At 39.7% G+C, this 288,358-nt stretch overlaps 1 protein-coding gene across 1 annotated transcript; it reads left to right on the forward strand.

Moving 5' to 3' along the window:
- The first annotated feature begins 4,852 nt into the window (after positions 1–4,852).
- On the forward strand, positions 4,853–179,867 carry LOC149258678 (putative chlorophyll(ide) b reductase NYC1, chloroplastic). Its single transcript, XM_089415712.1, has 10 exons — positions 4,853–5,580; positions 27,896–27,974; positions 28,084–28,219; positions 80,729–80,803; positions 80,974–81,172; positions 81,378–81,446; positions 135,938–136,077; positions 136,237–136,359; positions 136,692–136,884; positions 179,303–179,867. Exons 1-10 carry the CDS (start codon positions 4,987–4,989, stop codon positions 179,486–179,488), a joined length of 1,794 nt encoding a protein of 597 aa, XP_089271838.1. The 5' UTR covers positions 4,853–4,986; the 3' UTR covers positions 179,489–179,867.
- The last annotated feature ends 108,491 nt before the right edge of the window (positions 179,868–288,358 follow it).

Below are 288,358 nucleotides of genomic sequence, written 5' to 3' on the forward strand. Positions count from 1 at the left end.
CATACCAAATTACACCATGTATTCACATTACAATGTCCATATACAATGATATATAACTCTATGGTACTCAACCATAACCATTACTTAAATCCCTTCATGATCAATGATAACGAGTGCCAAAATTATACTTACATCTAAGTAATTATAGCCTTCTATAAATGATGCCCAAATGCCACCAACTTTAAAGATACATTATCCTAAATCATGTCCAAAACGCCAAAAGAAGGGTGGAAGGAAAGAGTATGCATTTTTTGTTCTTCCGGAAAAGTGGAAACAGAAAAGCATTTCATTTTAGAATGTGAGGCCTTCAAAGACAACAAGGAAAGTTATGTAGATATGCTGACAGCTAACTCTTGGGATAATCTATTTAGTGAGGGGTTTGTCGAGAAGCAGGGAGTATTTATTGTGAGGCTTCACAGAAAAAAGACCGAATACATCAAGCAGATGAAGAAGCAATATGTCCAATAGACTATCTGCATTTATTGTGAGGCTTCATAGAAAAAGGTCGAATACATCGAGAGACTTCTTGAAAGACAAGTTTCTATGGCAATGAAAAATATGCTAAGCATGGAGGGCGGGTAATTTCAACGGGGAGAGAGCCAGGCCCATAAAAGTCATTATGCCTAGCTTGCGTGATAAATATATCATTCTAAGCAAGAAACATCTTGAACTTGACCTTGCAAGAGACTTCTTGAAAGACAAGTTGCTATGGCAAGGACAAGTATGCCAAGCATGGAGGGTGGGTAAGTTTAACGGGGAGAGAGCCAGGCCCATAAAAGTCATTATGCCTAGCTTGCGTGATACATATATCATTTTAAGCAAGAAACATCTCTTGAGGGGTTATTGTTTTTTCCTAGAAGAAGATTTAACTGTAAAACAACAGGAGGAAAGAAGTGAGGAAATTTTAAAGGTTAGGGCATCAAGAGATGAAGGCAAGAGAGCATGGATTTATAAAGGCAAAGCTGTGATAACACGATTTGGACCTCCTTCCAAAACAAAGCAGCAAGATGGTAATAAAGAAGAGGCAACAAACTCTTCAACAGGAAATCAGAAAGCAAGGTTAGTATGGGAAAGCAGGGACAAAGACTCAAATGTGAGTCTTGCATGTCAAAATAAATAGCAATCAAGTCATAGCTAGGTTTCCTTAAGATTATTTTGGTGGAACTATAGAAGTTACCCATGGAGACGAGGACCGGGGTTAGAGCCTATTGTGGAAGATAGAGACATAATTTTCCCCATAGAAACACATGAGCATGAAGGGTGCAAGACACCTCTAGTTGAAGGATACTGGAAGATGGCAGTGTGGAACAAGGCAATAGGGAATGACAAAGGGCATGGGGGTATCATGGTTTTAGTAAGGGAGAAAGAAGGTCATCTCATTCAGTTAGAAAAAGAAGATTCAAATAAGCAATTCATTTGGTTTAAAATATTAGAAAATGGAAACCACATCAGAATTAGAGCATGCTATTTTGTGCTGCAGGTTTCAAAAATCTACAAAGGCAGAGGGCTTGACCACAAAGATCCATTTGCAGCCTTAAAAGTGGATATTGCAACATATTCGCAACTAGGTGAAGTCCTTATAGTGGGTGATTTCAATGCTAGGTCTGCAAGTGACCAAGCTAGCATTCTTTGTTGTAAAGATGATTGCGACCCTATTTGGCTTACAAAAGAAAGTAATCATCAATGGGAAATAATTTCAGAGGACAAGGGCTGCAATCTCTTTGGTGAACAATTGTTTACTCTATGTGGGGCCTTTGATTTAGTCATTTGTAATGGCTTGACTAAATGGGCAAAGTCCGACAATTTCACTTGCAATACTTACAATGGAGCAAGTGTGGTAGATTATGTAATTTGCTCGCATGGTTTGTGTGAGAAAATGGAGGAAGTTTTGATTGTAGATCAGCTGTGGGACTTGAAATCAGATCACAAGCGAATTTATTTATGTTTCTATTGGATTGGAAAGAAAGAATTAGAGTCAAAAATTCAGCATGTCCAATAAAATCTCCCCCAGGGCAGAATTCTTTTGACCCCAGAAAATTGTAATACCTTCAAAATGACGCTAGAGAGGCTCTTTAAGAAGGAGAAAATTACAATTCACAGCCTTCATAGTCATGAATTAACACATTTAATTCAATGCACACTTGCAAAGTGCAAAAATTAAGAAGTCTGAAACAAATTGCTTTCCGGTTAATGCTTGGTTTGATGAGGAATGCAAAAAAGCAAGGAGAATGTGGAAAGAGTCAAACAAGGATAACATAAAGCTCAAAGCTTACAAGCAGTTATTAAGCAAGAAAAAGATTGATTTCATGGTTTCAAAGAGGGAAGAACTAATCTTCCTTTGGAAAAATAATCCCAAATTATTTTGGAAGGAGCTCCAACCGAAAAAGATACAAATTTGAAATAATATTACAACTTCTAAATGGTTTGACTATGCAAGACAACTCTATGAGTAGGTTCCCAAGGTTGACCCTCCCCCCTTGGTCAACACTGATAATGAACTCTTCACGGTACAAGAGATAGAGATGGGTATCAAGAAGTTGGGTATTGGAAAAGCAAAAGACTTAGCTGGACTCCAAGCAGAATATCTAAAGTGGGGCTCAAAGATTCTTGCACCTCACATTACAAAAATCTTCAACAACATCATACAACAAGGGCTCCCCACAAATTGGACAACTAGTCTAGCAATACCTCTTTTCAAGAGCGGTGATGTCAATAATCCCTCCAATTATAGGACCATCATGATAAACCCCTTGTTTGCAAAGCTATTTGGAAGCATGCTAGAAAACAAAATTAGAAAGTGGGCAGAAGAAAGAGATAAGCATTCTAAAGGGCAAGCAGGTTTTAGACCTAAAGATTCCACAATTGATCATTATATAACTTTAAGGCACATCATTGAAAAAGTTTGGGTGAAAAATGAAGAAGTCTTTTGTTGCTTTGTTGATTTCAGAAAAGCGTTTGACTCGGTTCCTAGGGATAAGCTTTGGCACAAAATGTAGGAACTTGGGGTTCCTAAACATTTGAGAGCAGTTGTGCATAGGCTGTATGAAGAGGTGAAAGTCAAAATTAGAACTTCAACAAGCATTTCTGAAAGTTTTAGAAGCGATATTGGGGTCAAGCAAGGTTGCCCACTGTCTCCTACCCTTTTTGGTTTATATATTGACAAGCTTGAGGAGTGGTCAAATTCGCAAGGGGGTGATGGTATCTATTTGGGCAAGTTTGTTATCAGGCTTTTTTTGTATGCAGATGACCTTATTCTGATTGCTAAATCGGCTCTTGGTTTGCAAGAGCACTTACTATCCCTTGAGCATTTTTGTAGAAGTGTGGGGATGCAAGTCAATATCAGCAAAAATCTAAGTTGGAATGATCGTAGAAATAAAAGAATTTTGGGTGGTTGGAAAACATTTTATGCTTTTCAAAATAGGTGTAGAGAGGTAGAGTTATGGGACTGGAAAACCACTCAAACTCTTTTTGGACTTTTAGTGATTCTGATGATTCTCTATGGCTGTGAACTATGGGCCAACAATACATCTGACATGCAGTGGAGACAAATTGAGAAAATTCAGAAGCATTTGATTAGAAACAAATTTAAGATTAAAAGTGCAGTTCCTTATGATATCTTGTTAAGTGAAACAAGGAGTGCTCCTATTGAAGCAATTGCTATGGTGCGAGTCATAAGGTATATACAAAAAATTGAGCAAATGGAAGAGGGTAGATGGCCTAAGGCAGTCTTTAATGATAAATTGAGCAAGAGCAAAAAGACTTGGATGCAACAAAATAACAAATGATTTAGTAAATGGAGTATTTGCTTGAACGCGTCTCCCATAAACAACAAAGAGGTAAAAGCTTTTGTCATAGAAAAGTTCCACAAGCATACTTGGGATAAGGAGCTAGGAAGAAAGAAAAATTACCATATTGAAGTGTTTAATCCCACTCATAGTCATCAACCAAAAGCATACATAGATGTCAATATCTCTTGGAGAGCCAAAATTCTTATTGCTTAGTTAATGATTAATTCTCATCAACTCCCTTGTGAAATAGGATGCTAGAAAAGGCCAAAGGAAGTGTGGGAGGAAAGAGTATGCATTTTTTGTTCTTCCGAAAAAGTGGAAACAGAAAAACATTTCATTTTAGAATGTGAGGCCTTCAAAGACAACAAGGAAAGTTATGCAGATATGCTGGCAACTAGCTCTTGGGATAATCTATTTAGCGAGGGATTTATTGAGAAGCTTGGAGCATTTATTTTGAAGCTTCGTAAAAAAATGGCTGAATACATTACGCAGATGAAGAAGCAATCAGTCTCATAGGCTATCTTTAACCTCGTGGACGTTAAAATAATTTCTTAAACAGATGAAAAAGCAATCTATCCCGTAGACTATCTTTAACCTTATAAACGTTAAAATAATTTTCTTGCTTTCATTTTCATTCAATCAACCCAGGGAAATTTTGATTTTCTTTCCAAACAATACGACACTATCGCATGAAGTTAACTTGCACGACTGAGCTCGCATCAAAGCTAACTCGTACCAGTTTAGATGGATAAAGCTTCTGGAGAGCAGAAAATAATTCTAAACCAACGAAGACAAATAAGGCACGCATTTGCCCTCAGCGCGCTCGATAAAGAGCGTGGGGAGTATGGACAAGGAAAGTTGGCCGAACAACTAAATTTGTCTTAAATATCACCGAGCAACGACAAAATTATCGCCAATAAAAAATTACCACGTGGACCATACGAAGACCAATCAAGCGAAGCGTGTGGCCAGAAGCATCCATAACGTAACGTGTGGTGTGCTTTGAGCTGGACTGAAATCATCGTATCGTAAACCCAAATTAATTTTATTTATTTGCCGTCAAGAACAGGCCAGCAAAATATCTATGTTTTCTTAGCCTCAATTGGCAGATGTTATATCAATAATGTCAGTTGCACTACCACATTAGTGCCATAATCCTCTGCTCGGGAGAATTTCCCGGGTCAAATCGCTTTGAGCCATGGCCGTCTCTGCTGCCGCACAGTGCAATTTCCGGTCCAGTAGATCGGATTCGGTGACATGCTATTCGATGCAAAATCTTTCCAGGCTGAATCAGAACTCGTTCTGCCCGGTCGCGTGTACGAGTCCCGCAAAATTCGTATTAGTCCATTCTCATGCCAGAGCTCTGCTCTTCGGCCGCCCGGGAAAGCTCCGCGGTAAACTCTCTGTACATGCATTTCGTTCATCGGAATCGCAGGCAGACAGTGACAATAGAGACGAGCTGCCCGATTTAAAGGGGGAATCGGGCGGCTTCAAAGATGATGTCGAGGAGGGGAAAAATTTACAAGGGAGGAGAAAAAAACAGAACCTGAAGTCTGAAATGGAAGTGGAAATGGAAGAGGTACGCGAAGACATTGTCAATTCTGTGAGGTCAATTGTTAGACTCGTTAACGGGAGTTGGATGAAACAGGAGTTCGTATTGCCGAGCTGGAATAGTAAATTGAAGTCCTTTTCCAAGGCTTTTGTGCGGATGGTCTCCGGCTCTGCTTGGACAGCCAGCAGTACAGGAGGATTCGGACAGTGGTTCAGAGCGGTGGAAGCCGACTTCCTCAAGGTAATATTTTTTAATTTATTTTTCTTCGAAGTGCTTGATGAACACTAAATGTTTGAGTCCGGTAAAATGCCTCGGAGTCTAGAAAATAAATTCACTTTTAATTAAGCAAAGAATTGTTTTAAATTGATGTAAAACAGATATAATTATTAACATCAATTTGCAGTAAGGATATTTCAATATCCTGAATCTACCATATATGCGTATACAAAAAGGAAAGGTAAAAATACAAGTGAGCACACAGCATAACTTTTATTTGAAATTATGAGGTATATTTTCGTTTTGTTTCTCGTACGGTGTACATATTGTGAATTGTTTTTTCAGCACTGAACGATAGCAAACAATTTTCCGGTCACTGTCGAAAATTGCTGGTTGTTTGACGGAAAAAAGCAAACAAATGTTATATATAGCATTTTCAGAAGATATTTTTATCATTTTATTTGGAAATTTTTCGTTTTGTTTCTTGTACGGTGTATACATTGTGAAATGTTTTTTCGGTCTTGGCTAATGAAAACGATTTTCCGGTAAACCTGCACAATTAAAGTGTTTTAGGGGTTTTTCACGGTGCTGAATTTATATATACAATAAAAAACTAGTTTAAATAAAACAAATCAAGATTTCACCACAATTTTTCCTGCATTCAGACACTGAAAACTCCAAAAATTGCACTAAAGACAACTCCATGGAAAATTGCTGTTTTGTTTTGTTGGTGATGCTTTTTCACATTTTTTAAAGCACTAAAGGTTTTTATCAGCAATTCGTCTATCCGTTTTTTAAGAATTATATGTAAGAATAAATTATCTTATGAAAATAGATTAATGCTATTAATTTTTTAATAGATTTTATTATAATTTTTAAAAATAACTAATTAATTAATTTAATTATAAAAAATAACTATTTCTATATATATATATTTTTCAAATTTAAAAATACATCATTCTGCCGCTCAATATTTACAAAATGATACAAAAGAGGACACCGCTCAATATTTACAAAATGATACAAAAGAGGACACCGCTCATAGAGGAGGCTTTGCCACCTAGAAACCCGAACTTCCTATATAGAGTGTTACCACTACTATGGCCTGCCAAGTAGTGCTATGCTTCCCAAAAAAATGAGAGTAGGAGAGCTACTGTCTAATGTCTAACACTACCAGAAGTAAACTAAATAGAAACATATTCAAATAACATAGGTTGGAGGACTTTCTTCCATAGCAATTTCCAATGCTATCTCTTCCTTTGCTCGGGCTTCAGACTTCTGATTAGCTTTTGCTTCAGGTTGTTGAGTCGCTGGTTGAGGATCCTTCAGGATGACCCTGGGATTGTCACGGGTCCCTCCAGATCCACAGGGGCCTTCTGCCTCCCCCCCTTACAAGCTTCGCCATCACTTGTGCGATAAAGATGCTCACTCCAAACACCCCTAAAATGAAAGCTTCGAATTTGCCTTTAAAAATGTGAATTAGTTGTTTGAGATGTGGTAATTCCTGTTGCTCCGGTTGTATTGCTTGAGCCACCATTACCCTTGGTAGAACGTGGTCTCCCTGATTCATGAATTACTAGGATCACAAACCCAACCTTCCACCTTGACGAACAATTGAGCGTCTGAGATACCCCATTTCTTCATATTGACCCCCGCTTCCTGCTCATCTATTGTAGCGTTGGCTGCCGTAGGGCACCCATGGAGACAATGGCTCAAGGCCCTTATTGCAGTTTACTCTGACTGGGTTGTCTTGCCTTTTGACCCGCCTAGCTATGTCAAGCTCCCCCAGTTGCTTGACCTCTCGATGATTTCATTAAAATTGATATTGAAATCCAAACCCGTTTGCTTCCTCCAACCTCTTCACATCCACTGCCAAATACGTCACTGCTCCCTGCTTCCAGAGGATCCTTTAAGTAGCTAGTACACCTAGTTAAGTTGGGCAAGGGGATGGAAGGGAGGATGTGTAGAGATATAATTTTGGAGAGCTTGCTCCCTGCTTTAACCCTTTAGGTAGTTAGTACACCTAGTTAAGTTGAGCAAGGTGGATGGGAGGGAGAATGTGTAGAGAGATAATTTTGGAGAGCTTGTCCCTCTTGGACTCAGCCCAACCAGAAATTCGAGAGGCTGAATGCCCGACTAGCCCTCGTGGATTGCCGTTGCATACCTTTCTCCTTACCATCACCTTGTCTAAATGCCCATCAAACTCAATAACCTCATTTTGGAGGGCATATTAGCAATTAGTGCCCCTCGCTTGCCCATACAGTGATATTGGTTTAACGGTAAGTTTCGCTGGGTGAAACCAACGAGAGCGCGGTTCAAATCCCATTGAGTATATGGCTTGCTATGATCTTGGCTCAAGGAGTATATGTAGTGTATCTGGCTTGCAGGTTGTTGCATACACTGTTAGATCCCATTGAGTATATGGCCTGCTATGATCTTGGCTCAAGGAGTATATCTAGTATATCTGGCTTGCAGTTTGCTGGATATACTATTAGTGTTGTTAGTGTTATATAACAATCACGAAAGTTGATCCTGGACCATGGCTATGATCTCAATTCACCATGGTTAGAAAAAAAACATCCTTGCTTGCCCAACATATTGCCACCTTGTCGCATTCATCCTTGCTGTATGTGTGCCAACCAACCAACCTTGTGTTTGATGATGATCAGGGAATAGGGTGTTGTTGATTTGGGGTAACATCGGATGTTCTCTATCCACGAAAATTGGTGGAGAGGCTAAAGCACAAGATATCTCCAATACGTAGAAATGGTTTGGGCAAATTCTAAACAATTTGGGAGATATTAAAATAATTAATATTTTTAATGGAGTCCCTAAGTCTAAACTTAGGGAAAATAAAATATTAACGTGAATTAATATAAAACTGTGCTAAAAGGGTCCAAAAGTCATGGATCAAGCCAAAATTAATCTTCGCTGTTGATTAGGGACTTAATCTCGGACGTTGAATTGTCAATGAGAAAAGTATAAGAGGAGGCTTGAGGGTCACTTGGAGAACACACTGACTTGATCAAGAATTCGATTTTCTGGGGCAGGGCTTGTTGAGGAAATTGAAGGAGTGATCAGAGTTGCAGCTAAGGGGTAGTGAATACAGAAGTAGAGAGGCAGAGAGGGTACCTAGAGCATCAGCACAGAAGTCGAGAGAGAGGGATGCAGAGAGCATCAGCGCAGAAGCCGAGAGAGGGACGCAGAGCCAGTTAGAGGCCACACAGAGCTAGTCAGGGCTCATGCAGAGGCAATTAGGAGTTGCGCAATGCTAGAGAGAGCCAGCGTGGGTGACGCAGAGGCTCTAGAGGCTGACGCAGGGTGAGTTGGGGTGATGCTGGGCCAGAGAGGCTGACGCAGTCCCTAGAGGCAGACGCTGGAGATTTCGTGGGGCAGATTGAAGCTGAGAGCTATGGGATTGCTCATCCGGGGTTTTTAGCCAAAATATCTGTCTCCGACTGAGAGTTACTACTGCTGAGATCATTCTCTGTTGGGTGAGCCAGTTTGGCACCCAGATTTTATTCTGAAACTGCTTAATAATAAAACCCTCAAATAGCTGCACTGGCTTTTTCGCATTGGGTTTTTCCGGGGACATTGGTCCAAAAACAACGGTGTCACTTGAGTGCTTGTTTCTTTCCTTCAGTTGATGATCTGTAATGTGTTGAGCATGTACTTGAATTTATTTTCAGTATTTACATGGTAAATAACTTGTTAATTAAACAGAACAATTTGGCAGAAATAAATCAGAAAGTACATGAAAGATTTCTAACAGTTAGGGTTAGAAATTCCAACATGGTATCAGAGCGTGGTTGCAGATCACAGGAGAACTGAGGGCATCAGCGGAGTATAGTAGCAGCAACAGAAATAGCTGTCCCGAGTGATAGAAGCTGTTCCTAGCGGAAAAGCAGCAAGGAAGGGGTGACGCAGTGCCTGCGTCATCAAGTTTGAGCTGGGAGAAGGATCAACACAGTGGCAGAAAGGAGCAGACCTGACCTACGCAGTGCCCGGTCATCTTTCTCAGTTAGGAAGGATTGACGCCTGTGGCCAGGAGGTGCAGATTTTGCTAGTGCCGGGATTGTGCAGAGTCTAGAGGCTCTAACCTTCAGTTTGCTGGGGCATAGGAGGCTGTGGGTAAGTTGCGGAGTGAAGCTGGTGGGGTACTGTGGTCAGAACAGTACCTAACAGGGCAAGACCAAGGAGGAGGGAGTTGCTGCTGAGGATTTCTAGCCAAGAAATCTAGATCAGTGGTGCAGCTGCACTAACGATCGGAGTGGGGGCATCTCGACATTGGCAGAGGGGTTTCCAGGAGGGAAATCGAGGCTCAGAGGGAGTCACACCGAGAACTTCCAGAAGGGAAGTAGAGGAGCAATGAAATGGTAGTGAACGGGGTAAGAGACCAGGACAGACTGGATGGAGCCTCAAACTTCGTAGTCTGGAAGGCCAGAATCTTGTCCGTTCTAGACAGGAATCGTCTCAAGCACTTCGCCTTGAAGACGATAGCGATCCCAGTTGACCCGGTTGAGAACGACAAGTACGAGGAGGCAATGGCGAGGGCCAAGAGCATCATCCTTGACGGGGTCAAGGACCATGTAGTACCACATATTGTCGAAAAGGAAACGACAAATGCGATGTGGGAGGCCTTGATGAAATTGTATCAGCATACTTCTGTGCAGAGGAAAATGATACTAGAAAATCAGCTGTGGTCATACTAGATGCAAAAGGGAGAATAGATCGACACCTTCTTCGGTCGATTGAAGGAGATCCAGGATCAACTGACTTCCATAGGGGCCACGCCGGATCAAGAATTGATGGTGAGGACAACCCTGAATGTAGTTTTAGAAGACTGGGAGGTGTTTGTACAGAGCATACTGGGTAGGTTGACCCTTCAAGATTGGGAGGAACTGTGGGAGGCTCTTCGCCAAGAAGAGATCAAAAGGCTGACCAAGGCGGGAAGCAGCGGCAAGGGGGTCAGAATCAAGGAGGAGGAAGAGGAGGATGCTGCCCTAGCATCTGAGGGAAAGCAGGAGAAATGGAAGAAAAATGACCTCTCCAAGGTCAAATGCTTCCACCGTGGGGAACTGGGTCACTATGCGAGCTAGTGTCCGAGGAAGAAGAGCAAGGGAGAGGCTTTCGAGACCTGCGCCAACAAGGGCGGAGAAGGAAGTGGAGACAGATGATGACTATGCCATGAGTGTTCACACGCCACTTGAGAGGAAGTGGGGAGACATTGAGCTGTAGTTAGATGGACTACAGGCAATGAGGGGCAGGATCCTCGAGGTACTCAGCCTCTTGGATTATACCTTGCTACGGGAGCCCCAAAGAGGAGTAGCAGTACTGGCAGATGTCAATAGAGATGGAAGCGGATGGAGCGACAGAGGGAGATACAGTGCAAGATTCCCAGGACATTGTGAGGCAGCAGAGCGAGATGCATGGATTTGTCGCAGCAGCGCAGAGGTCAGAGAAGGGGCACTTGTCAGCAACAGAGGGAGTCTCAGCATTATGGGTGTCTCTAGCCTGACAGAGATGTCAGAGTTGGGAGATCAGTTACTTACTTCTCAATAACTGAGTTGCAATGCAACAGTTAGCAGTGGTAGTGCTATGGGCAGCACGATGTAGCATGATGAGAGGGGCTGCTGTATGGATGCAGTAGTGGCAGTGGCAGGGCCATGGGCAGCAGTACATGATGTAGCAGTACAGAGGATGTTGGGCAGCAGGCCTAACATCAGCACCAGGACCGAGGCCAGATGATCAGGGTGGTGCTCAGTGAAGAGTATTACTAGAGCACAATCCTCGCTAAGAGGGAGTGTTGATTTGGGGTAGCATCGAAATTGCTCTAGCCATGAAAATTGGTGGAGAGGTTAAAGCACATGAGATCTCCAATACCCAGAAATGGTTTGGGCAGATTCTAAATAGTTTGGGAGATATTAAAATAATTAATATTTTTAATGGAGTCCCTAAGTCTAAACTTAGGGAAAATAAAATATTAATGTGAATTAATATAAAACTGTGTTAGAAGGGTCCAAAAGTCATGGATCAAACCAGAATTAATCTTAGCCATTGATTAGGGACTTAATTTCGGACATTGAATTGTCAACGAGAAAAGTATAAGAGGAGGCTTGGGGGTCACTTGGAGAACACACCGAGTTGATCAAGAATTCGATTTTCTGGGGCAGTGCTTGTTGAGGAAATCGAAGGAGTGATCAGAGTTGTAGTTGAGGGGCAGTGAATACAAAAGTAGAGAGGCAGATAGGGTAACTAGAGCATCAGCGCAAAAGCCGAGAGAGAGGGATGCAGAGCCAGTTAGAGGCCACGCAGAGCCAGTCAAGGCCCATGCAGAGGCAGCCAAGAGCTGTGCAGTGCCAGAGAGAGCCAGCATGGGTGATGCAGAGGCTCTAGAGGCTGACGCAGGGCGAGTTGGGGTGATGCTGGTTGACGCCGGGCTAACGCTGGGCCAGAGAGGCTGACACAATCCCTAGAGGCAGACGCTGGAGATTTCGTGGGGTAGATTGGAGCTGAGAGTTATGGGATTGTTCATCCGGGGTTTTTAGCCAGAATATGTATCTCCGACTGAGAGATACTACTGCCGAGATCATTCTTTGTTGGGTGAGCCGGTTTGGCACCCAAATTGTATTATGAAACTGCTTAATAATAAAACCCTCAGATAGCTGCACCACTTTTCCCCCATTGGGTTTTTCCGAGGACATTGGTCCAAAAACAACGGTGTCACTTGTGTGCTTGTTTCTTTCCTTAAGTTGATGATCTGTAATGCGTTGAGCATGTACTTGTATTTATTTTTAGTATTTACATGGTAAATAACTTGTTAATTAAACAGAACAAGTTGGCAGAAATAAATCAGAAAGTACATGAAGGATTTCTAACAGTTAGGCTTAGAAATTCCAACAGGGGTTTCCAAAGCCTTTCGACTGTTGCGAAGGATCTGTAGCGCATCCCACTCGCATAGGTAATAACTACCCACTATCATGCTGGGGATGCGTAATGGGGGATTGTTCCGCCTATCTCCATCCCTTAACCGTCCCAACTCCATCGTTTCTCGATTCTTCTCTATGTGCCACGACAAATAATTGTTGCCATCCACCAATGCCCCATGTTGTTCACTGCCTGCCCCACCTTGCCTTGGATTTGACACCCCATTTAGGTTCTTTGAACACTTTCTGAGTTTTGAAATAGTCTGATTTGAGTGAGGTCAGGCATCTTTTGGGCCTAGCCAAACATTGATCAAGCGTTCTTGGGAGATCCCCTCATTGGCCAATCGATCAACTAGCAGATTACCCTTCTGTTTTATGTGGGTGGGAATTATCACTTGTATTTTCTTAGTCAAATTTGACACTTTCCACAGTGATAATATGAGGCGCCAACTCCTTGATATATTGTTAGGGTTGGAACCATGAATGATTTTTCCTAGACAGATTATAAGCAATTGAGAATCTCCTTTGACCACCAGACTAGAAAATCCTTTTGATCCGCTAACCGCAATCCTTTGATGAGAGGTGCTAGTTCAACCCCATTATTGGAGTTGTGGCCCAAGCTTTTTGCAAACATGGCAATTATATGATGGTCTCTGAATACCCATCCTACACCTAATGGTCCAGGATTTGCCTTTGATGCAACATCAAAATCAAGCTAAACACGATGTTGCGTTGGTGGATACTGTTGTCACCCTCTGCAAAGCTTATCTTCAGCTGTTAAAAAGGTGCAATTGGGCATAAACGTTTGCAGCCATCTTCAAGGTCACAAAAGCAGTCAAAGATTGATTGGACCTCCTCCAACGGATAAAGCTCAGAATTAGCTTTCCAGCGACATATAGAACTCCTCAAATGGACCCTAGAATTAGAAGTTATAACAAATCGGAGTTGCCCTTGAAAACTGAAAGCCAAGGAGAAAAGGCCTTAAGAGAGAATCCCGCAAATTGGCGATCGGAGGTGTAGCCCATGATACGTCAGGTGTAAATTGCTGACATGCGATCGCCAATATCGGCGATCAGAGGTTCAAGGCATGGTGAACAGTACATACCGGAGGTACAGTTGTAGAAATTCCCACTGTAGATCAATAGATTATGCAATAAACTAAAGCAAAATACAAGATCTATTTCTACAACACTTTGCGGAAGCTTAATCGAATTGAGCAAGATCAAGAGAACACATATAATTGAGAATGAGAAATCAATCACACATAACACAGAAGAAATAACCCGGGGAAAGCCTTAGCCTAAAACCCCAACTCTGTATTATCATACAAGTGGAAATATAGCCAGTATTACAAAAAAAATCAGCTCAAAAGCTATCCTGCTCTCTCTGCAATACTTCTGCTGCTCATAGACAGTCAAAGGCCTATATCTAATCTCTGGTCTGCCCTCCAAGCCTCCTATTTCTTTGCGCAATTATGATTGAGGTCCAGTGCAGCCACTTGTGTGAATTGGCCTCTTCACACACTCACTAACCTCTGATCCAACTATGCAGTCCTGAAGGGGATAAATCCTTCTCCATGGATGAGCTTCCTTTATAGGAAAAAAATTTATCCAACTGATAGTACATTGTCCCTTCTTTGATCTCAATTGGGTCTCTGTCTGAACTGACATGCATGAGTTATTCATGAGAGAATCTTAAGTTATTTGAAGTGCAGCAGTTATATGCAAGCATGCATTAACTAACTGAACTCACATTAATTTAAACAAACTGTTTAAATCAATCTAACTGGACTTGACTCAGTTAACTGAGCCAACTAATTACAACTCAAATTAGAACTCATCCTCATCTCTTTAACTGATGGATAAATTCCTCAATTAATAGAGAAACTGCTGCATGTTCTCACATAGACTTCATGTTTGATTTTTCACAACTAATGGTGAATTAATTAATTTATTTTCAAATAGCTGTTAAGTTCAAATTCGAATTTTATTTCCTATGTTTAGTCCAGGGACTGAATAAAATAGGAATCCATCCTGAACTGCTAAAAATAGCAATGCTATTTTTAGCACTTCCATTTTTCATTCCCTGTTGCTAAATCCAGCACCGGTACCCAAATTTCTATTTATAGTAGTGCTATTTTTATCGCTTTTATTTTTAGCATTTCTTGTTGCTATTTTCAACACTCCCTCTCAACAAGAAAGGCTTCAACTCGAACCTGATCCTGTACCTTTGGAATGTTCTGCATGCAACACTTCTTCCAAGTGTGGTTGCTCCAACAACTCTAGGAACAAAAAAACTCCCCACTGACCTCTCTGTTGGGCTAGAAACATACTCTGATGCTGAAGCTCTACTTGCTGCTGACAAGTGCTCCCTCTCTGACCTCTGAGTTGCTGCAACACTCCATGCATCTCGCACTGTTGCACACCTCTCTGTGCCATCCTGCACTGGTGCAACACTCCTGTGCCTCTCGCATCGCTGCAGCCTGCTAGCTCTACACAGTCCTGGGACTCCTGCACTGTAGCTCTCTCTGCCGCTCCATCTGCATCTGTCTCTACCCACTCAGCCAGTCCTGCTACTCCTTGTCGGGGCTCATGTAGCAAAGTCGAATCAAAGAGGTTGGTTACCTCAAGGATCCTGCCCCTATTCCAGCCTTCTTGGGACGATCACTCCAGATCGCCCCACCTCCTACCTGGAGGTATGGATGCATGTGATCCCTCTGCCCACTTGGCTCGAAATTTCCCCCTACTGGCGATCTCTGCATGAGTAGATGTCTCTACTTGATTTCCTCTCAGCTTCTCTAGTTGTGGCTGCTCCACAACCTCCTGAAGCTGCTTCACCAATCGTGGCTCCTCCACAATCGTCTGAGGCTTCTTTTGGTGTTGCATGTTGAGAGGTAATTTACTCTCCCTCTCAACCACCAAGTATCTAACCTTTGCCTTGCTCCTCAAGGCTTTGCATGCATCTTGTACCTCAAGCGCATACAGGTTCTTGGCTAGCACACCAATCTGTTTCATATTTCCCGCCATCACGAAATTTTCTAGAAAAAGAGCTGATTTTAAATCAGCGATATCTCCCTCATTTGAACTCCGATTCAGCTGATTTTTTTTTGAATTTGGGTATTTTTCTGTAAGGAATCCAGATCTGCTATTTGTTTCTGAAAATTTTGCACAAAAATTTTCAGATCTGCTCTGAAAACTTGCGGCCCAAAACTCAAAACTTCGAAATCTCCTCTAGTATATTGTTCTCCGCTTTGATCACCTTTGCTCTGATACCATGTAGAAATTCCCACTGTAGATCAACAAATTATGCAATAGACTAAAGCAAAATACAAGATCTACTTCTACAACAGTTTGCGGAAGCTTAATCGAATTGAGCAAGATCAAAAGAACACATATAATTGAGAATGAGAAATCAATCACATATAACACAGAAGAAATAACCCGGGGAAAGCCTCAGCCTAAAACCCCAACTCTGTATTATCATACAAGTGGAAATATAGCCAGTATTACAAAAAGAATCAGCTCAAAAGCTATCCTGCTCTCTCTGCAATACCTCTGCTGCTCATAGACAGTCAAAGGCCTCTATCTAACCTTTGGTCTGCCCTCCAAGCCTCCTATTTCTTTGCGCAATTCTGATTGGGGTCCAGTGCAGCCACTTGTGTGAATTGGCCTCTTCACACTCACTAACCTCTGATCCAACTACGCAGTCCTGAAGGAGATAAATCCTTCTCCATGGATGAGCTTCCTTTATAGGAAAAAATTCATCCAACTGATAGTACACTGTCCCTTCTTTGATCTCAACTGGGTCTCTGTTTGAACTGACATGCATGAGTTATTCATGAGAGAATCTTCAATTATCTGAAGTGCAGCAGTTATATGCAAGCATGCATTAACTAACTGAACTCACATTAATTTAACCACTGTTTAAATCAATCTAACTGGGCTTGACTTAGTTAACTGAGCCAACTAATTACAACTCAAATTAGAACTCATCCTTATCTCTTTAACTGATGGATAAATTCCTAAATTAATAGAGAAACTGTTGCATGTCCTCACATAGACTTCATGTTTGATTTTTTACAACTAATTAACTCATGGTGAATTAATTAATTTATTTTCAAACAACTGTTAATGTTATATACCTAGGGGGGATAATATGGGGTACCAAGGGAGGTACCCAAGGTAATAATGTAATAATGGGATGGGCCATAGTAATAAATAAGGTGGTTAACCCATGTCATGTAAGGGACTACAAGTAGTTAATAATAATGTAATGGGCCCATGGTATTAGTTGATGGTATGAGGGAACCATGGTAATGACCCATGGTATTGTATGTATGAGGCCTATATAGAGGCTAGAGACTCCACATGGAGAGATATGAAGATGAAGAGAAGTATTCTTGTATGAACAGGCATATGGCTTGTGGAGTGTTCTCCTTCCTTAAGGAGTGAATGTATGGTGTTGCCCTACCGTAAGGGTTTTGATAATAAAGAAGCATTTCCATATATTTCTATCTTGTTATTCTTGGGTTATTTCTATTATCATATATCTTTGGATCAGATCTACAACAATTGCTCAATAGTAGGACCATCATCTTTTCCTGTAAAATATAGATCCTTGCTAGAAGCCATGAATGGTTTGGAAAAAATTCACTTATTTGGCGAAAATTTGTAATTGTCACAGTTTCGTCAATATTGCTCAGAATCCTTATTATGACCTGTTTTTAGAAATGGAGCAATCATTCTGCATCTACCCATGTGATAGAAATCCTGATCCAGGCACTAGAATTCCAGATCTGCGCTACTACTCTCCCGCCGTCACCCAAAATTTCTGAAAAAAGAGCTGATTTTAAATCAACGATATCTCCCTCATTCGGACTCCGATTCGACTGATTTTTTTTTTGAAATTAGGTGTTTTTTCACAAAGATTCCAGATCTACAATTAGATCTTGCAGATCTTGCACCATGACTTCTAGATCTGCGCCGCAAAACTCGCTGCCCTGAAACTGCAACCCCACTGATTTTTAAATCAGTGACATCTCCTTCATCCGGACTCCGATTCAACTGATTTTTTTTTTGAATTTGGGTATTTTTTCACAAGGAATACAGATCTGCAATTAGATTCTATAGATCTAGCACCAAAACGTATAGATCTGATCTGCAATTTCGCCACCCAAAAATCCCTGCAAAAATACAAAAAAATTTCCACGGTTTGCCCAAGAAAGTGCTCTGATACCAATTGTTGTAGATCTGATCCAAAGATATATGATAATAGAAATAACCCAAGAATAACAAGATAAAAATATATGGAAATGCTTCTTTATTATCAAAACCCTTACAGTAGGGCAACACCATACATTCACTCCTTAAGGAAGGAGAACACTCCACAAGCCATATGCCTATTCATACAAGAATACTTCTCTTCATCTTCATATCTCTCCATGTGGAGTCTCTAGCCTCTATATAGGCCTCATACATACAATACCATGGGTCATTACCATGGTTCCCTCATACCATCAACTAATACCATGGGCCCATTACATTATTATTAACTACTTGTGGTCCCTTACATGACATGGGTTAACCACCTTATTTATTAATATGGCCCATCCCATTATTACATTATTACCTTGGGTACCTCCCTTGGTACCCCATATTATCCCCCTTAGGTATATAACAGTTAAGTTCAAATTCGAATTTTACTTCCTATGTTTAGTCCAGGGACTGACTAAAATAGGAATCCATCCTGAACTGCTAAAAATAGCAATGCTATTTTTAGCACTTCCATTTTTCATTCCCTGTTGCTCAATCTAGCACTGGTACCCAAACTGCTATTTATAGCAATGTTATTTTTAGCACTATAATTTTTAGCATTTCTTGTTGCTATTTTCAACAAGAGTTTTCTGCGATCCCACATATCGACGATCGCAAGCATTAGAGGACCAACAAAAAGCACTGCGAATCGTCGATCGGCGATATCGCAAATTAGTCTTCGCAGCCTCGATAGCAGAGGAGATCTCAAAATCGGTGATTGGAGGTCTCGATGGTCCGCAAATGACCACCCTAAAGAAATAGCCAAGAAAAGAGCTAAGAATGTAGAAAGTCGGGGAGTGCCTCGATAAACATAACAAAGGAAATCAACGAAAAACCAGGGGCAGGTGGTCCTTTTCTCTCTCCTCTAGGGGGGCATGTGGCGAAATGCTATTGGATCCGATAGAGACACGGGGACGCTGACGTCACCATGACGTGGCAGTATGGAGGACACGTGGCATGTTGACGTGGCATTTTTAAGGGTCCTATGGGGGCATATCCGGGTGACATGTGCTGCCCCCAGGGAGCGACACGTGGCAGTGATGATGTCATCAATCGACAATCGACGATTGGGGGTAGCAGCACATTGTGCATCACAGGGAATTTGCTGATATCGAACCTCCAATACAGGGGCTAGCCCACAATCATGTTGAGGAGCAAAGAATCGAGGACTAAGTGCTAAGGAGCTGTCCCGCAGTCGGCGATCGTAGGAAGGCAGGTCGCGTTAGTGGCACAGCCTGGGAATCGCCAATGTGCCGATTGTGATATCCCAGGTGGGCCTAATCGGTGTTCGGTGGTCGCAATCTATAGAGGGCGTGAACCCTCCCTTGTTCTGTTTCCAAGTGGGCCAGACTGCATCGCGCATCGGAGATCGTAGTGTTGGGGAAGAGGCACCAAAGGTGAGCATTAGAAATTGCTGATATGCGGGATTTTGTTTAACAAAGGGATGAGTCTCCCAGACATGAGTCCAAAGGTCCTAGCACCCGAGGACTAAGTGCCTGGTCATAGCCCCCGGTCACATGAAGCAAAAGGGGCTCAAAGAAAAAGGGGCTAAAGTGGATCAGAATGCCCCGTCCCATAAGGACTTTTAATGGGAAATACCGATGTGATAACTACACGATAAGGTAATGCAGAGCTTTAAAGGCGTGGTGGGTCGACAACTGAGGCATTTAAGAAGGAGATGGAGCATTCAAAAATCGGCATGGGCTGACCCTGTAAGGCCCCTTGTGACACGAAATTGGGGTTGACACAGACAGAGTAAATGAAGGCATGAAAGCTCGGGAGGACTTGATGATTCAGCATGGTGCTCTATGCAGAGGGAAGACGAAGTACCGCCCAAGTGACCTCTGATTTTGTACTATGGCATTAAACTGATAGTTGACCACTCCCAGCTCTGGAGAATGAATGATTCAAGCAGTAAAGGTAGAAGCGACGAGAATCAACTGAGTAGCAGAGGAGGCCAAACTGTGGGCAAGCAACAGCCTGAGCAAAGGCCATCACAGGGATGAGCATTAGCATATTTTGCAGAATTTTTCCTCTATAAGTTGACTTTTTTTGTTATCATGTACTTGTCACAATTTAATGAGGCAATTAATCTGATTGTAGTCTTTTTGGGCCGCAGAGCCATCCTAGGCCGAAACAGCTAGTCGATCTGACAGTTGAGGATGGGCCGAGATATTTGTTGTAATTATAGTTCAGAGCTCCCCTCTTCTTATAAATAGAGGGAAGCCACTCTTAAAAAAGGTTCAAAATTTTGGGAAAGAAACTCCTAAGTGGATCCTTTTCTTGCTTCACAAAGGCATTGTATGAACTTTGATGTATGCACTCTATCAAAGAATTTAATGGAAGAATTGTGGTGATTCTAAACTCCTTGATTTGCAGTATGTTTTTCTCTCTCAGTATTTCATTATGTGTTTGACATTCTCCTCAGATTGCATGTAAGTAGCAGCTAGATATATTTCCATTATATGCAGATTCATTTCAGTCAAATCTTTGATAAAGAATGTCTGTATTGATATGGTGATAAGGTCTTTAAAAGGCACTCCATGCATCTCAACATCTCATAAACCTCTCATTGCTCTCGTTTTCCTCTAGATCCAGTGATACATAATTCTTAAAATCTAAGCTTTGTTTTGATGGATTTTCTCGTTATTATCTCCTACTATTCCATCTCCATTAACAATTGATTCGTCGCGAGTTTCAATCTGCTTTGGCCACCACTATTTGAGTATTACTCCCTGTGGAATTCTGCACACATGTTATTTCTTACAGTGTGCTTCATCAACGGTTCCGAACCAACCCTTTCAAGCTATTCGTGACATAAAACTATTAGTGCTGCAAGCTCCCAAGAATAATCTGCCAGTACTACTTAAGATGTCATTGGCACTGGCCTATAATCAACCTAGAGGTTGTCTCTAGGAAGCTTTCCTATCCCTGGAACCAACCCTGCTCCCAGTGCTGGGAAAAGAGACAACAGATACCAATGGTCTAGGGGTTGGATCCCTTTGACCAGATTTGGTTTAGGCAGGAGTTTGGTGCATCTATCCAATTACCAATTATGGAAGATGATGGATTCGACATCTAAGGGTTCCCAAGCTTCTCAAGGCCCCATTGTGGCACTAATAGTCTCCCCGATGTTCTTGTGGATCAAGTCCCAAACAAAGTCCAATGTGAGGTGTTGAGATTTAAAGATCGATCTATTGCGTTCCTTACAGATATTCTAGAGTAGGAAGCCAGGGAATGAGTTCCAAACTTTATTCAAGATGATGTTTTGGAAAGGATTGGCTCTCCATTGCTCCAAGGTGTTAAGTATATTCCCTTGATGACAGTCTGACTATCTAAAGAGCATTGCTCCCTCGTCCCATCGATTTGAGATCTCCTTAATAGTTGATAGACAAATGGTTGTGTAATTCCCCTTCTTGTTTGCAGATTGCATAGATAGAGTGGAAAAAACTCTCCTTATTATTTTGTCCCATGTTAAGGTTTTCCCGTTTGCCAGTAAGCAAAGAAACTTAGCAATCTGCCAAAGTTCTGGATTACACACCTTTGTCCAAATATTCTTATGATTTGATGGTTCCCATACTCCTAGTTGATATACTTCTTTCACCCTGAAGTTTCCATCCCTTTTAGATTCCCATCTCAAGATGTTTGCCTTGGTGCTATATTGAATAATCCTTGATCGTAGCCTATCCTCTCCTCCATAAATTTGATAGTATTGGGTTCCTAGTTCAGAGGTCACATGTCATAGGATTTCCATTTCTCGGTTCCAGTAACTAGGGGGCTATCATCTTTGTTCCATTAACGTTGAGTCTTAGTCCAATCGATTGCTTATAGGGCATGCATTGTGGGTTTGAGAGATTCTTTCATGCCTAGAATTGGTTCTTGTTATCGAGCATCTTCCCAAAAAGGACAGAGTGCCCAATATGTACCTCTCAGAACTTAGAAGCAGTGATCATCATGCACTATCTTCTGATTTTGCTAGGCCTTGTTCCAAATTAATGACCCTAGATAGTTTCCAACCATTTTTACAAGAGAGTTTTAGGAACTTTTCTTGCACATTTTCCCCAAGCCTTGGCCCAAAGCTCCCCCTTTCCTTGAAGCCATATGCCCCAACTCTTGGTAGCTAAAACTTTCCCCATGGATAGGGGATCCTTGAGTCATAAAGCCCCTTCTTCTTTAGGTCTGTGTACCTTTTCCTAAGAGACCAAAGACCATTTCCTTTCCTTAGTCCACAACTTAAAAAGTATTGTTGGAGGTTTCTTATTTTTTGATGACATTCAAAGGGGTTGGAAGAATAGAAAAAAGATACAAAGGTATTAAGTGTAATGCAAATTTGATAAGTAGGATTCTACTAGGGAGAGTTAGGAAGCAAAAGGTCTAGCTCGACAACTTGTATTTAAGTTTAACTAAAAGCTCTTCCGAAGAACCATTTACGAGTGCCTTATCCAACAACGGAGCCCCTAGATACGTAGAGGGTGTTGAAGAATCTAGGGCAAATTAGGTGTAGTGTGATTCTTTGTTGCTTGATAACAATTTGTGAAGTCTTTTTACTTTTCTTGTTAGCGTAATCTTCTTCTTCTTCTTATTAATGCATGTGTGTGTACTTTATCAAATTGCTACCAAAAACATAAGAACAAGAACACAAGATGTTGGCTCTCTTCCAGGGCCAAAACCTCTCTTCTCTTGAGAGGAAAACCCTTTCGTGAATTTCTCTTATTGAAGCTTCTATTGATTAAAATTTAATGCCAAACCCTAGACCCCTGACAAGAATATCCTCCAAGCACAAGTCAAGTCCTTTCTTCTTTTTTCACTTTGTTTCCCGGCACATAGGTTTCCTTCTTCCGGCACTTTGCCCTCCCAGCGCTTTGTCCTCCTTCTTTGTTTCTTGTCTAGAGATAGACCTTCCTTGAGTGAGCCTTCTAGATGAAGTGTTCCTCTTCTATCCCTTTCTCAAGTAGACTTCTTCTTCAATCAAGTGAGATCCTTCTTGATGTATGGGTGTATGACTGTACTGTTGTTCTGCTACCCTAGTTTTCTTATGTGTGGAAGGTACCCTTAGTGAATTAGGATCCTTCCACCTGCGCTAGGCTTGGGAGTCCTTGTAGACTTGATTTCTCACCCAAACAATGATATGTCATGGACTGTTTACCAGCTGCAGACTTGTCCTCTTCTTTTCCGCACATGTGACTGTTTCTAGCCCTAGAAACAATCCTCTTCTCCTCGACCTTATTCCTTCTTCCTTCGTTTGTGAGGGTCTCTTCTTCGCTCTTAGAGGGAGGCCTTATAGACCTTAATTTCTAGCCCAAACAGTGATAAGTATTGGATTGATGTACTGCTGCTGTTATGACCGCAGAGAGGCCTCCTTCCTTCACACGTGTGGCTGTGTTTGACCCTTAGAACAACCCTCTAACCTTCGGTCTTGTCTTCTCCTTCTTCGCTGCACTAGAGGCTCCTTAAACTCGTCTTCTTTATCTCCTTTCTCGGCTTCCCTTACTCGTTGATTTCAAAGATGAGTTGCGTTATCTTGGAGAGGTGTAATGACCCTTATATATAGGTGTTTTCTCCTTCTTTTAGGCCGACTTGAGGCTGACTTGACTTTTATGCTTCAGATTTCTTCCTTTTAGGATGTCGTTGCTTGGAGGAGGCTTGTGACTTTGCTTGGAGGTATTCTCTTGACCATAATACATACACATACAAGGTGTAACATGCCCTTAAGGTCTTCAACCTTTTCTTTTGACTATTTGACTCACCTATAACACTTTAATTAGTGCTAGACCTATTTCAATGAGCAAGAAACTCATTGACATATATTATAAAAATAATATTTATTTTCTTGAATGAGTACAAATATCAAAAGTACATTTATGAAGACCGAACCTAGTTACATTTCCTTGAACAAAGGGCAGGGAGGTGCATTGGAAGCCAAGGATTTTTGCGATACTTGTATGGATAAACGGGGATATATTAAAGAAAAAATTGATATTTAGCTCCATTAATAAATGCCCTTGAAACCTCCATGAATAGGTCTAGGGAATTTCTAAAAGCAAGGGCTTCTTGCATTGTGGGTTTATTGAGGAGGAGAGTATCATCTGCAAATTGCAGGTGAGATAAAATGAGAAGGTTTGAAAAAAGGGAGAGCGTTGATCTTGTTCTTTGCAAATTCTTTCATAAGAAACCTCCCTAACCCTTTAGTGATAATGATGAAAAGGGAAAGAGAGAGATGCCTCTCAAGGGGTTGAAAGTTTTGGAGGAGATCCATCGATGAGAATAGAGAAGAAAGCAAAAGAGACTAGGTTGACAATACAAGATATCCATTCTTGACAAAAGCCAAATGCCTACAACATGTGCTTGAGGAAAGGCTAGTTTAAGTGATCGTATGCTTTTGACATGTCAAGTTTGATCATAATACCAAGTCTTTTTGAGAGTTTTTAATGAGTGAATAGATTCATGTGCTAGAATAGTACCATTCATGGTTTGGCACCTGTCCACAAAGCCACCTGCTCGGGAGAGATGATTATATTCAGAATAGGTTTTAGGCCATTAACAATCATCTTTGTCATGCTTTTATATAAACATTGCCTAATAACATGGATCAAAACTTATCTGCAGTGTTCGCAACTTCTTTCAGAATGAGTGTTAGGAATGTCGAGTTGAAGGCTTGAAGCAATGCTTTGTCTGTTTGGAATCCTCCACGACCTCCCAAATATTTTCCCTAATTGGTATTAAAACCATCTAGGCTCGAGGATTTATCTATTGCCATTTCCTTGACCACTTGTTCTGCCTCCACTAACATTATCGACCTCATTAAAGTGAGATTTTGTTCTTGGACGATCATTGTTGGAATGGCCTCCATAATGTACAAAGTTGCGCAATACGATCCACAACCAATTCACTCATTAGATACCCGAAATGGTTCACCAATTCTTGTTCAATGTCTTCTTGTTTCTCAACCTTCCCTCCCACTGCGACTTTCATGGAGGAAATTTTGTTCAAGTTTCAGCTCTGGAGCAAGGAATTCTAGAAGAATATGGTGTAACGGTGTTCTTTTTCCCTTCCCTTAATTTCTAGATACTGCATTTATGTCGCCATAATACCTCCTCCTATTTATTCCTTTGACTTATTGCCTGGTGAAGCTATTCTTTCTAGGTCCGAAGAGAGTGTGGTCTTCCTTCCATAATCATAGTCCTTTGTATTGCTTCCATATCATGTTCTAGTTGCTATTTTCCTTCAAAAATGTTGCCAAAGCATTCCTTGATCTAGATTTTGATTCTCTCCTTAACATGTTTTAGCTTTTGCTGGATTTGGTACTTTTTGGTTCAATAGAGGTCTTTCCACTCTTGCCACCATATTTCGATATTCAAGAGGAAATCTATATGCTCCATCTAGAATGTTTCAAATCTGAAGGGCTTCGGTTTGGGTTGCATATTATAGCCCCACAACAATATGATCGACCAATGGTCCGACCCGATGAAGGGGAGGATTTCTACTGAAATAGCTTGGCATGATTGAAACCATGTCTCTGAAACCAAAACTCGATCAAGTTTCATCACAATTTGGTGAGCTCCTTTTATTGTTCCAAGTGAAGAGATCGTTATTCGTGGGGATGTTGACCATTCACAGTTTATCTGTGAAGAGACCTCGCTATTTATCAGGATGTCAACCATTTACAGTCTATCTATGCATTCCTTAAAAGCCCGGTTCTTTGTGTCTTCCTTCCTTAGCCCCCCTCATTTTTCCAGTAGGGATGAGATCAAGTTAAAATCTCCAGCTACAATCCATGTACTATTCATGTAGGCCAATGTTGTTGCTGATAATCAATGTAAAAAGGGCATAAATATTGGAGATGTACCCTCGGTCCTTCATGTCAGTTGTCACATATCTAGCAGTAATTATGCATGGCATTAATGTTGAAGTCTCTATTGTAACTTGTGTTGGGTTCCAGAGGATTGCTAGACTGCTAGCAACTTCATCCAAACTTATTGTTACTACTTCACAATGTTTCCATATTTTGTTTGCCACAACTTCTGTGGTTGTTGTACCACATTTTGTCTCCTACACCACAACTATACTCAGTTTTCCTTGGTTAATACGATTCCTTAATAGCCTTTTCTTATATTGAGTGTTAAGGCCTCTCACATTCCAGCATATGAATCTCACTTTTTAAGCCTTCGATCGGGTGGAGAAATATTTTCTCGACAAATCTAGAATTTGTCCCTAGTCCACTGGTAGTGCCCCAACCTCTTCTAGTTCTTGCTTTGTGAGTTTTCGACCACTCTTTTTTCTCTTCCTTTGGATTTTTTATACGGCTTTAGAGGGTTAGTTCTAAGCCCTAATCTTCATTGGGCATTGAAGTTGATGTGCCCCCTGTTCCTTCCTTTCCCTTTTCCTTTGATTGTCTCTTTCTGAAGCTTTCGTAGTTGGTTCTCTAAACATGGTGGATATGCTCTTACCCATGAACTTCAACCAGGGCTTTTTGGTCTACCTTCTAATAATTTAGTAGCATCATCTCTTCCTTGAATTCTTGCGGGTATCTCCCTCTGGACTATCTTCTCCCATATCTATTTCTCCCTCTTCAGTTGTTGCGTGTGTGCCTTCTAGTGTTTCTGTTTTGGTTCTCTTCCAAGTCTCATCGATTGCTCTGCCTTGCTCCATCTCTTTATTCAGTATCTCTCAAGAGGTGTTTCCTAGTGCCGTTTCCTCTATTACATTGGATAGGATCTCAAAGTTGTTGTTGGTGGTGTTCCTGCTCTGTGTAGTTGGTTTTCTTGGTTTACGGCCTGCCTTTCTTTTGTTTGGGATCTTGGTGAACCCATCCTTGTGTTGGACCTCCTTGGTTTTGTCAAGGGTGTTGAAGTGTTCAATGGGCAGTCCCTGAAAAGGTGGCCATGATCGTGGCATTTCATAGAGTGAAAAGGTATGTGGTCATAACTTGTAATCCATTGTCTACATCCATTCCTCATCTTGGTGAAATATTATGATTGAGTTTGGTAAGGCCCCTATGACATCCATATGCATGCATATCCTTGCATAGGAGGTATTTTTAGTCGCTTTGGTTACATTTGAGACCTTGACAAATGTGCCTAGGACATTGCTTAGTCCTTCTAAGGTTTCTTGCTTCCAGAAATTTTAGAGAAAATGAGTATAATTGAATCCAGAGTGGGGCTGATGCGAAGGTTTCCTTTTCTGGAGAGAAACACCATCTAATACTGAAGATATAACCTCGCAGAATTAAAATAATATGGGCCCTCATCAAAAGTTTTCTCCCTATCTTTTGTGCATGCAAAGATGGTTGTGAAGAATCAATTGGAATCTAGCTTTAAGTCTATTTGTCCCTATTTGTCCCTTCATCTTCCGTTGGGAGTTGATCCAGACAATCAAAGCTTTATAATTTCCCGAGTCCTGCCCATGAAAGTAATCAACTTTAAAATTCTTTAAAACGAGGTAAACAGTTTATTGACCTTTATACACGCTGTTCTGGATCAATTCCAAGCCTGTCTGCAAGCCAAACAAGCTACAACGGATGCAGCAGAGCCACTTTAACACACTGGTCACTGAAACTAGATAATTGATCCCTCATAGATTAAAATGGTAGGAGAAGCCTACCAAAGTACCTCTAAGTCTATAAAGCTTTTGAGACAATCTTTAGAATGGTCATAATTCTTTTATTTAGCACCGTTTCCTTAGAAACTTTTCCTCTTAGAGTGCTTTTGCTATGTAGTTTAGGTATTGGATCTGAAAAATTCAGATTAAAAGCTTATTCAGATACTACTAAATAGCAAGCTAAAGATCAAATCAAACTGTCCAAATGCATGTGGAAAAAAATAGTGTAATGACATTCACTTGTAGTCAGATATTATACATAATCAAGGCATCATGACGGTAGTGCATCACTAGGCTATACTCTGTTATGACATGATTCATCTTTTCTGGTTCCTGTGTCCAAATATTTCTTTTTGAATGACTTAAGAGTTTTCCCATTGTCATTTCTTCTAATTTTAATCTTTTATGATGCTTAGGCAATTAATGTTCATCATTACTATTATTGTGTATAAATAATTTGCACACTAAAGTATTTGATATACACATCTCATTCTTTGATGCCAGTATACTAGTCATATTGGACAACTTTTAGTGACCATAATGAGCTCTGGTGCTCTTCTGGCTATTGCATTTGAATTCTCAGGTCAGACCATCTTGTATCTTTGGGTTAATGAAATGATGCAATTTATCCCTTTCAAGCCTTTGCAAATGGCAGATTGTTGATAGTTGTTTTATTTTTTTAATTTTTAAAGGTGGAAATAGCCAACTTGATATGGTAATTTGGTCGAGCTGGTTTGCTGGAATAGTTGCGGGAACTATGATAGGATCAAATCAGGTTTTAGAGCGTCGTTGCAAGTCTGGGCCGCAAAATGTTGTCATAACTGGGAGGTAAGCTAAGCGATCTCATTATTTATTTTTATTCTTTCCAAATTTGATAATATTGACAGTTTGTGTTTGTCAAGTGGTTCAACATCTATTTATTAAGGGAAAGGTGTTTTCAGCTGAAATATACAAAATATGAAAATTAGTTGTGTTTGAAAAAAGGGTCTATTCGTATTTTGTTCTTTTGAGAATAATGCTTATCACTATTAGATGAGAGAGACATTCTATCTGCAGGTAGAAATTAGAGACTTTCCTGACCATAAAGTGGTGCTGACATTAGGAGGATGATGCCTTGGTTTTAGTGCTATGTTGTCTGCTTTACTATCCCTGACCCTTAAAAGTTTCACATGACCAAAATATTTAAATTAGCAAGCTTCATTCTTCCTTGTGTTTCTTTCTTTTTAAAGCCAAACTTCTCTATCCTGCCCCACTTTCTTCCGTTTCTAACTCCATCAATTCTACTTAACATATAATGAGTGTTTTATCAATTGGTGCTCATTTAGTTGTACGGTTTTATACCCACAGGCTATGTCGTTTCATTTCCCGTTGTTGTATTTTTTATTTTATTTATTTTCTGCGGATCTTCATGTACACCCTCAATCTTGTATAAAGTTCCAACAATTCCATCTATAGTCCCTTTGACCTAGTTTGATCTTAAGTGGACACCAATATTTCCATGTGATACATTTGAATGTATTGATGGTAATGGAAACTCAAGAGTAGTAACCCAAGACTACTTTCTATAAGGAAATTTCATCTTTGCAGTTGAAGAAATGTTTTAGAAAGAAGCATTAGCTGTTTTCATCCCATATAATTGAGTCAAGAAAAGACAAAGGACCTGAGCTTGATGATTTTCCCATCTTGCATGAATTTTGTGATGTGTTTCTAGATGAAGTACCTGGACTCCCTCCAAAAAGAGACTTTGACTTCTCAATTGACCTTGTGCTAGGAGCCACACTTGTGTTAAAACCTTCTTGTAGGATGAGTACCTCATAATGAATGGAGTTGGAAATGCAAGTACAAGAGGTTTTGGACAATGAATACCTTTGGCCAAGTGTATCATCATGGAAAGCACTTGTCTAATTTGTGAAAAACAGACATGGAACTCTTAGGTTCAATATTGAATACATATAGTTGAATAAAGTTACCATAAAGAACAAGTATCTATTGGCCATAGTTAATGACTTGTTTGCACAAATGGGGGGAGCAAAAGTATTTTCAAAAATAAATTTGAGATTAGGATATCATAATGTCAAAATCAAGGTGGAAGACATCTAGAAAACAACATTAAGAACAAGATATGACCATTATGAATTTGTAGTGGTGCCATTTAGTTTAAAAATACACCAACCACATTCATGTGCCTCATGGATAGCGTCTTCAACGACTACTTGAATAAATTTGTACTTGGTTTCCTTTATGACATTAACTACTCTAAATTTGAGGAAGAAAATGAGAACCACATGCAGTCGGTTTTGCAAACATTGAGAGAGCATAAGTTGTATACCAAGCTAAGCAAATGTGATTTTTAGCAAAAGAAAATCCATTACTCGGGTCACATTATTTCCAAAGGGGTGTTGGTGGATCTAGAAAAGTTTGAGGCCATGATGAATGGTCCACTTCAAGCAATGTAGTAGTTGTGAGAAAATTTATGGGTCTTGCTATTTACTATCGAAGATTTGTAAAAGGGTTATGGGCCTTGAAAAAATCACTATCGAAGATTCTTTCTAGAATCGCTTACCAAAGGTGTTGTGAAGAAAGCTTTATGCTATTGAAGAAACTTCTCACTAGTGCACCAATCTTGAAATTGTTGTGTGCATTGATGCGTGCATTGAAGGGATTGGTGGAATTTTGTTGCAAAATAGTCATGTGATATATTGAGTCATGAAAACTAGAAGAACATGAAGAAAGTTGTTCTACACATGGCTTGGAGCTTGTTGTAGTAATGCACACCTTAAAAATGTCGAGGCACTACTTGATTGGCAAAAGATACGAGTTAAGAAAAAACCATAACAACTTTAAGTACTTGTTTGACAAACTAAAGTTAAGTGCGAGGCAGACAGGATGGTTCAAATTCCCAAAGGAATTTTACTTTCAGTTTAGATGCACTCAACCACAAAAATGCATGTAATAGTTGTTAGCATTTGTGAGTTAGACATGAGATAAAGGGTGGTTGAATCCCTTGCTGAAGCTGAATATTACATCCAAGTAAGATGGATTGCAAAAATGCAAAACAAACTAGAGGTTTGAGGGTTACCATATGGGTAGTGGAGGAATTTTCGAGTATAAAATAGAATGTATGTGCCCAACTCTTCAAAGTTGAGAAGGCTAAAGTGAAAATTTCTAAACTGAAATTCTACTGCAGCAACTGATTTATTTCACCTACTTATTATTCACAATAAGTTATTTATGAAATCCCTTCAGCAAATATTAAAATAAATTGTACTGCAGTTATCACACAATTACCCAGAGAAAAATACATGCACAAGAACCAATCACGTCAACATAGTTGTTTTTGGACAATTGTCCCCGGAAAAACCCAATGCGGGAAAACGGTGCAGCAAATGTGGGCTTTATTAATCTTCAACAACAATTGCTTTTACAAGGAATGATTTTACAAAGAAACTAAAAGAAAACACCTTAGACTTTCCCTTTGAGACTTTCTGACACTTTGGAGACCCTACTCCCACTCTTGCGTCATCTCTGCGTCACTCTGCGTGGCTCAGTGTGGCTCTGAGTAGCTTTGCGTCCCTCTGCATCAACGTGAGTGAGGGCTACGTCTCTCCTCTGGACCGCGTCTCTCTCTGTGTTGTCTCCCACTGTTCCTGCATCACCTCCTCCTCAGTCACTTCCTGCTACTAATGCCCTCCTCTTCCTCCACCCTGTAACTCTCCCTCTAAAATCGATCTCCTTTACTTGAGAATCGATTTTCCTTGAGATACTGAGTATCTGCCGGTGTGTCTCCAAATGATCCTCAAGTCTTCTCTTATACTTTTCTTGTTGATGAATCAACGGCTGAGATTAATTCTCTAATCAACAGTTAAGATTAAAACAAACTTGATCCTCGTCTCTTAGAAGCTTCTCACCCTTATCTTTATTAATACCCATTAATATTTTTATTTTCCTAAGTTTAGACTTCGGTACCCATTAAAAATATTAATTATTTTAATAACTCCTCATCCGGGTGGAATTTCTGAAAACGATTTCTGGGTCTTGGAGATCTCATCTGCCTTAGCCTCTCCTCCAAATTTCAAGGCTAGAGCACATCCGATGCTACCAAAAATCAACACTTCCTCTTAGCGAGTAATGTGCTCTAGTAATGCTTCACCATAGAAGCATCACACTGATCCTCCGCATCGGTTCTCTGTGTTGATGCTTGACTTGCTGCCCCACATCCACTACATTGCTGCTTCTTGTACTACTACCCATGACATTGCCACTGCCACTACTGCATCTATACTGCAACTCCCTCTCAACACGATGCATCATGCTGCCCATAACATTGCCATTGCTAACTGCTGCTCTGCAACTCTTGATACTTATCCATTTCTGCTACTGAAATGGATTCTTTACCATCCCCATATTCTCCCTGAAATAAACAAACTTTGTTCTTCCTAGAGCCTTGTTGAGGATGTCTGCCACTTGTTCTCCTGTAGGAGTGTACCTCAATTGTATTGCTCCTCGTTAGACAGTCTCTGACAAAGTGACACCTGATATCAATGTGCTTCGACCGATCATGAAATATTGGATTCTCAGAGAGCTTGATGCAACTCTGATTATCACACATGATCCTGGTCGCTTCCATCCTTCTCCTGAATAGATTCACAAGCAATTTCCTAAGCCATATGGCTTTGCATGAAGTTGTGCTAGCTTCCATATATTCTGCTTCAGCTGAGCTCAGAGCCACGGATTTCTGTTTCCTACTACACCAAGAGGTCATTCCTGATCCAATGTTGAAACAGTACCCATTTATACTTTTCCGATCTACTGAACTTCCAGCCCAATTTGTGTTAGTGAACCCACTCAACTTGATGTCATTGCCTCGGGTGTACAATAGTCCATGCTCGACTGTTCCTTTTATATACCCGAGAACATGTTTGGTTGCTGCCCCGTGCACCCTCTTAAGTTCCACCATGAACTGACTGAGGGTGTTAACAGTGTAACAAATGTCTGGCCTGGTATTGACCAGATACATCAAGGACCCTATAACCTGCCTATACAAGGTGCGATCAGCGTCTTTATCTTCTGATGCATCAATCTTCTTCCAATTGGTGATCATTGGAGTAGCCACAGGTCTACAGTTCTGCATCTTGAATCTCTTCAAGATCTCTGTAGCATATCTCCCTTGTCCAAGGAAGATCTCACCCTTCTGCTGCGAAACTTCCAACCCCAGGAAATAATGCATCTGTCCCAAATACTTCATGTCGAATTCTGTGGCTAGGTTCTTCTTGCAGTCTTTGATGAGCCTAGATGATCCTATCAGGAAAAGATCATCCACATATAACACTAAGATTAGAGGCTCATTCTCTACAACAAGATAGTAGAGATTAGGGTCTATGTCACTCTTGACGAACCCCATCTTTTGCGAGTAGCCATCAATTCGATCGTACCATGCTCTAAGTGCCTGTTTAAGACCATACACGGCTTTCTTTAATCTGCATACATGAGATTTCTTCTCATGTGTCTCAAAACCTTTTGGCTGTTTAATGTATACTTCCTCTTCTATTACCCCGGTCAAGAATGTCGTTTTGACATCCATCTGATGAATCTCCCACCCCATATGCGCTGCAAGAGGTATCATGGTTCTAATAGAAGTATACCTATCTACTGGGGCGAAGGTTTCTTCGTAGTCTATCCCTTCCTTCCGAGCATACCCCTTAGCCGCAAACTTGGCTTTGTATTTCTCCACACCGCCATCTGCAGCATATTTGATCTTGTAGATCCATCTCGAACCTACCACTGACTTGTCCTGAGGCTTAGGTACCACTTCCCAGACATCATTGACCATTATAGAGTTGTATTCCTCCACCATAACATCTACCCATACTTGATGCTGAACGACCTCCTGAAAACTAGAAGGTTCCCCAACCTGAGCTACTAAGGCTTGGTATATGTCTTGCTGTCTTCGCTTCCTTTTATTATTCCTGGGTGCACCAATGAAGTCCTCTGTATCCCGTAGAATCTGTCGGAGTTGCCGACTCATTCTTCCACTGGTAGTAGGCACATCTATCAGCTCTTCCTCTTCCTGAGATTCCACCTGTTCTGAAGCTTTGTCTTCAGGAGAATTTCTGGAACTAGTGTCTACTGGTCGAAGTGGTTTGACCAACGACTCGTCTTTCAAATGCTCCTCGGAAGGCATTTCTCGGGATTTCTTGAAAGCTTTGTCCTCCATGAACTTTACATCCCGCCGAACTACTACCTTCCTACTCCCTGGAAGATAGACTCTATATGCCTTAGCATTCTCGCTATATCCCACAAGATATCCTTTCTCAGCAGTTTGATCTAATTTCTCTCTCTTTTATTTGGGTATACGACAATACACTAAACTCCCAAATATCCTGAAATGACTGACTTCAAGTGTCTTCCCGGTGAAGACCTTCTCCGAAGTGATTTTGCCCAATGCCCTGTGTGGAGTCCTGTTCTTGACATAAACTGCTGTGTTGCATGCTTCTGCCCATAGGAATTTACAATTTAGGCATATCCTGATCATACAACATTGCCCTAGCTGCTTCCACAATAGTCCTATTTTTCCTTTCCGCTTCTCCATTCTGCTCCGAATTGTAGGGAGCTGTCCACACTCTTCTGATGCCTTAGCACAAAAATCAGTGAAGTCCTCGTCAACATACTCTCCACCATTGTCTGAGCGCAACACTTTTATCTTCTTTCCTGTCAAATTTTCCACTAGAGCCTTGAACTCTTTGAATTGACCAAAAACCTCATCCTTGGTTTTCAAAAAGTAGATCCAAGTCTTCTTATCACACTCTTAGCTCCAAGTAGTCCGCAAATGTCTGAGTGTATCAATCTTATCACACTCTTAGCCCTATTGTTACTTCTGGAAAACGCTGCTTTGGCATACTTGCCCAGAGCGCACCCTTTGCATATATCATCTCATTTGGTACTTAGTTCTGGAACTCCTGACACTGTTTTCCTAAGAATTCTCAGAGCCCCATGGTGTAAGTGTCCCATCCTCCTGTGCCATAGTTCATTCAAATATTTGTCTCCATTACTGCATATCAGTGCCATTGGTGATTCTAGCTGTAACCTGTACAACCTGTTACTTCTGATTCCAATCTGGGCCTTCTTTTTCCAACTTGAGTGTTTGACATGTACTTTCTCCTTAATGAAGAAAACATCATAGCCCTTGTTTTGAAGTTGAGATACTAAGAGTAAGTTCATCCCCAATCTTGGCACATGCAACACATTGCTTGCTCGAAGCTGCTCTCTTGCTTTTGTTTGAAAAAATACAGAACCTCTTCTTATTGGAGTACACTTTGCCTTATTTCCCATGGTGATCTAAAAATTCATTCTTTCTTCTTGATAATCTGAAAAACATTCTCGGATTCCTGTCATATGCCAGGAAGCTCCATTGTCTATATACCAAACCTCAGAGGAGGCAGAGCTTGCTAAGCAAGCGACTTCTTCTTCCAATTTGGAAGCTAACATAGAATAATCGTAATTCATGTCCCTTGTGCATTCTTTTAGAAATCTGCGCGAGTTCCCTTGAGTGGATGCCTCTGCATCATGCTCTTGACCCATAGTTGATTTTCCTCTCTTGTTGCTGGATCTCTGCTCTGATACCATGTGAAAATTTCTAAACTGAAATTCTACTGCAGCAACTGATTTATTTCACCTACTTATTATTCACAATAAGTTATTTATGAAATCCCTTAAGCAAATATTAAAATAAATTCTACTGCAGTTATCACACAATTACCCAGAGAAAAATACGTGCACAAGAACCAATCACATCAACACAATTGTTTTTCGACAATTGTCCCCAGAAAAACCCAATGTGGAAAAATCGGTGCAGCAGATGAGGACTTTATTAATCTTCAACAACAATTGCTTTTACAAGGAATTATTTTACAAAGAAACTGAAAGAAAACACCTGAGACTTTCCCTTTGAGACTTTCTGACACTTTGGTGACCCTGTTCCCACTCCCGCGTCACCTTTGTGCCACTCTGCGTGGCTCAGCATGGCTCTGCGTCCCTCTGCGTTAGCGTGCGTGAGGGCTACATCTCTCCTCTGGGCTGTGTCTCTCTCTGCGTTGTCTACCACCGTCCCTGCGTCACCTCCTCCTCAGTCACTGCCTGTTGTTGATGCCCTCCTCTTCCTCCACCCTGCAACTCTTCCTCTGAAATCGATCTCCTTTATTTGATAATCGATTTTTCTTGAGATACTGAGTATCTGCCGGTGTGTCTCCAAATGATCCTCAAGTCTTCTCTTATACTTTTCCTGTTGATGAATCAATGGCCGAGATTAAGTCTCTAATCAATGGCTAAGATTAAAACAGATTTGATCCTCGTCTCTTAGAAGCTTCTCACCCTTATCTTTATTAATACCCATTAATATTTTTATTTTCCTAAGTTTAGACTTAGGAACCCATTAAAAATATTAATTATTTTAATAACTCCTCATCCGGGTGGAATTTCTCAAAACGATTTCTGGGTCTTGGAGATCTCATGTGCCTTAGCCTCTCCTCCAAATTTCAAGGCTAGAGCACATCCGATGCTACCAAAAATCAACAGCTAATCTTGGATGAGATACATAAGATTCCATATTCTAGCCATTTAGAGTGTTGGAAAATAATTGCGACAACAAGGAAGCGGTTGGCCTAGAATGAAGAAGCATATCATTGAGTACATTGCCAAATACAGGAATGGAAACAACTCAAGGTCAATAATCAACATTTGACATGATTATCACAACCCTTTTCCTTCTAGAATGGGAATGGGAAGTAGCAATGTTATTTGAACGAGATCAAAATTGGCAAAATCAGCTAGTTTAACCAGTTCAGGGTTTTGTTACTACACAAACTAGCACCTTTAGCTTAAAGTTCCAAAAGTGGATGCTATCCTTGTGGAACTCAAAGGTTGGCCACTTGCACCTCACTAAGTCTCCTCCCACTTTACACTTCAGACGGTGAAAACTTCCTCTGAATTCTCTCCTTCAAGTGCCCACAGATTTGTTTCAGATTAGATACTATCTCAGATGCTCCGAGTTCCTGATATTTTGATGCTCCACGAGAGGATATATATACACATTTGGAGGGTCCCTATATTGGGGTCGACCTGAACCATAATATTTTAAAATATATATTAAAAAAATATTTCATTTGCTGGAGCCTACATAAGTTTCTTCATGGCTGATTTTATTATAAGGAATAAACCCTCTTGAGGAAGCCACGTTGAACTTGGTGGACCATCATTAGAAAGTCAAACTAATCAAACCAATATTGCCTTTGTTCTCATATCAATAGGTTTGAAATTTGACCTAGAGGCACTCATTTAATTGGAACACCAATTCATGCATTTGGGGCACAAACTTCAAATCAAGATATCTTTACAATTATGAAGACCCACATTGCATGTCACCTATCAAACGAAATGACATGACAAGGGCTACCTAACTAGAGTGGTCTTATACCTAATTTCACTGTCCTTTGCATGTATATCATCAAACAATTACTGGCTCATTCACCCTTTGACATCAATGACAATTTCTGCCAACAAGTAGACCAATGTCTTATAATACCTCTTGGGTGATGGGGTCTAGGAGCTAATTTTAGATTTCTTTCCAATCTGAAATTGGAAATCTACTGCAAAAATGTAGATGAACAAGTGAAAGACACTCATTATGAGAAATAAACCTTGAAATGACACAATAATTGAGTGTTGAGAGGCCATACCAAGCTTGAGATGAAATATCTCATTGATGACTTTGGTATGTGGTTGAAAGTGAACAATTAGCTTGCTGCTCTGGTGCTTCTGACTTGCAAAATTGCAGAAAAAATGCAGAAAACAGCAAGCTATATCCCTTTTTGGGGCCATCCCCTGGCCTATAAATGCTCAAATAAAGTATGATTATTCATTGGAAATGTTAGAGTAATGAAATATGAACAAAATGAACATCCCAACACTTAAAAATAATAAGTAATTTAAAAAATATCCAAATGTGGAAAATATTACTCAAGATGAGGGATCAAATCCCCACTTGGGTCAAAACCTAGTTTTACCGTTATGCAGAGAATTAATTTCCAGCAACTTGAAAATCGATTATTCACTTCTAAAAATGGACAATTAATGCCCAGAAGTGATAAAAATAAAGGGTTTGAAGATATGTACCTTTAGGCTTAAAACCTTTGTAAAAGGGTTTCGTTTACCATGCAAATCTGTGGCTGTAATTGAATTTGCAGACGTGTGAAACCCTCGTACACCTCCTTGAATTGTTTAAAGTCAGTCTTCTTGCACAAGATAAGCAAGCTATACATTCCTTAAGCCAATTAGATAAGATTAAAGTGCAACCCAAGGGATGAAACTAGTTGAAGAATTTGAAATTAAGCTCAAGCTAGTAAGATATTTTTGTATTTTTATATTTTTTGAACATTAATAAACAGAATTTTGGAATTTTTTTTTGAAATTTTGTAATAGATGGTGGTGAGGTGAGGCTTACCTTGTGCCCTTCTAATTACCTCTTCCGATGCTGGCTTGTGATCAAAACCTTCTTTAGATCGACTTTATTTTTTTGGACAAGAAGTGAGTTTGGAGTCTAGCACTAGTCATCCCCACTCTTGTCTAAGATTTTCACCATTGCCCAAATACAACTAGGAGTGGTTTCATTGTGAAATACCTATAACCAATGGATCAACTTTGAGGTTAAGAGAGCTCTTGTCCTTGAAGGAGAAACCCCCTATAAGGATTAATTCAACAATGAGACTTTAAAAATCCTGAAGTCAACAAGGATGAAGTGAGGCCTAGCAACCTACCTCCATGTGACTAAGTAGCCCTTCAATTGATCGATCCAATTACTTTGTGTACCTTGGAATAACCTGCAAAAATTGTTATAGAAACAAAATATCTAGTAAAGCCAAGAAGGAAAAGAATAGAATAGTCAATCCACAAGACAAGTGGTTTGCACCAAATGAAGTTCTTATTATGTCATAATGATCTCACATTTTCACAACACACAAATGAGATGGGGAACTAGCCTTATATAATTTTGCTTCTAACAACTCGGAGGCTAAGTCATTACAATAATTAACTTTACATTGCTTGAAACCCTCATAAAAGAGGTGATAAAATCTTAAAAAGGGGGCAGCACCCTCAAAAACAGCTCGAATAAAACCTCAAATAGTGCTTATTAAACTTCAAAATATGTCTCAAATGAAGGCCCATGCGCATACAACAAGTCAAGACGATTCCATGAAGCATGGGAATGACTTTCCAAGCTCAAAAATGGATCTTAAAATCCCTAATGAATGAACTCACATCAAACATAGAAAGATGGTGATTTGACATGAAGATAGACTCCTTTGCTTGGAAGAGAAGTCGCTCCACCTTCTAACGGCTAGATCTTGTCCATCTTTGGTCCAATGTTCCCTTGGAGTGCCTTTTACATCTTCAACTTACCCTTGAGAGGTCCAACAACTAGATTTGTGAAGTCGACTTGGTGTTGATTTGTGGTAGCATCGGATGTGCTCTAGCCATGAAAATAGGTGGAGAGGCTAAAGCACATGAGATCTCCAAGACCTAGAAATGGTTTGGGGAAATTTCACTCGGTTAGAGAGATATTAAAATAATTAATATTTTTAATGGAATTCCTAAGTCTAAACTTAGGAAAATTAAAATATTAATGGGTATTAATATAAAACTGGGTGAGAATGTTCTAAATGACATGGATCAAGCCAAATCTAATCTTAGCCATTGATTAGGGACTTAATCTCGGTCGTTGAAGACTCAACAGGAAAAGTATAAGAGGCTTGAGGGTAAGTTGGAGATACACCAAGATTGATCTGTCAGTTTGATTTTCTGGAGCGGGGTCTGTTGAGAAAATTCGAACAAGTGATCTGAGTTGCAGAGAGGGGCAGTGAGTACATAGCAAAGAGGCAGAAATAGTGCCAGAAGGCTAGCATAGTGATTGAGGCTACGTAGAGGCAACGAGAGCCACGCAGAGGCAGCTAGAGACTGCGCAGAGGCTGAGGGGCCTGCGTGGGTGACGCAGAGGGCCAGAGAGCTGACGTAGAGAGGCAAAAGGCTGATGCAGAGGGTTCTAGAGCTACGCAGAGGCTAGCAGGGCTGACGTAGAGCCTTGGAGAAGCGCCGAAAGGATTTTCGTGGGGCAGACTAGTGCTGAGAAGCTGAATATCTGTCTCCGAGAAGAGGTATTACTGCCGTGTAAAAATCTCTATTGGGTGAGCCAGTTTGGCACCCTAGTTGTACTCAAGAAATCTGCATAATAATAAAACCCTCAGAACTGCTGCACCAGTTTTCCCGCATTGGGCTTTTCTAGGGACGATTGTCCAAAAATAATGTTGTCCTTTGTGTGTTTGTCTAGTATTTCAGTCGCTGATCTGTATATGCGTTAAGGTTGCATTTGTGTTTATTTTTAGTATTTATATGTATAAATAACTTGTTAATGGAATAAACAAGTAGGTGAAGTAAACCAGATAATGTAGTAGGGATTTATGATGTGTTAGATTCAGAATTTTCAACATGTTATTAGAGCGTTGCAGATCACAGGAGGATTGAAGGCACCATCATAATCAAAAGTATTTGCAGCAGTAGCAGTTGTCCGGAGAGATAGAGTTGCTTCTAAGCAGAAAGTAGCAGAGAAGGAGTGACACAGAGGGCCTGCGTCATCATTTTGAGCCAGAGAGAGGGCCAACGCAGAGGCAGAAGAGGCTCACAAAGAGCCACGTCATCCTACTCAGTGAGGTAAGCTTGACGCAGTTGACTAGAAGAATGATTTAGCCTTTGCCGGGATTGCGCAGAGCTGGAAGGCTCAGTTTCTTCAGTTGTTGGGGCATAAGGAACTGTGGGCAGATTGTGGATTAGGAAGCTAGTGGGGTGTTGTTGTCGTCGAAATAGAATAGTACCTAACGGGACAGAACCAAGGTAGAGGGAGTCACTGCCTTGATGAATTTCTAGCCAAGAAATCTAGATTCGTGTTGTAGTTGCAAAGAGGATTAGAGAGGAGCAGATCAACATTTGGCGGGAAGATTTCCAGCAAGGAAATCGGGACTCAGAGGGAGTCTAGGAGAGAACTTCCAGGAGGGAAGTCGAGACTCAGAGGGAGTCCAGAAGAAGAGCGGAGATGGCAGTGAATGGACTAAGGGATCAAGACAGGTTGAACGGGGCCTCCAACTTTGTCATCTGGAAGGCCAAGATCCTGTTAGTGTTGGATAGGCATCGCATCAAGGGCTTCGCCTTGAGAACTGTGGCTATCCCAGTCGACCCAGTTGATAATGAGAAGTATGAAGATGCAATGGTGAAGGCAAAGTGCATAATCCTTGATGGGGTCAAGGATCATGTTGTACCACATATTGCCGAGAAGAACACGACAAAGGAGATGTGGGATACTTTGACGACATTGTATCAGGGCACTTCTGTGCAGAGGAAGATGCTATTAGAGAATCAGCTGCGGTCGTATCAGATGTAGAAGGGGGAGCAGATAGATCTATACCTCCTCAGATTGCAGGAGATTCAGGACCAACTTACTTCCATAGGGGACACATCGGATCAGGGGTTCACGGTGAGGATCGCCCTGAATGCAGTCTCCGAGGAGTGGGAGACATTTGTCCAAGGCATTTTGGGCAGAGCTACTCTTCCAAGATGGGAAGAGATGTGGGCAGCTCTTCGCCAAGAAGAGATCAGACGGTTAACCAAGGCGGGGACTAGCAACAAAGGAGGTCAAATGAAGAAAGAGGAGGAGGAGGATGCGGCTCTGGCATCTGCGGGACAACAAGGGAAGAGGAAGAAGAAGGATATCTCCAAGGTGAAGTGCTTCCATTGTGGGGAGCTGGGTCATTATGCAACCCAATGTCCCAGGAAGAAGAATAAGGAAAAGAGACTGTTGACTCCAAAGTAGCTCTGGCTAAGGCGGAGAAAGAAGTCGATACTGATGACGATTGTGCCATGAGTGCTCATGCACCTGTAGAGAAGAGGTGGGGTGACATTGAGCTGTAGTCAAGAGGACTACAAAAGATGTAGTGGCAGGATCCTTGGAGTACCCAAACTCTTGTATCATATCCGGCTATGGGAGCCCCAAATGACAGTAGCAAGATGATGGATGTCGGTAGAAGCAAGATGCGATGGAGCAACAAGGCAGTGCTAGAGTGCAGAGGTTTGTAGCAGCGCAGTGGGGGTTGCAGCAGTGTGAGAGGCACATAGGTGTTTGGAGCAGTGCGAGAGGCACAAAGGAGGTTGCAGTAGTGCGAGAGGCACAAAGGTGTTTGCAGTAGCGCATAGGTAGCAGAGGGAGCACAGGATAGCAACAGAGGTAGCTTCAAGCATCAAGAGGTTTCCGGACTGACAAGGATGTCAATATTTGGGTAGATCAGTTACTTACTTCTCAGTAACTGAGTTGTAGTGCAGCAGTTAGCAGTGGCATTGCTATGGGCAGCATGATGCAACATGTTGAGAGGGGGTTGCAGTACAGATGTAGCAGTGGCAGTGGCAGAGCCATAGGCAGCAGTACAGGAGGCAACAGTGCAGTGGATGTTAGGCAGCAGGCCAAGCATTAGCACAGGTACTGGTGCGGGAGGATCAGTGTAATGTTCAGTGATGGAGCATTACTAGAGCACATTCTTCGCTAAGAGGGAGTGTTGATTTGTGGTAGCACCAGATGTGATCTATCCATGAAAATTGATGGAAAGGCTAAAACACATGAGATCTCCAAGACCCAGAAATGGTTTGGGGAAATTCCACCCGGTTAGAGAGATATTAGAATAATTAATATTTTTAATGGAGTTCTTAAGTGTAAACTTAAGAAAATTAAAATATTAATGGGTATTAATATAAAACTGGGTGAGAATGTTCTAAATGACATGGATCAAGCCAAATCTAATCTTAGTCGTTGATTAGGGACTTAATCTCGGTCGTTGAAGACTCAACAGGAAAAGTATAAGAGGAGGCTTGAGGGTCAGTTGGAGATACACCAAGATTGATTAGTCAGTTCGATTTTCTGGTGCGGGGTTTGCTGAGAAAATTCGAACAAGTGATATGAGTTGCAGAGAGAAGAAATGAGTACATAGCAGAGAGGTAGAGATAGTTCCAGAAGGCTAGCGCAGCGATTGAGGAGGCTACGTAGAGGCAGCAAGAGCCACGCAGAGGCAGCTAGAGACTGCGCAAAGGCCGAGGGGCCTGAATGGGTGATGCAGAGGGCCAGAGAGTTGACACAGAGAGGCAGAAGGCTGACGCAGAGGGTTCTAGAGCTACGCAGAGGCTAGCAGGGTTGACGCAGAGGGTTCTAGAGCTACGCAAAGGCTAGTAGGGTTGACGCAGAGCCTTGGAGAAGCGCCAAAAGGATTTTCATGGGGCGGACTAGTGCTGAGAAGCTGAATATCTGTCTCCGAGAAGAGGTATTACTGCCGTGTAAAAGTCTCTGTTGGGTGAGCTAGTTTGGTACCCTAGTTGTACTCAAGAAATTTGCATAATAATAAAACGCTCAGAATTGTTGCACCAATTCTCCCGCATTGGGTTTTTCCGGGGACGATTGTCCAAAAATAATGGTGTCCCTTATGTGTTTGTCTAGTATTTCAGTTGCTGATCTGTATATGAGTTAAGACTGCATTTGTGTTTATTTTTAGTATTTATATGTATAAAAAACTTGTTAATGGAATAAACAAGTAGGTGAAGTAAACCAGATAATGCTGTTGAAGTTTCTAAGTTTACTTAATTTAGAAACCCTTCATGCACTTTTTCTGATTTATTCCTACCTACTTGTTATTTTTCTTTAACAAGTTATTTACAAGGTAAATACTGAAAATAAACACTAGTGCATGCTCAACATATTACAGATCAACAACTAAAAGAAACAAGAACAAACACACCACATGACACCATTATTTTTGGACCAATGTCCCTGGAAAAACCCAATGCGGGAAAACCGGTGCAGCTATCTGAGGGTTTTCTTATTAAGCAATATCAGAGTACAATTTGGGTGTCATAACTGGCCTACCCAACAGAGAATTTCCTTAGTATCTATACCCCACATTTTGAGAGAAATCTCCTGGATAAAACCCCGGAAAACCCTTCCGGCAACTCCTCAGCACAAAATTTCTCCTGCAACCCTAGCGTCTACCCAATCTGGACTGCGTCAGCCCCTCTCTGTCTCACGCTGGCCCTGCGTCAAACTTTCTTGGCTTGCGTTAGCCCTAGGAGGCCATGCGTTAGCTCTGGGAGCCTCTGCGTTAGCTACGCTGGCCCCTCTGGTGCTCTGCGCAGCACTTGGCTGCCTCTACGTGGCCCTGCGTGAGCCCTTGCTGGCTCTGCGTCACCCTCCCTGGTTGCTGCGCTATTCTCCTGGCACAATCTCTGCCTTATGTGTTCCTCTGTACTCAATGCCCCTCAGCTGCTCTCCCGATCACTGATTCTATCTCTCTTAGCAAACCTCGCTCTAGAGAATAGAATGACTGATCATCTGGTGTAATCTCCAAGTGACCCTCAAGCCTCCTCTTATACTTTTCCTGTTGACGATTCAACGGCCGAGATTAAGTCCCTAATCAACGACTAAGATTAGATCTGGCTTGATCCATGTCTTTTGGACCACTCTAACACAGATTCATATTAATACTCATTAATATTTTATTTTCCCTAAGTTTAAACTTAGGGACTCCATTAAAAATATTAATTATTTATTATCTCATGATCTGTTTAGAATCTGCCCAAACCCTTTCTGGGTATTGGAGATCTCATGTGCCCCAACCTCTCCACCAAATTTCGTGGCTAGAGCACATCTGATGCTACCCCAAATCAACACTCCCTCTTAGCGAGGACTGTGCTCTAGCAATACTCCTCACTGAGTATTACTCTGATCATCCGGCATCGGTACCTGTGCTGATGCTAGGCCTTCCTGCCCAACATCCTTTGCACTGCTGCCTCCTGTACTGCTGCCCATGGTTTTGTCACTGCCATTGCTACATCTGTACAACAACTCCCTCTGCATCTGTGTTGCTGTTGGTCCTTTCTCCTAGCACTGCATCCGCACTGCACCTCCTCTCATCATGCTGCATCGTGCTGCCCACTGCTGCACTGCAACTCAGTTACTGAGAAGTAAGTAACTGATCTCCCAACTGACCTCCCTGTTGGGCTAGAAACACCCACTAATGCTGAAGCTCCCTCTGCCGCTGACAAGTGCTCCCTCTCTCTGACCTCTGCGCTGCTGCAACAACTCCCTGCATCTCGCACCATTGCACACCTCTCTGTGCCTTCCTGCACTGGTGCAACACTCCTGTGCCTCTCGCACTGCTGCAACCTACTAGCCTCGCGCTGTCTCAGGACTCCTACACTGTAGCTCTCTCTGCTGTTCCATCTGCATCCGTCTCTACCCACTCAGCCAATCCTGTTACTCCTCCTCGGGGCTATCGTATACTCCTCGTCGGGGCTCTCGTAGCAAGGTCTAATCCAAGAGGCTGGGTACCTCAAGGATCCTGCCCCTCATCGCCTGTAGTCCTGTTGACTATAGCTCGATGTCTCCCCACTTCCACTCAAGTGGCGTGTGTGCACTCATGGCACAATCATCGTCTGTCTCCACTTCCTTCTCTGCCCTTGCTGGTGCTGCCTTAGTCTCGGAAGACTCTCCCTTACTCTTCTTCCTTGGACACTGGGTCGTATAATGACCCAGCTCCCCACAGTGGAAGCACTTGATCTTGGAGAGATATTTCTTCTTCCGCTTTTCTTGCTTTCCCTCAGATGCTAGGTCCACATCCTCCTCCTCCTACTTGACCTTGAGCCCTTTGCTGCTGCTACCTGTCTTCAACTGCCGTCTGATCTCTTCCTGGCGAAGAGCTGCCCACATCTCGTCCCAAGGTGGGAGAGTCCCTCTGCCCAGGATACTCTGGACAAATACTTCCCAATCTTCTGAAACAACATTCAGGGCTGTCCTCACCATAAGCTCCTGATCCGGTGTCGCTCCTATAACAGTCAACTGGTCTCGGATCTCATTCAGTCCTCCAAGGAAGGTGTCAATCGATTGACCCTTCTTCATCTGATACGACCTCATCTGGTTTTTGAGCAGCATTCTTCTCTGCACAAAAGTACGCTAGTACAGCTTCTTGAGAGCCTCCCACATCTCAAATGCCGTTTCCTTCTTGGCTATATGTGGTACCACATGATCCTTGACCTCGTCAAGGATAATGCACTTGGCCCTCGCCTTCGCCTATTCGTACCTGTCATTATCATTGGGGTCGACTGGGACAGCTATTACCTTCAAGGTGAAGTTCTTGACACGATTCCTGTCAAGCACTGATAAGATTCTGGCCTTCCAGACTGCGAAGTTCGATGCTCTGTCCAATCTATCCGAGTCTCTTACCCCATGTAGTGCCATGATGCTCCTCTACTTCCCTCCTGGAAATTCTCTGCTCGACTCCTTTGAGTCTCTACTTCCTATCTGGAAGTTCTCTTTTGGACTCCATCTAAGACTTGATTTCCCTCATGGAAATGCTTTTGCCACTTGTTGAGATGCTCCCTACTTCGATCAACTTGTGTAGCTGCACTTCTGATCCGGGTTCCTCGGCTAGAAACCCTCGGTAACAACTCCTCTGGCCCTACTCTGTCAGGTATTGTTCTGACTACAGTACCTCACCATCTCCACTCTGCAATATTCCTGCAACCTTCTAGACCCCTACAACTGCCTCTCTGTGAACTGCGTCAGCCCCTCTCTTCCTCATGCTGGCTCTGCATCACCCCAGATGGATTTGCGTCAACCCTGGGATGCCCTGCGTCAGCAACACTGGCCTTTCTGGGGCTCTGCGCAGCTCTTGGCTTCCTCTGTGTGGCCCTGGTTGGCTTTTTGCGTCACACTCCTTGGCTTCTGCGTTGCTAGAAACAACTTTTGTCACCTCGGGACAATTGTTTTTTGTTGCTATTGCTCTGCTCGGCTGATGTCTTTTAGTCCTCCTGTGATCTGCAACCTCGCTCCGATACCATGTTGAAGTTTCTAAGTTTACTTAATTTAGAAACCCTTCATGCACTTTTTCTGATTTATTCCTAACTACTTGTTATTTTTCTTTAACAAGTTATTTACAAGGTAAATACTGAAAATAAACACTAGTGCATGTTCAACATACTACAGATCAGCAACTAAAATAAACAAGAACAAACACACCACATGACACCATTATTTTTGGACCAATGTCCCGGAAAAACCCAATGCGGAAAAATCGGTGTAGCTATCTGGGGGTTTTCTTATTAAGCAATATCAGAGTACAATCTGGGTGCCGTAACTGGCCTACCCAACAGAGAATTTCCTTAGCAGCTATACCTCACAGTTTGAGAGAAATCTCCTGGCTGAAACCTCGAAAAACCCTTCTGGTAGCTCCTTAGCACAAAACTGCTTCTGCAACCCCAACGTCTGCCCAATCTGGACTGCGTCAGCCCCTCTTTGTCTCACGTTGGCCCTGCGTCAGCCCCAGGAGGCCATGCATCAGCTCTGGGAGCCTCTGCGTCAGCTACGCTGGCCCCTTTGGTGCTCTGCACAGCACTTGGCTGCCTCTACGTGGCCCTGCGTGAGCCCTTGCTGGCTCTGCGTCACCCTCCTTGGCTGCTGCGCTGCTCTCCTGGCACAATCTCTGCCTTCTCTGTTCCTCTGTACTCAATGCCACTCGGTTGCTCTCCCGATCACTGATTCTATCTCTCTTAAAAAACCCCGCTCTAGAGAATAGAATGACTGATCATCTAGTGTAATCTCCAAGTGACCCTCAAGCCTCCTCTTATACTTTTCCTGTTGACGATTCAACGACCGAGATTAAGTCCCTAATCAACGGCTAAGATTAGATCTGGCTTGATCCATGTCTTTTGGACCACTCTAACACAAATTCATATTAATACTCATTAATATTTTATTTTCCCTAAGTTTAAACTTAGGGACTCCATTAAAAATATTAATTATTTTAATATCTCTTGATTTGTTTAGAATCTGCCCAAACCCTTTCTCGGTATTGGAGATCTCATGTGCCCCAACCTCTCCACCAAATTTTGTGGCTAGAGCACATCCGATGCTACCCTAAATCAACAAATGCAGTAGGGATTCTGATGTGTTAGATTCATAAATTTCAACACTTGGTCCATGTGCTTGACTTGTAATGCTTTTCTTCCCTTTTGCTTGGTAACTTGACTTTTATTGAGTAATTCATCCTTTTCCTCATTTAACTTACCCCCACTAGATAGATTTGACCACTTAATGGTCCAATGGAGCTCAAACATGTGGGATGTCCTCTTGATTCAATGATCCAAATGATATATCTTCAATGCCTTGCAACAATTTAAGAATTTGGGCACATGGGTTTTCCCATAATTTTTTTAGATGACTTTTCTCGTAATGTATGTCCTATTCGATCAAATACGGATCCCGAAATGTCTTCCTTGACCCACACATGCCACAAAAAGGGCAACGACCACCCACCCTTGATTGAGTATATCTCCTTGATGCAAGGTTGCACGAAACAGGGAAACGGGTACGAGTTTCCGAAACGGGAAGTGATATGAAACGCGACCTCCCCAAATTTTGGAAACGGGGAAACGCGAATATATATATATCTATCTATATATATATATATATATTAGGACATTTAAGAAATATGTGCAATCATAAAGCATATATGATACATTCTAATTTATTACATTATGATAAAACTGTCAATTGTCAATGCATAAACTATAAGTATCTAAATTTGCATCACATTTACTCATGAATAATCACATAATGAAAATAGAAATATCCAAAATCAGCCACGAGAAATTTCTAATTTCTTGTCTCGTGCTTGATTGGGAGTCTCCTCCTACATAGTCGAACAACCTTAATGCTCTTGATTAAATACAATTTTCATACCCTAGTACCCTACATTCTCTTGATTATTGGGAGTCTCCCCTGCATAGAGGGCTTGGTTCTCTCGATTAGATACAAGTTCCATACCCTAGTACATGATAAAATCCAATGGAAACATTGCAATCCCCCCAATCCTGAAATCCTGAAAAACAGATAAGTCTGCTGGATTTTGAGTGAGATCTAAAATTCTACTTTCTCCATATGAAATCCAATGAGGGCGAAACCACTCTCAAACATCCTGAGTCATTTCATGGTAATGTTAAAAATTTAAGTAAAAGGATGAAAATGAAAAATAAAGGAGAATATCACTTTTACTTTAAGAATTTAACATTACCATGAACTGCATATCAACACTAGGGCAAAAGTTCACTTTTATAACTTTAAACAGGCATTTGGAAGCACTTAGAAGTCACTAGGCTAACGTAAGAATAGATTAGAAAAAAAAAAAAACACAAGTAAATGCTGAAACGTGGGTCGTACGGCCCTGAAACACGTTTCAGGCCGTACTGGCCACGTTTCAGTTTCGTGAAATGTGGCAGTACGGCCTGAAACGCGTTTCAGGGCCGTACCAAATGCATTTCAGCGTTTCGTACCCGTTTCCGTACGGAAACGCCCTTCTGCCCCACGTTTCCTGCAACATAGCCTTGATGCCTTCACTTTTTGACAAAATTTCCTCCTGGCATGGCAAGTACATTTTTTTGAGCATGATGAGTCTTCTTGACTTTTGACCCCCGAGTTCTTGTGCATTGGGATCCATGAAATGCCTTGGGAAACATGAAATGTTGGAAAATATGAGACTACTATGTTAAGAATTGTGACATGAATGATATACCAAGGCCAAAGAATGCATATAGACTCAATAAAAATGACCATTTGGGAATGACGTAGGTGTGCTCAAGACATGGGCTGGATTGGCCCTATAAGTAGCAATGACCCTAAAAGGCAATCGCTCCTCTAAACCATTTGTTGAAGTATGTCCACTCGAAGCCCTCCAATCCTATATAGGACAAAAGGGACCTAAGAATGGAATCTAAGTTACTCTTGAGTGTGAAATGGTTAGAGGGTGATTGTAGAGGCTTTGGGGCCTCCCCTCTACTTAATTTATACTGAAAATAATTTTCTAGCTAGTTGAAAATTGATTTTCAAATTTCTAGGTTATGTTTATTAATCCAAAAATACGCAAAAAAAATATTTTATGATTTAAACAACTGGAAAATAAAGGTATTTCAACTCTAACGAAAAATTTGTGCTTATAAGCTGTAGTTGTGGAAATCGCGATTTTTTTGCGTGGCGATTTAATTAGCCGATTTAAAATTGTAAAAATCGTGAAAAAATCGCCAAGATTTTTTTCCAATTGAAACAATTGTGATAATATCATAAAAATTGCCAAAAAATCATAAAAATCATTAAAAAGTGGCCAATAATAAATTAATTTTTTGAAGTCATTTAATAATAAAAATTATAAAAATTAAGCTCTGAGGGTTAGCTCAATTGGTCAAGTTCTCGTTGCTAAAAGCATCTCACTAATGGGAGGTCATTGGGTCAATTCTACTTGACGCCCTCGAGGTTATGCTCTGTTAATAAACTGACGGGAAGTGATCCCTTTAGGTGGATCTACCTGGATATTTCCTTGGAAAAACAAATTATAATTTATTATTTTTATAATTATTAATTTATAATTTATGGCCCTCATATAGGTTGGAGTCCCAATGCCTTAACGACATGGTCTACGTCCACTGCAATCTTCAATTGTGAGTGAGGCAACTTCAGAAGACGCCTGACCTGGAGGCCATCTCATTGGATGGGATTGACACCATTGCTGCATGCAGAGTTGAGGCCGAGAGGCTTCTCATGGAATCAATCCCTGATTGGTTGGAGGAGGCAGTGAAGGAGGTAGCAGTTGCAGAGGAGAGAGTGGAGGAGGAGGAGGAGGAGGAGGAGACACCACCTACCATGGTCACTAGTAAAGGATGTGGTATAGCTCCTAGTTCTTCTAGAAGACATCAAAGTTCAGTGCCAACCCCAGGGCCTTCTTCATCTAGAGGGAAAACTATTACATTTTCTTGCAAAAGGGGCAGAGGAAATCATTAGTTACTTAGTGGTTCATTTCATTGTATATGACTCATGATATGAGATACATTATTATATTTTTTGTTGATATTTTGAGGCTGAGTTAGGACTCAGGATTCAGGACATGATTCACTGTTATGTGTGATGTAGCACTAGACATATTACACATCTTATATATTAGTTTTCTTTTCATATTTATGTGTCAATGCATTTATTTTATGTTGTGGATGCTTTAGATACTAGAAAGATTGAATAAAAATGAATATATATATATATATATATATATATATATATATATATATATAATTTTGTACATGTTTTGCCAAGTTTTAACGATTTTTACGATTTTTTTCCTTTTCTAGACCCTCGCTGATTTTATCTCGATCGTGATTTTTGCAACATTGTTATAAATCAATATAGAGCTGAAAAATCACAAGTTCTAGTCTAAGATACTTATTTGTAGGCCTATAGACCTTGTTTCTGGTGGTTCAAAATGCAGGTTCAACAAGAAGAAAGCCCTCTTAACTTGGTAATCTATGACCAAAAGGCTAAATACAAGTTTAAAATGCAAGAAATGAGAACTTGTATCTAAGTGGGGGTTAGATCTAGAAATTTAGTTATTTTTCCCTAATAAATAGCTTGCTGTAAATAAATATGACAGTGAAAACCAACATGTAAAATTCTACTCCAACTGTAGAAAAATAAAAGAAATTTGGAGAATTTTATAATTTTGGTTGTTGGATTTTTTTACCTGTGCCTTGGAGTCTCACCCTTTGCTGGAGTGTGAAGTAGATGATCCTCTAAGTCGCTATGATCGATTCTTGCCTAGGGAGTGGTCTTGGTCCTTCTGGAAATCGCTCTCACTTTAGCTTAATTCAACCTGCAACTTTCAATTTTCCTTAGGAGCGACCCTCCTTTTGTGATGTCTCCAACCTTTGTCATCTATGTGTGGCAAAATAGGAAGCCCTTGAAATAATAAAGCTCCTTTCAAAGTAGTTTAAAACTCTCGAATTGATTTATTTGCAAAACCAAAACAAACAAGTGAAGAATACCCTAGTTGCTTGACTCCACGTAACGTATTAGCTCCTCAATGGCAAAGAACATTAGTCTTAGGATAAATTTAATTTTTACAAGATGAAATTTGAAAATAATTCTTGTTACTGCTCAAACTAGTAGGGGACCTAAGGAGGATCCTAAAGGGGCAAATGCTAGACCAAGGGCAACAAATGGAGACTTAGCCCACTGTCACCTGAGCTAAAGCTCCCTACTATTTATGGACAAAGAGGGGGAAAGGATCAAAGAAAGGATTTTCACCTAAAGGTGTTGATTTGATCCTATGAGGCACTAGCCTTGTGGATACCAAGGCAAAGTTTGATCCTGGAGCTAGGGCTTGGCTTTTCTCACAATTCCACCATCAAAATGGCTTCAAAATTGAAGGAGGCCTTGAGGAGACACCAGTGCAGGGGATGCTTCGGGATCGAACTTTTTGGAGGGTTATTTTGTCAAGAAAATGATGCCCTAGTTGACCTAACCTGGCTAGACCTAGGAAAAGGTGAAAATGAATTGATTTTGGATGACCACCTCTTGGTAGATCAATGCCTTAGTCTTGGGAGAATGGAGTCTATGATAAATATGAATGAGAACTTCGTTTCTTAGTCAAGGAGGCCTCAAGACTGCCTCGCTAGCCTTCTATGGCAAAGGGAAGCAACCTTACAACTTTTATACTTTGACTTGCAAAAGGAGATGGCTTATGAAGATGAATTCGTTGTTAGAATTATCCCTAGGAAAAACCATTCAAATTACATGGCCCATACATTGAGAGATGCTATATAGAGACAAAATTCCACAATTTAAGCAGTAAATGCATGCAACATTTAGCCCTAAAAATAGTGAAAATCCCAATCCAATGTAGCTGACAAAGTAAAACAAGAATAACATTAAAATCATGTACTTACATGTATTATAACATATCCAACCATCCACAATTTGACAATAGAGAAGATCCAAGATAAGATAAACCAAATCCAAACATCAAAATTCATCCATAAAGCTCCAATTCATCCTCCAAGAAAGAGTGCAAAATTCTCAAGAGAGAAAACAAATCCAATTGAAAGTGATGATGAGAAAATGAACTCATCTCACTTGTATTTATACACTAATGAGGAGTTCGAATTCGTCTCCTTGGCCTACATAAGCCCCAAAAATAAAACAAACTATGCTAATAATCTAACTTTTGGGGACAAGCCCACCAAACTAGCTCACAAATGAAAGAATAAGCCTCTTAAGAGGTCAAATGATGAATAATATATGTCGTAGGGCCCTCCAAGAGGCCTGATGAGGTCGATAGGTACCATAATAAAGAATAGGACCCTCAAAAGTAATGGACAAGGGGTTGGCCACTTGTTCTTCAAACAATAAACCTGTGGTGCTCCCAGTGGATGTCGGGGCACAATAACAACCTCATGGGTCTCCAAAAGAGTCGAAGATGCCTGTAGATCATCTGCAAGGGCTCTGATGATGGTGTAGGTGATGCCACATCATCCTACAAGTCTTGTGTCAAATGCCAAGTGTATCGTACTTCTGTGGGGTTGGCTGGGTAAAGGTGAACCAGGTGCATCTTCCTCGTCCAATAGGTGAATCTCAAGCAATCTTTGAACATCCTCTGGGATCCATGGAGTACTGTTTATTGCTGTGGAGGCCCATGGCTCTCAACACACATCCTACATGTGCTAATGCAGTCCTCTGGAGGATTAGGACCATGTATAGGGAGACCAAACCCAAGATGGAGACCATCTGCAATCTTGCATAAGATCCAATGTGTCCCCTAGCCTTCCAATACAACAAGTCATTAAAGAAATCGATTAAATGAGCTCACCAACCATGGATCACAGGTGGGGACTTCATAATGGCCTGCCCTTCCATAATGGGCTTTGGGATGTGCCAATGTCTCCTAAATTCCAAATGGGGTTAACCAAGCATCCTATTAGGTGGTTTCTACTTCAAGGTACACCCTTCGAAAGGTGGTGGCATTTGACAGATCGGTGAATGAAATATGGGATGAGAAGGGGCAGCCCTGGGTCACATGCTGGGGTACAAGGGTAGCTAATAAAAGGGAAGCCCACACATGGGTTTATAATGTATAGGAGGCAACAATCGTGGTACATGAGGTGCCCCGGCCTTGATTTTTCCACCCTTCTTTATATGCCTTTTCCTTTTTATGATTTTCTTTGACTAACTGCTCGGGGCTCAAGGGGTAAGAGCATGATGTTTAAGATATAGCAGTGAATACGCCCTTTTAAGGTAGGGCGGTTCATTGCCCACCAGGGGTTGGGGAAATCATGGGTTCCTATATGATGGAGGCTCATAGAACCTACAGGAACCAGGGCGATGACCATGATGATGAGGTAGAGCTCATGTATTGGCTTTTTCTCACGTGCTAAATGTGTTTGTCCCGACCATATTTTGCATTTTGTGGTACATTTCCCTGTTGAATGTGGCCAAATATGCTTTTATCTTTCTTTTTAGCTGCATCAACCTCTGGGGCATCATTCCATGCCTGACCCAAGGTGTGGGCAAGGGGAAGGGGTGAGCTAACCCTATGTGGACCTAGTGGAGGAATGTGGACCCAGGTGGGAGAAATGATGAATGGGGTAATAATGAGTGGAAAGGGGGTAATATAAGCGGATAAGGGAGCAGGACCACACAACCAAAATCAGGGTTTCCCGTGAAATACCATCCCTAAATCCAAATGGTCAGTAAAAGAGATCCCATGGGACTAGAATCCAAGGTTAATATCCAAAAGGGGTCTAGGGGACAAAAACACAGACCTAACCCATTCTTTCTGCCGAATCCCCCATTAATCCATGCCCAAAAGTGTCCATGATAAGCAAACTACAATACTTAATTACCAAATAACAAGGCATACCTTTGGGTTCGGGAGGCCCACATTCAAACATATGATCATGGCAGATGGGTGAGGGACCACATGGTTGGCTCAGGGAGTGGGGAAATGGCACAATGAGCTAGTTGGTGCCTGGTGGCTGAGGACCATCTTGGAGAAAAAGTTTCTCCTGGGGATATCACCCACAAAATGGTGGGTAACAATTCCCAATAGCAATAACAAGAAAAAGAACATTAACAAAAACCATTCCAGAATTATACAAAGTGTACAAAATTTTGCAAAATAGATGAACTCTTTTTATTAGATAACACTTTATAAATGAGGAGAGCCTAGCCTTTATAGAAAAAAACGTAACAGCTAGTTTGACTCTTCCTCAATAAAATATTTATTAGTCATCGACAAGTTGGAGTCTTAATAAATTAATTCATACAATATTACAATATAATTTTTAATTCACCCACTAGGGGGACGACTTACAAATTTCCACAGTTTGGTTCAAGATTCACTTTGCTCATCGTCCATTGCTCAACTAATTGGTGCACTGGGTCTCCAACGGCTAGTTGACTTCACCAATGGCTATTTTTGACTTGACTTTTCCTTTTAGTAATTCGACTTATCCACATGGAAGTTGGATCTCCAAAGCCCTTGACCTTCTAACAATTTTGGCTCCTAGGTATGCTGAAATTGACCTGGATTTGAACTAGGTATCTCTTGGAATCTTCATATCTTTCCCAACATTGCCACGTCATCACCTACCTACCATGTCACCATTCCCTACTGTGGCTCTAACGCCCTTGGGAATTTGGAGAAACCAAGACATTGATTTGGTTCCTCTCATTTCATAGATCAATTTTGACATATTATACATCATTTTTTGTCAACTTTTGCCCTTGTTAAGCTTCCTAAAAATTTGTCTTGCTGCATCATCATATCCAAGTGGATGATCTCTAATGCCCTTAAAGATTTGCAAATTTGAAAATTGTTCCTCTCATTGAGTAGACCGCTTTTGACATCATACATGCCACAAACAACCCAATGCTCTACTTGAAAATCCCCTTGGAACTTTTACTTGTATTGGTGACCAAGTTTAACCGAGCTGTAACTAGCCACTAGATTCTAAGATCGGGAAAATTCCACATGGCATGGAATCCTCTCATCATGCTCTATAACATGAGATTGGTTGACTTTTTGACCACATGGACCATTTTGCATTGAGAATCATTAGGAAATGTGAAATTTGTCACAAGAGACTGCTATGCTATGAGAACTCTCATGAGTAATACTACACCAAAGCAAAGGCCGCCTACAAACTTTATAGACACTAACCTTGTGGAATGACATAGGTGCACCTTGACGTAGGTTGGACTAGCCTATACCCTAGTGATCACCCCTACAAAATGCAGGTTCCCATAAAACCATGAGTCCTAATGAGAAGCCTACGAAGGTCCTCCAATTTGATTATAGATGAGATCGCCTAGGTGAAGCTTTCAAATGATGGGACATGGTCAGACCAAACAAAATAGATATAGACTCAAATTGACAAGACATAGGTTTAGGATATCTAATATAGGGCCTCACAAGGTTTTTACATGGCTTTGACTTGTGACCTTGGGCTTGCAATGGTGGTGAATAATGCACTAATAACAAATCTATGTACTCCCATTGACAGAGGGTTAACAAGTCCATTGTCATAAACTTTGCCAACTTTTGATATTTTCTTAGGTGTTTCAAGATAAGAGTATCCACAACCATCAACATGCCCAACCAAATTCCAATATGCATCTCAATCCCATTATCAACCCTACAAGTTACCCTTGGAAAACTTGTCATGTGATGATAATCACAATTTTCCACTCATGTCATATGAGGGGTAATGAGTTCCAAATCAGAACTGACTGGTATTGTATCGAGCCAACCAATTTCTTATGATGCTATACAACCACAAATAATGACTAATAAAAGTCAAATTTAAAGAAAAATGCAATAAACTAATAAAGTGAAACTAAAAAACTTAGCCCTAGTAATTTGGTAATATTAAATTCTTAAAATAAAAAATGGCATTCTTCTTTATCTTTCCTCTTACTTAAAGTTTTAACATTACTATTATTTGTATTAGGATGTTTGAGGGTGGTTCCAACCTCACTGGACTTCGTATGAAGAAAATGGAATTTTAGATGCCATTCAAAATTCAACAGAATTAACAGTGTTCAAGAATTTAAGATTGATAGGATTGCAATGTTTCATTTGTATTCTATCATGTATGAAGACATGGAGCTGGTATTTAATCAAGAGCATCAAGTCCTTTATGTACCTCGATGTTGGTGGTATTTACTATTGATCGTTGAACTCTCTGTCATGATCCTAGAAAAAATGCTTCCTTCACTCAGACAAAATCACTAATTAGGCATGTTAAGCTTCTTCTGTCTTATTTTAATGCTTAGAGGGTGATATTGATGAGGAGGATCCCAATATAGGCAAATGATTTTGATGAAATGTAGTTATTTGTTGTAGCATGATTCTTTTTTTTGGACTCAAGAGGCCCTTTACAGTTTCTTTGTTGATGTAATTTGGATCAAAGATGGATTTCACTTGGTGATATTTTGGTTATATGCACCCTTACTTGTTATCTACATGAGAAACTTTTGCATATGTATAATTCTTTGGATTCATATGGATGCACATGCATATATATGCTTTTTTTCAAATTTTGCAAATTTTACGTATTTTTTGATTGATTGATTTTGTGGTCTGGTTTGTTTCGGTTTCGGTCCAATTTAGGTTTTTGGGGTTGACTAGTTTAATGGCCGATCTGGTTTTGATAACATTGGAAAGTAGTGATGATGGATTTTATTACCATGCTTCCAAAAATTATGAGGCAACATGATTTCATCATGGTTGTGGTTTATCAATTTTAAGGTAACACATTTTATTATAATTTAGAGTCAAAATTTTATTTATTGAGAAATTAATTTCTCTAAGTGGAAAATGACCAAAAAATTCGTGGGTCATGAAGAAGTTAATTTTTGGAGATCCCCACCAAGGCAAAAATGGTTTTTTTAAGAAAAATTAAGCCCTTGGACCTTGGTGGTTGAGTCAAAGTCAAATTTTTGAGGATATTAATCCAAAATAATTATTTTTGGATTAATAAAAAATGGTTTTAATGAGAAATTCGAAAATTCCTTGACGACAGAGATTAAAAGTTGATCAAGTATTTATCGACGATCGAGATATTTTGACGGGAATCAAGCCAACTAGCCGATTTTTTTTCCACTTGGAGAATTTATCTATAAATTAGAAGCCATTTTCTTCTCAAGAACAATGATAGTGACTCTGGTCTAAATGTAATTTTGTAACGTTGGTGTGAAGCCACTGTTCTGCTGGGAAGATTTGAAATTCATAATAAAAGACTTTGGGGTTCAGTTCATGGTGTCTTTGTCTCATTGATCTGTGGTACATTCTGGGTATGTGCTTTCCCATATTGTGCTTCAATATTATATGAATTGTTACTTCATTTGTAGATGATAGGAACATTCTGCTGATAAATTTTGGGTTTATCTTAGGTGATTCGATTCATTGTATGATCTAACAATTTTCTCTTACGAAAAATATAGAGTTTGTAGGTTCCCCGACCCTTGGGCTCCAAGTTCACAGACTGTGGGCATAGGTCAACCTTGTTTGGACTTCAGGAAATTTATGTGGTTTTCTTACTTCGTTAAGGCTGTGGTTAACATCTATCTTTCGAAATACATCAAGCTATTGTCATTATCTAAAAATTGTTCTTCAAAAGGTCTCTCAAGCATTGTATATTTGTATATAACTTGTAAATTATTTTTGTAAAATAATTTTATAGAATAATTTTTCCTAACCCTTGTTTTGCAACTGGGGTTTGGGTTTTATTTTTCAAATTTTGTATATATTGGGGTTTTGGATACTCTTATTTTCATTTATGTAGGTGAGATCCGAGCCATTTGAAGAAAATTTGTTGGGGTTTGCGCTAGATCTAGGCCCTTGAGGGTAAGATATACTCTCCATTTGTTTTGCAGGGCCAACACTTGGTGATTTTGCAGCAATTTGGGTGATTATTGAAGATTTGAAGCAAGTGATTATTTCTGTGAAGGGTTTAAATTTTTTTAGGGCCTCTAGGCCTAGTGTCCACCCTCCAGCCTAGCAAGAAGACTCTTTTATCCTTTTTCCCTAGCCGTCTAATCCTCTTACCCTTGCTGTGAGGCTTAAAGGGCTTTGCCCTAGCCGTAGGCCTGCCCAAATCCTTGGCCTCCTTGGCCTACCCTCTTACCCTTGCTATGAAGCTTAAAGGGATGCTCTTCCCTAGCTGCAGGCCTGCCCAAGTCCTCAGTCTCCTCGGCCTGCCCACTTCCTCTTTGCCTTGGGCTTGGGGGGGCCACTAAGGCCCTCAACCTCCATCCTTCTCCCTGTCGCAGGCCTTCCAGGTCTCGGCTTTCCCTCTGTTGGCCCTCTTCTTCTCTTCTTATCCCTCCAAGGCCTAGCGGCAAGCCTGCCCTAGCTCCCTACTCCTTCGCTGTCCCTCCTTCTTCCTCTGTTTCCCCTCTCCTGCCATCCGCTAGCCTTTCTTCCTCTACCGTGAGCCATAAAAGGCCTCTCGATCTTCCCTCAAGCCAAACAACAACCCTTCAGGGTTTGTCGTAGGTCCTTATGGCCTTTCTCTTGGAACTGCATGCCTAGTTAGGTGGCTGACCTTAGCTGCAGCCTCTAAGAGGCTTGCTACCCTTTCATTTTGCCCTCATTTGCCTTCTTTTCCTCGTTGTGGGTCATCATTCAATTTCTGAGCTAACCTATTGGTGTTTTTTCAGTGATTTTCAAGTGAATTCTTTAAGCTAACATTGGTGGATGTAGGTAGCCAAATTATTGGAGAAATTGGGCAAGTGAATTTTGAGGCCTAAGGCCTAAGGGTTTGATGTCTAAACCCTCTTTCATTCACTGTTTGCTACAACAAGAACGATTGCTAGCATTGATTATTTGGAATTAATGCCATAAGTCCACATCTAACAACCTCACTCCCTAAAGCACATTAATCTCATCTTGTTGAATGGTTAATAGATCTAAGAGCTCATTGAATATTGGTATCTAATTGTGTTTTCATTATTGCTTCTATCTATTTGTGAATGATAATCTCATATTGGCATTAAGCTCTAAGTGTTCTTTACTTGAAGTTTTCTAATCTAATTGGACAATTGGAGTTAAGTAATATTGGCATTTATCTTGTTGAAATATCTTGGAAGATTTCTAATTGTTTCAAGTAATCATCATTGGCATCCTATATCATTGGTTAATTGTTGTAAATGGATAAGTGCTCTAATTGTCATTTATAGTTCATGTTGTAAGTGGATATCTATTGTGAACTCTCTATATTGGTGAATCATTGTGAAGAGCATCTTTCTTATACTTGAGCGATTGTATCTTGTGGGTATCTATTGTATCTTGTTGGCACTTGAGAATTTGGCACATATTCTTGTTATTAAGATTGTCTTTTTATTCATCGGTTAAGTACTCTTGACATAAGATAATTATAACTAAGTACTTAAAATCACTAAACAATCTTAACTCAAGAACACTCATAATCTTGCACTCTCATCCTAAGGTTAGCCTTGCATTAATAACTTACCTCCAAGCATAAACTTGGTTGATAGAAAATATGACCACCTTTCTCATCTAGCTTGAGGAGCCTAACACCTCTTTAGTGGTTAACATAGTGACCTTGTAGTGATAAGAGCCACAGTCTCTGCAGTGTCGGAGGCACCGAGTGGTTAGTACTTAAGGGGAGGTATTGTTAATCAGGCCTCTACTTGCTTTCCCTTGGCCTCTTTCTCACAACCTTCTCTAGAGACTAGCATCAAAATAGTTAAGAGGAAGGACACACCTAGAATAGGCATCTAATTAAAAGCAACCAAGATTCTTGCATCATAGCTAAGTCTTGGGATTTGCATAGCATATAGGATAGTTAAGCATTCAAGCAACTATTGTTCATCTTGTTACTTGGTATTTAACTGATCTAAAAGCAAGTTGACTCCATAAGGCACTCGTCTCATTGTTAATTAAATTTAATCCTTTAAACTTGCTAAAATGAACCAAGTGGCTAGGCCATTCAACTGTGTCTCCCGGACTTGTTGGTTGCCAACAAGTCTTGCATTTCTATCTTCCATAGGGACTACCCCCCATAGCCTGCTGTTGGGAGACAACTAAAATGGAGAGGTCGGGGGGTTTCAGAGTGACAGGCTCTGAACAGAGTCGTTGTCGCATAGTGCCTGTACAATCTGAGTGACAACATTTTTTGGCGCCGTTGCTGGGGATAGATTTTTCTATCCTTGGTCCTCATGACATTTTTTCCATCTTTCATCATTTCCTTCATCTTTCCATCTTTTCATTTGAATCGACAACGCCATAACATTTTTTGGCGCCGTTGCTAGGGAGAAATTTTTGATCCTTGGTTTTCACGACATTCTTTCATCATATCAAAACTTTCATTTTTCATCTTCTCCTTATTCCATCGGCACCACATTTCTGGCACCATTGCGATCTCTTCACCTTTTCATCACTTTATCCTTTGTCATCTCACTAATATTTTCATCTTCTCTATCCACACCTTTAGCACCTGGACATTTCGGTTGGTTTCCTGATTGGGTGGCGATTCCACTTATTCATCCATTTTCAAGAGCTTACTCTAGAAGAAATCCTAGAAGCTTGGTTAACCTCGCTCCCGATCCTAGAAAGGCTCTAAGAACTCGGTTAAACAAATTACATTCTAGAAAGCATTTAATTTTTCTTGGATAGGAAGCCCTCCCTGATATCCACTTGCTTTTAGTTAATCCCGCCAGTCAAGACTTCATGGATTATTTCAGTCCTTGCAACTTTGCAAACATTCAAGGATATCCTCATGATCTGATTAAGCTATAAACAAGCTTCCAATCTTCCAAGGGAACAATGCAATCAATGTTGTTGATCACATAAAGAAGTTTAACACCTTTCTGCAAAGATATGCTCATGCAACTGTGTACAATCATGAGTATGTTAGAATGACACTGCTTGTCCTTTCATTAGAACAGACTGCATTGGATTGGTTTCATGACAAGATGAATAATGCTTTTGACTCTCTTCGGGCCCTCACTGATGCATTCAAAGATAAATTTGGGGACAAAAGAGAAGGAAAGTATTTGCTTAAGGAGCTTAACTCTATTAAGAAAAGGGAAAATGAGACGGTTGAGGAATTTAATCAAAGATTTAATGGCCTTCTAAAAGATATGACTCAAGATTACAAGCCGTTTGACAAAAGAGTGTTGGAGCAATACTTTGAAGCCTTTTGCATTGACGCTCAATATGAGATAAGCCATGCCAAGCCTGCCAATTTAGCTACTGCTCAAAATACAGTTGAGGAGTTAGAAAAGGATAAGAAAGCTTTAGGTAAGTTAGAGATCCCTGGTTTTGAAAGAGGTCTGGTCAAGTCTAAAGGGAAAGAAATTAAGGAAGAAGAGCTTGACTCGATTAAAGAATTAACTCAAATAATTAAGGAAATGAGGATTAAGCATGCTAGAACGATAAATGATATGCAATATAGGCTAATTCAGATGGAAATAAATCAAGCGCAGAATGTGTAGCCTAGAAATAACAATAATAACATAGGAAACAATAATCCATGGCCAAGAAGGAATCCTCCTAATGGTCAAAAACCTCCTACTCCACTTGAGTCTGCCAATGTTGTGATCAGCCTATCTTGTTTTGCAGACCATGTGAAAATTTCCATGAAGAAAGTGCATGTGCTATTGCTAGAAAAATCTTGGATGAATCATGAAGTAGCAAATGAACAGATAAATAATGCTAGTTAGAATTCTTCCAGGGAAAGTTGTTGCACAGATATGATTTCTTCATCCTTCACCATAAATAACTTCAGTGACAAAAATAATCCCATCACGCAAATATATGGTGAAACTCCATCTCAGGAATAAATTCTGGGAATTGCTAGAAGTAAAGGTTACACTTATAAAAGAAAAGTCAAAGACCAGAATCATAATAAGCAGGTTGCATCTGAAAGGTACAAGTTAGGATTAAAAGTTGATTGGACCGCTTGGATAAATAGTATCAAGATATATGTCTCGGTCTTGGAACTTCTGAAGATCCCTTCACAAAGAGATGCATTCTTCAAAGCTTTGGGTATGGCTCAATTGGATAAAATTGATAACAACCCAACGAATGAAGAAATTAAATTAAAGGATTTAAATTGCTACATGACTAATGAGGATCATCAACCTTTCTTCTTGACTTTGGATATTAATGACCGTCTGCTTCATAATTGCATGCTTGATTCCGGCACTTCAATGAATGTTATGACTAAAAAGGTTATGGACCAATTGAAATTAAGGATTTCTAGGCCTTACCATAACATTTTCTCTATGGATTCAAAGAAGATTGAAGTCCTTGGTGTGGTCAAAGATTTATAGGTCTCATTGATAATTAAATCTAATCCTTTAAACTTGCTAAAATCAACCAAGTGGCTAGGCCATTCAACTGTGTCTGTTGGACTTGTTGGTTGCCAACAAGTATTGCATTTCTATCTTCCATAAGGACTACCTGCCATGGTTGGGAGACAACTAGAACGAAGAGGTCGGGGATCAGAGTGACAACCCCCGACCTGAGTCGTTGTCGCATTGTGCCTGTAAAATTTGAGCGACAACATGGTCTATTACATAATGACATGGACAAGGACTCATAACATAAACCCTAGAAGCCTACAATAGAGGCTTGACCTAGAAATAAAATAATAAAGCATGAAATCCATGCTAATAAATAATTTATTTTTTTTCTTTCTTTTGATAAATATATTAAATCTTGACTCAAATACAATTATGAAAACCGACACTAGTTACATTCTTCAACATAGGGATAGAGTGCTTGTATTTTGGTAAAGATTATCTTAGCCCTCTAGGCTCTGCTAGTACCCTATCCCATTCATTAGACTTCATCCATCACCTTGAACCCTTCTTATTGAATATCCTTTAGGTAATCTGTATAATGAAGCCTTCCTTGTGGTTCAAATTAGTGTTGCCCTTATAGCAATAATATAAGAATTATCACTATAATATCGCCAAAACCAACCTCAATGATAATATCAACAATAATTATCATGATAATTTTCCCTTTCGAAATTATCGAAATAATTTCAATTTATTGTGATATTTTAGGTAATTATCGTGATATATTTCGAAATTATCACCCTTTCTCTGTCAATTTAAACTTACTACCCTTTGTTTTCTTTTAACTCTAATTTTTTAAAAGTGAGTTAGGGCATTGATATGTGAGGATACACTGACTATTTCCATCAAGCAAACAAGGGGAAATCTATTGTTTTCATTTCCCATGATTCATCATATGAGATACATACCCTAGTAGTTGATGGTAATATTCAATTCTTAAAGTAAAAGTGATATTTTCCTTTATCGTTCAGTTTCATCCTTTTACTTAAAATTTTACTATTACCATTACTTGACTTAGGATGTTTGAGAGTGGTTCCGATCATATTGGATTTCATATGGAGAAAGTAGAATTTTAGATCCCACTCAAAATCCAGTAGACTCTATAGTTTTTAGGATTTCAGGATTGGCGGGATTGCGATGTTTTTACTGGATTCTATGATGTATGAGGGTATGGAACTAAGATTTAATCAAGATCGCTAAGCCCTCTATGTACCTCGATGTTGGTGGCATTAACTGTTGAGCTCCTCCTTCATGACCCTAGTAAAAATGTACACTTTAGTCAAGCAAAATCATTGATTAGGATGTTAAGCTTTTTCTATCTTATTTTAATGCTTAGAGGGTGATCTTGATGAGGAGGATCCCAATATAGGTAATGATTTTGATGTTATGTAGCTATTTGTTGTAGCATGATTTTCTTTGGATTTTGGAGGTCATTTAGAGCCTCTCTATTGATCTATTTTGATTCAGAGATGGATTGCACTTGGTGATATTTTGGTTATATGCACCCTTGCTATATACATGAGAAATTTTGCATATTTGTGTATAATAATTTGGATTCATATGGATGCACATGAATTATATGTTCTTTTCAAAATTTGAATATTTTATGTATTTTTTGGTCAACCAATATTTTGGTCCAATTTTGATAACATTGTTAAGGATGCTGTGACCATTTTCCATCAAGCAAACAAGGGGAAATCTGTTGTTTTCATTGCCATGATTCATCTCATGAGATACATTTATTTTTGTTTTGATATGATTTTGTATCATTCTATTAGATCTTATGACTCAGGACAAATATCATATTTCAATATTGATATTTGATGTATCACTTGACATCTTATACATCTTATATATTGATTTTATTTTCATATTTATGTAGCAATGTGTTTGTTTGATGTTGATGTTGTTTTAGAAGTAAAAAATTTGAAAAAACTGATTATTTTTGTATTTTTAAAATTTTTTGATATTTTCCTCGATATTGCTGATAATTTAATTTTTGGACCCTTGACGATAAATTCCCAATAGCGATAAATGTAACATTGGTTCAAATACCACTAAATAGCTGAAGAAAGGACGCTGAGGTGACTGTGGTAGTCGATCTCTTGTTGCCCTGAGGTCTGGATCTTCTTAGTGGGGCTTTGCACTAGGCTTGCTATATTTTGCAGTAACATACACCATAAGCTTGTCATTTATGAGCAAGTTTATTTTCATTGGTTATTAGTGTAGTTGTCCTAAATGAGTGTTGATTTGGGGTAGCAACAGATGTGCTCCAGCCACGAAATTTGGTGGAGAGGTTGGGGCAGATGATATCTCCAATACCTAGAAAGGGTTTGGGCAGATTCTAAACAGATCAGTAGATATTAAAATAATTAATATCTTTAATTGAGTCCCTAAGTCTAAATTTAGGGAAAATAAAATATTAATGTGTATTAATATGAATCTGTGTTAGAATGGTCCAAAATACATGGATCAAGCCACATCTAATCTTAGCCGTTGATTAGGGACTTAATCTCGGCCGTTGAGATGTCAACAGGAAAAGTATAAGAGGAGGCTTAAGGGTCTCTTGGAGAATACACCAGAGTGATCAATCATTCTATTCTCTAGAGCGGGGTTTGCTAAGAGAGATAGAATCAGTGATCGAGAGAGCAGCTGAGGGGCATTGAGTACAGAGAAACAGAGAAGGCAGAGATTGTGTCGGGAGAGCAGTGCAACAGCTAAAGAGAGTGACGCAGAGCCAGCAAGGGCTCATGCAGGGCCATGCAGAGGCAGCCAAGTGCTACGCAGAGCACCAGAGGGGCTAACGTAGCTGACGCAGAGGCTCCCAGAGCTGACACAGGGCCTCCTGGGGCTGACGCAGGCCAACATGAGATAGGGCTGATAGGGCTGATGCAGGCCAACATGAGACAGGGCTGACAGGGCTGACGCAGGCCAACATGAGACAGGGCTGACACAGGCCAAGAAAGGCTGACGCAGGGCCAACATGAGACAGAGAGGGGCTGACGCAATCCAGATTGGGCAGACGCTGGGGTTGCTGGAGCAGTTTTGTGCTGAAGAGTTGCCGGAAGGATTTTGGGGGGTTTTAGCCAGGTCCCAGGAGATTTCTCTCAAAATGTGAGGTATAGCTGCTAAGAAAATTCTCTATTGGGTAGGCCAGTTTCGGAACCCAGATTGTACTCTGATATTACTAAATAAGAAAACCCTTAGATAGTTGCACCGATTTTCTCACATTGGGTTTTTCTAGGGACATTGGTCCAAAAATAATGGTGTCATGTGGTGTGTTTGTTTTTGTTTCTTTTAGTTGCTGATCTGTAATATGTTGAGCATGCACTGGTGTTTATTTTCAGTATTTACTTTGTAAATAACTTGTTAAAGAAAAATAACAAGTAGGTAGGAATAAATTAGAATAAGTGCATGAAGGGTTTCTAAAATAAGTATGCTTAGAAACTTTAACAATGAGGGGGTTAGCTGCCATAAATGAGCCTAATTGTACTACATTCATTAATGGTTATTTTTGAATTAAAATCCCCATTCTTTTCTCATGGAACACATTTCCCTCTAGATGTCAAAAGTACACATACCACCAATGTTGTCCTTACATCAATCTTCATATGCAGGACCATGACATATATGAGTAGTCACGAGATGATTATCCGTAGTGCCTTAGAGCTCTTATAATGTACTGTTATGACATAGGGGTTTTGCACATGAGGCATGTCCCCCACTTAACCTAGTTGAATCTCCATTAGCTTGGACATGGGAAATGTTGGTAATGACAAAATTACAAATAACAAACAATGATTAATGCATAGGCCAAGCTTGGCTAAATTATAGAGGCATTAGAATAAAATTACATAGGTGAACCTTTTTACCAGCTAGGTAGTAAGTGACCAACATAGCCCCACTATGATCGAATCATGTCCACAATGTCATAAACTTAAGGCATTGACCTAGGTCATTTTTTGGTGACTCACGATGATGAAATTATGCATAATGACTACTTCTACCACATGTATGTAAGAATGGATCCAAGAAAATGCCATTCCATGTACCATCATCATATCTCAACCATAACATCACTAGTACAAACATCATATCGAGTTTGTCAAGATATTGAATTTGTTCAAGTTTTTCTATTTTTTTCACTTTGCTGAAGTAAATATATTTATGTGAATATAAGAAGTATCATTTCCAAAAGAAATAAAATAAAAGAAAAGGAGATATGTAGTTCAACCATGGAAAATGATACATACCTTTGTAATACAATAGAGAATGAAGGTGTAATGCTGATGCATTTGTACTCAGAGGTTTTTTTCGAAGGTGTTTTTGGATCTATCGATGGATGACATTGTCCCGTGGCTCTATAATTTTAAACTAAGCAACTAACAATTGTCAATAACATAGACCACAAGCACCGACTATCAAGAGTTGGTGAACAACTTTAGGCTCCTCCCATATCTTATCTGGCACAACAAATATATAGTTATGGCACCATCATAACAATAAGAACTATTAAGTTGCCAGCTGGTAAGGAATATGAAGAAAGATAGGATCAAAGATCCTTTAAGATATTAAATGGTGTACCTATCTCTCTGCAAACATGATCATTGTGCCACCCTGTGGTTGTTGTCCCGTGTCTTTGTTGCCTCAAAATCTAGCAGGTCTTGTGAGGGTAGCTCACAACATAGGAGCTAGACCAAGGGATAACAATGAAGTGTGGCCCACTATGACCACAACCACAACCTCTCGCTCTTTTGTGGACTTTCACCACCTAGGAGGCTTATGTCTAGTAGATCGCCTAGAAAGATATGCTAAGTACAAGGGGTAAGGTGACAAGAAAGGCTTATTGAGGGAAACTCTTCCTAAGAATAAGGCTTAGCAAGCATGATAGGGAAATTCACATCCTCTAATATGCCCCAGTTAGGGCACAATGTGATCTAGGGCTCAAGAAACAACAAGCCAAAAGAACCCACCTAGAATCACAAGGCCAAGAAAAGGCTTCCAAACAATGTATACTTTCAAACCATGGAACAAGAAGCCTTCAATAATCCCCAAGTTGAAGCGTAGGGAAAACTAGGGGTTTTCTAAGGCAAAATCTACCTAGGGACAGAGTCTTTAGCCTTAATATGGATGAATTAGCCATCAAAAAGGAGTTGATTTTGAGGCAATCACCTATCCTTCAAGTGTTGAATCCTTCCAAGGGCCAACTTCAGCCCTAGTTGAAATTTGTGCCCTAGTCGTAGCTATTGACTTATCCTTGAGGGGCTTGTTACCTCGAAATTTAGCAGGCCTTGGAGAGGGAACCCTACAAGGCTAAAACTAAACTAAGGCTAAAACTAAACTAAGTGCTAGCAATGGGGTACTGGCCCACTGTCACCACAGCCAAAACCCCCTTCCCTTTATGGACTTTCACCAATGGGAGTGTTAGTTTTTGGTAGCATCGAAAGTGCTCTAGCCTTGAAAATTGGCGGAGAGGCTAAGGCACATGAGTTCTAAAGAACCGAGAAACCGTTTGGTGAAATTCCACTGAGATTGTATTTTATTAAAATAATTAATATTTTTAATGGGGTTCCTAAGTGTAAACTTAGGGAAATTAAAATATTAATGGGTATTAATCAAAATATGGGTGAGAATGATCTAGAAGGTGGATCAAGTCATGTTTTAATCTTAATCGTTGATTAGAGATTTAATCTCGGCTGTTGAAGACTCAACATGAAAAGTATAAAATTGAGGTTTGGGGTTCATTTGAAAACACACACACATAGATTGAGGAAAACAATTTTCTAAGGTGAGAAGTTCTTAGGAGGAAAATCGGTTGGGGAGATCTTGCAGCTGAGGGGTAGAGAGAATTTAGGAGGACTTTCCGGAGAATACCGAATAGAGAGGCGGAGAGAGCTTGCAGAGAGGCAGCGTAGTAGCCGGGAGAGATGACGCAAAAAAGATGCTTGTCATGCAGAATCCAAAACTATTGGAACAGTGGAAACTGCTTGGAATTGCCAGAACTGCCGGAACAGCCGGGAGAGATGACACAAAAAAGCTGTCTGTCATGCAGAATCTAGAACTGCTAGAATAGCCGAAACTGCTGGAACTGTCGTGAACTGCCGAAACAGCTGGGAGAGCTGACTCAGAGGGCATAGAAGATGACGCAGGGCTGATGCAAAGACAAAACAGAAATAACCGAGGTTAGCTAGTCTTGTGCCGGATCAACCGGAATTCTGCCGGGTGAAGTGAGGTAAAACTCACTCAGATTTTCCGCCCGTATTTTCTTTGTAAAGGATTGCGAGATGAGCATCCTAGATTTGTATTCAGATATTTCTCTTGCATAATAATAAACCCTCAAAATTGCTGCACCAGTTTTCTCGCATTGGGTTTTTCTGAGGACTATTGTGTCCAAAAATAAGTGTGCCGTATGTATTTTGTTCTTTGCTCTGTTTTCTGTTTCATGAGATCAAATATTTAATTATTGTAGGCTACAAAAGTAATTTGCTTCAGTGTTCAAAAGAATAACTTGGTTAATATTAAAAATCAAGTAGGTGAAGTAGATTTAGATTTGTTGCAGCAGGGGTTCCTTTGAGTGTAGGAATTTTCACATGGTATCAGAGCTTTGATTTTGAAACAGGAAGAGTAGATCAAGTGCTGAGAGTGAGGTTGAAAGTTGCACTTGGCAGCAATTCGAATCCCCTTGAAGGAATTGCGCAGTCCTTGCCAAGAAGCAGATCCGAGGAAATCTCTCTCTGAGTGAGACGACAGAGAGGTACAATTTCCAGTTCGTGAGTTTGCAGAGGCAGAGGGAGTGATGTAGAGCCTCAGCACAGTGCTTGAAGGGAGCAGTTTTTGCTTGGGCAGAAATCCGCTGGAAAAGAACAAAGACACGTAGAAGGGGAATTTTCTCCTCATATAACTTTTCGCGAGAAAGTTCGAATTTCTCACTTGCTGAGCAACTGAGTAGTGCTAAGCAGTGACTAGAGGAGTCAGTTCGATAGTTGGGTGAGATGGCATCACATGGGCTCAGAGAGTAGGACAGGTTGGAAGAAGCTTCCAACTATGTCATATGGAAGACTAGAATTCTAGCTGTTTTGGAGGAATATGATCTCGAGGCCTACGTCAAAAGTGTTGTAGCTGTTCCTGCTGACAATGATCAAAAGAAGAAGTACAAGGCCGAGTAGGGGAAGGCAAAGAGGCTCATTCTCGATGGATTTCGAGATCATGTGGTCTCACACTTGTAGGGCAAGGATACAACCCGAGAGATGTGGGAGGCCTTGTCTTCTTTGTGTGAAGGCTCTTCCGACCAGTGAAATATGTATTTAGAGCAGAAGTTGCAGTGGACTTTGATGTAGAAAGGAAAAGGGGTGAACCTCTATCTTCAACATCTTTAGGACACTAGAGACCAGCCTGCTACAGTGGAGTCCACTCCTCAGCCAACCACAATGGTGAGGATAGCCCTGAATGGAGTCTCGGATGAATGGCAAGTTTTCGTCCAAAGCATATTGGGCAAGGAAAAACTACCTTCATGGTAGGAGATGTGGGTGGCTCTTCAATAGGAGGAGTTAAGGAGGGACCTAGTGAAGGTAAACCTCAATGGCAACAGTGGGAGTGGCACAAAGACGAAGGAGGAGGAGGAAAACACAACTCTAGCATCGAAATGACAACATAAACAAAAGCTGAAGAAGGACATTTCGAAGGTGAAATGTTTCAGATGTGGCGAGATGGGTCGCTTTGCATCTTAATGTCCTTTGAAGCAAAAGGATAAGGACAAGAAGCATGATCCAAAGGTTGCAGCCGCGAAGATAGACGAGGAAGGCATCTCTATGAGGGAGATGGGGCGATATTGAGCTGTAGTCGGGAGGACTACATATGGGCAGGATCCTTGAGGAGTCCACCTCTTGGATTGATTCCTTGCTACAGGAGCCCAAGATTCAGCAGTAGCGAGATGAAATTACTGTCAGATGATGCAGTGAATTATTTGGAGGACAAATGCAGTAGTTGGGAACTAGAGATTGATCAACGCAGAGCAAGGTTGGCAACAGTGCAGTTAGCACAGTGCGGGAGTCAGCACCAACGTAGAAGATTCAGAGGGTCAGAATCAACGACAGTCAGACTCCAACATTCATTGTATTATGTTGAACACAGTTGAGTTCAACTAATTTTGGACGCTTTTCAGTTGCTTCTCTTAGCAACTGAGTTGCTGTACGAATGCAGTGTTAGTAGTGGCAGTGCTAGCAGCATAGCAGATGCAACATTTGAGAGGGAGCTGTAGTATAGATGTCGCAGTGGCAGTGTCATGGGCAACAGTACAATAGCAGCAGTAGCACAGCGTTGGTGGCAGCAACAATGCAGAAAGGGGATGCTTCAGAAACATAACAGCATGCAGGTGGACATTGTTGTTAGAGCACTTTCCTCGCCAAGAGGGAGTGTTAGTTTTTGGTAGCATCGGAAGTTCTCTAGCCTTGAAAATTGGTGGAGAGGCTAAGACACATGAGTTCTAAAGAACCTAGAAACCGTTTGGTGAAATTCCATTCAGATTGTGTTTTATTAAAATAATTAATATTTTTAATGGGGTTTCTAAGTCTAAACTTAAGGAAATTAAAATATTAATGGGTTTTAATCAAAATATGGATGAGAATGATCTAGAAGGCAGATCAAGTCATGTTTTAATCTTAGCCGTTGATTAGAGACTTCATGTCGGCTATTGAAGACTCAACAGGAAAAGTATAAAATGGAGGCTTGGGGTTCATTTGAAAACACACATAGAGAGATTGAGGAAATTGATTTTCTGAGGTGAGAAGTTCTCAGGAGGAAAATTGATTGGGGAGATCTTGCAGCTGAGGGGTAGAGAGAATCCGAGAGAAGGACTTTCCGGAGAATACAGAACAGAGAGGTGGAGAGAGCTTGTAGAGAGGCAACGCAGTAGCCGGGAGAGCTGACACAGAAAAACTGCATGTCACGCAAAATTCGGAACAGCCGAGAGAGCTAACACAGAAAAACTGCATGTCACGCAAAATCCGGAACAGCCGGGAGAGCTGACACAGAAAAACTGCATGTCACGCAAAATCCGGAATAGCCGGGAGAGCTCACACAGAAGGCAGAGAAGGTGACGCAGGGCTAACACAGAGCCAGTGCAAAAATAGCTGGGGTTAGCCAGTCTTATGTCCAGGGAAAATTTTAAGAACCACCCTAAATCTATACGTATAACAAATGGGCGAATCCTCATGATACATAGGAAAAATGGGAGGCGATTTTATCAATAATATAATATGTATATATAATTTTTTTGGTGAATCTCTCACCAGATTATATTATCTTGTAAAGTCATGACAAATCTTTCACTGAATTATAAAATTTTGTAAGATCTTGGTAAATCTTTCACTGAATAATAAAATATTGTGAAGTCTTGGCGAATGTTTTGTTAAAGTATGAAACCATATATGATAATAGGAAAACATATTCATTACACTGTAATATACTAACATACATGTTTAGAAAAAAGAAACATAATTTTCTCTTCCTACAAACAATGTTGCAAATTTCAGTGGCTGTGTTTGTCAATGTTCTTACTGTACACTCTTTCATATCCTTCTATTAGTTTTGATAATATTCCACAACAAAGTTCTTGTAGGTGTTGATCTTGACCACCAGTTCTGTCAAGGTAGGAGAGATTAATCTTTTCTCTACCACTTTTGTCAAGCTATCAAATTTCTTTCTTATTCCATAGACTCCAATTGCGAGATCAAAAAAAACACATCAAGTTTGTTTACCCCAACACGCCAACAAGTAGCAAGCCCCAACTATATAATATAAGAAAGTAGTAGGTATCCCAAAGGTCTGAAGGGGATCTAATGGAAAGAAGTGACTGTTGTCAGAAGCCTTCTAATCAATATATAAAGATATAAATGTAGATTTATTATTATTTTAATTGGAAATCTTCAATTAAATAATAAAATTTAATTACGTCTCTTCCAATCTAAATTTCTTATTAGCATAATTCACTACCTTCATACATCTTGCATTTTTTAACAACGTTGTAACATGTGGATTAATTTCCTTTTTGGTGCACAATATCTGCCTTTTAGGACAATATGGTGTAGTGGCCCAACCCCTACAGATCATTATGACAAACTAAGAATAACAGAGAAGATGAAAGGTTGTACAAACCAACATATTTTTCAAACAACTAATCCAACATCAGTACCTTAACTTTTTCATGAAGATATCATATTGAGAACGTTTGAAAAATGGTGGGAAATCTAGGCAGCGACTATCTCTCTTTTGCAAGGGTGATGCGGAAAGAGTGATAAGATTTCACTGTTTTGATTTTTTTTTTGGTTAAATTAGAAAAACCAATATTAATGGAGATATTGGTATTTTTTACTAAATTTTGTGAAGTGACTAAATATAGCTTTAACCATTCACCTTAATTTTTACAATATAATTTCCTAAGTCTATTTAATATCTTCATTATCATAAAAACCAACCTATATCCATCTTAACTCCACATCTACCACTCTTAGAGGGATGAAATCTATTTATCCCTCTCAGCACTTGGTAGACCCGGAATTAAGATGGATCTAAGCTGATAGAATTTCCCCTTTAAATAGTCTATGCTCACATGAATACCATGGTATTACCATGGGTCAATACCATGGGTTATCATAAACCTGGAGCTTAAAAACTACTATTAGTAATTTATAAAAATTAATAAAATTAATAATTGATTTTTATTTTAACCAAGTTAAAATGTTTAAGTGACATTAAATTACAAGATCCATTTTTACTCTTGATCTACCAAGCCCCGAGAGGGATCAAATATTTTTTCACTCTATGCTAGTTTGCATATCACGATATTTGATCCCTCTCGGTGCTTAGTAGATCCAGAGTAAAGATGGATCTATGCTGGTTTAATTCCCCCCTTTAAATAGGCTACATTCCACGTGAATACCATGGGTCAATACCATGTGCCATCTTTATTTTTATTAATACTAATATTAGGGTTAATAATGTTTTTTTGCATGGTATTAATAATAATTTGGCCCATGGTATTTGGCCCATAGTATTTGGCCCATAGGCTTCACCTAAATATAACGCATTTTTTGAGTGTTCGTAAATATAAGGTGATTTATGGAGTAAATATAAAAAAATGTTTTATTTATTTACCATACCTCTCGTTTATTTATATTTTTATTAATTTACCATACCTCTTTTAGAAATATGGTATTTGGCCCATAGGATTCACTTAAATAAAACCTCTTTTTTTAGTCTTCTTAAATAGAAAGAAGGTTATGGACTAAATATAAAAAGAGGTTTTATTTACTTACCATACCTATAGTTTATTTATATTTTTATTTATTTACCATACCTTTGGAGTAAGTAGAAAAAGAGGTTTTATTTATTTACCATACCTCCACTTTATTTATATTTTTATTTATTTACACCCTTGCGTGTTCGTAAATATAAGGTGACTTATGGAGTAAATATAAAAAAATGTTTTATTTATTTACCATACCTCTCGTTTATTTATATTTTTATTAATTTACCATACCTCTTTTATAAATATGGTATTTGGCCCATAGGATTCACTTAAATAAAACCTTTTTTTTAGCCTTCTTAAATAGAAAGAGGGTTATGGACTAAATATAAAAAGAGGTTTATTTATTTACCATACCTCTAGTTTATTTATATTTATATTTATTTACCATACCTTTGGAGTAAGTATAAAAAGAGGTTTTATTTATTTACCATACCTCCACTTTATTTATATTTTTATTTATTGGGACCAAATACAACCTCCCAAACCACCTCCCAAACCAGAAAATGGGCGATTGCAAATGAATTTAACATTGCAAAGCAGAAAATCGGGCGATTGTAATGGAATATAACCTCCCAAACCAGGCGAATCGGGTCAAATGAGTCTTTTCATAGTTTATCTGCCCCTTTTGTTTTGGGCTAAAATGAAAAAAATAATTATTTTTTAAATAAAAGTTGGGCTAAATATATGAAATGGGTTTTTTATAAAAATTTCGCCCCTCTAAAATGAAAAACCCCTTAAATTTCGCCCTTGGGTAAAATTTGCCCCTAAAATTTACCATGCTTGTGTCGGATCAACCGGAATTTTGCCGGGTGAAGTGAGGTAAAACTCACTCATATTTTCCGCCAGTATTTTCTCTGTAAAGGATTGCTAGATGAGCATCCTAGATTTGTATTCAAATACTTCTCCTGCATAATATTAAACCCTCAGAACTACTGCACCGGTTTTCCCGCATTGGGTTTTTCCAGAGACTATTGTGTCCCAAAATAAGTGTTTCCTATGTATCTTGTTCTTTGCTCTGTTTTTTGTTTCATGAGATCAAATATTTAATTAGTGTAGGCTATAGAGGTAATTTTCTTCAGTATTCAGAAGAATAACTTGGTTAATAAAAATCAAGTAGGTGAAGTAGATTTAGATTTCCTGCAGTAGGGGTTCCTTCGAGTGTAGGAATTTTCACAGGGAGGAGTCCTGGTAGGATAAGATCATCTATGAAAAATATTTGAATGGTAGAGGATAAGGTGATAAGCTAGGATCTCCTTAAGAAAGATTCAATATATGGCTCAAGGCTTCACTAGGAAGCAATTCACTTTCTACAAGAAGACCTAGGAAGATATCCGCAAGACCTAGGGTTTGATAGGTTAGGCAAGTGTTGGAGTCCCCAAGACTCAAGGAAAGGATAAAAGGTTTCTTATGCTTGATTTCAACAAGGTCAAGGCTCATGAAACCTTCAAGAAAGTCCTCAAGTTGAGAAAGAAGAAACTAGGGTTTCCCTCTTAGGGCAACACCTAGGGCAAGAGATTTTATGGATGAATTTTGAGTGGATGCCCACCAAAATGATAGGTCATGTAGCCAAGACCTATATCTTGATGTTTAGGCTCTCAAAACCCCAAGAAGCCTCCTCCATAGAATTTCGCTCTAAGCCTTAGGTCTTCCTTCTAGCCTTAAAAGGACCGAATTTAGGAGGAGAAATTTATGGATAAAATTTTGAGATGATCACCAAGTGATTGGACTAGTGCCTTGTCCAATGGGCATATGGAGTCTAGGATGCTTAAGATAAGCCTAATTTCCCTCTAATAAGGCCAAATTGGATGCCCTAGCTATCACAATTCCAACAATTACCCACTTAATGGAATAATGGATTTTGATGGAGAATAACGAGAAGTACTCTACTAGGAACATTCATTACATGTTATAATGAGCAATGTGTACAACATTCATCTAGATATTCTTCAACAAATTGATCTTAAACAAATTAGGGCACAAAAATTTAACCTAGAATCAATAGTTCCATGCATTAGACATTCAAGAATAGATTCCACTTACAAGATAACATGCAATATATCCTTCCATTACACCAAGAACTAGCTCCAAATAATGTCAAAATCAACTTCCATACATCAAAATGCATCTAAGCATCTCTAAAATCACCCACAAGAAGTAAGTGCATGTTCTATAAGAGTTCCAAAATTCACAAGTTTGATGATGATTGATCACAATGGAGTGATCTCCAATATATACAAGTCCTACTCAATTGAATTATGCCTAAAAACCTTTGTAAGTCATAAAGTAATGTGAGAAAAACACTCTAGGTCACATGTTGACCTAGTAACCAATGTGCAAACATAATAATAAACCCACAAGAGGGCCAAAATGCTGATGTCATGCATGCATAGGCCTCGTGAAGGCGTGCGTTGAGATCCTCATGGGCCAAAGTGAGTGTAGAGGACTCCTAAAATCAAGGCCTAAGGGTTGGCCACTAGATCTCCATGCAAATCATCATGTGAGCCCCAATTTTGGGTTTGGGACAAAAAACTAGGACTGATGGGTATCCAAGTGGTAAAATCTTTGTCTTTGCTTCAATTTTGAGGGCAATGAAGATGGTGCTAGTCCTTCCATTCTCAAGTTATGAGACAAACCTCATTTGGGCCCTAGATCAACTTCCTGACCCTCAAGAAGTGCTAAGCTAGCTAGGGGTATGCTTGTCTAGGTGCATCATCCCATGGATAATATAGGGCAAAGAATAGAAGTTGTGGGTGCTGAATGTGTCCATGGCTATGAATGATTAGACCTAAATTTGCCCACATGTGTGACCCGTAGCCTCTCTAATGCAGACGTCATCCAATGTAGGTGCTCCAAATGCCATGCCCAAGGGTGATGAGGTGTCCAAGAAGGTGTAAAAGCCTAATAGATCCAAAATTTGAGGGTTGGCCGTCAAATTCACCTCAATACCTCCCGCGGGGTTGCCACAAAGTGGTCTCCATGGGTCTCCAATTGCTAAATGAGGCCTCCTCCTGCCTAACATTAGGGCTTCCTCTAGTGCAACAAGCCCTCCTTAGTCTCTTAGTGTGAGACCATCAAGTTGTGTCAAGGCCAGTGTGGGGGCATGTTGTGTCCAGTTGTGTCATCTTGAAGAATCCTTAAATATGGGTTAAAGTCAATGAATGTCTTGGGTCCTGGAGGTTCTCTAGGGCATGTGTCATTTGATAGTGTCGCAAAGAGGCTCCATATGCCTAACACTTCACTTGTTTGTGCCAATATACTCCTAAAGGGTATGGGTGCCTATGGAGTGGGTGTCGAAGCTTGGGTTGATGAACCACCTGAAAATAACAACATGAATTCTAGTGAAAGAAACTAGTCATTAGGGATTGAGATCAATAATGCATCTAAGTGAACCGGACTTGAATGCTAAGGGCAATATAATACTTCAAACAAGGATCCCTTTCCAAAATCAAAGGTGTTTTGTCCCTAGGTAGGGTTGGCTAAAGGTCAACCCTATTGGTTGCTTCCAACCCCTTAGGAGAAGAAACAGTTCCCTGGTCCACCCTTCAATTGATAGGTGTTAGTGAATAATAATGTGATAATGGAGGGGAGAGTGCTTCATGGCCAAGTGTCATGGTCAAAGGGACCAACTGATGGGGGTTTCCACATCCTGAGTGTATAGATGTGAGGAGGGAGCATTCATGGATGCATGAGCTACCAACTCGACCTTAGTTTTTCCACCCCTTTTGTGCGCCTTTTACTTCTTCTTGATTATTCTTTGTATTACTGCTTATAGTTTAAGGGTTAGAGCTTGCTTTGTATGATGTAGCAGTTTTATCACCCCTTTAAGATGATTTAGTTTACTGCTCATCAGGGTTGGGACATTCAAGGGTTCCTTCTTTGATGTAATGGAGCATCATGTACTAAAGAATCAAGTGATGGCCATATGAGGTAGGTAGAGCTCATGTCCCGACCATCTTTTGCATTTTGATTTTATTTTTTGTTTTGTTGTGGTCATGATATGCTTTTTCCTTTTCTTTTAGCTGCATCAACCTCCCAGGGCGAGGCTTCCAGGCCCTACTCAAGGTATGTGAACATGTGGATGCCAAATCTCCAAGGACCAATGACAAATTGTATCCGAAGAATGGAGGTGAGACACAGGGCTTGTAATGTAGGGTGGAAGGTGCTAAGTATGATATAGGGAAGATGGAACACGCTATCTCAATCATGGCTTCCTAGGTAGTGCCACTCCTATAACCCAAAGGCTGTTATGAATAAATATATAGGAAATAATGTAAATGATAATAATCATAAATAATGATTAGTTCATTAGTAATTAGGTTGAAGAGTCATGTCTAAATGAGACATGACTCTCCATGAAGAGACACCTGCTTGGTATATAAGCAAGCCTCTCACTTTCATTGTATCAATTTTATTCATACATTTAATATATAATAAAGGCCCTTAAGGGAGGTCCCACTGGACTAGGGTCAAAGATTAACCCCCTAGGTGGGGTGAGAGAACAAGAATACGATCAAGGTCTAGCAATCTTCTAGATCACCCCATTATCCATTATAAATGCCCAAACAGAAACACATATAAGCACCCAATTGCAAAATAATCAAAGTACTTTTTGAGTGGCAGCCCATCTTCATCCAAGTGCTAATGTCGGATGGGGGAGAAGCACATGGCTAATGTAAGTGGTGGAGGCACATGGTATATCATCATCTAATGGTGGCTGGCAGGGGCTGTTGAGTATTTTGCTGACCAGCTGTCAAATGTTGGAGAATGTTTTTCTCCTATAGGGTTACACATTTTGGTGGTTAACGGGATTTTCACATGTGATATATGTGTGTGTGTGTGTGCGCGCGTACACACACATGTAAATATGGAACTCATCTGTGTATTTACAAGTATGTTTGTTTCCCAAAAACAGTGATGGTTTTTACAAAGTCAAGAACCTGCTCTAAACACTGTCCATGCTGAAAAAGAACAGAAGAAATGTGCACTTCAATCCACTTTTGTCAAAAAAGGGGCATAAAGTGCATTTATGGCTTCAATCTACTGGCATTAAGTGTGCACTAAATGCAGATCACCCCTCATTTTCTCCAGTGTAATAGAGAGTAAGATGGCAACATTGATGATGGATAGCAAATGGGGTACCTTGGGGTACTGAAGTTTTCTTTTAACCATTCTTCATCTCTTGGTCAAGGAGTCTCCCCCTAACTCTTTTCTGTGTTCTAATTCTCAATGATCACTCTTGCCACAACTTAAAAGTTAAATGTGGTCTCTATGGTATAATGGATAGCTGTATCTTGTGGGGTGCCTCATCAGCCAATCTAGCACTATTTTGCTAGTTTCTTCAGTATTCCTCATCCTGATTTCTTTCAAGCATGATTTGCTTGGGACATAGCACAAACGAAAGCTTCTTTTGCAGCCAATGTAGTTGACCTTAACCTCAAAGTGCTAGGATGGACACTATTATGTGAGGCTTGAGTGGGCATTAAAAAAGTTCCAATTGGGGCTGGATTTAAATGCCCTCACTGATCTGGCTGCTAAAAATGCTTATGTAGGTGACATTACCTAACACATTTTTTTGAGATTGTAGTCATGGTTTTGATTTTGAGCTGGTGAAGCTCAAGGCTCATATGTATCTCTATGCTTATTAGGCACCCAGGTTCTCATCACGGATTAAGAGGCTTGCAACAGACACTGCTGAATTTTCATTTTTTGCTGTCTATCTGCATATAACATCACTCATAGTGATAGGACACATGATTTAGGTGGCTCACTATTTCATGACAATTATAGTTACATGACCCTGCGTAGTATTAGTAGTTGATCTTTGTTATATCTCATACGTTATCAGATGATTACCCATTGTATTCCAGATATAATAGTTAGACTTAAGATGCAGGTGCCTTATGTTTTCACTTCTTCATTTTTAATGTGTATAATAAATCAGCTAATGACAAAATTTGGTCAGGAATTGGTAAACTTTGTTCATTACTTCATTTGGATTTGACAACAGAACTGTATATTTTTGACAAGAGAGAGGCTATTTTTGCCCTTGTGGATCCAAATAAAGCTATTCCTTTCTAACATCACATATGATGGTCTTTGATGTGTTAGTCATAGATATGTCATTAGATTCCCAAGGGGTTGTAATGAGGAATGTGTACGATGGCTTATCATAATAGTCATCTCTTGTTTTTAAAAAGTTCCTCATAGTGGAATGGTAAGACTGCCTCAACATCTTGTGATTTGACACAATGTGACCAATTTACCTTTGCCTTTTCTGATTGCATTGGTAGAATTCTGTGGCCAGGAAGTTGCCTACTAGTATTTGTGACCAGGTGAACCAGATGGTTACTTCTGTTTTAGTGTTCTGAGCACATAGCCTTCACACCTCTTTAATCATTTGAAGTGTTCTAACTTTTAAAAGTGTGCACAGTCATAAAATACCAGGATTGTCAAAGGTCGAAACAGGACATCTATTCCTGGATAATTTAACATGTAACAGAGTTTTCAGTCACGTGCCTTGGAACTAGAAATTTATTGTTCTTGAAATCTTATGAGAAACGACTGTTGATTTTTAACAAAATAAACTTGTTGGGAAGGCAAATATTCTAGTTTCATCTGATTATACTGCCACTCATCTATCTGATGTATGCAATGGTTGAAATCATGCTCTTTTTGTTTGGCTTTAACGTTGCAGTACTCGAGGCCTTGGGAAAGCACTTGCGAGAGAATTCCTTTTTGCTGGGGATAATGTAGTTATTGCCTCTCGCAGGTGAATGCTTTGAGCATCTATATTTGTCATTCTTCGAATATTTTTTCTAGCCAGTTCTAAGCTGTTTAAATTTAAAATGCATTGATGCATTTAATATAATACTCAAACTTTGGCTTTTCTGAATTTTATGCAACCCAATTTCAATATGTTTATATATTCTCTGAAGGCAGCCCTGATTCAGTAAGGACAACTATAGCACAACTTCAGCAAGAGCTAACTGAAGGAATAGTCATGTCAAAAGCCAGCACTTCTGTAACCTGTAAGAGAGAAGGCCAAGTGATCGGAATACCGTGTGATGTGTCCAATGTCGAGGACGTAAAAATGCTAGCTGACTTTGCAGTCCGTGAATTTGGTTCTGTAGATATCTGGGTGAGACTTGGATCCTTACAATAATCATACTACTATCACCTTAATTGTTAGTGTTCCCATCATTGAAGTTTCTAGATGCAGTGCCAAAGCGAACTTTCCCCAACCAGCCATGCACTATAGCTATTGATTATATCTGTTTCTATTAGGAATGTTTACATTAAAGTATCCTTTATGGTTCTCTAAATCCATTGTTTGGTCACCGCAGATAAATAATGCTGGCATGAACAAGGGGTTTAGACCGTTATTGCAATTCACAGATGAAGACATCAGTCAGGCATGGCTTTATCACAATTCTATTTTTTTCTCAGTATCTTTGTTTTTATTTGCAAATCAAATCCGACCATTTTTAACTAGTGAACTATTCCATGTACTAGCCATATGAGTTAACCTTGGCAGTTGTAGCCTCAAATAGCACTTATATCAATCCCCATTGGTAATTAAATGAGTTAAATCTGTCTTGAACCCACCTCAATTCTTCTGTATGTAAAATCTATATGCCAAAGGGAATGCCTAGGTAACTGAAACTCTATCCCTGGTATCTCTATTTTGGATGGAATTCTTGTGAAACTGTCATGTTACCAGCATGTAAGTTAGCTTTGGGAGTCACATTCTAAAATACATACTCTTAGATCCACCACCTGTTGGCAAAGTAAATTAAGTAAACCTATCCCTGACCCACCTCAGATGTTTTTGTAAAACATATATGCCAAAGAGAATGCATAGGTACCTGATTTCTGTAAAAATTTTGTTTCCTTTACAATTAATGCAAATGCAGAAAGTTCACCTTGATCTTGAGGTTTCCAGATTTATTTCCAATGAAGTTTCATCCTTGGATGAATCTTAAATATTAATTACAGCAGTATATGCTTCACTTCTTTTCAACCCAATTCACAAAGGAGCCCAAGGAAATAAATACTGAATGTTCCAGCCCTTAGGGCACACTCTCCAAGCATATGACAGGCCTGAAAATGCTTATTACAGAAGATTTATTACAGCCCTAATTCTGCCCCTTTAGCTTCTATATGTTTGTTAACACACTTAACAGCATCTGTTCAATATTAATGCATAACCATTGTTAAAAGCTATTCGTACATCACGAAAAAAATAAGTTGAAAATGAAATCTGCAAGGACACAAAGTTTGGGCAACAAACGGCGCTTCAATATTCATAAGTGTAGGTTTTAACCATGTACAATTAACTGCTGCAAACGGATTTTTAATAAAACAGAAAAGATGCAATGGCAGACACACACATTAACACAAAAATTTTACCTTGGAAACCCATATGGGAAAACCAATTTTTTTTTCAAAATATACTTTTGTTTATAGTATTACAATGCAATATATATATATATCTCCCACGACATCCAAAAACCTCCAATCCATTTACTGTGGATACGAATACAACCATAGTTCCTTAATTGAAACTACAAAACTATGGGCTAAACCACCATGTGCCACAAAACTGCTAAAAGCGAAAATCGTATGCCAAAAACCACCAAAACCGGATGCAAAAAATTGTTCAAAAATTTCTTTTCAAGGGTGCTGTCCATGATCCCCCACACAAGGGGAATTCTGCCTCCCTGTGGTCCCCCAATTGCACTCAGTGTAATTTGCAAAACATAAAGGTAGTTGTGTAAAGAATATAACACATACCCAACATTCTCTTGTTTTTTTGCATACAGAGGGCTACAAGAGTGCATGATCAACAATCCAAGTCAATAATGCCCATTGTTTCTCTACGCTAAGAGAACTTCTCAGTTGTCATAGATTTTGTTAATGAATTTGCAACATTCTTCAAAGTGTCGTTCTCCACCAACACCTTCTTGTCTTAAAATGATACGTTGGGTTCTTGATTAAGAAGATTGCACTCTGATTGTCGCAATCAATCCTCACAACTCACTAGGCCAACCCAAAATCTGAACACAATCTCTGGAACCATAATGCTTCTATAATATTCTTTTTAAGAATTTACTAGTAATAACAGAGATGTACTAGAGGAACTATGAAATTCTCAACAAACAAATATATTAAATGCTACAACCATATTCAAAATTTCAGTCCAACAATGAAATGCAACTAGCGGAAAATCAAAACTTCATTAAATCCTCCACAAAAATTGGCATACAAGAGAGGGTTTGGAACTTGAAATCCTTCTCTGAAATATCATGTGCAAAATCTGATAATTGACCCAGCAATTTGTGGCCCTCTATTACAACAAAATTATCCCTCAAAATATGAGCTTGGCCTTCTGATATTTCAGCTCTCCTGGGAAATTTGACCCTCCAGAAGATAGCAATTCGGCCCTCTTAGAATTGTGAATTCGGCCTCGTCCTGAAGCTGGCAATTCGACTCTCCTGAGATCAGTAATTCATCCCTCCTAGAAATGTCAATTCGGTCCCTAGCAAAAATAAACTCGGCCTCCTTACATGATAAGTCGACTCTAGTAAATAGATTTGGCCTCTTCAAATGAACACGGCCCCAGTAAATAAACTTGACCTCCAACAAATAAACTCGACCTTCAGGGAGAATGATGAAATCGACCCTCTAGAATATTACAACAAATTGAAACTCAACCCCAAAAAATGATCCTGCAATTATAATAACCCAACCTAGAAGATCGACCCTTTGACCAAGGGTTTCTCCTTTGGAAATTTGCTCCAAACATGTGCAAATCACAAATGGAATATCTAAAGTGATTTGCCCCCAAGATCCAACTAGGGTGGCACTCGAAGTCCACCGAAATCAGCTGAAGAGTTTTGCTTGAAACCCTAGCACGAGACTCTCTTGAGGCAAGTTGATTTTCAGAGATGATGAATAGAATAGGATGATTGAACAGTGATCCTCTCTCTCTTTATAAAGATTTGTTGGATGTTTCTTCAATCTTCTAGAAGCACCTTTATTATTATTTTAATCGATAAAGTCACTAAGTAGGTTTTATCTTATTTTCTCCAAGTTACTTTTGCCCCTTTTATATATTAATATTATAAAGTGGAGTTAGGCAAAATTTATTTGTCCCCTTAACAATTTCCCTTTGTAAGCCTTGTTGTCGCACAGAATGTCTAGGCACCGCAACAACGGCTCAGATCGGGGGCTGTCACCCTGATCCCCAATCTCTTCGTTTAAGTTGTCTCCCTACAACAGGCTAAGGGGGGTAGACCCTACGAAAATGGAATGAAGGAGAACTAGTTGGAAACCAGCCAGTTTGGGAGACACAATGAAGCGACCAAGTACTTGATTTAGATTTAGCAAGATTTATAGGATTTGATTAGATTTTAAGCAATTGATGCTAGTGCCTTATGGAGTCAACTATCTTGCTAGGAAATTTAGGACCAAGTAATTGATTTGCAACTGTTGCTTGGATGAATGACTATCTTATATGAAGTGCAGATCCTAAAGCTAATATGAGATGCAAGAATCTTGGTTAATTTTAGTTAAATGCCTATCTAAATTTCAACCCTTCGATCCTTTCTATATTGAGCTTGATTTCGTAGTAATTGGTAGAAAAAAGATAAGGTGAAGCACACTAAGGTGTGATTAACAATACCTCTCCTGAAAATCTAACATACCCGGTGCCTCCGGTGCTGCAGAGAGTTGTGGCTCTGACGACTGCAAGGTCACCGTTTTAAGTACTATTAAAAGCAGGCTTCTCAAGCAAAGATGGATGGATACCTATCTCTCTATCGACCAAGCTTATGCTTGGAAGTAAGTTTTATTTATGCAAAACTAACTTGTATGCAAATGCACGAGATGATTAGAAGACGAGATGAAGTTAGATTCAAAGATGTGCTTATGCTATGATCTAATTCAGAGTTATATATCAAAGCCCTTAGTTGTCAAAATAAATGTTCACTTCATTAGACAAAGATTGAAAGATAAACTTCTTAGCAATATCATAATTAGACCACAAGCTTACTTCAAATCTTCTAGATTCTTTCAAATGCAATTATAGCTCAAAGAGAACAAAAGCGTCTTCACAAATTAATATCAGATGCTCGAAAAATACTCAGTTTATGAAACAAAAGAGATGAATTTTATCACGATTCCATGACAGAGTACTTAATTTTCAGAAATTAGTTTTTAAGACAACAGTAAGAAAAACTTTATGACAGCAACAATATGACAATGAAAACGATAAGCTATCAATGATATCTTTATGCCAAAAATTTACCGAAATTTTTCCAAACTTGCCCACATGAATTATAAAAAAAATTCAGCCTGTTATGATGTGATTTCCAAAATTATATCACATCTGATATACTTATTACAGCTAGCAATTAAAACATGAAATAAGCCTAATGATGAATGCCCAACTCAAGAGATTAATTCCTTAATGTATTAGACAACTTAGGAACTGATTTTAGGCTAATCCACATGAAATTTTGCCACTGTTATATTTCAGGCTTCAAAATAGAATTATTCAGAGATAACAGTCACCCAAAATGTAGATCTAGGCCAAATTTTTGATACACATCAGACATAAATGATTGATTAATGTATTTAGCAATTTTTTTAGTTAATTTCAAACCACTTAGATGTGTTTTTCACCACTATTAGAAAGGTATATGGCTGCTATAGCAAATAGTGAGGAAAAAGATGGTTTAGAGATCAAACCCTTAGGCCCTAGGCCTTGAAGATCACTTGCCCAAGTTGCTAAAAAAATTTCGATACTTGAAACACAAATGTTTACCAAATTTTCTGCAAAAACCCACCAATGATTAGCTTAAGAAAATCAAATATTCAAATAAAAAATGGAGAAAGGGGAATCTACAGCCAATGAGAGCTAGCACTAGGCCCAATAGAACTAGCGTTGGGCTAGGAGAAGACAGATCTGGGCTTAGGAGACCTAAAACTTGAAACCCTTGTTCTGAATTTTTCTTTTCTTGCTTCAGATCTTCAGATTTATTGCAAAATTATTAATGGCTAGCTTTGCAAAAATATTTGGAACAAGATATTGCCCTCTAGGGTCTAGAATTAGCTCAAAACCCCCAGATCTTCTTGAAAAAATCTCAGATCTGAAGATTTACTTGGTTGATTTCCCAGATCTATTCCTGCAGACAATCTTTGAGCCCGGATCTAGAGATCTAGCTCAGATCTGAAGATTTTTTTGGCTGATTTCTCAGATCTATTCCTGCACAAGTGAAAAGAGAAAACCCCAATACCCAAGATGTACAAAAGTAGAGAAAATCTAAAAAACTCAAGTGTTAAAATTCAAAATTATGTTACAAAATTTTAGATCTACACAAGTAAATAACAGATCTATACAAATAATTTATAGATCTATCAGATCTGAGGAGTATGAGTCCAACTCAGCTCCCAGATCTGATAATCTAAGGTTCTTAATAGCCAGATCTATCAAAAATTCCACAAAATATTTAAAAGATTTTGAAATTTTAGAGAGGTATTAGCCCAAAACACTTGCAAAAAAATAAAATTATCGTTAGATAAATCCTGAGGCTTATATGAAGTAAGCTCTTCAGAAAATATGTGTTGAGAGTTGGCTGGTCCAACTGAAGACTATCTCCAAATGCTCAATGAGAACCTGAGAGATCTTCTACAAACACTAGATCAACCATCAAATCAAGTAGAGAAATAGAACAACAATAAAATTATGAAGAAATAGAGATACCTGCTACTTCAATCAAAATTATAAATGTTACCCTGGATCCAACAAATTGAATAAGATGCCTGTATCTAGATTATTTTAAGAGAGCTATTGATTGATAGTTTTCACATAATATTAAGCAGAAATTAAAACAATGTTACCATAAATTCATGAAGAGGAACACTACAGCATGTTGAAACCCCAAAGACTTTTGCATTAATTAGAAAAAGTATGCAAGAGAGCTTGAGAGCTTAGTACACGATCCAGAGATCGGATGATCTTGACTGACAAAATGACCTCCTATTTAAAGATCAATCCTCCAACGGCTAGTTCGAGTGATCCTCGTCAAAGCAATCTCGACCGTTGACGAGGACCAAAGTTTCTTTTAATTTCATCCGTCGAAATTTTAAATTCTTGAGGAAATTTGAATTTTCAATTAAATGCATTTTAATTAATTCAAAAATTAAATTTTTGAATTAATTTCCTCAAAATTTTGACTTTGACTTAACCCCAGGGACCAAAGGCTTAAAATGTAGCAAAATAATTAATTTACCTTAGTCCTTGGACGTCTTAAAATTTAATTTTTAAGGACCAACGAATTTTGTCTTCAGAGAATTTAAATTTACCTAGGACCTAGAATTAATTAAATTTCTGGCTTAGGATTTTAATTAATTTTGGCCAAAAAATTTAATTAATTAACCTATGAGGGGATAAATTATTTTTTCAACCCTCAAAACCATTTACATCATGATTTTCACATTTTTTACATCTCAAGGGGGAAAACCCATTTGCAAAAAACCCTCACAAACTACCCAGTTCCGCGACACAAATATAATCTAGCAGATCAAGCAATTTGTAATAAAATAAGTTAACCAAATAGTTAGGATTATTCCCAAACCACTTTTACATAGACTTGATCTAGAACACTAAGACTTCCCTAAGATCCCAGTGACAAAATCCATTCCAGCTTTGGGGTAAGGCTGAAGGAAAACTCTGCTGACCATCCGAGAATGGATTGGTGAGACAAAAAACCTCCCGGAATGTGGATCGTCATTAGAAAAGTAGGTTTACCTAGGTGATTACATACACGACACAGATCTGCTGAGATTATTTACATTATACACATGCAGAATGGGTTACATTATGACATGATAATCAGGCTGATGATGATAGCTGAACGACACAGACACATCGATCAAGTGCTATCCCTTTTGTGAAAAAAGGGGGTGTACTGCTATGGGTCGTTGACACGTAGTGGTCAACAAGCCTAAAGGAGACAAGTTAGGTTAGTAGGAAAGATATCCCCATGCTCAAGTAATTTGGGACATTATAGTCCTCCCCACCCAAGATTGCTTGTCCCCAAGCAAGTGTAAACATGGATGTTGAAGTATCTGCTCCCCTTCCCATGTTGCGTCCTCTATTGATAGATCCTTCCATCGGATAAGGTATTCCCTAATAATTTTGTTTCTTAATCTCCTCTCTTTCATCTCTAGTATCTCCCTCGGAACCAATACCAATTGTCCTTCCTCATCTAAAGAAGGAAATTCAGATGAAGATATCACCTGCTTGTTGATTTTTGGTAGCATCGGATGTGCTCTAGCCATGAAAATTGCTGGAGAGGCTAAGGCACATGAGATCTCGAAGACCCATAAATCATTTGGAGAAATTCCACCGGATGAAAAGATATTAAAATAATTAATATTTTTAATGGGTCCCTAAGTCTAAACTTAGGAAAATTAAAATATTAATGTGTATTAATATTAAATGGGTGAGAAAGTTCTAAATAACGAGGATCAAGCCATATCTAATCTTAGCCGTTGATTAGGGACTTAATCTCAGTCGTTGAATTGTCAATAAGAAAAGTATAAGAGGAGGCTTGAGGGTTAGTTGGAGATACACCTAGAGAGTTCAAGAATTCGATTTTTTGGGGCTGGGTTTGTTGAGGAAATCGAATTAGAGATCAGTTGCAGTGAGGGGCAGTTCAACAAGGGATTTCGATCCAAGGCTGAGGAATACATATCAGAGAGGCAGCAAAAGTGTCGAAAGAGGCAGTGCAGAGCCTAGGAGGGCTAACGTAGAGGCTAAGGAGGCCAGCGCAGAGGACGCAGAAGCCGCAAAGGTAGACATAGAGGCTGACGCAGACAACGGAGAGGGCTATATAGGCTGACGCCTGGTTGAAAAGGCTGCATTGAGGAAGTTCTGTGGGGCAGACTGAGAGAAGATTAGCCGAGAAAGGGTGACGCAGTTCTAGAGAGGTTGACACAGTTCCATAGCAGTGCTTGGGGCAGCTTTCGCTGTCTAGCACAAGGAACAATTAGAGTCACTACCGGAATATCTGTCTTGGGAGAAAGGTACTATTGCCTAGTATATTCTCTGAAGGGTGAGCCATTTATGGCACCCTAGTTGTATTCATAAATCTGCTTAATAATAAAACCCTCATATATGCCCGGTTTCGCTGAATTGGGTTTTTTCTGGGACAATTGTCCAAAAATAATAGTGTCCCTTGTGTTATTGTTTCTGTTTATTTCAGTGCATGATTTGTATATCTGTGAAGGCTGCATTTGTGTTTACTTAGATATTTATGCAATTAAATAGCTTGTTAATGTAAAGAACAAGTAGGAGATAGTAAACCAAACATTGCAGTAGGTGTTTCTGATGTGATAGATTCAGAAATTTTCACATTGTATAAGAGGGATTGCAGATCATAAGAGACTGAAGGCACTAGCCAGGAAAATCTAAGAGTTTGCAGCAGAGAAGCAACTGTCCCGAGAGACAGCGTTGTTCCAGAGTCAGAGACGTAGAAGGAAGAGTGATGCAGTGTAGAGAAGGTGACGCAGAGGCTCATGCTGTGCATGCGTTAGCTTTCAGAGCCAGGAGAGGAAGATGCAGTCTCCGGAAGGAGCCCACACTGTAGCTGCGTCAGCTGTCCAGGTCGGCGCAAAGGCAGAGGGGGGCAGATCAGGCCTACGCAGTGCCCAGTCATCTTTCTCAGCCAAGAAGGATTGACGTTGTGGCTAGGGGGAGTTGATCTAGGTCTCACTGTGATTGCACAGAGCCAAAAGGGCTCAGATTGCGCAGGGGCTAAGGGAGCTGTGCAGATTTTGATTTGAGGAGCTGGTGGGACGCTGTTTTTGTCGGTGCAGAACAATGTCTAAGGAGACTGAACCAAGGTAGAGGGAACCACTACCTCGACAGATTTCTAGCCAAGAAATCTAGATCCGAGTTGCAGCAGCAAAGGAGGATTGGAGAGGAGTGATTCGACAGTTGGCGGAGGATTTCCGAGAGGGAAATCAAGACTCAGAGGGAGTCTAGAGAAGAGGATCAGAGATCGCAGTGAACAGATTGAGGGATCAGGAAAGATTAGACGGGGCTTCCAATTTTGTCATCTTGAAGGCCAGGATCCTGGCAATCCTGGATAAACATCGCATCAAGGACTATGCCTTGAAAACTGTAGCTGTCCCAGTTGAAACTTGACCTTGATGCGAATGAGAAGTATGAGGAGGCCCAGGCGAAGGAAAAATGCATGATTGTAGACAGGGTCAGGGATCATGTCATACCACATATTGCTGAAAAGAACACAATAAGGGAGATGTGGCAGACCCTGACCACCTTATACCAGGGCTTTTCCGTGCAGTAGAAGATGTTATTGGAAAATCAACTGAGGTCATATCAGATGCAGAAAGGAGAGGAGATAGATCCCTTCCTTCTCAGGTTGCAAGGGATTCACGACCAACTTACTTCCATGGGGTCTACACTGGATCCCGAGTTCATGGTCAAGACTGCCCTGAATGCAGTCTCCGAGGAGTGGGAGACATTTGTCCAAAGCATCTTGGGCAGAGCGACTCTCCCCAGTTGGGAGGAGATGTGGGCAGCTCTTCGACAGGAAGAGCTCAGGAGAATGACCAAGGCGGGGAGTAGCGGGAAAGAAGTTCGAATAAAAAAGGAGGAGGAGGATGCAGCTCTAGCATCTGCGGGACAACATGCGGTTCAGAAAAGGAAGAAAAAAGACATCTCCTAGGTCAAGTGCTTCAACTGTGGGGAGCTGGGACATTATGCATCTCAGTGCCCCAAGAAGAAAGGCAAGGGAGAAGCTTCCGACTCAAAGGCAGCTCCAGCAAAGGTGGAGAAGGATGTCAAGGCTGATGACGATTGTGCCATGAGTGCTCATGCGCCTCTAGAGAAGAGGTGGGGAGACATAGAACTGTAGTCGAGAGGACTACAGAAGCAGGGCCAAGATCGTTGAGGTGCCCAAACTCTTGGATCACATACAACTACGGGCTATTTCACAAGGTTCATTGAACTTTAACCTTGAGGTTCGAATTTTGGCGAACCTTATAAAAGTTTTGAGGTTCGACAAACCTCATCGAACCTCATATCCATTGACAAAGTCCATAGATCAAAACTCATAACCTTATGTCACAACTCAAGCTTGTAATTTATCCTTGCAGTTTCGATGTTTGTGATAACATTTTTGATGTTCGCTGATTTTGATTTCTTACTATTTTATCCTATAATTCATTATAATAGATGAACCTAATGGTGAACCTCATCAGAAAAGTCCAACTCAAATCGAACCTAATCATTGTTGAACCCGAACTCAAACCCGAACCATGTGACATTGGCTACCTGATCCCTTAAAGACATTAGCATGATGACAAGTGTTGGGTGGAGCAAGGTGTGATGGAGCAACAAGGCAGTGCTAGAGTGCAGAAGTCTATAGCAGCGCAGTAGAGGTTGCTGTAGTGCGAGAGGCACAAAGTTGTTTGCAGCAGCGCAGTTGCAGCAGAGGGAGCACAGGATAGCAACAGAGGTAGCTTCAGCATCACAAGGCTTCCAGACTAACCAAGATGTCAGTGTTTGGGTGAAGTCAGTTACTTCTCGCTAACTGAGTTGCAGTGCAATAATTAGCAGTGGCAGTGCTATGGGCAGCATGAGACAGCATGTTGAGAGGGAACTACAGTACAGATGTAGCAGTGGCAATGGCAGTGTCATGGGCAGCAGTACAGGAAGCAACAGTGCAGGGGATGTGAAGCAACAGGCCAAGCATCAACACAGGTACCGATGCAGAAGATCAGTGTGATGTTTCTATGGTGAAGCATTACTAGAGCACATTCCTCGCTAAGAGGGAGTGTTGATTTTTGGTAGCATTGGATTTGCTCTAGCCATGAAAATTGGTGGAGAGGCTAAGGCACATGAGATCTCCAAGACCCAGAAATCGTTTGGAGAAATTCTACTCGGATGAAGAGATATTAAAATAATTAATATTTTTAATGGGGTTCCTAAGTCTAAACTTAGGAAAATTAAAATATTAATGTGTATTAATATAAAATGGGTGAGAAAGTTCTAAATAACGACGGTCAAGCCAAATCTAATCTTAGCCGTTTATTAGGGACTTAATCTCGACCGTTGAATCGTCAACAGGAAAAGTATAAGAGGAGGCTTGAGGGTCAGTTGGAGATACACCAAGAGAGATCAAAAATTCGATTTTTCTGGGGCTGGGTTTGCTAAGGAAATTGAGTTAGAGATCAGTTGCAGTGAGGGGCAGTTCAACAAGGGATTTCGATCCAAGGCTGAAGAATACATATCAAAGAGGTAGCAAAGTGCCGGAAGAGGTAGCGCAGAGCCTAGGAGGGCTAACGCAGAGGCTAAGGAGGCCAGCGCAAAGGACGCAAAAGCCACAGAGGCAGACGCACAAAGCTGCAAAGGACGCAGAGGCTAATGCAGACAACACAAAGAGCTATAGAGGCTGACGCTGGGCTAAAAAGGTTGCGCTGAGGAAGTTTTGTGGGGCAGAGTGAGAGTAGATCAGCCGAGAAAGGGTGACGCAGTTCTAGAGCAGTGCTTGGAGCAGCTTTCATTGTCCAGCACAAAGAATAATCAAAGTCACTGTGGGGTTGATCATCCGGTTGCTGATTTACCGGAATATCTGTCTCCGGAGAGGTACTATTGCCGAGCATATTCTCTAAAGGGTGAGCCATTTCTGGCACCCTAGTTGTATTAAAAAATCTGCTTAATAATAAAACCTTCATATATGTTGCACCAGTTTTCCCGAATTGGGTTTTTCTGGGGACGATTGTCCAAAAATAATGCTGTCCCTTGTGTTATTGTTTCTGTTTGCTTCAGTGCATGATCTATATATCTGTGAAGGCTGCATTGGTGTTTACTTCTATATTTATGCAATTAAATAGCTTGTTAATGTAAAGAACAAGTAGGAGATAGTAAACCAGACATTGCGGTAGGGGTTTCTGATGTGATAGATTTAGAAATTTTCACACTGCTGCCCCAATGCTTTCTTCAAACAAGACATGTGGAAGACATTATGTATCTTGCTCCTTTCCAAAAGCTCTAACTCATAGGCTAGCCCTCCCACTCTTCTGATGACTTTGTATGGCCCATAAAATCGTGGCTTCAACTTCTCTATCCCTTTCCGTTTAAGGGTGGATTGTCTATAAGACTGCAAGTGCAAATATATGATGTCTCCCTCCTCAAAACTCCTCTTGATACGGTGTCTATTAGCATACAATTTTTGTTGGTTTTGTGCTATATGTAATTGTCCGTGAGAGCCTTGAGAATGTCTTGGATCTCTTGGATCCAATCCTTAGCCTTTGGGGTTCAACTTTCTTCAAATATCAGCTCTGCAAATGAAAGGGCATCATAGCCATATAGAGCCCTAAATGGAAACATCCTAATCGACATGTGATATGTGGTATTATAGCAATACTCTCTAAGGTGCAACTATTTCACCCAAGCCTTCTGCTGCCCTGTCACATAGTTCCTAAAGTAATCCTCTTGCCATTTGTTAATTATCTACATTTGCCTGATTGTCTGAGGGTGATAACTCGTGCTGGCTGTGAGATCAGTACCCACTAATCTGAAGAGTTCTTGCCAAAATCTGCCCATAAACCTGCTATCTCTATCACTAAAAATGGTCTTGGGCAGAGTGTGCAACTTGAAAACCTCCCGGAAGAATAATTTTGCTACCCGAGTCGTTGAATACTTGGAAGGGATCACAAAGAAATGGGCGAACTTAGTCAACTTGTTCACCACAAAATAGATGCAATCTCTCCCCTGTACTGATGGTAACCCTGTGCTGAAATCCATCGAGATGCTCTCCCACTTTTGTGCTAGGATAGGAAATGGCTGAAGCAAGCTTGCTGCATGTGTGTGCTCCTCTTTGTTTTGCTAGCAAGTACTGCACTCACAGACATATCTTAGGACGTCCTCCTTGAGACCATTCCATAAGAGTCTCTCTCTAATGGTCCTAAAAGTCATGAGGAAGTTCAGATGTCTCGCCAATGGAGAATCACGTGCTACATGCATAATATTTTCTTTCAATTGAGACTCGGGCACCAAGTAAATCTTGTCCTTGTAGTAAGTAATGTCATCAACCGCCCTGTACCTGTGATCTTGTAGCTAACAATATAGCAACTCAAAATCCAACTTGTTCTTCAAGTATTCCACTAGAAGGTGGGATCTCCAATCTGCTGAGATATCCATGAGAGAAAATGTTGTTGGCCTCCTGGATAAGGCATCTAACCACATTGTTCTTGCCCTTTACATATTCTATCTCGAAATCATATGCTTGGATCTTGTTGACCCACTTCTGCTGCCTGTCATTGAGCTCCTTTTGGTCTAGAAAGAACTTGAGACTGTTATGATTGATCTTCACCTTGAACCTATTCCCTACCAAGTATGGTGTAAACTTGGCCAATGCATGCATAATGGCCAGAAATTCCTCATCATAGATGGAATAAAAATGCTTATAGTCTCTGAGCTTCTTGCTCTCAAATGCAATAAGATGGTTATTCTGCATCAAAATTGACCCTATGCCTTGTTGAAATTTCTAAGTATTAACTGTTAGAAATTTTATCTGTATTCTCTGGTTTATTCCTCCTACTTGTTAATTACGAACAAGTTATTTAAACATATAAATATTGAAATAAACACAATATAGTCTCAACCATCTACAGATCAACAGCTGAAAGAAATAGCAAACACACAAGTGACACCGTTATTTTTGGACAACTCATCCCCAGAAAAACCCAACTTGGGAAAACCGATGCAACAATTTTGAGGGTTATTTTATTATGTAGTCTATCCTTGAGTACAACTGGGTGCCAAACTGACTCACCTGACACAGAAAATAATCTGGCAGTAACACCTCTCTATTCGGAAGCAGATATTCAGAAAATCTTCCCCACGAAACCCTCTCCAACAACCTCTGAAGCTTAGGGTCAGCCCACCTGGCCTCAGCATCAGCCCAGAACCCTCTGCGTCAGCCCTCTGAGGCACTGCACAACCTCTACGGCTCTCTGCGTCACTCCTGTTGCCTTCTGTGTGGATGATGCAGGCCCTTCTGGCCTCTGCGCCCTCCCTGCTAGCTCTGCGTGGCTCTCTCTGGCTCAGCGTCTGCCTCTCTCTGTTTTTGCGCTAGTGTCTCGGCACTATCTCTGCCTCTCTGTCTCGTACTCACTTCCCCTTGCTGCGAACTAATCACCGATTCGACTTTTCTTAGCAAACCTCGCTCTAGAAAATCGAATGACTGATCACTCTGGTGTATACTTCAACTGACCCTCAAGCCTCCTCTTATACTTTTCCTGTTGGTCCTTCAACGACCGAGATTACATCTCTAATCAATGACTAAGATTAGATTTGGCTTGATCCATGTCTTTTAGAACCTTCTAACCTAGTTATATTAATACCCATTAATATTTTATTTTTCCTAAGTTTAGACTTAGGAACTCCATTAAAAGTATTAATTATTTTAATATCTCCTTAACCAGGTAGAATCTGCCCAAACCATTTCTGGGTATTGGAGATCTCATGTGGTTTAACCTCTCCACCAATTTTCATGGCTAGAGCACATGCGATGCTACCCCAAATCAACACTCCCTCTTAGCGAGGACTGTGCTCTAGTAATACTCCACACTCAACATCACTCTAATTATATGGCACCGGTACCTGTGCCAATGCTAGGCTTCCCCGCCCAACATCCTCTACATTGCTGCATCCTGTACTGCTGCCCATGGCTCTGCCACTGCCACTTCTACATCCGTACGACAACTTCCTCTGCATTCGCACTGTTGCTGGTCCTTTCTCCCAACACTGCATCTGCACTGCAACCCCTTCTCATCATGCTGCATCGTGCTACTACTAACCGCTACTGCACTGCAACTCAGTTACTGAGAAGTAAGTAACTGATCCACCCAACTATTGACATCCCCGTCGGGCTAGAAACACTCTCGATGCTGAAACTCTCTCTGTCGCTATCAAGTTCTCCCTCTACGGCCTCTGCGTTGCTGCAACAACTCCCTGCCTACCGCACCACAGCAAACCTCTCTGTGCCATCCCGCACTGTTGCAACCCTCTCTGTGCTTCTCGCACTATTGCAACCTGCTAGTTCTACGCTGCCCGAGACTACTGCACTGTAGCACTCTTTGTCGATTCATTCGCATCCGTTTCTACCGACATTCGCCAGTCCTGCTACTCTCTCTTCGGGGCTCCCGTAGCAAGGTATAATCCAAGAGGTTGGGTATCTCAAGGATCCCTGCCCCTCATCGCCTGTAGTCCTCTTGACTACAGCTCGATGTCTCCGCACCTCTTCTCTAGAGGTACATGAGCACTCATGTCACAATCGTCATCCTCCTCTATCTCCTTTTCCGCCTTTGCTGCCATTGCCTTGGAGTTAGACGCCTCTCCCTTGTTCTTCTTCCTCGGACACTGGTTCGCATAATGACCTAGTTCCCCACAGTTGAAGCACTTGACCTTGGAGAGGTCCTTTTTCTTCCTCTTCTCCTGCTTCCCTGCAGATTCCAGAGCTGCATCCTCTTCCTCTTCCTTCTTGATCCGGGTTCCTTTGCTGCTACTTCCCGTCTTGCTCAACCATCTGATCTCTTCTTGGCGAAGCGCTGCCCACAATTCTTCCCAATCTGGAAGATTCGCCCTACCCAGAATGCTCTGGACAAATGTCTCCCACTCCTCGAAGACTGCATTTAGGGCGGTCCTCACCATTAGCTCCTGATTCGGTGTGGCCCCCATGGAAGTCAGTTGGTCCCAGATCTTCTTCAATCTCCCGAGGAAGTGATCTATCTGCTCCCCCTTCTGCATTTGGTATGACCATAGCTGATTCTCAAGTAGCATCTTCCTCTGCACGGAATTATGCTGGTACAACGTCTTCAAGGTGTCCCACATTTCCTTTGTCGTATCCTTCTCGGCAATATGTTGGACCACATGATCCTTGACCCCATCAAGGATGATGCATTTCGCCTTGGCCATTGCCTCCTCGTACTTCTCACTATCAGCCGAGTCAATTGGGATAGCCACTATTCTCAAGGCGAAGGCCTTGATGCAATGTCTATCTAGAATGGACAGGATCCTGGCCTTTCAGACCACAAAGTTGGACGCCTCGTACAGCCTGTCCTGATCCCTCAGTCCATTTATGGCCATTTCTCTACTCTTACTTTCGACTCCTCCGAGTCTCTACTACCCTCTGGAAGTTCTCTCTTCGACTCTTTCTGAGTCGCTACTTCCCGTTTGGAAGTTCTCTGCTAGACTCCCTCTGAGTCTCGATTTCCCTCCTGGAAATCCTCCTGCCAACTGTCGAGTCGCACCTCTCTAATCCCCCATGCATTTGCCACACTGATCCAGATTCCTTGGATAGAAATCCGCCTTGGTAGCGACTCCCTCTACCTTGGTTTTGCCCCGTTAGGTACTGTTCTGTCTCGGCAGCAGCAACACCCTACCAGCTTCACTCATCGCAAACTGCCCATAGCTTCCTAAGCCCCAGCAACCAAAGGATTGAGCCTCCAGGCTGCAATCCCGACACTGGCTGAAATGCTCCCCAAGCCAACTGCGTCAACCCTCCTGGTCTCTTCGTGGCTCTTCGTGAGCCTTTTTCTGCCCTCAGCGTCTGCGATGACCTCTCTCTGGCCTGAACTGATGATGCAATTCCTCTGCATCAACCCTTCTTTGCCGCTTTCTGCTAGGAACAACTTTTGTCACGTGGGACAACTGTTTCTGCTGCAAATGCTCTGCTTCAGCTGGTGCCTTCAACTCTCCCGTGATCTGCAACCACGCTCTGATACCATGTTGAAATCTATAAGTATTACCCATTAGAAATTTTATCTATATTCTCTGGTTTATTCCACCTACTTGTTAAATACGAACAAGTTATTTAAACATATAAATATCGAAATAAACACAATACAGTCTCAACCATCTACAGATCAACAACTGAAAGAAATAGCAAACACACAAGTGACACCATTATTTTTGGACAACTCGTCCCCGGAAAAACCCAACTTGGGAAAATCGGTGCAACAATTCTGAGGGTTATTTTATTATGCAGTCTATCCTTGAGTACAACTGGGTGCCAAACTGGCTCACCCGATAGAGAAAATAATCTGACAGTAATACCTCTCTATTCGGAAGCAGATATTCAGAAAATCTTCCCCACGAAACCCTCTCCAACAACCTTTGAAGCTCAGCGTCAGCCCACCTGGCCTCAGTGTCAGCCCTTAACCCTCTGCGTCAGCCCTGTGAGGCATTGCGCAACATCTACGGCTCTTTGTGTCACTCCTGAGCCTTCTGCGTGGATGATGCAGGCCCTTCTGGCCTCTGCTAGCTCTGCGTGGCTCTCTCTTGCTCAATGTCTGCCTCTCTCTGCTTCTGCGCTGGTCTTTCGGCACTATTTCTACCTCTTTGTCTCGTACTCATTGCCCCTTGCTGCGAACTGATCACTGATTCGACTTTTCTTAGCAAACCCCGCTCTAGAAAATCGAATGACTAATCACTCTGGTGTATTCTCCAATTGACCCTCAAGCCTCCTCTTATATTTTTCCTGTTGGTCCTTCAATGGCCGAGATTACATCTCTAATCAACGACTAAGATTAGATTTGGCTTGATCCATGTCTTTTAGAACCTTATAACCCAGTTTTATATTAATACCATTAATATTTTATTTTTCCTAAGCTTAGACTTAGGAACTCCATTAAAAATATTAATTATTTTAATATCTCCTTAACCGGGTAGAATCTGCCCAAACCATTTCTAGGTCTTGGAGATCTCATGTGCTTTAGCCTCTCCATCAATTTTCATGGCTAGAGCACATCCGATGCTACCCCAAATCAACATGCCTTCCCCTGAGGCATCACACTCAAAAACAAATGGCTGTTTAAAATCTAGTAAGGCTAGTATAGAACATGTGCTCATCACCTCCTTGAGCCACTTAAAGGCTCCTTTTGCTACGTCAGTCCAAATAAAAGCCCCCTTCTTGGTGAGGTTTGTAAGAGGCACTGCCAATTGAGAGAACCCTTTAACATACTGCTTGAAATATGTGCAGAGGCCTAAGAACCCTTTCAATATCATCACATTCTTGGGGGTTGACCACTTAATAATAGATCGGATCTTCTCTTGGTGTACCCGCACCCCCTTGTTGAATTTCCACGACCTTGGGTCTAGGATAGAATCTTAAAATCTCTGATGCTACCAAATGAAGAATCTCAACGATACTACTTTGCACAGTGGAATATAAACAACAGTAAATCACATATGCATAGAATACAGACAACTTTTTACAATTTTCAACCCAATTTCGTTATATTAAACAACATATAATACAATAGTATATGGCTCTTGTACCAGGGATAATGGCCCTCATACATCCACTAGTACAAGATACAAACTGGGGCTTGGTGTCAGTCCATCGACGACCAATCTGCCCTCAACAAGATACTCTAACCATCTGGCTGTCGCATGCTCTCTCAGCTCCTCTCGGTCGTACCCTGTACCTGCTCGGTCCCGCGGCTCTCGACCTGCAACTCTTGCCTCTATCAATGCTCCAAATCCATCTGGCCACTGAATTTCGATTGTCCAATCTGATCTCTAGTTGTGCCTTCGTCCATCAAGGCCACAACACATTGAGACTCCTGTCGAGTTGTTCACAACTCCACTTGTGAACAACTCTCGATCTGCCCACTACTTCTCCTCAGCTACTCAGGGACTTCAACCCACTATGGTCTTCCTGCGTTGCTTTGATGAAGACCAACATAGGGCACGGAGGGCTGCCACCTATCACTGCAAGATGTCCATCTCCCACAATGAACACGGGCTAGGAGGACTGCCCATCATTTGTTGTAGAAGTCCTTCTCCACACACAAGTCTCGGGCTCCACAAACTGCTCCTGGTTGATCATACCCTTGAGCTCATCAACTGCCTCTCTCATCACTACCTTTGTCCATCAAGGTGTTGCTCACTGGGCTCCAACTTGGACACTATCACGCTGTCCTCCAACACACCATAAGTGCCCAATCTTGTTCACACTTGGTCTTCTCTTGCACTGTCCTCCAACAGTCCACGAGAGACCAATTCCACGCTATAGCATCTACTCCTAGTTAGGGCATCCCCACACCTAGGAGACCCTTACACATGGATTTCCACAAACTCCACCAATCTGCCCTTTGTTCTGCAATAGAGGAGCTATTGCACAAATCTGGGCACATCAATATGTCCTTCACCTAGGACACCATCAACTCATCATCCAAGGGAACATCTGCAACACTCCTTGCTGATGTCCTCTTTCCTTCCAATCTAATGTGCCTGCTGTCACCTTGGCTGCTTGGTCGGCCTCCCAACAATCCACGTGTGCTCCTCCAAACAACTCCTAAGGCCTCCTACAAGCAGCGCATTAACTGATCCACACACTGGTCCACAAATCAAGGACCCAACACCTCTCCAAAACACTGTTGTAATGGATTTTGATTTTGCATTTGTGACAACCTTGGTTAGGGCACGTGCTGCAGCCCTAAACCCTCTTGACATTCCCCAAACAAGCCCAGTTGTGTGCTATGGCCTGCAGCCTAGCACAATAGCCCTAAAAACGTGAGACTGTCCCCCTTTTCGGTGCCCAAACACACTCTAACACACAACATTTTGACCCTAAGTAGCTCGGCCCACCAACAAGGCTACTCAACCTCTAGAACAACAGTCTCGACCCTCTTTTCAAACCAAAGACAGTCCGTGCTCCTGCAACTTACTCGGCCTCCATCACAGAAATCCGGACCTCCTCTACGCTGTCCAAGGCCTCTCCTCCTTACTTTGGCTAGGGCAATCTTAGGGTTCTTTCTTGAGAGGACGTTGCACCAAAAATGGATGGTCAAACAACTCCAATTCACCCTCTATTTATAGTCAAATGAGGGGCTCCATCGAATAGATGAAGAGACACATCTATTGGCTAATTTTTACATCAAGCCTACATGACTTGAAAACCAATAATTACTAGTCAACTTCAAAAATTCATTTCTCCACTTCTATAACTCGGAATTCAATGATTCTCGAAGTGTTGGATTCTCCTTCCCCCCTCTATCGTCTCATGCCATCACATGTAGAAATGTGCTTCCAGAAATGCCCCAAACATGAATGGGTGCAAAACCCCAAGCTTGGGTTTCTAAGCCCACAAGCCTACTTGTGACGCCTTGACCTCCAACCCTTGAACACTAGGGCTTGGAGTACCTCCCAAGCTACACAAAAATCAACACCCCTGTCCTCCAATCACATGCCCCAAGTAGAGCATCTCTGTCAATCCAAATTCACATTTGGACAGTTTGGCATGGAACTATTGCTCCTCCAAAATCCTCAACATCTCATCCAAATGCTACAAGTGCTCCTCCCATGTCTTGCTATACACCAAGATATTGTCAAAGAAAATTAATACAAATTTGTGCAACTATTTGTTAAAGACATAGTTCATGCAAGACTGGAAGGTGGCTGGAACATTGGTTAGCCCAAAGGGCATAACCAAGAACTCATAGTGCTCATACTACATAGTGGACCCAGAAAACAGTCTTCAGGATGTCCTGCTCCCTAACCCAAATATGATGGTACCCGAAACGAAGATATATCTTGGAAAAATATCTAGCGCCCCTCAACTCGTCAATCAACTCATCGATCCTCGGGATTGGGTACCAGTTCTTAATGGTCTTCTTGTTCAAGGCTCTGTAGTCTATGCACATCTATGGATTTCTTGATCTCATCCTTGTAGGCCTTTGGATGTCAGTATGAAGTGGTAATAATAGCCTGGACCCCCTCCTATAACTTGATGACGTGCTCAAAACCTCTATCAGGAGGTTTGCCTGGAGGAATGTCTTCAAAAACCTTATGATGATTTTGTAATAGAGCCATAATATCTACTGAATATTGTCGTGGCTGATTTGTTGATCCCTTATTGGTGATCTGACACAACACTGCCCATTCAATGTCCCCATGCCTTAGATCTGCCTCCATCATGTTTTATGATACCACTTTTGGTGGTGTAAGAATTTACAGGGTAAGTTCCTCAGACAGAACACCAAAGGACACCGCTCACAAACAGATCACAGATCAATACACCAGTACTTTTGACGTGGTTAAAACCCTCAAAGAGGGAAACAGTCCACGGCCTGAGCCAACGCGGCCACTTTAGGCAATTTATTAATAAAAGAATGAAAATTTACATAAGCTTCTCTCATGAACGGTTAACCTACAAATGACCCTCCATGATCTTTAAATAGAGATCATGGACCAATCGGGTGTTAAGCCACGGATCAAGTGTCGGTAATACCGAGGAGAGAATGAACCGTCGAATCACTACATATCGTGACCATCGAATTGTAAGTTACAAAATGTACATAGTAAAGAAACACACTTTACCTAACTCTATACCTAACTCTATACTAGACCAAGTTGTACTTAACTATTTCCTATGTGTCGGAATATGCTAACATCCCCCCTTAAGAACAACTTGGGATAGAATTGAAGGATTTACAAATATGACACAATAGGAGAAGGAAGGAGGCACTAGAGCCTATCCCCCCTTAGTGACAACTTCCTGAACTCCAACCATAAATCGAAGTTTAGTGAACTTCGCCTCTGTGAGAGTCTTTGTAAAGATGTCTGCAACTTGATCATCTGTTGAACAATATTGCACTTCAAGAACATGGTCGTGAATGAGCTTTCTGATGAAGTGCATGTGCAGTTCAATGTGTTTGCTGCGCTGATGTTGGACTGGATCTTTGCATAGCTGAATGGCACTTTGATTATCACACCGAAGTGTAGTCGGATGCTGCTGCTGAAAGCCAAACTCTGACAGGATCTGACGAAGCCACAAGGCTTCCTTACTAGCTTCTACGGCACCACGATACTCTACTTCTGCTGAAGAAAGAGAAATGGCACCTTGTTTCTTGCAAGCCCATGTAATAGGTCCTGAACCAAGAGTGAACACATAACCTGCAGTAGACTTCCGATCATCAGGGTCACCAGCCCAATCGGAATCAGTGAAACCAACCAATAGAGGAGCTGCTTCGGCACTATAATGAATCCCAAACTGAACTGTACCTCGAACATAACGAAGTATTCTTTTAGCTGCTTTCCAATGACTTTCATGTGGGTTTTGCATAAACCGAGCAACAAGGCCAACAGCAAAGGAAAGGTCAGGACGAGTATGGGTTAGATACAAAAGTTTTCCTACAAGTTGACGATATAAGGTAGCATCAACTTCAGGAGAAGTACAAGTGACTGAAAGTTTGACTCCAGACTGAAAGGGAGAAGGGGTTGGCTTACAGTCTTCCATGTGAAAATGGCGTAGAATATCACAGGCATACTTGGACTGAGAAAGGGAAATACCTTCCTTGGATTGCAAGACTTGAAGACCGAGAAAATAATGTAAGTGTCCTAAGTCTGTCATTTCAAACTTCCTTTTAAGGCTAGACTTCACATGGTTTATAAGGTTGGGATCACTACCAGTCAGGATAAGATCATCAACATAAAGAACAAGAATGATAAGAGACTTGCCCACTTTCTTGGTGTAGACAGTATTGTCAGAATGACACCTAGAGAAGCCAGATTCTAAAAGAAAGTTATCCATTTTGGCATACCAAGCTCGAGGAGCTTGCTTGAGACCATAAAGGGATTTCTTAAGCCGACATACAAGGCTGGAGTCTGTTTGTATAAAGCCAATAGGTTGTTCCATATAGATTTCTTCATGCAAGTCCCCATGTAAGAAGGCAGATTTAACATCCATCTGATGGACTTCCCATTTGAAAGAAGCAGCAAGGGAAAGAACAAGGCGGATAGAGTTCATTTTGGCAACAGGGGAGAAGGTTTCAGTGTAGTCAATGCCTTCAACTTGTGAAAAACCCTTAGCAACAAGACGAGCTTTATGTTTATCAACTTTCCCATCTGGTCCATACTTGGTTCTATAAACCCATTTGCATCTAACAAGTTTTCGTCCCTTTGGTAGAGGAACAAGATCCCATGTATCGTTTGCCAATAATGAATGATATTCTTCATTCATAGCTGCGTCCCAATCTGGATGGCCTGAAGCTTCTGCAAAGGTGTCAGGATCATAATTCACTGAAGCTTGAGCCAGTAAAGAAGAGGCTCTCTCGAACTGAGAACGTGTACGTCGCTGATCTGTAGGATCACCGGCAAGATCACCTGCTGCATTCCGAGTAGCACGGACCCATTTTGGAAGCTGAGGAGCTGAAGGAGGATCCTGAGAAGGTGGGGGAGGATTTTCATCCTCGCTTTCATCATCTGAAGAAGAAATATTTTCAAAAGTAGAAGAGATAGGGAGAGGTGGCACATCCGCCGAACTAGGCTCGCAGGCCGATATATTTTTAGCAAACTTTACATCTCTTCTAATGATAACATTTTTGGACTTAAGTGGAATAAGTCTATATCCTTTGACATCTTCAGAATATCCAACAAAAATACATTTTTCACTCTTAGGTTCTAAAGCTTTATGTTTGTCATCTGGAATATGGGCCCATGCTTCACTTCCAAAAACACGAAAGTGACTTACATCTGGTTTGATTGAGCTCCATGCTTCTTCTGGAGTGATATTCTTTAAAACCTTAGTAGGAGTGCGATTTATTATGTAATTTGCACAGTTAATTGCTTCCGCCCAATAATTAAGACTAAGTCCTTTAGATTGAAGCATACAATTAGCCATTTCCTTTAAGGTGCGATTCTTCCTTTCAGCTACACCATTTTGTTGTGGAGTATATGGAACAGTATGTTGCATTTGAATTCCATTCTCAGTGCAAAAGTTGATGAATGTGTTTTTAACATATTCTCCGCCATTATCAGATCTTAGCTTAAGAATTTGATGTCCAGATTGTTTTTCAACAAAGGCCTTAAAGGCCAAGAACATGTTAAATACTTTACTCTTGAGTTTTAAGAAGTATACCCAAGTGCGTCTGGAGAAATCATCAATGAAAGTTAAGAAATACTTGTAGCCAGAGAATGAAGCAACTGGAAGTGGACCACATAAATCACTATGCACAAGCTGTAAAGGGGCTGAGGCGTGCCAAGAGGCATGTTTTTCAAAACTGTCCCAATGATGTTTTCCGAGTACACATCCGGAACAAACACCATCTCTGCAAGATACCATTGGAAGACCTGTCACCATATTTTCTTTACATAGATTCTGAAGAGAGCGATAGTTTAAGTGACCAAATCGCTCATGCCAAAGTTTGCTCACTTCATCATTAGGAGCAACAAATACTGAGGGAAGATTTGATGACCCAAAGTTGTGAAACTTATACAACCTTGTAGAATCATCAGCAATGCCAGTAGCTAAAATCTGTCTAGGATCTCTTAGGTCCTTAATTACAACATCGTGAGGTGAAAATTCAACGATTTTACCTTCACCTGAATGGGTTATCTGATATACAGATAGAAGGTTGCAGGATAAGGTTGGAACGCATAATACATCATTAAACTGACCATTGTCTAGATGAACAGTTCCAGTCCCTACAACACTAAGAGATCTATCATCACCAACATATATATTTTTGGTGTTACAATCATTAAAGAAGAAAACATGGCTTTGTTTTTGGCCATGTGATAAGAAGCTTCAGAATCAATGAGCCACTCATGAGAATGAGAAGAAGAAGATACATTTAGTGCATAGCCAGATCGAGATGTTTGACAACCACATGCAGAAAGTGCCATTCCTGAAGATGAAGTTGAAGTTGAAGAGTGCTCCAAATGGATGTTATGCTTCTTCATTGCTGCTTCCAAGGCTTCCATCCTCTTAAAGCATTTGGATTCTAAGTAGCCATCTCGATTACAAAAGTTTCAATGTCTATCAGTCTTCTTCCCTTTGTTTTTATTTGTCTTATCATTTTGTTGAAATGATTTTTCATTTTGAGGCTGAAATTGCTTAGGACCCTTGTTTGGTTTAGGATCATTCTTTTTAGGATACAACTTCTTAGGATTCTTTGGATTTGGTTGCTGCTGGGCGGCTAACGCTTTCTTAGAAGAGTTTCCAAGATGAAGAAGACCAAGGTGTAAGAGTTTTTCTTGTTCTCTTATTAAAGAATCACAAAAGGAATCAAAGGAAGGGGACTTGTAGGTTTGTCCTTGAGAAATGAAGGCTTCTCTTGTAGAATGGAAGGTGGAAACAAACACAGAATAGGCTAGTCCCAACTTAGTAAGAATGGAGTAGATAAGGCTACTATCTTCTTTCTTAACCTTAACACCTTCCAAGAGAAGTCTAAGGGTCTTGAACTTGGACAAAAAATCTTCAATGCAAGAAAAATTATTGGGGTCCAATGTAAGCAATTCATTTTCAAGTTGATGGGCTTTAAGTTCATTTTTAATTCCAAAGACTTTAGTAATCTGTTTCATTGCTTCATCAGGAGTATCAAGTTCTGCAATATGGAATCTAAGATCTGGAGAAATAGACATCCCTATCAACCCACATGCTTGGTCTTGCCTATTTTTCCATTTAGCTGCCTTGTCTTCATCTTTTGGTTTGGTCTCTTGGCCTGTGGCTATTCTGTAAAGACCTTTACTTCTAAGTAAATCCACAATGTAGGACCACCATTGGAAGTAGTTGGTGCTGTCAAGAATAACTTGGCATGGACTTTCCATTTAAAAAAAAAATTGAAGCTATAGATGTTGAAACTAAGTGTACCAATGGAAAGATCTCGAAAAATTAGGCTGGTACAAAAAAAACTGTTCTGAAAACGGCTTCCGGATGAAGAAGTTATGGCTTTTTGAAAAAAATTTGATGAAGTCGCCGACGAAGTGCGGGAATGTGCGGAAATGAAAAATCTGCCCCCACAAAATGGAGACTTGAATCCAAGACCTCTACTCTCATAAATTAGTTTTACACCAAGTGAGCTATACAAAAAGTTTGAGAGAGAGAGAGGGGAGGTGTTGATGCTTTGGGTTGCGTGCTTGCTTTGAGAAAGCTCTTTTTCCCTACAAAACAAAAAACACAAAACCCAACACGGACATACAAAAAAAATGAACCTTGCGGCTCGAAGTTAGCTTTAGCCGGAAACTAAATATTTTCAAAAACGAACCTTGCGGCTCGAAGTTAGCTTTAGCCGGAAACTAAATATTTTCCTCAATGTTTCTGATTTTCCGAGATCACACTAAGGCGCAGCGGAAAAGAGCATACGCATGAGAAAAATCCTTCCTTTTTGTTTCTGATTTGCCCAGATCGCACAGAGTCGCAGGGCAAAAAGCATATGCATAAATGAAAGGTATAGATCCGGTAATAAAAAAAGGCTAAATAAACCGAAAATCGAAATAAACAGAGAGAAAATAACTGTAAACTGCAAAAAAATACTGTATACCTCCAGATCTTAAAAATGACGCAGCTAGGGCTACCGGAAACCTTTTCGTGTGAAACGAAAGGGGTTCCTCACTGGAATAGATGCTCCCAACACAACAGAGCAGTCTTCATCACCAACGGACGCGGCCCTCAAATAGCTCTGATACCATGTAGGAACTGCATCCGACAACCGTTTCCTAGATCTACTGTTTCTGACTGCTTTCGGGCCGAGAAGACTGTTTTGTTGTGTTGGGAGCATTTGTTCCAGTGAGGAACCCCTTTCGTTTCACGCAAAAAGGTTTCCGATAGCCCTAGCTGCGTCATTTTTAAGATCTGGAGGTATACAATGTTTATTTGCAGTTTACAGTTATTTTCTCTCTGTTTATTTCGGTTTTCGGTTTATTTAGTCTTTTTTTTATTACCGGATCTATACCTTTCATTTCTGCATATGCTCTTTGCCTTGCGACTCTGTGCGATCTGGGCAAATCAGAAACAGAAAGGAAGGATTTTTCTCATGCGTATGCTCTTTTCCGCTACGCCTTAGTGTGATCTCGGAAAATCAGAAACATTGAGGAAAATATTTAATTTCCGGCTAAAGCTAACTTCGAGCCGCAAGGTTCGTTTTTGAAAATATTTAGTTTCCGGCTAAAGCTAACTTCGAGCCGCAAGGTTCATTTTTTTTGTATGTCCGTGTTGGGTTTTGTGTTTTTTATTTTGTAGGGAAAAAGAGCTTTCTCAAAGCAAGCACGCAACCCAAAGCATCAACCCCCCTTCTCTCTCTCAAACTTTTTGTATAGCTCACTTGGTGTAAAGCTAATTTATGAGAGTAGAGGTCTTGGGTTCAAATCTCCATTTTGTGGGGGCGGATTTTTCATTCCCGCACTTCGTCGGCGACTTCATCAAATTTTTTTCAAAAAGCCATAACTTCTTCATCCGGAAGTCGTTTTCAGAGCCGTTTTTTTTGTACCAGCCTAATTTTTCGAGATCTTTCCATTGGTACACTTAATTTCAGCATCTATAGCTTCAGTTTTTTTTTAAAATGGAAAGTCCATGCCAAGTTATTCTTGACAGCACCAACTACTTCCAATGGTGGTCCTACATTGTGGATTTACTTAGAAGTAAAGGTCTTTACAGAATAGCCACAGGCCAAGAGACCAAACCAAAAGATGAAGACAAGGCAGCTAAATGGGAAAATAGGCAAGACCAAGCATGTGGGTTGATAGGGATGTCTATTTCTCCAGATCTTAGATTCCATATTGTAGAACTTGATACTCCTGATGAAGCAATGAAACAGATTACTAAAGTCTTTGGAATTAAAAATGAACTTAAAGCCCATCAACTTGAAAATGAATTGCTTACATTGGACCCCAATAATTTTTCTTGCATTGAAAATTTTTTGTCCTGTTCAAGACCCTTAGACTTCTCTTGGAAGGTGTTAAGGTTAAGAAAGAAGATAGTAGCCTTATCTACTCCATTCTTACTAAGTTGGGACCAGCCTATTCTGTGTTTGTTTCCACCTTCCATTCTACTAGAGAAGCCTTCATTTCTCAAGGACAAACCTACAAGTCCCCTTCCTTTGATTCCTTTTGTGATTCTTTAATAAGAGAACAAGAAAAACTCTTACACCTTGGTCTTCTTCATCTTGGAAACTCTTCTAAGAAAGCGTTAGCCGCCTAGCAGCAACCAAATCCAAAGAATCCTAAGAAGTTGTATCCTAAAAAGAATGGTCCTAAACCAAACAAGGGTCCTAAGCAATTTCAGCCTCAAAATGAAAAATCATTTCAACAAACTGATAAGACAAATAAAAACAAAGGGAAGAAGACTGATAGACATTGCAACTTTTGTAATCGAGATGGCCACTTAGAATCCAAATGCTTTAAGAAGATGGAAGCATTGGAAGCAGCAATGAAGAAGCATAACATCTATTTGGAGCACTCTTCAACTTCAACTTCATCTTCAGGAATGACACTTTCTGCATGTGGTTGTCAAGCATCTCGGTCTGGCTATGCACTAAATGTATCTTCTTCTTCTCATTCTCATGAGTGGCTCATTGATTCTGGAGCTTCTTATCACATGGCCAAAAACAAAGCCATGTTTTCTTCTTTAAATGATTGTAACACCAAAAATATATATGTTGGTGATGATAGATCTCTTAGTGTTGTAGGGACTGGAACTGTTCATCTAGACAATGGTTAGTTTAATGATGTATTATGTGTTCCAACCTTATCCTGCAACCTTCTATCTGTATATCAGATAACCCATTCAGGTGAAGGTAAAATCGTTGAATTTTCACCTCACGATGTTGTAATTAAGGACCTAAGAGATCCTAGACAGATTTTAGCTACTGGCATTGCTGATGATTCTACAAGGTTGTATAAGTTTCATAACTTTGGGTCATTAAATCTTCCCTCAGTATTTGTTGCTCATAATGATGAAGTGAGCAAACTTTGGCATGAGCGATTTGGTCACTTAAACTATCGCTCTCTTCAGAATCTATGTAAAGAAAATATGGTGACAGGTCTTCCAATGGTATCTTGCAGAGATGGTGTTTGTTCCGGATGTGTACTCGGAAAACATCATCGGGACAGTTTTGAAAAACATGCCTCTTGGCACGCCTCAGCTCCTTTACAGCTTGTGCATAGTGATTTATGTGGTCCACTTCCAGTTGCTTCATTCTCTGGCTACAAGTATTTCTTAACTTTCATTGATGATTTCTCCAGACGCACTTGGGTATACTTCGTAAAACTCAAGAGTGAAGTATTTAACATGTTCTTGGCCTTTAAGGCCTTTGTTGAAAAACAATCTGGACATCAAATTCTTAAGCTAAGATCTGATAATGGCGGAGAATATGTTAAAAACACATTCATCAACTTTTGCACTGAGAATGGAATTCAAATGCAACATACTGTTCCATATACTCCACAACAAAATGGTGTAGCTGAAAGGAAGAATCGCACCTTAAAGGAAATGGCTAATTGTATGCTTCAATGTAAAGGTTTTAGTCTTAATTATTGGGCGGAAGCAATTAACTGTGCAAATTACATAATAAATCGCACTCCTACTAAGGTTTTAAAGAATATCACTCCAGAAGAAGCATGGAGCTCAATCAAACCAGATGTAAGTCACTTTCGTGTTTTTGGAAGTGAAGCATGGGCCCATATTCCAGATGAGAAACATAAAGCTTTAGAACCTAAGAGTGAAAAATGTATTTTTGTTGGATATTCTGAAGATGTCAAAGGATATAGACTTATTCCACTTAAGTCCAAAAATGTTATCATTAGAAGAGATGTAAAGTTTGCTGAAAATATATCGGCCTGCGAGCCTAGTTCGGCGGATGTGCCACCTCTCCCTATCTCTTCTACTTTTGAAAATATTTCTTCTTCAGATGATGAAAGCGAGGATGAAAATCCTCCCCCACCTTCTCAGGATCCTCCTTTAGCTCCTCAGCTTCCAAAATGGGTCCGTGCTACTCGGGATGCAGCAGGTGATCTTGCCAGTGATCCTACAGATCAGCGACGTACACGTTCTCAGTTCGAGAGAGCCTCTTCTTTACTGGCTCAAGCTTCAGTGAATTATGATCCTGACACCTTTGCAGAAGCTTCAGGCCATCCAGATTGGGACGCAGCTATGAATGAAGAATATCATTCATTATTGGCAAACGATACATGGGATCTTGTTCCTCTACCAAAGGGACGAAAACTTGTTAGATGCAAATGGGTTTATAGAACCAAGTATGGACCAGATGGGAAAGTTGATAAACATAAAGCTTGTCTTGTTGCTAAGGGTTTTTCACAAGTTGAAGGCATTGACTACACTGAAACCTTCTCCCCTGTTGCCAAAATGAACTCTATCCGCCTTGTTCTTTCCCTTGCTGCTTCTTTCAAATGGGAAGTCCATCAGATGGATGTTAAATCTGCCTTCTTGCATGGGGACTTGCATGAAGAAATCTATATGGAACAACCTATTGGCTTTATACAAACAGACTCCAGCCTTGTATGTCGGCTTAAGAAATCCCTTTATGGTCTCAAGCAAGCTCCTCGAGCTTGGTATGCCAAATTGGATAACTTTCTTTTAGAATCTGGCTTCTCTAGGTGTCATTCTGACAATACTGTCTACACCAAGAAAGTGGGCAAGTCTCTTATCATTCTTGTTCTTTATGTTGATGATCTTATCCTGACTGGTAGTGATCCCAACCTTATAAACCATGTGAAGTCTAGCCTTAAAAGGAAGTTTGAAATGACAGACTTAGGACACTTACATTATTTTCTCGGTCTTCAAGTCTTGCAATCCAAGGAAGGTATTTCCCTTTCTCAGTCCAAGTATGCCTGTGATATTCTACGCCATTTTCACATGGAAGACTGTAAGCCAGCCCCTTCTCCCTTTCAGTCTGGAGTCAAACTTTCAGTCACTTGTACTTCTCCTGAAGTTGATGCTACCTTATATCGTCAACTTGTAGGAAAACTTTTGTATCTAACCCATACTCGTCCTGACCTTTCCTTTGCCGTTGGCCTTGTTGCTCGGTTTATGCAAAACCCACATGAAAGTCATTGGAAAGCAGCTAAAAGAATACTTCGTTATGTTCGAGGTACAGTTCAGTTTGGGATTCATTACAGTGTTGAAGCAGCTCCTCTATTGGTTGGTTTCACTGATTCCGATTGGGCTGGTGACCCTGATGATCAGAAGTCTATTGCAGGTTATGTGTTCACTCTTGGTTCAGGACCTATTACATGGGCTTGCAAGAAACAGGGTGCCATTTCTCTTTCTTCAGCAGAAGCAGAGTATCGTGGTGCCGTAGAAGCTAGTAAGGAAGCCTTGTGGCTTCGTCAGATCCTGTTAGAGTTTGGCTTTCAGCAGCAGCATCCGACTACACTTTGGTGTGATAATCAAAGTGCCATTCAGCTATGCAAAGATCCAGTCCAACATCAGCGCAGCAAACACATTGAACTTCACATGCACTTCATCAGAAAGCTCATTCACGACCATGTTCTTGAAGTGCAATATTGTTCAACAGATGATCAAGTTGCAGACATCTTTACAAAGGCTCTCACAGAGGCGAAGTTCACTAAACTTCGATTTATGGTTGGAGTTCAGGAAGTTGTCACTAAGGGGGGATAGGCTCTAGTGCCTCCTTCCTTTTCCTATTGTGTCATATTTGTAAATCCTTCAATCCTATCCCAAGTTGTTCTTAAGGTGGGATGTTAGGATATTCCGACACATAGGAAATAGTTAAGTACAACTTGGTCTAGTATAGAGTTAGGTAAAGTGTGTTTCTTTACTATGTACATTTTGTAACTTACAATCCGACGGTCACGATATGTAGTGATTCGACGGTTCATTCTCTCCTCGGTATTACCGACACTTGATCCGTGGCTTAACACCCGATTGGTCCATGATCTCTATTTAAAGAGCATGGAGGGTCATTTGTAGGTTAACCGTTCATGAGAGAAGCTTATGTAAATTTTCATTCTTTTATTAATAAATTGCTTGAAGTGGCCGCGTTGGCGAATTTACAGGGTAAGTTCCTCAGACAGAACACCAAAGGACACCGCTCACAAACAGATCACAGATCAATACACCAGTACTTTTGATGTGGTTAAAACCCTCAAAGAGGGAAACAGTCCACGGCCTGAGCCAACGCGGCCACTTCAGGCAATTTATTAATAAAAGAATGAAAATTTACATAAGCTTCTCTCATGAACGGTTAACCTACAAATGACCCTCCATGCTCTTTAAATAGAGATCATGGACCAATCGGGTGTTAAGCCACGGATCAAGTGTCGGTAATACCGAGGAGAGAATGAACCGTCGGATCACTACATATTGTGACCGTCGGATTGTAAGTTACAAAATGTATATAGTAAAGAAACACACTTTACCTAACTCTATACCTAACTCTATACTAGACCAAGTTGTACTTAACTATTTCCTATGTGTCGGAATATCCTAACAGGTGGATGTGTGCATGCCTCTCAGTACTACCTTCTTTCCATCTGGTCCCATGAACTCCATCTCCATCTCCCTATAATCGGTGGTGTAGTGCTCTATAGAGTAGAGCCACTGAACTCCTAATACCACATTGGTGTTGGGAACGTTCACCACAAAGAAATCATCTATGACCATGTAATTCCCCATTGTTAGACTCAACTTGGGGATCATCTTGGTGCATTCCATACGATTTTCCCTTGGTATCACCACTAAAAAGCCCTCAAACTCCTTAGTGGCTAGTCCCCTCTTGGACACAAGTTATGGGTAGCCCCACCATCAATTAACACCATTTCTCTCTGTCCCTGTATAGTGCCCGTAACTCTGAGTGTGTGGAAGCTGGGGACACTTTTAAGTGAAGCAATAACACTGCCTTTAGTCCCAACATGAGGCTGCTCATCCTTCATCTCTCGAAACTCCTTGTCTTGTGGTTGCTCCTGCTCAAACTCCTCTTCCTCACTATTTGAGGACACCTCAATGTAGTGAGCTTCACCCTTACCTGCACACTCGTGTTTTGGTGCTCATGGCTCCTAACAGTGAAACATAGCTTCTTCCTCTTGAGGTCCCTCTTGGTCTCCTCATCTAACTGACTCCTCCCGGTCCACTCCTTTTGAGGAGGTCTAACATCCTTACCCTTCGGGGAAGGGTCAGTTTAGGAGGAAATCTAGTCTTAGGGATTGCATCCTGAATGTCTCGTGCTTTCTTGATTGCATCCTGTAAGGAAGTGGGTTGGTAGGCCTTTACCCACCCAAGTAGAGTCTCAACTAGCCCTTCTATAAATAACATGACTAGTTTGGCATCTGATATATATGTCACTATTACTAATAACCTCTGAAAGTTTGATATATAGGTTTCTAGACTGTCTATTTCTAAGTTGTGCCAACTCTCTGAAGTGGATGTCTAGGTCCTTCTTATCAAATCTCTCAATGAATCTCTGTGTGAACTCTGTATACGATTTGATTCCCACATGCCCTAGTGTGATCAATCCATGGTAGCACCATTACTGGGCATCTCCGTCTAGGTGCAGTTTGGCAAATTTGATAGCATCCGCTTCCTTCATCTGGTTACGCTGGGGATAGGTGTCCAGCTTTTGCGCCCATGTCCTTGTGGAGCATTTAGATGATCCATCAAAACTAGGGAGTGCCATCATCCCCCAGGTCGCTGTAAATATTGATTATGGTTGTTGTTCTTGTAAAACCTCACTGGTTTGTGCCTGTCTCTTAGACGACAAAATTCCGCAAAAGGGAGTGATGCTTGAATGTTACGTCCCAATGATTGGTATGCTTCCCAATTTGATGCAAATTACTCCACCTCTGCTGAAACCATGTCCTGCCCACCCCGGATGCTTATTTAGAAATTGGGGCATAGAGGTCTAGTGGGTTTGAATACAAATGAGTATGGCTTTGCATGTTGGTGCGAGCATGACTCCCTTCGCCAGGGTGAGATCCCCATTCTCCACTATTATATTGACGGCTCTAGTTCCCCAATGTGGCATTAGTCCACTGCCCCATCATCTCAATCAACATCTTTTGCTTTTTGATCATTTCGTTCATGGTAGCTGCCATGTTGTTTGATTCAGAATCTTCTTTGTCTCCTGTGGGTCCTCTACCCATGTTACCTTCGTCTTCTCCTTCCGAATATGGCTCTATAACCTTCCTTCTTGGCATTACTTTGCTTCAGTCCTACACGTGGCCAAGATCATGCTTTGATACCACTGTAACATTCTTTTTAAGAAATTACTAGTAACAACAAATATGTAATGGAGGAACTATGAAATTCTCAACAAACAAATATATTAAATGCTACAACCATATTCAAAATTTTAGTCCATCGATGAAATGTAACTAGGGGGAATTAGAATTTCATTAAATCCTCCACATAAATTGGCATACAAGGGAGGGTTTGGAACCTGAAACCCTTCTCTGAAATATCAAGTGAAAAAACTAATAATTGACCCAACAATTTGTGGCCCTCTATTACAACAAATTTGTCCCTCAAAATTAGAGCTTGGCCTTTTGATAATTTGACTCTCCTGGGAAATTAGGCCCTCTTGGAATTGTGAATTCAGCCTCTTCTTGAAGCTGGCAATTTGGCTCTCTTGAGATCAATAATTTGACCCTCTTGGAAATGTCAATTTGACATCTAGCAAATAAACTCAACCTATCTACAAGATAACTTGGTTCCAATAAATAGACTCAGCCTCTGCAAATGAACACAACTCTAGTAAATAAATTCGACCTCTAGCAAATGAACTTGGCATCAACAATAATTTGGCCTCCAAGAAGAATGATGAACTAGGGTGGCACTCGAAGTCCACCGAAATCAACTGAAGTGTTTTGCTTGAAGCCCTAGCATGAGAATCTCTTGAGCCAAATTGATTTTCAAAGATATGATGAATAGAATAGGATGATTGAAAAGTGGCCCTCTCTCCCTTTTTAAAGATTTGTTGGATCTTTCTCCAATCTTTTAGAAGCACATTTATTATTATTTAGTTGATAAAGTCACTAAGTGGGTTTTTTCTTATTTTCTCCAAGTGACTTTTGCCCCTTTTATTTATTAATATTATAAAGTAGAGTTACGCAAAATTTCTTTGCCCCCTTAACGATTTCCCTTTTCTACCCTAAAGGAGACGAATTAGGCTAGTAGTAAAGACATTTCCATGCTCAAGTAATTGGGGATATTACAACTTCCTTGCTTACATGAGTGGTTTCCATGTATTCAATTTCTATAGTTGAAAGCGGCACTACATATTGTCTCTTGCTCATCCAATTGATTGCTCCTTCAAATAGGTTAAAGACATAATGACTTGTAGATCTTCTACGATCTAGATCTCTAGCCCAATTTATGTCTGGACAATGACATACTGACACATCAACAATGTTCATATGCAATAAAACAAGAAAATTGGCAGCCTATGATAATGGAAGCTATATAGTCAGGTACAATAGGCGTGTGGCTGTGTGGTACAACAATTAAAAAGGGCTATGCGGAACTAATCCAGATTTCATCAGATCAAAGGCTCTGATACCAATGTAGTATAACAAACTCATTTATCACTGAGATTGCAAGGAAATTTCTGTAAGTGTATGAAAGATATATTGAGTAATAAATGAGTCTTGTCACAGTTTACTGATATGCATTGACTAGTCATGAGGTAAAGGGATATGTGCCTTTTGACTTTTCATTAAGCTAATTACATTATTATCATTTATTATGTTTATAACAGGAATAATAATTATGGCATTAATATGTAAGGCCTGCTTAATCAATAGGTGATTATTGAGTCATTCTTTCCACAAGTATACTGCAGTGGATGGCTTACATCTTTATGATAAACTATATGGCCAACTTGTAAATCACCTAGTGGAGATCCTCCTCCAAGCGTTAGTGTCATGTATTCTTCATTACTTTCCCCTATCAAGTAGGATATGCAGCTCAAAATGACTCCACACCTTCCATTTTACTGCTAGAACATAATCACCATCTTTAGTGTCTCAAAATCCATTACTGCAGTAGTTTTTTTAATACATAAATGGGTAGAATTTGTGTTAAAAAAGTGGCTGCAGCCAGACCAGGCAGCAAGTTAATACAAAAGAAAATAAGCAAGCCTGTCAATAGTACTTCAAAATGCTCCAAAAACTCAAGATTGTTGGCTAGTAACTGAATTGCCCCAGCTGCCCTAGAAGTATAGCTATGGACCTGACTAGTATGCTGCCTAATAAACTAAGTCACCTGACATGAGGACACATGACACAAAAGACACGGGGATTTGAGTGTCGGACACAGACACGTTGACCCCCCGGAACAGGATACGTTAGGACATGTATATATATATATATATATATATATATATATATTAAAAATCAGATATTTCTTACACAAATTCTCATTCATGATACAAATTCATTGATTCAAACATAGATCTTCATCTAGATGTAAGTTTTACAAAGTAGCATTATGCTTACAAATACAAATGTGACATAAATGATAAATCATAATACATATTCGTCAATGATCCAATAAGAGAAAGACAAGATACTCTAGTTTTCTCATTAAGTCATCAAAATCAAAATGTGTACAATGTTACATAGGTAGTAGCAATGCCAATGGCAAATAGAAATAGCAAATACAAAAAAAACTACAAGCCTAAAGGCAGTAGATAGCTCATGAGTCATCAATCCTCATAATCAAAATCAGCATCATGGTACTCATCATCATGGTCACCACTTCTCTCCTTTGCTGCAACCTCCTCCTTTGTATCCAATGTCATCTCTGCATTTATTGGTGTGGAGGATGACCCCTCTACAATATCACCATCATCAAAAGTGACAAGCTCTAACACTGGCTCATTAAGATCCATGTTGGCCAATGCCAACTCAACACTGTTTTCCAAACCCATATCATTAGGAAAGACATCCCACATCTTTGTCTTTCCCTTCAACCACTCACTCCTCTGCTTGTAAATAAGATGAAGGTTGGTGTGCACATACACCATTGTCTCTTTCCCTTCAACCACTCATCTCTCTATGCAAAAAAAATAGAGAGAAAATGCACTTACATGTTGCTTGAATCGCCTCCAAAATGATCCCACACCCTTTGCACTTCGCTCTCACACACTCATAGCAAAGCCACAACTAGAGAAAATGACTTTGGTGAAGTTAGAATGGACCAAATCGCCCTTTTGAAAGTTTGTTATTTCACATATCACACAGTGACCCATATGGTAGTGATGTCTAGCCATAACTCTACAGTATTCAGTGCAAGAGATGGCATGATTTCTCTGTACTCCACTTTCATCCCGACCCAATTTTGTGAAAATTAGAGAATCCATCCGAATCACTACTTCAACAAACTGATATTACTTCTCCTACTTGTTAATCCATGCAAGTTATTTACTATGTTCTACTATATATATCGAAGTAAATACAACTGCAACCTTCACAATTTTAAATAATATGCGGAAACAAGATTCTGAGCAAGAAAGAAATAACACACAAGTGACATCGTTATTTTTGGACCAATGTACCCGGAAAAACCCAATGTGGGAAAATCGGTGCAACAGTTGAGGGTTTGTATTATTAAGTAGTAATTTTTGAATACAATCTTTGGATGCCATGTTGACTATCCAATACAGAGAATCAGATTGACAGAGAGATGAGTGAGATATACCTCACACTATCACTGATGATCCAACACTGATACAGTCATTGAATGGCTAGCCCCTAGCTGCCTCTGCGCAGTTTCTGCGCAATCACTGCGCCGCTCTACGTCACAGCTTCTGGGGACTACGTCACTCCTTTGGCTGATCGATTTTCCTTTGGAACTTCGACTTTCTGCCCTCTCGGTCTCACACCCCGGCTTCTGGTTTTGGAAATCAATTCTCTAACAAATTTCGAATCTCCTCTTAGGCTCTGCGTGGCCTTACGCTGCCCAATGTGGATCTGCGCTACCTCTTCTAGATCTCTCTCTGCCTTCTTTGCGATGTATCCCTGGGTCAAGAAACTTTCCAACCAGAAACTATCTCTACCTCTCACTACAAGAAATCACCTCGATCACTTCTCCGACAACTATTGCGCTGTTCTCTTAGGAAATCGATCTGTTGATCTCTTACTCGATGTGTTTTCCAAATGCCCATCAAACCTCCTCTTATAATCTTCTTGTTGAGAACCAACGACCCAGATTAGATTCTAATCAATGGCTTAGATCATTTTGGCTTGATCCTTGTCTTCTTCTAGAAGTTTACCCTCAGTTTAATTAATACATTTTAATTATTTTAATTCCCTAAGTTTAGACTTTAGGGCTCCATTAAAAATAATTAATTATTTTAATAAAACTTTCTCTGGGTAGAATTTATCAAAATGATTTATCGGTATTTTGGAATACATGTGTCCAAGCCTCCCTGCAAATTTTGAGGCTTAGAGCACATCTGATGCTACCAGAAATCAACACTCTCTCTTAGCGAGGATTGTGCTTTAGTAATGCAACCTACTGAAGCATCACCCTGACTATGTAACATCTCCCTCTGTGCTGCTAACGTCTGACATCACTGCCCACCAACTACTGCACAAATGTTACATCTGTACCTGTTAATTTTAGGATAACAATGGTATGTTTTATGCTTAGAGCAATTTTACTTCAATTTTCTTTTAGCCCAATATCATACCCCAGTATAGCAACCACATCAACATGATAGTAAAATGCAGATAGAACATAAACAATAATAGTAGAAGACAAGCCAACACAAGAGGACACAAGATATGGCACCAGCCAAGGACAATCTCCAATGTGGGAAAACCCTTGATCAATTCTTCTTATAATTCTTCAAAAGTTCAGCAGAGAGAGAGAGTACAATTTACAATATTCACTTGCCCAAACTGATTAGTCAAAACAGCAAAAACAGAAAGCCCTAACCAGAAAGTCAACGCTGGTCAACAGGGCTGAAATTGACCTTCAAAACAGCTTGGTCAACCTTGGTCAACTTGGCCTCCAACAACAAGATAATGCAGCCCAAAACAGTTCGAAAATAACTAGTCAAATCTGGTCAACAAAGGTCAACACAACAACTTGAATTAGGGCAGTCAACGTTGGTCAACGCAGGGGTCAAATTGCCTCGGTTTTTGTGCCCAAAACAATAGCCTGCCCAAACAGAAGTCTCCCTCACAAAATCAAAGTCAAACAGGGTCAACGCTGGTCAAAGTCAGCCTCCTGAAATTTTGGTCGAATCTGGTCAATGCAGCAGCTAGAAAAGACAGTGTTCCTTTCGCACATATGGAGAGAGAGAGGCCTAGAAATACATACCTAATCAAGATGAGAGAGAGAAAGATGAATGAGATGAGATGCCAAAATGAGGAGGAGGCACCTTCTATTTATATGCAACATTGAAGGTTGGAGGAGGCTAATTTGATGGCTGGCCGACCTTGACAATTTATCCATAATCAAAATAAATTCATCACTTCATTTGTACATGTCAGAATGGGATGATCTTTAGATCAATCCTACTCCTCTCGGATAGAGGAATCCAAGAAAAATAACAACTGCCTCATAAGAGTTGTCCAAAGTGATGTTTGGCCCTAGTTTCCAAATTTAATAGTACCGCTGCTAACCCTGCCATTGCCAACACTGCATTTGTACTGCAACCCTTATAAAGGATGCATCTGTGCTGCTGCTGGCCTTACCACTGCCAATGCTACATCTGCAATGCAACCTTCTCCAACTGTTGTTGCTACTGCATCAGCAACGGAAAAGAATCCAATATGATGCATTTGTTGTTGGAGTTATGACTGCTGCTAGTCTCTGCACTGTCACTGAAGCCACTGCACTGCTGCTGACTCTGCTATGTGCCAACTGCACTACTGCCAACACTAGCTATGCACTGCTCTGATTCTAGTGCTCCTAGCCACTGTAACTGTCACTCTGACACTCCTTTGCATTAACTGACCCGGTCCCTCCTGCTACTTCTGATATGGGCTCTCGTAGCAGGGTATTGATCCGAGAGGCGGAATCCTCAAGGATCCTGCCCATCTTCAGTTATTTCGAACTACAGTATTAGATCACCCCACCAATCCCCTGGAGCTATCTGGGCAATCATGGCGAACTCTTCCTTGATCTTTGCGGCTGCAGCCTGCGAATCATGTTTCGCATCCTTGTCCTTCTTCTTGAGAGGACACTGCGTAGCGTAGTGACCAAGTTCACCACACCGAAAACATTTGATCTTTGAGATATCCTTCTTCTTTCTCGCTGCTCCTGCTGCCCCTTTGATGCAAGGGCTGCATTTTCTTCCTCCTCCTTGGGGTTCGTCCCACTATTGCTGCTGCCATCAAATTTACACTTGACTAAGTCTCGCCTCATCTCTCCCTGCTGAAGAGCGACCCACATTCCTTCCCAATCCAATAATTTCTCTCTACCCAAGATACTCTTGAAAAACACTTACCATTCTTCTGAAATTGAATTTAGGGCCAACCTCACCATCGCTGTAGGTTGAGGTGTTGATCCTACAACTGCCAACTGATCTTAGACTTCCTAAAGCTTTGACAGGAACGGATCAATGCATTCCCCTTTCTCCATCTTAGCTGATCTCAGCTTATCCTCCAAGTACATCTTCCATTGCTAGGAAGATCCTTGATATAGTGTAGCCAAGGCATCCCACATATATTTGGTTGTCCCTTTGCCAGCAATGTGGCATACTACGTGATCCCTCACTCTATCGAGGATCAACTGCTTGGCCTTTGCCATCTCAGCCTTGTACTTCTTGAGCGTATCTGCATCAACGGGTACAACTACCACATTATCGACGCATGTCTTGAGATCATGCTCATCTAGAATGCATGAGATCCTAGCCTTCCAGATCACATAGTTGGACGCTCCATCCAAGCGGTCTTGATCTCTCAGCCCGTTATAGCTACCATCTCTGCCAACAACAACAAAAAATGTCGAACTGCCTCCTCTCTCCTCTGCGCTGCTGCTGGTTTGGCCTACGCACTCCCTGCTGGAGTTAGTAGATCTTCTCTTCCTTGTTGCTGCTCTACGAATGAGAATTCAGACTTCTTGGTTGGAAGTCATCTGAGGAAGAATTCCCTCAAGGTAGTGTCTCCTTCTCTCTTTCTGATGTTTTTCTGCCCCAACAACTGCTACAAAAAACTGCGTCTCACCAGAAATTGCTTTGCGCTGAAGCTTCTGTTGCGCTGCTCCCTCTGCTGCTGACAAATCTCAATCTGAAAATATTACCTCTCTGTCGACTCACTCAGAGAGAGATCTTCCACGAAAATCTTGCCTTCCTGGCTTGGACTGCGCAATCCCTTTGGGGATTCGATATGCTGCCTACGCAGCACTTCGATCTCCTTCCTCTTAAGCATTGGCTCTTTCGATTTGCTCCCTTGCTTCACTTGCGCTCTGATACCATGTGAAAATTCGAGAATCCACCCGAATCACTACTGCAGCAAACTGATATTACTTCTCCTACTTGTTAATCCATGCAACTTATTTATTGTGTTCTACTGTAAATATCAAAGTAAATACAACTGCAACCTTCACAATTTTAAATAATATACGGAAATAAGATTCCGAGCAAGAAATAAATAACACACAAGTGACATCGTTATTTTTGGACCAATGTCCCCGGAAGAACCCAATGTGGGAAAACTAGTGCAGGAACTGAGGGTTTGTATTATTAAGCAATAATTTATGAATACAATCTTTGGATGCCTTGCTGGCTATCCAATACAGAGAATCTGACTGACAGAGAGATGAGTGAGATATACCTCACACTATCATTGGCGATCCAGCACTGATCCAGCCACTGAATGGCCAACCCCTAGCTGCCTTTGTGTAGTTTCTGCGCAATCATTGCACCGCTCTGCGTCACAGCTTCTGGGGACTGCATCACTCCTTTGGCTGATCGATTTTCCTTTGGAACTTCGACTTTCTGCCCTCTTGGTCTCACACCTCGGCTTCTAGTTTTGGAAATCGATTCTCCAACAAATTTCGGATCTCCTCCCAGGCTCTATGTTGCCTTTGCGTGGCCTTACGCTACCCAATGCGGCTCTGCGCTACCTCTTCTGGATCTCTCTCTGCCTTTTGCGATGTATCCCCGGATCAGGAAACTTTCCAATTGGAAATTATCTCTGCCTCTCACTGCAAGAAATCACCTCGATCACTTCTCCGACAACTGCTGTGCTATTCTCTTCAGATATCGATCTCTTGATCTTTTACTTGATTTGTTTTCCAAATGCCCATCAAGCCTCCTCTTGTAATCTTCTCATTGAGAACCAACGACCCAGATTAGATTCTAATCAATGGCTTAGATCATTTTGGCTTGATCCTCGTCTTCTTCTAGATCTTTCACCCTTAATTTAATTAATACCCTTTAGTTATTTTAATTCCCTAAGTTTAGACTTAAGCCTCCATTAAAAATAATTAATTATTTTAATAAAACCTTCTCCGGGTGGAATTTCTCAAAACGATTTCTGGGTATTCTAGAATACATGTGTCCAAGCCTTCCTGCAAATTTTGAGGCTTAGAGCACATCCAATGCTACCATAAATCGACAAATTTGACACACCCAAACCTCTTATGCCAAGCTCCACAGAAATACTTGGATTCAACATTGAAAAGGCAAAGAACCAAGGAGAGAATTCAAACCACATTTAAACCGACATCCCATCTTCACAGGCTAATCATATCTCAATGCAAATGAAGGTGAATGATGTGGTGCCCTCCTTGCGAGAGCGTTAATTCTCGGCTCTTATCCATCCCAATGCAATGCCACTTGTCACTTCAATTTGATGTCATACAAACTATGAGTAAAGATCATTGATCAAGGGAGGGAAGACAAGTCCAATGCTCCCCCGACCACACCCCCCATTTATCCTAACCTTTCCAAGCTCTAGAGCAACAACTTTATTTGCTTTGATATCTACAATTTATTATGGATTCTCAGAACTGGGAAAAAACCAATACTTTCATAACTTTCTGCTAGTGCTTGAGAGCAACTTTATTTGCTTTTATATCTGCCAATTTATTATGGATACTCCAGGCCCTAGAGTAGCAACGTCATTTTCTTTATCTGCCCATTTATTATGGACTCTCATAACTGGGAAAAAAACCAATACTTTCGTAACTATCTGTGAGTGCTTGAGAGTGTTGAAGAATGTAACTAGGTTCGGTCTTCATAGTTATATTTGAGTCATTATGAAATGTATTTATCAAAGAATGAAAAAGAAAAATGTATTATTATTACAATGACTTATTAAAGCACGAGTTTCATGCTTGGGTCATCATCTTATAGGTCAAAGTCCCCATTGAGGACTTCTAGGTTTTATATTGAGTCATTAGAGTCATTGTCCATTTAATGAGACCCTTCTTGGGCTTTTGAATCATGTAAAAAGAATTATTATTGAGTCAAATATGTAATTTGTCACCTCCACACCAAGTCGGCCCTTGCCTGATGAAGTCGGCCTACAAGAGGACAATTCGACCCACAGAAGAGGCTATATATACAAGTGCAGTTCGATCTATTTGCTCATCAACTCAACAAGTTCGATACACAAGAAGGAAGTGCAAAAAAGTGCGAAGTTCAAGGAGAAGAAGGAAGGATTGCAGAAGAAGAACAAGTCGAAGTTTCTAGGCTATCTCTCTCTCTTTTTTATGCAAAGTTACTAGGCTATTTGCTAGGTCGAAGTTCTACTGCTAGGAAGGTCGAAGTTTCGGATTTGCTGGGTCGAAGTTCTGTTGCTGGGAAGGTCGAAATTCTGGATTTGCTGGGTCGAAGTGCTATTGCAGTAGGGTCGAAGACCTAGATCAAAGTTTTTGGAAGGAAGGGTTGGCTTGGTGGTTGGAGGAAGTCTGTGTCTAGGTTGAAGAGGCTTGGATTATCTCGTATTGACTAATGAAGGAAAAAGTTTGACAGGGTTTTCCCCTAGATAGGGCTTTTGCCCTAGCTGAGTGCCTACATCTCGTGTCTCTTGTTCTTGTGATCTTCATACACACATAATTTGGTAATTGCTTGATGAAAGACAATATAATAAAGAAGTAAAAGAAGCCAACATAATTCACAAGTAATTATCAAGAAAGAGAAATCAAACTGTAATTCTACTAGCACTGATTTCTCAGCATGATATCAGAGCTAAGCTCAAGAAAGATTGGAGATCACTATGTTGGCTTGAAAGAAAAGGTTACTCCCTCTATGATAAGATACTTGAAAATGGGATTCAATATTGCAGGAAGTTGGATCAAAAGAATCATCTACAACTTATTCAATAAGGTCAAAAGCGAAGGGCTCTTAGCTGCACTCACAGATTCACTCAATGATGACAATGCATGGATTATTGATAGTGGAGCATCAAGGCACATGACAAGAGATAGAAAACAACTTCACACTCTAACAAAAGAACAATTTTCTCATGTAGTGGAATTGGGAGACACCAAAAGTTATGATGTTAAAGGCATGGGATCAACTTCTTTGAAGATGGAAAATGGAGCAAAGCTACATCTCAACAATATAGTCTATGTTCCAGGTTTGAAAAGGAATTTACTTTCAATTTCTAGCTTAGAAGATAAAGGTGATAGAATTGCTTTTATAGATGGAAACGTTCTGGCTTGGGGAAAAGATTCAAGCATCGATAAAGCTAGGTTTATTGGAGTACGTGAAGGAAGTCTATATAGAGTCATAACACCATCTCCTCAAGCCCTAGTTCACATGGAAATCAATCCTATTGAACTATGGCATAGAAGATATGGACATTTACATTATAAGGTTATTCCCTCTCTCAATCAATTGGTAAATGGCATTCCCAATATCAAAGAAGATCGTGAAGGAATATGCAAGGGATGTGCCTTAGGAAAGAATACAAGGAAGCCCTTTACAAGCAGTGAAACAAGGTCTAAAGAAATATTGGACCTCATTCATTCAGATGTGTGTGGGCCTATGTCTAACAAATCACTTGGTGGTCATCTTTATTATGTAACCTTCATTGATGATCACTCTAGAAAGACATGGCTCTATCTACTCAAATCAAAGGACGAAGTATTTGAAAAGTTCAAGGAATTTAGATCTGAAGTAGAGACCTTAACCAAAAGAAGAATAAAGACTTTGAGATCCGATAATGGTGGAGAATACACTTCAAAAGAAATAATTGCATATTGCAAAGAAGCAGGAATTAAGAGGGAGCTTATTGTTCCCTACAACCCCGAGAAGAATGGAGTTGCAGAAAGGAAAAATAGAATGCTTGAAGAATGTATATGAATAATGATTTTTGTTCAAGATATACCAAAATTTTTATGGGGAGAAGCAACAATGACCGCAATATATATACAAAATAGAAGTCCTCATAGAATCCTTGATAATATGACACCTGAAGAAGCATTCATAGGAAAGAAGCAATGTGTGGATCATCTCCAAATATTTGGATGTCCCAAATATATCCACGTTCCAAAGGACAAACAAAAGAAGCTAGATTCTACAAGCATTAAAGGGATCTACGTTGGCTACAGTCTTTATTCAAAGGCATATAAATCTACATCAAGAAAGGAAGACATATTGAAGTAAGCAAGGACATTATATTTGATGAAAATCATGCCTACAAAAGATCCAAAGATATTCCTATTGATTCTGATGACGAAGACTCACCACTATTTGAAGAAGAAGAGCACCACAACAATCCTACTACAAATCAAGAAGAAGAAGAAGGACCAAGTGAGCCTATTCAACCTGTGATCATACCCGACACAAAGAAGAGGCCAACTTGGTTAAAAGCTACTCTTGAAGATGTCGAAGGACATGGAGCTGCGAAAGGAACTTTTAGAGAGAAAAAGACCAAAACGATATTTTGGATATGCTGCATACATGACCACCAATCTCAAGAAGTTGAGAAGCTCTGACTCAAGTCTTGTAGATCCTACCACTTATCGAAATTTGGTGGGTTCTTTGATGTATCTGGAAAATACTAGACCAAATATATGTTTTGCTGTGAACATTCTTAGTCAATTTCAGTTGGAGCCTCGTCATGATCATTGGATATCTGCCAAGCATATATTAAGATATCTATGTGGCACTATACATCTCTGCCTAAAGTCTGATTGCAAGGAGACATGTTTTACAGATTCTTATTGGGGTGGCAGTGAGACTGATGGAAGGAGCACTATTGGCGGATGTTTTAGTTTTGCATATGTGATGATCTCATGGTTGAGTAGAAAGCAAGATCCTGTTTCTTTGAGTAGTGTTGAAGCTGAGTATGTGGTTGCATGTGAAGTATGAAAGGAGGTTGTATGGTTGAGGAAACTTTTGTCAAATTTGTTTGTGTTATGAAAAAGAAAAATTTATTATTATTACAATGACTTATTAAAGCATGGGTTCATGCTTGGGTCATCATCTTATAGGTCAAAGTCCCCATTGAGGACTTCTAGGTTGTATATTGAGTCATTAGAGTCATTATCCATTTAATGAGACCCTTCTTGGGCTTTTGAATCATGTAAAAAGAATTATAATTGAGGCAAATATGTAATTTGTCACCTCCACACCAAGTCGGCCTACAAGAGGACAATTCGACCCACAGAAGAGGCTATATATACAAGTGCAGTTCGATCTATTTTCTCATCAACTCAACAAGTTCGATACACAAGAAGAAAGTGCAAAAAAGTGTGAAGTTCAAGGAGAAGAAGGAAGGATTTCAGAAGAAGAACAAGTCGAAGTTTCTGGGCTATCTCTCTCTCTCTTTTTTCTGTGAAGTTATTAGGCTATTTGCTGGGTCAAAGTTCTGTTGTTGGGAAGGTCGAAGTTTTGTTGCTGGGAAGGTCGAAATTCTGGATTTGTTGGGTCGAAGTGCTGCTGCTATAAGGTCGAAGATCTAGATTGAAGTTGTTGGAAGGAAGGGTTGGCTTGGTGGTTGGAGGAAGTATGTGTCTAGGTTGAAGAGTCTTGGATTCTCTTGTCTTAACTACTGAAGGAAGAAGTTTGATTGGGTTTTCCCCTAGATAGGGGTGTTTCCCTGGCTAAGTGCCTACATCTTGTGTCTCTTGTTCTTGTGATCTTCATACACACATAATTTGGTAATTGTTTGATGAAAGATAATATAATAAAGAAGTAAAAGAAGCCAATATAATTCACAAGTAATTATGAAGAAAGAGAAATCAAACTGTAATTCTACTAGTACTAATTTCTCAATAGAGAGCAAATTTATTTGCTTTTATATCTGCCAATTTTTTATGGATTCTCAGAACTGTGAAGAAACCAATACTTTCATAACTATTTTCTAGTGGTTGAGATTTGAATATGAGTTGACCCAAACAAAGGGCTTGTAGAGTCATGTGATAGCGCATATATTTCATTATAATTGAGGAATCACCCACCACAGTGACATTTGCAATCCCTTTGTTCTTGAGCAAACGTAATCCTTGATATAAAGCCAATGACACTACTTCATTGTCTGTTGCAGACCCTATCCGCTGGGCAAAGCTCAATCCTTGATTTTTTTGCAGGATCTAATATGATCTTCCCATGCTTGCCTCCCCTATTACCATGATGGTTGTATCCATAATGATTAGTGTCTGGTCTTAAGGATGACACGAGAGTGGGATTTTATCTACTTTTGTGTGCGTAGGGGGTGCAATGCAAGCCTAACATGTTTCACCAGTTAAGTGTTGGATGCCCTCATGGGCACTGAACCTTAGTCACTGGTGAATAACTCTTCATTCCTCATTGAATAACTCTTCATTCCTCATTGATGAATCCAACCTCTTTGAACATTATTGTATAACTAACAATAACAAATAAGGTGGTTTGCAATGACACTTCTTCTTTAACCTACTTGTGGCTTAACATTACCCCTTATGTGGCAAGTTTGGTTAGTGGAATAATATAATACATACCAAAGGGATATCCTATAGGATAATAGTGGGAAAAGCACCAAATAATAAGTACTCATTTTCACCCATTTGGTGTTTGCATGACTAACATGGATCCCTCTATAATTGATCCATGTCCAAGTTCATGAACCGACTTAATATATCAACCTAAGGCATTCATATCATAGCCATAAAGCTTTTTAACAATAAATGCTACGTAGTCATAATTATATTTAGAACCATAAACTAGGACATAAAACCATGTAAATATATCATAAAACTATATAATGAGTCAACAAGCAAGCAAGCAATAAAGAAGAGTTTTAATGTGGAATGAAATCTCAATATAGGGATATACCACTGTAGCAAGATAGTTTGTAACATCATATAGCTAACAACTAAAAGCCAAAGACTTTAGCCTACAAATCATGACATGAATCTGATCTAAGCGTAGTGATAAGCTTTTGACATATAGCCTCATGTACACCAAGAAGCATTCATCCTTCATGACTATACTTCTCCATCCTGACTACTTCCACACCTACAATTATGTGCATTAGCACTAAATCAGGGTGCACGTACATTTTTGCAACACGCTTGCACCCATCTTAGCATGTCCAGATCTCGACAGTCCGTGTGCACACTCAACAGTCCACATGTTAGGATTGTCAACTACTTTTGTGTGCCAACATGTGCTCCTGTGGTGGCATGTGGCACGTTGGGAGATGGATAACCATGAATGGTTACAAAACTGAATTGCTTTAGCAACCATCGTGTGTAAGCATTGCACAATGCAAGGATATATGAGATTCTAAGTATCCCATAGGAGGGTACTTTCCCTTTGTGAAGCCACTGTTACCACCTGAGTTTGCAAGACTTACAAACTTCCTTTAATACAAGGTTACAGATTTGCTTGGCATAGAAGCCAATTGATTTTCAGAAGTTCTTTTTGTCTACAAGCAAGGAGGGGTCTATTCTGGGAAATTTTACTCTTGATTGTCGCTGCTTGATCAACAAGTAACCCAAATTTCTCACTAGAATGCGAATATTCCTTTTCTTTAGTTGATGGCAGAGGTTTTAAGGCAGATTTGAAGAGTTCTAGAGCCAATAGTACATAGCTTGCTCTATGTGGTGATTCTCAACTGGCACAGATTGAGTTTGTAGATGTTAACAGGTTGGCCTTTGTGTTTAATATCATCTTGTGTTCAATGTAATCATGTTTGGCCACTGAGAATAGCAGGTTTGGTATTCACGGTTCCTTAATTCATGGTAGATATTTCAAGGTAGATTTGAAAGAGTTTTGGAGCCACTAGAACACACCTTGCTCTTTGTGGCGATTCTCAACTGGTACAGATTGAGTTTGTAGATGTTGACAGGTTGGCCTTCCTATTTAATATCATCAGGGTGTCTAACGTCATAGTGTTTGGCTATTTGGAATACCAGATTTGGTATTATTGCAGCTTTAGGGATACATGCAGCCTCATATAAGCCTGACAATATCTAAGGGAACGTAGTTCCTTTCTTCCTTTCCATGATGGCTTCTTGATGTTGGTGTTCATCCCGTGTGTCATGTGCTATATCGGCAATCAGCATAGTTTGAGCACTTAAGCTCAAGTGTAGTCTTCTCCCTTTCTGTTTTTCTTCTTTACAAATTATTCTACTTGTAATGCGAGGGTTAGTGACGTTTAGTGAGCGTACCTTATCCTCTGGGGGCTCCATTTCCCATATCCCTGGTCTTTCCGCCTTACTTCTGCACATCACTGAAGCAGATGTCCTTGTCGTTGCCTGTCCTTGGGACCGTCCTTGTCTTTCCCAGAGTGATTTTGTTTAAATGTCATCTCAATGGAGCTCTATTATAGTTAAGAGAGAAAATTGGGTAGGGCAATCATTCTACCATCCGAGTCCCTAGGATTTCGATTTTAGTGTCTTCTATCTTTCCGTTGTCGCTTGTCCTACATCGCAAGGACATGCTTACATCTTTCTATTCTGCGTAGATGCCAACAAACATCCTGTCCTACGGTTTGATCGTAGATCAAAAGTGACGAATGTACTCTAAAACTAGCTATTTCATACAATGCCCTGTTGAAATTCCAGAGGATACAATAAATACAGACATTTTGTTAATGACTTCTATAAGATAGTGTACCACCATATACAGACGAAATATTTTGCCTGAACCTATCTTGGAACCTTGACACAGATACAAAATAGTTGTGCTACAAACTACCATGCATACCTAAGTAGGGGATATATTGACATTTACAAAAAAAAATTAAAAAACTTTACTTAATTAAGCAAACATGAATAGTATATTGTGGAGTTTCTTGGTCTCGCTTTCACGTCCTCTACTACAGTTCCTTGGAGCTTGGATATGCCTTATATACACATGGGGCCTTGACCATTCTCAGGACCTTTTGTCCAAATCCCACCCTAGCTCTGTTGCTTCTGTTATCTAACTCGTAGAGATTGATGAATTCCTTCAACGGCTAGTAAACTTGGTACACATTTTCCGTCTTTGCTTTTTACATTTGTTTGGACTTGTAGGGCCAAAATTGAACGGTAGCATGCAACCCATGGGCGATTGAAATTTTTGAGCCATTCCATGTGATCAAAGGGAACCATCCTTTCCCGGCGCTCACCTACCCCTGTTGACCTTGATCCTGCCTCAATGTTCTCTCACACCTCCCAGCTGTATGACATTCCTGGGCAGCCTCTGATTCAGGTTACTTCCCCCCCCACCTCCTGCCACCATTTCACCGACAAAGATATCAGAGAGGCAATATGGACAAAGAATAGCAGTAGGGCAGCAAACGAAGAAGGCTTCCAGGTAGAATTCTTCAAGCATGGACTTTGCCCCCTAGTAGGATATCTGGTTGACCTTTTCAACTAGGTGGTTCGAGATGGATTTCCGGACGGTTGGTCTCACCACATTATCTACCCGATCCACAAGTCAGGGCCTACTTTCGACCCCAACAACTACAAGACAATCATGGTTGGGCACACATTCTCCAAGTTATATGCTACAACACTCCACAGGACACTCTCCCAGTTCCTTGAGCAGAGACAACTCAGGGCCAATGGCTAAGCGGGATTCCGCCCAGACCACCAGACAATCGACCACATCCTTACTCTTCGTGTGGTGATCGAGGAGGCTAGGCATCGAACCTCTAAAGTGTACTGCTGTTTTGTAGACTTCCAGAAGGCCTTTGACTCAGTGCCGAGGGAAGATCTTTTCCAGAGACTAAGAGAGATTGGCATCTCCTTGACTCTCCTAACAGCTATCATGCGCCTCTATGAGGTCGTCCTTGGCCGTCTCCGCATAGTCGGAGGAATGTCAGGTTTCATCCGAAGCACCATTGGAGTCAAGCAAGGATGCCCCCTTTCTCCTACCTTATTCGGATCTATATCGATGAGCTTGAGTCCTTCCTCCGGGAACATATCCAGGAGACAGATGGGTGTCTTCTTCACCAGGTCCTGATTTCCATCCTCCTCTTTGCAGACGATATTGGCCTTTATGCCTCCTCCCAAGAAGGCCTTCAGAGACAGCTAGATGCTCTCGTAGCTTTTTGTGACCGGAGGCATCTAACTGCGAACTTGGGTAAAACCAAAGTGATTATCTTTAATGGCGTCAAGAAAACCTTGGACTTCCACTTCCTATTTAAAGGAGAAGAGGTCGATATCGTCAGCACCTATACTTATTTGGGAGTTCAGTTTTCAGGGCCTCGCTTCAGCCTGCAGCCAGCCCTTCAGCCTTGGATCAACTAAGGGGATGGCTCCCTAGCCCTTTTGGAGAGGCAATGTTTCCGGCATCATTTCCAGGACATTTTGTCCAAGATGAGCATCATGAACACTTTGGTTCGCCCCACAGTACTTTACAGCTCAGAGATTTGGGGTCCCTCTCCTAGAGTCAGATTGGGATTCAGCGGAGCGGGTTCAGACCCTTCTTTTGCGCCATTTCATTAGGTGCAAGCAGACAGTTCCTCAGCACATCATTCTAGCAGAATTCGGGGCTCAACCTTTCCGCCTAGAGGTGACTTTCAGATTAGTGTCGCTCTTGCACAGGATCCGGGGCCTGGCAGACGCGAGGAAGGCTCAAGATAGATACCCATATTTAGCCTATTGCTCCTCGGGGAACATCACCCATATGCAGACAAGTCGATCCAAATGTTGGTACACCGATGGACAGAGCTTCTGGAGGCTTCAGGAATCCAAATTGACCATCTCCCTCCCTTTCAGTACTCTTTGAATGCTCCAGGCCACCTCCTTCCCAATCAGCAAGAGCTGAATAAAATCATTAAGGAGGATATTTACAGACGATACGTTCAGACTACATGGACCAATCCTCCCAATGGATTGCATCCAAAAATGACCTTCTACGCGGAACATTGCCTGGAGATCAGGGATGGGCTCATCATCAGACCCCTGTACACATTCCAACATTGGATGCATGCCCTTAGAATCCCCCTCGGGCAGCTCAGAGTTAGGTCTCACAGACTCCGGGTGGAGACAGATCGCCACATCGATAGGGCAGATAGGATTTGCCAGCTCTGCCACTTACAGGAGATAGAGACAGAGACATACTTCATCTTCGGATGCCCTACTTACTATGAGATTCGAGGTCGTTTCCATTGTCTCTTCAGCTCTTGTCATACTTTGTCTAGCTTCCTCAGATATGTTGATCCGGGATGCCTTGCACTTTATCTCCAGGAGGCCTTCAGATTTCGGGCCTATTTTCTTCAGCCCCCCACCAGTTCGGACACCACGCAGAAGATCACAGACTTCTTTAGGGTGCTACCATCAACGTGGGGCGCCAAAAGAACCATTGATCGGCCCACAGCCACTGAAACCAGATCGGTGAGGTCCCGGGGGAGCCGACCCACCAGACTGCACCAGCGCTTCAGGATTGGATCCACCCCTAGGAGGCGCCCTAGAACTTCCAGGCGACAGCCCAGCATGTCCATAGGACAACAGACTTTGACAAGCTTTTCTTAGTTTTCTTCTCTCGACCTCGGATGTTAGGAGTAGGAACTGGATAGGAGACTTTTTCTCTCCTTCTCCTTCTCCGCTTCATCGCAGAGCTTTGTTCCGAAGCCGAGAGCTTCTAGCTCCTACATTTACATTTACTTAGATTATAGATGTATTTTCTACTCTTTAAATAGAAATGTTAAAAGGGACCGTTTGGTCCACTGGCTTGGCAGGATATAATCATTGTAACCGATAGTCTCATTGGCCTATTATGGTCATTTGTTGGACATTAATAAAATTATCTTATCTTATCTTATCTTATCTTCCTTGGTACCCTCGTGCCTTCGTAGCTCCATATGCATGGCTTGTAACCACTCTTGATTTGGGTTTGATATTGTCTCTCGCTTGCTTAATTTGATGCCCTTGTGCCTTCTTAGCTCCATTTGCATGGCTTGTGAACCACTCAGAATTTGGGTTTGAGATTGCCTCTTGCTTGCTTGATTTGCTAGAAACAGCCTATAGATGGTGGAAGCTCTGTGCTTGGATGGTGCCACTTTTGGCTTTCATGGAGGACATGTAAATCTGGAAGAGAGGTAGAGCGATGGATTTAGCCCACCACCCTTCTTAATTATAAAGTATTGAATTTTATTCACATATGAGGAAACTGATTGATATGCGAGTCCAATGTGTTCAATGTCGAATCCAGTGAAAAAAATTGCCAAAATTACTATGAAGTTATGAGTTCTCAGCAATCAAGTTTCAAAATCCGCTGCCGAACACCACCAAACACTCTTCAAAATTATATTATGCTTTGGTATAAGTTTCTAATGTGATCAGGTTTCAAAAACCACTGCCGAACACCACCAATAATTCTTTAAAATGATATCCTGCTTTGTTATAAGTTTCTTTTGGGTTTATAATGTGTAGGAATGTTGGAAGAATCCACTACGAGTGAGATTTTTTTATTCATCAGAGAAACACCTCAACAAACGGGACTTCCAAAAGTACCCTATCTGATGGGATACTTTTAAATGCCCCATTTGCAAGGGACATCATAATGGGCCAAGAATGTACCCGACTATGCGCTGCCCAGCATCCAATACTTGTGGGACATACAGTGGAAGTCCCAATGTTGCAGAGTTTCACAAGAATCCACTACCCCTGGGTACACGGGAACGTGTATCACTAGTATATATATATATATATATATATATACACGGGCTGGCAGCATATGAGCAAAGATGGCTTGATCCTTAGCAGCAGCAGACTCACAAGATTTATGAAACAAACTCATTCATGTTGAACTTGAATGGTGGCAGCAGATTGACAGACTACATATATATATATATACGGGCTGGCAGCATATGAGCAAAGATGGCTTGATCCTTAGCAGCAGCAGACTCACAAGATTTATTAAACAAACCCATTCATGTTGAAGTTGAATGGTGGCAGCAGACTGACAGACTCTGGCAGCATTTTAAATATTTTGAACATTTCTGCTGGCGTGTGAGAAACGCCTTTGGTTTTAGCCTTGATATGGAAAATGGACGTCAGAAATAGTGCTTCTGATGCAGTTCCCCTTTTAGATGCGTTTTGGCGAGAAATGGAACCTGGCACCCCAGGTTCCATTTCTGGTAAAAGGGTAGCCGAGGAGTTTTGAAATACAGTATAGCTGTTCCTCTTCATCTTTGTGATTTTTTATAATGCATAAATGTATAAAACATAGATTTGTATCTAATTATCTTCTGACATGCATTTGAAAAAAATTGATGTCACTAAAAACAGAAATATTTGAGTACATCTGCATATTAGTGTAAATTCATCTTACATCTTGATCTAGCAAGTATCGGGAGCCATCAAATTTCTTTAGGTGTATACATTTTTATCATTAATTTCATATCATGTATTAATTCTTTCATATTAAATGATAAAAAAATTTAACTTAAAAAATTTGATCCTTCTCAGTGTTTGACAGATCTTGGTGTATGTTGTCATGTACATAGTACATAAGTAGTTATTTATTTTTTATTTAATTTATTTTTCTTTTTGTACCATGAAATCACATGACAACATCTCCACCATACTGGATTGTAGCGCACCTAGCTACTCGAAATACAATAATTGCTTTTATAATGAAAACCGTACTTTTGAACTATTTATTTGGCCATGTTGTACTACTGCATGTTGTTCTCTCCCTTGTCTGAAATTTTGATTTATACGTAATCTTGATGCTAATGGAGTGAGCTGCATATTTTCCTTGATATTGTAAACAGATCGTGTCAACAAATCTCATTGGTTCTTTAATCTGCACAAAGGAGGCTATGCGGGTCATGAAGTTGCAGGAAAAAGGAGGTCATATTTTTAACATGGATGGTGCAGGTTCAGGGGGCTCAAGCACTCCTTTATATGCAGTGTAAGTTAAAATTTTCACTATTGCAGTGGGGAGTCAACTCTAGCGTAAGTGTTGTTATTTGAATTGAGGTCTTGATGTTTCTCTGTCTCTGGATCTGGGATTTTTCTTCATCCATATTCATATTGTGATTGCTATTATCTACCATATATGGTTTCACAGATACGGTTCAACAAAGTGTGGATTAAGACAGCTCAACGGATCTCTTTTGAAGGAATGTAAGAAGTCTAAAATAGGGATTCATACAGCATCTCCTGGCATGGTTCTTACAGATTTGCTTCTGAGGTAGGCATAACCAATGGCTTTAACTTGTAGAAAAGCTTTGTTTTCCTTGTGGCTATTTTCAATGACTCTCTTAATAGTTTACGTGGAAAACTTTTATCACTTTCATGAATAAGGCTTTGTTCTTTCCAATATTTTTCCATCGAGTAGAATTTGTATAAACAATATCATTTTTGTTTTGAATGGGTTAAAATTTCCTATCATTTTGTGTTTTAAATGGGTTGAAATTTCCATACCGATGGACTTTTGTGTGCAGTAATGCATAGCATCTTCTTGAAACCTGAAACTGTGAATTCTCCATTTTGATGATTGGTGTTCTTATTGATCACTTGCAGTGGTGCATCACGTCAGAATAAGAAAATGTTTAACATAATTTGTGAGCTTCCTGAGACAGTTGCAAGGACATTGGTTCCTAGAATGCGGGCTGTGAAAGGCACTGGGAAAGCAATAAATTACTTAACGCCTCCTAGAATATTGCTAGCACTGGTCACTGCATGGCTCCGGCGAGGTCGATGGTTTGATGAGAAGGTAAATTTCCAGTCTGAAGTTAAATATTTGCTTCAAGATTATAATTATTTCACATGAAAAATATTATATGACACAAGGTTTCCTTCAAAGAGATATAGAAGCTTGAAAGCATGGCCAGATTAGAAATAAGTGTTTGTTGAATTAGTTCAATCTTGATGTTTTATGTAAACGGACAACTATTTTAGGACGTCCATCCATTCATGAGAATTTTTCTTCTTTCTTATCATGAATAAGCTTTACAGTGCAATACCATTCATTCTTAGAACATTTCATTGATTGGGAAGCTTATCGTCAAATCAATTTCTTCTTTGTTTAATCAAGCTATACATTTATCTCCTTTGGAAAGGCGTTGCCAGAAAATTTGCCCGAGAATGATAATGAAATTGTTCAAAAAAAAGTAGTTTCTGTCCAGTTTTATGATGAGATCTTTTATGCCTTCATTTGAAGTCAAACTTTGAACATGTTCTCTAGATAGCATGCTATATATTATATATTGCAAAGGCTCATGCATGATAAATGTCATCATCAAGGCTGCTTGGAATCATCCTATATTTATTTTTGTATATATTGAAATTTATTATATTTGCTACATGTCAAGACTCAAGAGTTCTCGCCTATAACCTCTAAACAAAGCATATGAGAGTAAGCCCAATTCTTCAAGGGAAACGGATAGTTAAATACATAATACACCAACATTTATTCATGGTTACTAATACATTTCCGATTTCCTTAACTTTTATGGGACATGCATTTTTGTTAAATTTTAGTTAACAATGGTATGTTCTATGCTTAGCGCAATTACTTCATTGTTCCTTAAACAGCCCAATAGCAATTTCAATTTAGATTCCAGTGACAATCACACTAACCATTAATCACATTGACAGTAAAAGTAGATAGAACATAAAACAATATGCAGAAGACAAGCCAAGACAAGAGGACACCAGATTTGGCGAATGCCAAGGAAAAACCCCAATGTGGGGAAACCCGTTTGATCAATTCTTCTTATTATTATATCAAAATGTTCAGCAGAGAGAGAGTACAATAGTCAAATTGACTTGCCCAATTCAAAGTCAAAACAGCCCTGTCAATTTCTGCAGTCAAACTTCAGCCCTAACCAGAAAGTCAGTGCTTGTCAAATCAGCAATAAATCATCCTCAAAACAGCTCGGCCTTCCTCAATCAAACACGACCTGATCAAGAGGTCAAAGTCAGCCCAAAACAATTTTGTCAAACTTGGTCAAAGGAGAGAGAAAATCTGCAGTAATTTTCTTTGGTCAAACTACAGTCAACCCTGAAGTCAGTGCTGGTCAAACTTCCCAGATTCCCTCAATTTCTGTGCCCAGAAATGCGGCCTAAAGAGACAAAAGATCCTCCAAAAACCACAGTTAAAGCTGGTCAATAAACCCTTGGTCAACATTGGCCAAACTTGGTTTGCTCCCTGTAATTTTTGGTCCTGCAACTAAGCCCAGAAATCTCGTCCTTCTTGTCACACGTGTGAGAGAGAGAAGCTGCCCAATAGCTGTATGAACCAATGCAAGAAGGAGAGAGAAGAATGTGTAAGTGATGATGATGCCAAATGAGGTGTGAGGTCACTTGATACATTTCGTTGTGGGTGAAGAGACACGTCCATTGGGCTTCTTGAGCCTACATGTTGATGAGGCAGACCTAAACAATTTGCACATGTGTGGGCATAAATTCAGAATTACACTTCCGCTTGTCCAAATTGGATGATCTTTATATCAATTTTGGTCCTCTTGAAAGGAGGAAGTTAATGTGATCATCATCTCTATCAAATGAATTGTCTTGAGGTGGAATTTGGCCCTAGTTGCTGATTTTAACACTCCCTCTCAACTAAGGAGAATTCCACCTGTCAATCCATCTGTCGATCATCATGCCATCTTATTGTCATGAACCATCTCTGTCATCTCATCTCTGCTCTGTTGAACCATTATGTAATAATGAAGAAGAATTGATCGAGAGTGAGTCACAAGGCCCTTACCACTCTCCACTAACAAAAGTTAGTCCAAAGGTAGAAACCTCAATTGATCCCATATCAAGTTGTTGAACACCATGCATCCTAGACATAGGGAGTATGGTAGTACATGATGTGTCCATCGTTAATGCTATGGTCCCTACCCACATTTCCCAATTCATTGGCTAGATGAGAAGTACTTCCCATGAGTTTCGGACTACATGGGTAGGATGTATGCTAGGGCATTAGCAGGAGAAGGTGAACCACTCATCCTGCTCATATGCCATAGGAGAAGGTGAACCCCTCATCTTATGCATATGTCAATCATAAGGAAAGGTGAACCACTCACCCTACACACGTCTACCATCATGGGGTATCACATGGGAAGGTGAACCACTCACCCTATACACAACGCACCAATAGGGGAAGGTGAACCACCCACCCTATGGTCGCTCATAGCTCCAAGAATTACCCCAAGCCCCAGGAGCTCCCAGAGCTCAGTGTCCAACTCAAGCAGGACCCTCCTATTGGAAGACTCTCTCGGAAGGCTAAGAATTTGACCTTCCCTAAGGGCTTAGTGAGGATGTCTGCAACCTGCTCATCAATCGTGATGTGTTGGAGCCTTATTGCTGCCCGTTGTACCATACCCTGCATAAAGTGGTACCTGATATCAATGTGCTTGGAGCGGTCGTGGAACACAGGATTCTCTGAAAGGCGAATCCCACTTTGGTTGCCGCAGTAGATCACAGTGGTATCCAACACATGCTCATATAGTTCACTAAAGAGCTTCCTCAACCAAACAACTTCACAACGGGCCATACTAGTTGCAATGCATTCAGCCTCGACGGTGCTTAGAGCAATTGATTTCTGCTTCCTACTCATCCAAGAAATTGAAGCAGACCCTAATGAGAAGCAACATCCAGATGTGCTCTTATGATCCACCACACTGCCATCCCAGTGAGAATCGATATATCCATGTAGCCTCAAGTTCTCAGCAATGTATCTCAGCCCATAGTTGATTGTGCCACGAAGATATCTCAAGAGATTCTTAGTAGCAATCCAGTGTCTGTGATGAGGCTCGACCATAAATTGACTCAACGTATTCACAACAAAGCATATGTCAGGACGAGAGTTTACCAAGAACATCAGGGCCCCCACAAGTTGTCAATACTCAGAAGGATTTGCCAATGCGGACCCAACAACACTTCCACATAACTTCTTGAAGTTGAGTTCCATCGGAGTAGACACGGACTTATAATCCAACATCCCACTGTGAAAATTCCTAAACCTGGAATCCCTACTGTAGCAACTGATGATATTTCTTTGATTTGTTAAATTCCTTTAAACAAATTACTTGTAGTTTCCTACGGCAAATATCGAAACACATACACTGCAGCCTTCACTTAATTAAATATAATGCGGAAACAAGAAATTGAGCAAGAAGGAAAATACAACACAATGACACAGTTATTTTTGGACAAATATCCCCGGAAAAACCCAATGTGGGAAAACCGGTGCAACAACTTTGAGGGTTGAATTATTATGCAGCAATAATTTTTGAATACAACTTCTGGATGCCTTCCCGACAATCCAGTTATAGAGAATATCACTAACAAAGAGATCTGTGAGATTACCTCACACTATCACTGGAAACCCTGGCTGATCCAGTCACTGAATGAACAACCCTTGGTTGCGTCTGCGTTGTCTTTGCGCAGTGTCTGCGTTAGCCCAACGTCACACTGTCTAGGGACTGCGTCACCTCTTCAGCTGATCTACTCAGGAAATTCGATTTCTGCCTCATGGTTTCACACCCCGGATTTCGGCTTCTGCAGTCGATTCCTTCAGCTGATTTTCAGACTTCCTCTCAACTTCTGCGTTGCTTCTGTGTCAGCCTGCGTACGTGGGCTTGCGTAGCTCTGCGTCAGCCCCTCTAGCTCTATGCTACCACTGCTGGATCTCCCTCTGCCTTCTCTGTTGAGTATTCTCCGACTGGGAAAGATTTTTCTTTGGATACTATCCCTGCCCATCACTGCAAAAGCTCACTTTGAATTTCTCTCCGACAGCTGCTCTGCTTCAGAAATTCGATCTTTTGAACTTTCTCTGTGTGTTGTCCAAGTGCCCCTCAAGCCTCTTCTTATATCTTTTTGTTGGACAACTAACAACCCAGATTAACTTCTAATCAATGGCTTAGATTATTTTGGCTTGATCCTTGTCTTCTTCTGGAAGTTACACCCATAGTTTAGATTAATACCCATTAATTTTTCTAATTTCCTAAGTTTAGACTTAGGGTCCCATTAAAAATAATTAATTATTTTAATAAAACTGTCTATGGGTGGAATTTCCCAAAACGATTTCTGGTATTGGAGAAAGCATGAGTCTAAGCTTCCTTGCAAATTTTGAGACTTAGAGCACATCCGATGCTACCTGAAATCAACACTCCCTCTCAGCAAGGAATGTGTTGTAGCAATGCACCCTGCTGAAGCATCATTCTGTTCTGTAACATCTCCTTCTGCATTGCTGTTGTTTGACATCCTATCCACCAACTACTGCGCAAATGCTACATCTGTATTGTTGCTAACCCTGCCACTATCAACACTGCATCCGTACTGCAACTCCTTCTTAATTCTACACCCGTACTATTATTGGGACTGCCACTGCCAACTGCCCCTACACTGCAAATTGCCCCTGCACTCCAAACTGTTGCTGCTACTGCATCAGCAACGAAAAAACATCCCAAATTACTGAACAAGTGTTCAGCATAGATGCATGTCAATGCTGAAGATCTGATTGCTGCTAGTCCCACGCTATCCCTCTGAAGCTACTGTGTTGTTGCTGCTACTGCATTGTGCCTGCCTACACTATTGCAACTCTGCACTACGCTGCTCAAACTTGGCATTCTAGCCACTGCATCTGTCGCTCCAACACTCCTCCGCACTAACTGACACCGATTCATACTGCTAGTTCTAATCTGGGCTCACATAGCAAGGAATTGATCCGAGAGGTGGGCTCCTCAAGGATCCTGCCCATTTGTAGCTCTTTCAAACTACAACTCCAAATCAGCCCACCTCCCTCCTAGAGGTATCTCAATTGTCATGGAAAACTCCTCCTCGATCTTCGTGGGTGCAACCTTTGGATCGTGCTTCTCATCTTTGTCCTTCTTCCTGAGAGGACACTGTGTTGCGTAGTGACTCATTTCACCACACCTGAAGCATTTTATCTTCGAGACGTCCTTCTTCCACCTCCACTGCTCCTGCTGCCCCTTGGATGCAAGGCCTGCATTCTCTTCCTCCTCCTCGGGCTTCGACCCACTGCTGCTGTTTCAACTTACACTTGACCAAGTGTCTCCTCAGCTCCTCTTGCTTAAGAGTTGCCCACATCTCATCCCAATTTGGCAAAGTCGCCCTGCCCAGGATACTCTGGACAAAGACTTGCCACTCATCTGAGACAGAATTGAGGGCCAGTCTAACCAACTCGGACCCTTGAGGTGTAGACCCCACAGTTGCTAACTCGTCCCGGGTCTCCTGAAGCTTCGTGAGGAATAGATCTATGCGTCCCGCCTTCTGCATCTGTGTAGATCTCAATTTCTGCTCTAAGTACATCTTTTGTTGCTTGGAAGATCCTTGATGTAGCGTTGCCAAGGCATCCCACATCTCCTTAGTCCCTCTGCTAGCGATGTGACAGACTACATGATCCTTTACTCCATCTAGGATCATCCTCTTGGCCTTCACCATTTCTACTTGGTATTTTTTCAGCGGATCTTGACCTGTAGGCACAACCACCACGTTGGTCTTGAGAGAATGCTCATCTAGAAGGAATGACATCCTTGCCTTCCAGATGATGTAGTTGGATGCTCCATCCAACCTGTCCTAATCTCTTAGCCCACTGGTTGCCATCTCTGCCACGAAAAATGTCGAACTACTCCTCTCTACTTCTTACCACTGTTGCTCAGCCAATAAGAAAACAGACTTCTTGGCGAGAAGTCTACTAAGGAAAAATCCCCTCACTGTGCTTCTCCTCTCTCTTCTGACATCTTTCAGCGCAGCAAAATGCCCTGCAAAAAAACTGCGTCCCACTAGCTCTTCCTCACGCTGAGGCTTAGCGTTGCTCCCTCTGTCACGATAAGATTTCGTTTTGCAAGCCCTTCCTCTATGTTGACTCACTCAGAGAGGCTACCTCAAAAATTCAGCCCTCCTGGCTTGGACAACGCAATCCCTCTGGGGATTCGAATTGTGGCCTCCTGCAACTATTTCGATCTACTTTTCTGCTCACATCTGGGTTCTCGGCATTGTTCTTCTTGTTTCACCTGCACTGCTCTGATACCATGTGAAAATTCCTAAACCCAGAATCCCTACTGCAGCAACTGATGATATTTCTCCTATTTGTTAAATTCCTTTAAACAAATTACTTGCAGTTTCCTATGCCAAATATCGAAGTACATACATTGTAGCCTTCACTTAATTAAATATAATGCAGAAACAAGAAACTGAGTAAGAAGGAAAATACAACACAATGACACCATTATTTTTGGACAAATGTCCCCGGAAAAACCCAATGTGGGAAAAATGGTGCAACAACTCTGAGGGTTTTATTATTATGCAATAGTAATTTCTGAATACAATTTCTGGATGCCTTCCCGACAATCCAGTTACAAAAAATATCACTGGTAGAGAGATCTGTGAGATTACCTCACACTATCATTGGAAATCCTGGCTGATCCAGCCATTGAATGAACAGCCCCTGGCTGCCTCTGCGCAGTGTCTGCGTCAGCCCAGTGTCACACTGTCTAGGGACTGCATCACCCCTTCAACTGATCAATCTTTTGCTCAAGAAATTTGATTTCTGCCTCCCGGTCTCACACCCTAGATTTCGGCTTTTGAAATCGATTCCTTTAGCTGATTTTCAGATTTCCTCTTAGCTTCTGTGTTGCCTCTGCGTGGGCCTGCGTAGCTCTGCATCAACCCCTCTGGCTTTGCACTGCCACTGCTGGATCTCCTTCAGCCTTCTCTGCTGAGTATTCTCCAACCAGGAAATATTTCCCTTAGGATACTCCCTGCCCCTAACTGCAAAAGCTCACTTCGAATTTTTCTCTGGCAACTGCTCTACTTCAAAAATTCGAACTTCTGAACTCTCTCTATGTGTCCTCCAAGTGCTCCTCAAGCCTCTTATATCTTTCTGTTGGACAACCAACGACCCAGATTAACTTCTAATCAATGGCTTAGATTATTTTGGCTTGATCCTCGTTTTCTTTTAGAAGTTACACCCACAATTTAGATTGATACCCATTAATTATTCTAATTTCCAAAGTTTAGACTTAGAGTCCCATTAAAAATAATTAATTATTTTAATAAAACTGTCTCCGTGTGGAATTTCCCAAAACGATTTCTGGGTATTGGAGAATGCACATGTCTAAGCCTCCCTGCAAATTTTGAGACTTAGAGCACATCTGATGCTACCAGAAATCAACACCCACATCTCTCGAGCAACTTTACAATGTATTTTCCTTGAGAAAGGAAAATCTCACCTGACTTTTACCGGACCTCGAGGCCTAGGAAGTAGTGCATCAAACTTAGGTCCTTCATCTCGAACTCAAAAGCCAACCCCCTCTTGAATTGATAAATGAGAGGGTCTGCACTTGTCAAAAAGAGATAATCCACATAAAGGACCAAAATGAGAGGCTTGTCTTTTTCAACCTTGAAATGTAGGTTAGGGTCAGCTTCGCTCCTTATAAATCCTAGCTTCATAAGATAGCTATCAATCCTCTCATACCAAGCCCTAGGGCTTGCTTCAACCCATAAAGGGCTTTCCTCAACCTGCACACGTGTGTCCTTCGATCTTGTACTTTGAACCCCTCGAGTTGTTCTATGTAGACTTCCTCCTTAAGCAAGCCATGCAAGAAAGCAGGCTTAACATCCATTTGGTGTAGGCTCCATCCTTGAGAGGCAGCAAGAACAATAATAGATTGGATAGTGGTGTATCGAGCAACCGATGCAAATATCTTGTCATAGTCCACTCCTTTTTGAGAGAAGCCTCGAGCAATGAACCTTCCCAAATAAGAGTTTTGCAACATTGGTATACCAAGTACTCATTTTCCCTTGGACACCCTCTTGACTATCTTGTAATTAGATTGAAATGCTCCCCCTATGTGGATTTGTTCAATTGGAGCTCTATCTGCAACTATGTGTATGTATGACTGATTGAGTTGGAGGTTGAAAATCATGTGAGTTCTCTCTCATGCCAATGTGGATTCTTTTGTCTTTAGTGGAAGCATCATCAATCATTTTAAACACCATACCAGCTACTTGTGCATCAACAAGCAAGTTCCTTATATTTATGTTTACTTGAGTTGTAACACTTAACTTATGAACTTGATTATTCTTAATTGCTATCTCGTTAAAATTGGCAACTAGGGCCAAACTCCACATGGGTCATCTTATTTATGACAACTGATATTTTTCCTGGATTCCTCTCCGAGAGGTGTAGGATTGATCTAAAGATCATCCGATTCTGACATGTACAAATGAAGCTATGAATTTATTTTGATTATGGTCAAATTGTCAAGGTCGACCATCAAACTTATGTAGGCTCAGAAGCCCAACAATCACGTATATTCATCCTCAACGTTGCATATAAATAGAAGGTGACTTAGCCTCATTTGGACACACTCATCTTCACACTTCCTTCTCTCCCTCCACACATTCGAAATTTCAGGAAAGCGAAATTTCTGGACAGTTTGACCAAGCATTGACCAGCATGCATTGACCTCCTTTGACTGTGTTTTTGTGAGGGCTATCTCTGTTTGGGCAGACCGCATTTCTGGGCACAAAAATCGAGGCTAAACGTTGATTGTTGACGAACGTTGACTACAGCTAGGGCTGACCGCAGGTGGGCTATTTGACCAGACTTTGATTGGGATGAATTTAACTGTTTTGAGGGTTGTTTTATCTTGCTGTTTGGAGGCCGAAGTTGACTGAAGTTGACCGATTTGCTGAGTGTCAAATCTGCGTTGTTGACCAACATTGACTTTTCTAGTTAGGGCTCTTTTGCTGCTGTTATAAATTATTAGATTTGTAAATTGTACTATCTCTCTCTGCTCAACTATTGAAGACTAAAAGAAGATTTGTTCAAGGGTTTCCCCACATTGGGGTTTGTCCCTGGCTGGTGCCACATCTTGTGTCCTCTTGTCTTGGCTTGTCTTCTACTGTTTATGTTTATGTTCTATCTGCATTTTACTAACATGTTGATGTGATTGGTAATTTGAATATTGATGCTGGGCTAATAAAGAAATTGAAGTAAAATTGCTCTAAAGCATAGAACATACCATTGTTGCCTAAAATTAACATGGTATCAGAGTTGAGGTAAATACAACGCCCAAGCAAGGGTGAAAGAGAAATCACCAAAGACCGTTGGACAAGGACAAAAGGTTCAATGGGTTCCTCATCCTACTTCTCGGCTAAAGACAAGCTCCCTGATAAATTTGACTATCATGGATGGAAGATGTCTCTTGATTTGACCTTGGAAGAAAAAGAAGTGATGGACTATGTGCAGGGTAAAATTCCTGAACCTCCTTCAAATGCACCACTGCTGCGAAGACCAAGTACAACAAGGCTGAAGTCAAAGAAAAGAAGTTTATTGGGGATTCCATTGACAAGCATCTAGTGACCTACATCTCCGAATTGAAGACCTCCAAGGATATCTACAACAGGTTGGTCGGCATGTTCAAGGTTAGTAATGCTAATCAAATTCTATTTCTCAAGAATAAGTTGAAGGATATTAAGAAGGGCAAGGACGAGGATATTCAATCCTATTTCTTGAGGATTACTGAGATCAAGAATGATCTAATCTTGATTGGAGAAGTCATTCCTGACAGGGAACTTACTTTCACCATCCTTGGAGGACTCCAACCTGAGTGGTATGTATGTAGAACCACCGTCCTCAACAATGATCGAATTCCAGGGTTTGAAGAATTGATGTCAAGATGCATTCAAGAAGAAACAAGAATGGTGGAGCAAGAAATGCCTTCTAATAGAATCAACCCCACTGCATTCTCTGCTCATGCCAAAAGGAGAAATAATGTAGAGTCTAAAGTTCATTTCCATGGAAAGCCTGGATCTAAGGGAGGAAGGAAGGGCAGGTGCTTTGTTTGCAATCAGTTCAGCCACTATGAAAGGGAGTGTCCAAATAGAAGGGACACATCGCATGATGATGATCACAATCATTTCAGGGGCAACTTCAACAACAACGATCAAAGGAATGGCAGGTCCAATGGAAAAGGAAAAAGGAATGCGGGACATCAAGGAAATGGTCGACCCTCCAAGAAATCAAGGAACTCCAGGTATGAAGAATCAAATGTTGTTAACAATAAGCAAAAAGAGTACTATCTTATATCGGCCCTCTCCACTGCCTCTCCTCCAGACACTTTGGGAAATTGGCTGATTGATAGTGGTGCCTCAAGGCACTTCACCGGATACAAAGAAGCAAACTTGGAGATCATCCTTGGAGACGATGCCACTATTCCGTGAAGGGAGTAGGGAATATTACCCTTCAATTGAATCAATGTAAAACTATTCATTTGTAAGAAGCATTATATGTACTTGATCTCAAGAAGAACATGGTGTCCATTTCAGCCATGGAGGACAAAGGATTCAAGGTGGCATTCATTGATGGAAAGGTACATTTTTGGAAAAGAAATTTTAAAGATGCTTTTACTCTTGGGTTCAGGGTTGACATTTTGTATCAAGTTGGAAGAAGTCCATTGGGAGCCATGTCTTGCGACACATCTCTACAATCTGAACTATGGCACCGAAGGTTTGCCCATCTTCATTATAAGGCCCTACCCGATGTGAGACAGATGGTGACAGGTATGCCTGAGTTCAAAGTAGAGCATGAAGATGTATGTCCGAGATGTGCCGAAGGAAAACTTGTAAGAGGACCATTCCCCTCAAGTAATAGCAAGACCACAGATATATTGCAATTGATCCACTCCGATATATCTGGTATGATGCTCGTAAACTCTTTGGGAGGATACTTATATTATCTCACCTTTATGAATGATTATTTTCGCAAGACCTGGATCTACTTCTTGAAGAAGAAGGATGAAGTGTTCACCTGGTTTCGAGGCCTTGATTGAAAACCAATCCGAGAAGAAAATCAAGATATTAAGGATTGATAATGGGACTGAGTACGAATCCAATGAATTCCAGGATTATTATAGAGAAGTTGGCATTAAGAGGGAGACTACAGTGCCATACACTCTTGAGCAGAATGGTATGTCTGAAAGGAAGAATCGCTCTATTGTAGAAGCAGTTCGTGCCATGCTTCATGATCAAGGCCTTCCGAAGTTCCTATGGGTTGAAGCTGCAAATACCGTCGTGTATGTTCAAAACTGATGCCCTCATCAAGCATTGGACTCCAAGACTCTCGAAGAAATGTTCACTAGTAAGAAACCCAATGTCTCTCATTTTAGAATTTTTGGAAGTCCTGTATATTTTCATGTGCCAAAAGAGAAAAGAAGCAAATTGGGTGCATCTGGGAAGAAAGGAATCTTTGTGGGCTATAGTGAAAATTCTAAGGGATATAGAATTTATGTGGCTGGTCAAAAGGAAGTTGAGATAAGTCATGATGTCACCTTCGATGAAGATATGGCCCTCAGGAAGATTAACAACCTTCCTATCCTAAGGAAGGACAAAGAAGTTGACATCGGAAATCAGGGTGCAAAAGAAGACGAAACGATGCCTGATGTTGACAAACCTATGGATCCTATTGATCCTCCTCCTCAAGAGCCCTCCTCCTCCAAGGAGACCCTCATGGTTTAGGGAGACACTCAAAGATGCCGAGAGACACATTGCACCAAGGGGGACTTTCCGTGAAAGCAAGAAGCCGAACATTTATCAAGGATATTTGACTGCCATGAGCACTATCATTCAAAATGATCCTTCATCATTTGAAGAAGCTGTGAAGCATAAAGTATGGAAGGATGCTATGAATGAAGAATACGAGTCAATTATGAAGAATGATGTCTGGGATGTGGTCCCTAGACCCCAGGACAAATCGGGTGTCACCTTTAAGTCACTCTACAAAATCAAGCATGGAGTTGACAGAAGTGTAGACCCTCTCATTCACAAATGTAAGAGGGAGTTGGCTTCTAAATTTGAGATGAAGGACCTGGGACCAATGCACTATTTCCTAGGGTTGGAGGTCTAGCAAAAGCCAGGGGAAATTTTCCTCTCTCAAGGAAAATATGTTGTGAAGATATTGGAAAGATTTGGGATGGTGGACTGCAACCCTGTGACTACTCCGATGGAACTTAACTTTAAGAAGTTATGTGGTAGTGCTGCTGGACCTTAATTAGGAAATGCTTCTGAGTATCGTCAACTCATAGGAGCACTGGTGTTCTTGGTGAACTCCCATCTGGACGTATGTTTTGCAGTTAACACATTGAGCCAATATATGGTTGAGCCTCATCATATACATTGGATTAGTGCCAAGAATATTCTGAGATATCTTCAGGGCACAATCACTCATGGATTGAGATACACTGTCGGAGATGTGAGGCTGCATGGTTATTCTGATGCTGATTGGGCTGGCAATGTGGTGGATCGCAAGAGCACTTTTGGATGCTATTTTTCTTTGGGTTTTGCTTTGATATCTTGGATGAGCAGGAAGCAAAAATCGGTTGCCTTGAGCACTGTGGAGGCCGAATACATAGATGTTAGTATGGCCTCCTGTGAAGTTGTCTGGTTGAGGAAGCTCTTTAGTGAGCTATTTGGACATGTGTTGGATACCACCGTGATCCTCTGCGACAACCAAAGTGGGATCCAATTATCAGAGAATCCCGTGTTTCATGATCGCTCCAAGCATATAGATATCAGGTACCACTTTATTCGGGATATGGTACAACGAGGAGCAATAAGGCTCCATCACATTGGGACTGATGAGTAGGTCATCGATATTTTGACAAAGCCCCTGGGGAAGGTCAAGTTCTTGGCCTTCCGAGAACGACTTGGAGTCGTGGAGAGACCCTCTTATGAGGGTCCTGTATGAGATGGACATTGAGCTCTGGGAGCTCCGGGGGGCTTGGGGTACTTCTTGGAGCGATGAGCAACCATAGGGTGAGTGGTTCAGCCTTCCCCTAGTGGTTTGTTGTGTACAAGGTGAGTGGTTTAGCCTTCCCCTGCGATACCCCTTGGCGACATGTAGGCAGGATGAGTGGTTCATCCTTCTCCTGCTGAGACATCCTACCCATGTAGTCTGGGACTCATGGGAAGTACCTCTCATCTGGCCAATGAGTAGGGAAATGAGGATAGAGACCATAGTACTACCGATGGATGCATCGTGTACTACCATACTCCCTATGCTAGGATGACTGATATTGATCTGGGATCAATTGGAACTGACTTCGGGTTAGTAAGAGTGGTATGAGACACTCTCTTTTGATTGGAACTGACTTCGGGTCAGTAAGAGTGGTATGAGACACTCTCTTTTGATTGGGACTGACTTCGGGTCAGTAAGAGTGGTATGACGCACTCTCCTTTGATTGGGACTAACTTCGAGTTAGTAGAGAATGGTATGATACATTCTCGATCACTTCTTCTTCTTCATAGTTCAGCAGAGCAGACAGTGCATTGATGGCAGAGATAGTACAGATTGGCAGATAGAGTTCTCCCTAGTTGGGAGGGAGTGTTAAAATTGGCAACTAGGGCCAAACTCCACATGGGTCATCTTATTGATGACAACTGATATTTTTCTTGGATTCCTCTCCAAGAGGTGTAGGATTGATCTAAAGATCATCCGATTCTGACATGTACAAATGAAATTATGAATTTGTTTTGATTATGGTCAAAATATCAAGGTCGGCCTTCAAACTTATGTAGGCTCAGAAGCCCAATAGTCACGTCTATTCATCCTCAATGTTGCATATAAATAGAAGGTGACTTAGCCTCATTTGGTTCTGGACACTACTCATCTTCACACTTCCCTCTCTCTCTCTCCACACGTCTGAAATTTCAGGAGAGCGAAATTTCAAGAGGTCGAAATTCCAAGAGACCAAATTTCTAGATAATTTGACCAAGTGTTGACCAACATGCGTTGACCTCCTTTGATTGTATTTTTGTGAGGGCTATCTCTGTTTGGGCAAGCCACATTTCTAGGCACAGAAATTGAGGCTAAACGTTGACCAGCGTTGACTGCAGCTAGGGCTAACTTCAGGTGGGATGTGTGACCAGAGTTTGACTAGGCTGAATTTGACTATTTTGAGGGTTGTTTTATCTTGTTGTTTGGAGGCCGAAGTTGACTGAAGTTGACCGATTTGCTGAGGGTCAAATCTGCCCTGTTGACCAGCATTGACTTTTCTGGTTAGGGCTCTTTTGCTATTGTTATAAATTATCAGATTTGTAAATTGTACTATCTCTCTTTGCTAAACTATTGAAGACTAAAAGAAGATTTGATCAAGGGTTTCCCCACATTGGGGTTTGTCCCTGGCTGGTGCCACATCTTGTGTCCTCTTGTCTTGGCTTGTCTTCTACTGTTTATGTTTATGTTCTATCTGCATTTTACTATCATGTTGATGTGATTACTAATCTGAATATTGATACTGGGCTAATAAAGAAATTGAAGTAAAATTGCTCTAAAGCATAGAACATACCATTGTTGCCTAAAATTAACATATCTCCAAGCCCCTATTCTTGTGATTTTATAGTGGTATTTAAAATGATGCTACATGAGACATTTTTTTGTTAAATTTGTATGATTACATGTGGTCATGTTTTAATATTTCAATATATTTTCATCATTGCATGCCATAGGAAATTATACTTGGAAGTTTTGTATTAAGGTTCATAGTATCGTGGACATGGTATGATGATTGTAAGGTTTCATTTTGGCCACATGGACACCTCATTGGTGGCTTCCTCCTTATACTGAAAATTCGATCCATTATACTTCAGAAACTTTACCATTAATTCAGCAAAAGACGAGATGCTTCTAGTTTCACATGATTTATCAAGCCAACCACTATGTTTATATCTAGTAGAGATGATAAACAAACCGATAAGAACATCCTCATGCACCAACTTAAACTTTGAGGCATGCTTAGTGAACTTTGCTATATGACTAGCTGCTGAGGATGGATTCCCATCAAACTTGGGTAAACCTCCCATATAGTTCCAGTCAAATTTATTTGGATATCCAGGGATCCATGTGACATCCAAAGTTTGGTATGACTCTTCCAAATCCCAAGAATCGATTGCTTTGAAATTTGCGTAATAACCAAATGCAAGGTCATCAGGGTGAATTTTAAGATGCCTTAAGAGATGCTTGCTTCATCCTACAAGCATTGAAGTTGGAGTTCAATGAAGAACAAGGGTTTCGTTCTTCCAATGGAGTCACCAAATAAGGATTTTTATTGTCATATGGAAACAAGACACACACTTCACGTCCTTGGAAACAACACCAAAAATGTTGCTGCAAAATCTAGCAGGCCTTGGAGCGGGAAGTCCTACAAGGTGTAAACTAGACCAAGAAGCAACAATGGGGTAGTGGCCCACTATCATCACAACCAAAAGCCCCTGCTCTTTGTAGACTTTCACCGATGGGAGGAGTCCTGGTAAGAAAGAGATCACTTATATTAGGTATTCTAGGGTTAATGTATGAAATGATCTCACTAGGAAGTCTTCAAGAAATACACAATTTAGGTCAAAGGCTTCACAAGTAAGCAATTCACTTTCTATGAAGAGACCTAGAAATAAGGGTATGAGACCTAGGGTTTGATAAATTTGACAAGTGTTGGAGCTACTCGAGGTCAAGGCTAGGATAAAAGGTTTCTTACAATGTATGCTAGCTATGCCAAGGCTCATGAAACCTTCAATGAAACCCTTAAGTTGAAGGAAGGAAAACTAGGGTTTCCCTCTTAGGCAAACAACTAGGGCAAGGAAATTTATGGATGAAATTGAAGTGGATGCCCACCAAAATGATAGATTTAGTGGAAAATACTATCCTCTTGATGTTTAGGTTCTCCAACCACCAAAATTCCTCTTGCCTAGGGATTCACACCAAGCCCTAGTTTCCTAACTTAGCCTTGAAAGGGCTAAATTTGAGAGAGAGAAAATATGGAGAAAATTTAAGAATGATCACCAAAAAGTTGGATTAGTGCCTTGTCCCTTGGGAATATGGAGTTTAGGATGATAAAGATTAGCAAAATTTGTTCCCAAGGAGGCCGAAATTTGATGCCTTAGCAATCAAATTTCTAGCACTTACCCACTTAATGGAAAAATGGGGATTTATGGGAGAGCTACTAGGAGTTCACCATTAGGACAATTCATCACATGTTATGTGTGAGTAATGCATGCAATATTCATCTAGATAGCAATCAAAATTGATCTTCAATAAATTAGGGCACAATTAACAAAACCTAGAATCAATAATTCCATACATTAGACATTTAAGAAATAGATATTCAACAAGAAAGTACAACTACAAGATAACATGCAATATTTCCATCCATTAGACCAAAAAATAACTCCAAAGAATATCCAAAATCAGCTCCAAACATGAAAATGCATCCAAAGACCTCCAAAAATCCATAAGAGAGCAAGTGTGAGTTCCTTTAACGAGGCCAAAATTCCAATGTGATGATGATTCTCTACAAATAAGACTCTCCTTTGCTTATATGAGGAGGTCGAAATGTTATATACCTATAAGCCCCTAAATAATCCTAAAATAATGTGCAACATAAGCCTAAGTCATACATTGACCTAGTAGCCTTTGTGAACTTAGATTTATCTCCATAAATGCAAGTCAAAATGATGACATCATGCCAACATAGGCTTGCTTAGGGCAAGCGTTGAGCTCATCAAGTGCCATGACAAGTGTTGAGGGGCTCTAAAATCATCATCTAGGGGTTGGCCCGTAGACCTCTTTGAAAATCATCTTGTAGACCCCAAATGTGGGTTTGGGGCACAAAACTAGGTCTCATGGGTCTCCAAGTGATGAATAAGCCTGATTTTGCTCCAATGTTGAGGGCACTGAAGATGGTGCTAGCCCTCCCATGTCTCAAAGCATGAGACAAATCTCATATGGGCCCTGGATCAACTGCCAAACCACGTGATCACTGCTAAGTCAGTTGGGAGCAAGTTGGTCCAGGTGCATCATCCCACGAATAATAAAGAAAATGCAGGAACGTTGTGGGTGCTGAAGGTGCCCATGGCTATGAATGATGCTCTACAACTGTCCAGAGTCCCATGGCTCTCAACGCATCACCTGTCGGTGTCGATATGTCCCTCTGGACGACCTAGACCCCAGTTTGATTACCCAGACCTAGAGATGGAACCACCTACCAACCACACACAATATCCAGTGCTGCAACTTTCACCATTAGGTACATTAATGATTATTATATCTAAGTGAACCAAGATTGAAAGAAGTGGAAAAAATAGCACTTCATATGAGGCTTCTCTTCCAAAATTGGGGCCTTGCTCACGTAATGGTGTCACCTACCTAGGTAGGAGTGCTTAATAGATGACGCTATGAGGTGTTCTTAACGCCCAAGGGGAAGTGACATGTCCTTGATGCACCTTTCAATTGATAGATACCATGTGAATAATGATGGAACAGAGGGGAAATGACTCCATGGCCAAGTGGCATGGTCAAAGGGATTGACTATGATGGAGTACCTCATCTTGGGTTTATAGATGTGAGGAGGGAGAAATCGTGGATGCATGAGTTACCTCGGCCTTTGTTTTTCCACCCCTCTATATTTCCTTTTATTTATTCTTGATTCTTCATTGTATTACTGCTCTTAGCTCAAGGAATAGGAGCTTGCTTTGTATAATGTATAACAATTATTACACCCTTTGGGATGGGGCAATTCATTGCCCATAAGGGGTTGGGACATGCAAGGGTTCTTTGTCTTCTATGAGATAAGACAACATTGGCCTAGGAACCAGGTGATGGCCATATGAGAGATGTAGAGCTCATGCTTGGCTTTTGTACAAGTGGTAATTTGTAAGTCCCGACCATCTTCTGCATTTTGATTTTTCTTTTGTTTTTCTTGTGGTCATCATATGTTCTTTATTTTTCTTGTCATTGCATCAACCTCCCAGGGTGCATTTTCAGGCCCTACCCAGATATGAGGATGTGTGGTTGCCAAATCCCAATGAACCAATAGTCAGTTGAACCCGAAGAAGAAAGATGGAAAAGGGGCTTGTAATCTAAGATGGAAAGTGGTAAGTATGAAATAGGGATAGATGGGGCTATCTTATCTCAATCATGGCTTCCCAAGTAGTGCCTCTTCCTAAAGCCATGGGCCATTAAGGGAGGTCCCATTGGACTAGGATTGAAAATTAACCTCCCATTTAAGACGAGGGAACAAGACTACGGCCAAGGCCCTTCTTTCCTCCAAGTTACCCCATAATCCATATCAATGCCCAAATACAAACAAGCATAAGCACCCGATTGCAAAATGACTAAGTACCTTTTGATTAGAAGCCCACCTTCCAACATGTGTTCTTGACAAATGGGCGAGGAGACATATGACTGATGCAGGTGGGGGAGATAGGAATAACACATCACATCAGCTAGAAGGTGGCTCTCATGTGCTGCTGGCTGCTGGATGGAAGATGTTAGTTTTTGTAGCATCAGATGTGTTCTAGCCTTGAAATTTTGTGGAGAGGCTAGAATACATGAGATCTCCAAAACCCTGTTAATCTAGGTTGTCAGTGATGTCAATATGGCATTGAACGAGATGTTAATATTCCTGAGATGGTTAATGATAGTCAAGATTCTTGTTTGACAAGGATACCATGAATGAAGATGTCAAGCCACTAAGAAGAAGTCTTGTCCTAGATGCCTATTGTTCATAATGTCCTAGATGTCCTTGAACTAACCATGAAGACACTATAACCTCTTGTATCCCTTCTCTTGATGAAGAAGCCCTAGAAATCATGATGATGTTCTTACTCTTGATGAAGAAGTCCTTATTGATGCTCATAGTGACTCTTGATGTAGACGCTGTTAAAATTGGCAACTAGGGCCAAACTCCAAGTGGGTCAGTGTATTTATGGCAGCTGATATTTTTACTGGATCCCTCTCATCGAGAGGTGTAGGATTGATCTAAAGATCATCCGATTCCGATAAGTATTTATGGAGATATGAATTTATTTTGATTATGGAATTATTATCAACCCGACCAGCAACTTGAGTAGGCTCAAAAGCCCAATAGACATGCCTATTCATCATCTACGTTTTAGTATAAATATAGAGGACTTCAAGTCATTTCAACACACACTTGGGATCTCTTCCTCTCTCTACTTGTCTTTGGGTTTTAGTAGGAGGAGAGATCCTAAGGGATAACACTGCCCTGATCCAGAAAGCCGGAAAAGCCGGAACTGCCGAAAAAGCCGGAAAAGCAGGAACTGCCGGAAAAGCCGGAATCGCCTAAAAAGCTAGAATTGCCGGAAAGTCGGAACTGTCGAAAAAGCCAGAACTGCCGGAAAAGTCAGAACTGTAGGAAAAGCCGGAAAAGCCAGAACTACCAGAAAAGTCGGAAAAGCGGAAACTGTTGGAAAAGCCGGAAAAGCCGAAATTGCCGAAAAAGCTGGAACTGCCGGAAAAGCCAGAAAATCCGGAATAGCGGGAACTGCTGGAAAAGCCGGAAAAGCCAGAACTGCCGGAAAAGCCGGAAAAGCCAGAAAAGACAGAACTGTTGGAATTGTCGAAACTGCAGAAACTGTCGGGAACAGCCAGAATAGTCGAAACTGCAAGGAACAGTCGAAACTGTCGGGAAGGCAACATGGTGCAGCGATGGCACATAATGTAGTACAGTGATGATGGGTGTAGCATGGTGCAACGCGGTGAGCTGCAGCATGATGACGAAATGCAGCACAACGATAGGTGAAGGAGTCACCTTGGAGAATCAGTTGAAGCAGCATGTCTTCAACTGATCTCATGTATCATCTTCTTAGAGATGATCTATGCTCTTATCTAGATAAGTCAAAGTGTTGACTTCTGTTGTAAACGTACTATCTCTCTCTCTCTCTGCTAAACTATTGAAGAACATATAAGAAGAATTGAGCAAGGGTTTCCCCACATTGGGGTTTGTCCTTGGCTAGCGCCACATCTTGTGTCCTCTTGTCTTGGCTTGTCTTCTGCGATTTATATTTAGGTTCTATCTACAGTTTACTTTAATGCTGATGTGATTGCTAATCTGGAAAAGTTATTGAGCTAACTGTGAAAATTGAAATAAATTGCTCTAGCATAGAACATACCTAAAATTAACATGGTATCAAAGCTGAGGTGAAGACAATGCCCAAGCAAGAGTGAAAGAGCAATCATCGAAGACGGTGGCGAAAGGACAAAAGGATCAGTGGATTCCTCATCCCTCTTCAAATTCACCAAGGGTGAAGTCGAAGCAGAGAATATTATCATAATGGCGTAGTGGAAGTTTCTGATGGCCTACCTAAAGATCACTTCATTGGGAAGTTCGGATCTAAGGGTGGAAGGAAAGGCAGATGCCTTGGTTGCAATAAGTTCGGCCATTATGCGAAGGAGTGTCTGAATGGCAGAGACACATCTCTTGATGAAGATAACAATCATTCCAGGGACATCTTCAATGATCAAAGGAATGACAGGTAATGCAGGTCATCAAGGAAATGGTCGACTCTTCAAAGAAAGCAAGGAACCCCAAGTATGAAGAATCAAATGTTGTTTCTGATAAGATAAAGAAGTGTTATCTTGTATTGGCCCTCTCCTTCAGATTCTTTGGGAATTTGGCTTATTGATTGTAGTGCTTCAAGGCACTTCATCGGATAGATGGGTGCACTCTCTAATTTGGTAGAGATAGAAACAATCGTGGGATTATACTTGGAGCCGATGCCACCTATCCCGGAAAGGGTGTAGGGAATGTTATCCCTCAATTGAATGAGGGTAACTCAATTCATTTACAAAATCTCTTTTATGTACCTGATCGCAAGAAGAACTTGGTGTCCATTTCAACAATGGAAGTCAAAGGTTTCAGGGTGGCACTCATCGATGGAAAGGTATGTGTTTGAAAATAGAATTTTCAAAGATGTTTTTGAGTTCAGGGTTGTATCAAGTTGCAGGAAGTCCATTGGGGACCATGTCCATTGACACATAGCACCGAAGGTCTGTGAGTCAGATGGTGACAAGGATGCCTGAATTCAAAAAGAGCATGAAAGTACATGTCTGAGATGTACCGAAGGAAAATATTACAAGGGGACCATTCCCCTCATGTAGTAGGTCCACAGGTTTGGAACAACCCGAGGGGTTTGAGATCGATGATCAAGAATCTCACGTATGGAGGTGGAAGAAAGCCCTCTATGGCTTGAAGCAAAACTCCCCGGGTGTAGTATGAAAGGATTGATAGCTGTCAGATAAAGCTGAGATTCACTAGGAGTGAAACTAATCCAAACCATTACCCGAAGGTTGTGGATGATAGACCTCTCATACCGGTACCTTATGAGGACGACCTATTTCTGATAGGTGCAAACCCTCTCATTTGCAAAAGTAAGAGGGAGTTGGATTCCGAATGTGGAATGATAAACTGCAAGCCTATGACTACCTCAAGGATCTTAACTTTCAGAAGTTATATGGTAGTGATGTCGGACCAAATTTGGGAAATGCCTCTGAGTTTCATAAACTCATTCGTGTTGATGTTCTTGGTGAACTTCCGTCCGAACATATGTTTTGCAGTTAGCATGGTGAGCTCACATTTGGTTGAGCCTCACTGGATTGGTGCCAAGAATCTTCTGAGATATCTTTAGGGCACAATCTCTCATGGATTGAGATACACTGCCGGAAATATGAAACTGCATGATTATTCGAATGCTGAGTGGGCAGGCAGTGTGGAGGATCACTAGAGCACTTCTTAGTGTTGGTTCTCTTTAGATTCTGCTTCGATATAATGGATGAGCAGGAAGCAAAAATCGGTTGCTATAAGCACCGCCGAGACTGAATACATAGCTACAAGTATGATCTCGTGTGAAGCTGCATGGTTGTAGAAGCTCTTAAGTGAGTGAATACCACTGTGATTCTCTGTGACAACCAGAGGTGGGATTCGATTATTGAGGAATCCCGTATTCGATGATTGCTCTAGCAGATAGGCATCAGATACTGCCTTATCTGGGATATGGTAAGTCTATGAGCGAGGAGGCTCCATCGCATTGAGACTGATGTACAGGTCGCAGACATTTTGTCAAAGCCCCGGGGAAAGGTCAAATCTGTGAATTTGCCGAACGACTTGGAGTCGTTGAGAGACCTTCTTATAAGTGTCCTGCATGTTACATGCATTGAGCTCTGGGAGCTCTGGGGGGCTTGGGGTACTTACTGGAGCAACATACAACCACAGGGCGACTCACCCTCCCCTGGTGGTGCGCTATGAACAGGATGATTAGTTCTCCTGTGGGCCGGGATGATTAGTTCTCCCGTGGCAACTATGTAGCAGGATGATTAGTTCTCCTGTGAGGTCTGGATGATGTGTTCTCCATGACGATTATGTAGTAGGATGATTAGTTCTCCTGTGAGGTCTAGATGATGTGTTCTCCATGACAATTATGTAGCAGGATGATTAGCTCTCCTGTGAGGCCTGGATGATGTGTTCTCCATGGCGATTGTGTAGCAGGATGATAAGTTCTCCTGTGAGGACAGGATTGATTAGTTCTCCTGTCGAGGCATCCTACCCATGCAGTCTGGGACTCATGGGAAGTACCTCTCATCTGATCAATGAGCAGGGAAATGAGGATAGGGACCATAGTAGTACCGATGGACGCATCGCTATATCTACTGTACTCCCTATGCTAGGATGACCTTCATTGATCTGGGATCAATGACACTGGTCTGGGACCAGTTGTAGGAGTTGTACCTACTATGACGCTGACTTCGGGTCGGTTGAGACTGGTCTGGGACCAGTGGTACATACTCTGAAACTGACTTCGGGTCAGTGGAGGACTGGTCTGGGACCAGTGAGAGTGGTACATACTATGACGCTGACTTCGAGTCGGTTGAGACTGGTCTGGGACCAGTGTTACACACTCTGAGACTGATCATATTGGTCTGGGACCAGTGGTAGGAGTGGTACCCACTATGACGTTGACTTTGGGTCGGTTGAGACTGGTCTAGGACCAATGGTACGCACTCTGAGACTGACTTCAGGTCAGTGGAGAATGGTATGAGACATTCTCGATCAATTCTTCTTCTTCATGGTTCAGCAGAGCAGAGTAGAGCCAGCAGCGCTGAGTGGAGCCAACAGAGCTGAGCAGAGCTAGCAGAGCTGAGCAGAGCAGTGCAGGGCACTGATGGCAGAGACAGTACAGTCAGACATATGGATCAGCAGATGGAGTTCTCCCTAGTTGAGAGGGAGTGTTAAAATTGGCAACTAGGGCCAAACTCCATGTGGGTCAGCGTATTTATGGCAGTCGATATTTTTATTGGATCCCTCTCATCGAGAGGTGTAGGATTGATCTAAAGATCATCCAATTATGATAAGTATTTATGGAGATATGAATTTATTTTGATTATGGAATTATTATCAAGCCTATCAGCAACTTGAGTAGGCTCAAAAGCCCAATATACATGCCTATTCATCATCTACGTTTTAGTATAAATATAGAGGACTTCAAGTCATTTCAACACACACTTGGGATCTCTTCCTCTCTCTACTTGTCTTTGGGTTTTAGTAGGAGGAGAGATCCTAAGGGATAACGCTGTCCTGATCTAGAAAGCCGGAAAAGCTGGAATTGTCGAAAAAGTCGAAACTGCCGGAAAAGCCGGAACTTCCGGAAACGCCGGAAAAGCCAGAATTGCCGGAAAAGCTGGAACTGCCGAAAAAGCTGGAACTAAGTTGAAATCCGATCTGGTGTTTCTTAAACGTTGCAGAGATACCTCGGTTATTCCTAACTTTGCCCGGATTAGACATAACCTCAATGTTCCAAAAAATCGTGGCGTTTTTCTGAAGGCTAGCTTAGGGTTGATCAGATCTGAGATTGACAAGGTAAGGAGGGATCTAGATCATCGATCCAGACTTCTTCTGGAGGCTCATTTGGAGCTATCGAGTATTTTCCCTGCTTCTCTCTGGTCCCGGATTGATGCCTGTTCAGCATTGAAGGCCCTGAGATTGGAAGATAACATGAATATTAGTGGTTTGACTAGGATCATCAGGTCAAAATTAGCCGTTGGCAATATAGCCGTTGGAGTCTCTGCACACTCTATTTAAACAAGCTAAGCCGGATCGGTTCTTCAACTTGTCCTGACGATGAACCACACTGGTTGGTTCGAAACGCGTCGACAAAAGATTGGTTATGTGATTTTGCCGAAGATTATCTAAACAATGTTATGGATCACAGAAGTCTAAATTCCTTAATAATTTCCCTGCACGGAGAAGCCGCTGCTAAGAAGGTTCATCGATTCGAGCGGTCACGCATGCAGGTTACTAAGTTGAAATCCGATCTGGTGTTTCTTAAACGTTGCAGAGATTCCTCGGTTATTCCTAACTTTGCCCGGATTAGACATAACCTCAATGTTCCAAAAAATCGTGGCGTTTTTCTGAAGGCTAGCTTAGGGTTGATCAGATCTGAGATTGACAGGGTAAGGAGGGATCTAGATCATCGATCCAGACTTCTTCTGGCGGCTCATTTGGAGCTGTCGAGTATTTTCCCTGCTTCTCTCTGGTCCCGGATTGATGCCTGTTCAGCATTGAAGGCCCTGAGATTGGAAGATAACATGAATATTAGTGGTTTGACTAGGATCATCAGGTCAAAATTAGCCGTTGGCAATATAGCCGTTGGAGTCTCTGCACACTCTATTTAAACAAGCTAAGCCGGATCGGTTCTTCAACTTGTCCTGACGATGAACCACACTGGTTGGTTCGAAACGCGTCGACAAAAGATTGGTTATGTGATTTTGCCGAAGATTATCTAAACAATGTTATGGATCACAGAAGTCTAAATTCCTTAAAGCTGGAACTGTTGAAAAGTCGGAACTGTTGGAAAAGTCGGAACTGTCGGAAAAGCCGGAACTGTTGGAAAAGCCGGAACTGCCAGAAAAGTCGAAACTGCCAGAAAAGTTGGAAAAGCCGGAATTGTCGGAAAAGCCGGAAAATTCGGAACTGCCGAAAAAGCCGAAACTGTCGGAAAAGCCAGAAAAGCCGGAACTGTTGGAAAAGCTGGAAAAGCCGGAATTGCCGGAAAAGCCGGAACTGCTGAAAAAGCTAGAACTACCGCAAAAGCCGGAACTATCGGAAAAGCCGGAAAAGCCGAAACTACTGGAACTGTCGGAACTGTCGGGAACAGCCGGAACTGCCGGGAAGGCAACATGGTGCAGCAATGGCACATAATGTAGTACAGTGATGATGGGTGTAGCATGGTGCAGCGCGGTGAGGTGCAGCATGATGATGAAATGCAGCACAACGATAGGTGAAGGAGTCACCTTGGAGAATCAATTGAAGCAGCATGTCTTCAACTGATCTCATGTATCATCTTCTTAGAGATGATCTATGCTCTTATCTAGATAAGTCAAAGTGTTGACTTCTATTGTAAACGTACTATCTCTCTCTCTCTCTCTGTTGAACTATTGAAGAACATATAAGAAGAATTGATCAAGGGATTCCCCACATTGGGGTTTGTCCCTGGCTAGCGCCACATCTTGTGTCCTCTTGTCTTGGCTTGTCTTCTGCGATTTATATTTATGTTCTATCTGCAGTTTACTTTAATGCTGATGTGATTGCTAATTTGGAAAAGTTATTGAGCTAACTGTGAAAATTGAAATAAATTGCTCTAGCATGGAACATACCTAAAATTAACAGAAGCTCTCCTTGTGATGATCTAATGACATATGGCTAATAACATATCACTGCACTATCATGGCTAATAACATATCCCTGCACTAATATATGATCACTTTGTTGGATGCATGATGCTACACTATCATGATGACAACACTCCTACATGATGACTCTATGATCCTATGACAAAGCCATGAAAAAGCCATGATGTCCCAAACAATGGAGAAGCCCTAATGACCTTGCTGTTCTGCACTAAAAATTTCAAAGAGCAGTCACAAAGAAAAACTACTTTGGACACCTTGGAGGCATCTTTCCACAATGGGTCCTACACCATCTTAAAGAGGGTTTTTTCCTCTTTCCAACGAGCTATTACTCAGCCCAAAACTCCAAGCAGTTTGGGAGAAATGAATTTTTAAAGTTAAGTTAGTAATTTTGGACAGTGAGTCGACCTGTGTTAAGACAATTCATGTCGGCCTGCCCTAGATGACGTGTCTATTCGGATTTATGAACAGAAAAGAGTATATAAAGGAGGTTTCGGACTTCTGTTTGGTTCAGGAGTTCGGATCAGTTCAAGGAAGATCACAGAAAAGAGGAAAAACACAGAAAGGAGGCCGAGAAGGATATTTTTGGGAAAATAATTTACGTTTTCTGTTTGGGCTAATTTTTGGGTTATCTTTTCATCTCAGACTATAGGACAGTCACCTTGGAGACTAATAAAAAGCTCAGACTAAGTCTTGGATCTGTGGAACAGTGGACAACAACCTGTGATACTTCAGAACTGTGGACAAGCCTTTTGTGGAAGGGTTGAAACATTGATTACTGCCTTCAAGCTCGGACTTGGTGCAGACTTTGGGACAGAGAACAGTCACAAGTTTTAGAGACCTCGGACCTGTGGCTCTTGTGGAAAAATTTCGGATCTGTAGCACTGAAATCTCGGATTTGTGACTTGTAGCATTGCAACTTCGGACCTGTTGAACCTTCACACCTGTGGCACTGAATCCTTGGACCTGTGACAATATTTTCAGACTTGTGACATCTATTTCAGATTTGTTTTGGACCTATAACAACTTGTGAAGCAGACCTCTAACAATTTGTGACCTCACTACAACTCGATCCTGTAGCAGCATTGAATTGCAGGTGTGAACAATCATCTAGGAGAGCTCGGTACCAGTGGAGGTATAGTAAACTTGAAGGGTTACATATTTGTGATAAGGTCTAGCCTTAAGTTCAAACTTGTATCAGTCACTTGTGGAAGGATAGTAGCTACAGTCAAGTATTTGAAGCATTAAGAAACCTTGGACAGTCATATTTTTGAAGCATCAATCAAGGAGCCTGTGGAGAGATATCTTGTTTAGGAAAGGGTTATTGAAGACACCCTTGAAGAATTCTTGGAACAGACCTGGTGCAACATAGTGAAGAATCTTGAAAGACATCTTGAAGTACCTTGAAGACATCTTGAAGATTTGTGGAGATCATTGAAGACTGTGATATCATCATGAGGTGACTCGGATAAATTGTTTTGGGTAAACATGAAGAGCAGTGGTGACACCTTCATGTGAAGAACAAGGTTGTCATTGATGACGAGACGTGGAGACTAAAGTGAAGGGATAGCTGAAGATTGACAAGGTTCGTTGAAGAAGACATTGGGAGCCGTGAAGTATAACCAAATATATCTTGACGAAGTAAAGGGTTGGAGCCTCGAAAAGACAAGGTTGGTGCCTTGGAGGATAGGGTTGGAGCCCTACAAGATCGGAGTCCTCAAGAAACTAGGTCGAAGCCTGTACCAGAGAAGGGTTGGTGCCCTAGGGGTTGGAGCCTCTAAACACAAGGTTGGTGCCTTGAGGAAGATAGGGTCCATGCCCTAGAGGTCGGAGCCTCACAAAAGTCCAAGTTGGTGCTTGGCAACAGGCTGGAGCCTAGGAAATTGAAGATTGGTGTCTTCATCTAGGGTTGGAGCCCTATATACATTGTACTTGATTTATTGTGAAAAAGAAATTAATAAAGGCGTTTATTCTTATTGTTCATTTTGTGCTCTAAATATAAGTGATCGAACTGGTAAAAGTAACAATTGAAAGGAAATATGGATTCACCCCCCTCTCAGTCTTTCAACAAACCCAAAAATCGTTTTTAGAAATTCTGCCTAGAAATGACTTAATTAGATTATTAACCAATTTTTAAAAATTTTCGAAGTCTAAACTTAGGGAATAGGGTTAATTAATCAGTATTAATTAATTCAAGGTGAGAATCATCTAGAAACTCACACGGATCGATCCAGAGATGATCCTAGCTAAGTTGCACGAAACGGGGAAACGGGTACGAGTTTTCGAAACGGGAAGCGATACGAAACGCGACCTCCCCAAATTTTGGAAACGGGGAAACGAAATATATATATATATATATATATATATATAAATATATTATATATATATATATATATATATATATGTGTGTGTGTGTGCAATCATAAAGCATAAATGATACATTATAATTTATTACACTTAAACATTAAGATTTAATTTACATCACATTTACTCATGAATGATCACATAATGAAAATAAAAATATTGGAATATCCAAAACCAACCTTTATTAGATATCCAAATCTCAAAATCAGCCTTTATTTATATTAATATATGAGGCTGCAAGTACAATAAAGACTATAAGGCTACAAGAGAGAGATCCAAATCAGGATTTCTGCATCCACATCCCATTCTTTAGAAGGACCACTGTTGTATTGGGAGTCTCCTCCTACATAGTCGAACGACCTTAGTGCTCTTGATTAAATACACGTTTCATACCCTAGTACCCTACATGATCTTGATTATTGGGAGTTTCCCCTGCATAGAGGGCTTGGTTCTCTTGATTAAATACAAGTTCCATACCCTAGTACATGATAAAATCCAATGGAAACATTGCAATCCCCCCAATCCTGAAATCCTGAAAAACAAATAAGTCTGCTGGATTTTGAGTGAGATCTAAAATTCTACTTTCTCCATATGAAATCCAATGAGGGCGAAACCACTCTCAAACATCCTGAGTCATTTCATGGTAATGTTAAAAATTTAAGTAAAATGATGAAAATGAAAAATAAAGGAGAATATCACTTTTACTTTAAGAATTTAACATTACCATGAACTGCATATCAACACTAGGGCAAAAATTCACTTTTATAACTTTAGACACACATCTAGAAAATTAAAAAACAAATTTGAAAAAAAAAAAAAAATTAAAAAAAAGCACAATTCAATTGGGAAACGCGGGTTGTACGGCCAGGAAACGCATTTCCGGCCGTACTGCCACGTTTCCGTTTCGGAAAACGTGGCAGTACGGCCGGAAACGCGTTTCCTGGCCGTACCAAACGCGTTTCCGCGTTTTGTCCCAGTTTCCAGCCGGAAACGGTCCCCCCCCCCCCCCCCCCCCACGTTTCCTGCAACATAGGATCCTAGCCATCGATTATGTTTTAATCTTGGTCGTTGGTGCTCCAATAGAGGATTATAAGAGGAGGTCGATGTGGTGATGGAGAGACACTTCAGCAGTTCGATTTCTTGGCAAATCGATTTCCAGAGTAGCAGTAGTCAGTTGTCAGAGAGAGAGCTAGAGATCGAAGCAGTGAGAGAGGGGCAGAGACAGTGAGGCTGGAGGAGGCATTCTAGATCCAGCGAGTGCATTTGCAGAGAGGCAGAAGAGCCACAGAGAGGCTAACGCTGGGGCAGCGCAACAACCTCTAGAGGCAAGATTGATTTGCTAAGAGGGAGAGACGTCTTCAGTTCCAGAGGCTGGGAAGGAGTCCCAGAGTGCCGGAGAAGCATCTTTCCAGTCTGCAGAAGGCAGAATGACTTCATCAAAGACCAGTTTGATGCTAGACGTCCAACACGCTGCGCAGAGCAACGTAGAGGCTGACACAGAGGGTCAAAGGGCCGAATATCTGAAGGCAAGTTGTACTGGGAGTTTGCTTGTGGGGTGAGGAAAATTCCTCACTAGAGTTTTTGCCAGTATTTTTCTTTGTAGGATTGCTAGATTTCGGCATTCAATTGTACTCAGAATTTCTCACTGCTACATAATAATAAAACCCTCAATTGCTGCATCAGTTTCTCGCATTGGGTTTTTTCGGGGACTTTTGTCTAAAAATAATTGTGTTAATTTTATGTGCATGTGCTAGCATTTCTCAGTTTCCAACACATTATTTTTCTGCAATATTTTATTTGTGAAGGTTGCAATGTATTCATTTCGATATTTGTTGTAGCAGATAAATTGCTAATTTATTAACAATTAGGATAAAATAATATCAGTTGCTGCAATAAGATTTCGGTTTGTGGAATTTTCACATGGTATCAGAGCCAAGTTGATCAGCCGGAGAGCTCAGAAGTGAAAAGAAGGAACTTCCCTACTCAGTGTGGGCAGAGGGCCAAAATTCTGAAGGGCAGTGCAGTCATTCTGCGAGGAGGCTAATTTACTTGTGGAGGTTCGAATTTTTCAGAGGGGGAAAAAATTCGATCTTTCAATATCGAATGATTCCAGAGGCAGAGGGAGCAGCTCAGAGCTTTCGTTGGGCAGATCTCTAGCTGGACGCAGTGGTTTTTGCAACAATTCGCTAGAGAAGAGCCAATGTCAAGGTGGAAGAGAGAAGAGCACACATAGAGGGAAAATTTTCCTCAGGGAACTTCTAGTCTCAAGAAGTTCGATTTTCCTTGTAGATCGACAGTCGTTGTGAGCAAATCTTCTCACTCTAGAAGGGAGTGCAAGTTGAAGAATCTAGGGCACATGTAGTTAATGAGATTCTTCTTTGACTTGATAACTATTTGTGAGGCTTTTTACTTTCTTATTAGCACAATCTTCTCTTTGACATTATTAGAGTGTGTATTTCTTATTTCATCAAATAGCTACCAAAACAAAGAGACAAAAACAGAAGAAGTTGGCATTTTGCCAAAGGCCAAAACCTCTCCCTCTTAGAGAGGAAAACCCACACATAATTCTTATAGAGATTCCAATTGACAAACACCAAGACCATGACACTTGACCTTCTATGCCACTCCAAGACCAAGACACCAATCTTCTTATTTATCACTATTGAGATCATCTTCACTGTACTGCTGAGATCTTCATTACTGTTGTCATCACTGAGAACATCATTGTTGTATTTCCATAGAGACCTTCACCATATCAACGAGGTCATCATATCGTTCTTCATTATGACCTTATCTTCGGTAGGATTATGATCAAGACTATTATGTCAAGAACATGACTATGTTAAGTATGTTGATTGAGTATTGCGTCGAGACAGTTTGTATGCTGAGACAGTGTGTGTCATTGTGAGGACTGTTCATAAGGTATGTCGAGATTATGATTGTATGCCGAGATAGAGATCCGAGACCTTCTTCATTACACCCATGCTGAGACTATACCTCTGTGGTATACATCTGAAATTGTTTCATTGTTTTCCACCCTAACTGTGAGGATCCCATCTTGTAAACATCCAACAGTCACGGTGAATTCGAGTCTCTGTCCTTACCCGAGTTTGTAGATGAGTCTGAATTGTTACTCTCCTGTAATGCGGATTGCAGTCCCTGTACTTAACCGAATCATCTCAAAAAATGTGAGTTCTTGTCTCTTCTTTTGCGGTGACCCTAACTGGGTATATATAGTGGTTATGTCTCCATTTTTTAGCCGACTTGACCAAGTGAATCGTTGTGTCTTTTATATGAGCCGACATGACATTATATATATATATATATATATATTTGAGGCTGACATGATGTTCTCTTCATCGTTTTGCTTGCAGTCTTCTTCTTTGGAGGATGGTGCTTGTCTTGGAGGGCTACTTGACACTAGGTTGACCCATATTCATGCTCAAGAAGAACTATTTAACATGACTTTGATTCTTTGACTTTCCTAGACCTATGAATGAGCAAGAAACTCATTCGAATAATTTACAAAAATAATAATTTTTTCTTGACAAGTACAAAGATCAAAATTATATTTACAAATACCGAACCTAGTTACACTTTTCTTCAACAGTGCGAATAGCAGAGCAGCAACTGAGCAGAAGGAAAGATTGTGAGAATTTCTGAATCTACACATCAGAAATCCTACTGCAATCATTGGCTTATCATCTCATACTTGTTCCTTACATTCAACAAGTTATTTAATTACTTAAACAATGTTGAAAACACTATTGCAGCCTACACATACATACAGATCATGAACTGAAATAAACTGAGACAATCACACAAGGGACATCGTTATTTTTGGACAATCGTCCCTGGAAAAACCCAATTCGGGAAAACTGGTGCAACATATAGAGGATTTTTATTATTAATCATATTTCTGAATACAACTAGGGTGCCAAATCCTGCTCACCCAACAGAGAATAAACTTGGCAAAAGTACCTCTATCTGGAGACAGATATTTTGGCAAATCCAACAACTGGATGATCAAACCGCACAGATGACAATGTTGTTCCCAGTGATGGGTAGCGATGGTTGCTCCAAGCTCTGCACTGGAACTGAGTCACCTCCTCTAGGAGTTGCGTCACCCTCTCAGTGAGCCTCCACTGCTCAGAAAGTCAATATGTTGAACTGCTCTCTCTCTGCCCCATAAACAAACCCCAGCATTGTCGCTGCCTCTAAGGGCCTGTGTCAACCCCTCTAGCTTCTGCGTCAGCCTCTCTAGCGTCTGCATCACCCTCTCTGGAGCTGCGTTGTCTCTCCTGGTGCTGCTCTTCCTTTCAACTATGTATTCTTCGGCCTTGGATTGAAGTCCCTCCGCTGATCTGTCCCTCACTGCAACTCAGATCCCTAGCTCGTTTTTCTCAGCTAACCTCGCCCTAGAAAAATCGAACTCTTTGATCAATTTGATGTATCTCCAACTGACCCTCAAGCCTCCTCTTATACTTTTCCCGTTGATGAAACAACAGTCGTGATCTAATCTCTAATCAATGACTAAGATTAAAACAGACTTGATATTCGTTACTTAGAACCTTTTCACCCATATTTTTATTAATACACATTAATATTTTTACTTTCCTAAGTTTAGACTTAGGAACCCATTAAAAATATTATTTATTTTAATAACTCCTCATGCGAGTGGAATTTCTCCAAATGATTTTTGGGTTCTGGAGACCTTATGTGTTGTAGTCCCTCCACCAAATTTCGGAGCTAGAGCACATCTGATGCTACCCAAAATGAACAAAGACGCAGTTTTCGATAGTTCGTTGAGATGGCCACTGCTGGGCTTCGTGATCAGGATGGGTTGGATGGAGCTTCCAACTACATCATCTGGAAGGCAAGGATGTCCTTCCTTCTAGATGAATAGGGCCTGAAAGCCTATATCGATGCAGTGGTGGCAGTTCCTCAAGATGTAGATCAGCTGAAAGAGTACAGGAAGGAGATGGCGCGGGCAAAGTGGTTGATCCTAGACGGAGTCCGGGATCATATAGTCTTGCAAATAGCTGGAAAAGATACTGCCAAACAAATATGGGATGCTCTTGCCACGTTATGTCAGGGTACTTCCAAGCAATGGAAGATGTAACTCGAGGAGAAGCTGAGACTCATCCGGATGCAGAAAGGGGAAGGCATAGACCCTTTCCTCACCAGGATTTTGGAGGACCAGGACCAGTTGTCAACTGTTGGGGTAGTGCCTCCATTGGAAAATTAGAAAGGCAATATAGATTTTCTTGATCTTGATAATTACTTGTGATCTTTCTTATTATTACGATTCTTTATATCTTCTTTCTCTAGTTCATCAAGCAATTACCAAAAGCAACATTACATTAAACAATGGGCATAAGATGTAGGCACATGCCAGGGAAAAACCCCCCTCAAAGGGAAAACCTAGTCAAAGTAATTCTTCCTTTCAATAGTATTCTTTGAGACTCTTCACCCTAGACCAAGACCAGACCTTCCCTCCACACCAAGTCAGCCTCCAGAAGATTGACCTCTTCCCAGCAACTTTGATTATGCAGCGACTTGCAGCAGCTAACAGCTTTCGGCAGCAATCCAACTTGGAAGACTTCGATTTCCCAATCTAGAGCACGAAACAGAGAGAGACCACCACCAAAATTTTGATTTTCCTTGACTCCTTAGACTCACACAAACTTGCATTCACTTTGGCTTCCCGGCAATAGACTTTCCTAGCTGCCCGCTTCGCACTTCTGCCCAACAACGGGATTTTCGCACTTCTGCCCAATAGAGAGAATTCGAACTTGATGAGAAGTGATGCTCCAAATGAATTCGATGTCCTTCCTTTTATAGGCTTCTTGTGGGGTCGAATAGGGTCTTAGGCCGACTTGATCTTCCCTTAGGCCGACATGGTGTGGAGGTTACATAATTTGTATTTGACTCAGTACTAAACCTTTTTACATGATTCAAAAGCCTAAGAAGGGTCTCTTTAAATGTTCAATAATTCTATAAACTCAGAATAAATCCTAGAAGTCGTCACTCAGGACTTTGACCTAAAACATGGTGACCCAAGCATGAAACCCATGCCTTAATAAGTCCCAATAATAATAATAATTATTATTTTCTTTATTCTTTTGACAAGTACATTAGATAATGACTCAAGTACATTATTGAAGACCGAACTAGTTACTTTTTCCAACACTCCCTCTTTACTAGGGAGGTATTCATAATGTACATATACAATGGAAGATCTCAAACTATATGAACCATGAATAACTTTAGGCACCGCAATGCCATGGACTAGATTCCTAACCAGGGCAATCTATCCAACCAGTGACTCAACAATTTAGGCACTGCAATGCCATGGACTAGATTCCTGACCAGGTCAATCTATCCAAGTGGGACTAAGGTGGACTCAAGCTTTCAGCCTCTCTAGGTACCATCGGGCTTACTTGCTAACCACCAACCCAAACATATCGCTGTGTATCCAAAACAAATCTCAATAAACAACACCACCTTTTCAATTCTGGGATTCCTGACATCAACACAGAGTGTCGACTTGATGTCTCCCCAGTCAATGCTTCACTCGCAAAGCCTCAACACCCCTTGATCCAGCAGATCAAGAATGACCAATCTCTCCCAATCAAACTGATTGGTAACCAACATGCTTTCAATCCTTCGAGAGTTTCACCTGTACAAACACAACCCCAATCAATAATATACTTTCACATGTACATAATCCAATACAAACCTCTGGGGTCATATAGACAACTGATGTTGCTTCTCAACTTTCCATAGTACGACTATTAATCGAATCTTCGACAGAAGATTTCTCAATTATATGTTTTCCTTCCTACTTCTCATGCAGCAACATATCCTCCGAAATTCATTCTTCAATTATTACCAAGCTAAGCTCTCCCTCTCAACTAGGAAGCACCTCTTTATCCGAACTCCCTGTTAATCTTAGGGAGATCTCTCCTATTCATGCTTCTTGTGGGAGATCAACTTATTCTTTTTCGACATCGGAGAATCTTTCGTGGCTTCCAACCATTTCATCAGAGTTATCATCAACCTCATCATGCTTATCACATCAACGAGCATCTTCACCAAGTTGAAGATTGTGTGCCTGCACAACTTTAATAGCAAGTACAACCAAATCTACAGAAGCATGATGTTAGCTATATCAAAATCAGGAAGCATTTCATATATATCAGATGTCCAATCTTGCTAGGGACTTTATACACCCTAGACTACTTCATAACAACATTCATTCCATCTAGGGTTTCAATATGTCTTCCAAAGGTATGACATACCTTACTACAACATATAGAAAACCCTAGAACCATTTCAAAATACATATAGATCTATAAAGCATCTAACATCCTTTCAAAATACATATGTTAGACTTCTCACTAGATATTTATACAAATCCTAGATTACATACAAACGAATCAATCAAAGTCAATCACAGCTTAGTCATTTACCTGACCAACTTCCACTAGGGTTAGTTCCAACCCCTAGATTTTCAATCAACCATCAAACAGTCACTAACATGACCAGCTACCACTAGGGTTAGTTTGAAAACTCTAGATTTCCGAGCAATCATCAAACTCAATCAAAATTCAAATTTCAACAATCTCTTCACAAATCTCAAATTATCATATAGCCATCAGAGATTTCTACTTCGACTAAGGTTTAACTCCAAAACCCTAGAATTCCATTTTTCACAATCTCAACAACCATTGCATATACATAGATCTCAGATTGTTACATTTCACATTAGACAATGTCACTACTAGGATTTAAGTGTAAGACCCTAGATTTCCAAACATCAATATCCTAGAATCTCAGACAAGGACTTCCATTGAATCCTAACACTCATGACCATCAATGACTAGGTCAACACATATCTAGGAATTCATAACCATACATAAGAATATCATATGTCCAACATCATTAATATAGCTTGACCTAGACCAACCTAGGATTTCAATCAAAAGGACATATCTATATATGCCTAGATTTCATCATCATGCAAATATATTTCATATCATGTGTTAGTCAAACCCAACTTCACAACAAAATCAAATAAGAGTTAGACACAATCATTTTGATTACACTAGGGTTTGATCAGACAAACACACACATACCAAGGAAAACATTTTAAGACAATATAAGGGTCTTGCTCACACATTCCACCAAACCCCAATGAGCTAGGGTTCCAATGTAGAATCACACATTCCACCAAACCATAATGAGCTAGGGTTCCAATGTAGAAACATAGCAAACCCAACATTACCAAAACTTCAAAGGTTTTGGATTTTAGACGTCATTATTCAACCCTAACAAGTTAGGATTTCCAGATCACACCAAAATCCCAAACAAGACATCATCAATAAAAACTTCAACTAACATTTCACAATATCCCTAAGCAACTTAGGATTTCAGACATTCACATTAGCATACCCTTTGGTTAGTGTTTTTCAAAACCTGTCTGGGGTTCTACATAGTCAATCAAGAATATGAGTGGGGTGGGTAGATTTATCAAGAGATGAATCACCCAAACAAGAATCACTAAGATTCAATATAGTTAGTCATAACAAAGTTAGTAATAGATCATCAAATGAATAATCCTTTTAATCAATTTATTCAAAGCATACCTTTGACTAACCTTGTCATGAGAGATCCTCCTGCTTGCAGATGTTTTCCCTAGTCAAGACAACAAAGGGAGAAAGGTGTTTAGTATTTAATATAATCAAAACTAAATGAGTACATGAACCCAAAACTGAAAAGACACGAGATACTTATCTTTGAGAGTTGTTTGGAGCTCCCTCCAAAGCTTGAGGGAAACCTACAAACTTAAAAGCAATACAAAATGTCTTTTCCAAAAATATGTTAAAACCCTACAAAATCTAAAACATATAAAACAAGATATGTAAAGTTATAAGCAAAGGACTTAGTAGTGTAAGTCCCTAATGTCAAGTTCTTCAGGCTTGACTTTCTTTGAGTCTTTTTCTTCAGCAAAGTTGGCTTGATCTCTTCCTCTCTTCTTATTCCTTGGATTCTCGGGATAGATACTCTTGTAGTGACCTTTCTTATGACATTGATAGCACTCTATTGTAGACATGTCAACTTTCTTCCTTGGTCCATTTGATCTCTTTCCTTTATGATGAGCAACATAAGCATTTGATACTTCTTTGGGATTGACAACCATTGAGATCCTTAATTCTTCTTGACTACATGTGGTCCATAATTCTTCAAAGGTGGGAGCTACCTTCCAACTGTTGAGACATGAAGCAAATGCACTCCAAGAAGGTGGAAATCCTAATATAGCGGTGATCACCAATTCTTTTTCCAAAACAATCTCATCGATGGCCAAAAGATCATCCCTGAGTCTAGCTATCTTCACAAAGAAGGTTGCTACAATATCTTCTTTAGTCATCTTCATATTCCTCATCTCATTCTTCAAACTTGCTACTTGACCAATGTTCTTAATAGTGAACAACTTTGACAAGGCTTCATACATCTCCTGAGCATGATCGATGTTAGCTATGAATGGGAAAAGATTGTCTTTTATCCCTTCTACCATTAGAGTCATAGCCACCAATTCTAGATCCCTGAATTTCGCTTTGTCGGCATCACTGGCTTCTTCTGTAGGCTTCTTTACATTTCCTTTTACCAAATCCAGTACCTTGTTCTTCTCGAGGATTAGGTCAATCCTCTTCTTCCAAGATCTAAAGTTAGATGCTCCTTCAAGCTTGTTCTCACCCTTGATAGAGTTAGACATCTTCCTTGAATATGATAGACTCCTTTCCTGAGATAGTGCCTATGAATGGATCTGCCTTTTTCTTCTTCACCAAAGCTCTGATACCATGTTGGAAAATTAGAAAGGCAATAAAGATTTTCTTGATCTTGATAATTTCTTGTGATGTTTCTTATTATTATGATTCTTTATATCTTTTTTCTTTAGTTGATCAAGCAATTACCAAAAGCAACAGTACATAAAACAATGGACACAAGATGTAGGCACATGCCAGGGCAAAACCCCTCTCAAGGGGAAAACCCAGTCAAAGTAATTCTTCCGTTTAATAGTATTCTTTGAGACTCTTCACCCTAGACCAAGACCAGACCTTCCCTCCACACCAAGTCAACCTACAGCAGATTGACCTCTGTCCAACAACTTCGACTATGCAGCAGCTAACAACTTCCGGCAGCAGGCCAACTTGGAAGACTTCGATCTCCCAATCTAGAGCACGAAACAAAGAGAGACTGCCACCAAAATTTCGATTTTCCTTGACTCCTTAGACTCACCTAAACTCACATTCACTTCGGCTTCTCGACAACAGACTTTCTCAACTACCCACTTTGCACTTTTGCCCAGCGACAAGATTTTTGCACTTCTGCCTAGTAGAGAGAATTCGAACTTGATGAGAAGTAATGCTGCAAATGGATTCGATGTCCTTCCTTTTATAGGCTTCTTGTGGGGTCGAATAGGGTCTTAGGCCGACATGGTGTGGAGGTTACATAATTCGTATTTGACTCAATACTAAACCTTTTTACATGATTCAAAAGCCCAAGAAGGGTCTCTTTAAATGTACAATTATTCTATAGGCTCAGTATAAATCGTAGAAGTCCTCAATGGGGACTTTGACCTAAAACATGGTGACCCAAGCATGAAACCCATGCTTTAATAAGTCCCAATAATAATAATAATAATTCTTTTCTTTATTCTTTTGACAAGTACATTACATAATGACTCAAGTACATTATTGAAGACTGAACATAGTTACTTTTTCCAACAAGGTACTTCCGAGCAGCAGAAGATGTACCTCGAGGAGAAGTTTGAGACTCATTCAGATGCAGAAAGGGAAATGCATAGACCCTTCCTCACCAGGATTTAAGAGGTCCAGGACCAGTTGTTAGGTTTTGGGGTAGCGCCTCAACCTACATAGCTAGTAAGATTGGCACTCAACAGTGTCTCCAAGGACTGGCAAGTCTTTGTCCAAAGCATATTGGGCAAAGACAAGTTACTAGAGTGGGACAGGATGTGGGCTGACTTGTAGCGGGAGGAATTGAGGCGAGCTCTTGTAAAGAGCTCCATCAGTGGTAGCAGCGATGGATCGAAGCAGGTGAAGGAGGAGGAGAATGTGGCCCTTGCATCTAAGGGTCCCAGTCAGGGACAGGAGGAACAAAGAAAGAAGAAGGAATTGTCAAAGGTCAAGTGCTTCAGATGTGGTGAGCTCGGTCACTACAGTACCCAGTGTGCTCTCAGGAAGGACAAGGAGGAGAAGTAGGACCAGCAGGCAACTTTTGAAGAGATCAATAGGCTTTCCTCCAGGCTGGAGGAAGACTTCACCATGTTTGCAGATATACCTCCAGGGGTGAGGTGGGGAGATTTGGTATTGTAGCCCCATAGCACTACATATGGGCAGGATCCTTGAGGAGTCCACCTCATGGATCAGTACCTGGCTACGGGGGCCCAAACTATTCAGTAACAAGATGGATCAGTGGCAATTGATGCAGTCAGAGACCGAGTGACAGATGCATTGACTAGTAGCAGTTAGATGCTGGGGAGCGCAGTGCAGAGTTGGCAGCAGTGCAGAGTCAGCAGCGGCGCAAATTCTTCAGTAACAGTGCAGATGCTAGCAACAGTCAGAGACTCGGGTGACAGATGCATTATACTAATCACAGTTGATTCAGTATTTTGGATGCTTTTCAGTTGCAAATGTTGCAGTTGCAGCAACAACATATGAGAGGGAGTTGCAGTGTTGGCAGCGGTACAACAGGGTCAGTAGCAACACAAATGCAACATATATCAGAGTTGCGCAGTGGTTGGTGGGTAGTATGGCCAGACATCAACATCGTGACAGAAGATGATGTAGAGACAGGTTGTTGTGGCAAGGAGTGCAACACTATAACACATTCCTCACTAAGAGGGAGTGTTAATTTTTGTAGCATCGGAGGTGTTCTAGCCTTGAAATTTTGTGGAGAGGCTAGAATACATGAGATCTCCAAATCCTAGAATTGTTTCTAGAAATTCCGCTTAGAAATGACTTAATTAGATTATTAACCAATTTTTAAATACTTCCCGAGTCTAAACTTAGGGAATATAGTTAATTAATCATTAATAATTAAGTCAAGGCGAGAATCATCTAGAAACTCACACGAATCGATCCAGAAATTATCCTAGCCATCGATTATGTTTTAATCTTGGCCGTTGGTGCCCCAACAAAGGATTATAAGAGGAGGTCAATGTGGTGATGGAGAGACACTTCTACAGTTCGATTTCTTGGCAGATTGATTTCCAAAGTAGCAGCAGTCAATTGCCGGAGAGAGAGCTAGAGATCGAAGCAGTGAGAGAGGGGCATAGACAGTGAGGCTGGAGGAGGCATTCCAGATCCAGTGAGTGCATTTGCAGAGAGACAGAAGAGCCACAGAGAGGCTGACACTGGGGTAGCATAGCAACCTCTAGAGGCAAGATCGATTTGTTGAGAGGGAGAGACGTCTTCAGTTCCAAAGGCCGAGAAGGAGTCCCAAAGTGTCGGAGAAGCATCTTTCCAGTTAGCAGAAGGCGGAATGACTTCATCGGAGACCGGTCTGAGGCTAGACGTCCAGCAGGCTGCGCAGAGGCTGACGTAGAGGATCAAAGGGCCAAATTTCTAAAGGCAAGTTGTGCTAGGAGTTTGCTTGTGAGGTGAGGAAAATTCCTCACTAGATTTTTTGCCAGTTTTTTTCTCTGTAGGATTGTCAGATTTCGGCATCCAGTTGTACTCAAAATTTCTCACTACTGCATAATAATAAAACCCTCAACTGCTGCACCGTTTACCCGCATTGGGTTTTTCCAGGGACTTTTGTCCAAAAATAATTGTGTTAATTTTATGTGTGTGTGCTAGCATTTCTCAATTTCCAGCGCATTATTTTTCTGCAGTATTTTATTTGTGAAGATTACAGTGTATTTATTTCGATATTTTCCATATCAGATAAATTGTTAATTAATTAACAATTAGAAGAAATAGTATCAGTTGTTGCAATAGGATTCCTGTTTGTGGAATTTTCACAGAAAATATGAATAGGAGAAAGGTTTCTCCTAGGGGTCACCCACTTTTGGTGGGTAACACATATGCCTACATTTCTTACTCTATGTATAGGTTTTGAGTCACTAAAAATAGAGTAAATGGCTGTAGTCACATATGCGGCATCTTCTGGTACAAGGGGATCGTTATGACTCTTGTCGTAATCATTTGAGGTACTCCATGGGAGGTTTTAGGTTAAATTTACTTACTGATGCATTATCCTTTACACTGAAAATACTGGGTTTGATCGTTATCCATCTGGAATGCTTGATTAGGTCTGCATCCATACGAACCGTCTATTTCCAAGTTTTTGTCTTAATGTGTTTTAGGTGTGAGAAGGTGGTCCATAATGTTGAGCTTCTCATTTTTGAAGCTCATGTGCAGTGTGGATTCTGCCTGCACATTATCCCCAAAAAGCATGTTGAGCGGTAAGCAAAAAATGTAACTATTTTTGCCTATTGTTTACGTTATTCCTTTTCTCCAGAAAAATGTGGATCTAGACATTTTCATTAATGAGGCTTTCTCAGGATCTGTAAATTTGAGGTGGTAATTTGGTATCATATTAAATTTTACGGCATATCCTTCAACTGGCTTGCTGGACAAACATCACCTTCTATTGGTACTTTGCTTCATCTATTTTTGTAGCATGGCCTTAGTCACTAATACTTCTCTAAAGATAGCTACCATTGCTTGTACTGTTACATATCTCTTTCATGCTTAGCTGATTTTTTTTCTCAAGGATTTTCCATGGTTTCATGTATATCTGTTCTTTCACAATTAACCAGCTTATTTGCTCATATCCCTTCATTAAATAGCACTCTTTCACTGAAGTGAAATAGACACGAGCATATAAGACAGTTTTAAAGTAGGTGAAAGGGGATGGTTTTCTATTAGGCAAAGCACTAGCAAGGAACCTACGCACTTAACGTACTATCCTGAAGCTTGATGACACTAGTTTTTGCTGTTATCAAACACAAACTATCTACCTAGTTTCCACATTTTGACAATTAATGCAGATTTTCTTCTAGAACTTTGTACAAGGTTCACTGCGTCGTCCAAAGATGTGTGGACTAGAATTGCACCAATTCTGACATTCTTTGTATCTTAAAATATCTTGTTTGTGATTCAGATATGGTATATACTTAATTTTATCAGAAAAACTTCAATCATTACAAATTGACATGGATTTCCAGGGAAAAGCACTGTATGCAGCAGAGGCAGATCGAGTCCGAATCTGGGCAGAAAATCGTGCAAGGTTTTCATTCAGTGATGCCATGGATGTTTACTCGGATGGTTCCTGGGTTTCTGTTTTCTCTTTCTCAGTCATGTTTTCTTTCATCATTGTGTCAAGCTCTGGGAATGGTATGTCAGGAAGCTAGTCTCAGATGAAAAACTAGCATTGTAAGTTCATTACTAATCGAAGGAGGAGTTTCTGGCAACCTTTTCCACTCTTTCAGCAAGTCTTTTTTGTCCACTGGAAAATGGTTCCTAATAATTATTTGTGTGGAAGTTCATCTGACATCATTGAACCAGTACCAATTGAGATTCTGTCTCATCTCTAAAAGCTGCAAGGTGTTTCACTCCTCTCTGTTAGCAACACAAGCTGTTGCGTTATGATAACTTTGTATTCATTTGCCCCATGGGCATTATTTATGCATTGGGGTATTATGTTCAACAGCATAATCACATTGCACTTATAACTATGTAGGCCTATACTGGCAAACTTATGGAACTTTTGAACGGGTACATTCACTATTATTTCATTGGCTTATACTTTTTTTTCCCAATCAAACGTAATAATTTGGTTTAAAATGTTGCTTTTGTGCATATGTTTCAGCAACTGGCTTTAGTTTCTCACACTTCCAAAGGAAAGCGTCCTTCAGTGCACAAGCACCAATCTATATACTGCGCATAAAAAGACGGAAAAGTAACTTGTAAATGTAATGGCTATGTTGCAGATATATGGAGGCTGATTGTCCACTGCGTTGAATGCAGTTGACTCGTGAGTCACTTGGCACATTTGCCAAGTCCTCACTGTCTTAAGAAACTGTGTTATAGCCCCAGTAAGTTTCAAATATTACAAAAAATAAGGAATCGTCAAATCAATCTCCTGAGTCTGATTGTCATAATCGTGTGCTTAACCTTTCTATATGAACTACCATGTACAATCATCATGATGATGTGCGAGGTTAAGCAGTTAGTTCTATCATGCATCCAAAAGAATGGATGGCAAACTATCGGGTAATTGGGATAAATTCAGCGGTTATTAGTAGGGTAACTGTCAATAGCACTTCTTATGGTCCGAATTTTTAGATAATTAGTCAAACCTGAGATTTCTTTTGCAACAAAGATTGTGCATGTATAATCGTCTGAAAGCAATTATAACTACATTTACAATTTATTAAGAAGTCAACAATCTGGACTCGATGGAAACAGATTCACGATTCTTGTGGCAAAGGGTTTGAGCTTCTCATGCTCTCATCTGCATCTTTCTGATATGCAAACTGGCATGCACCTTCTTCAAAGACATTGAGAACCAAGACAACACCTTTCCAAGGCTCGGCGTTGACTGGTACCATCATATCTGCAAGTAAAGGCTTGCCATCCATAATCCAAGAGAATACAAAACTCAGAGCATACCAGGTATTATGCAATTGGCATGCACCTTCTTCAACGACATTAGGAACTAAGACAACAACTTATTCAAATGCTTGACATTGATCAACAACAACACGTGCAAGTCAAGGCCTGTCATCCATATTCCAAAGGCATACAAAACCCAAGCATATCAAATGTCGGAGAATTTGGATACATTAATAGTAAAAATTGAATTACCCAAGTACGATGGCCTGGAAAACAATGATGCCTTGGCTGGGCTTAAAAAGATAAATGGGTATTCGTCATGAACCCATCTCAAAACAGTGAAGAAATGATGCACTTTGTCGGGATTATCGATATGGGAAGATGTCTTCAGAACTTTTAAAAAAAATTCCTAATCAACGGTCAACATGTCTTATTATCTTTATTTTATTTTTATTAAAAACAATTATGAGGAAATTTAGTGGATATTTTATTATATTTATTTATATTTACAAGGAACATTAAGGATGTTTCACTACATCAATAAACTTTTTAGTGTAAATTATTATTAATTTTTTTTTTATCTCATTACAAAATTGTGAATAGAAAAGATATAAAACTCTTATTCAAGAATCTTAATTGCAAAGCACAATTCATCTAAAAAGATGTGGTTGTTGACCATTTAATATATTGTTGGGTTTTTTAAAGATTTTAGTGATATAATTAATTTGTTACCATATCGAAAAGGAAAAAAAATATCCTTTAATAAAATAATGGTATATGAATGGATGGGAAGGAAATGAGTGTCACATTAAATGGTAATATTAAAATAAGGCAAGAGAATATATATATATATATATTTTATTTAATTTAAATTTTATTGATTTCAAAAAGTATTTTACATTCGATACTAAAGTTTCAACACAAAAAGTCTTTACATTTCTAGTGTTACATACTAAATTGAGTCATGGGTTTTTCCTTTTTACCCTTTTTTACATTAGTCTAACCTCCAGATCTATCAACCATAGGTGAAGGTGGAGTCGTATCCTTGATATTTTGCAAGAGTTTGCAAGAGCTCCATAGCAAATGAGTTTGATATAACTATTATTTCTTTCTCACTGTGTAAGTGATCAAACTCATGGTGTGCTTTTTCCCAACGACTACCGACACTATCATCGTTGAATCCTTAGCATTGAATTTTTTCGTCAGGGACCCCTCTACAGAGGGATGAAATGATACCACTAGGTGTTGAGCCAGATTTGTAGACGCTGGGTTGTCCGGGGATGGCTTACGTTGCTATGCATCGTCCTTCTTACGATCAACGAAATTCATGGAGCTTAAAGCAGCGTTCGGATCCCTCCATCCTCGACTGGGTTTCTTTGGCTCATGGTTGTCACACGCCCCTTTTGAGGAAGGACACGAACTTTGAAGGTGCCCAGGTTGTTGGTAGGTTCTACACCTTAAAGCAATGTTTTTGAAGTCCAGAGGTTGGTGAAATTCTTTACCCTCACACATGAGGCTAATTTTGTTCGATAGACCTTCGTTGAGATCCACTTCTACGTATACTTAGACAAAAACGATGATCCCTTGAGCCAATCCATCATTGTCCAACTTAATGAAGTGACCTATTGAGTCTTTGATATCTGCTAGGATCTTTGACCGAAACCAGTGAAGAGGTAAGTTTGGGAGCCTTACCAAAATTGGAGTGGCCAGATATTTCATCATATTTAGATTGAAGTTCTGAAACCATGGTTCAACCAAAAGACCAGCTCAACCCCAGAACCAAGGTCCTTGGTCAAAACCCTTATGCTAATCTAATATTCCATATTTTTAAAGACAAACACGAAAAATCATTTTGAACAGAAAAAACAACTCCACATTCTGGGACCAATTCTGGTGAATCCAATCCTAGATGGCAGATGATGAGGGCCAATACCCAGTAAAGCAACATATAATCGCCCTATATTTGTAGTCTATTACCCTGATTTTCGAGAGAATAATGTTCATTAAAATCTTTGGAGTGTCCTCAGATTGCTCCACCACAAAGGCTTGACCTCATAATTCTTTTGGAATCTGAGAACTAGAACCAGGATTAAGGGTCTCTTTAAAGAATTTGGGCTTCGAATCCGAGGCTTTTCCCCTGCCCCCAGCACCACCATTAAGACATGCAACGAGAAATATTGAAGCATCTCTCCCGATTCCATAAATTTTTAGACAATTCGCCATTTTGAGTTGCCTGCCTTCGAAAAGGAGCCTCATCTTCCCCACAGGAATTCTTGTCAGCTTTTGAATATTGGCAGCAAGAATAAGAACAAAGCCCTCTTGTTTAACCATTATGCACATGGATTCCCCAGACAGGAACCTAAAAAAACTGGAAATTTCAGAGAAGCCAATTTCCCAAATCCTTTATTTTCCAGTATGGAGCCATGCCCGACCTCCATGGGGAAGCTTTTAAAAGGAGTCCAAATAGACTTGGCGACCAAGTCCCATTGAAACATTAAGACAAACAGTTTGAATGGAAACCCACTCCCACCAAGAGAAGTTCGAACTAGCATTTTGTCAAACATTTTGAGGGTAAACTCTACACCCTCAGCCTCATCAGAGTCCAAGGTCCTAATGTGCAATCACAACGCCAAAACATGTGAGGGGATCCATGGACGGGGTCATCGGTTTTCTGTGTAAATTCTAGAGAGCTCCCGACCTCTACAAAACTATTGGCCTATAGAGGCGCATTTCTAGGATCGACCAAGACTAGAACCCGCTTCTAACATTTTTTCCACAACTTGCCAGGAAAGATCTAACAACCCCTATGCCTTAGGACTAGACCAAATCGGCACCCAAATAGAAAGAAGGGGCCATGGTCGAAGCTAAAGTTCGGGCGGAAAATAATTTGTAGGGCTACCGTTTCAGAGAATTCGAGCCTCAATCGACTGTGACCACCATCATCCTTCTATCTCTACTCGATTTTGACCACCTCCAATGCCAATTACAATGTTCAAATCTGGGGTAACGTCGCCAAACCAAATTCTAAGAAAATTAAAAAACCTAGTGCTCTTCATGGCCTCCATCCACCCTCTTCCGGTCGAGAGAATATATTATTGCTTTGAAATAAAATATGCAAATTTTGGTCTCTGGTCAAATCTAGAACATTTGTGAGTTTAATTGTTTAACTCTCAAGTTCCAGCTCAAATCCCAATAACTATAGAACGATCATGGTGTGTCACACGTTCTCGAAGTTGTATGTTACTATTCTACATAGGAAGCTCTCCAGTGACCTTGAGCAAAGAGAACTCAGAGCTAGGGGACATGCAGGTTTTTGACCAGATCATCAGACCATTGACCACATCTTCACCCTTCGCGCCGTGATTGAGGAGGCACGACACCGCTCTTCGAAAGTCTACTGTTGTTTCGTATATTTTCGGAAAGCTTTTGACTCTGTTCCGAGGGACGCCTTGCTCCAGAGACTTAGAGATATTGACATCTTTGCAACCCTATTAACCGCTATTACGCGCCTATATGAGTCTGTTCTTGGTCGTCTTCGCATAGCCCATGGGATGTCTGATTTCATTCAAAGCACTATTGGGGTTAAACAGGGTTGTCCCATGTCCCCTACCCTGTTTGGGATCTATATTGATGGGATGGAAGCATTTCTACATGAGCATATCCAGGACACTAATGGTTTCCTTCTTCACCAGGTTCTGATATCTATTCTACTCTTTGTTGATGACGTGGTCCTCCTCTCCTCATCCCCAGAAGGATTACAGAGGCAGCTGGATGCCTTAGCTTTGTTTTGTGACCATCGACAGTTGACAGTCAACCTGGGTAAAACCAAGGTTATGATCTTCAATGGGGTGAAGAAAACCTCAGACCTTCACTTTCTATTCAGAGGGGAGGAGATTGAGATCACTAGCACGTATACTTACTTGGGGGTGCAATTCTCAGGTCCCTGCTTCAGTTTGCGACTAGCGCTTCAGCCTCAGATCAACAAAGGATATGGATCCTTAGCCCTTCTTGAGAGACAATTCTTTCGACATCACTTCCAAGACATCTCGTCCAAGATGAGCCTCATGGACACCTTGATTTGTCCCACTGTTCTATATGGCTCAGAGATTTGGGGACCGTCTTTACTTGAGTCAGATTGGGCTTCAGCTGAGAGAGTCCAGATTCTTCTTCTCCGCCGCATCATTAGGTGCAAACTGACAGTGCCGCAACACATCATCCTTGCAGAGTTTGGAGCTCATCCCTTTCGGCTTGAGATGGTCTTCAGATTGGTTTCATTCTTGCATCGTGCCTAGGGCTTGCCAGACTCGATAAAGAGTAGGGGCCATTATCCTTACTTGGCATATTTCTCTTCTGAGACTATTGCCCATTCTACTCCCTCACGCCGAGCCAGATGTTGGTTTACAGGAGTTTCAAACCTCTTAGAGTTAGTGGGAATTTAGTTGGATCGTCTCCCTCCTTTTCGATATTCCTTAGATGCTCCTGGTCACCTTTTACCTACTAGACAGGAGCTAAACAAGATCATCAGGGAGGACATCTACAGGTAGTTCGTCCAGGTCACCTGGGTCAATACTCCAGGAGGGTTGCGCCCAAAGATGGCCTTCTACGCTGAGCACTTCTTGGAGTTGAGAGACAGGCTCATTGTTCGACCCCAGTATACGTTTCACCACTGGATGCATGCTCTTTGCATTCCTCTAGGCCAGTTCAGAGTAGGTTCTCATAGACTTCAGGTAGAGACAGACCACCAGGTGGATAGGCTTGATAGACTCTGCCAGGTATGTCATTTACAGGAAGTGGAGACCGAGGTGCACTTCATCCTTGGATGCCCTGTCTACTACGAGATCAGAGGAAGGTTTCATTTCTTGTTTAGAGATTCTCGGACCCTCGCCGACTTTTTCAGGGACCCTGATCAGAGATGTTTGGCCCTATATATGCAGGAGGCTCTTAGGTTCCGAGCGCATATTCTTCAACCTCCCATCAAACCAGACCCCACACAGAGGATCATGACATGTTTCAGGGTACTACCTTCAGGCAGGGGCATCAAGAGATTGATTGATAGCAGTATGTATCTAGACTGCATATCAGTGAGGATCTGTGGGACCTCACCCTGCCACACAAGATCTCAGCAGCAGTTCCATCTCAAATCTGTTCCTAGGAGATAGACTAGGTCCTTCAGCATTCAGCAGTGTGTGAACCCCCCTAGGATACGATTTAGTGGACAGTCTGCACTTGCCATCGGCTCTTCATCAGGCCAACAGACTTTATTGAGCTTATTTAGTGTTATTCATTCAGCCTCAGATGTTAGGAGAGATGGGTCTGATCCTCAGACCTACTAGCTCCTAGATCTTCTCCGTTAGGGCCAGATGTTGATTTACTTCATGCATTGTATCTTTTATAGGAGACCATTTGGTTCTCCCGCTTTATATATACCTCAATGTACTCAATAGTCCCTTTGACCTACTTTGTGGTCATTAGTTGGACATAAATATAATTATCTTATCTTATCTTACATAGGTAAAAAATTCTCATTGATTAAAATTGGAATGTTACAAATAATGTTCACATTATCGTTTCCGATACCTAGCATATCTATATAAACTTATAGGCATTATTTTTCTATTCATTCAATTTTTCTTTTGTCCATGATGATGGGTGGTGAGTCCACCTGAAATACTTCGAGGCACTATTTTTTTTATTCATTCAATTTTGCTTTTGTCCTTGATGATTGGTGGTGAATCCACTTGAAATATTGGACGGATTAAAATCTATATGTAGTTAAACTCCAAAAAAGAGACAACCAATATGATGGCTGTTCAATTTTAGGGATTTTCTAGACTGGTAATTACTTCAAATAATTTCATCGATAGATTATCTTGCAACATAATCATTATTAAGCAATTACACTAAAAAAATTCAATAGTAGAACGATAATGCTATTAAGAACAAGAAGAGATAGTCAAACACAAGAGACACAAAATTACCCTAGGAAACCCCCAAACCACAGGAAAAACCCAACAATCTTTCCTTAAAGAAATTTGTCCTTTCAACAAGAGATATAATTTGAATCTTCTAGTTAAAACAAATCAAACTCACCAGTAACCAGACTTGGGCCAACCTTGGTCAACCTGCCCTCAACAAGCATAAAACATTCGTCATTCTCTGCCTTTTAAAATATTGATCTTGTTATCCACATGTGCCCATAAATTTGTCCTTCATAACTGCCTCAGATTAGCATCAAATATGTCCTCCATAAGCCATGAAATTTCTATCTCAGATGATTTGAATTCTTATCTCAAAAGAAGTTTGAATTGTGTGTCCAAAGGAGGAGACCAAATGGTCTTAAATAGTCATCAAGAGAGCTTGACTTGGTGTTTCCGAGGGGGGGCAAGACGACTTGTCAAATGGAGGAGCTGACTTCACAATTTTGGAGGCATAAATTCATATTTTGAAAATTCAAATTTCACTTCTTTTAAAGCTAACTTGAAGTCAATTTATATTTGTCAATTTTGGAGGGCTAATACAAATTATGAAGATCGAATGAAGCTACAAAATTCCAACACTCCCTCTTAGCTAGGGAGGTATTCATAATAACTTCCATAGATGTTCTCTCGTTGAAAATTTCTCTATTCCAAGAAAAGGTTGAATGAACCCATCCACCACATGTTCAACACCAAAACCACGTGGAAAGCATCCTACATCAACGTTAGTCACAAGCTCTACACACTAGCTAAATCCCATGGCAATAAGGTCGAACCCCCACTGATTGAGGGAAGATTTTATGTTGTTCATGAGACCAATATCTGTAGCCATAAATAATGGTTTCCTAATCAAACTCCATGACCTAAGAGAGTAATCAAAGTCAATCTCCTCAACCATAACCAATGGTCTCCCAGTAAAATTCATGACCTAGGCGAGTAATCAAGATTAATCTCTCTGACCATAATAATGGTCTCCCTGTAAAGCCCCGTGACCTAAGAGGGTACTCAAAATCAATCTCCTCGACCATAACCAATGGTCTCTCAATGAAACCCCATGACATAAGGGAGGAATCTTGATCTCGATGTCAATAGAGTCAATCTCCCCAACCATAACCAATGGTCTCTCAGTGAAACCCCATGACCTAAGGGAGGAATATTGATCTTGATGTCAATAGAGTCAATCTCCCAAACCATAGCCAATGGTCTCCAGGTCAAACCCCATGACCAAGGCAGAAATCCAAGCTTGATGCTTATAAACATTGCATCATCAATACTTTCGTTCACCAAGGAAGGAATTCTCAATTTCTCCAAGCTTGTACCAAAAATACACCAACTTCATCTAGGGATAGAGGCATTAACCAAATAAACCATAGAAATACATAGGAGCCTTGTTGTTGCTTTTTGTACCACGTGTTATGACTTGTCATCTCGTACTTGATCAAATGTGTCAAACAAATTGCAATGCATTATGACCAATCTGAATATGTATATCTAGCAATTGTACTTTATCATATGAAGGATATCTCAATCAATAGTACCATACTAGTCCCTCAACACATGTTGTGTCACATTCCATGGCTCAACCATAAACTGATCAACTTGAATCCATTACCACAATTGCTTTCCAATTATTCTAATGTTGAAACAAATGTTGCTAGAACAATTTGGGAAGCTCCCTCTACCACTCAGCTTCATCAATTTGGATACCATGGGAATGGCCATGGACTTTTTCTCTATCATAATAATATTTCATCCTTTTTTACTAAGGAGGATTTCATCTGACTTTTGCAATACTTCTAGTCCCAAGAAGTAATGTATCAAATCAAGATCCTTCTTCTCAAACTTAGAGATCAACTCCCTTTGACATCATTGTCCTTGGAAGTAGATATTCTTTCCATTGTTGCTCCCTCTAAAACGTGAGTCCTTTTACTTTCACTAGAAACAAATCATATGCTAACAAGATCAACTAAGGCTCATCAGATATCCATCACTCTAAGTATGTTTTGCTCGAGGTCCTTACAAAGCCTTCTTTGGTCTGGAGCAAATTTCTTCTAATAGCTTTCTCTCCTTTTTCCTAGGAGAATCCTCTTCCCACAAACTTTTCTTTGTTCTTCCTTCTGTTGTCAAAGCTTGAGCAAGTCTTCATGATGTGCTCGCAATTCTCACTAGGAGATCATGGAAGAATGGTTATAACCCAACAAAGAGAAACAAAGACAAGAGACTAGCGTCTATGCATGAAGTTGGGTTACACTTTTTGGCAAGGGCGCTTTGGGGTGAAGAAAAGTAGCTCAATCGAGCTCTTTCTAGTGCTCGATCGAACAATCTTTTAGCCCTCAATTGAGATATTTGAGGGCTTAAAGATTGCTTGATCAAGCATTAAAAAGATCCCTTGATCAAGCTCTTGTGTAACCCAAGTTTATCTAGGAGCTTCATCGAGCATCTTTTTCGAAATTTCTTATCAATATAATGTGGGAGTGGAATGTAAAAGAATGGCTCAATCAAGCCCTGTAGCTTGATCGAGTTTCTATTTATCAATAAAAGACCCGTCTACAATCAGTGCGAGCCATTTTGCATAGACCATGAGGGAAATTGGAGTTTTTACTAAGAATGTGGAAGCTCGACTGAGGATGGAGGAGCCACCCAGCTACCCCACTGACGTTCAAGAAGCTCGTCCCAACCATCGTCTTGAAGCCGAGGTAGGTTTCTATCATTTTTTTCTTATTTCAATTAAATTTTCTTACAAATAAAAAAATAATAATTTTAAATGAAAACCCACCATACAAAAACCACAAAAACAACCAAAGAAACCATTGACAACCCTTGAAAACCACCCATTGAAAGAATGACTATGTTTAGGTATCTGATGTACAAGAAGAAGTTGTACAACATGGAAACCAAGAGGCTCCCCAAAATTGCTTCTAACTTTAGTCAAAACCCACCTCCAACTCAAGCAAGGTTGACATAAGGATGCCCAATTTTGGCTTAACCATTGGGGGATAAAGGAGGAGATTATCTTAAAGAATAAGGATGAAATAAAAAACACTATTACTTCCAAGTTTAAGGATAAATTATGGGATGATAAGGAGTTAGAGGGAGAAAGGAAGCTTGAATATTATAAGGAAGTGATCAACCCCACTCTTGCTAACTGGAACTACCTCTCTGCCTTGACTAGTGCTAAGAAGAAAATGAACATTGCAAAGATAAGAACTAACTCTCATGAGATTTGGAGTGAAACTAGGTGTTGGTATATTACCAAAACATCTTGGGATGGAAGAATCTACACCTTTTTCAATACTAAGAGAGTTGAAGATGAAAAACACTTTCTCTTGGAGTGCCCGACCCTTACTCACATCTGCTCTCCTTTTCAAAACATTTGCCACACTACTAGCCTTCATGACTCATTAAGTCAACAAAACTACAATGATTTTATAACAATTCTCTCATTTCTTTTTTATCATAGAGATGAAATATTAAAGGACCTCAATTAATCACTTTCCTTCTTAAGGTCCAATAGACCATATTGGTCTTTGTGGACATTAACCATCATCATCATAATTTAGGTTTTAAAATTTATTTTATTTCAAGTATAAGTTTTTAATAATTACAATGATGGCATGCTTATTATGATTTTTTTTTTTTTGAATGGTAAAAGTTATTTTTTAATTATTTTAGGTTTTGAAGTTTTGTCTTAGGAATTTAGTGAAATAATTTTCAACGTATTTTGATTTTTTGTTATGTAAAATGCATTTTTAAATGGATAAATGGATTGGGCAAAAATTCTCAGTTCAAACTTATGATTCTAACACATCCTTGTCAAATTTCGAACAAATTTGACCAAAAATATGCCCAAAAAACTCCAAAACATAAAACAACCAAACTATAACCAATTAATTAATTAATTAATTTTACATTGCATATAACATTATTATATTATATATTGGATTAGAGAGCATGACAACCACATTCATTGGAGCTTAAGATTGAGATAATGAATCTCTATTTGTCAAATAAGAAATTACTTTATTTTATTTTTGTTTTAAATTTAAATTAATTTATATTTTAAATATTTTTTAAATAATAAATATAGTAATTTGTTTTAAAAAAATAGTTACTTATCGAAAAAAATGTTTTTAAAATTGTTGTTATTTAATTAAATTTTATTATATATATAACGCATAGATATATTTTTATTAATAAAATATTTATTATATTTTACGTTGGTTTTTATTAATAAAATAAAAAATTATGATAGTTAGGAATAGTATAATGGTATAAGTTAAATTATGGGTTTAGTTTATTTGTATTGTAAATTATATTGCCCACAATCCAATGCAATATGAGATGGTGGAGGCTTCAAACATTATGAGATTCAACATATATACTTTAATAAATTGTTAATGACATTTTCTGTATTATTTTTAAATGAAAAAATTATGATAATTTCATCTGTTATGTAATGTCAAGTTTCAACAATGCATTGATACATACATTAAATCCATGATGAAAAGTGAATAAAAGCATTTTGACTTCTTTCTAATGTACCAAATTGTTTCATTATGTAGTGGGTTGTACGATAAACATTGTTTTCATGTGCTTGCACCTAGTACATGTCATGTGTCAAATTCAAACATTATAAGAACTTGTATTATGGAGTATTAGCTGGCCTGAAATTTTATTAACTTTGCAAATAGGTTTATTTCAAATTTTTACATATATATACATATTTATGCTCTACAAATAAAATACATTATTTAGAAGTGAAAAAATGTCAAGTTAGATTTGATCACTTATTTCGATTGTGTTTACATTGAACTCAATACTTTGGTTGATAAATTATTGAAAAAGGGACTCTAAAGTTTAGGAAGGCTAGATTATTCTACTTGAGTTTAGAAATGGTTTTCTTGTCAACATTCTTTAGTTAACATTTTTTTCTTGGATTAGTTTATATGTATTATGTGTAATAGTTGTATTTAAATTCTAAAGGTCTATGATGGAAGCTTATATGACTTAAACGAATCTTACATATTTAAAATAAAACTCTATTGTTTCTATACTTCTATACTTTGGTTGTCTTCTATCCATTAAATCTATCTCTTACAATCAATCCCCTTCAACCAAATTTATGCAAAATCATCTCCCATACGACCTCCAATTGCAGGTCGTCGGAGTGTGGGTGGATCAGTTATACATGGTCGGGCTCGTGAAAGATCACATAGCCCAACCAGAGTTTGCATTCCACTAGTAGATCCCGACTTCAATGCTAGTAGGAGTGTCAGAGGCAATTGTTTTGTCTCTATTGATGATGTTACAGAGAGTGGACCATCTTCACCTGTCGTAGGTACACCTCCTGCATTTTTAAATCCTCTTTAAACTTTATGTGTTTATGCCTTGAAATTGTCTTTAATTTTTAAATCGTCTTCAATTGATGTGTTTGAATTTAATGTATATGTTATTATGTTTAGCTTTTAATATATGTTAAATTATGTATATGATTTGCAAACCCTTAGTTGGGCAAAGTTGAGGATGACAGTGTGACATCAATCCCTCTGTGGGACAATGTGACAACCACTATCACACTCGAGGATGTTAGCGCCCAGCATGCATGGATTACACGAGAGCTGGGTACACTCCCTACTTGGTCACCTACTAAACATAACTTGACTTTGATGCGGGAGAGCATCAATAGGTTGATCCAGACCTATCAGAGGGCGGACCCACATAGCGACCTCCTACATGCTATACATAGGATTAGGAGGCAAGAGGTTAGAGGCCCGGATACTTGGGAGGCAGTGAAAGTCACCACCAAGCACATTGATGTGCATGGGGAGTTGTTTGACATCCCTTTGGACCACTGTGCTAGATATGTTGGTTCAATTCCACTCAAATATTTTAAGAATGTTGATTCGCCCCCTTTTGGTTATGATAAATTCATTGGAGCTTGGAGACAACTACCCCACCATGACCAGGTCACCCTTTACTTTGCACGACATGTATATGTGAAGTCCATTATGCATATGAGGCCAGATTACACCAACATTGGATTTGAGTTTTATGGACCCAGTAGGGGACGTAGCTATGATCGTGTCGAGGCTCGTAGGGACCCTACACATGTATCACCATCTCCGAGATTGTTTCCAATATTGTCTCAAAGCGTGGTATTGCTGACAAAGCTAGAAGAGTCATCACAACTCAACGTTGAGACCAGGCATACCATTGTGGATAGCATGCAGACAACATTGGCTAGTGCACAAGTCGCATTGCATGGAGAGATGAGCAAACCACCAACGTTGCCTAGTGACATACCTATTCCGTTATTTGATGATTTAATGCTCGAGAGCCTACCCCCTAACCAGGTTTTGACATATGCACGTATGTGTCGTGATGCCATCTGTGACACTTGGAGGATGTATGGCCCGCGTGACACAAGCGGGTACATATATATGGAACTTTTGATTCTTATTGTCAAATTATACATTATTTATACTAATAAGTTTGTATCAGATTTGATTTATATTAATAAGTTCATGATAACATGTAGACACAGGCCTATATAGATGAGATTTTGAGATCATCTGGGGGGATAGTTGATCGACCACAATAGCCTCCATCAGTGCATGTTTCCATGGTGTCTCATCCATCTCCATCTCCACCTCATCACACTCATGTGGAGTAGAGTCACTATGTATAACCACATGGACTAAGATTTCAACATTTTCCTTTTTCAAGTTACATGCATGCTAATTAATTTGTAAACTAATAATAATTTGTCCTTGCCATTGTGTACATAGACCTAGATATAGAGTGGTGTCGAGGTCGCAATGATGTGGAAACATGAGTGGGATTTTGGGTACATAGGCGTTGTCAATGTAGGTCCATTGATGCATGCCCCAATCGTTGAGCCATAGGCACAGGAGCACCAAACCCAAATTGATCAAACCCCCATCCTATTTGACTTTCATTTGGACTCGAGTGAGGTTAACATATTCATATATAATTAAATGTGGTTCAAAATCATTTATTCTATATTGTTTATTTTGTAAATAATGATCCTAATTAATTTGAATTTGAATGTGTTATATTGCAATACCAGGATCTGGATGTCATGTTCAACCAACGGTCACATAGGGGTAGTGGTACTTATACCACATTGTTTGGATATTTTCCAGGCCCACTTCATAGGGCGCTTTCACATGTGATACAAACTCCGTATATTTTCATATGGACAATTTATGGATACGTGAACATTATTTCAGTTTATGGATGGTTATTATTCCAGTTTATGGATGTTCATGTAATGTAATTTCTATATATCTTCATATGGACAATTTACATTCATTATTTCAATTTATGGATGTTTATTAATTCTTGTTTATGGATGTTCATTAAATTTTAGTTTATGGATGTTAATTATTTCGCTAGTTTAAAAAAATTCTATAGTATAACTTTTATTAAAAAATATAACAATTTAAAATTAATTAATTAAAAGACTAATATTTATATTTTAAAATATAATTTTACTTTGTATTTAATGAATTTTATCATCCATTTTGTGAATATTTTTCAATTATATACTACATTGAAATTCCCTCCATGGTATTGAAAAATAAAAGGTTATAACAAATCCATATGTAATCAACTAAAAACTCCATGGTATAAGATTTAAGCATTATGTAGGACTCTCCATCAAGCCATGAATATGGAATTTACAAGATTAAAGAAATAAAAGCATTATGTAGTCACCATCAAGCCATGAATATGGAATCTATAACATTCAAGAAGTAAAATTTTACAAAGTATTCATTTTGATTTCTAGTTTCATAGACTAAAAACAATAATACAATCGTATTATGATGCAAGTCACTATGATACTTATAATGAACTATAATGTATCATGTATCAATTTAATATCGAGGGTGGAAAGAATTACAAATATGCTTCATATTGGCTTGTAGAAAATGCCTTTTAGTGCAATCAATGTATGTTATTACAATGATTTTAATAAATTATTTGAATTCTAAAGTCATCCATATATATATATATATATATATGGAAATTTTTGCAACCCACCTATATGCCATTGTAATCAACTCTTTTAAGATTACTTTAATAAGTTACTTGAAATTTTGAATGATTCTACACATTTGAAATGCTACTAATTATAAGAAATTTTAATGGTTAGAAGTATGTGGTTTCCATAATTGTGTTTATTCTACCATCATGAATTGATAATGATAAAGTAGTTAAACAAATTAATATTGTTTATGTTTCCACAAACAAATATAAACCTAAGTCATATGTATTGGAATTTAATATACCAAAAAAAATTAATGATATGTTTCTATAATTTTATGAACTTTCTTAAATTTACTTGGCTATCCAAGTATTTCAATCAATTCCTTATCTTAAGGTTCAATTAAAAAACACAAATATGATTGAAATAAGTTTTATTCAATTTTAAAAGATGTCTTGTAAACAACAAATAAGTTTTATTCAATTTTATTTCTTTTGAGGTTATCTACAAGAGCTTAGCTATATATATATATATATATATATATATATATATATATCGAGAGAGAGAGAGAGATGATATAACTCTATTTGTTGTACTTTTTACAATCCAATAAGAAGCATGTGTGTAACTCTTTTCATGCTTTATATCAAATTGACACATTGCATTTATTAATGATATAAAAATATTTCAATGTTGTTCATAACCTAGATAGTTGAATTTCCATTTTAAGTAAAATAGCATTATATCAACATTATTGTTCTATTGAAATGGATTTTCTATAACACATTATGATGTATATCTATAAAATTTCTTCCATGCTTAACATGTTTACAATACATGACATCTAAAAAAAAAAAGATCAAAAATATAATTTTTTTTAATTTAATCTAAATATAAATCCCTCTTGATTCTAATTTTTAATTAAATTTTAGATCCCTCTTGATTTGAATTCTATGGGGTTCACATAAGGATCCTTTCCCTAAAAACAAAAACTCTCTGAAATTTGGAAAATTTTGAACTTAAGCACCTCAAGGAGCCTAAAGTTTATAACGTATACACCATTATGAATCCATCCTATCTAAAAATATACTTCATTTGCTACAAATATATAGGAATGATGCACCAAGAGGGGTATGGGTGCATGATGTAATTTCATGGGGAATTTGTAAATATATGTTCATATGGATTCATTCTATATTGAACATTTCCACATTCATTTTGATTTAACAATTTTCAATCTTTGATTTAACAATTTTCTGCCATGGGCACATCCTTCATAGAAATTGTTGACGTAGTTCAAACAACCTAGGAATCTCTACAATTGTTTTTTATCTGTGATCATATCTAGAAATTTATCAGCAAATTCAAGTGCATGCTTTTGTAATGTGATTTGGCCATCCTCAATAGTATGTCCGAGGAATTTGATCTTTGCTTGAAACAATTCCATTTTCTTCTAGCTTAGTACGAGCCCACTTCTCTTGACTACCTGTGTAAAAGTTTGTACATGTTTGAAATGTTCTTCTACAGATATAGAGAATATTAACACATCATCAATATATACAACGAGCCAATCAAAATATGGCTTGAAAACCTAGTCCATGACCTTTTGAAATTTGGATGGTGCATGTTTTAGGTCAAAGGGCATGACATTCCACTAATAATGACAACCAAGAATGTTCAAGGTAGTTTTGAATCCATCTTCTTCTTTTACCACAAATTGCCAAAACCCAGAATTCATATCAAATTTGGAGAAAACTTTAGCTCTTACTATTCATCTTATTAGGCTTCCTTTGTGGGGAATAGGATATGTATCATCTGCTAGTACAAAATTTAGAGGTTTGTAATTTATGACTACCTTGGGAACACCTCTAATCTGTTCTGAGTGTTTATTTACATAGAACCCGTAGCAGTTCCAGGGACTACTAGATTCTCTGAGCAATCCTCTTTTTCAGAGATCTGAGATTTATTTTTGTTGTACCTTTGGGGACTGTAGCTGTTCTTTTATTCTGAGAGAGGACTTGAAGTCTTTTAATTCTCCCAGTTTTCTTTCTATCAGATTAACTTCCTGCATAGTCTGAACCATGGTGGATATTCTTGGTTTTGAAATAAAAGGCAATGTGATCGTTTGTAAGAAACCTTTGTTATCAGGGACAAATATAAAATAACCAGCTTTGCCATCCTGTAATCTGGTTGATCCATGTGATTCAACAATAGCAAGAAAAATATTGCCTAAAATACTTTCAATTGGAATATTTCTGACCGCAAACTTCATTTTCATACAATATCTTGAAAAACAAAGAGTTGCATTGGAGACTTCATATTAAAAATCCCGTGTACCTACCCCAGTGACTTGCCTATATGCAAGTGTCCAATATTTGGCTGGGATCACTTCTTTTTTTTTACATTTATGTCTACACCCGAATCTATTAATGTTCTAATAGTGAATTTTTCTCCTTGTATATTAACATTTAATAGTACATGGTGCTGCTAATACCTAATGGTAATGATCTTCGTATTTCCAAACCCTATGCCACTATTTTGCATATCTTCAAAAATCTTGACATTAGGATTTTCTGCTGGTTCTTGCCATTTTCCTTTTTCTATCTGAGAGAGTTTTATTTTCAGCTCAAATATTTCCTTTTTTAAATGATGAATCTCATGACTGGCATCTCCTAGAGTCAAAGACCTTGGTTTTGTATATTGTTGGTTTCTTTGAAAAGATTTTTTGTTTTTCTCATAAGAAGCGTCAACAAACAGTGCTTTAGAAATATTACCTTTTGAGGTATTACCAAGATCTTTGTGTTTGATTTGTAAAAAAGTTTCTAGAATTTTTTCTTTCATTCCTCCTTTTGCAAGCATCTTTATGCATGCCAGAACTTTTGATTCATCATCATCAATAATGTGTGCCATACACGCTTTCTCTTTGGCTGGTTCCTTTTCTATTTTTGTTGCTGAGCTAAAGTTTGATTCTGTCTTAAAAGGGCTGCAATTGCACTCATCAGCATCTGTGCAATTGCACTGTTGGACATTCACATGTTCTTCACTATGTTCAGACTCAGATAAACTCGAATAAGATGATTATGATGAACGACAACAATTTTGCTTCATCGAGTGTATTTCTTCCTTGAAGTGGATTCTAGGTCTTCTAGAGGCATATTCTTGTATCTTTTTGCCTCTATTTTCCCTTGAGTCTCTTCCTTGAGGACATTTGTTTGCAGGTATGTCCATTCTGTCCACATAACCAAAAAATAATCATATTTGTTCTTTGAGACTTAAGATGGATATCTTTGGGCTCATAGTAGTGTGTTCTGGGCACTATTTTATATGATCCTTTCTTGTGCCTATTTGACTTATGAGGATGACTTTTAGCCGACTATTTATGACCTTTCTTCTGGGATTTTCTGTGTTTTCTTCTTTGCACAATTGGATCATCAATAATCAATCCATATTTACTGCAGATGGATTCATTGTCAGGTAGTCTGGACATCTTTTGTAAGGACTTATTGACTTTCATGCTGGTGCAAAGTCCTACCAAGGTGTTTGTTATGTTGCAATATATTTCTCCCCGTGTATAGTTTTCAAAAGAAGTTTGGAACACTTCTTGTTGCTCACTGTACCTAACAAATTTGGAGGGTAACGCTGCTAAATATACTTGTTTCCACAGGTCATTCTAACTTTATTATACTTCGTAAATTATTTGTGTCCAATCTCTGTGGAAATATTCATATTGGGACATTTTCTTACATTTGAGATTCATAAGGATCATCTCATGTTTATTTGAAATTTCTATTGTTGCTCCACACCAATGTTATAGGATGAAGGAGGTTAATGCTCCAATCATATTATTTTGGGGGTCACCGTTTTCATTGTGGATAACATCTCTAGCTTCATCCCTAACAAATTTTGCTTCCATTTTGCAAGTAATTTAGGGGAAGATTCTACTTCCCACCATCTCTGTAGGGTAAGGAGCTGGATATCTAGTGAATTGGCTAGACAGAGGTTCACATATAGGCAAAATATGTTGTCCTGAGGATCCTGTATCTTCTTCTTTGGTCATGGTCCCTATGAAAAGAGAATAGGATTCACTAAAAGATTCTTTGGTGCCAGTGTGTTGCTTTGGTTTTTCTTGGGGAAATAGAAATGGAAAACTCTCTACAGGTTTTGAGGCATATTGAATGGGTACATGGTGGCTAAACAACGTAGAGGTTGGGATATTTTTATCTTTTTGAGATACAGAAAGTTGCACAAATTTTTCAGAAAGTTTTTCCATAAGAGTCTGAGTAGAGTCAAACTCAGAGTCTACCTATTCCTTTATGCTTTTAATTTGTGTTGTTGATTCTCTGCCAAAACCTTTTAATACAGAAACTGAAAAATTGACATCATTCAAAGTTTTATTCACACTATGTACAACGACTGATACTTAGTCAAAACATTCCTTCTGTTCAAAAGTTTTTTCCATATTCATCTCTAGTACTTTAATTGTTGTATTTGTCCAGTTAATTTTTCACTGGCCTTCTGGATCCTTCCATCTATTCCTAGGGTTGAATCATCTTTTAATACTAAAGGAATGGCCTTGGATGAGTTTCTAGCTTCTCCTAGCATAATTCCCTTGTATTGAGGGAATGTGGTATTTGTTTCTAACTTTCTTCCATCACAAGTTGTCTAGAAATGTTTTTGTGCAGATGAAGTTTCTGCATCTGCCATATGTACTTCTGGTTGTTCCTTTAATTTCTTCCAGACATAAAAATAGATCCATGAGTTTGTTTCTTCCATATACTTTTTCCATTCCAAAGAAAGAGCATATTTTTCATCAACAGATGTGTTGAGACTAAATTCTTTGGATTCAGGATGTGTATAAATATCCCAATTTAGCATCTTCTTCATCCATTCTCTATTAATCTTATGTTTGAGACACCCATCCATGAGGGAGAAAAGTTTGTACATTTCTGGGATTGATGGCTTCTTGCAGTCTGGTGGAATAGGATTTTGAAATCTTGAAGATGGAATGAAACTATCTAGTCTTTCAAGATATCCCAAGCCATCTTTTGGTATCCCAAGTGGTCTCATCTTGCTAAACATTTCATTGAGACGGGGGTCTTCATTCTCCAGAGTGGATAATTCATGAATCACTAGGACAATGTCATGAGGGAATGGAATGTTAGAGCATTTTGGGTTTGGACATGAGTTTGTAGTAACAGTGGAAGGGGCCTCTCCAGTCCTTCGATTATAATTTTTGTGGAGAACCAGATCTGTGAGAGATTGTAAGCAAACTATTGTCTAGCAGACAATACATTTTACTTCAAGAGTGGAAAAATGTAATAGCTGAGCGAGTTCAAGTAAATCAACATGTGAGCAGCTTACAGATGGAGTATTTACATATGTGCAAGTAAATGAATGACATGAAATATGATCAGGGTTTATATGGTATTTTGTGGCATGAAAAACTTCTTCTATTATTTTGCAATCTAAATTAGATCTTCTAGGGAAGGACAGAGTAGCTTTGTCTGGTCCTTCTTGTATCTGAGCAGTCGTGATACTTTGAAGTTTGGGTGACTGAGGTAGATCTACTACCCATTTTTTAGGAAAGTTGAGATCTTCCCATTTGATGGTCTGGTGCTCAATCTTTTGATTGTGAGCAAGCATCTGTGATTACCAAGGTGGTGGATTTTGACTCTTAACTGGATGTATGCAGAATGGCTGGATATAATGTGTTGGTGTGCTTGAAACATCCTCTAGTATGAACTACAATGTTTGTCCTTTTTCTTTACATATCAAAACCACTAGTTTTGATTTTCAATTGGAGGATGTCCTTAATGTGTTCATCATACACATATACTGAGAAATTTGGGTGGAAATCAAACCATACAAGACTGTTTGATAAAGGAGCCACGATACCACCAATTAATGAATCAGTCTATCTATTATGCGTGAGATCTATGATAGTAGAAACACATATGTATTAAGCCCTCTGTGGATTAAATAATTTATGCCTACCCGGAGACAACCAAGATGTAGATAAGAAGTAGTATGTCTTCGAGCTTCTTCCTGAAGCTTTTTAGGATCTAAAAGGGAAATGGTTTGAATGGATTCAGCATTTTCTTGGATCTGAGAGACACATTCTTTAACAGTGACTCTAGTTATAGCTTTCAAATGAAACACAGATAAATCACCATAAACTTCTGATGGGCTAATGAAAGGGAGAGCCCATTGGGATGATGGTTGACTTTATATTAAATCTATTTCTGCAGAGTTAATCATTGAGGATGATGCACTATGAAACAGATTTTCCATATCAAAATTATTTTCTTCTGTTTCTTCTTTCTGAAGTTCTCTGAATGAAACAGATCTTCTTCCTGGTTCCATGTTATCTTTTGAGAGAGTTTAAAATATAAATACCTATATGAACCAGACGTTACTGGCTCTGATACCAATTTGAAGCAGGGGCTTCCTCTGAAGGAGAAAATGAAGCTTGTTGTGCAATTTCTATGTCTTTTGTGATGAATACACAAACTCTTACAGAACCGTACATGAACCTCTGGATCTTCATGCAATAATGCTCTTCAATGACCTCTTGCCAACACGAGAAAAACGTCCCTCGATCCTCGGTGAACCTCCGACGAACCTTAGATGAACCTAATACATATGTGTTGGCTACTATCAGAGATCTCACACATAACAGATATACTGATTCATTAATTAGTCGTATCGTGGCTCCTTTATCAAATGGTCATGTATGGTTTGATTGCTACACAAATTTCTCAGTATATGTGTATGATGAACACATTAATGACATCCTCCAATTGCAAATCAAAACTATTGGTTTTGATATAAAAAGAAAAAGGACAAACATTGCAGTTCATACTAGAGGGTGTTTCAGGCACACCAACATGTAATATCCAACCATTATGCATATACCCAATCAAGAGTCAAAATACAACACCCTGGTAATCACAGATGCTCATAATCAAAAGATTGAGCACCAGACCATCAAATGGGAAGATCTTAGCTTTCCTGAAAATTGGGTAGTAGATCTACCTCAATCGCCCAAAGTTGAAAATATCACGACTGATCAAATACAAGAAGGACCAGCTAAAGCTACTTGGTCCTTCCCTAGAAGATCTACTTTGGATTGTAAAAGAATACAAGAAGCCTATCAAGCCACAAAATACCATATAAACCCCGATCATATTTCATGTCATCCATCTACTTCCACATCTGTAAATACTCCATCTGTAAGATGCTCACATGTTGATTTACTTGAACTCGCTCAGCTATTACATTTTTCCACTCTCGAAGTAAAATGTCTTGTCTTCCAAACAATAGTTTGCTTACAATCTCTTGCAGATTTGGTTCTCCACAAAAATCATAATCCCAAGACTGGAGAGGCCCCTTCCACTATTACTACAAACTCATGTCCAAACCCAAAATGCTCTGACATTCCATTCCCTCATGACACTATCCTAATGATTCATGAATTACCCACTCTGGAGAATGAAGACCCCCATCTCACTGAAATGTTTAGCAAGATGAGACCACCTGGGATGCCAAAATATGGCTTGGGATATCTTGAAAGACTAGACAATCTCATTCCATCTTCAAGATTTCAAAATCCTATTCCACCAGATTGCAAGAATCCATCAATCCCAGAAATGTACAAATTATTCTCCCTCATGGATGGGTGTCCCAAACATAAGATTAATAGAGAATGGATGAAGAACATGCTAAATTGGGATCTCTATACACATCCTGAATCCAAAGAATTTAGTCTCAGCACATCTATTGATGAAAAATATGCTCTTTCTCTGGAATGGAAAAAGTACATGGAAGAAACAAACTCATGGATCTCTTTTTATGTCTGGAAGAAATTAAAGGATCAACCAGAAGTACATATTGCAGATGCAGAAACTTCATCTGCACAAAAACATTTCTAGACAACTTGTGATGGAAGAAAGTTAGAAACAAATACCACATTCCCTCCATGCAAGGGAATTATGCTAGGAGAAGCTAGCAACTCATCCAAGGCCATTCCTTTAGTATTAAAAGATGATTCAACCCTAGGAATAGATGCAGGATCCAAAAGGCCAATGAGAAAATAAACTAGACAAATACAACAATTAAAGGGCTAGAGATGAATAAGGTAAAAACTTATGAACAAAAGGAATGTTTTGACTCACTATCAATCGATGTACATAGTGTGAATAAAACTTTGAATGATGTCAATTTTTCAGTTTCTGTATTAAAAGGTTTTGTCAGAGAATCAACAACACAAATTAAAAGCATAGAGGAAAAGGTAGACTCTGAGTTCGACTCTACTTAGACTCTTATGGAAAAACTTTCTGAAAATTTTGAGCAACTTTTTGTATCTCCCAAAGATAAAAATATCCCAACCTCTATGTTGTTTAGCCACCATGTACCCATTCAGCATGCCTCAAAACCTGTAGAGAGGTTTCCATTTCTATTTCCCCAAGAGAAACCAAAGCAACACACTAGCACCAAAGAATCTTTTAGTGAATCCTATTCTCTTTTCACAGTGACCATGACCAAAGAAGAAGAGCCAGGATCCTCAGGACAACATATTTTTCCTATATATGAACCTTTGTCTAGCCAATTCACTAGATATCCAGCTCCTGACCTCAATGGCAAGGGAAAGATGCTAGAAACTCATACCTTCCAGTCTGGATCTTATAAAGAATGGAATATTGATGGCTTGAGTGTTGGTCAAATCAGGAAAATGATTGACCAGATGTATACTGAATATAATCTTATGTGTATGAGAGGAAAATGTGAAATTGAATCCTACAAAACTCTCATCTAGTTCTTTATAGGTACCCTACAAAGATGGTGGGAAGTAGAATCTTCCCCTAAATTACTTGCAAAAATGGAAGCAAAATTGGTTAAGGATGAAGTTGGAGATGTTATCCACAATGAAAATGGTGACCCCCAAAATAATATGATTGGAGCATTAACCTCCTTCACCCTAGAACATTGGTGTGGAGCAACAATAGAAATTGAAAATAGATATGAGATGATCTTGATGAATCTCAAATGTAATAAAATGTCCCAATATGAAGATTTCCACAGAGATTGGACACAAAGAATTTACGAAGTAAAAGAAATTCTAAATGACCAGAAATTCTGAATGGCCTGTGGAAAGAAGTATATTTAGCAGCATTACCTCCAAATTTGTTGAGTGCATCCAACAACAAGAAGTGTTCCAAACTTATTTTGAAAACTATACATGGGGAGAGATATATTGCAACATAACAAAAGCCTTGGTAGGACTTTGCACCAGCATGAAAGTCAATAAGTCCTTACAAAAGATGTCCAGACTACCTGACAGCAAATCCATCTGCAGTAAATATGGATTGATTATTGATGATCCAATTGTGCAAAGAAGAAAACACAGAAAAGCCCAGAAGAAAGGTCATAAATAGTCGACTAAAAGTCATCCTCATAAGTCAAATAGGCACAAGAAAGGATCATATAAAATAGTGCCCAGAACACACTACTATGAGCCCAAAGATATCCATCTTAAGTCTCAAAGAAAAAATATGATTACCTGTTGGTTATGTGGACAGACTGGACATACTGCAAAAAGATGTCCTCAAGGAAGAGAGTCAAGGGAAAATAGAGGCAAAAAGACACAAGAATATGCCTCTAGAAGACCTAGAATCCACTTCAAGGAAGAAGTACACCTGATGAAGCAAAATTGTTGCAGTTCATCAGAATCATCTGATTCGAGTTTATCTGAGTCTAAACATAGTGAAGAACATGTGAATGTCCAACAATGCAATTTCACAGATGTTGATGAGTGCAAATGCAACCCTTCTGAGATAAATTCAGACTTTAGCTCAAAAACAAAAACAAAAAAGTTACTATCCAAAGAGAAAGTGTGTATGGCACACACGATTGATGATGATGAATTAAAAGTTCTGGCAGGCATAAAGATGCTTGCAGAAGGAGAAATGAAAGAAAAACTTCTAGAAACTTTTTTACAAATCAGACACAGAGATCTTGGTAATACCTTTAAAGGTAATCTTCCTAAAGCACTGTTTGTTGACACTTCTTATGAGAAAAACACAAGATATTTTCAAAGAAACCAACAACATACAAAACCAAGGTCTTTGACTCTAGGAGAAGTCAGTCATGAGATTCATCATTTAAAAAAAGAAATAGTTGAGCTGAAAGCAAAAATCTCTCAGATAGAAAAAGGAAAATGGCAAGAACTAGCAGAAAATCCTAATGTCGATATTTTTGAAGATATGAAAAATAGTGGCATAGGGTTTGGCAATCTGAAGATCATGACCATTCAGTATCAGAAACACCGTGTACTATTAAAGGTTAATATACAAGGAGAAAACTTCACCCTCAGAACATTAATAGATTCGGGTGCAGACATAAATGTTTTAAACAAAAAAGTGATCCTAGCCAAATACTGGACACTTGCATATAGGCAAGTCACTGGGGTAGGTACACAGGATTTTCAATATGAAGTCTCCAGTGCAACTCTTTGTTTTTCAAGATATTGTATGAAAATGAAGTTTGCAGTTGGAAATATTCCAATTGACTGTATTTTAGGCAATATTTTTCTTGCTATTGTTGAACCACATGGATCGGCCAGATTACAAGATGGAAAAGATGGTTATTTTATATTTGTCCCTGATAACAAAGGTTTCTTACAAACCATCACATTTCCTTTTATTTCAACACCAAGAATATCCACCATGGTTCAGACTATGCAGGAAGTTAATCTGACAGAAAGAAAACTGGGAGAATTAAAAGACTTCAAGTCCTCTCTCAGAATAAAAGAACAGCTACAGTCCCCAAAGGTACAACAAAAAATCTCAGAGCTGAGAGAGCAATTAGAAAAGGATTGTTGTTCTGAAAACCCAAATGCTTTCTGGCATAGAAAGCAACACAAAGTTTCATTGTCGTTCAAACAAGAATATGATGGAAAATCATGCAAGAGCCGAGCCATACCTATGAACAATGAGTACAGAACTTTGTGCCAAAAAGAAATCTCAGATCTCTTAAAAAGAGGATTGATCAGAGAATCTAGCAGTCCCTGGAACTGCTACGGGTTCTATGTAAATAAACACTCATAACAGATTAGAGGTGTTCCCAGATTAGTCATAAATTACAAACCTCTAAATTTTGTACTAGCAGATGATACATATCTCAAGCCATACTTTGATTGGCTCATTGTATATATTGATGATGTGTTAATCTTCTCTAAATCTGTAGAAGAACATTTCAAACATGTACATATTTTTACACAGGTAGTCAAGAGAAGTGGGCTCGTACTAAGAAAGAAGAAAATGGAATTGTTTCAAACAAAGATCAAATTCCTAGGACATATTATTGAGGATGGAAAAATCACATTACAAAAGCATGCACTTCAATTTGCTGATAAATTTCCAGATATGATCACAAATAAAAAACAATTGAAGAAATTCCTAGGATGTTTGAACTACATCAACAATTTCTGTGAAGGATGTGCCCATGACAGAAAATTGTTAAATCAAAGATTGAAAAAAGATCCAGTGCCTTGGACTTTAGAACATACCAATGCCATCAGAAAAATAAAATATAAGGTAAAAACTTTACCTATTCTCTACCTTGCAGATGAGGATTTGCCAAAAATTGTAGAAAGTGACACCAACAACATTGGATGGGGAGGTATTCTCAAGAAAAATAAAAAAGGAGAAGAACAAGTTATGCAGTTTGCTTTAGGCATGTGGAACCATGCAGAAAAAAACTATTCTACAATTGAAAAAGAGGTAAAATCTGCATGGAATTGTATAGACAAATTTGACATCAACCTCATACATAAAACATTTCTTCTCAAGACTGATGCTTATGCTTTAAAGAAAGTGTTAACAAAAGACATCAAAAATCCTGGAGAATCCAAGTTTTCCAGATGGCAAGCTTTGTTTGCAAATTTTGATTTTGATGTTGAGCATATAAAGGGAGAAAGGAATTGTCTACCATATTTTTTGAGTCGGGAGTATCTGAAAAAAGAAAATCATCTAATGATTATTGTCACTGAATGGGACCCTAAAACACAACAAGAAGAACTTAGAAATATCCTAAACAACACCTCATGGCCAATCTATGCTGAAAAATGGAAACCCACTTGGAAATTAAGAAACACCAAAGTAATGGATGCAAATCTATAGCCTCATCAGGACTTATAGCACCTTGTACCAGAAAGAAAGATTTACCCTAAGTCCAGCACTTGGATACATGATATGGTGTATAAGAATTCAATGATGTATTTTGATCTTGCAGACGAAGCATTAAGGGAAAGTTTCCATGATATTAGTCCGATATGGAATGAGGGAAGCAATAGAACCAAAACATTTCATAAATATTATACTATCAATATAACTAGTTATCCTGAACATCCTGCAAGAATAATGTGGCCACAAAAGGATCCGAGCGTTGTATTTCCTAACACTGTCTATAATTTCCAAGGCTATAAAGATCTTTGGTGGGATCTCTTATGTAGAGAAGAAAGATCAAAAAGACATTATACATTATTAAAATTTGTAGATGTCTTTAATACACAGTTACTATTACAAGCAACTTGGTTACAGGAATGGTGGAGATGGTATGGGATAAATAAGACTAGTATGGATCCAAGGTACTTTGAAAGAGACTTTCAAAGTGATTTCTAGGAGTGCATGGAGTGTAATGGCAAGGAGTGTTTTCACCTTCCCTGTAAGACTATTGCAGATCTTAAAAAAAATTCGTATGATTGCATATTAGGCTACTTCATGAGAGGAAATTATCATTGGTTAGTCTTAACCAAAGTAAACCATCAGATTATCCTCAAGAAACCAATGATTGTCCGAAGGATTTACACAAAAGCATGGGATACTAGTGGAGCATACCATCATAATAATGGCCAATTCCTAGGTACAAATCCATTGGAAACATAACTTAAAAAGACTCCAAGGGGTCTCGTGGGTTTCTCCTGAAAACATCCACAGTGTACAGTAATGTCTTGTCAATTGAATTTTATAGTGACCGATTTTCGTGGGATTTTACGACAAAAATATCAACATTGTAAATATCTTTTCCGTAGGATTTGGAATAATCTCTATTTTGTAAAAATTCTGATTTTTTGAGACTCGGAGCACTTCTCCGACTTTTGGTGTGATTTGATCCACATCTCGGAATCTCAGTACGATTATCTTTTGGTGTGATTTGATCCATATCTCAGAATCTCAGTACGATTGTTTGATGTTTGTCCCCTTCTCATCCTATAAAAAGAGAGAAGTAAGGCTCATTGGGGCATTTGGAGTTGGAGAGTCTGAGAGTTAGAGTCTTGTTGTTTGAAGTTTGAGATAATCTTCCTGCTCTACATCTATGAACATCTATGTTCGATCCACTTGCATCACGAAGAAAGTCTCTTTTAGAGTTGAGTTTGAAAAGCCTATGTATGAGGGCCTAACAACCCTGGTAAGAACCTAAAGTGGCTGAACTCATTAAGTTTGAGTTTATGTTTGTTTCAGAAAGTTCAAAGACATAGTCTAGAAAGGGCCAGGTAGCCTCTGGAGTGCATCTTAATTTGAGGTGTAGCATTGTTGGGTTGTGTTATATTCTTTCCACAACTAGCCTCCCTAGTTAACTGGGGGGGGGCCGCGGCGGAGCACCCCCTTCGTTGCGTCGATTGCGCAACGGGGGGGTCACAGGGGGTTTGAGGGGGGCGGGTAGCCCCCCTCTACAAGGTACAAGGCAGTGCCTCTGGGAATTTTTTTTTGGACCCTATATTAGGTGGGGCGAACCTACCTATGGTTTTGTGCATGATTTTTACACATGGTTTTGGGCGCAATGGTTTTCGGTCCATGGTATTGGATGCTTCTGCATGTATATATATGTATTGTAACATTGAAAGGAACGTAATGAAAAATCAAGCTAGTAGTCCTGGTTTTGGGATCTAGGGGAAAATCTCTTTGTATATGTGTTTTATGTGTTATGCTCTTGCATTGTTTATTTTTTGTGTTTTAGAATTCGTATGCAGGTAATCTCTGTACATGGTTAAAACCTACATTTGGTATCAGAGTTGTTTTGGCTTCAAGGAGACGCCTTTGTTGCTGAGGGGTTTGACGCGAGTCTGTGGTAGACCCTGTTTAGTGGGAGATCTGCAGGATCGATTCTGGTGGTAAAAGAAGATGGTGAGTAGTGGAAAGATAAAGATAGAAAAATTTAATGTTTAGATTTTTGAGTTGTGGAAACTCAAGATGGAGGATCTGTTGGTGGAAAAAGATCAGTGGATTGCAGTAGATTTGGGTACTAAACCAATGGGAGTGTCCGATGAAGAATGGAAGAAGTTGGATCGGAAGGCAAAGAACACAATACGATTGTGTGTCTCAGATTCAATATTGCTGAATGTATCAGGGGAAGCTACGGCGAAGGCTTTGTGGGACAATTTAGGGACTTTGTACCAATCTAAGTCTCTGGTGAATAAATTGTTCCTACGGAAAAAGCTGTAAACCTAAGGATGAAAGATGGAGACTCCGTGACAGAGCATCTGAACGCATTTAATACTGTGGTAAGTCAGTTATTATCTGTTGATATTAAAATTTCAGATGAAGATAAGTGCATCAATTTGTTGTGTTTTCTACCAAATCCGTGGGATAGTCTGGTTATTGCAATAGGTAGCAATGCAACTGCCTTGAAGTTTGATGAAATAGTCTCATCCTTGCTGACGGAGAAGATGAGACGGAAAAATATGGAGAGCTAGAATGATGATGCCTTGTCTATACGAGGATGGTCCCAGAACATAAACAAAAATAAGTCATTGAGTGGGAGATCTAAATCTCCACGAAAAATTGTAAAGGTGTGTTGGAAATGCGGAAAGGAAGGGCACTACAAAAGGGACTGTAAATCTAAATCTTCTGACAAAGGAAAGGGATCTGATGATGCTCCTTCTGCACAAGCGAAAACCACCTCAGATGAAGGTGGGGATGTATACTTGGCTTCTTCAAGTACACATGTAGATCATGAGGCATGGTTGATTGACTCAGGCGCATCCTTTCACTTCACTCTCCATAGAGAATGGTTCTACGAGTATGAGAATATGATTTTGGTGATGTCTTCTTGGGGGATGATAGGAAGGCTAGAATCGTTGGTCGTGGAAAATTTAAGTTGAAGTTGTAAGGTGGAAGGATTAGAACACTTCCGGGTGTTCTGCATATTCCTGCATTAGCCAGAATTATGATTTATGTAAGCAAACTGGATGATGCAAGTGTAAAAATAGTGTTCGAGAAAGATACTTGCAAGATGGTTTGGGGAGCACTGGTATTGATGCGGGGAGTTCAGATTGGAACTCTGTACAAGCTGCAAGGTAGCACTGTTATTGATGGGTGCAACAGTTCTATGGTTCCTGAAAGTGGAGCAGAAAATCTAGTGGTCTCTGGAGAAAAGACCATGCTATGGAGTCAAAGGCTTGGACATATTAGAGAGAAGGGCCTTATGGGAAGTAGAATCGGGTGAGTTCCCCCTCTGGTGGTAAGAGGGCGAAACAAATATTAGAGCTTGCGCACAATGATGTGTTTGGACCTGTGAAGGTTCCATCACCGGGTAAGTCTGTGTACTGTGTATCATTTATAGATGACTTCTCAAGGAATACATGGAAATACTTCCTCAAGAAGAAATATGAAGTCTTTGACAAGTTAAAAGAATTTAAGGCTTTGGTGGAAAACCAGACAGAGAAGAAGATAAAGGTGTTGAGGACAGATAACGATGGAGAGTTTTGCAGCAAGGAATTTGAAAAATTTTGTAACAAGTGTGGTATAGCACGACAAAAGACTACTCCATACACACCTAAGCAAAATGGAGTTGCAGAAAGAATGAACAAGACGTTGATGGAAAGGGCAAGACGCATGCTCAATGGTGTCGGGTTAGGACAAGAATTATGGGTAGAGGCGGCGGAGACATCATGTTTCCTGGTCAACAGGTCACCTTCATCAGCGTTGGAGGATAAGACTCCACAAGAGGTATGGATTGGTAAGAAACCCTCTCTTTCACATCTCAGGGTATTTGGATGTGATGCATATGTACATGTTCCAAAGGAGAAAAGAACAAACTTGGATAGTAAATCTGAAAAGTGCACCTTTATTGGGTATAAGGATGGTTTAAAGGGTTATAAGCTTTGGAACCCAGTAACAAGGAAGGTTGTGTACATCCGAGATGTGGTGTTCAGAGAGGTGAAAATTGTTATTAAACATGAATTCCCATCAAAGGAACCCGAGAAGATAGAGTTTGAGCTAAATGAGGAAGAATCAGACTCTACTGCAGAAGAGGAATCAGAAGATGAAGAGCCACAAACTTCGGTTGTGAGAAGATCAATTCGAGAAAGAAGGCAGCCAAAAAGGTATAGTCCATTTGCTTTCTAGTCAATTTTTGCTTTATCTATTACTGATGATGATCCCAGAATTGTGAAGGAAGCATTAGATTCAGAGGATGGAAAACTCTGGAGAGAGGCCATGCTTGATGAAATGACATCTTTGCACAAAAATGAGGCTTGGGATCTGGTGGAGTTGCCAGCTGGAAGGAAACCCATTGGTAGCAAATGGGTGTTCAAGAAGAAGACAAATGCAGAAGGAAAGGTGGAGAAATACAAAGCTAGGTTGATAGCAAAAGGTTATTCCCAAGTGCTGGGAATTGATTTTGGTGATATTTTTTCTCTTGTTGCCAAGGTAGCTTCTATTAGATTATTTTTATTTGTTGCTGCTGTTTTTTATTTTGAGGTAGAACAAATGGATATGAAGGTAACATTTCTTCACGGGGATCTGGAAGAGGAGATCTACATGAAGCAACTTGAAGGATTTGTGGTGAAGGGTAGGAAAGAACTGGTATGCAAGTTAAAGAAGTCTCTGTATGCGCTAAAATAGTTGCCAAGGATGTGGTATTAGAAATTTGATACATTTATATGGGGACTTAGCTTCACCAGAAGCAAAGCAGATCATTGTGTGCATTTTAAATTAATTGGTGACTGTGTTATTTATCTGGTCTTGTATGTGGATGATATATTGCTGGTTGGAAATGACAAAGAAATTATCCAGGATTTGAAGACCTAATTGTCCTCCAAATTCGACATGAAAGATCTTGGTGCCGCAAACTATATTTTGGGCATGGAAATTAAAAGAGATCGGGCAAAGAGGAAGCTCTGGTTAAACCAGAGGAAGTATGTCGAGACAATACTGCAGAGGTTTAATATGCAGGATAGTAAACCGGTGAAGGTTCCTATTCATGTAGGTGTAAAGTTATCTGCTGAACAGTGTCCCAAGACACTAGAAGAGGAAGAGGACATGTCCCGTGTTCCATATGCAAGTGCAGTTGGTAGCCTGATGTATGCGATGGTTTATACTAGATCAGACATTGCACATGTAGTGGGAGTATTGAGCAGGTTTATGTCAAAACCAGGGAAGAAGCGTTGGACAACAATGAAGCGGGTTTTCAGGTATTTGTGTGGCACTAGTGATTTTGGTTTGTGCTATCAAGGAAGACCAGGATTGAACAATGTTTTGGATATTCATCGATTTGTTGATGCAGACTGGGCTGGAGATCTAGATCAGAGAAGATCTACAAGTGGGTATGTGTTTAACCTATTTGGAGGTGCAGTTAGTTGGATGAGTAAGAAACAATCTGTAGTGGCACTATCAACTACAGAGGTAGAATACATTGCAACCACTCACGCAAGCAAGGAAGCAGTTTGGTTGCAGAGATTGTGTTCAAGTATGGGGTTAGTACATAGAGCTATAAGGATAGACTGTGATAGCCAAAGTGCAATTTTCTTGGCAAATAACCTTGCTTACCATTCAAAGACAAAGCACATTGATGTTCAGTATCCCTTTGTGAGGGATATGATAGAAGACAAAAAGGTGTTGCTGGTAAAGGTGGACACTTTGAAGAATACTGCAGATGTATTGACAAAATCTGTGAGCTCTAAGAAGTTCTCTTGGTGCATAGAAACAATGGGCGTTGTAGGGCTGGATAAATAACTAAGCTCTCATGTGGCCCCCTGTGGAAAGAAAACAACAAGTGGGAGAATGTTTGGGTTGTGTTATATTATTTCCACGACTAGCCCCCCTAGTTTTTCGAGGAGTTAGAGGGGGGGTGGATCCCCTCCCTTCGTTGCACTGATTGTGTAGCGGGGGGGCGGGTAGCCCCCCTTTACGGGGTCTGGGGCAGCGCCCTGGGGAAATTTTTTTGGACCCTATATTAGGTGGGGCGAACCTCCCTATGGTTTTGTGCATGGTTTTCGCACATGGTTTTGGGCACGATGGTTTTTGGTCCATGGTATTGGATGCTTCGACATGTATATATATGTATTGTAAAATTGAAAGGAACATAATGAAAAATCAAGCTGGTAGTCCCGATTTTGGGATCCAGGGGAAAATATCTGTGTATATGTGTTTTATGTGTTATGCTCTCGCATTGTTTATTTTCTGTGTTTTAGAATTTGTATGCAGGTAATTTCTGTATAGGGTTAAAACCTAGAAGCGTTTGGTAAATGCCCAAGCAGTCTATCTCTGATTGAAGTTTCTCTAAGTCTTCCAACATTGTAATTCATCTTTTGAAATCAATAAAAGAGGGAAGTTCTTCAAAATGTTCTGCATGATTTTATGTTCTATTATGTTATTTTAAATATTTTGTGAGAGGAGAGGTCCATCTAAGGTTCGTCGGAGGTTCATCGAGGATAGAGGGACGTTTTCCTCGTGTTGGCAAGAGGATGTTGAAGAGAATTATTGCATGAAGATCCAGAGGTTCATGTACGAATTCGTGTAAGAGTTCGTGTATTCATCACAGAAGACATAGAAATTGCACAAAAAGCTTCATTTTCTCCTTCGGAGGAAGGCCCTGCTTTTAATTGTAAAAAAATTTAAAATAATTAAAACAATTAAAATTAAAAAAAAGATATCAATGGAGTGGCTTTGGGATCACATTGAAGAGTCTCGTAGAATTATAAAGGAGGAGAGAGTAATATGGGAATGGGAGACATAAGGTGCACGTGGAGCAAGGAGGGATAAGGAGGTGAGGGAAAAATGGGAAGGGAGTTATAAGGGATCTCAGAGGTATGGATCTCAAAGGCACAAAGAAATGGGAGTCAAGATGGAGTTACAAGATAAGGAGTTCCCGAGGTGAGTGGGAGATATAAGGAGGAGAAATGGTAGGTCTCGATAGTTATAAGGAATGGAGTTACGAGATGCCAAGGTTCCAAGGTGAGGAGGGAAGGAGGGAGGTGAGGTGAGGCCTACCTGGGAGTGGTACCTCTCTCATATAAACTACAACAACGTATTAATAAGTCTCGACAACATAAAACCTATAGCCACTACTGTTAATGAGTCTCACGACTCGAATCCTCATAAAGTTTATTTTTAAAATGATCTTCTCAGATTGGGATCCGAGATTGATCCCAATGCGGGAAGATCATTTTAAAAGTAAACTTTATGAGGATTCAAGTCCTGAGACTCATTAACAATAGTGGATGTAGTTTTTATGTGGTCGATACTTATTAATGAGTGGTTGTAGTTTATATGAGAGAGGTATCGCTATTAGTTTTCATTATGATATATATATTAGTTCTCACCTGTGGTGGTTCTATAAGACAGTTAGTAATAAAATTAATTAAAAGATAATATTTACATAAAATTAATTAATTTACAAAAATCAAAGATTAAAGTAATATACATTTTGTACATTTTAGCCTTGGCGGTGAAAATCATCGAACTTTGGATAACCCTAATTTGTAAACCGTGAATCCAAATGAGATGAAATGAGTGTTAGCTCTGCTACATAATTTGGTTGTTGCCGGGTCAAAGACACTGTGACCGTGTGTTTTTCTGCAAAAGGGAGCTTGTAGCAGTTCATTTGATCCTTTCCCCTTCATTTGCATTATACCCTTATAACTCGCGCTGCCTCTGTTTCCTCTTCCCCCTTCATTTTCCTTACTCTCCCTTAGCCCCGTTCTTTCCATTTCCCTCTATAATCCTGTGTAAACCCTGTATAAACCCTTTTCCCTCGGGTCCCGGGCACAAGGTTAACCCATCAGTCTGTGGTCATATAACCCCCGGCGCTAAGGTCTTAACCCTTTATAATGCCTCGCATACAAAAAATCAATACTGTCGAGGCCCTCCCCTGTCACATCATTCAGAAAACGTGTGCATTAATCCACCGCCGTCTGATCCTCCACCTCGTGATCCGACAATTTACGCTTCTCCCGCTCCCGCAACCTGCAAGTTCGTTAGTCAGCAGGGAAAGCAGTTTCCCGCGAGTCATGTCCGCCACGCGTCGTCGTTAGACTGGATCACGACCCCGCATACGGATACCGCCCGCCTCTGATAAGCGGTGCGGGGAAACCGCTTACCGCCCTCCCGTACAGTCCCCGCTTGTTATTGCCCGCGCATGTTGGCCGTCGGATCTGCCTGACCATGATCCGATGGCCCTCATTTATTCCGATCGTCCATCTCCCGATCTCCCCTATCAACAAATCTCAGCCATCCATCCGTTTCATCCAACGGCTCGCATCTGTTGTTCCCACTTCCTCCCGATAGCTATTGCAAAGCGCTCTCCGCCGTCGATTCACGCTATCCAACGGTGGATCTTCCTCCATACTGCCTGCGCCCATAGCATGTCCAGTACACCCGAAGGAGAAATGAAGCCGTGATCCAGTACTCTGCGCATTGAATCCTCAGCAACCACATTCAAAGAGCAGCACGGCCGAGAAAGAAAGGACGATCCTCGAGCGGTTAAACACCGTCAACGGTTATAGAGATTTATTCATACAACACTCCATCTGCTCGAGGAGTACACCTAAGTAGCAGGGAATGCCAAATTTTGTTTATTAAAGCATCAGTTTGTTTCAGAGACCGATATCAGACAGTTAATGTGGTTGGTGGTCAGTTATGACCCCTCAATGCATAGCATAGCAGATTTTTTGTAACCAACCTCCATATATACCCAGAAATGAAATGCAATGAGGGTTGATGAATGTTATTTTTGATGTAAGGTTCAACTTCTGGAGACTGTAACTACTGTGATACCTGCAGCTTCTGGTCTCCATTTTCAGCTAATGCAAGCTTCTTTTGTTGTTAATTGCTCACTTTCCACTTCTTCTTTGTTCCAGGCTATGCCTGTTATGCATTTTTCATGTGCTCTTGATGTTTAGCATTAGAGGGGCTGTCATCCCACCTCTGTGTTAGAATCTAGTATGTATTATTGACGATGTATGCAGGTTTCTGTTTTCTTGGTCCCAGAGAGCTGTCATCCTGTCTGTGCATTAGGAAATAGATTTATAGACCTTTCTACTAGTTGCAGCCAGCCATCACAGGGTCCTGTGCATCTGCTGGTGTGGTCAGTATTCTCCATTTCCACTTAATCCTCAAATTGTGAGTAATTGGTGGTCTAAAGCCTTGTAATCTGGGGGTGTTCACCCATGTCTGGGGTTAAGCATAGTAGAAGTGGTTATCTGGCTTGAATATGCATCATTCCTTCCATTCATCCACCATTTTCCAACATTTTTGTTGAGTTTGTAATGTTCCCGAGCATCTCTGATATACAACCTAGGAGAGTTTCTTGGGGTGATAACATTAATTGGCGCCATTGCCGGGGAGAGGAGATTGAAGCTCAGCTTCCCTGGGAGAACGACACAGTTCCAGATTTTGATGATAGACAAGGTCTGGGCACATTTCTGGTTGTAATCATCTATCTGGCGACTCCACTGGAGGAAGACCAACTTTTGGCGACTCCACATTGAAGTTCTGGCTCAGTTTGTGAGACATACTCGAAGAAATCCTCAAAAATCACCAGCTGAATCAGTGCCTGACCCTGAGAGGACTGCTAAATCGAAGAAAGCATCGCAGAAAGGGGCATCAGGATCAGGTAAGCCTAAGAAATCTCATGCATCTCTGAAAGATAAAGTTATAGTTGAGGATATACAGTTTGAAGATTTAGAACCCAGCACTGTTAGTAAGGAAATTCCTTCAGAGATTAATACAACCCCTTGTGCAGTTAGTTCCCCTTTGAATCTCATTCCAAAGAAAGTGTCCCATATAGTCCAAAACATCCCTTTGTCTCTGCCATCCATCACATTACTTCCTACCATTCAATCTGCTAGTATCCTTCCACATACCCAATCATGGTAGGCCAGCAAGTACCCACGAAGATAGAAAGAATTGTTGTTGCTAGATATGGACCCTTGGTCTTGCCGGTTCCTTTGAATCCTATGCCTGTGGGAGAATATCAAAAATATATGCCTAAGTTCACTGGCATAGAGGGTGTAACAACTGAAGAACACCTTGAAGCTTTTTACAGTTATGCTGATAACTTAGATATAAGTGAAAATGATGTGTGGATGAGATTTTTTGTACAGAGCCTTGATGATGAGGCTAGGAAGTGGTTCAGAGAATTACCCCAGAGATCTATAACTGATATTGAAGCCTTAGATGATGCATTTTTGAAGCACTGGGGAGATAAAAAGGACTTGCTGTATTATCATACTGAATTTGGTAACCCGAAGAGGGAAAATGGGGAATCATTACCTGATTTTAATAAAAGATTCAATCATATGTATAGTAAGATACCAGCTGAGGTAAAGCCTACCCCCACCTCTGCCAAAATCACTTATGCCAATGCTTTTGACTCTGATTTCTGCCTGTTATTGAGAGAAAGAAGATGTGCCAGTCTAGCTGATATGCAGGATGCAACACTAGAAGTGGAATCTAATATTATGGCTGTAGAAAAGCTCAAAAGCCAAGCTGATAGAAGGAGGCAGAGAGGTCAGGCTTCTACTTCCTCTACATCATCTTCAGAGCCTAAATTAGACAAAATGACTAAGATGATAGTCATTGGCTGCTGAAATTTCTAAGCTCAAGGTTGAGCAGAATTTAGGAAAAACAAGGCAGCAGAACGCATTTGCTCCTAGAAATCAGAATCCATTCAGAAGAGCAAATGAACAGTTACAAATAATTCAGAGGGGTAAAGAACCAAATGAAGAACAGAAAGTTAAAGCTCCTTTCCAAAATGTAGTCATGGAGGAGGAACAATTTGAGGAAGATGAGGATGAAATTCACTGCATGGAAGATAAAGGCAGTGCCGCATTTTTGACATTGGCAGCTTATGAAGAATCTTTGCCGCAGGAACAAGATAGTCAAAAGTGGGACAGAGAGGCTGTTCTACAAACTGGTGAACAGCAAAGATACAATCTGAGATCTAATGCAAAAAATGTCAAAGAGAATCCTGCCTAAAGAGTTGTTGTCCAAATAGAGCCTTAGAATATCAAACAGAGAAGACCAGCAGCTGATCCAGTCATCCTCAAAGCTCCAACTCAAGAGGTAAGAGGTACTGATAAGTTAGCATCCTCTTTCAGCTTTGAGTCAGAAGTTCAGAAATTGAAAATATCTATGCCTCTGGTAGAGTTGGTAAAGAGTGAAATATTTAGAAAGCCTATCCTTGAAGCCCTTGAGCTGGAAACCACACAAACCTCCACTGACACTGTCAATTTGCAAGATGACAAGCCTACCATAGTGCTTAGTCCCATGATTGAACCTGCTGATAATAATTCTCCATCTTTTTATGTCTCTTTGACCATTCATGACAAAATCATCCACAACTGTCTGCTAGACACAGAGGCCAGCCACAGTTTGATGCCTAAAGCTGTCATGGAAGAGTTAGGCCTTGACATCACTAGACCATATCATGATTTATTCTCTTTTGATTCAAGAAAGGTGAAATGTCTGGGGTTGATCAAAGATCAACCCATTACCTTAACTCAGCTGCCCATGAAGAGTATGATGATGGATACTGTGGTAGCAGATGTCCCTCCTAAGTTTGGTATGTTGTTGTCCAGAGGGTGGATTAAGAGACTAGGTGGGACATTACAGAATGATCTATCTTATGCCATTGTCCCAGTTTTTGGAGGAGAAAGCAGGAGATTGTACAGAGAAGCACAGTTGGCATACATCATCAGTGATGAGAAGAATCCTACTAATCATCCCATATATGTTGTGGACACTGATTTTGGAGCATGTATCCTCCAAATAGAAGAATCTCAGAAGGCCTCAATGCAGATCAGGAAACCAACAGTTCAGGCCAAAGAAGAGCAAGGAAGTCAAGTTTGGGAGATGTTCTTTGATGGAGCATGTTCCAGGGAGACTGCAGGAGCAGGGGTGGTGCTAGTATCTCCAAAACAAGAAAACATACAATTGTCTTTCAAGCTGGCTTTTCAAGTCACAAACAATATAACAGAGTATGAGGCTCTGCTATTGGGTCTTAACGCAACAAAAGACAGAGGAATCAAGAACATAAAGGTGTTTGGAGATGTTGATTTGATCATTCAGCAAGTAAATAAAACATTTCAAGCGAAGCACCCCAGGCTAAAAGCATACAGAGATGAGGTATGGAGAATCAGAGATTCTTTTGATTATTTCTGTATTTCATACATTCCTAGAGCCAAAAACCAGCTTGCTGATTCCCTTGCTGTAGCTGCTAGTCTGTTTATTCCTCCCATGCCTCCCAGGCTAGTTTATGAAGTCCAAATCAAATACAAACCATCCTTCCCTGACAATGTCCAGCATTGGAAAGTTTTTGAAGATGATGTTGAGATAAATAGGTTTCTACAAGTCATTGATGAGTTTCCTGAAATGAAAATTGACCAAGATAATGAAGCCTTGTTAGAAAACCCCAAATCCCAGCTTAGAAATAAAATTGGTAAAAATAGCATTGTCCAGCTTCCCAACAATCATATTCCTAAGGGTTTAATTCCTCTTGAAAGATTGTTTGACCAAAATGATGTGCCTTACAAGGCTACCCAAAAAGAAGATCAATCTGCAATCTGTAAGCATGATATAGGAAGTCCAGGTCAGCCTAGATACATAAATTTGTCCACTCATCTGTCTGCTGACCAGAGTGCTGAATATTGCAATTTAATGAAGCAATTTGCTAATGTGTTTGCCTAGGAGTATAGTGATCTGAAAAATTATGATAAAAAGATTATTCAGCATAAAATCCCTTTGGAGAAAGACACCATTCCTTTCAAACAGAAGCTGAGACCAATAAATCCTATGCTTCTTCCTCTAATTGAAAAAGAAATTAAAAAATTGTTGGCTGCCAAGATTATAGTTCCTCTTAGATATTCCAAATGGGTAGCCAATCTAGTGGTGGTGAGGAAGAAAAGTGGAGAAATCAGACTGTGTGTTGATTTCCGAAACTTAAACAAATGCTCTAAGAAAGACAACTATCCTCTGCCAAAGATGGAGCATTTGTTGCAAAAGGTCACAAGAGCCAAAGTAATGTCTTTCTTGGATGGTTTTCAGGCTTTAATCAGATTGTTGTGCAGCCAGATGACCAAGAGAAGACTGCATTCACCACTCCGTGGGGCACTTTTATGTATGCCAAGATGCCTTTTGGGTTGATGAGTGCTGGAGCTACCTTTCAGAGAGCTATGGATATACCATTTGTGGGAGAGAAGGATAAATTTGTCCTTATCTACCTTGATGACATAACAGTATACTCCAGCAGCCATCAAGATCATTTGCAGCATTTGAAAAAAGTGTTTTTGAAGTGCAGAAGGTTTGGGATTTCAGTCAATCCTAAAAAGTCACAATTTGCTTTAGAAGAAGGCAAGCTGTTGGGACATATTGTCTCTGCTACAGGTGTCCGAATTGATCCAGAAAGAGTAAAAGCAATACAGACTTTGTCTGTCCCAAGATCAAAGAAAGATATTCAGTCCTTTCTGGGCAAAATTAACTTTGTAAGGAGGTTTATCCCAAATTTTGCTGAATATGTGAAGCACATTACCTCCATGTTGAAGAAAGGGGCAGAAATCAAATGGACTGATATAGCAAGAAAATCATTTGAGTCTATTAAAAAAGCTATTATGGAGGCTCCCACTTTAATAAGTCCAGATTATAGCAAGGAGTTTCATATATTTTCATTTGCCTCTGAAGATACCATTGCAGCAGTTTTATTGCAGGCAGATGAAGAAGGTTCAGAACATCCAGTAGCATTTTTCAACAAGAACTTGAGGGATGCTGAACTGAGGTATGATATTATTGAAAAACAGGCATATGCTCTTATTAAATCCTTGAAAGCTTTCAGAGTTTATATCTTGCATTCAAAGATAATTGCGTATGTACCCTCTGCTCCAATAAAAGATGTCTTAACATAGCCTGATGCTGATGGAAGAAGGGCTAAATGGATTGCAAAGCTGATTGAGTTTAATATAGAACTGAAGCCCACCAAGCTGGTCAGAGGTCAGGGTCTTGCCAAATTATTGGCTGAAGAAAATTGCAGATCATTGGATATAGATTTCCTGTGCACAATTGCAGAAAATGGTTAAACAGAAGAAAGGGAAGCAGCTGAACCAGAGGAAAAGCAGTCAGTGGCAGAAAATCTAGCTTCATGTGATTGGTATTCTGCAATAGTTAATTTCTTTCTGAAGCTAGAAATCCCTTCAGAACTTACTCAAAGTCAAGCCAGAACTATAAAGCTTAGGGCAGCTAAATATTGCATTAATGAAAATCTGCTCTATTGGAGGGATCCAACTGGAATGCTTTTGAGGTGTCTGGACAAAGAACAGTCAATACAAGTCATGCAGCAATTTCATTCCAACATGTGTGGAGGGCACCATTATTGGAAAACCACTGCCCATAAGATTCTCAGAGCTAGGTACTATTGGCCCACTTTATTTTCTGATGTATTTGCTTTTGTTAAATCTTGTGACAGGTGCCAAAGATTTGAAGGAAAACAGCAGTTGAAGTCCCTGCCCTTAAAACCAATACATGCAAAAGGTCCTTTTCAGCAGTGGGGCTTGGATTTCATTGGAGAGATCAATCCACATTCCAGTGGCCAGCACAGATGGATATTAGTAGCCACTGATTATTTTACCAAGTGGATTGAAGTAATCCCTACCCGAAAGGCTGATCATAATGTGGTCATAAAGTTTTTGACAAAGAATATCTTCAACAGATTTAGTTGTCCACATAAATTAGTCACAGACAATGTAGCAGCCTTCAGGGCAAAGGAATTGGTGGAAATGTGTGATTCAATGGGTATTAAACTTGTTCATTCCACCTCATATTATCCTTAAGGAAATGGTCTGGCAGAATCCTCTAATAAAAGCTTGATAAGGATAATTAAGAATCTGTTAGAGGACAATAAAAGAATTGGGATTCAAAGCTCAAGTATGCACTGTGGGCTGACAGAGTGATCATTAAAAGATCCACAGGGAATTCTCCTTTCAAGCTGGTATATGGTGCTGAGGCTGTGTTCCCAATTTAGCTAACTCTCCCTGTGGAAAAATTCCTTCAAACAGAACAGAATGAAGAAGAAGAAATGGCAAAGAGGATCACTGATTTAGCAGAGGTACATCAGATTAGAGAACAACTGGTTGAAAAGGCTGCAACACATCAGAAAAAGATCAAGGAAGCCTTTGACAAGAAGGCAAAAACAGATAATTTTCAGGTTGGTGACTTGGTTTTGAAGTGGGATGCATTGAAAGAAAAGAAAGGCAATCATGGGAAGTTTGATGCTTTCTGGACAGGCCCTTTTATTATTTCACAGATTCAAGGGAACAACACCTTCATACTGAAAAGTATGGGAGGAGAAGCAGTTTTTGATGGCCCAGTTAATGGGCGTTTTCTGAAAAATTATGTTGTTTAAGGTCTTTGGCCTTAAAGATTGTAAATATTTTGTTTTTATCAGTTTTGTGTAGGCAAAGTAGACTCCATGCCCAATGGAACAATAGGAATTTTGCTAATTTGTTTTCATCAGGAAGGCATTGATCTGCAGGTTCCTGAGACCTCACAAGGAGGATTTCATCCCCAGAAGGAGCCAGTGTTAGCTCTGCTACATAATTTGGTTGTTACCAGGTCAAAGACACTGTGACCGTGTGTTTTCTGAAAAAGGGAGCTTGTAGCAGTTCATTTGATCCTTCCCCCTTCATTTGCATTATACCCTTATAACTCCCGCTGCCTCCGTTTCCTCCTCCCCCTTCATTTTCCTTACTCTCCCTTAGCACCGTTCTTTCCATTTCCCTTTATAATCTTGTGTAAACCCCGTATAAACCCTTTTCCCTCGAGTCTCGGGCGCAAGTTTAACCCATCAGTCTGGGGTCATATAACCCCTGGCGCTAAGGTCTTAACCCTTTATAACACCGTGCATACAAAAAATCAATATCGCCGAGGCCCTCCCCTATTACATCATTCAGCAAACGTGCGCATTAATCCACCGTCGTCCGATCCTCCACCTCGTGATCCGACGATTTACGCTTCTCCCGCTCTTGCAACCTGCGCGTTCGTTAGTCAGCGGGGAAAGCAGTTTCCCGCGAGTCATGTCCGCCACGTGTCGCCGTTAGACTGGATCGCGACCCCGCATATGGATACTGCCCGCCTCCAATAAGCGGTGCGGGGAAACCGCTTACCGCCCTCCCGTACGGTCCCCGCTTGTTATTGCCTGCGCATGTTGGCCGCCCGTCAGTCGTTGGATCTATCCAACCATGATCCCACGGCCCTCGTTTATTTCGATCGTCCATCTCCCGATCTCCCCTATCAACAAATCTCAGCCGTCCCTCCGTTTCATCCAACGGCTCGCATCTGTTGTTCCCACTTCCTCCCAATAGCTATTGCAAAGCGCTCTCCGCCGTCGATTCACGCTATCCAATGGTGGATCTTCCTCCATACCGCCTGCGCCCATAGCATGTCTAATACACCCGAAGGAGAAATGAAGCCGTGATCCAGTACTTTGCGCATTGAATCCTCAGCAACCACATTCAAAGAGCAGCACGGGCGAGAAAGAAAGGACGATCCTCGAGCGGTTAAACGCCATTAGCGGTTATATAGATTTATTCATACAACGCTGCATCTGCTCGAGGAGTACATCTAAGCAGCAGGGAATGTCAAATTTTGTTTATTAAAGCATCAGTTTGTTTCAGAGACTGATATCAGACAGTTAATGTGGTTGGTGGTCAGTTATGACCCCTCCACGCATAGCATAGCAGGTTTTTTGTAACCAACCTCCATATATACCCAGAAACAAAATGTAATGAGGGTTGATGAATGTTATTTTTGATGTAAGGTTCAACTTCTGGAGACTGTAACTACTGTGATACTTGCAGCTTCTGGTCTTCATTTTCAGCTAATGCAAGCTTCTTTTGCTGTTAATTGCTCACTTTCCACTTCTTTTTTGTTCCAGGCTGTGCCTGTTATGCATTTTTCATGTGCTCTTTATGTTTAGCATTAGAGGGGTTGTCATCCCACCTCTTTGTTAGAATCTAGTATGTATTATTGACGGTGTATGCAGGTTTTTGTTTTCTTGGTGCCAGAGAGCTGTCATCCTGTCTGTGCATTAGGAAATAGATTTACAGACCTTTCTATTGGTTGCAGCCGGCCATCACAGGGTCCTGTGCATCTGCTGGTGTGGTCAGTATTCTCCATTTCCACTTAATCCTCAAATTGTGAGTAATTGGTAGTCTAAAGCCTTGTAGTCTGGGGGTGTTCACCCATGTCTGGGGTTAAGCATAGTAGAAGTGGTTATCTGGCTTGAATATGCATCGTTCCTTCCATTCATCCACCATTTTCCAACAGTTTTGTTGAGTTTTTAATGTTCCCGAGCATCTCTAATATACAACCTAGGAGAGTTTCTTGGGGTGATAACAATGAGAACCAATGGAAAAACAACGAAAAATTGAACGCAATGAAGCAATCATAATGAAAATACGAACAAAACAAAAATCTCGCAAAAATGTCACACACTTAACCAAAAGGATAATATAACCAGAATTTACATAAAGGGTCTCCATTATTATTATGAAGATAATAAATTTTTAAAAATGGGGGGGGGGGAGGGGTGGGTGTTGTGATTTCACCACAACAGGTACCAATACCAATACCAACATGAATAATACAAATAAGCAATTCAAATTCTACAATAATACAAATCAACAAGAATCTAAAATACCGATTTTGGACAATGAGCAAAATTCTTCAAGAAAAGAAATTTTCAGGTACATAAATTCAAATTCTCATTTTTCCCTCTACCTAGATCTTTTTTATAATTGCAATTCATTAAATAATTATTCAACAATATCTTTTTACACCAATATAATTTCAAAAAATAGAGAAGTTGTCATTAATAATGAATTGCTAGTTAATTCTGGTTTGGATGGAGAAAATTTAATTATCCATACTCTCAGCAGTCCTGAAAATTCTCTTCATGCATCTAATTTTCTGCCTTGTTCTGATTTACCTTATTCAAAGGAAAGGAATACTAATGAAATCAATTTTGATGACAATTTGAAAGTTGAAAATATCGAGTCTCTTCATTCTTCGGAAAATGTTTTGTCAGATTTCCACAATCCCTATTCTTTAAGCCAATCTATTTTTGAAGATGAATAAAACACCATCACAAAAATTGTTCCAATATTTTCTCATTTTCAAGCCCCCATACATTTTAATGATTTCAGTTTTCAGGAATCCACTCCTATTTATGATTCTTACAATGATGGAGTTTCCTTTTCTAATCATGAGATTGAAATGTTTTCATTTCCATGAGTTGATGCTAACAATAATTTGATTTCATTTTCTCTGTTGGCACTTGTGGGAAGAAAATTTTTACAAGCAAATCCTAGTTGTGTTGTACCATTATTTGTAATATTGATGTATATTATAATTTTCCTTTTTCTCATTTTCTTCAGTTAGAGTTTGTTTTTAATTCAAATTTCATTTTTGAATTTTTAAATATATTACGATGACACTTTAAGAATTCAAACTCTTAACGCTCATCAAGTGCAATAATGAGCTCATATGAAAACAAATTCCAAAGCTTTAAGCTTAAACATCAACAACTTCTTATTTTCAAATTTTATTTGTTCATGTTTGGCCAATTCATGCATTGTTTTCAAATTAGTTTTTCACAACTTCTAGCACTTGAGAGAGCATTAGTACATTCTGACCAACAATATAATTTTTCCAAAAATCTCCTGAACTTTTCATTTAATTCCCATCCACACCTTACTTATTCACTTAAAAAATGTTTAGTATCCTCAATTCTCTAGGATATTTCTGACCTTTCTTTTGTACATAATACTGCCAGTTTACAATAGGTTATGACATTTAGAGGTTTATTATTTGATTATGGCATGTTATTTTTTTTTCCTTTGAACTTCTTTCAAGCATTGATAGAAATACATACTGAGTTTTATGATCCTGTAGGCATACGGTTGGAAGAATGTGAAGGTAAGAATTTTGTAAATAAGTATATTTTACTAAAGATAAATGTATATATTAGGTTGAATGTTTCTTTTAATAATTTTGTTGTAGTTTTATTTCTGTTGTTGATTTTTGACATTTTTATATGTGCAAGGAGAAAATTGAGAGATTGGTTACAATGGAAGTATGACTATACCTAGTCATGTTTCTTGTCATCCAATTAAGATAGGAATAGAATTAGTGTAGTTAGTTTATTTTATGTTTGTGTCTTCTTTAATCATACAGGTATAAGAATAAAGCGAGCAATCAACCCTTTTCCATACCATAAACATGTTCATAGAAGTATTTATTTTCTCATCAGAATTTCTATTTTTGTGCTTTGTATTAATGTTTCTCTTTCTTTTGTTTAGAAATGCACGAGATGAGTCAACAATCATTTTGCATTTCTCCTTTATGCAACCCAAATGGAATGCTTAGCTCTTTCTTGTTCAGATTTCTCATGGGTCTACAACTTCTCACATTTTAAATGTTAAATTAAAGAAGGTCCACAAGCAAAGGAAAATCACAAAATCTTGAGCAAGTACTCCTTTCCATGATTTCTACCTTTGCCCGTTCTGAGTCTTACATTTTCCAAGTTGAGTCGAACCTTTTCACTACACTCACTTATCTTACATCCGCTTTAGTCACATTTCATTCTTCCAAGATGAATTAGAGCCTCCAATTTGTAAATATTTGAATCTCGGGCTTCTCCTTTTTTGTATTTCATTCATAAAATCTCTCAATATCTTTCCGACGAGACTTCAGACCTTCAGGCTTATCGGACTTTGGGTATGTATTATATTGGAAGTATTTTAAAATAATTTCTGAGATTTATCATCCGAGAACTCAATACCTCAGAACCTTAGAAACACATTATATCAGAAGCACTTTAAAATAATTTTGGATATTTCTAGCCCAATTTCCGTGTGGCCATTTTCTTGATCGCCACCCCCAAATTCCTTGTTTGCTCAATAAAACACTTAGTAAAAGAAATGGTCCCACTTCGTTGTTTTTTCCCGAAGCTTTAAAATGGTTCTCGAGATTTCCATTCTTCGAGTTATTCCTCCTCAATCATATTATTGAATCTCAGACTCCTTTTCTTGGAAGCTTATTTTACATACAATACGAAATTTATTTCTGAGATTCCTATTTCCCTCTATACTGAGCTTCTTAATATCTCGAACTAGTGGGATTTCGGATTAATGTAATCTCATAGGCCTTTGGCCAACTCATACATTACTCAACAATCCGACCCAGTCACGATGCTTACACAGAGTCCTCATTAATTACATTTTTATGCCATGACACCTTATTCGATCATGACTTCCATATTATCATGGTGTTAAAGAGCTTGGATGTCCTTTTACTTATAATTTCAACAAACTTTCAAGCATTTATTCCCCAAGATGACTAAGTGACTTTGGGTATATCCATTCTACTTGGTCTGTCCTCATGGATCTATATTGATATGCTTTCATATTCTATGGCTTACTCATATTTTGGTCTTTATTCTACTATTGGATGCCCATCTCCTGTTCTTTTGTCCTATAATATGCATCATTTTTATCTTTTCAAGGCATTCTTCAACAACCATTATAACAATACAGTCAGTTGGTAGGCAAATACAAAATATGCAAAGGTAATGGATCCTGGTAAATTTCAAATCCTTTTGTGGTTCACTTGTCTTTAATATATCACTCCATATTGATCATACAAAATTCAAGTCCTCTCCATATACACATAAGCGTTACATAAGTTGGGACTTGGTCTTGATTTTTGAGAATTCTATGAAAACCATGGAGTTGAGAAGCGCATCTTTATTTTCATTTCTGATGGAATTTGTTTACTTCCAACTCTTTGAACATGAAACATTATTTTCCTATCTTTACTGCTCGCTTTAGTTTAGATTTAATAAGTGATGGTTTTGAGCCAATGACAACTTCATAGAGGACAACTTCTTCATGCTTTTAATTCCAATCAAAAGAAGAGACTATCCTTTGATGGAAAAAATCAATATCTCTCAGGTAAAGTTTAACAAAATTCTTCAATAGTAAGTTTCATATGCTCATTTTCATCCTTCTCCATTTCTTTACACTTTTTGTTTCAGTTTTTTTTTTTAGTTTCACTAATATAAAGCTCTATTTTGCAGGTCTCCAAGAATTGTTTTGCACCCCTACCAGCTCAAATTTGGAACTCATTCTCCTTGTTGTTTGGTTTTGAGTTTTGGGAGATCGGTAATGATGCTCATCAAATCAACTAAATTGGGGAGTCTCTGAACTTTTAGTTTGTTTCACAAACATTGCGCTTTGAATTCCAATTAAAAAAAGAGACTATCATTTGATGGAAAAAATCGATAACTCTCAGATGAAATTTAACAAAATTCTTCAATAGTAAGTTTCATATGCTCATTTTCATCCTTCTCCATTCTTTACACTCTTTGTTTCAGTTTTGTTTTTAGTTTCACTGATATAAAGCTCTATTTTGCAAGTCTCCAAGAATTGTTTTGCACCCTTACCAGCTCAGATTTGGAACTCATTCTCCTTGTTGTTTGGTTTTGAGTTTTGGAAGATCGGTAATGATGCTCATCAAATCAACTAAATTGGGGAGCCTCTGAACTTTTAGTTTGTTTCAAAAACATTGCTTTTATTAGAAAATTGTTAAGATGTTCTCATGTAGGCTTTGTTTGGAAACTAAAAATTTGCAAAAGATAGAAACTTCTCTTTTGACTTAATTTTACCTCATGACTATTATTTACTTTATGGTTTGAGAGCCTAATTTCTTATAATTCTACAAGATAGAAATCATTAAAATCTAAACATAAGACGAGAACACATGCTTGTCTTATTTTACTCTATTGTTGAGACATTTTTATAGTTAGTCTTGCTGGGGTTGTCTTTTTAATTTGGGATTTTCTTTCGTTTTTCCTTTCCTATTTGACATTTTTGGAGTATGTTGAGTTCTTCTTTCACTTTGGTTTGGATATATTTTTCCTTTTTGCTATTGGTTATGGTTTGGTTTTGGTGATACTACCAACATTTATCTGGAAAGAATTTTTCTCACCCAACATTGTTTTGCATATTTGAAATTTTTTTACTCTATCAATTTCAATGGGTTTCATTTACCTTCAAGGGATATCTTTATGAAATCATAAAGCCCTCTTGCCTTAAATATTTTCCATGGAGGAATTAGTTCATCTTTTCAAGGAAATAATTGAATTTGAGTTTAACTCGGTGAATCCCTCCCATCCCTCCACTTTATAAAATCCTCTGAATGAATAGTCGCAGGGAAAGGATATGGAGTCAATATCATGGAAGTATTATATCCGTTTGCTTAAGTCTCTTTTACCATCCCACCTCTTTCACTCGGCTACATCATAAACATAGCTCGCAAATGTGCTTATCAAAAGGGTGATTAAAGGGGGAAGCATGGGAAATACAAGTAAACTCGTAAGGGCTATGGATGCTCGCTGGCAGCAGGGCCATGCTTGTATGGAATTAAGGATAACTTCGCTGGGGTACTGACTAGGTTTGCTAGCAGCGAAGCAATGTCAGAGACCATTTATATTGATGGATATATGCTTTATCTAAAACTCCTTATATGTGCCTTCTTCTATTACTCATATGAGGTAATGTTAAATATTAAATATTCTGGGAAATTCAAATTCATGAATTTAGACTCAGTCTACTTTGAGTACTTATATTTTTGAACTTATATTGCTTGATTCGCTAATGTGGGATCCTTGAAAATGTTTTAATATTTGACGGCTTAATAAAACTCCTCACTTTTATCTTTGGGTAAAGTTAAACTCATCATATTTTAACCAGAGATAATTGGTTCTTCCCCTGTGTCGTTATTTTTGTGATGAAATCACAAACACTCTATTTTTAAAAATTTATTATCTTCATAATAATAATGGGTACCATTTATGTAAATTTTGGTTATATCACCTTTATGGTTAAGTGTGCGATATTTTTGTTTTCTTCAAATTTCCATTCTGATTGCTTTATCGCATTTGATTTTTCCCTAGCTTTCCATCGTTTCTCGTTTCATCTCATTTGGACTCAGGGTTTCACAAATGGTAGTTATCCAAAGTTTGGTGATTTTCACCATCTAGACTAAAATGTACAAAATGTATATTACTTTAATCTTTGATTTTTGTAAATTAATTAATTTTATGTAAATATTAATTTTTAATTAATTTTATTACTAACTATTGTACAAAACTACCGAAACTGAGAACTAATACACACACACACACACACACACACACACACACACTATATATATATATATATATATATATATATATAGTTTTGGAAATCTTGGATCCCAATCTCAGAAAATCATTTTAAAAATAATTTTTACAAAGATGTGAGATCTCGAGACTCATTAGCAATAATGGTTTTAGTTTTTATGTGGGCAAGAATTATTAATAAGTGATTATAATTTATTTGAAGAAGGTCCCACTCCCACATATGCCTCACCTCACATCCATCCTTCCCTCTGAACCTTGGCATCTCGTAACTCCATTCCTTATAACCCCTTAGACATACCATTCCCTCTCCCATTCCCTCTTTATATCTCTCACCTCACATCAAGAACTCCTTATCTCGTATCTCCATCTCAACTCCCATCTCTTTGTGCCTCCAAGGTCCATACGGGATCACATCCCTTATAACTCCCTACCCATTTTTCCCTAACCTCCTTATCCCTCTTCACTCCACGTGCACCTTATGCCTCCCACTCCCATATTTTTTTTTTTAACCACATGGTGAATCAGTAACTGCCAGTCCTAATCTATGGGAGACCCAAGATCAATGCTTGTAGCTGCAACTATAACACCAAGAGTACATCCAACTACCTGCAAGTCGATATACTAAGATCCTATGGTTTTAGCAAAGCGAGACTCTCGTGTCGCCAAGGCGGGGGTGGGGAATCTGCTTCTCAAGCATCCACCACAGTAGGCCAGTGTACTCAATGAGATTTGAACTACAGTCTCCCAGGCTTCGCTCAAGTAGACTTAACGCCAAACCACACATCACTGTATGCCTCCCACTCCCATATTACTCCCTCCTCCTTTATAATTCTATGGGACTCTTCAAAAAGATCCCAAAGCCACTACATTTATACTATTTTTTTATTTTGATTGTTTAAAATATTTTAATTAAAAAGTTTAATGTGAATTTTGAATTTTATAATATTCTTAATTTATAATTTATTTAATTAATTTGTTATATATATATATATAATATATATAATATAATTATATATATATATATATATTATATATTATATATATAATTAAAATTATTATTTAACTTTAATTATACAGTTAAAAAATTAGAATTTTTAATTAAATATTAAATTTTTGGGTAGGTATATTTTAGAATTATGGAAGTTTTGATATCTTAGTGGTGAATTATGATTCAAGTGATATAGGAGTTTTTGCTAAATTTATATAAACAAATCCTAGTGAAGTTTCTTTTGAAATGAATTTCTTGAGCCGATAATGACCACTCGAGATATCATTTTGACAGCAAGAGCAGTCATAGGTCTGCTGGTGTTGTTTGAGCCGATGAAGGGGATAATCATGGATATGAATAGGTCGGTCTACACTCCAAGGTATGTATAATCTTTGAAGCATGTGGGATATTCCAGTTTTCGGTGTATGGTGATAGTGGATGGTGGGTGCCATTGATTGCTCTGGTTTTCATGGCCTTGGGGATTCTTGTGTGTTATCTATTTACACATTCTCAGTTTAGTTTTTCGAATATACACTCCCTCTCATGCTGTGGTCAATTTCATTGCATTCATGTTACTTTTCCTGCATTAATATCCTCCATCTGGGCGGGTATTTATCCATAAATGGTTTTTGAGGACATTCATTGACATCTCGTTGTAGTATGTCTGGTTTCATTCTTGATGTCCTTCCCTCATTTCTAAAATCGGAGATATTCCATATTCTTTTGATTTTCAACACAACTATTTACATTCTTATGTGCATTATTAGGACACACACCCCTACGGCACCCAAGCATCCAGATGCCTATTTGGGTTGACCTTCTTTCTATTACATGCCCACAAATTTATCAGGGGGAGGGATCGTGTCTTTAGCCTATCAGATATTACACTCTTTGGATGCGTTGGATAAACTCATTCATTATATCACGACCATGCAAGGATTTTGGTTTCAGACTATGTAACAAGTGGTGGTCCTATTGGGGGTGTTGTTGCTGCAATGGTTTATAGCTTGTTTCTACCATAATTCGGCTCTGGTTTTTCTGCTCTGATAATTGCTTGCTCTGAAACACTTCGGTGGCCTTGGGTTTTTACGGCGACCGGATCACCACATTTCCGACGATTTTTGAAATCTCACCTCACGAGTAGATGTGATCTTTAATTTGGAATTGACAAGAGCCTTATTTCACAACACTCATTCGTCATAATTTTCTAACGCTCTGGGTTATGGATGCTTACGTGTTGATCCTCCAAATTGGGCACTATTTTTTTATGTGCATGGAGCTACATTTCTTCCATTTATGGGACGCGATATTCTTGCGGGATACCTTGATTGATGTTATCCATGTTGGTCTATGTGTGGGTTCTGAAATTCTTTCTGTGATCGTGGATCCCAAAACATTCTTGCAAGGATTTCTGTTCGTTTCACCAGGTGTCCCACCTACCACCCCTGACTCCTGTTTATGACTGACATTCCCTTAATATTCTCTATATTTGCTTCACTTTTTATCCTGCAATAGGTCCATGATGGATGCATTCACGTCAGACACATCGGCTCATGAAGCCTTTATTCGGGCCACGCTGGCGGCTGAATCACTTCACCATACATTCTCTAGTTCTGAGCGGGGGCTGAGCCCTTCTGACTCACAAGCAAGGCTCCATGGGAATGTTCTGACTCATTAGGCAGATGGTGGCCATGCTACATACGATTCCCACAAGGCACGTCATGCGGGTGGTGTTCGTCGTGGTAGTCACAAACAACATGCTATTAAAATTACCACCCCGGCTCCATTTCTCAGTTTTGTTCACGATGTTCTGATCAACCGGGTTACCAGTTTACAGAAGAGAGCTCTTATTGGTAAATGGCACTTTGCAGAAGTTGGTGAAGGCGAGATGCGGAGCTGGGTGGAGTAGAAATGGAAATCCATGCTTGGTTATATGCCCTTTATGGTTAGGCTCATGGGTGGATGGTATAGTTTCCATTTCCTCTGCTAGGAGGATTTACACAAAACTTAGGCACTTCCATGGATTAAAGGACAAGGTTTCCTTGCATTGCACTCTTGGTATATTGGATTTAATCCTCTGAAGGAGACGTCGAAGAACAAACTTATATGGGTTAAGCTATCGGGCTTGCCAATTAAATTCTGGACCAGACAAGTTTTTATGGATATTAGGAATGTGATAGGCAAGTTTGTATATGTTGACCCACAGTGCCTGGGTGCCTAGGACAAAATAATTGCATGGATTTTGATAGAGAAAGACTACTGTGGTGAGTTCTCGGATCATATCGAGTTGCAATGGGAGGACACCCACTTGGTGCAGAGACTGGACTTCTGGGGTGTTCCATCTAGCTGCCTCATATGCCATCATACTGGCCACCTTATGGCATAGTTTCCACGTGAGAAGGGTGGTCGTAGAGTTCCTCGTGGAAGCTATAACTCAGGCAGAAAAGATGCAGATGGTGGACACCCAGAATATTACATAACTGGACATGGGAAGACTTTTCATCCAGGTGGTGCACATATTTCATCAGGTAATCCGACACACTCTACACATTTACATTATGTTGTTTCACTCCCTAATACTAATGTTGACTCGGCCCCTATATATGTACCATCAACTCCTTGGACATTCGAACAATCTAGCTCTCCCACCATCGATGACTCATCCACGATAGAAAATATTCCCCTACTTACAGCTCCTTCTCCTCCCCCTTTGGATTCTGTACCATCCCATATGACGTCTTTCGACATTCCCTCCACCTCACACATTACGGATATTCCAGCTCACATCCCATTTCCCACTACTCACCCCCCTACAATGACTCATACTCGACCTATTTCACCAATGTCTCTGGTGACTTCACCGACAAATTCGGTAGACAACGACTTAGATTTCCTATTACAGAAGAAGACCCTGGACTTTCGTTCGCTCACTATCCACAAGCCACTGGGTTCTACATCCCCACACATTAGTCCCTTCTCGGCTGGAAATATCATTGTCAGAAAGAAGGAAAACATGGGTAGTCAGCATTTCCGCAGACATACCTGACACACTAATATTAATCCATCTGATCCTCATACTTTGATAGACATTCCTATTGCATCTCCCATATCACCTCGAGCCCTTAGAGCAACTCTACCCCGAATCTGGTCCATCATGAACTTCATCCTTTCCATGAATATTCGGGGTTTAGAGGCAACACATAAATTTCTTGCCCTCAAGGAACTTTTTCTTTCTTCATGTCCATACATTATTCTCATTTAGGAAACTATGTACCTGGCATGACAAGCGATAAACTATTTCAGCAGGATGCTCCCTGACTAGCATATGGCGGCTACTGACGTTGTAGGACTATCGGGGGGTTTGGCAGCTCTATGGGATCCTATATGGATCAAGATGAAGGCCTACTCATGTTTTGTGGGTATTCTTCTTGTGGGACATATCACAGGTTTACTAGGGAGAATTCACATTTTTAATATATATGCCCTGTATCGGGAACGGGACACATTTTGGCATAACTTGTGTTTTTCCGAGATGTTGGGTCTGATTTGTTAGAGATTTATATATTACAGAGCAATGGAACACATAAAATATTGTAGAAATATAAACACAAAAAATGCATATAACAAGAGAGACACATATATACGTGGTTCACCTAGTTTGGGCTACGTCCACCCAGAATAGCCAGTCCTTTCTTTCTATTATCCAGCAAAATGAAGAGACACAACCTACAACAGATCCGCTGTAATATCCTCTATTTTCTCTCACAGTCTCACCTCACTATTTCTCGCTTTGAGAATACACATATATCACATAGCCTCAATATAATGCCCTCATACAAAGAGAGGGGTTGCCTTCTAGGGCAAAAAACCCTAAACTAAACATAAATTCTACCGTCAGATCATCCGCCTAATGAACGGACTAGATTGACTAGAAATTACTATACTTTTACAAGACAATTTTACATCTGTTTTTAGCTTCGGGGGCGCTGCCCCCGAAACCCTTATCGGGGGACCGCTGGCCCCTGGACCCCCCAGCCGGGGGGGATTAGCCCCCCTGGACCCTCACGGGGGGGACAAGTCCCCCCCACACCCCCCCGCGTGGAGGGGTGTACAATCTTCCTGGGGTATACATCCGGATGAAACAAAGACCTCTAAATAATCATGCTCCACACCCAACAATCTCCCACTTGGAGAATGATTGTAGCAACTCCACTGCTGCTTCATTTGCTGGATAATGACTCCTCTTTGGACCTGGCTGCTTCTCATCTTCATCTTCATCCTTGAAGACCAATTGAAACTGAGCATATTCTCAGTTTCTCCCTGGTTACAAATTTTGTTAGCATATCTGCAAGATTCTGGCTAGTGTGTATCTTTTCCAGCTTCAACTCTCCATCTTCCAACACTGATCGTATGAAATGGTACTTGAGCTATATGCGTTTAGTCCTGGAATGAAATGCTTAGTTCTTTGCAAGATGAATGGAACTTTGGCTATCACTGTATAATGTGCCCATATCATGCTTCTTACCCAATTCAGCCATAAACCTTTGTAACCAAATCATTTCTTTACTAGCCTCTGTAGTAGCAACATACTCTGCTTCTGTTGTTGAAAGTGCAACAACACTTTGGATTTTGAAACCCGACAGTTGTTCCACCTACAATAAATACATATCTTGTAGTGCTCCTCCTGTTATCTCTGTCACCTGCCATATCTGCATCAACATATCCCTGTAGAGAAATGTTTGAACCACCAAAGCATAATGCTTGATTTGTGGTACCTCTCAAATATCTGAGAATCCATTTCACTGCCATCCAATGTTCTTTTCCTGGATTGTTCATGTACCTGCTTACAACTCCCACTGCATGTGCAATATCAGGCCTTGTGCAGACCATTGCATACATTAAGCTCCCAACTGCTGATGCATATGGAATTTTAAACATATAATCCAAGTTTTCTTGGGTGTTTGGGCCCATCTCCTTACCAAGTTTGAAATGGTTAGAAAAAGGTGTACTAACTGGTTTTGCATTTTGCATATTAATCTTTTCAACACCTTTTGTATGTACTCATTCTGAGACAATGTTAATTTGCAATTTTTCCTGTCTCTAGTTATTCTCATACCAAGGATTTGTTTTGTAGCTCCCAAATCCTTCATTGCAAATGAATTTGCCAATTTTCTTTTGAGCACATTTATTTCCTACATGTTAGACCTTGCAACAAGCCTGTCATCTACATACAATAACAATATAATATAGCTACCATAATTTTGCTTTTTCAGATGAACACAATCATCAGAGTGACATCTAGTATAACCTTGTTCAGACATAAACTTGTCAAATTTTAGATACCACTGACTTGGAGCCTGTTTTAATCCATACAAGCTCTTCTTCAACTTGCACACTAGTTTCTCCTTCTCTTTTGCCTCATATCCTTGTGGTTGCTGCATATATATCTCTTCCTCCAAATCCCCATGGAGAAAGGTTGTCTTTACATCTAACTGCTCAAGATGCAAATCTTCAACTGCTACTAGACTTAAAATAGTTCTGATTGAAGTCATTTTAACAACAGGAGAAAATATTTCATCAAAATCAATACCTTTCTTCTGTGCAAACCCCTTCACCACAAGTCTAGCTTTGTGTCTCTGTTTTCCTCCATCTTCTTCCTTCAGCTTGTAAACCCATTTATTCTGCAATGTAGTTTTACCTGCAGGCAACCTGACTAAGTCCCAAGTCTGGTTATGCATTAAGGAGTCCATCTCTTCTTCCATGGCTAGCTCCCACTTCTTCCTGCTTTCAACCTGCATTGCTTCTTCATAACATTCGGGTTCACCAGAATCAGTCAACAATAAATAATATAATGAAGGAGAGTATCATTCAGGGGGTATACTTATCCTGGTAGATCTTCTAACACCACTTTCAGGTGTTTGGGGTGCCTGTTGTTGTTGTGGTGGTTGTTGTTGTTGTGGTTGTTGATTATTAGTATTTTCAGACACCTTTACTTTTTCAGTGATCTCATCAAGGACTGTGTATTCCTTGTTTTATTTTTCCTGTTTCTTTTCCTGCAACTGATTCTTATACAAGACCTTTTCATTGAATATTACATCTCTGCTCCTAATGATTTGTGATTTTCATAATCATATAAGTGATAACCAAAATCATTAACACCATATCCAATAAAGGTACATTCTTTGATTTTGCCTCAAGCTTTGTTCTATGTTCTTTATTAATATGGACAAAGGCCCCTCAACCAAAAGGCTTTAAAAAGGAGTAGTTTACCTTTTTACCTGTCCATGCTTCCTCTGGAACACCACCATCCAAGGAACTTGAAGGCCCTCTGTTTATTAGATAAACAACAGTATCTACAGCATCTGCCCAAAATTGTAAAGGCAATCCTACATGCAATCTCATGCACCTTGCACGCTCCATGATTGTTCTATTCATCCTTTCTGACACACCATTTTCTTTTGGTGTTCTTGGAACTGTCTTCTCTCTACGAATTCCATGCTCTGAACAATACCTATCAAACTCTTTGCTGCAATATTCACCTCCATTGTTTGATCTGAGACACTTCAATTTCTTTCCTGTCTCAATCTCAACCAAAGCTTTCCATTTCTTGAAAGTATCAAATACATCATATTTATTCTTAATATAATAAATCCAAGTTTTTCTAGTTTCATCATCAATAAAAGTAACATAATAACGAGAGTCACCGAGAGATGATACCTGAGCAAGTCCCCATACATCTGTATGCACAAGCTCTAATTTTTCTCTCTTCTTTTCTTTCCCAACTCTGAGAAATCTGACTCTCTTCTGTTTTCCATAAATGCAATTCTCACAGAAGTCCAAATCAACATTCTTCAAACCCGGCAACAAATTCCTTGAGTGAAGAATCTTCATCCCCTTCTCACTCATGTGTTCGAGCCTATGATGCCATAATGCTGCATCTGCTCCTTTGGAAGTTAAAGCATTAACAGAGTTAGAAATACCATTGCATAAATACAATGTACCAACCTTTTCGCCTTTTTCTATTACCAGGGCTCCTTTGGTGACCTTCCAAGCTTTATCTGTGAAAGTTGTCACACAACCTTCACCACCTAACTGCCCTGTTGAAATCAGATTTTTCTTCAGATCTGGAACATGCCTTACCTCCTTTAGTAGCCATTGGTTTCCATTCTGCTGTTTCAGAAGAACCTTACCCATTCCAACAATTTTACAAGGTTTATCATCACCCAAACGGACTTCTCCAAAATCTCCTTGAACATAGTCATGAAAATATTTCTTATCAGGTGTGGCATGGAATGAGGCCCCTGAATCTACCACCCAGGAATCAGTAATATTTTCGAAAGAAAGAATCAATGCATCTTGTAACACCTCACCTGTCACATTTGCTTCATGATTATTTTCTTGTTGTGCATCTCCTTATTTTTCCTTCTGAGATCTACAGTCTTTCTTTAGGTGTCCTTTCTTTCCGCATTTCCAGCACACTATCCCCGATCTGGACCTGGATCTGCGTTTCCTTGATTTACTGTGATATCTTGAGCTCTTTCCTCTTTCCATTCTTCTTCCCCTAGACTCTGCACTCAAAGCATTACCCCATGTCTCACTGGAGCTTTTCCATCGCATTTCCTCGCTAAGGATAGCACCGACAACATCATCAAACTTTAAAGTACTAGATCCAAAAATAGAGTTACTAATGGCCATTACTAAACCATTCCAACTTTCTGGGAATGAGCACAAGAATAACAGAGTTCTAACTTCATCATCAAATTTTACCCCTACAGAACTTAACTGACTTGTAACTGTATTAAAATCATTTAAATGGTCTACAACAGATCCACCTTCTGACATCTTCATATTAAATAACCGTTTCATAATAAATACCTTGTTTGAGGCCGAGGGTTTTTTATATAGTTTCGCCAACGCCTAAATCAAACCCTCTGTCGTTTTTTCCTTCGAAATGTTGAAGGCGACCGACACTGCGACGCACAACCGTATTGTTTCGAGTGCCTTTCTATCGAGAAGGTTCCATTCTTCATCTGTCACACCCATCGGCATCTTTGTTTTTCTGCTCAATGGTAGGTACATATCTTTCTGATACAGATAATCTTCCATCTGCATCTTCCACAGCGAGAAGTTTTGGCCGTTAAATTTCTCAACCCTAAACTTACCATCTTCCGCCATTGCTCCCACTCGAACGAGAAACCCTTCTTTCCTGCGAGTTTTCAGCCAAATAGACCTTCGGCTCTGATACCAGTTGTTAGAGATTTATATATTACAGAGCAATGGAACACATAAAATATTGCAGAAATATAAACACATAAAACAAGAGAGACACAGATATACGTGGTTCACCTAGTTTGGGCTACGTGCACCCAGAACAGCCAGTCCTTCCTTTCTATTATCCAGCAAAATGAAGAGACACAACCTACAGTAGATCCCTCGTAATATCCTCTATTTTCTCTCACAGTCTCACCTCACTATTTCTCACTCTGAGAATACACATATATCACATAGCCTCAATATAATGCCCTCATACAAAGAGAGGGGTTGCCTTCTAGGGCAAAAAACCCTAAACTAAACATAAATTCTACCGTCAGATCATCTGCCTAATGAATGGCCCAGATTGACTAGAAATTACTATACTTTTACAAGGCAATTTTACATATGTTTTTAGCTTCAGGGCACTACCCCCGAAACCCCCGCCGGTGGACCGCTGGCCCCCGAACCCCCCAGCCGGGGGGGATTAGCCCCCCCAGACCCTCGCGGGGGGGACAAGTCCCTCCCGCGTGGAGGGGTGTACAATCTTCCTGGGGTATACATCCGGGTGAAACAAAGACCTCTAAATAATCATGCTCCACACCCAACATGATTACTCTAATTATGGCGGGAGACTTGAATTGCACTATTGGATTGGACGAGGTTTGGGGTAGATCTAGAAGAATAGATAATATGGCAGACATGATCAAAGAAATTATCAATGATCATAACTTGATTGACATATGCCCACCAAAAATTGCGCCTACCTGGGATAATGGCAGGGCTGGCAAAGAATATGTAGCCAAAAGGCTGGATCGAATCCTATTATATGAACAAATGGTGGAGAAGCTCATGTATGTACAATCGAATATTTTAAACAACTATACATCTGATCATCACCGCATTATTCTTACCTGGTGTCGTGGGGATCTGAGATATGGGATGCCTTTTAAATTCAATCGGGTCTGGATGGAAGACCAAAAATTTGAAGTTCTGATAAGAGACCACTGGTCTCGGGGCCGAGCTGGAAATATTTCCCCCATGATATATATTCAGGAGAAACTTCGAGCCTTAAAGGTTGTGGTGAAGTCATGGGAACGAAGGAAGAAGGCACAACAAAAAAAGGATCTAAAAGACATTGACGCAGCCCTGGAGTCACTCCTACCGCTCATGATCACTCATTCCCCATCGGTTGAGGTTCGGGATAAAATACATGCATTGGAGCTCAAAAAGAAGAAAATCCTCCACCAAAGGGAATTAACTTGGTGCCTAAAGAGCAGGGCCATATGGATTCGTGAGGGTGATAAGAACACAAAACTTTTCCACTGTTATGCAAACCATAGAAGGAAGACTAATTCCATATGGGAGCTCTCTGATGCTGATGGCAATAACGTTCAGTCGTAGCAGGAGATTACAAGATTGTTGGTAGAACTTTTTGAACAGGCATATAGTAGCAGGGGTCTAGAATGCGGGGAGGAACAAGTGTGGGGGGTTAGTGAATATCCTTCGATGTTTGATGAGGAGGCTAATTCGACATTATATAAGGTTGTCTCAGGGGAAGAAATTCATCAAGTGTTGAAATCTCTTAAGGGGGACAAGAGCCTTGGTCTAGATGGTTGGACGGTAGAACTGTTTACCCATTTCTTTAACATTTTCCAGGAATATCTACTTTCCATGGTGGAAGAATCTAGAAAGGGGGGATTTATACATCCACACATAAACTCTACATATATTTCTCTCATCCCCAAGAAGGCATCCACATGCTCATTTTCTAATTATCGGCCTATCTCACTCTGCAATCTTATTTACAAGATTATCTCAAAGACTATTTCTACCAGGGTTAAGCACATACTATCAAAGTACATATCTCCTGAACAATTTGGTTTCTTACAAAACAGACAAATACATGATGTCGTGGCTATTGATTAGGAATGTTTACATATGATCCATGTTAAAAAAATAAATGTTGTTGTAATGAAGGTTGATTTACAAAAGGCATATGACTGCCTTGATTAGGGTTATCTATAGATGGTACTTCAAAAGGTCGGGATATAGACCAGAGGAGCTGAATGGATAATGGCCTGTGTATCAAATGTTAGGTGTGTTGTTGTTATTAATGGATATCCATCTCGTTTTTTTGGGGCGGGGAGGGGACTTAGATAGGGGTGCTCACTTTCACCTCTATTGTTCATTCTGGCAATGGATGGTCTCAATTTACACATTAAAAACGCTGTGGTGGAAGGCTAATCTGATGCGCTTTCTATAGGTAGACAAATTAAGATATCTCATAGTTTCTCTGTTGATGATGTTCTGATTATGAGGATGATAGTTAGATTTAAATGGCTCAAATTATTTCATATCTTCACTAAATTTGGAAGAGCCACGGGCCTCATTATGAATCTACTAAAATCTACCATTTTATATGGTTCTAGTGATATGAATGACATTCCCTATATTCAGAGACTCTTCGAGGTGGGTGCCGACTCACTGGCAGCAGGCAAGAAATATCTAGGCTATCATATAAATCCATGTCAATACAAGAACAATGATTGGTTGTGGCTTGTTGATCGATTTTACAAGAAAATTATGGGGTGGGAATTCAGATGCCTCTCGTTGGGAGGGCGTATTACTCTCACACAGTCAGTGATCACTCAGCTGGGTGTATATTGGGCACACTTATATTTCCTTCCCCAATATATAATCAATTCTCTTCACCGTATTATGGCTCAATATATTTGGTCAGGGGCGGCACACAAATTTAAATATCACCTGGTAAAATTAGAGAACATAACTATACCAAAAAACTTGGGCAAATGGGGTGTATTGAACCTGCGGCGATTCGGTTGGGCGTTGCTGGTGAAGTCATTGTGGTGCGGTATATTCAGGGAAGGCACATGGGGCAAAGTTATTAGATATAAATATCTGAATAACAAAGAGTTTTTATATTGAATGCACCAGGGGACCATTGGAATTTCCATGGGATCGGCCATATGGCTTAGTCTGAATAAGATCAAAAACGTTTTTATTCAAAATCTTTGTTGGCAACTTGGCACTGGACAATGAATTATGATTGGCATGGACCCGATTCTTGGTATGAGCAAGGACTCGTGCATATCTATGGACTTAATACATGTTTTCAATAGACGAGGTATTTTATATTGGAACTAAGTCATCCAAGAATGGCTTGGACATGTCCCTATATGGAAGAGGTCTAATGAACTGGGTTTGTCGGGCTAGAATTCTCTCAAATGGGAACAAATCAGGATCATGATGAAATCCATCGGCATCTGCCGTGATGGGCATGGGGATCATATCACATGGGTCGCCAAGAAAAAGGTAGGAGAAGTTGAGGTAGCGGACACATATTACAACCTTTGCACTCAGGAGCTTCACATCACAAAGGTATGTTGGTTCTATAAATTTTGGCACACTAAGTTGCCCACTAAGATCATTATGTTTCTTTGGCTTGTTTGGAAGAATAAAATCTTACATGGGACAACCTACTAAAGAGAAAATGGCAGGGGCCGAGGATTTTTTTATCTTTGTAGGAACGAGGGGGAGGATAATAACCATATTCTCTTAAAATGTCCTATTTCGGTCCAAATATGGCGATATTTTGTTGTGAAAATTGGTACACCTTTCATACAATATGATAATATCTTTGACTATTTGTATTGGTGCAGTGAACAAAGTTCCACATGGAGGTTGATTCCACTAGCTATTTTCTGGGAGACATGGCGGTGGCGCAATCAAATTATATTTGATTAATGTAAGGTAAAAGAAGCGTTGGTGATGGACTGAACATCAAAATGGATCAGTGGTGATTTTGTACAAAGCAGAGCACCCAAGGAAAAGACTTGTAGGAGATCTAGTCCAAGCATTGTATATCCAGCTAGATTTTTCGATGGGGCGCACAAAGAGGGATTTATGGATGTGGATTTTGGATCAAACTTACAGAAGAGAAAGAATATTGGGTTCACTGGGGTGTTGGTAGGGGCACAAACATGAAGGAAAAATCCATGGCATTATGGGGCTTTCCTTGGTTCTCTATTTTTTTGGACATCCCCTCCATGCATATTTTTGGGGATTCTCGTATCATTATTGAACATGTACTGGAAGGAACAAGATACAACAAAACACACTCTATGGTTGGCTCTGCCAGATTGAAAATCTTTGGGCCACTTTTCAAGACTCATCTATCCATCATATTGGACAGGAATATAACCAAAATGCAGTTCACATGTCCAAGTTGGGTCTTGTTGGTATCAACTTATGACTGTCCATTCCACTTAAAATTCTCTTTTGGCTATCATTTTTAACCATTTAACCTTCATATTCCAGCTATAATCCTTAGAAACTAAATGATATGATGTCATTATTATTATTTTTAGCTTGGAATTAATTTTTGAAATTATTATGATAAAAATGACATTTTTCATAAAATTACCAGAAGTTGTGACTTCCTGTAAATGCTCCATTGTTTAATATGTTGCACAACAGGTGAGCGAATTTGAAGACTATGGGCATGAAGTAAAATGTACACGAATGGTGGATCACCTATCCATTTTCAATTTTGAAGAGAACAAGTGTCCGGTCAACGTTGGTCAAACCCAGCCACTTCAGCAAGTTTTCCAGATTTTGTGAAGAGAATAATTTCTATTTTGAGAATTTTTGCATAAATGAAGGAATTGATTCAATTTCGACCTTCTTGGATGTAATTAATAGACTTCTGTTAGGATAATAGGGAGGAGGATTTATTATAAATAACCTATGAAAGAAGACTATGTTAGAGAGAGCTAGATTGTGAACGTATGAAAAGACAGTTTGTGCATTTTTTATTCCAGACTTAATACAGACTTCATCAGCAATTTTATGTCTCAAGATCTAGTAGCTACACTCTTCTGAATCGTTTTATAGTGTGCCTGTGAAGTGTTGAAGGGCCCTCATCACTACGCTGGTACACTCTGTTTTTATTCAGTTTTCTTACTAGCTGCAAATTCGAATTTAGGAATTAGTTATTTTATGTGCAGAAGTAAATGTTATGTTATTAGAGTTATCAATTGAAAAGAGCTTGTATTCGTTGTGAAAAGAGCCTTGTAAAAGGACTCAACTAATTCTGATCTTGAAATTGATATCTATATGCTTGCTGTCATACAATTTCTAGATTTGTTTATTGGCTTTGATTTTGAAAGATAGTTCTAGTTTTTATTTCCAAGTGATTTAGATTGTAGTTGTGAAATTCAATTTTCAGTTTGATAAGTGATTCTTGTAAAAGATCCAACTGTTATTGATTTGCAACACTACTCATCTTATTCACTGTGTGATTTAATTTGTTATTGAAAGTACTTTGGATTGTTGTGATTGTAAAAATTCTATTGAGCAATATTCTTGTAAGGGAATGTAGGATTTTAATCAATCATCAATACTCTGTTTTTGTTATTCAGGAAATTAGAATTTCATAGGATTTGTTTCATTTAGATTGATGCTTGAGTGATTGAAAGGCAATTAAGGATCTCTTGTAGGGAGCACTGTTAATTTCGTTCACTAGGCAGTCATTAGAACCTTAGATCCTTCTAGATCTATATACTTTAGGTAAGCACCTCTAAGTGTACTTTCCCGGGTTGATAAAGGAATTAAGAGCTTAACTTACCATAGTAAGTAAAGACCAAACAGGTCTATTGGATGAACCCGATGGTATGCACATCGAAATAAAGATGGGAGAATATACTATGGACGTTGGATGTCTACGACTGTCGGGATAACTAATACACTTCCATGGGTTATACACAAAGCAAAAAAAATGTTGCATCTAGAAGAGATAAGTTAAAATTCTGTGTCTTTTTTGTAAATATTATATATTAGTAGTAGTATTTCTAAGGAATTATGCTTAAGGAAAACAAGGATTTAGTTAGTAAAAGTTTTAATTATTATTACTTTTACAGGATTCACATTAGTGGCACAAAGATTTGATGATTAGTATAGATGAATATGTGGTCAATGCATAATGTATGCTTTACGTATATAATCAAAGTGCAGATTACGGCTATCGATGCCCATAATTCCCGGATTATGTACTATTTTTTATATAATACAAAAACAGACATTTTTTTCATGCTGAAAAAAGGCATATCTGGAGATTTACTTGGCCAAATGAGGCCCAAGACAGCTCATTAGAAAGCTAAGACTGAGGAGAATACTATGGGAATGTTAATTTTAGCAGATTTAATTATTTAGTGACCAAAAAAAATAGCAGAAGATAAAGTGACGAATTTGCAGCAAAAATTGGTTTTTCCTAATTTGATTTGGGCAAATTTCACTGGCTTGGGAAAATTGTCATCATTAATGCATTCCCCAGCAAAGGATAATCAAATCCATTTGAAGCAATTGTAGCATGGAAATTTCTTTAGATTTTATTTATTTTGATTTAGCAATTTCATGAGATTTTATTTATTTTTATTTCTAGTATGCAATTTAATTTATTTTTATTTTGGTTTGATTGGTTTGTAGTAGGAGATCGGTTGGAGAAGTTGAAGTTGAGGCACTTTGGAGAAATGTAAAGAGACCAACAAAGAGAAGAATAGAGAATTTACAGCTCTAATTGAGGATCTAAAAAACCACCCCCAATAGCTCTCCATTTTGGTGATTTTTGTAATTATTAAATATCAGATTTGATATTAAGGAAGGGGTTCCTCTTCTCTATAACTAGAGGCTCTGAAAGCACTTTTGTATAGGGCATTATAGCTGTAGGTGAGGGGAAAACTTAAGATAGGTATTTGGGGAAAATTTTGTGGTTTTTCTTGTTGTGCATTTGCATTTTTGTAATGTACTGTGAGTTGAATTATGGAGAGACAGAGCATTTTGAGCCCTGAAAGAAAAGATTGATTTGCACTATTGTAAGCAATTTATCGAAGGAGTTGAAGCTTCTCAAGGACCACAAAGTTTGTAATGAAGTTTTGGTATGATTTTAATTAATTTTCATTCCAATGCACTAATGTTTGAATTCCAAGACAATATGTTATTGCTATAATTTCTTTAATTGTTTTTATTTTTTGTTCTAAATAGTGTATTACATTCTGATTGAGTATTATTGTTGTACCAATTTTTTTATGCTATTGAAGTTCTGTAAGAGTTATATCTGAGGAGCAAAAAAAATTTAGAATTAATACGAATTCATTGAAATAGGAATGTACCGAGCAATAATTATTTATTGTTTAAATGCATTCCTATTTTGTTTTATCTTTCATTAATTAAATGAATTTATTCTTTTAATTTATGAAAATCATATAATGAATTTAGTTATTTTATTGGATTCAAACATGCATTTCTAATTTTCTTTGATAACTTTTTATTTAAGTAAATTCGATTTACATAAAGCGATCTAATAAATTGTAAAATGAAAACTATTTGGCATGTTACAATTTAATCTCATTTTCTGAATTCAATCATTATATAGACAATCCTCTTCCCCTGGTTAGTTAGTTCATCTTCTCTCGAATTGAGAGAATGTTATCATTTTCCAATTCAAGATAGGATTAGATTTTTTTCTTGGACCTTAGAATAGATTTGCATTTCGATTTAAGTCTACATTCTATAAGTCCCCTTGGGTAGGGGCAAATCTTAGTTGTGGCTCGGTCGAGCCCTGAAGTCAGCTTAAGGGTTGTCTTCTTATAAGCTAGTAGCAAAAGGGTAATTCCAATATATTTCTCCTTGTTTTGCAAGTACTAGAAATATCACAATTCCATGAGAAGTGAGAAGGGGTAATTGGATCCAATTGAACTAGTCGAAACCACCAAATCAAACAGATAAGGGCTTAGTTGGAGCTCTGACCGGGTGGTCTCCCTTATGTTGATGAGGTCATTTTTGACCGTTAACAGTACCCTACAAGGTAGTATTGGTTGGAGTACCCTACAGGATAGGGTTGGTTGGAGTACCCTATGGGGTAGTGTTTGTACTGTCCCGAGGGATGGTGGTCGGGGTGCCTTGTAAGGAATTAGATCCCAATAAGGTTTCTCCAAGGATGACTATGCCAAACAAGGTGGCTTGGTCCTGTCTTCTGTGCCAGAATGGTGAAAGACCAATCACTCCTCCCGGTAATGGTGGGAGATCTTGTAGGCACCTAGAGTGACAGGTAACCCTTGGGTACCCATTCCCTAGTAAGTGTGTGGGAAAAGATAGTGAGGGGGATTTTATTTTAGAAAACCAAATGAATCACACACATAAGAAAAAATGAAAAATAAATGGTTAATTTTCCCTTTACTTCTAATGTGTGAAAAAATCAACAAAATAGGTTTTTTGGGGTTTTATGTATAAGAAAAAATCTTTAAAAGACCTAATGTGATTCCGCTCAATTATTAACTGGGCCTTCTAAATATCTTATAGTAGGGTACTAGGGCTACATCCCAAAAGTACTGGCAGCGCTTCCACTAGCCAAAAACCAAGAAAGTTATGGAGAGGGATATATTGGGGGGTACTAGGGCTACATCCCAAAAGAGTTGGCAACGCTTCTAGTAACCTGACCAAAATTGCCTCGGGTGGAGTGCTCCCACACACACTACCTATAGGGAAAGATGCCTTAATATTTGGCGACTAAGTTACCTACACATAGTGGGAATGAGTGAATCTCAACTTCTAGGTGTCAACTTTGGATCTAGAACCCCTTCCAAGTGTTGGGAGACAATAAGGGGCCTATGATAATCCGTCATCTAAGCCATGCCCCATTCACGGGTTTCTTCTCATTACCAGTTTTGTCACTTGATGGTGTAAGATTAAAAATAACCCTAAAATACAACTTCTATGCTTTTTAATTAAAAGCAACCACAAAGGCTTATGGGATGCCTACCCCCGTGGTCTTACTATGAACTATTAAATTATTTTGTGGCCTTTATGGGGAATTTAGTTGGTTCAAGTTAGGGTTTCTTTTAAAAGTGTCTTTGATTTTCTTAAGGTGTGCCAAAATGTAAACTCAAAATAAACTAAGTACAAAGATTCCAAAAGATGTTACCCTTTTCACAAAGTTTAAGTGAATTTAGTGTGTAGTGATGGTGTGTGCAAGGTGAATAGTGAACATACAAAGTATTTGGATTGCAAGTATGTGGATATGCAGTGATCCTTTACAATTCCCCTAATTATACTATGTCATGTTTTTTTCCTTGCAAAAGAAAAAATGTGTGGATAATGGGCCATTTGCTTTTCCTAATTATGTTATATGAACATATAGGGAGATGGAAAATTAGTGCTTTGGGAAACATTATATTGCCATTACCAACTAAATTGAATTAATTAACTTGATAATTAAATCTTCCAAAAGAACCATTCAAATATATGTATACTTACCTTTTAATATGAATTTTCTTAATATTTACTCAACTTAGACATGTTGATGGCTGGAAAAAATCGAAGTCACATGAAACCATTATAGATTAAGCATATGAAAAAATAAATTTCATCAAACCAAGCCATTGAAATAACTCAAATTTTTCGGTTATGCATAAATCATGATTTAACTTCAAGGGATGCCACAATTGAGAACACCCAATGGAGGAGCACACACATGGATAGAATGAGTCTCTATCCGGTGTATGCTATATTCTTTCCCCAACTAATCGCATGTGCAAGGGGGTCACAGGGGGGGCATAAGCCCCCCTGTTCGTTGCACCGGTAGCCCCTACTGATGGTTTTTTGCATGGGTTTCGCACATGGTTTTGGGCATGATGGTTTTTTTCCCATGGTATTTTGTAGATCCGATCAAGGGAACTACGATTATGTTCTAATCCAGGGTTAATGGATTGGGGTTTATGAATGCTTCAGTATGTATATATATGTATTGTAACATTGAAAGGAACATAATGAAAAATTAATCTAATAGTCCCGATTTTGGGATCTAGGGGAAAATCTCTGTGTATATATGTTTTTATGTTTTATGTTCTCGCCATTGTTTATTTTATATTTTAAGAATTCATATGTAGGTAATTTTTGTACAAGATTAAAAACTACAGTGTCGTATCATTCAAGGTATGGGCCCAACACCTTTCCTTATAGCTAATTAATCAAGTGCTCAATATTTAGCTCAAAAATCAAAGATCTCATAATGGCTCAAAACCTGAACGACTGCGTGCGTCTCACAAAAACGATCCTAACGCAACTCGTTTTGCCAAAAACCGAGTTCGTATGAGAAAGTTATTGTGTTCTGATTGCTTTGCTAAATATGCGAAATTTGAAAAAAAAAAAAAAAATCCCAGTCACTACATAGTCAGCAATCTGTACTGTTGACGTGGCAAGTGACTAGGCAGGATCAATGATGGTCAACATTGAATCACAGATGGACAAGTGGAATCATTTCATTGGGTTTCAAATGGTTGTGTTGGCACAATTTGATTGGTTTATTTTTGGGCCAATGGAAGAATGCCATGTGGCAAGCTTAGAGGCCGCCCCCTGGCACCTCCCAACGGCCTAGGCAGGACTTAACACAGTGGAACAAAATTTTGCTCGAAGGTCGGGTTGAACCCGCTACCTCTAGATTACCATCCACAAGTCTTAACTAACTCCGCTACCATCGTGGTTCTTACCCCATATTCTTTCCGCATTAATTTAAAGTATAATGGCATGGGGGTGGGCGGTTAGGAGGGCTAGCCCTCCGCATGTGAACATGCCACAACAAACTGGAAATAGTTACATAAACCGATGGCTCCAATGTTCCAACACCGTAAACGGCCTCACATGTGAACACAAATGTTATGACACCAAACGGTTAGGTGGCGGGCTCCAAAACCGCGAGGTCACCACAACATGTGAGCGCGCTATACCACCGACGATTACGGTTAGTGCTATCTTCGGTGGATATGTTCAAAACTGTTAACATTTAATATGGCATGTGACCAATACACCGAAACCGTCGGGTTTTTGGTTAATAAAACCGTGGGGTTTAACACTAATCACATCGTTATGTTAATTAATCTGGATTAATATTAATTAACTATCAGTTAAAACAATAGAATTTTGGCGGGGCCCCCAATTTCGGGCTTGCCTCCATATTTGGCAGCCCTAACTGGAGCTTCTCCAGATTTGGAGGAGAAACTGTAGGAAAAGATTGTCTGAGTCATAGAGAAGGCAATTTTCGACCGAATTGAGCTCAAGAAGAGGTGTTCTTGGCTAATTTGGACATTCTGAACACATTGGTGCAGGTATCAGGAGCCATAGAGCTTTTTAAAATAGAATTTTCCCATATTGAGCTAATACAAAGGCCCAAGCCATGGAAGCTGGACCAAGGAGATGTAGCCCAAGAGGGGTGAACTCCTTCATCAAAACATTGTGTCAAAGTGTCTCTTTGATGTTTTGTTGTACTTTGAATATCTGCTATTCAGTATTTGTTTTTGAAGCTATTTTTCTCATGAATTTCATTTTAAACTTAAGGAAATTTACTTGATTACATTCACAAACAGCTAATGAAACCTCAGTACAAGAAGCAATAAGCAAGCACATGTTTAGAAATATATAATTGATATTAGCACAACATAAACTAACAATAAAAAACAGATCAAATTGGTATCAAAGAAATGTTGAATTGCTTGATTGCTTGAGTTTGTGCAATTAGGGTTTTAATGGTTGCAAAATTGTGATGCTTACAAGGTTAAGGTTGCAAAAAGGAGAAGGGAAGCTATTGGTTTCAAATCCTGAGGTAATGCCCAGAAGAAGGAGAGCCACAAGGCCACAATCTCCACCACCCAAAGTTCCAATTCCAGCTGCAATTTAAACTCCTCAATTTTTTCCTTCAACTGAGATTGAAGAGGTACAAGCAGTACTAGTTTTTGAGCCTGAATCCATAGCCATTATGTCTGGAGAAAGAGAGCCTGAAGGTCCTTCTTCAAAAGAGGAAGAATTCAAGAAAGATTTCTTCACTTTAACTGAGATGGTTAAAGTCCTCTATGAAGAGAGGAACACTAGAATGGTTGGAGAGAGTTCTAAACCTCCACATGGAGAAGGAAGCTCAGAGGATAAAAAAGATGAGAAGAAGGATTCAAAAGGGAATGGTGGAAATCCACCTCCATCTCCACCATCCTCATCATCTTCCTCATCATCTTCATCATCTCACACAGCATCATCTTCCACTACCACCACTGAAACTGCCCATACTCATTCAAAAACCCCAAAAGGAAAGACTCCCTTACTTAAATTGGACATAAAATTCGAACTTCCCATGTACAATGGAGAGGTGAATGCATAAAAGTTGGAAAATTTGATTCGATAGTTGGAGGTATACTGCAAAATTCAGAACCTTCAAGAAGATGACATAAATATCTAGTTGGCTTCACTAAGGCTAGAAGGAGCTGCACTAGTTTGGTGGGAAGCAAAGACTCAAGAGGAAATGTGAATCCATGGTAATATATCCATTACTTGGGTTGAATTTGTTTATGAAATTAAAAGACAGTTTTATCCTTCAGCTTATACGCAAAAAGCCATTATGAGTTGGCAGAATTTTAGGCAGCTTAAAGGCCAAGCAGTCCAAGATTATACACAAGATTTTAGGAAAAGGGCTTTGTTGTTAGGAGTAAATTTGAATTCCCAAGATACACTGCTAAAATATATTGGGGGTTTACTTTCCTATTTAAAACATACTATTCTTATGTTCAATCCAAACAATTTGGATGAGGTATGTGTGCAAGCCACACATCTTGAATCTAGAGGAAATAACATTCAGGAAGAGGGTAGTATGAGGAAGCCATTCAAGGGCAAGGAGAAAGAGAAGGGTGGAAAATCGAAGGGAAAGAAGAATGCAAGTGTGAAGAAAGAAGGGGATAAAATCACACACAAACATTGTTCCAAAGAGGGGAATGATGAAGCCCATTGTTGCAAATTTCATCCTGAATTAAGGCCTAAGAAACAAAACAATAAGGGAATCAAAAGACGACCGCTACCACACAACATGACCTTGGTTCAAATTTTGGTGATGAGACCAAGATTTCAGCCATGGTCAGAAAAGGGAAAGAAACCGTTGCAAGCACTAGTTCATCACATAGTCAAAACAACACTCCAAATGAAGAATCAAGAATAGAGTTGTTCATGTAAGAGTGATTTCAAATCATACAAATATTGATTCATTATTCGATAGTGGGTCACAATAAAACTTGATTTCAAAAGACTTGGTAAAAAAACTAAACCTTGAAAATATACCTCATCATAGGCCATATCCATTGGGTTGGATAGTTAACAATGCAAACTTACAGGTTACAAGGAAGTGTTTATTCAACTTCGCCATTACTCAAAAGTTCATTGATGAAGTTGAGTTAGATGTAGTTCCTTGACATCTCAGGAATCATTTTGGGTAGTCAGTATCTGTATGATAAGAAAACAGTATTTTATCACCATGACAACAAATACATATTTATCAAGAATGGGTTGGAGTACATTGTGAGAGCCCATCGCAAAAAGTTGAACATTTCTTTGGTTAATGCAGGGCAGATGAAGAGACTAGTAAATGCAAGTAAAAATTGTGTGCTTCTCATGATCAAGAAAAAGAATGATATTGATTATGAATCTTTCGAAGGTTGTGATGACAAATTGAAATTTGATTTGTTTTATGTGGTAAGAAAGCATGGTGAGATGTTTCAGGAACCAAAGGGGTTACCTCCCAAGGGGGGAATTCAGCATGAGATTCATTTGCAACAGGATGTTCCACTTCCAAACATAGACATGTATCACATGTCGATTATGGAGAGCATGGAAATAAAAAATCAAATTCAAGAATTGTTTAACAAAGGTATCATATGCACATCTACTTCGCCATGTGGTTCACCCTTTGTCTTGGTGCCAAAGAAGGATGGAACTTGGTGCATGTGTGTGGCTTTTCGTGCATTGAACAAAATCACAGTAAAGAATCGTTATCCACTCCCAAGAATTGATGATTTTCTTGAGCAGTTGAGGTATGAAAAGTATTTCACTAAGTTAGACTTATGAAGTGGTTATCATCAAGTTAGACTTACGAAGTGGTTATCATCAAGTTAGGATAGCTAAAGAAGACATTTGGAAAACTGCATTTAAAACTATACAAGGATTGTTTTAGTGGCTTGTTATGCCTTTCAATCTTACAAATGCTCCAGCTACTTTCATGAGGGTAATGAATGATGTATTGAGACCATTTCTAGATGAATTTTTCATTGTCTACTTAGATGATATTCTCATATTCAGCAAGTCAAGAGATGAACATGTCGTGCATGTAAACAAAGTACTCGATGTCTTGAGAAAAGAACAGTTGTTTTTAAAGATGTCGAAGTGTGAATTTGGAAAGACTTATTTGGTGTATTTGGGACACATTGTTGGAGGAGGTGAGTTGAAGATAGATCCTTCTAAGGTTGAGGTCATTCTGAATTGGCTCAAACCCAATACAGTTACAAAGGTAAGAAGCTTTTTAGGGGCAGCACAATATTGGAGAAAGTTTATTGCTAATTTTTCTTCCATTGCAGCTCCATTACATGCATTGACAAGTGTCAAGAAATTATTCCACTGGGGGAGATGTACAATAGAAAGTATTTGATGCTTTGAAGCAAAAGATAATTTCAACACCAGTATTGGCTCTTCTGGATCTTTGACATTCATTCGAAATTCAAACAAATGCAAGCGATTATGCCATGGGAGCAGTTCTATTGCAGCATGGTAAGCCCATTTCATTTCATTCTAAAAATTTTAATGGAGTTGTAACTAACTATCCCACCTATGACAAAGAACTTTATGCATTGGTACAAAGTGTTAAGAAATGGAAGCACCATTTGATGGGGAAGGAGACCATCATCCATACCGACCATCAACCATTGCAGTACTTACAGTCATAGTCAAAGTTGCAGCAGTCATGACATTTCATATCGATGGGTTTTCTACAACAATTTCATTTGGTCATCAAGTATAAAAAGGGAATCTACAATAAGGTGGTTGATATGCTTTCAAGGCCTATTGTAAATTCATGTGCTATACTCAAGCATAATTCTGTTTTTGCATGAAATTTACATAGAACAATATGCAAATGATAGTGACTTTCAAGAAGTATATGCAAGCTTGAGTCAAGGAAATCAAATTGAAGAGTTGGATTATCATGTACATAACAGTTTGTTGTATCATTTGGGAAAGTTGTGTATTCCACAAGGAGAAAGATACAATATCATAAGGGAGGCACACACTTCATTGATTGCTGGACACTTTGGTGTAGGCAAGACAATAGCGAATCTTCAAAGGTATTGTTATTAGCCACGCATGTTGGATAATGTTTCTCGTTTCATAAGAGGATGTTATTTATGTGCTAAAGCCTAGCAATAGGAATCTTGGTTTATACACTCCACTTCTAGTACCTTCACGTCCATGGGAGAGTATCTCAATGGATTTTGTAGGAGGTATTCCATTGTCAAGGAAAGGTCATGATTACTTGTATGTAGTTGTAGACAGGTTTAGCAAGATGTGCATACTAATTCCATGTAAAAAGAAAATTAAAGCTGAACAAACAGCTCATATTTTCTTCCAAAACATTTGGGTTCATTTTGGTCTTCCTACTTCTATTGTAAGTGATTGAGATTCTTGATTTGTTGGGAAGTTTTGGTCAAATTTGTGGGACATGATGGACACGAAGTTGAAGAATAATACAATCTTTCATCCACAAATAGATGGAAAAACCAAGGTGGTCAACATAACAGTTATTCATCTTCTCAGAGGATATTGCAGCAAACATCCCAAGTTGTGGGATGAACAGTTGCATTACATACAATAGGGAAAAGCATTCTTCCACAAACACATCATCATTTGAGGCATGGTATGGGTACTTGCCAAGATCACCATTGGACTTCAACTTTGAGAAAGATGTCGCCATCGACGGTCACAGTGACATCGATAAGGCAAGGAAGTTCATAGAGAAAATTTAGTTGGTACATCATATAATGCGGGAACAACTTGAGAAAAGTGAGAGAAGCTACAAGGCAAAGGCATGACAAACACCTGGTTGATCACAAATTTCAAGTTGGCGACGAAGTTTGTTTATATATTAGAAAAGAGAGACCTCAAGGGGAAGGTAAAATTCTTAAACCAATCCATTATGGTCCTTTTAAAATTCTGGAAAAGATTGGTAATAATGCTTTTAAGCATGATTTTCCTCCTTATATGCAAATATACTCTGTTGTTAATGTTGAGAATTTGAGATTGTTTGAGCCTCCTTTGATTGATGATCAAGGAGAGCATGTTCAACTGCCATCAATAGATGATTTCTCGTCAGAATATCTAGATGAGCTTCAGCAAGATCTCATACTTGACAGAAGAATCATAACTTTGAAGAGAGGGGATGTTGAATACCTTAGAGTGGGACTCAAGGGACAAAAGCCTTCTCAAGCCCAATGGTTGCAGACCGAGAAGGTGAGGGAGATGTAACCTCACTTGTTGAACAATTGATAGTATCTTTTGGGGTCCAAAAGGCCTCTAGTGGGGAGGAATAATCAGGTGCTCAGTATTTAGCTCAAAAATCAAAGTTCTTAGAATATCTCGAAACCTAAATGAAAACGTCTGTCTCGGGAAAATGATCCTAACACAACTCGTTTCGCCGAAAACCGAGTTTGTATGAGAAAGTTATTGTGTTTTGATCACTTTGCTAAATAGGGAAAATTTGCAAAAAAAGGCCCAGTCACTGCACAATCAGATGTCCATATTGCTGATGTGGCAGATGACTAGGCAGGGTCAATGATGGTCAACATCGAATAACAGATGGACAAGTGGCATTGTTTCATTGGGTTTCAGATGGTCGTGTTGGCATAGTTTGATTGGATTATTTTTGGAACAATGGAAGAATGCCACGTGGCAAGCCCGGAGGCTGCCAAGTGGCACCTCCCAACGGCCGAGGCAGGACTCAACATAGTGGAACAAAATTTTGGTTGGAGGTCGGGTCAAACCCGTGACCTCCGACTTACCATTCACAAGTCTTAACCAACTCCGCTACCACTGTGGTTCTTACCCCATATCCTTTCCACATTAATTTAAAGTATAACGGTGTGGGGATGGGCGGTTAGGAGGGCCAACTCTACATATGTGAACAGGCCACCACAAACTGAAAACAGTTACATAAACTGACGACTCCAACGTTCCAACATCATGAATGGCCTCACATGTGAACGCAAATGTTATGACACCAAACGGTTAGGCAACGGGCTCCAAAACCGTGAGATCACCACAACATGTGAGCACACTCTACCACCGCAATTACGGTTAGTGTCATATTTGGTGGATAAGTTCAAAACCGTTAACTTTTAATATGGCATGTGACCAATACACCGAAACCGTTGGGTTTTTGGTTAATAAAACCGCGAGGTTTAACACTAATCGCACGGGTTATGTTAATTCATCCATATTAATATTAATTCACTGTTAGTTAAAATGGTGGAAGTTTGGAGGTGCCCCCAATTTCGGGTCTGCCTGCATATTTGGCGGCCCTAACTGGAGCTTCTCCAGATTTGGAGGAGAAATTGTAGGAAAAGACTGTCTGAGTCATAGAGAAGGCAATTTTCGACCAAATTGAGCTCAGGAAGAGGTGTTCTTGGCTAATTTGGACATTCTGAACACATTGGTGTAGGTATCAGGAGCCATAGAGCTTTGTAAAATATAATTTTTCCATATTGAGCTAATACAGAGGCCCAAGCCATGGAAGTTGGACCAAGGAGATGTAGCCCAAGAGGGGTGAACTCCTTCATCAAAACACAATGTTAAAGTGTCTCTTTGATGGTTTTTTGTACTTTGAATGTCTGCCATTCAATATTTGTTTTTGAAGCTATTTTGCTCATGAATTTCATTTTAAACTTAAGGAAATTTACCTGATTACATTCACAAACAGCGAATGAAACCTCAGTACAAGAAGCAATAAGCAAGCACATGTTTAGAAATCTGTAATTGATATTAGCACAACATAAACTAACAATCAAAAACAGATCACTAACATCCAAAATATGACTTGATGCCTTTCTTTATAACTACCACCCAAATATTTTTAAAAATGAATTGGCTACTATGGATTGACGTATTTGGCGAGTGGAAAATTATAATATTTCAAGAATGGTAATCAACTATCTTGGATAAAAAATTATGTCCAAAGTTGTCAAACATTTTTATGGAAAAACTAAAAATTATTTTATAAAAGGTTATTAGAGACTAAAAGTATATTAAAAGGATTAAAGTCTTATAATTTGTACGGGTAATTTTTCCTCAAAATTTGAAATGTTTCTATAACGATGAAAACATTGTTCAATAGTATTTTTTTATTGTATGTCGTTCAAGTTATCATCATGAAAAATGTATAATCATTTTAGTTAGGTTATAAAGTTCGTTTGAAAGTTATAAAAGGTTTACTTAGTATTTGTTTGTAATCCAACTTTATGTAAAGGATAAGAAATTTGCAAACTAGTTGAAGATATGCAATTTGTAAAATAGTTGCAAAGTCAATATACCTATTTCCTAAGTAATCTAGTCCCACAAGAAATAATATTTCTTCACTCTCCCCCCAACACATGTTTAAGAAATGAAAAAACTTAACCATTTGGGCATAGGATTGAAGAGTCTGTGATAAAGGTGTTCTATTATTCTATAACCCCAATATAACGCCAAAATTTTACCAGTGAATAGGTTTGAAGCTTTGTTTGGTTTCACAATAAGTCACATTTATCAAGTGGAGCATTTGACCTTTTTCAACATTAGTTTTTCTTAGCAACAACTTTTCATTTCTTCAAAAGACTATAAATCCCAAACTAAAAGTGATCCCTACAACAAGGATGGTATTATATTTTTGTTCATATATCTCATTCACCAAACATTTTAATTAAAATCCAATTCCAAGTAAAAGGGATTGTGAGAAGAGAAGGAAATAGAAAAGTGATTAAAAAAGAATAGGGGTTAGGAATAAAGTTAGAAGAATTGGAGAGTAAATAAAAACCTAAAAAAACCAAAGAGAGTGGCTAAAAAATGAGAAGAGGATGAAGATAACAAAGTTGATGAAGAAGATATTATATAATAATTTGCAAGGTGGTTGAACTCAAGAATAACATAAATTAAAGTTTATTCTTATATAGGAAGTATAAATACATTTTGATGGAATTATTACTAACTTAATGATATGGAGAATATTTTGAATTTGATAGAATGGGATATTCTTGAAAAATCAAGCTAGTGATTACAAATTGAAGGACCAAGTTGATTTCATGAAAAAAAATATATATATCTATATCTATATTTATACAAATTTAATTATAAGATAATTTGTGACTAAAAAACATGCAATACATAAATACACACTCCATACAAGAAAGAAACTATTCAACTAGCTTTCAAGTATGTTAATGTTTGAAAATCAATATTCAAGATCAAATTAGTTGGAAAAATATTTCTTCATTAGAAGCAGCATACCATTTAGTGTTTTAAACATGTAACTAAAATTACCATAAAACAATAGTAAGGAGAACGTTCTTAAAGGAAGAAATTATCATAACTACAAAGAATTTCACAATTCCAAACAAAAAGTGGAAGAAGTGTGGAATGAGAAGTATGAGAAAACCAATGAAATTGTTGATAAGGAAACAAAAGAAATCAAGAGATAAAGGTTTTAGTGGATTTAGAGAACAAGGAAGATGCTTCAAGTTATTATCAACAATGATGTACATTGTTATCATTTGTGGTGAAGAGCGGCACAAGTGATTTGAGTGTTTTTTTGGGAAAAAGCACATGGAAATTTTAGCACAACAATCAAGTAGGGCACAAGGAGGGGTAAGAGGATTAAAAAAACTATATGTTTCTACAAGGAACCTTTTTTATGCACACAAAGAAGGATATCCAATGTCTTTTATGTTTTCAATTATTTTCATCAAACCTTCACAATATTATAACCTATTTTCTATTTTTGGAGCATACTTTACAATATATTTCACAATTAAATGTTGAGAAACAACTAGATGAAAATCGACATTAGATTTCCACAGTCTAAGAATATTAACATTGTAAATATTTAGCACCTCATCAATACATGCATGCAAATTTAAATTTCTTTTGAATTTCTAATATATGAATTTAATATTGATTAATCATGAGCCTTCCATGGAGCATTGTAGTGATATGCAATAATAGACTCCTTATTGTGCAAGAACAAATCTACACTACACTTTGTATGTCTTTAAAAACATTCTAAACAATTCTCATAACCTTCATGAGGATTGAAAGAAGAAACTTGTGAGGTTTTCAAAGGTAGGGATCATCATTTAGGATTCAAGGAACCATTATGTTATGATAATGGATGTCACGAATATTTAATGTTGTTATATGTTTAACAAATAATGTCTTCTCAACATGCACATTGGAAGGAGGGATACTCTTGCTCCTTCTAGATCTTAACACAATTTCTCTCTTTTAACTCCTACAAGGATATTGAGCTTCAATCAAAATAATGTTTAAAGGTTTTGGAGCACTTATGTGACAATCCTTTGTGCTAATCCCTCTTGTTAATATTGCCTTGAATTGTAATTCATGTAAATAATATATGGAAATGTAACGATTTTATTTGGTTAAATCACATCCTTAGTTTTTGTGGGTCACCCTCAACCAATTCGAAGGTGGTTCACAATTTGCATTAAGTCAATTGGTTTCTGATTTGTAATGAACCATTAATCACACCAAGTGATTTTTCTTTAATTGTTGTTGCATCTCAATTTTTAACTACATGGTATTATTTTCACTGCTTATTTTATCTTAGTTTTATTGTTTCATTCTCCATTTTTTTCTTTTCTTGAATCATATTTCCTAATGCATACAATATGGAGCAGGTAATATGAGAAGTGAGATAAATAATTACTTGTATTTGCATGAATTTGTTGAATTGGATAATCTTCTTGTTCTCTCAATCTCTGTCATCTTTTCCTCATCCTATCTCTAGCTTTTTCTCGCACTTCCTCTGTGCTTGGCACTTGCTCTCCTTTTCAAGATTGAATTCTCCAATTTCCCATGTTTGTTGTCAATATTTGTGTAATTTCCATGTTGTGTTATTTTTCCTTGAATGAACATTTGGCTCTATTTTGTTTAAATTTTTTATTGGGTGGAAACAAGAGCTCGATCAAGCTCCTAGGTCTGTAGACTCATAATCAATACCATCAATATAGTTGGGTGTTTGATTGGTGGTCAGTGATGTTTGCAAGGGCTCAATCGAGCTATATCTCAAGCGAGCCTTTGTTTAACCACATCAGGAGCTCAATCGAGCTATTGAGGGCCTAAAAAAAAAAGTTTTAGCTCCCCTTCTGCAGATTTTTCTAAAACACCATTTTGTAGCCTAGTGGACTTAAGGCAGTATTTGTCCTTAGGTGGCGGAGTTGATGATGTTGGATTCGTGAAGGAATCCTCTATTCAATGGCATATGAGTTTGAAAATTTCAAATTGATATGATGTTTTTCATCTAATTTCTTTTAAACATTATGCTTGAATTTTTTTTGGAAAAATTCAAAGGGAATTAATGAAAAACAATAACATGAAATATACAAAATGAAAAAAAATACCACCATCTTCATTTACGAGTCCTGTTCAAAAGGGTACTCTTGGTTTTTGAATTTATTTAAATAGTAGAAAAAATTCGTACCTAAACGGATGTGTTTGAAAAATGCAATTCAAATATGAATTCGCCAACTTCATAAATTAATAAAAAATATAATTTTGCAGAAAAAAATAAAGTTTTAATATATGTAACTTAGTTATCTATGTGTATATAATGCTCATATATATATATATATATATATATATATGTATGTATGTATGTATGTATGTATGTATGTATGTATGTATGTATGTATGTATGTATGTATGTATGTATGTATGTATGTATGTATGTATATTAGATTAAGCATTTCATTTAATGGAAAATTGACAAATTATATCACACCAATTTTTTTTGCAAAAATATCATTAGGAAAACAACATAATTATCCACAAATTGTCTTTTTACTCCAAATCAAAATTCACAATGCTTATATGAATTTTGAGGGCTTCAATTCGATAAAAGAGTAAAATTTTGAAATTTCATCGCTACATTTGGCTCAAAAGTGTAACCCATATTCATAAATATACCCACCAGCTAATAGTAAAACAACAATAATAATAATCAAGGAAGAGAAATATAAGATACTTATCTTTTGAGATAGGGGAAATTTGTCATCTCCCTCTTCATCGTTGCCATCATGTAGAAGTCATCCATCTACAAACTCATCATCAACATGTTGTCATTCCTTCCTTGCATGAGCGAGGTTTCTTCTTTCAGTGGAAACATTTGTCTGACTCTAGGGGGTTTTCCACAAACCCTAGGGATTTCTTATATCCTTCAAGATTTACCTAGGGTTTACAAACCTAAGGGTAAATAACATTATTGAATTATGTCATGTGCACCCATTTTCATGAAGCACTCTAAGTCTTGCACGATAGCTCTTCATTAATGTTGGAAAAATCCTTATCACAACCAACATCAATTACTTCCAACAAATTCCAACTATAAATTATCTTTCTATATCCAAAAATTCCAAAACCATGGAATTTTCATGCCTCTTCATATGTGACAAAATCAAGGGTGTTCCATCCAAGCAAGTGGATCAAGATTAATGGTCCACTTTTCCTTCATCTAGCACTGTAAATAAACAACATCCTCCAGCCATAGTGGATAGAGGCACATATACAAATTTCCAAGGAATATGAAATTAATAGTGCTCAAGGGAGGAAATGGAATTTGATTGTCTTCTATAGCAATTTTATAAGAGAGCTTGTTCCATCAACCAATGAATGAGCAAGAAACTAACTTCAAATAGTCAAACATTTTTTTTACTCCGATTACAACTGAATGATCATCCTTGGTTATTCTAGAAGTAACTCAACTTCCTCAAAAATAATTATTGTAGTAGCAATAGAGGACAACTATAGTTCTGAAGGTGACTTGGTCTTTGCAAGAGAAATTTTGATCCTTAAAAAAAAGAACTTGCTAAGGAAAACTTGTAAATGCCCTTTCAATGTCATCATAACTGAACTTAGCTCCATATTTCTAAGGTTCTTCCATACAAGTAATGGAATCATATTTCAACCAATACAATCATAGTTGTAATGGAGAAATGCAAAACATATTCCTAACAGGAACCCTTATTCAGTTATACAAAATATTTTTATTGTAGTACAATGTGTGTGGTATTGGAGACTTAGATATTTTCAATTTCAATACATATCAAAGGAGATTACCTAGTCAGGTCACTCAATTCAACCCACATAAATATTTAGGAATCCAAATATTCTTAACATGCTTGGTCTAACTCTCTTATCCATTCAAATTCAAGGCTAATGAACTCATTGCTTTTTCCAATTCTAAGGTGGCTTACATGATACAAAATCCTTTTAACATCCTCATAAACAATGAATAACAGATGAGTCATAGAGTCCCCATTCTTTATTTCATGTTGATTTTCTTGATGCAAAGATTAGATTCCAGTATCTGAGGCCGAGAATCACAAAGATTAGATTCTAGTTTCTGAGGCTCAAAATCACAGTGTGCTTATATTATTAACATGATATGATATAATATCCTTTGGTTACATCACATAATTGTTGAATGTGTACTATTATTCACCTTTGAAGTATTACTTGAATAAATCTAAGATGGATGAGCCTAGAATTTTCTTATCAATTAGTGAATCTCAATCATGAGATACATACTTTCCTTTTGCAATCAACTTCTATTGAATTTCATAATTGACTTAATGGTTTCTTTAAGGATCCAAAAGACAACTTGGATTTTTCTATGGACTTAGTTCCTCGGCCTTTAATGTTCTGAATGAGGTATTTTACAACCTAGTTGTAAGACTCCTCATGATACAGGTGGATATTAGTGGCCACCCGCCTATTCCACCTAGACCTCTAATCAGTTTCATCTATTTCCTTGTTTATTTCAGCGTTTACTGTTTTTAGCAGTTTTTCGGGTCTTGAACTTCTGGAGCAGTTTTGACCCCGTAAATGGTGTTTTATTGAGGTCTGAACCAAGTTTTTTGCTATCACAAATCTTTTAGTACTCGAAGATCGGAGAGACATTTCCAATAAGGTATCGTACGCGCCAAACAAGGATAATATGACCAAGTTACGACCCCGGGGAGTTGGCTACTCAACTAACCCCAACAGGGCCCACAAACTCTTGGCGTTACATCTCTTGGGTTTAGGGTTTTGGTTGTTTAGGGTTTTCCCTTGTTGTTCAATAATAAATAGGCCCTTGAGCCTCATTGTAACACAATTCAAAGGCATGTAGCCGCCACATCTCTTCTCAGAGATAAGCTACCATCGCCTGAGCTAGTTTATTTCCATTCTGTTTGTAAGCATATTTCAGTATTTTGATATTAATGAAATGAAGTGTTATTTATGTTGCATCTATGTATTTATGGTTATATCTATAATTTGTTGTGTTTCTGTTGAATTTCGGATCAGTGGTATTAGAGCAGTCTTCTCTTTCTCTATTTTTCTTTGCATGTCCTCAACGAGGTTAGGGTATAAGGAGTTAGGGCTCGAACTAGTTGAACCTTTACAAGACCAGCCTCGCAAACCCCGATGGCCTCCCATGACGAAAGAAAGGAAAGACGAGGGGGCAAGAGATATTTTCAAAATATTTCTCAAGGAAGTTCTCAATCGACAGAGGAATGTGATGCTGGATAATTTTTCCCAGATCCTTCGACGACTACCCATAGGCGACGCATCTTCATCCAGCAACCACTCTAGAGATGCCACTCCTTTTAAGGTGCAAGTTAACTTTGATATTCCCATATTTGAGGGAAATATAGATGCAGACGCCATAGATAAATGGTTGAACCTATTGGAAGGATATTTTTCAGTTCATGAATTTTCCAATCGGGAAAAGATTACTTTTGCACTTCTCAAGGTCGCCCCACACATCAAGGATTGGTGGAAAACCTATTGTGAACAAAAGTACCAGAGGGAATCCTCACTGTTTTCAGCCACACCCACTTGGGATTCCTTACAAGATGCCATCAAGGAACAACATTACCTTGTTGGGAGCTATGAATATAAATACATAAAGTGGACCATGCTACAGCAAGTGACCGAGATGTGTTGGAGTTCACAAATGTTTTCCATACCCTTTGCATGAAGTTGGGTATCAAGGATACTGAGCAGAATTTGGTACTCAAGTACCATGACTATCTACACAATTACATCCATGACGAGATGGAGTTCCTGGACATCTCCTCGCTCGGCACGACATGTCGATACGCTGTCAAGATTGAGCATAAGTTTAAACAAAAGAAGTGAGACTTTGGATATGTGAATCTGAAGCAAGGAAAATGCGCCCCCAAACCATAAAAAAAAGGCCAAATCCAAGGCGGGGCGACCCAGGACAACTCGCTAAAGCCGCAAGCAAAGAACAACACCACGAAGACAAATAAGGACACAGGAAAATGGTGTGAATTCCATAAGAGCTCCACTCACAACACAAGTGAGTGTCGGGCCAAGTAGTCACTGGTGGCCAAGATGAAGGCTTCTGATTCAAAAGCATGTTCTGACTCTTAGTCAAAACCCGACAAGGGGAATGACAAAGGGAAGCAGATCATTGACACAGAGCCCAATGCCACTATAGCCACCACCAAGATCCATAAGAATGAGCCCAAAGATCCAGAGGAGGGGGAACGCCTCTTCCACTCACAGATGTGGGTGAAGGTTTCTCCGCTGCAATTCATTGTCGATAGTGGGAGCCAAAAGAACCTCATTTCAGTAGAGGTCATGAAGCGGCTAGGCCTACCAATGACAACAAATCCAGAGTTGTACACCATCCGGTGGCTTCACCAAGGATGAGATCTTTGCGTCAGGCAGTAGTGTTGCCTTCCCTACAACATCAAGCCCTTCACAGATGAGGTACTGTGTGATGTTTCTCCTCTTGAAGTTTGTGATTTATTATTAGGAAAACCATACTTGTGGAAGCAGCATGTTGTATATGAGTCTAGACCTTGCTCTGTGATTATTACTTTGGGTAATAAGTTGTACAGGATACCGGAGGTAGCCCCGCCTACCGCCATCTCTTTGATCACTGCAAAGCAATGCAGTAAGATCATTTCCCAGACTAGGAAATTTGTTTTCCTTATGATTCGCCCTCGAGGATAGAAGAAGGTTATGGCCACGACTTCTAGACATGGCTCCTCCGCACAAAAACAGTAAATGGACAAGGTCGTGGTGGAGTACAGGGACATTTTCTCCTCACCAACAGGGGTACCTCTGCACTATCAGGTCAATCACTCCATCGATCTAACCCTGGGCACGCCACTACCCAATGGACCGATCTATCGATGCTCTATTCTGTAGAATGATGAGATCAAGAGGCAGATTCAGGAGTTGTTGCAGAAAGGGCACATCAAGCCAAGCTCATCACCCTATGGGAGCCCGATTGTATTGGTACAAAAGAAGGACAGGACCTGGAGTCTCTATATTGGCTATTGGGCACTGAACAAGATCACTATTTGGAATAGGTATCCAATCCCATGGATTGATGAACTTCTGGACCAGTTCAAGGGGGCCAAATATTTCAGCAAGATTGACTTGAAGTCTGGTTATCACCAGGTGCCTATCGAACCCTCTGATGTGTGGAAGACTGCCTTCAAATCCAAGGAGGGCCTTTTTGAATGGTTGGTCATGCCTTTCGGGTTGAAGAATGCCCCCACAACCTTCATGAGATTGATGGATGACATCTTTCGACCCTTCACCAATGCATTCATGGTGGTGTATTTAGATGACATCTTGATCTTCAGCCAGAGTTGGGAAGAGCACCTCCACCATATTCGATAGGTCCTTCAAACCTTGCAACAACACAAGTTATGTGCCAATTTGGAGAAATGCACTTTTGGCATAACCCAGGTTCAATATCTGGGGTACATCATTGATGAGAAGGGTGTGCATGTGGACCCAGCCAAGATACAAGTCATTCAGTATTGGCCAGCCCCAACCACTCTAACAGAGCTCGCAACTTTCTGGGTCTTGCCAATTTCCACCGCAGGTTCGTGTTGGGGTTCTCTCATATCACTTGGCCTTTAAGTCAAGTCAACAAGGGTGGAGCAAAAGAAAAGTTTTTTTTTGTCTGAAACCCAACGGAATGCGTTTTTCAAGTTGAAGCATCGCCTCTGCTCTACACCAGTGCTCACATTACCATACTTGCAACAACCATTTGATATTAAGACAGACGCCTCCGACTATGCTATTGGTGCAGTTCTTAATCATCATGGGCATCCAATGACTTACTAGAGTGAGACACTTTCAGACACAATCCAAAAGTATCCCACTTACGACAAAGAAATGTATTCCATTGTGTAGGCATGCCGCCAATGGAAGAATTACATTATTGGGAAGGAAATGATCATCCACACATACCACCAACCCCTACAATTCATACAGACACAAGGGAAGTTGAAGAACAATCGCCATCAGAAATGGTCCACCTACCTGCAACAGTTCCATTTGAACATTAACTACAATAAGGGAAGAACCAATAATGTTGCATACTACCTCAACCGACTACCAATCATGGCGTTGATCACTATGCTCGACTCCTGTGGGCACGAGACTTTGGGGTGGCCGCATCTTTACCAGAGCGATCCAAAATTAAGCAACACATACCAGACACTCCTAGAAAGGAAGAAAGTTCCAAATTTTCACCTTCAGGTTGCACCGTTATGCCACCTGGGACATATAAGTGTTCCTTCAAGTGAGCATGCCAAGATGATTTGGGAGGCGCACTACAATTGGGTCATTGGACATTTTAGAGTAGAGAAAAAAATGGCGATACTTTAGAAGTATTTTTATTGGCCAAAACTTTGTCAAGATGTTAGGAAGTACATTAGATCCATCATCGCCTGCGCCTTTTCCAAACCAACCATCAAGAAGCAAGGCTATATATTCATGTTTCTACTCCTAGTCGACCTTGGGAATCTATCTCCATCGATTACATGTCGAGCCTTCCTTCTATTAAGCACGAAAACGACTGTGTTTTCAAGGTCGTCGACAGTTTCTCTAAGATGGCCACCATCGCAGCCTGCAAGAAGAGTATCATAGCAAAGGCCACTGCTAAGATCTTCTGAGCAAGTGTGGGTACACTTTGGGATCCCACAGTCCATAATCTCAGATTGGGACAGCAGATTTGTAAGTGCATTTTGGTCAAGTCTCTGGTCGATGTTGGATACCAAACTTACTAAGTCCACGATGTTCCACCCCCAAACTAATGGCCAAACAGAGATCATCAACAAGATGATCATACACATTCTGTGCACGTACAACTCGAAACATCCACGCACATGGGATGAAATCCTCCCCTATGTCCAGCACAACTACAATGGAGCTCTCCATAGCTCAACGGGCCATAGCCCCTTTCAGGTAGGGTTTGGATTTCAACCATTATGTCCCATAGATGTGGCCATACCATTTGCATCTACTCAAGAATATTCGGATCATGTCCAATCCGAAGCTAACAGGGATAACAAATTCATTGAGCACATTCAACAGGTCTGTTGGAAGGTCCATGATATATTGGACAAAACCAATGCTAAGTACAAACAGTGCCATGATCAACATTGAGTGCCACACAAGTTCCAGATGGGTGGCAAAGTTTGGCTACATTTGCAGAAGGAGTGCCTCAATGGACCCAACCACAAGCTTCGCCCACTCTGATATGGTCCATACACCATCACCAAGCATATAGGTGACAATTCCTTCGAGCTTAGCATCCCACCATTCCTTGGTCTACACCCAATGTTCAATGTAGGCCACCTTCGCACATACTTTCCACCATTGTTTGACACATCTGACATTGCAGAACAACTCACACTAACAGATCTCAACTCGGACTGCATGGAACATGCCACAACTGATTAGCTCATGGAAACTAAAATCAAGAACACTCACCAACAAAGGATCCAACTATATCGAGTTGTCAAAGCAGGCCAACTCCTTCACCAGGGCAAGTGGTTCACCAGGGACCAGGTTCAATAGAAATTTCCTCACCTCATGGAGGCTTTGCACGCAATGGGGATCATTGCTTCCTAAGGGGGGAGGACTAATCTAGGTTGATATTGGTGGTCACCCGCCTATTCCACCTAGAACTCCAGTTGGTTTCAGTTGTTTCCTTGTTTATTTCAGCATTTACTCTTTTTAGTAGTTTTTCGGGTGCTGAACTTTCAGAGCAATTTTGACCCTCTAAATGATGTTTTTTTGAGGTTCGCAGCAAGACCATAATTGTATGCCACAAATCATGTAGTACTCGAAGAAACCTTTCCAACAAGGTATCGTACGTGCCAAACAGAGCTAATATGACCAAGTTACGACCCCGAGAAGTTGGTTGCCCAACTAACCCCAACAAGGCCCACAAACTCTTGGTGTTACATCTCCTGGGATTAGGGTTTTGGTTTTTTATGGTTTTCCCTTGTTGTTCAATAATAAATAGGCCCTTGAGCCTCATTGTAACATAGTTCAGAGGTATGTAGCTGCCACATCGCTTCTCAGAGATAAGCTACCATCGCCCCAACTAGTTTATTTCCATTTTGTTTGTAAGCATGTTTCTGTATTTTGATATTAATGAAATGAAGTGTTATTTTTGTTGCATCTATGTATTTATGGTTATATCTATATTTTTTGTGTTCCTTTTTAAGTTCGGATCACCTCAACCTATTCTTAAATAAGTCTAGAGCTCTCTTGGCTTGCGGCCAACCTCAGACATTTGTGGCCCCTTTTTCTAGTCGTGACCTGAGGTTTTTTTGACCTCTATAACTCGAAGTGAGGGCTTGTCTTCTCGGGCTTATTTTACCTTCTAATAGATGGAAGTAGACCTCTTTTCAAGCTGAGTGACTAGGGCTCCTTTGATATTTCATTCAAGGCTTCTCTTTTCAAACCATTGCTCTTAGGGCCATGTTGATTTTTAGGGATTTCTTAGACTAGTAATTTGATCCAGGTGGATATTGGTGGCCACCAACCTATTCCAATTGGACCCCCACCATTGTTTCTTTTAGTTTCCTTAATTGTAGAAAAGTTTACTATTTTTGGCATTTTTTCAGGTCTTGAACTTCCAGCATTTTTTTGAGGCCCTAAATAATGTTTTTTTGAAAAACAAAAAAATTTGTGGCTCACATATGGGGTCTATAGTCGAAATTTGTACTCCTTGGATAAATATTTCTAAGAAGGTATTGTACGTGTCAAACGAATATCATGTGCCAAAGTTATGACCCTGGGAAGTACAATGAAGCCGTTGTACCAATTTACCACAATGGAGCCCACATACTTTCAATGCTTCATCTCCTAGCGTTAGGTTCTTGGATGTTTAGGGTTTTCCATTGTTTCTCAATAATAAATAGGTCTTCAAGCCTCATTTTAACACAGTTCAGAAGGCATGTGGCCACCACATCTCTTCTCATAGATGAGATACCATCACCTAAGCTAGTTTATCTCCTTTTTGCATGTAAACAATTTTATTACTTTGTTATTAATGAATTAAAGTTATGTTTTTATTGTATCTCTATGTTTCTATTTATATATTTATTTCATTTTTCTCCTACATAAATTTGGATCACTAGTATCAAAGCAGTCTTATCTTTCTCTATTTTTTTGTGTATGTTCCTAATGAGGTCAGGGTATAAGGAGTTAGGGATTGAACTAGTTGAACCTTTGCAAGACCGACCTCACCGACCCCGAAGACCTCCCATGGTAGAAGAAAAGAAAGACGAGGGAGTAGAAGATCCTTTCAAAATATTGCTCAAAGAATCCCTTGAGTGACAAAGGAATGAGATGATAGACAATGTTGGGCCTCCTATTTTTCATAATTTTGTTGATGAAACCATCCATTTTCACATCATTTCATTCACTAATTGTCATCATTTTTAACCATATTTATTCATAAACGCACCAAATTCCCGCATACATGTACTTGGTTTATTATTATTATTTCCATTACTTTTAATCAATTAAGAAGAATTTTGCATGGTTTTACTAATGATTGTTTAACAAGTTCAAGTTGCTACAGTTTTGTCAAGTTTCCATAGTTATCTCCATGGTTGAGGTAGTAGCACCAATCTAGGAGGAAATTTGACACTTGGACTTGGTTTCTAGAAGCTGCAATGTGGATTTGTATTGGTTAAATTCCACCTAGCTCGTACGTGTGGGCCTCCAACATCAAATCAAGGGAAAAGCGCAACAGTTTTGAACAATCAACTTCAAACGCGTTTTTTGAGAAAATGAAAGCGAATTTCGGAAAACAAAAACATGAGTTTTATTCAGAACGTGCCCAATTAGGCTGTTGATGACTAGTTCTCTCAAATTCATTATCATTTGAGATATTTTTGAAGTTCTTTGGAACCTTATTTGCAGATTGTGTGGATATACGGTTTTTCAATTTTTCATTTAATGCACAGTCAACAAAAAGAACTGAATGAGTTGTTCTTTAGAAAATTCGTGGCATAGAGATAAGTTTGATCAAATTTGGGCTGATCTTTGATCCAAAAATCCATGAAATTTTATTTTATTTGATCTCATGACCAAAACTGAAGCAAGAAAATTATGAGTTTGTTAATTGTCTCAAATTTCTATAAATTGCAGTCTCTTTAATGAGAGGAGGGATGATTAGAGATGTCAAGGATGACCTTAATTTGTAATTGTTGTTGCTTAATGAAGGAGAAGAACTCTATTTTTTTCATTGAATGTAATTTTTTTAATATGGTGTGGCTCTGAATTAAATTGGTGATTTAAATATCTTCTCTTGATCTGAGTTTTCAACACCTTACAGTCCTCAGGAGGGCCCCCTGGAGATATGTTAGAATAGTATAGATGTTTTCCATTTATTTCATATTTTCATGAATGATTTGTTTTACATAGATTAATTGTATATGCTTATCGTAGACTAAAAACTCATGCTTTCCATAAATTAAATGTTTATGCTTTCTTAGATTAAAATGTTCACGATTCCATAGATTAAAGTTTGTAAGTTTTAGAACAAAATCTCCTTGCTTTCATAGGGTAAAATCTCATGTTTTCTTAGATCAATAATATTTATGTTTTTTTTCTAGTTTAACATTAATTTCCTTTCCAAAAACTTAGTACTTTCATAGTTTATATTAAAGAATCTAATTTCCTTTTGAAGTTTCCAATTCATTTCGGTTATGCATGAATATTGAAAGTTAATCTCCTAGCACATACGGTGTAGTGTACTTCACAAGCTCACGTAACTGGATTGACATATAAATGCAAGTAATTTAACAGTCAATTAAATTACCCAACAAACAAATTTGCCCAAATCATTCGATGAATATCCACGGGCAACACATCTTCATCTAGCAGCCACCCTGGAGGTGCCACTTCCTTTAAGGTACAAGTCAACTTTGACATTCTCATATTTAAAGGCAAGATAGATGCAGATACCATAGATAAATGATTAAATATGTTAGAAGGATATTTTTGGTTCATGATTTTTCCAATAGGGAAAATATTACTTTTTCACTCCTCAAAGATGCCCCCACGTCAAGGACTAGTGGGAAACCTACTGTAGTAGGTGGACGAGAGGGAACCCTCACTATTTTAAGTCGCACCCACTTTGAATTCTTCCCGATACGCTATCAAGGAGAAATATTACCCTGTTGGGAGATCTAAAGATAAGTACATAAAGTGGACCACACTATGGCAGGGAAGAGGCCAAGACATGCCAGAGTTCACAAATATTTTTGATACCCTTCGCACAAAGTTGGGTATCAAGGATTCTAAGCGACATCTTGTACTCATGTACCGCGATTGTCTATACAAATACATCTAGAATGAGATGGAGTTCCAAGACATCTCCTCACTTGGCATTGCCTATCGATATGTTGTCAAGATTGAGAAGAAATTTAAACAAAAGAAGCGAGACTTTAGATATGTGAATTTGAAGCAAAGGAAAGGCACCAAAAACTATAGAACAAAGGACAAAGCCAAGGCGAGGTGACCAAAGACAACCTGTTGAAGCCGCAAGCAAAGAACAACACCACGAAGACAAAGAAGGACACTAGGAAAATGGTATGAGTTCAATAAGATCCCCACTCAAAACACAAGTGAGTGTCAAGCCAAGCAATCACTAGTGGCCGAGCTGAAGGCTTTAGAGTTAGATGCATGTTCAGACTTTGAGTTAGAACCCAACAAGGGGAATGATAAAGGGAAGCATGTTATTGACGTAGAGCCCAATGCAATTGTTGCCAGCACCAAGATCGATAAGATTGAGCCCGAAGATCTAGAGGAGGGGAAGCGTCTCTTCCACTCACAGATGTGGGTGAACAGTTCATTGTTGCAGTTCATTGTCGACAGTGGGAGCCAAAAGAACCTCATTTCAGCAGAGGTCATGAAGCGGTTGGGCCTACTAACCACACCACACTTGTATCTGTACACCATTGGGTGGCTTCACCAAGGATGATATCTTTGTGTCAACCAATAGTGTTTCCTTCACTACAACATCAAGGCCTTCACAGATGAGGTACTCTGTGATGTTGCTCCTCTTGATTTTTATGATATATTATTAGGCCAACCATACTTGTGGAAGCATCATGTTGTGTATAGGTCAATTCCTTGCACTATTATTATTACTTTGGGCAGTACATTACATAGATTTCTAGAGGTAGCCCTGCCTACCTCCATCTCTTTGATCTCTGCCAAGCAATGCAGTAAGATCATTACCCAAACCGGGAAATTTGTTTTCTTTTTTCTTCATTCTCAAAGTAAGGGGAATATCATGGCCACATTTGTGGCCCCTACGAAGGGTTAAACCGCACAAAAAAAACATGTGGATAAGGGCGTGGAAGAATACAAGGACGTCTTCTCCTCACCCACAAGGGTACCTTCGTATTGTCAGGTCAAGCATTCGATCGATCTAGCTACTGTATTTTCTTTCTTACATTACCACCACCTGTATCCATGGCGTCAGGCAGGGGGGTTTCTCGGTTGGGGCAGGCACAAAAAAAAGGTTGTTAGAAATTCCTAGCTTGGTTGAACTATTAGTTGAGCGACAATTAATTACTCTTGACACAACATTGAGCTATACGGATGACTTCCCTGTTTCGAATAGTAAGGGTAGGTTTATACCTTCAAAATGCTTTGCTATGTGCAACTTTCTACCGATGGGTCTATATACCATCGCTCTATTATGGAAAATGAAGAAATCAAGTGGCAAATCCAGGAGTCGCTGCAAAAAGGGCACATCCAACAAAGTTCCTCATCCTGTGGAAGCATGATTGTACTTGTATAGAAGAAGGATGGGACCTCGAGACTTTGCACTAATTATCAGGCACTAAATAAAATCATTGTTAGGAATAGGTATCCAATCCTACGGATTGATAACCTTCTTGACCAAGTCAAAGGGACTAAATATTTCAGCAAGATCAATTTAAAGTCTCGTTATCACCAGGTTCAAACAGAACCCATCGATGTATGGAAAATCGCCATCAAATCCAAGGAGGACCTTTTTGAGTGGTTGTTCATGCCTTTCAGATTGAAAAATGCCCCTAAAACTTTTATGAGGTTGATGGATGATATCTTTCATCCATTTTCCAACTCATTGTTAATTGTATATCTGGATGGCATCCTCATCTTTAGAAAGAGTTGGGAAGAGCACTTGCAACACATTTGATGGGTCCTTCAAACCTTGCAGCAACACAAACTATGTGTCAACTGGAAGAAATGCACCTTTGGCATGGGCTAGGTCCAATATTTGGGTTACATCATTGATGAGAAAAGCATGCATGTGGATCGAGCTAAGATCCAAGTCATTTAGGATTGGCCAGCCCTGACCACTCTAACAGAGCTTCGCAGATTTTTGGGCCTTACCAATTTTTATTAGATGTTTGTGTCGGGATTCTCTCATATCACTTAATCTTTGAATCAAGTTACCAAGGGCAGAGTGAAAGAAATTTTTTTCTAGTCTGAGTCCCAACAGAAGGATTTTGTTGAGCGGAACCACTGCCCCTACTATGCACCAATATTCACATTGCCATACTTGCAACAACCATTTGAAATTGAGACAAACGCCTCTTACTATGCTATCGGTGCAGTTCTCACCCAACAAGGGCATCCAGTGGCCTATCACAGTGAGACACATTCTGGCACAATTTGGAAATACCCCTCCTATGATAAGGAGATGTATTCCATCGTGCAGGCTTACCGATAATGGAAGCATTACTTTCTGGGGAAGGAGGCAGTCATCCACATAGAGCACCCACCCCTACAATTTATATAGACCCAAGGGAAGTTGCAGAACAATCGCCATCAGAAGTGGTCCACATGTCTACAACAATTCCATTTAAATATCAAATATAAGAAGGGAATCACTAATCATGTTTCCGATTACCTCAATCAGCCACCGGTTGCAGCACTAACCATTGTTCTCAACTATTATGGCCACGAGACCTATGGATGACGCAACTATATAAAAATGATCTAGAGTTCACCACCACATACTAGATGCTAGTGGATGTCAAGAAAGTTCCATAATTCCACCTCCAGGATGCATTATCAATATACCTGGGCCACCTTTTTGTTCCCTCAAGCTAGTGTGCTAAGCTAATTTGGGAGGTGCACTACAGTCGGGTCGCAGGACACTTTGGTGTGGAGAAAATTGTGGTTGTACTACAGAAGTATTGTTACTAGATAAATCTTTGACAGGATGTTGGAAAATGCATCAGATCCTGCACTGTGTGTGATCAGGTGCTCAGTGTTTAGCTCAAAAATCAAAGTTATCAGAATCACTCAAAACCTGAATGGCCGCGTCTGTCTCAGCGATATGATCCCATCGCAACTCATTTCACTCAAAATCAAGATCGTATGAGGAAGATATCACGTTATGTCCGCTTTGCCAAACAGAAGAATTTAAAAAAAAAAGGTACAGTCATTGGACAATCAGCAGTTCCTACTGCTGACATGGCAAGTCACTGGGCAGGGTCAAAGATGGTCAATGTCCAGTGTGGTTTCACCAAGTGGCGCATTACAATTGGTCAACAGGTATGGTGATGTGGCTTGTTTTTATTGGTCAAAGATGGACCAATGAGGAGGGGACAAGTGACAAGCCCAGAGACCGCCACGTGTCCCTCCCCAAAGGACCGGCAATATGGCGAGGAGTGGAAAAATTTTGGGCAGGTCGGCGGAGTCGAACCCACAACCTCACCTGAACAAACTCAACAACATACCGTTACACTGTCACCGTGGTTCTTATAATACAATGGTCGCATATTATATTTAAAGTGTTATGTCTTGGTGGTTGGGGGGAGGAGGGAGCCAACCCCCTCCCATGTGAAAACACCACAGAATCGGCGGCTAGCGCTACCGTGACCATCCACTTAACTTGCATCTTAACAATCAGTATATCCCATGTGACCAGTTACGAAGAACTGGCGGCCAGCTAACCATGCTTTTTACCATAACCGTCAATGGTTACCTCCCATGTGATCTCTACCGAAGATCCGCCAGCCAACTAAACCATAACGCAAACCATAACCACAGCATTTCCTCTCATATGTGACTACTACCACATTTAATGCTAACGGCTAGCCATAAGCGCGCGGTATCAGCGCTAACTGTGGATTAGTCCATAATTAACACATGCTTATCGTTAATTAACTGCAGTTTAGTTTGGTGGAGAAGTTAGCGGATCCAACAAATCCAGGGATTACTCCAGTTTTAGCGGGACTAACTGGAGTTCCTCCATTTTCAGTGGAGTTTCACTAGGAGAAACAGTTTTTGCCATAACTTTTTCAAAATTCGACCAAATTGGGATTAGGAAAAGGTGTTCCTAGATGATTTTAATGTTCTGAGCACATTGAAGCAGGTTTCAGGAGCAGTAGAGCATTGTAAACAACACTTTTTCCATTTTGAGCTAATACAAAGGCCTAAGCCATGGAAGCTGGACAAAGGAGATGTAGCCCAGGAGGGGTGAACTCCTTCATCAAAACACTATGTTAAGTGTTCAATTTGATGGTTTGTTCTACATTTCATTGTTTTTGTTCAACACTTTACTTTCATGCTATTTTGCTCATGAATTTGACATAAATTTACATGTTCATTCACAAACACCATAAAGGAAACCTATGCACATGAAGAAAATGATAAGCAGATGTTTTTAATTATGAAGTTGAAATTAGCACAACGAAACTAACATTCAACAACAAATCAAGTTGGTACCAAAGAAAAGGTTATTTTCTTGATTGCTTGAATTTTGCGCAAGTAGGGTTTTAATGGTTGCAAATTTGTGATGCTTACAAGGTTAAAGTTGCAAGAGGAGAAGGGAAACTATTGGTTGCAACTCCTGAGGTAATGCACAGAAGAAGGAGAGCCACAAGGCCACAATCTCCACCCAAAGTTTCAATCCCAGCTACACTTGAAATACCTCAATTTTTACCTTCAATTGAGATTGAGGAGGTACAAGCAGTACGAGAAGCTGAGCTTGAATCCAAAGCCATCATGTCTAGAGCAAGAGAGACTGAATGTCTTTCAGAAGAGGAGGCATTCAAGAAAGCTTTCTATGACTTAACTAACATGGTTAGGGTCCTCTATGAAGAGAGGAATACTAGAATGGCTAGAGAGAGTTCTAAGCCCCCACATGGATAGGGAAGCTCAGGAGATAAAAAAGATGAAAAGAAGGATTCAAAGGGTAATGGAGGAAAGCCTCCTCCGTCTCCACCATCTTCATCTTCCTCATCATCTTCATCACCCTCATCATCTCAAACAACGTCATCTTCCACTTCCACCACAAAAATTGTTCATACTCATTCAAAAATCCCAAACAAAAAAACTCCCTTACTCAAATTGGACATTAAGTTTGAACTTCCCATGTACAATGGTGAGGTGAATGTAGGAAAGTTAGAAAATTGGATTCTACAATTGGAGGTTTATTGTAGAATTCAGAACCTTCAAGAAGACGACATAAAAATATAGTTGGCTTCATTGAGGCTAGAAGGAGCAGCATTAGTCTGGTGGAAAGAAAGGACTCAAGAGGAAATGCAAATTCATGGTAAGATATCCATTTGTTGGGTTGAATTTGTTTCTGCAATTAAAAGACAGTTTTATCCTTTAGCCAATATGCAAAAATCCATTATGAGTTGACAAAATTTTAGGCAACTCTGATCCGGATTTAAACAGGAACGCAATAGATTACAGAGATAACCATAAATACAGAGATGTGATAACCATAAAAACAGAGATGCAGCGGAAATAATACTTCATTTCATTAATGGAGAATACTGAAATATGCTTACAAATAGAAATAACCCAGCTAGGGCGATGGTAGCTTATCTCTGAGAAGAGATGTGTCGGCTACATGCCTCTGAATTGTTTCAAACTGTGTTACAATGAGGCTCGAGGGCCTATTTATTATTGAGAAACAATGGAAAATCCTTCACATTCCAAAACCTAACCCTAGAAGATGAAACGCCAAATTGTGGGCCCCGTTTTTGGGTAAGTTGGGACATCAACTTCCCGGGGTCGCGAATTGGTCGTACTATCTCCGTTTGACGTGCATGATAGCCTGTTGGAAAGATATCTCCGAGGACTACGACGGAAAAGACGATTTTTAGACAAAAAAATCGCTGGCGGTGGATTTCCCAAAAAAACGTCGTTTAGGGCCTCAAAACGGCTCCGGAAGTTTAGGACCCGAAAAACTGCTAAAAATAGTAAACTGTGCTATAATTAAGGAAACAGAAAAACTGAAAGAAACAGTTGTGGGGGTCCAAATGGGATAGGTGGGTGGCCACCAACATCCACCTGGATCATTCCTCCCCCCTTAGGAAGCAATGATCCCCATTGCATTGAGTTCCTCCCTGAGATGAGGAAGCTTCTGCTGAGCTGGGTCTCTGGTGAGCTGTTCTGCAATCTCTGATGTGTCCAGAAATGGTGGGGAGCATGGTCGGCGATGGTACACATTGAACACTCGGTGCAAGCGAAGGAATGGAGGAATGTTGTGCTTCAAAGCATTGTTTCCCGTAGCCTTGTTACTGGTGTAAGGACCATGTCGAAGTGGTCTGAGTTTCTGATGGGTTATAGTAAGGCGCTCCCTCTGCAAATGTAACGAAACTTTGTCGCCCACCTGAAACTTGTGTGGTACCCCTCCGGGTAAGGAGAAGTTGTTCCTCTGTTCTGTCACGACTGTATCCCTCTGTTGCTGCTGCTGTGTGGAGGAACCCTTCGCGGGGGTCATGGATGTAGCAACGATCTTCCCCTTACTTTGGCAGCGAACCAGACAGAAAATAAATTTCCTAGTTTGTGAGATGAGATTGCTGCCTTTCTTAGCAGTGATCAAAGAGGTGGCGGTAGGTGGGGCTACCTCCGGTATCCTGTATAATGAATTATCCAAAGAAATGATGACAGCGCGAGGCCTTGACTCATACACAGCATGTCGCCTCCACAAGTATGGCTGGCCTAATAGTACATCACAAACATCCAGAGGTGTAAAATCACACAATACCTCGTCTGTGAAGGGCTTGATGCTGTAGGGAAGGCGGCACTGCCGGCGAACTTTGAGATTTTGTCCTTCGTGAAGCCAACCGATACTGTACGGCTGTGGGTGTGGTGTAGTTGGTAGGCCCAACCGCTTCACGACCTCTGCTGAAATGAGGTTCTTTTGGCTACCACTGTCGACAATGAATTGCAGCGGCGAACCCTTCACCCACATCTGTGAGTGGAAAAGACGTTCCCCCTCCTCTGAATCTTCGGGCTCATTTTTCTGGATCTTGGCAGTAGCAACAGTGGCGCTGGGATCCGCATTAATGATCTGCTTCCCTTTGTCATTCCCCTTGTCGGGTTCTGACTCAGAGTCGGAACATGCATCTGATTCGGAAGCCTTCAACTCGACCACCAGCGACTGCTTGGTCTGACACTCACTTGTGTTATGAGTGGGACTCTTGTGGAACTCACACCACTTTCCTGTGTCCTTCTTCGTCTTCGTGGTGTTGTTCTTTTCTTGCAGCTTAGAGGGGTTGTCTTGGGTCACCCCGCCTTGGCTTTGTCCTTTGGGCTTCGGATTTGCAGATCCAAAGTCTCGCTTCTTCTGTTTGAACTTTTGCTCGATTTTGACAGCGTATCGGTACACTGTGCCGAGTGAGGAGATGTTCAAGAACTCCATCTCTTCCTGGATGTATCTGTGTAGGCAGCCGCGGTATTTGAGTACCAGATGCAGCTCAGAATCTTTGATACCCAATTGTGTGCGAAGGGTATGAAAAATATTTGTGAACTCTGGTACATCTTGGTCTCGTCCCTGCCGCAGTGTGGTCCATTTGATGTATTTGTCCTCATAGCTTTTTTACAGGGTAGTACTGCTCCTTGATGGCATCCCGGAAGTCATTCCAAGTGGGGGCGGCTGAAAACAGTGAGCCTGTACTTTCATCCTTCTGCTCGCAGTATGTTTCCCACCAGTCCTTGACGTGGGGGGCTGCTTTGAGAAGAGCGAAAACAATCTTTTCCCGACTTGAAAATTCATGAACAAAAAAATAACCCTCTAGCAGATTTAACCATTTATCTATGGCATCTGCGTCTATCTGACCCTCGAATATGGGGATTTCAAAATTAACTTGTACCTTAAAGGGCGTGGCGTTTCCAGAGTAACTGTTGGAAGCCGATGCGTCGCTTCTGGGTAGCCGCTGAAGGATCTGCGCAAAGCTATCCATCATCACGTTCCTTTGCCGCTCGAGGGCTTCTTCGAGCAATATTCTGATAGGATCTCCTGCCCCCTCGTCTTTCTTCTCATCCGCCATGGGAGGTCGTCGAGATTTGCGAGGCTGGTCTTGCAAAGGTTCGACCAATTCAAGCCCTAACTCCTTATATCCTGACCTCGTTGGGGACATGCAAAGAAAAACAGAGAAAAAGTAGACCGCTCTGATACCACTGATCCGGATTTAAACAGGAACGCAATAGATTACAGAGATAACCATAAATACAGAGATGCGATAACCATAAAAACAGAGATGCAGTGGAAATAATACTTCATTTCATTAATGGAGAATACTGAAATATGCTTACAAATAGAAATAACCCAGCTAGGGCGATGGTAGCTTATCTCTGAGAAGAGATGTGTCGGCTACATGCCTCTGAACTGTTTCGAACTGTGTTACAATGAGGCTCGAGGGCCTATTTATTATTGAGAAACAATGGAAAATCCTTCACATTCCAAAACCTAACCCTAGAAGATGAAATGCCAAATTGTGGGCCCCGTTTTTGGGTAAGTTGGGACATCAACTTCCCAGGGTCGCGAATTGGTCGTACTATCTCCGTTTGACGTGCATGATAGCCCGTTGGAAAGATCTCTCCGAGGACTACGACGGAAAAGACGATTTTTAGACAAAAAAATCGCTAGCGGTGGATTTCCCAAAAAAACGTCGTTTAGGGCCTCAAAACGGCTCCGGAAGTTTAGGACCCGAAAAACTGCTAAAAATAGTAAATTGTGCTATAATTAAGGAAACAGAAAAACTGAAAGAGACAGTTGTGGGGGTCCAAATGGGATAGGTGGGTGGCCACCAACGTCCACCTGGATCAAACTCAAGGGCCAAACAATTCAAGACTATACCCAGGAGTTTAGGAAGAGGGCTTTGTTGTTAGGAGTAAACTTGAATTCCCAAGATACACTCTTGAAATATATTGGGGGTTTACCTTCCTACTTAAAACATACTACCCTTATGTTCAATCCAATAAACTTAGATGAGGTATGTGTGCAATCCACACACCTTGAAGCAAGAGGAAAGAACATTCAGGAAGAGGGTAGTAAGAAGAAGCCATTCAAGGGTAAGGAAAAAGAGAAGGGTGGAAAATGGAAGGGAAAGAAGAATGCAAGTGTGAATAAAGAATGGGATAAAAGTATATGCCAACATTGTTCGAAAGTGGGGCATGATGAAACACATTGTTGGAAATTACATCCCGAACTAAGGCCTAAGAAACCAAACAATAAGGGAAAAGAGAAGATGACTGCTACCACACAACATGATCTTGGATCAGATTCTGGTGATGAGACCAAGATTTCATCCATGGTCACAAAAGGAAAAGAAGTTATTGCAAGCACTAGTTCCTCACATAGTCACAACAACACTCCAAATGAAGAATCAAGGATAGAATTTTTCCATGTAAAGGTAATTTCAACTCATACAAAGATTGATGCATTATTTGATAGTGGGTCACAATCAAACTTAATTTCAAAAGACTTGGTAAAAAATCTTAACCTTGAAACTGTACCTCATCACAAGCCATATCCCTTGGGTTGGATAGTTAATAATGCAAATTATAGGTTACAAGGAAATGCTTATTCAAGTTTTCCATTACTAAAAAATTCAATAATGAAGTTGAGTTAGATGTAGTTCCACTTGACATCTCAAGAATCATTTTGGGAAGTCCTTATTTGTATGATAGGAAAGCATTATTTTATCTCCATGAGAACAAATATCTATTTCTCAAGGATGGAGTGGAGTATATTGAGAGAGCCCATCGCAAAAAGTTAAATATTTCTTTGGTTAATTCAAGGCAAATGAAGAGACTAGAAAATGCAAGTAAAACTTTTGTGCTTCTCATAATCAAGAAAGAGAATGATATTGATTATGAATCTTTTGAAGGTTGTGATAATAAGTTAAAATCTGATTTGTTTGATGTGGTAAGCAAGCATGGCGAGATTTTTAAGCTGTAGTAGGATGTTCCACTTCCAAACATTTGCATGTATCGCATGTCGATCATGGAGAGCATCGAAATCAAGAAGTAAATTCAAGGATTGTTGAACAAAGGTATCATATGCCCATCTACTTCGCCATGTGGCTCACCCATTGTCTTGGTGCCAAAGAAGGACGGGACTTGACGCATGTGTGTGGATTTCCGTGCACTGAACAAAATAATGGTAAAGAATCATTATCCACTCCCAAGAATTGATGATTTTCTTGATTAGTTGAGGTATGCAAAGTATTTCACTAAGTTAGACTTACGAAGTGGTTATCATCAAGTTAGAATAGCTGAAGAGGACATTTGGAAAACCGCATTTAAAACTAAACAAGGATTGTTTGAGTGGCTTGTTATGCTTTTCGGTCTTACAAATGCTCCAACTACTTTCATGAGAGTTATGAATGATGTATTGAGACCATTTCTAGATGACTTTGCCATTTTTTACTTAGATGATATTCTCATATTCAACAAATCCAGAGATGAACATGTCATGCATGTGAACAAAGTACTTGATATCTTGAGAAAAGAACAGTTGTTTTTAAAGATGTCAAAGTGTGAATTTGGCAAGACTCCTTTAGTGTATTTGGGACACATTATTGGAGGAGGTGAGCTGAAGATAGACACCTCTGAGGTTAAGGTCATTCTAAATTGGCCCAAGCCCAATACAGTTATAGAGGTAAGAATCTTTTTAGGGGCAACACAATATTGGAGGAAATATATTGCTAATTTTTCTTCCATTGCAGCTCCACTACATGCATTGACTAGTGTCAAGAAATTATTCCATTGGGGAGATGTATAGCAAAAAGAATTTGATGCTTTAAAACAAAAGATCAGTTCAACGCTAGTATTGCCTCTTCCGGATCTTAGACAATCATTTGAGATTCAAGCGGATGCTACTGATTACGCCATGGGAGCAGTTCTTATGCAGCATGGTAAGCCCATTTCATTTAATTCTGAAATTTTTAATGGTGATACGACTAACTATCCCACTTATGACAAAGAACTTTACGCATTGGTACAAAATGTCAAAAAATGGAAACACTACTTGATGTGGAAGGAGACCATTATCCATACCGACCATCAACCATTGCAGTACTTACAGTCATAGTCAAAGTACAAAAAGGGAATCTACAATAAGGTAGCTTATATGATTTCTAGTCCTATTGTAAATTCATCTATTATACTCAAGCACAATTTTGTTTTATATGAAAGTTACATTGAGCAATATGCATATGATAATGACTTTCAAGCTATGTATGCAAGCTTGAGGCAAGGAAACCAAATTGAAGAGTTAGATTACCATGTACATAACAATTTATTGTATCACTTGGGAAAGTTATGTATTCCACAGGGAGAAAGAAACGGTATCATAAGTGAGGCCCACACTTCATTGATTGTTGGACACTTTGGTGTAGGCAAGACTGTGGTGAATCTCCAAAGGTATTGTTATTGGCCATCCATGTTTTATAATGTATCTTGTTTCATTAGAGGATGTTCTTTGTGTGCAACAAGTAAGACTAGCAATAGGAAACTAGGATTGTACATTCCATGTCTAGTACCTTCACGTCCATGGGAGAGTATCTCAATGGATTTTGTAGGAGGTCTTCCATTGTCAAGGAAAGGTCATGATTACTTGTATGTAGTTATAGACAGGTTCAACAAGATGTGTATTCTAACACCATGTAAAAAGAAAATTACAGCTAAACGAACAATTCATATTTTCTTTCAAAATATTTGGGTTCATTTTAGTCTTCCTACTTCCATTGTAAGTGATCGAGATTCTTGATTTGTTGGGAAATTTTGGTCAAATTTGTGGGACATGATGGACACTAAGTTGAAGAAGAGTACGCCTTTCATCCACAAATAGATGGACAAACCGAGGTGTTCAACAGGACAGTCATTCATCTTCTTAGAGGATATTGCAGCAAACATCCCAAGTTGTCGGGTGAACAATTGCATTACATACAACATGCATATAACAGGGAAAAGCATTCTTCCACAACACATCGCCATTTGAGGCATGTTTTGGGTACTTTCCAAGATCGCCATTGGACTTCATATTTGAGAAAGATGTTGCCATCGATGGTCATAGTGACATCGATAAGGCAAGGAAGTTCAATGACAAAATTTAGTTGATACATCACACAGTGCAAGAACAGCTTGAGAAAAGTCAAAGCAGCTACAAGGCAAGGCATAACAAACACTGTGTCGATCATAAATTTCAAGTTGGAGATGAACTTTGGTTATATATTAGCAAAGAGAGACTTCAAGGGGAAGGTAAAAAGCTTAATCCAATCCATTATGGTCCTTTAAAAATTATGGAAAAGATTGGTAATAATGCATTTAAGCTAGATTTTCCTCCTTATATGCAAATATACTCTGTTGTTAATGTTGAGAATTTTAGATTATTTGAGCCTCCTTTGATTGATGATCAAGGAGTGCATGTTCAGCTGCCATCAATAGATAATATATCACCAGAATATCTTGATGAACTTCAACAAGATCTCATACTTGACAGAAGAACCAGAACTTCAAATAAAGGGAATGTCGAATACCTTAGAGTGGGACTCAACAGACAAAAACCTTATAAGGAAAAATGGTTGAAGATCGAGAAGGTGAGGGAATTGTACCCTCACCTCTTGAACAATTGATAGTATCTTTTGGGGTCCAAAAGGCTTCAAATGGGGAGGAATGATCAGGTGCTCAATATTTAGCTCAAAAATCAAAGTTCTCATAATCGCTCAAAACCTAAACGATCACATTCGTGTCGGTGATAAGATCTCAACGCAACTTGTTTCACTCAAAATCGAGTTCATATGAGGAAGATATCACGTTCTGTCCACTTTGCCAAACAAAGGAATTTTAAAAAAAAGTACAGTCATTGCACAGTCAATAGTCTGTACTATTGACGTGGTAGGTGACTAGGCAAAGTTAAATATGGTCAATGTCCAGTGTGGTTTCGTCAAGTGGCATATTACAATTGGTCGGCAGGTGTGGTGATGTGGCCTGTTTTTATTGGTCAGAGGTGGACCAATGAGGAGGCGACAAGTGGCAAGCCTAGAGGCCGCCACGTGTCCCTCCCCAAAGGACCAGAAATATGGCACGCAATGGAAAAATGTTGGGCAGATCAACGAAGCTGAACCCGTGACCTCGCTCGAACAAGCTCAATGACATATCGTTACACCGCCACTGTGGTTCTTATAATACAATGGTCGCATATTATATTTAAAGTGTTATGTCTTGGCGGTTGGGGGGGGGAGGGAGCCAGCGCTGTGGGCCAACCCCCTCCCATGTGAACACACCACAAAACAAGTGGATAGTGCTACCATGACCGTCCACTTAACTCGCAGCTTAATCGTCGGTATATCCCATGTGACCAGTTACAAAGAACCGACGGCCAGCTAACTGTGCCTTTTACCATAACCGTCAACGATTACCTCCCATGTGACCTCTACCAAAGATCCGGCAGTCAACTAAACCATAGCGCAAACCATAACTACGGCATTTCCTCTCATATGTGACTACTACTGCATTTATTGCTAACGGCTAGCCATAACCACACTGTATGAGCCTTAACTGTGGATTAGTCCATAATTAACACATGCTTATCGTTAATTAACTGCAGTTTAGTTTGGTGGACAAGTTAGTGGATCTAACAAATCTGAGGATTCCTCTAGTTTTAGCGGGACTAATTGGAGTTCCTCCAGTTTTAGTGGAGTTTTACTAGGAGAAATAGTTTTTGCCATAACTTTTGCAAAATTCGACCAAATGAGGATCAGGAAAAGGTGTTCCTATATGTTTTTGATGTTATAAGCACATTGAAGTAGGTTTCAGGAGAAATAGAGCATTGTAAACAACACTTTTTTCCATTTTGAGCTGATACAGAGGCCCAAGCCATGGAAGCTGGACCAAGGAGATGTAGCCCAGGAGGGGTGAACTCCTTCATCACAACACGGTGTTAAGTGTTCAATTTAATGGTTTGTTGTACATTTGATTATTGTTGTTCAACGCTTTACTTTCATGCTATTTTTCTCATGAATTTGACATAAAAATTGACATAAATTTATGTGTTCATTCACAAACACCATAAGGGAAACCTATGCACATGAAGCAAATGATAAGTAGTTGTTTTTAATTCTAAAGTTGAAATTAGCACAACAAAACTAACATTCAACAATAGATCAGCGTGTGTCATCGCCAAGCTAACTATTAAGAGGCAAGGCTTGCATACTCCTCTGCCTACTCCTATCCGGCCTTGGGAATCCATCTCCATGGACTATATGTCTGGCCTTCCTTCTACCAAGCATGGAAATGACTGTGTATTTGGTCGTTGACATATTTTATAAGATGGAAATATTAGTTTCCTACAAGAAGAGTATCACAGCCGAGGCCACTGCCAGACTCTTTTTTGAACGAGTGTGGGTACATTTTGGGATCCCACATACCATTATATAAGATCGGGATAGCAAGTTCCTAAGGTCTTTTTTGTCGAGCCTTTGGTCATTGTTAGACACCGAGTTCACCAAGTCGACTACATTCCACCCCCAGAATGATGGCTAGACAAAGGTCATCAACAGGATGATTGTGCACATACTATCCATGTGAAACTCTAAGAATCTGCAGACATGGGATGAGATTCCTCCCTATGTGAAACACAATTATAATAGAGATATTCATAGATTGACTAGCCACAACCCTTTTGAAGTGGGCATGGGATTTCAACCATTATCTCCCCTTGATGTTGCACTACCTTTTGCAACTACACAGGAAGAATTTTCCCATGTTCAGTCCGAAGTTGATAAATCCACCGGGTTTATTGAGTGCATTCAGCACATTCATTAACAGGTTCACGATTGATCTAGGTCCAGGTGTGAAGAAGGACCCTTCCAAGACCTTTTACTTTTGTGATGTGTTGAATTGAAATTTTAAAATAACATTAATGAATACATGTGCATGTTGTAAAGAAGAGGAACATATCAATCATCAACACATGAAAACATAAGTGTTGATAACAAAGTTCGTCTAGGAGGGACTACGTCTCCGGGCCCTGGTGTCAAGATGGTGTAGGTCGCTGCATTAAGTGTTGTCAATAATGATGATGTACACAAGAGATGATGTCGCGATCATACAAGGAAAAATGCCCTCACGCAGAAGTGGATCTAAGAGATATTCCACTACAGGAATTCTCAATCAAAAGACTCCTATTAGTATGACACAAAAACATGCATGGTGAGCATCCTGCCAGCTTGGCACAAAAGGGATCTCAATGCAAAACACATGCATGATGACAACAAGAGTATCCCAAGAACATACAACAAGGGATCTCAAAACATAACATGAAAAGTTATGATAGAAAGTACATCACATAGAAGATTCCGCATCAAATCAAGCAAGGAATCATGACAACATGTAATAAACAAGATCCTGCATCAACATCAATCAAGGATTTGTGCAACATAATGCAGAAAGAAGAAGTACATGAACACATCATATACCTCACAACTAAGGGCCATCTGAAGAAGTGGATGTCACACTGCTGAAGCTGCTTGGACCATCGCTCTCAAGGCATCGATCTCATGAAAATGGCTGCTCGCACAAGAATGTGGACATCTGCACTGACACTTAGAAAAGTGACTAGAAGAAGAAATGAGAGAATAAGAAATCAGAAGACACCATCATATTTGTAGCGTCGAGTAGTGCTGAATTGATTGTCCAAAATCCGAATTCTAAGAAGTTGAGAATTATGGGCTCAAGGAATCTTTTAGATTCCCTCGGGATTCCTCAAAGATTCTATTCCATGGATGGACTGTAAATCTGCAACTCAGATGGTGAATCTGATCACTCCATTGCGATCCCTGTGGAAAACCATGAAAAACAAGTATAAACTTGACTATATTATGAAATTTCAAAATTTTACCTCCTTGGGAAAATTTCATGGCTCATGGTTCCGCTCCCTGTTTTTGCTGAAATCATGGTTCAATGTGCATTCTGAAAATGACCGAAAAATGTAGAACTTTGATGAAGAAATAGATAGCATCGTTGCACTCGTGGCGACAAGAGGTGTAGGATCCATATAAAATTTGTCAAAATCTGACAAAGTGAAAATTTTGCCCTCCTGCAAAATTCATGGTTCCTGCATTTAAATATTAATTAATCTGTCTTCTGCCTTGAAATCCGTGCCTACAGTCTCTCTCCTCCTCGAACTCCGTGCAGA

The sequence above is a fragment of the Pinus tabuliformis genome, chromosome 6, assembly GCF_031772625.1.
Source record: "Pinus tabuliformis cultivar Carrire ecotype Pingquan chromosome 6, CPIR1, whole genome shotgun sequence".
In the NCBI taxonomy this organism is placed as follows: Eukaryota; Viridiplantae; Streptophyta; class Pinopsida; order Pinales; family Pinaceae; genus Pinus; species Pinus tabuliformis.

Coding starts and splice junctions, on each gene's coding strand:
- LOC149258678 (XM_089415712.1), top strand. CDS start 4,987: ATGGCCGTCTCTGCTGCCGCACAGTGCAATTTCCGGTCCAGTAGATCG. Junction 28,220..80,728: donor AATGTTGTCATAACTGGGAG/GTAAGCTAAGCG, acceptor TTAACGTTGCAG/TACTCGAGGCCTTGGGAAAG. Junction 136,078..136,236: donor AGCACTCCTTTATATGCAGT/GTAAGTTAAAAT, acceptor ATGGTTTCACAG/ATACGGTTCAACAAAGTGTG.